This window comes from Astyanax mexicanus, chromosome 5, assembly GCF_023375975.1.
Source record: "Astyanax mexicanus isolate ESR-SI-001 chromosome 5, AstMex3_surface, whole genome shotgun sequence".
NCBI classification, from domain to species: domain Eukaryota; kingdom Metazoa; phylum Chordata; class Actinopteri; order Characiformes; family Acestrorhamphidae; genus Astyanax; species Astyanax mexicanus.
The window spans coordinates 41,853,804-42,119,056 of record NC_064412.1 but is presented as its reverse complement, the minus strand read 5'-3'; the positions used below and the strand labels follow the sequence as shown (position 1 = coordinate 42,119,056).

General features: G+C 39.0%; 4 protein-coding genes across 4 annotated transcripts; 1 reads left to right on the top strand and 3 right to left on the bottom strand.

The window, feature by feature from the left end:
* Positions 1–26,485: 26,485 nt before the first annotated feature.
* Positions 26,486–28,663, bottom strand: cdk5r2a (cyclin-dependent kinase 5, regulatory subunit 2a (p39)). The gene has a single exon (XM_007234552.4). It carries the CDS (start codon positions 28,276–28,278, stop codon positions 27,343–27,345), a length of 936 nt encoding a protein of 311 aa, XP_007234614.1. The 5' UTR covers positions 28,279–28,663; the 3' UTR covers positions 26,486–27,342.
* Positions 28,664–41,093: 12,430 nt separating this feature from the next.
* wnt6a (wingless-type MMTV integration site family, member 6a) lies at positions 41,094–54,897 on the bottom strand. Its single transcript, XM_007234551.4, has 4 exons — positions 54,490–54,897; positions 53,033–53,259; positions 48,944–49,269; positions 41,094–43,368 (listed from the first exon to the last, which is right to left on the bottom strand). The coding sequence occupies exons 1-4, from the start codon at positions 54,567–54,569 to the stop codon at positions 42,901–42,903; spliced, it is 1,101 nt and encodes a 366-aa protein (XP_007234613.4). The 5' UTR covers positions 54,570–54,897; the 3' UTR covers positions 41,094–42,900.
* A 17,322-nt stretch (positions 54,898–72,219) lies between these two features.
* Positions 72,220–90,005, top strand: chpfb (chondroitin polymerizing factor b). The gene is made up of 4 exons (XM_007234566.4): positions 72,220–72,733; positions 78,681–79,248; positions 86,974–87,165; positions 87,571–90,005. Exons 1-4 carry the CDS (start codon positions 72,258–72,260, stop codon positions 88,831–88,833), a joined length of 2,499 nt encoding a protein of 832 aa, XP_007234628.3. The 5' UTR covers positions 72,220–72,257; the 3' UTR covers positions 88,834–90,005.
* A 17,480-nt stretch (positions 90,006–107,485) lies between these two features.
* On the bottom strand, positions 107,486–227,551 carry asic4b (acid-sensing (proton-gated) ion channel family member 4b). Its single transcript, XM_022675491.2, has 10 exons — positions 225,155–227,551; positions 132,375–132,519; positions 126,559–126,686; positions 124,846–124,999; positions 120,241–120,294; positions 116,269–116,422; positions 113,364–113,455; positions 113,050–113,129; positions 110,860–111,051; positions 107,486–108,216 (listed from the first exon to the last, which is right to left on the bottom strand). Exons 1-10 carry the CDS (start codon positions 225,749–225,751, stop codon positions 108,109–108,111), a joined length of 1,704 nt encoding a protein of 567 aa, XP_022531212.2. The 5' UTR covers positions 225,752–227,551; the 3' UTR covers positions 107,486–108,108.
* Between the last annotated feature and the right edge of the window lie 37,702 nt (positions 227,552–265,253).

Here is a 265,253-nt window from a genome sequence, read left to right as displayed (position 1 = left end):
TTAGCAGTACTTGAACAGGTGCAGAAGCGCTGCGTTAGACAGTATCGGACAGTGCCTGTCCTTCAGTTGTGGCACTAAAGCGCCATCTGCTGGGTATCAGAGTCCACTGTATAAATCTGTTTTATCTTTAAACAGAGATGTGCTCATACTGACATGCTCAGAATAAAGCTTTGCACTATATTACATTAATATAATACCCAAGAGTCAGTGTGGTAAAATAACTATTTTAAACGTGAATTTATACACAGTAAAAAAAAGGAGCCACGTGACTTTGCAGTCACTAGTCCACCACAAGATGTCGCTATAGACCAGTTAGACTGTGTGAATGACGTTAACTGGGGTCTTTAGGGTCAACTCGACTCCATTTAGTGTTAAATGTCTCTGTAAAAACGAAGCATATTTTTTATGCTTCAAATTTAATTGTCATTTTAATGAGGACAAACAATAAACATAACATTACTTGTCATCAAATCCCTAGACTGTTTCATCTGTATAAAATAAAATAAATATCAATACTTCACACACATTTGAGATCACTATAACAAGAAAAACTCTTTTTTCTGCTTTTGGCCCCTTACCTAACAACACCATACCTGTATAAACACCAGAATCACTGATCATTTCAAAGAGCATAAAATCATAACAGAACATTCCCATACCATGGAGGTGAAATTATTGTTATGAGACATCTTCCTCTAATTTTAGAGCTAATTAAGTATGCAACAAAGAAGCGTTAAATACCTGATGCATACATTTTGATCATGTTTTAATAAAAAACAGTGCTGTCAAATGATTAAAAAAAAATCTAATTAATTAATAAATACTGGGATTTATTCATCTAAATTAATTACATTCATAATCTTTGCTATCAAATTCACATAATTCTGAAATATACTGAAATAAAGTCAAATAAGCCACAGTTTGCATTTTTACAACAAGTGGACAAATTTTCATCATCCCTTACACCTCTCATCTTAACCAGTTACTGAAACAATCCAGCTTGTCCGCATTCTCAGAGCTCAGGGGTGCCCTCTTCTTTTGGACTATGGCAACTGCAAGTGTAAAACTGTGCCATTCAATTTTCCACTGATCTTCTTAATTATCCATTATTTTTAAACAGTTTTAAAATCCTTGCACCACTCCAATGAGGTGTAATAGGCAGAATAGCATCCCTCTCCTGGCTGATCACAGCTCAACTGAGTTGAAAGCAGACCATGTAGCTTCTGTGTGCCACGCACGACCAATGCCCATGGGAACTGTGAACTGCTTTAAAACATTGTAGTTCTAACAGTACTACAAGAACTACAAAAATCAGCAGTTGCAGAAGCGAGTACAGAAATGCGGGTTCAGTTCTTTAATTACAGACACCGCAGTAAAGAGACAGAAGAGACATATGTCTGAGGAAACAAGGAAGAAGAGAAGAGAGGGTAACCTAGCTAGAGACCAGGTGGGAATAAATATTAGACGTTTTTTTTTTTATTTCATAGATCCACTCTGGAGAGCATTCTGACCAGCTGCATCATGGTTTGGTTGATCACAAGGCCCTGCAGAAAGTGCACATCACCACAGCTGCCCTCCCACCCATATACCATCTCTCCTACAATAGATCTCTGAGAAAGACTATCAACATCTTCTCTGACCCCACACAGCCCAGCCGCTTCCTGTTCCAACCCCTGCCATCTGGAAAAAGGCACAGGAACATCAGAGCCAGAAGCACCTGACCCCAGCTACACCATCCACAACCTGAAGAAATACAGAGACTGACCACTGACAGTTTACTTTACATCCAGTCTGAGCAATGCCTCAACACCAGGAGGGCGAAGATTAGCACATGCCTCCTCCGATACATATGAAGTCAGACAAGCCTTTTTTACAACTGCTGCTGATGTTGCATTGTTGATTAGCATCACAGCACACTCGGAGGAATGCGCAGCAACTCGGTTCCAATAAATCAGCTCACAGATGCATTTGTGCCTTTGGAGTGATGTGGGGAGAGAGCGCCATCTACCCACCAAAAGAGAGAGAGCAAGGCCAGTTGTGCTTTCTCGGGGCTCCTGCAGCTCCATAGTGGCAGCACCTTAGTCCACTGGACCATTCAGAGCCCCCTCCGTTTTGTTTTTAACGAAAAGGAAAACACTCAAAGCCCTATTTATAATAATTTTCTGAAAGATTAAATTGCACGGATCAAACTAACCCTAAAGTTAAAGGGTGTTAGCTTGGTTTTAGCAAAGCTAGCCATTTTCACAGGTAGATTCAGAGTTTCTAAACACCTTAGTTTTAATGCTGGGGTGGGCAAAGCATCCTGTGGGCAGTGTCCTGTCTAATAGAGTGAAAAGTGAGTGCACCCAGTGTTTAAACACTCCAGCAGCACTACTGTATCTGATCCACTCACACCAGCACCACACACGCGTACACCTCATACACCACCACCATGCTAATCGGCAGGATAATAAGGTATGCCGAGAAAGAGAAGGACTACAGACTGTAATTATAGTACTAAAACTATTCTATTTGATCCATGGGACTGAAAAGATGGACAGTAAGTGTAGAAACAAGGAAGTAGTGATAATTATTAATATTTTGACTGGTCTGTGACCTCACTGGTCATGATGCTGTGTATTATTGTGTAGTGTATGTTCAGTGGACTGGTTCTGCAGTTATGAATGAACACGTGGCTCCACAGTAAAGCCATTAATATATCCGCTCACGCTGCTGTAGAGATAAAGCTAATTACAGCAGCTCTTACACAACCCTGTTACACAGCAGCAGCAGATTAGTCCAGCATAAACACACACATAATACCCCCCCAACACCCCCCTCCCCCACCCCCCCCCCTCTGTTTATGATGATGTGTGTTTTTTATGTTCTTTAATTGTTCCTGTACTTTCCCTCTCAGGCTCCTGGAGTGGCATGGTGTTCTGTTCCGTTTTTGTCTCTGTAATGTTCTGATCCAGACGTCTCCCCCGTCCTCCTCTTCCTCCTCCCTTCCTGCTGCCTGCGTCTCACTCCCTCTCTCACTTTCCTGTTAGTGCCACCACTTGCTGCCATGGCAACCCTCTGCCAACAGCTCAGAGATAGAGATGGCCCGATACAATCATTCCTTACCATGATTGTGGCTGTCTTTTACTCAGCCAAACCAGCCAAAAACCTCCCCCATCGGAACACAAAGGGAAATTCACATAAACACAATAAGAAACTCTATATACCTATATACATCAAAGAATTGCAATATTTTCTTGAACAATACTGTATAGATTCATTATTAATTATGAGTTTACATGGAAAGATTGGTGTCACGTCCTGGTCCTGTTTCTTGTCTGTTCTCATGTCTCAGTGTAATTTCCCCACGTGACCCGTGCTCCTCTGTGTTTCTTCCCCAGTAATTTTCCATTACGTGTGTCCCACTTGTAGCACCTTACCCCAGGTGTTCGTGTTTAGTGTGTGTTTCCTGTTTGTATACATAGTCCTCCTGTGTCACTTTGTCCTCGTCGGTCTTTGCACTAACCCCTGTTGTTTTGTCTCTCCACGTTATTTCCGTGTTTCATAACCCCAGTCCTTTGTTCAGTATTTATCTTCTTGTTTATTTCTTGTTTTTCCTAGTTTATATCTTCTTGTTTAATACTTGTTCTGTTCTGTTTTGTTTATCCTAGTTTGTTTATCCTTATTTTCCCTTGTTTTGGTTTATTTTTTTGTTCCGTGCTTACTTGTTTCTTTTGTTTGTTTGTTATTTATTTAATAAATATTTCTTATTACCTGCGATTACGTCCGCCTCCTCGTCTGCCTGCCTGCAATTCCTGACAATTGGGGCCAAATTTCACACCATATGGATTTTGCCCCAAATGCTCAGCTCACAACTGTGTTTCTTTTAAAAACTGTAAACTGCTTAAAAGAATTGTAGTCCTAACATTAATAAAAGATACTACAAAGACTACAAAGATCGGCCATTGGAGAAACAAGTACAGAAAAGGCTGATTTAATTGCAATTAATAATTTAATTGCTTAAATTATGACAGCACCTGTGAAAAGAAACAAGCGACAGACGTCTGAGGAAGCAAGGAAGATGAGAAGAGGGAGTTGCAGAGCTAGAGACTGGTTGAGAATAAATATTGAAATATTGTCTTTTACTCAATGGCGTGAGCTTAGAGAAAATAAAGAGTAACTAGCTACCAAACATACAAGAGTTGGCTAGTTTCTTGTGGTGCTTGAAAGTTTGTGAACACCTTCTATAATTTTTTTTAGATTCTGCATAAATATAACCTAAAACATTGTCAGATTTTCATGTAGTCCTAAAAGTAGGAAAAGAGAACCCCGTTAAACAATAGAGACAAAATAATATAGAGTCATTTATTTATTGCGGAAAATAATCTGTGTTTTTGATGGGTTGCTCTGTTAATAGGCTAAAAGGGCTACTGTGTGAACACACAATGTTTTATTACAGATGTAAAGATTGAGGCTGAATACCACACCATAATGATTTTGCTCAGCTTAGGGCCGAGTGTTGGACGTACCAACACCCTGATCGCTGATGTGGTTTTTAGCTCACTTGTGCAAACACCCCTGTTACACAGTATAGTATGGGAATCAGCTGCTTTTTGGTTGCCAAGTATAAACCACATTCATCCTAATTGTGCATGGCCAACGCAGTGTTTCAACCAGTGCTGCCATGCATCATCCGAGCTCAGGTAGTGTAGTTAAACACAGTAAAATAACAATAAACACCATTTGTTGTGCATATTGAGAAGGTGACTGATGTCAGCCATAGAGATAGTGTACGTAGCAAGTACGCAGTTTTATAAAAGTTAAATTTAACAGTGCAGATTTGTAGAGCTAAAGCCCTGGAACATTGCACAGTAAATAAACCAGTAGTAAAGAATAGGGTAATATAGGAATAAAATAATAGAATAGTGCATCTCTGAAAGTGTGTCTGTAGAGATGAGGGTGTGTCCATTGGAGGGATCAGAGTAGCCAGATTGAAAAAGTGTCACAGAGTCTTTAGTTTGCTGTGCTGAGAGGAGTTGAACAGTCTTATGGCCTGAGGGACAAAAGACTTTCGGAGTCTGTCTGTGGAGCAGGACTGGGACAGCAGTCTGCCGCTGAATGAGCTCCTCTGCCTGGTGATGGTGCTGTGCAGAGGGTGGTGAACATTGTCCATGATGTTCAGCAGCTCGCTGAGGGCATCCCTTACTACCAGTGGTGTTACATTACATTACATTTGGTAGATGCTTTTGTCCCAAGCGACTTACAATAGTGAGGTACAGAAGTAATAGAATTTTTTGACAGGGCCTAAAGGAGGTCAAAGGGAAATAATGGGATAGAGGAGGGGGAGAAGGAAATGAGGTTAGAAGTAGTTAGTGTGTTAGAGGTGTTAAGAGAGTAAGTGCTCTTTGAAGAGCTCTGTCTTCAGGAGTTTCTTAAAGATAGTGAGAGATACTCCTGATCTGGTAGTAGAAGGTAGTTAGTTAGAGGTGTTAGGAGAGTAAGTGCTCTTTGAAGAGCTCTGTCTTCAGGAGTTTCTTAAAGATAGCGAGAGATTCTCCTGATCTGGTAGTGGAAGGTAGTTTGTTCCGCCATTGGGAAAGAACTCTGTATGAGAACAGTCTGGATTGCTTTGTGTGAATGTTTGTTTGGTAAAGCGAGGCGACGTTCATTGGAGGAGCGCAGCGGCCGGGAGGTAGCATAAGCCTTCAGGAGCGAGTGCAGGAAGGAAGGAGCTGTTCTGTCATCACCTTGTAGGCGATTGTGAGAGTTTTGAAATTGATACGAGCATCAACTGGTAGCCAGTAAAGGTCAACGAGCAGTGGGGTGATATGCACATTTTAGCTGGTTAAGGACCAAACATGCTGCTGCATTCTGGATCATCTGGAGTGGTTTTATGACACAGTTAGTATGGCATGACCACTGCTTGTACCAGGAGTTGGGTGGCCTGTTTGCGCCAGAAACGGTCAAATTTTTCTGATGTTGTAAAGCGCAAAGCTGCAGGATCAAGCAACTGAGGCCACATGGTGCGTGAAGAAGAGCTGGTCATCAACCATAACATCCAGGTTCCGAGCAACCTTTGTCGGGGAGAGAGAAAGAGAGAGGCTATGCTTATGGTGAAGTTGTGTTGAATGGATGGTTTCGCTGGTATGACCAGAAGTTCAGTCTTGGAAAGGTTTAGCTGGAGGTGATTCTCCTTTATCCATGAGGATATGTCTGAGAGACACTGTGATATCCGTACAGAGATCAAAGGGTCTTCGGGTGAAAATGACAGATATAGCTGGGTGTCATCAGCAAAGCAATGATAGAAAAGGCCATGTGAGTGGAAAACCTGACCTAGAGAGATGGTGTATATGGAGAAGTTAAGGACTCCAGCTCAATACACAGCTCTACCATATACTGTATCATTACATCTGGACCTTCAGACGCACTGTGTCTTTCTTATTTACTGCTATCTTCAAGTTTTACACCACAATGTGCTAGATACACCTACCACTAGTTCAAAACAACATTTTACTACAAACTATTAGTTTTTCAGAAAGAAAGTAGACATACACCACTATTACCTCAAGATACGACTTAAATTAAGAACGCCACACCTGTATAAGTTGCAAGGTGTTATTTTGTGAGAGAGTTTAAACACTGATTGGCCCGCTCGCATGTTCATGGCAAGACAAAATGAATTGTGGGTGCTGGAGTGTCACAGTGGGGGCAGATGTATAGTACATTTCTTTAGTATTTAACATTCCTCAATTCACAGTGTTAAGTGTGTACGGGGAATACATCAGAATGTGATCAGATTAGCACATCAGAGTGTGGCTAACAACTTTGTGTGTCAGATTTGTCTATAACAACCAGAAGGTAACATAGACATGAAGGCACCCTGAAACACTGCCATCCATCCTTTCCACCATCCACAAACCTGAGAGATCCTGTGTGAACAGTGAGACGACAGCACCAGGATCTTATTTTACCATGTTAGCTGTGTCTATTAACCCCTGGGTCTGCAGTTTTCATCTAAAGCAAAGAATAGATAACCACAAGTTTAAAATTCATGTTATCTTTCACTTGCACTGGAAATAATTGAGCTTCTGTAACAAAATAAAAAATTGGTGCCACATTTTCATAAATAGTTTTGTTCTTTTTGCTCAATCAAAGTCTTTATTGATGAAAAGAGTCATTCAAATGTTTGTTTTACATTATGCTTAGCAATTCACAGTAATAAAATTAGGATGTGTTTGACCAGGGGTACCTAAATGTTTGCACTCCACTGTATCACTGAACCACAGGATAGATTATTAATCAGAAATAAGGTGTACTGGAAAAATTGAAAAGTTCAAAAAATTTAAACTTTTAAGGCAATTACACTTAAAATTTATTAAGTTTTGATCCCAACTCAAAAAAAGGTTCTAGGATATTTTTCTACAGTGGTGCCAACTTAATATTTCTTGTTCAGATAATAAACATATATTATATTTAAACGTCAAATTCAACCTTGCTAGTAATACAACTAATGTTAATATTAAAAACACTGTAGATACAAAATAACAAGCTGCTAATGTATATTTTTCTTTGTAGAAATCTTTCAAAATCCAGAGCAAGCTGTCTGGTGTTTTAGAGATAGACTGGTGAATTCTGCCTAAAATGTAGGACAGTCCCAGTTCTGCTCTGATCACGTGACTGAATTCCTGCAGATGCTGAGAGGGATCTCAGACAGGGCTTATAAAACAAAACCTCCCTCCACCGGGCCGTTATTCATTACTGGGCCAGGTTAGCGGGCGGGGGTGGTTGATGGGCTCTAATCCCCACTGTGTTGCTGTGTGTAAACGTGTCGGGTATGCCATGTTCTGTGGATATGGGCAAACCTCATGAATATTCATGTGCAGGATGATGCAGGACGGTTGGCTAGAGGCTCCTGTTGAAAGTGGAGCAGAGTGTTCTCAGTGTGAGAGGGGAGGTTTTCCAAGAGAGATACTGTACATAAACTAGGTTTAGATACTGTGCACTAATTAATCAATGTATAATTACAAAAAATATATACGCAAACAGATAACCAAACTAGCTGCCTTACACTACACAACTTCTGTCCACATTTCATTCCTGATGCTCAGTCTGTCTGAGTCTGTGCTGGTTGGCTCTAGTCTGCAGATGTTTGATCAGTGGGAGTGAACAGTTGGAGAGAGTGTGAGGGGTGTAGTGTTTAAGGGGGCAGAGCCTTGGTTTTTGTTTACCGATAGTGGTTCAGACTAATATCAATCTGATTTTTTAACCCATTGACCGGAATCTGGTTGTGTATACTGGTTAGTGTCACTCTGAACTGGTTCCATCAACAGCCAATAAAACCTAAACACCAAAAGTAAATACAGGAAAAGTAATTCTGTCTATTTGATGTGTTAACTTTTTATGCTTTTCAACTTTTTCAGCTATCACTGTATGAAGCTGGCTTCTTATAGGTCTCCTTCCACTAATATCCACTTTTTCTTTTTTTTGTGAAATACTATAGGTCTCTCTGAGTTTTATATGATGCTGCACATGAAACTGTTTCTCAGCCTCCATTGTCTGCAGTAGCTAGTAAAAGAAATGCCTCAAAAATACGAGTTGATTAGAGAGATGTAAAATATCGATGTCAACCAGTGACTTCATGGCCTCACACACCTTGGCTCAGGACTGGCCACAGGAGGAGCTTACAGCTTTTGTTTACAGAGCTAGCAGTGATAGGAATAACTTTTTTTAGTAACGAGTAATATAACTAATAACTCTGACTGTCTCTATAATGCCGTTACCATTTCCAACACCCCGTTAGTGCACGTTACTTTAGCCGTTTAATGAACTTTTTTTTATTTTAACTTCGCGCATACAGACAAAGGTGCAAGTGTGTGTGTGTGTGTGTGTATGTTGTGTGTGTGAGTCACAAGGGAGGAGAGGATGAGATAACCGCTTAAGCAATGATTGTTGTCTTTGCGGTCGTGCACTCTATTCATCTGGCTTATGAAACACGTTCTGAAAAGGTGGAGGCTGGGGGGTGGGGGGGCTGCGGTTGTTACAGGGGCGAGTAACACAAAAGTAACGCAATAGTTACTTTTACTGGTAACTAGTTACTTTTATAGTGGAGTAACTCAGTAACTCAGTTACTTTTTTGGAGAAGTAACTAGTAACTATAACTAATTACTTTTTTAAAGTAACGTGCCCAACACAAAGAGCTATTTAGCGTTAGCTATCTTGTGTAAATAACTGTGGGTTTAACCAGATCTCTGGTTGATTCCACGTTTTACAGAGATCTTAAATATACACTATGGAAGCACGGTGTAACAAGGTAGCACACCTCGACAGAACACCGGTCAAAGCGGCTGCCGTTTGCATCAGATTTTATAATATTTAAGTTAAGTAGTGTTTATTTAGCTGAAAAAAACTTTATTAATGCTGTGGAGGGTGGGGGTGGATGTGAAGGGAGGTGTGGGGGGATTGGGGGGAGAACTGCGCAGCTGCAGAGTATGATCGGCCGGGGTGGGCAGTCTGGACTCGGCTCGGGATGTTCACAACGTTTCTTGGCCACAGGGCCGCTCGAGTCTGACGTTAAGTAAAATTTAAGGGTTAACTTCACTCAGTGCTGTATCTTTAACTAAGGCTGTATCTCTGAAAACATTTTGTCCTTTGAGTTTTAGAGCTGTAAAATTGACTGTGGGGGGAGGGAGGTATTCTCAGCTGCAGTGCTGTTAGCCAATCAAAGACGATATATTTGCATGTATGAATATTCATGAGAAAGAGCCAAAATCTCTCTTTCTTCAGAGAGCAGTAATTCAGTAATCTAAAGCAGGGCTAAATAGAAACACCTGATCACTTTTTTTCACAAAAAAACAGCTCACATGGCATTCATTCATACTAGAGACCACAACTAGACTGTTTAAAATTTATTTAAAAACAATGGAATGAGATCTTTAATATGCAGCTTCTGATTTCAATTTTACATTCCACCATAAATGTTGCAGCAGGTGTCACATATTGCTACAATATTTAAGGTGGAATGTAAATAATATGAAGCTTTTATCTGTATCATATGTAGCATAGCATCCACTATGCATAGAACTGCTGTTCTTCATGAGCGGTGCCAGGGAGGGGATTAGGGGTACTGGTGCTACCCCTAGGACATTTATAGCACCAAGAAAGTTCTGTAAATGATATATATATATATAATATTTTGTTAATACTGTATATTTATATATATATATATATATATATATATATATATATATATATATATATATATATATATATATATACAGTATTAACAAATATTATCTGTTAACATGGAAACATGTAGAAGGCAGTGAGATATGACTTCTCACAGTAGGGAGGGGAGAGTATAGGAGAGCCATGCATTCACGTTATATAAACTGCTGTTTTTTTATCCCAGTAATCGTGACAGTCTCAGATAACACCCAAGGCAACTATCAACAGAATTAGCAGTGTGTTGAGTCATTCTCACAGAAAACCGATCTCCAGAGATGCTGTTTAATCATCTCAAGGTTTCTGTCTCCAGATTTTCTCCTGCATAGCTGCTGGCTGTATTAGAATGATCAGAAGCTTGAGGATAACTCCCCCTCTCTGGAGTTACCTAACCCAGCGTGGGCAGACTGGATTTATCTGAACGCTTTAGTAGAGCTCGGTGAATGTAGACTGAATGAATCAGATTTATGAATGCAGAGAATCACATATCGATCCTGTGCTGCCTTCTGAGACTTCAGTATCAAATCTGTGAGTGTACACTCACACATGTGTTCACATGCACTTCATAGTCTGGTTATTACAGATATATAAATATAAATTAGAGGATACCACTTAAAAACAAGGCTCCTTTGTAAAGGCTCTATACATATACATATACAAAGGAATCTATTAATAGTAATAAATTAAGTTGTAAAGATTTTAAAAACAATAATAAGCTCTTACAACAAATAGAAAGAACAACAGTGACAATGACTTTTTTTAACAATAAACTAATAAAATAATACAGAAAGTCGGTTTAATCGTTTAATATGTTATGTTATGTTATTACGTTATAGTTTAATATGTTATTATAGTTAAATAAATAAAGTTATTAACAGAAATGTTGGTGCTGATTGATGGAAAAGATAAAGATAAGATAAGCATCTAGTAAGATCCGCGGTTCAAAAGATCTTAAATGAATGTGGAATCAGTATTTGGTAAATGACAGGCCACTGTTGCCTTACTATTTATGTGTAATAACTGCTTATTAATGGTTTATAACCTAATAAATAATGTTCATAGACTCCTTTATAAGCCTTGCCATTAGAGTTTATCTGTAATCTGATTGTGTTCACATACACCTCATATTCTGGTTATTGCAGAATATTAGAGTTTATCTGTAATTTGATTAATGTGTTCACATACACTTCATAATCTGGCTTCTGCAGAAGATCTGATCGGTGTGTTTACATGAAGTTGGGTAATCAGTTAACTGGAAAACTTTAGCCAGGAGACAATAATCAGTTTTATTTATACATTGTTTTTGCAACTGGCCAGAAAACTCACAGAATTAGACACAACATAAACATGTAAAACGCAAGCTTTGTGCTGTCGAGTTTTTAAAACATCTCACTGCAATATGTATGTACATCAGCTAGAAGATGATTACTACAACTTTTCAGTTTCAGCATCGCTCAGAAAGTGTTTGGATGCCGTCTCGTGGGTGTTGTGTTAAACGCTGCTCACTTATCTCCAGGACCATGGTGTGTTTTTGCACATGCACAGAGAATACTCTGGTTAAGATTGTATATTGTCGCTGTCCAATGAAAACACTTATCTCCAAAACAGCAACTTTACAGGAGAGAGAAAAAAAACTTGTAAACTTTCAATAGAAGTCAATGTAAAAAGAGTTTATTTCAGGTAATTTTAAAGAATTTCTGTGTTTCTCATAGGACAGCGACGATATGCAGTCACGGTTATAAGTGATGAGAATGGCAGATGTGTATGCAAGTAAATTAAATCAATAATAAACAAAAAAACTGAATTGATTCATTTGAATCACAGTGTTCCAATACACGGTTTCAAAATCTGTATCAAAGCAGAAAAAGCTATGTTTTTCATGCATTTTTTTCCAGCAGCTGATCTGAGGTTTTGTCCCCAAATGTTTCTAAATGAGAGTTGAAAAATCTGATCTCAGAACAGTTTGTTGTCAACATGACACATGCAACAGCGCCACATTTAAGAGATGTCAAATGGAATGACTTCAAAAACTACCTGGGTCTGCGGTTTGGAATCATTTTAAATTTGAAGACTAACAGGTAAAGTGCTCGATCGTCCAGCAGATGTCACCGTGGAGGGTGGTGATTTGAACGTCTCACAAGATCAAATCTTTTACTGAGTCAGTTGGTTCATTTGATTCTATCTCTCAAAAGCCCCCTATGTTTGCCATCACTACTCAAAACAAATCAGAAACTGAAAATAAACACAAACCAGCACAAAACAAAACAAGCGAAAACAAGAGAAGTTTAGAACAAACTGACATGAAACTTAAAACAACATCAATAAACTAAGAACAAACTGAAACTAAGGAGCAACTTATACAAGAGACAAACAAGGAACACCTGGGGTAGATAATGAGAGGGCTGGGCTACAAATGAGACACATAGTGTGGGGACACTAAGAAATGGGAAGGACAAGTGCGGAGACCAGGAAAAAGACAAGAGAGAAACAAAACAGGGCCCTGAGCTAAAGAGCACTTGGTACAGAAAACAAATTGAGCAATAACAAACATAGAGAAACGGTTGCTTACAGTTACTCCATTAATACAGTTTGAGTTTGCTGTTATTAAATTAGTTATTGCAGCTCTTTTGATGTGCTATTTTCAAAACTCATTTCAATACCATCAGATGACCTCATCATATAAGATCTGCGGAGGTGGACCTGCTGAATACTAAGGTTTATGTGTTTTTTTATAGAATATATTTATGCATGTTGATTGCGAATAATGCTGGCGCGTGTTGGGGTTCAGCTCATCTTTTTACAGCTCATCAGTACTCATCTTATCTCTCTTTTCAGCTCAGTGGATTTCAGTGGAGTCAAAACATGACCCAGGGCTTAAAACTCAAGCAGCATGCTCTGTACCATGGTGGGAGGGACTTGAGTAAGCTTATAGCAGTGAAATTGTGTATGATTTGCTGATGATTTTTTTTTCAAGATAATGAAAATTATTTTAAAAATAAGATCACATTATGTTGCAGTGCATGCTGGGTATTGTAGTCAATCAGATTGTGAAATGGAGCAGTATTAATGGAACACCCCAAAAAAAATGTGTGTGTATTTGTATCAACACTGTTGAATGGGCAGGTTACTTGAAGCCTCTTCCACTCATCCATGATGACATCATGGAGCTGGTGGATATTAAACCCCTTGCGCTCCTCCACCTTCTGCTTGAGGATGCCCCACAGATGGTCAGCTGGGTTTAGGTCTGAAGACATACTTTGCTAGTCCATCACCTTAATCTTTAGCTTCCAATAGGTGTGTTTGTGGTCATTAACATGTTGTAATACAGCCCCAGGCCATGACGTTGCCACCATCATGCTTGACTGTAGGCAAGGGACAGTTTTCTTGGGACTCTTCTTGAAGGTGCTGTTATACACGCTGGACACTACTCAAGTACTGAAAGTAAAAGTACAATACTGTGTTATGTAGTTATTACAGAAAGCAGTGATCGGCAATGATTTGTATCATTTTTATAATTATAATGAACAATGGTATAGCACCTAAAAAATATGTAATAAAGTAAAAGTGGAAATAGAAGGAAAAAATGATATTCCAGTAAATGCAGATAAAGCATTTTATTAGGTAACACTTTACTTGGATGGTCCATTTTATGGCCTTGTTGATGCTCAACTGACATTCAACTAACATTGAAATGAATGTCCATTAAATTTAACTTAACCTTATGTTGAATGTAAATAATTCAAAATAGAACCTAACCCAACACCTAACTCTAACCTTAACCATTAATCAACCATAAAATTGAACCCTACACCTAACCTTAACCTAATCTTAAAATCTAACCCTAAACCCAATCCTAAAATATTAAGATAAGCGATTGGATTAGAGTTGAATGTAGGGTTATATTCAATAGAGAATCATTTACTTTCACCTTTTAGTTCATTTGCTTTTTATAGACATGTAGGTGAGTGTTAGTTGAATGTCAGTTGAGCATCAAAAAGGCCATCAAATGGACCATCCAAGTAAAGTGTTACCTTTTATTACAGTAGTGGAGTTGTTCTATTTCATTACTATACATGTCTGAAGTTGACAGTGATGGCATAGTTACTTTGATAAAGTAATCTGTAACTGATTACTCTTTTAAAAAAGTAACTAAGTTACTTTATTAGTTACTTTCAGCAGCTACCAACAACAACCCCCCCCCCACATACACACACACCCTGCCACCTCAACATAACAGTTTTGCCAAAACTCAGTTTACTAGAAGCTTCACTCTATTGGGACTTTTTCTGTACAACCAACCTTGATATTGTCATCTTTATATGATACAAATTTAGAATAGTGGCTGTATTTTGTATTTGTACATCTCTTTCCTTCCTTCAAGGTTGTGTCACTGCGTGTTGTAACGTGTGTTGCATTGGATAGACGTCACTCCCTAGGACGCAAGAAGCAAATAAAAAATATACTGTAGCGAATAGGACAAGCATGTAATTGGGGGAGAGTATCGGGGGCTAGGCAAGAGAGCTCGATGTGTGTGTGTGTTTTTGAAAGAAAGGTGTAGAGAGAAGGGTGGGGTGCTCTTTTATACTGCAGGTAATCAGTATTCAGGACTTCCTGGAGGAAGCAGGTGATGTGTCACCTGATCGGGTGTGTATATGAAGAAACTCAAACTACACAGAAATCTCACACACCTAATATTATTTTTTATTGTGCTCGTACCGTGTAATCCTTCTTTAAGACTTCTTGCATGTTGGCTTCCAGAAGAATTTTTCATTGACTTATGACATGTGGCATCCCAAACAGCATCCCAAACAGTCTTAAAATATTTTTTTAGATGTGCTCAATGTGTGCTCACATTCTACTGTGTTGATGTTACTTAAATTTATATGCAATGTTTCTGCAAAACATTATGCAGAAACAATCATTTTAGTTTACGTGTAAATATTGATGCCAGGCAGTGGTTTATTTAGTGTTGTGTTTACTAGATATCAATCAAGATATCAATTTTGTTAGATATCAGTCTAGTCTGATTTTATAAATATGATGTGTTTTTGTTATACAATGACAGTTTTCCTGAAATTGGATTTAAACAATCATATTATCATACCTTGCTTAAAGTATCACAATCCATAGTGATAAATTGAATTGTAATTTCTATACCATGATACGTATTGTGTTGCCAAGTTCTTGGCAGAACAAATTCCTGATCACGACAATCCCAGTGCTTGTCTTTATCTCACCTGTTGGACCAGTATTGCAGCCCTTTAGAACCATTAGTCTCTGTACTGCAGTGTTTTTGCTTCTGTAGAGATGTTGGTAATGATAGGATGCATGAACACACCGCTACACTGTCCTGTAAATGCTCTGATACAGTTGCCATGGCGATGCCTACTGAAAGCCTTGTTTATGCGCCGATCACCCAAATAGAATATTCACTCACTGTAATTCAATGGCGATGACTTTATTCTCAAGGACATGACCTGAGAGAGCTCAGAGAGGCTTTAAAGCATGCCACACATCAAAAAACAGGCACACAGAGACACACTAAAGCCCAGCAAGGTGACAGTGACCTTGATGGTGACAGTGATGTTGATGATGTCACATATTGAAAGCATCAGCTTTAATATGTAAAATCACCTAAACCACTGGTATGTTGGTGGTGTGTTTGTGTGTGTTGTTCTGGTATGAGTGGATCAGACACAGCAGTGCTGCTGGAGTTTTAAACACCTCAGTTTCACTGTGAATAGTCCACCAACCAGATATATCCAGCCAACAGCATCTTGAGGGCAACATCTTGTGGGTAGAGTCCTGTGGGCAGCATACCATGCTGTTAAACTGTCCTGTAAACTCTCTGGTACAGTTGCCATGACGATACCTACTGAAAGACTTACTTATGCACCGGTGACCAAAATAGAATATTCTCTCACTGTAATTCAATGGCGATTAAAGTTTAACATCAAAGACATGGCCTCAGAGAGCTTTAAACCAGCTTTAAACAATGCCGCGCATCAAACGATGAGCCAACAACAGGTTAAAGATGAGCGACACTGTGTGAGAACTCAAGCCCAGCAAGGTGACAGTGACCTCTGATCAAGGCTGCTGATGTCATATATTGATAAGCTTCAGCTTTAATATGGAAAATAGTTTAATCTCATATGATTCATACTCTGTCTCTAACAGCAGGCTGGTAATGTCACCCACTGTACGATTTTCTAAATTATTGATGTTCCAGCCTTTTTCGCCGCTGTGTCTCAGACCCTCTTTCGGCTGGCGTCTCCAGGCAACCGCATTCCTACCCATAGCTGGCTGCCATCCTTCCTGCTGACTCCAGAATAAACTTATATAACTGACACACTTAGCGAGGGATCCGAGCGAACCAGGCAGAATCCACTCAAGGACACGGCGCTTTCATACCCGTATATGATGAGGCATGATCTTTTCGCTCAGTGGACCAAACAGAAATGCCCACGATTCTGTCTCTTTAGCATCCCCTATTTTACAGACCATTGATCAAAGACAGGCTTCAAAGGGCCCATATCATAGCAAATGCACACAGCACATTTCTGCACTAAGAGAAATATGAGTATTAGATTATATTCACAATAATTTATTTCTGATTTAACCTCTTTTTTAATAATTTTCTCTTCAATTTTGAGAGGCCATTTACCCACCCACACCTTAGAACTCCTCCTATAACTAGTAATACCCTCAACACTTGGAGGGTGAGGACGAGTGCAAGCCCCCTTTTGATGCATGTAAATGCCAGACTTACAACACCAGTATTTAGAGGAAAGTGCCAGATCCCCAGCTCTGATATGTCATCTAACAAATGCCTGTGCCAGCTAGCATCACAATGGGAGTGATGATGGCAGAGAGTAGCACCTACCATCCAGTGTTTTGAGTTTCAGCTTAAGTTCAGGGGTACTTTTTGGCAGTGCAGAGTTTATTTGCAAGTAGGATTGTGATTTTACTAGGGTAGAGTTCACCGCGTATTTTAGTAAGTATTACCACAGCTATATTGAACAGCTGAGGCACCATAAAAAATAAGATAATGTTTACCTAACATATGTTTTATAGAAGTTGCCAGCCTGTGTTTGTAGGTCAGAAGAGCAAGTTACCAATTACTTTACTGTGACGTGTGAATTCATTCTGTCTGCAGAATATTAACAAAATAGGTCAAATTTTAGGCATTTTTTGTTAACTCTGTGAAAGAGTTAAAGCTAGAATTAACTCAAATTGAGAGTTGTAATTTTCTCAACATGGTATTAGTGTTTTAACTTTTGAAAACAAAAAGATCAAATTTAATTCTTCTATAGAAGAGTTATATAGAAGGCACAACTTGGTGTGGATTTACCTAGTCCATATATGAAACTGACATTTATGCTAAAGGTTAAACAGCGCATTTTCAGTTCCACTGTACCTATGAGGTCACAAAAAACAATGTATTTACAAATAAACAATCACATTGTAAAATTAATTTACATACACTATAAGCAAAATGCCAGTTGGAAGCCCTGCCATGATAAGCAACACATTTTTGGCCGTAGAATATCCTACACATATTGGCGAGCTGTTAGTGTCCCTCGTATCACTACTAGAGGTGAACGACATATTACACCATTTAGCTGTGTAATGTTTCACTTTTATGACCCATATTCTCATAAACAATATTCGGTTGTTCCATCCCATGTTTTGCCTTGATATATTAATAAATGCATTAATAAATATGATATCCTGAACTTATATCCTGGCTGTCGTTTAAAGAGACAGTCTATACGTTTTGGGGATTTAGAGATCTCTCTGGTGAGAATGTGTAAGTGAGCTGAGCATGATGAAAAAAGTACTTTTAAAACATGCATTACGGTAGGGGTGTGCCATATCAAATTGTATGCGATAATATTGCCAACATTTTTGAATATCATGAACGATATTATACCCTGATATATCGTGCCATAACACCCACCCCTAATTATCACATCAGGCTACTACATTTTTGCTGTTTTTAGCAAACGAAAAATTAACACTGTTCTTATTTCCCATTGAATATATACTAGAGACAGATTAAATCTGTCCAGTATCATTTATTTTACTTTAATCCTGGATATATGGATATATTTGGAGTGCGTTATTAGTATCATGACATTCTGAATCATTGACTACTGTTACAAGTCTGTTAAAATTATTTTATTTTTTATTATATTAGTTAGGGGTATACCATATCATATATCATATGCAGTAATAAAATGTAATTTTCATTTTGTTGCAGTAGTGTATTTTTTTAATCATTTTTGTAATTCAGTGTTTTGTCATATCGCCAAGAGTATCGTTATCGTGAAAATACCATTAAATATCGTGATATTGTTTTAGGGCCATGTTGCACACCCCCACATTACAATGCTGTCTCCTTTCAGTGCAGATAAATATAATGATTTTAGTGAGGACTCGAATTGTACCCTCTTTTGCCTCACTGATGTTTCTTTGGTGTAATGTTATGTGTAGGGTTGCACAATATAGGAAAACATTTACATTGCAATGTTCTTTTTTCGACAATATATCTCAATATTTAACAATGCAGGTCCCATGATGTCACGAACCCCGTCCCCACCCATGTGCTGAACACTTAAAGCCTGAGGAAAACAGCAAAACAACAGTAATCAGCCCTTTAATTAGGCATTTTTCATCAAAACATTTTTCATCATGCGATTTAAAGCATGAATTCAGCTATATCTGCACAAAACTGTGCTGGACTGAGGTGCACAGCTTTCGACACGTGCGTTTACAAGCACATGCCCAACCATTTGGATGGAGGCCATGCGGTTACCTCGTGTTTACTCCTGCCTTTCAAATCAACAATACTACTGCTTTCAATTTAACAGAAACAATCTTATGCACTGAAAAAAGAGAATTGTTGGACCAACTTAAAAAAATTACTTCAATCGGTAACACATAAATAAATTAAGTTTTTACAAATTAAGTTAACAAGTTAGATCAACACAATTCCTTTAACGTAATTATTTGATTACTTTCAAGTTGACAGTTTTCATTATCTCAACTTAAATTTGAGGCAAATCAACTTAAATTATCCAGTTTATCCAACTTAATTACGTGCTTCATAATTTTAAAGTACAATGTAAAACATTTCAAGTTGTTTAAACTCAGCAATATAAGTTCTCCTGCTGCCTTAAAAGGCTGAGTTAACTCAATGTGGTATTCTCAACATATTTGGTATATTATTATTTAACTGCAAATACTGACAGTATAATACTTGAGTAAACTCAGCAAAGAGTGAACTCTGTAGCTCAAAGCCAGCATACTGTGATCACTAGAAACACAGAATAAAGTTAATGTGCTCTTACAGCCCACAAACACTGAGGCCTGACAATCAAATTATATTATGTTATTGCACGCCTAGGATAAGGTAGCTTTGGGCAACAGACAACACAAAGATGGTAAGTAAGGAAGAGGCCACACCCAATATGCAGATATATGGTGCCAGGAGCCTATAGGAAAGCTGCATGAACCAACACTCTAGAAAGAGCACTGACACAGGTAGTGACTAAAAGTTGGTTCAAATCACATTTTTTCATTGGTTCAACCTACATTTTTAAGTTTTCAGGTTGAAGTTCTCTGAACTCATTTTATTGAGTTATACTGGCCGATAAGTTCACTCCACTTAATAATATTAGTTTCCACTGACTAAAACACAGAATCACTTTTTAGAGTGTGGACTGCTGCTTTAAAGTCACAGCCTGTAGGTTTTGTGGATCTGGGGATTAGGAGACCTCTGTGGTGAGAATGTGTAATTGCACAGAGCATGTGGAAGAGTACTTTTAAAGGAGGTCACTATAAATCCATATGTGAAATTCTGAAATCCAACAAACCTACCAGACCACTTTGCAGGCATGGTTGTGCCAGGACAGATTAGGAATACTACTGATACTACTAAAAGCACACTCAGTCCAGCAGAGCTACACTGTGTTCTGGGTTTGGAGATGCAGGTCTATTGATCGTTTGGATCTAGATTTTTTTTTTAAACAGCTGGACTGCAGCAATGGACCATCATCCAACACTCTCACACACAAACCACCCCCCCACCACACACACACACACACAAACCACCCCCACACACTCTCTCTCTCTCTCTCTCTCTCTCTCTCTCTCTCTCACACACACACACACACACAAAACACTATCTCACAATCTCTTTCTCACACACACAAACGCACGCACACACACACGCGCGCGCCATGCTAAAGCATCCTCCCGCAGCGCTTCTCACGGCCCACGCGCTGGCTGACTGGCTCGTCTGGCCGTTGCCGTGGCGACGGAGCGGCTCCGGCGCGCGCAGGATTCCGGTGGTGGGGCGCGCGCAGGCACGCGGCCGGTTCCGCAGCTCTCCGTCACAGTGACACCTCCATCAGACTGCACCAAAATCCAGCCAATCCGGCGCGCGAGCCCGCGACCCACGTGCTTTATTCACAAATTCGGGGGGCTTCTCTCGATTCAGAGCGGAGCAGCTGCTCGGTGCGCGCGCGCGGTGACTCATACAGCCCCCCCCCCCTCCTCTCCGTTCAGTGCTCCGGGCTCCTTCCTCGCGCGGCCTGGTTGCATCTCCTGTAGATCTACCTGTACTGATGAGGTCAAATACAAAGCGCTCGAGGAGAGAAAATAATGACACTGATCATCTATTTTAACAGAAATATTTCATTTAATTTTAATTTATTTAAGATTTCGTTAATAGTGCATTTCATTCCCCCTTACAGTTTTTTTTTTAATTGCTTAAACAGGTTTTATCATAATATTTAACGTAATTCACAAACCACACACCCAAATTGCAAAATACCGCATATATCCTGCAAAATGAAGCACTGTAATCAGAACTACATTACAGCATTATCAAAATTGGCACATTTGGCACCTTCCTCTACCATGGTTGCATCACTCAGTCCTTTAGTTAAACAAAAATATTATATATAGGGCTTGGAGAATGCAGACCAAAGATTCTGCCCCATACAGTAGAGTAAACTATACAGGACACTTATACAGTTAGAGTATGACAACAGCCATTCATGAAGTAAACAGGTGTCACCCAACTATGACATGGAGTCCAGGTGACAGAGGCGACAGTAAAACAGCTGAAGCTGGGCTGCATCCTCTGTCCAGCCTCTTGTATTGTCAGCCCATGCTTGATGACATGATCAACTATAAGGTTGCTCTGATTTCAGTTGTCTTCTTTGGCCATGAACTTCTCAAGCATCTCTGGCCCTACATCTCACTCTTCCTCCCCTCTCATTCTCACCCTCCTCTACTTCTCTCTGCAACATCTTCTACTTTTGTTGTTAAAAAAAATGTGCTCATCAGTGTTTTTATGGTGCTTAATTCCTGATTGAAGTGATAACAATTAACCACTGAGGTGTTTAGACCAGGAGGCACAGATATTGGCCAAGTAGCTTATGTCCCGTCATTTTGAATTTCAGTGTTTTGATATGGAAACATGTGACTTTATATCAGATTGTTGTATGTTTAAAAAATGTTTAAAAAGTGCCATTTTGAATAGCCCAATGTGTGTAAACCAGTGTACCAAATGTGATTGGAATCTTGGAGACTTAAAAGGAGGTTATACCATCTCTGTGTAAATAATTGTGTTTCACATGGCATTTTGATGTGTTATTAATTGAACAAAAAGTGTAAAAGGGCAGCATTGGGTAGTTAAAAGTGTAAAAGTAATGTAATAGTTCAAATGGACTAACTAAAAAAATAATAGATTACATACACACTCAGTTTATTTGTGCATGCTGTAATTGCTTTTAAGCTTATATATTTTGAGTTAATATGATTAGTTTTTTTACTTAATTATATAAACAATATTCACTTTTTGCATATTTTGCTGTATTCCAAAATGGACTAAATACATTTTTACCTCGAACTTTTACACATAATATTGTATGGTGACAAAGTGAAAAAAAAAGTTTCTTTGAAATCTTTGCAATTTATTTAATATTTGTTTCATCAGACCAGAGAATTTTGTTTCTAAGGGTTTATCAGGTGACTTTTGGCAAACCCTTATGGGCTTTCATGTGCTTTTTATTGAGCACCATAACATACAGGCCTGATTGCTGAAGTACTTCTGAAAGAATTGTTTATCTGGAAGGAGAACAATTCTCTTGTCTCCACAGAGCAACACCGGAGCTGGGGTCAGGTTCTTGATCACCTTCCTGGCCCTTCTAACCCAATCACTTGGCCAGTTATAGAAAGAGTCCTGGTGGTTCCAGACTTCTTCGAACCAAGTTTTTGAAACCTCTGAAGATGACTAGTGGAAACAGTGGAGCTCAATTCTAAGTGTCGGAAGTACTTTTTTTTTGTAAATTTGCAAAGATTTCAAGCTAACTTTTTTTTTACTTTGTCATTATGAGCTGTTGTTTATAAATTTTGAGGGGAAGTATTCATTTTGGAATAAGACTGTAGCATAACAAAATATGGAAAAAGTGCTGTAAATTCTTTTTGTATGCATTGTATATTAACTGCAGTGACTTGGTGTAATTAATTAGTGCAATCTAGTTGAATAAAAGTAATCTATTTGCATAGCAGTTGTGTCCCCCCTTTACTTACCATCCGTGTGTAGTCGTTCCCCCGGGCAACTTTCTTCTAAGTGTTATCTTGTTTCTAATATATTGTGGTACAGCAGCTTGGCCTCAGTGTACAAGACTGCATGTTAACCCTGTCTCTGCCTTTTCTCTTTCTTTTTAGTTATTATTCTGAGTGTGTTATTTAAGATTAAATCATGTGAGTTATTAAAGTTTAAATGCTTTAAGGTAATTAGTTTTCTTAAACCATTTGAGATCACTTAACCCTTAGAGTGTCCTATTAAGTTCTGACGGAGCAGTATTTTACTTTTAAGTGAAGCATGTATTTAAGTTCACTTGCCGCAAATTTATGTTCAATTATTGGCTCACATTTATTAACATCTAATGTTGATTTTTAATTACCCAAACATTATAAGCATTCTGTCATGTTCGGCAGAACCCCCTTAATCAGAACACATTTTATTATACTCTGGAGATCCCAAGAGTGGCATATTGTTCAGGTATTTATTTGGGTTACCAAAGGTGCACATAGTGCAGTTGTACCCTTGAATGGTCCTAAATGTAAGAAAAACAGTGAGGAAATGTAATTAAAATTGCAAATACATACAAATATTTTATTTAACCAAAGTAACTGAAGATATACCATTGATGGTGACACTCAGTGACAGTTAAACTAATCATTAGTCCAGTGGCCTAAAGCACAGATTCTTTATTACTGTAAATGGATCACTGGTCTTTGACATATTTTGGTGCTATTCAGAATCAGGCCAGTAAAAACAAAAGCGATCAGTGCTCCTAGAAAAGCCTTCAATACAGACCCTATTGAAGTGGAATATTCTTTATAGTTTAAAACAATAGTAGAACCTGTATACTGCTATTTAGAATCAGGTTAACCACCATTCTTAAACCAACATGGGAATATTTGACTCATAGCATAAGTAGAACTTTGTTATGATCTAATATTTTAGAAACATAATATATATAATATTCTTAATTGCTGAACAATGGAGATTTGACTCCATGGGCAATATATTAGTTGGACAGTAGGAGGCTTAAACTGATCATTATTGACCTGATGTGTGGTTTCAATTATTACTGCAAAATAAGGTCTGTGCTTTGACCCTGTTTGCTTTTTTTCTTTTTTAACTTCAGAAATTGTTATTTGACTGATAGTTGACTTATTGCAAGAGGAGATATTTGCTTTTATTTTGAACAAATCAACCAACCATTTAAAAAAATTAAGTGGTACTTTAAGTTCTGATGGTTCTATATAGAACCACTGACCTTGAATCTAATAAAAAAATCTTAATTAGTGTCTGGGTTTTAAATTAAACAGACCCTCAGAGACTTCCTGGGGTGAACTTTGGTATCATTATTTCTGCCTTTTTGTTGCCCTTTCGAACCAGACAAGTTACCTCTGAAGCAACTAATGGTTATATACAGAACTCTTCCATACAAAACATTATTGAAGTACCATAGAAAATTCTTCATAGTTATAATGCTTTGGAAAATAATTTAGAGACCACTTCAGTTTCTGAATCTGTTTCTCTGATTTTGCTATTTATAGGTATATGTTTGAGTAAAATGAATATTTTTGTTTTATTTATTTATTTTGACCTAAAATAATGCAAAGAAAACAAGTTTATATTAATAAAGTTTTAAACGTCCAGAAATCAATATTTGGTGGAATAACCCTGTTTTTTAATCCCAGTTTTCATGCATTTTGGCATGTTCTCCTCCACCAGTCTTACACACTGCTTTTGGATAACTTTATGCCACTCCTGGTGCAAATATTCAAACAGTTCAGTTTGGTTTGATGGCTTGTGATCATCCATCTTCCTCTTGATTTTAATCGAGGTTTTCAATTTGGTAAAATCAAAGAAACTCATCATGTTTAAGTGCTCTCTTAATTTTTTCCAGAGCTGTTAAATGTTTTTTTACTTAAAGCAATATGTTATTAGAACTTTGTTACTGCTATTTAGAATCAGATAAACAATCATTAATTCATTCTATGCAGAATCAATATTTGTATGAAAGAAACCTGGAATCTTATTTTTTACTTCAAAAATATGCATTTGATTTAAAGCAAGAATGGAACCTTGCTGTTATTTTGAGTTTCCTAAAAAAAAACCTTAATGGTTTTTAATTACTGCGATGAACTTATCTTTAGTCCAGAGACCGGAAATGCGGTTTCTATCTGAAGGCGCTCTCTGTGAACACGAGTTTCAGCACCGCGGTCAGTGGCCTCCATAAACGGAGTAAATGAAGCAGCGAGGCTCGTTATAGCGCGGGTGTACTGTACAGCATTTGCTGAAACATAACCCCTAACACGTCCTACACACCTTTACACTTCTTTAATTACACGTGTTTTACACATCCTTTACAGCGAACACCGTTCTGATTAGTCTACAGCACAATTACTGAACAATTACCTAATTTCATATAATGTTAAGATGCTAAAATGCGGTGTGTTCAGAAGCAATGGTACGTTACGTTTTTTCAACATGTTAAATTCAGACAAAAATGTAAAGGAAAATGTTTATATTTAAAATGTAAACCGAATTTCATCGTGTGATTTTTCGTGTAAGTTTGATACAGTGTGAGTTAGCCCACAGCCTACGATTCTAACGCCAAAGCTAACCATTTAGCATTAAAAGTATAATTTGATTAGTCAAGGCACTGCATAAATTAACATTGTCTTGTAAAGAAGACCTTGTATTTAAGTGTGAATATTTAAAGGTTGTTGTTACAGGGTGTAAGTAAAAATGTTTGGTTTGCAGTTTGATCTTTATCCTCCTGATTATCTTGATCTTGCAAAGGTGGGCCTGCCAAGGAATGAGGTAACGATTCAAGCATACCCGTCTATCTCCATACTATTGCGTTTTGTCAATAAACTGAGAGGAGATCTGATCAGACTGCGTTTCTTAATTTTAAACAAATTAACCAATTAAATAATATTTGATGTAATTCGAAAAGGTTTCACAAAAAAACAGTGAAAGTGGTGCATTATAAAACAAAATACATTAAGACATTAAAGCTATACGGGAATACAGGAGGAATTATTCTGTAAACAAAAAGTGTAAAACAAACCAAACTATGTTTTATACTTTAGACTCTTCTAAGTGGCCAAATATGACTCTAAAAATGTGTGTCCAAACTTTAGACTACTGTCTATATATACAACAATTTTAAAATGTTCTCCACGATTAAGAAGAAAACCATTCAACCACAGAAAGTAGCATTTCAGCATTTGATTCTTATTGCTATATACAACTAGAACCAGATCTTTTTGTCAATAATGAAGTATCTTCTAAAGGTATTACATCCATACAGAGGATATATCTTTGCCATTCGAATCCCTAAATGATACTTTAGTTTTTTGTTGTTCTTTGTACAAACATTGTGTTTATTTAAAAAAAAAAAAGTGATTTATTATTACTATAAAAATAGGTTTTTGACTTTGACTAAACCAACCATTTTGGAGTTCAAATGGATCTGATGGTTCGTTGCAGAATAACTGACCTAAAACATTATAACATTTAAATACGACACATTAAAGCATCAAGTGTATCTGTTAATGGATTGTCGTGATTTTTAAATATAAAACCATTGCCTGTACTAACAAACCCTTAAAGAAAACCCCCGTGACAGAAGCAACTATAGATTAAGGGCAAGTTAAATTAATGAGCAGGACGGAGTCTGTGAACATTTCTATTCATATATTTTTGTTCAAATATACAATATAAAACATTACGTTTTATACTATAACAATTGGCACATTTCTGACGGTAGAGAATTCGCTTCGTTGGAAAATAGTACATTCAACGTTCAAATATAGAGCATCAGGCGCCACAGGAGACCAGTGGAGACCAGTAAGCAGTGTGTGTTGGAGGCCAGCACCTTAGACAGCTCCGCGTCCAGGCCGCGTACAGTCCGTCACGCCGGACGCGAGAAAAAAAAAGAAAAACAAAACCTCGTAAAATGAAAGACTGAAAGATCTGGAACACTGACGCACAAGCTAAACATATTATACATCTCTCACTTTAGCCCAGCACCAGGTAGCAGGTTAATCTTTTCTTTTTTCTATCATTTTTCTATTGTTTTTTTTTTTTTACTTTTTCGTTTTAAAGCCACAATGAAGATACAATGAGAATATCTTAAAGCATGCATTAAGTAAACTATGAACAGACCCCAGATATCTCCCCATCCCCATTATGTTCGTGACATTCACGGGGTCGATGCGGTGGTCTTATACACATATTTATAATAACATGAACCGCCCCCATCCCGCGAGAAGGGCGCGAACCTCTGTCCTTAACTCATTTAGCTTTAATTAAAGCGGCGTGACGCGCAACCGTTCCACGCCGCCGCCCGTCCGGCCTTAAACCCGCCTGTTGGTGAACGCGTGAGGAGAAGAGAGTTTTGGCTGGGAAGGAGGTGTAGGACATGGGGGTTGGTCTTTATAGTGGTCAGGGTTTGGAGATAACAGATAGAGAGCCTCTCAACCTCTCTCTCTCTCTCCACTCTCTTTAAAGAGAATTAAAAACGCGAGCCCCCGAGTTTAGCGGTCCAGGTTGTTGGTCCATTTTCCGTCCGCGTCCTTGGAGCCGCCCTCGTTTTTGAGGTCCTGGAAGACCTCGGTAAAGAAGTGAGGGTCGGCGTTGATGCGCAGCATCTTGGCGCTCATGCGCTCGATGATGCGGAGCGAGCGCTCCCAGAACACCTCCTTGTTGGTCTCCACCAAGAAAGGCTTGAGCGGGTACGAGATCTCGTTGCCCATGTAGGAGTAGGCCAGGTATAGGCAGGTGAGGAACGTGGCCTGCAGTTCGTACTCGCTGGACACGTCCTCGGTCACGGCCTCGCGGCACAGCAGGTAGACAAACACCAGGTTGGCGGGGGTGATGAAACCCTGGTCCTGCCAGCCCTGAATGAGCAGCGAGCGGTCCACGTTGCGGAACCACAGGATGATCTCGTTGGGGCTCAGCTCCTTAAGCTTGTAGCACCTGCGGCACATGAACTCGCTCAGGCAGCGCAGGAGCTCCCCGGTTGACGCCTGCACGACCACACGTCGGGGGGAGATGACGGCGCGGCCGCTGGGCTGCCGCTGCACGGAGAGGAGCTGCTTTCCGCTTTGGGAGGCATTGGGGGCTTGTCCGGCTCGGAGGTTCTTGTCTGGAACCGTGGGGACCGGCACGGCAAGGGGGCCGGGTTTCTTGCGCTCGGAGCCGGATTGTGATTTTTTGAGGTTCTCGGTGTTCAGCTGCTCCACGGGGTTCCCGAGCTGGGCCGCAGGCGGGTTGGGGTTCACCTTCTTGGCGCTTTTCTTTTTAGCAGACGCGGCGACAAGGCGCTTCCACGTCAGGGCCGAGATCAGCACCGAGTGGCGCTTGAGGGTCTTCTCCGCCTTGCCGCTCGCGCCGCGCCCGGCCTCCGCAGCCTTTTCATCAACGATCCCTCCTTTCCTGGAGGTCGGGGAGATGGAGAGCACCGTGCCCATGTTTCGCAGCTCGCGGGACCAAGACCCACCGGGCCCCTGATTCTTCGGCCAACGCTACGTCTCGCCTTGCGTCGCGCGCGCGCTGCCCCGGCGGGGTGGGGGGGACGGGGGTGCCACTTCACAGCCGGATCTCGTTCGCTTCCATCTACGGCTCACGGGACCATGGCACGAGCGCTGAATGGATGATGGAGAAAAATAAAAAGAAACACAAATAGCAAAAAACTGCAAAAATACAATCCAGCGGTGTACGGTAAAGCAGTCCGGGCTAGTGTGTGTATCTGTGTGGGTGTGTGTGTATGTGTGCGTGCGTCTGCTTGTGCGTGTGCGCGCACCGTTCACGCGCGCGCGCTACCGCCACTCCTTCTGCATCCCCGGTGCGCGCGCACAGCCCCCGCCAGAGTGAGAGAAAGGGGCAGGACCTGGGATTTGTAGCCGGGCAAAAAACACACACTGTACCGATCTGTCAAACGGGCTGATCCTCCATCAGCCGTCCTATCAAAGAAATCCTCAGGGTGGCTGACAGGCTGCTCCACCAATCAGAAGGCAGTATAGGAACAGTCAGGCTAGTTCTCGGCAGCTCGTGTTTATAGGTTAGACCGTCTGATACGGTTTTCTATTTTTGATCGAGCCGCGGAGGCGTTTTATTATTAATGGGGAAGCTTATAATGATATACAAGAATTAATTTACTGGATTTATGATTCCACTGTTTTACCAGCAGTCTATAAAAGGTTTAATAATCTAGTTAATAGACCAAAAATGGATAAGAGTTTTTCTTCACTGAGCTCCTGAGAGCGACCCCATTTTTCCCATAATGTTTGTAGAAGCATTCTGCATTGCTAGCTGCTTGGTTTTATACACCTGTGGTCATGGAAGCTACTGGAACACCTGAATTCGATGGTTTGGATGAGTGAGTTAATACTTTTGGCAATTTAATGTAGATAAGTATACAAATAAATAATGTAATCATATTTTACACTTTAAGAAAAAAAGAAAAAAAAAAACAATAACTTAAAATAAAGATTCATTTTAATCCAGAGCATTACATACATAGCAAAGCCACCCCCACATCAAAGAAAACTGTGTACAATTTAATAAAAGTTTATTAAAGTGAAGGTTAGCATTCCTCTATATGTGTTATAAAGCGTGTATTTAGAGAGAATGTTGAGGAAAGTACTATCTATGTATAGATAGTGTTTGTATGAAATTAAAACAACTATGCAGTGAAACAAAATACATGTTATATTAATAATATGCCAGAATTAAAGTTGATTAAACTAAGGTGTTTGTATAAATTAATGGTTGCGATATAAAGATAAACTCATTCAAAGGGGTTGGATGTAAATGATGTAAAATTTTCTTTGTTTAAATGAACAAACCCTATATCAAGCTTATTAAACACAAGGATTCCGTTTTTAGATTAGGCACAGCTTTAATTGAAGTCCACCTGCTGCTGCTATTCCAGACCAGGTGTGAAGTCATTAGTTTGATAGCATAAGCCCCACAAATTTACAAAGTGTTGGGCTTGCTCCATCTAGTGGTCAGTCTTTGTCAGTAGCCTGGCCGGGCCAGGAGGATGCCTTGCCTTTCTGTGGCTGAGTGGAGGAGAGGAGGAGGAGGAGGAGTGGAGGGAAGGAGCAGTAATTGGGGAAATGGGACAGCTGAATTCTTTCCAATATGATGTTGACTATTGATGAACTAAGCCAATCACATTGCTCGCTTTCAGCTCACCCTTAATACTGCCCAGCCAATCACAGCTGCTGTAAACAGCCAGTACATCCTTTTAACTGTGTTAATTGTGGATGTTTAAACTCCAGTTAATTTCTGAGAAAATACTACATTTCTAAAAATAATAAGATAATTGGCAATTAAATAAAATGGAAGCCTAGTGTTATGAATTTAAATTATTATTGTTTTTAAAATCATTTTATTTCTATTTTTCCCATTTCTCCCCAATTTTACTCAGCCAATTAACCAACCCACTCATTAGAACTCCCCCTATCACTTGTAATGCCCCAGCACACCAGGAGGGTAAAGAGAGCAGCACATGCTTCCTCTGATACATGTGAAGTCAGCCACTGCCTCTTTTCAAGCTGCTGCTGATGCAGCATTGCCGAGCAGCATCACAGCACGCTCGGAGGAAAGTGCAGCAACTCGGTTCCGATACATCAGCTCACAGACACCCTGTGTTGTGGACATCAACCTTTTAGTGATGTTAGAAAAGAGCACCATCTACCCACCCGGAGAGAGCAGGGGCAATTTTGCTTCCTCTGAGCGCCGGCAGCTGTGGGGGTTCAAACCTGTGACCTCCCGCTCATAGTGACAGCGCTTTAGACCGGTGGACAACTCATGCATTTAATTGAATTAAAATTATCTTGTATTATTTTTTTCATAAGAAATGGTGATGTACATCCTACAATAATGTAAGTTTTGGAATTTTATATGGTTGTGTTATTTCTACACAATGTATTACGCAATTTAATCAATAAATTAATTATTTAAAATGAATGAATAAAAATCACAGTAATGTCACTTCCAAAATCCTTCAAAGACTTTTCGGGTGTTTCCTCCGTTGGAAGATGCTAAGAACAGTAAGAAAAAAGTGTCATTTTTTGGGGTTTCTGAATGCATCCCAGTACACCTAAAACACTCAGACTAGGTACTGTGATGCAAACGCAGAGAATGTTTAATATCAAAATCACAAGGCAAAAATCAGAGTCAAAAACCAACCAAAGAAACAAAAGTCCAGGAATAAAAAACACAGATAAACCAACACTCAATAATGACACAAAATGGCAATATCCTGCAGGGAGGCAGAATTAGAGTCCTGGTATATATAGAACCATGAATTAGCAAATGAGAACCAGGTAAATGAGGGCAGAGTCTCCCTCAATAGTCCGGGGGGCTGATCTCAGAACAGTGGAACGGCGGCTAGGTGTGACAACTCCTTCCACAGATTTCTTACGGTCAGATGAAAAGATACTGTACAGATGTTTTTTTGCCAACCACCCTCCCTTGTGCCCCCATGGTTGAAAAAATGCCTTCTAGAGTGCCAACACAAGACAAAGTGCCCTATTGGCTACCCATAAAACGGCGCCCTTTTCCTGCAATAAATTATGATTCTAGAGTACTGCTTCTTAGATTTTTTTGTCATCATCCGTTTGGATAAAGAAATTCTTTTGAGGAAAGTTTATCTTTGATGAAATATCCTAAAAATCACAACCCTTTTAACATTTTTTTATTATAATTATTTTGTAATTTCAAAAATAGTGTAACACTCACACTGTAGCAAAATAGACATCTTTATTTGAATAAAAACATGACAAACATGACATTTCGCCCCATGCTTTAAGGCACTCGTCATCTATAGAGTGAGTGAAACATCATTTTTTACGAAGAGTAATTTTTTTATTTTGGTTGCACCTTATCCAAATGATACCTTTTTCTTGTTTTTTATTTCTGTAATTTCTGTAGCTTAAAGTGCTTTTTGTGATTTGTATGGGCAGAAAAGTATAACAAATACAGATTTTTGGTGATAAAATGCGCCACATGCTTCTCTCTCATACGCACCCATCTCCTGGTGCAGCGGTGCAGCTATAGCTGTAAAAACAGCAAAAGCAAACTGCCTGGCCTGTTTTTTCCTCCTTGTCCTGAGCATGTACTTCAGACGAGATGTTTGCTCTACACTCCAGCAAAAGATGCTCCACATATAAGCTGCTAACACATCTATTTCCCTTTATAAAGCTACGAGTCGTCTCTTAAATATGACGTTTTTATTGTTGTTGGTGCAGAAGTTGGCGTTTCTACATGTATTGTGCACATGTGAGACGCTAAAAAATAAATTAAAATAAATATATTTAATACATTAATAAATATAGACACAAATTTGCACATGCATGCCTACTAGAGCATTATCTAAGATGATTTGTATATGCAAAGTAGTACTTCATCTAGTTCTGCATTAAATGGCACAAATTGTTTTTCTATAAACTGCAGAATGTGTTTCAATTATAGGTGTTTTTGTAGTACTGTAGCACCCCCTATAGGCAAATCTGGGTACACATTGGCACACCTGATCAGAATAGTATTTTATTTAAGTGTATATAAGTGTGGCATTATCAGACCAAATGCTTTAAAGTCAAGTTTCGGAAGTGTCCACACACTGTAAATAAGGTAATATCTGTAATATCCAAGTAATGTTTCCAGGCTGTACGCAGCAGAATCAGCATTTTAGCTTGTCATATTCAGGTGATATTTAATAGTGCTGTTAACAAATAATAATTAATCTAAAGTAGAGTCTCTGGTATCCTCGAACAGCTGGTCTGGATGCGATCATTTTTTTTTCATTTTACTTCTGATTCTCTAGTTTTATTGCTCTCAAACAAGCTCGCTTCTACTACTCGCTTCTTCTGCAGGGCTATAACTATACCTGAAACATGGCGCTCTGGTGATTTTACACATAGTAAACACACGTGACTCTCAACGACCAATTAGTTCAATTAAACGAAAGAAAACTATAATTACTTAAATTGATTAAATAATGAAAAAGAAATCAATTTAATAAACTGTTTTAAACAGTAAATTACACACACTAATTCCCCTAAAGAGGGGTCTGTGTGTCTCTTCTATGTTTTTCCTTTGCCTGCTGGTTTGTGCTACAGCTACTTAGCACCATACCTGTCAAGTCTCCCGTTTGGCCCGGAAACCATATTTTACTCCTATTTCCCGCCGTCCTCCCGTATTAGTAATTTCCCGTAAATTTCCCGTGGTCTATTAACATTTAAAAAACTTTATTATTGAGGAGACAGCCGTGTGTCTCTTAACCAATCGTGGTGCCGGTTTAAGGAGAAAGTCCCGCCTTTCAGGAGAAACAGCCAATCAGGTTGCTGGTTTTGCGGAGCGCAGAGAAGGGTCAGTGTGGGGAAAGCCCCTTTTCTGGCTGTGAGTTCAGGCAGCTAGTCGGAGCAGCTGACCTTAAAACATATCTGGATATAAAGAGATTTTTCTAAAAGAAAGGTAAACTGTGATAAGCCTGATAGCTTCCTAAAAAGACTCATCTCCGAATCAAAACACAGATTAAACCCACGGTGTGCTTAATAAAATACAGCTGTGTTAGTCAGTTAGCTTAACTTTAGAATTCAGTCAGGGTTTGAGAAAAATCTCTCTCTCTCTCTCTCTCTCTCTCTCTCTCTCTCTCTCTCTCATTTAGCTAACAAGTCTAACTAATCTAGATGTTGTGAATAGCCAGAAATAGTACAATACTTTGTTTATGCAGAACAGTGTTAATATGCAGTAGAATATGTAAGAACAGGGTTGAGAAACACTGCTGTAACGAGACTTCTGTTCATGTGTAGTTCACAGTAAGACCACATGTCCTGAGTAAACAGAGGGATTCCCACAAATCCAAATATTTTTTCTGCATTTTTTAATTTACTGTAATTGTATGTTTTGAGCAACTATACAGCAATTTAGTCAATAGTGTGACAATGTTTAAGCAAGTTTGTGAAAAGCATAAAGAGAATTTTGCAGAATTAATTTATTTTAATAGTTCAGGGATAGTTTTTAGGGTTTGTTAGAATTTGTTCAAACCTCAAGCATTGTAGTGTAAGAATTTCAAATGTAGGAATGTCCACAACATTTTAGTGTAAACAAAGGTAGACCTATCAGATTCTGATCATCTAATTGTAGTTTGTAAGTGGTTCACAGGTGGTTATTTTAGAATTCTTGTAAACCTGTCTTAAAATGTAAGCGAGACTGAACCTCGGTTGGGGTATTGGGATGACTTTAAGTGGGCGGCAGAAAATTTCCCTTATTTTTAAATCCAAAACTTGACAGGTATGGTTAGCACTAACACTACCTAACTCAGACATTTAGCTAATAACTAGTTCTTAGGAATGGGGGGAAGAGAAAGTCCCAATGATTTTCTCTGCTGTCCTCACCACCCTCCTCATATACTTCCAGTCAGAGGCGCAACAGCCTCCACACCACACAGAGATTTATATATATATATAATGTATATATTTTTTGGCAAAGGGAAACTGTGACTTATTTGCTAACTCGTCACTTATTTTTACTCCCACATATTAACATATTCATGTGCTTTAAGTGAATGTTAAGTGAACAGCTATTCTGGATCTGTCTGCTATAGTTTTTCAGCTATTATAAGAAAATTCTGTATTGGATCAGGGCCAAAAATCGAAAAACAGATGTGACTGTAATGCACGTTTGCTGGAGAAAAAACAGATCTGGATCCTCTGCTCTCAGGGAGACTGCTGTATGTTTAATCACAGTAAATACTAGACTAGTTTGAAAGGCATTACTGTAGTCATTTCATGTTTACATTACGATTTGTATCATTAAAAAAATAATAATGTATCATACTGCTGTTCTAATTTTTTTTAAATAAAACAAAAAACAATTCAGCATGCAAAAAACATATAATAGGACATTATATATTATTATTATTATTATGTTGTGGTCACGTATATATTTGCTTTCTTCTTTTATGTACATAAACTGGAACAAGATATTTTTACAAAGCACGTTATTTTAGGTAGTAACAGAAGTGGGCCACCAGATGTCAGCATTGCAAACATAATGTTAGCAGCAAATAGTGCCTTAACTCCTGTGGTCCTATTTGTTCAGGAGTAGACAAATGAATATAAATGGGCTTTTGCCATGTCTGCAGTGTTACATTATTTCCGTAATTCAATTTTAAGTGTTTATTTCTTTTTTTGTTGTTGATTATGGGTTACAGCCAATGAAAACCCAAAAATCAGTGTCTTAGAAAATTAGAATATCATTGAAATATACTGTATTTCATTATTCATTTTAAAATGTGAAACTCAGATATTATATTACATTACATTTGGCAGACGCTTTTGTCCAAAGCGACTTACAATAATGAAGTACAAAAGAAATAGGAATTAAGATAAACCATTTTTAGATAGGGCTTAAAGGAGGTTGAAGGGAAATAAAGGGATAGAAAAGGGAAGGAGGGGAAGAAGGAAATGGGGTTAGAAGTAGTTAGTGTGTTAGAGTTGTTAGGAGAGTAAGTGCTCTTTGAAGAGCTCTGTTTTCAGGAGTTTATTAAAGATAGTGAGAGATACTCCTGATCTGGTAGTGGAAGGTAGTTAGTTAGAGGTGTTAGGAGAGTAAGTGTTCTTTGAAGAGCTCTGTCTTAAGGAGTTTATTAAAGATAGTGAGAGATTCTCCTGATCTGGTAGTGGAAGGTAGTTAGTTAGAGGTGTTAGGAGAGTAAGTGTTCTTTGAAGAGCTCTGTCTTCAGGAGTTTATTAAAGATAGTGAGAGATTCTCCTGATCTGGTAGTAGAAGGTAGTTAGTTAGAGGTGTTAGGAGAGTAAGTGCTCTTTGAAGAGCTCTGTCTTCAGGAGTTTCTTAAAGATAGCGAGAGATTCTCCTGATCTGGTAGTGGAAGGTAGTTTGTTCCACCATTGGGGAACTCTGTATGAGAACAGTCTGGATTGCTTTGTGTGAGTGTTTGGCAAAGCGAGGCGACGTTCATTGGAGGAGCGCAGCGGCCGGGAGGTAGCGTAAGCCTTCAGGAGTGAGTGCAGGTAGGAAGGAGCTGTTCAGTCATCACTTTGTAGGCGATTGTAACAGTTTTGAATTTGATGCGAGGATCAACTGGTAGCCAGTGGAGCTCTATGAGCAGCGGGGTGACATGTGCCCGTTTTGGTTGGTTGAAGACCAGACGTGCTGCTGCATTCTGCATCATTTGGAGTGGTTTTACTACGCAGGCCGGGAGGCCAGTTAGCAGGGCATTGCAGTAGTCGAGGCGTGAGATTACCACTGCTTGTACCAGGAGTTGGGTGGCCTGTTGCGTCAGAAATGGTCTAATTTTCCTGATGTTATAAAGCGCGAAGCGGCAGGATCGAGCAACTGAGGCCACATGGTGCAATAGATGTATTGCACACAGAGTGATCTATTTTATGTGTTTATTTCCTTCATTGTTGATGATTATGGCTTACAGCCAATAAAAACCCGAAAATCAGTGTCTCAGAAAATAAGAATATTATATAAGATCAGTTGGTATTTGTGGCAGTGTGGGCAGTGTGCCAAGTCCTGCTGGAAAATGAAACTCCATAAAAGTTGTCAGTAGAGGGAAGCATGAAGTGCTGTAAGATTTTGTGGGACACTGCACTGCACTGCACTGATTTTGAACTTTATATACCAGTGGATCAACACCAGCAGATGACATGTCTCTCCAAACCATCACTGATTATGGAAACTTCAAACTAGACCTCGAGCAGTTTGGACTGTGTGTCTCTGCACTCTTCTTTCAGACTCTGATCCCTTGATTTACAAATGAAATGTAAAATTTACTGATGATCAGTGATGGTTTGGAGAGCCATGTCATCTGCTATTGTTGATCCGCTGTTGGTCATGCTCTTACTTTCACTATTAAACATATCCCTGAATTCTGGAACATTTTTTCTATGATTGATTTACATCAACACCACATTCCTTCCTCAAAGATGATATTTCCCCCATTGTCTTTCCCCTGCTTACAGCATTCTCCTCAGATGTACTTTTTAGCTTGATTCATGCCAATAATCTGACCTTTCTGAAACAGATTAACATATTTGCAGCAAATACAGGATGTGTCTTTCCAAACGAGAAGCTACTCACTGCACCAGTTTGTGTTAAATAACTTGTTGCCAGATAAAACACAATCCCCAATGCAGTAATTATCAAATGGAAAGTTCTTACAGCCTCACCTGTTTCTTTATGTGTTTAAAGGACTATTAAGGATTATATTTTCTGTATTAACTCATCATAACCAGCCTCAATTGCAGATGAAGAAAAATAAGAGTATGTAAACAGTGCAGCCATGGAAATGGGCGAGTGTGTTAGCCTCCACTAGCGAAGCCCAGAATGCATCAAGCTAACAGAGTTATAAAAAAACAATTTTTTTTTTGTTTATAATGTGCAAACAATAAAAACTATGCAAACTTACAGAGTAAGACTCGACATTGACCTGCGTGAGCCTCTGATCTGTGGAAGTATGGATAGGGAACAGTGGCGTGCACAGACATTTTGGGGGGCAAGTGCTCAGGGGCGAAAAAGGGCACTTTTTAGCGCACGTGGTGCTGTATGAGACATTTTACTGCACAACAAAATGATTTCACGTTGGGCTTAGAGGGCAAACGGTAGGATTTTACTTGATGTGTATGTTACCTGGCTGGTGGGACACGGGGGAGAAGAAGCCTATCTGTTGCTGTGCGTGCTGTGCTGAAGACTCGCTGAACTGAACTGCTGATTTCAGGGCATTCTGTTTTCACTCGTTTTTAATCGCTCAGGTTTTCAAAAGATCATTTCAAACCAGCCTCAGTAAAATCTTAATAATAATAATAATAATATTAAAAAAAAAAAAAAAAAACAACAACAAAGTTTCAAAAGGGCACTTTGATTGATAAAGGGCAGAGTTGATGCCTATGTCTGCACGCCTCTGATAGGGAAGATAATGTGTTTGGAAATTGGTCTGCTGGATCCATTTTACACATTTGCTTTCAATTAATACAGCTCCTTTAACCTGTTTTATTTTATTAACATTCTTTGCACAGTATTGTTCTGTGCATACTGAACATTTTTATATTTATCATTCCCATTAGTTATGACCCTGGTTTGGACCTTTGCCTGTCTCTTGTTGACTCTGGTTGGATCCTATGTTAAATGTTTTGCTTTGGATTTTACTGACTTGGACTTGTTTCTGGACTCTCTGTTGAATTCAGCATTTTTTAATAAATCCCAGAGATTGTTTTGTTTTTATCTGTGAGCATCTGACGCACTCCCTGAATGTTACAGACTCACGCAATAAATTTAAAAGATTAAGTTGGGAAAATATGTTTCTGTGTAGTCTAAAGTCTTATTATGATGAAGAAAAGAATAAAATATCTTGAGTGAAGGCTAATATGTACAATATTCTGATAATGACTGATAATGTTCACAGTGGTTACCACCTTGATCATTCAAATCATTCAAAACCTCTTAATTAACCTTTTAACCAGTTAATCCATGAGAGCCATAGTGTAACACCCTAGCCTGTGTCTGTCCCTGTTTTCTGTCTCTCTGTATCATGTGCCCTGTGTTTGTTTACCTTCTGTCGGTTCTCTAGTTCCTGTCCCATGTGCTCTTGTTTGTGGTCATTTGTAGCCCGCCCCAGTGTTCGTCTGTGTAATTACATTACCTGTTGTCACCTGTGTCAGTAGTAGCTCCGCCCCCTCGTTACCTTGTCGTCAGGTGTTTCCTGTTTGTTCGTGTCTTTATATAGTCCTCTTGTTCCTGTAATGTTTATCCGGTGTTGTACGTTTTTCGTCAGTTCATGTGTGCCACTTTACTTAGTTTATACGTTATCTATGTTTCCTTGTATTGTTCAGTTTTTGTTTGGTAAATAAATATTTGTAATCGAGTCTGCCTCACGTCCTCCCTGCTCCTGCACACGTGACAGAACACCGGATCTACAGATATGGACGTAGCAAAGTGGCAGGCTACGAGGAGGGCGGACCTCGAGTATCTCCGGTTCCTCGCCGAGCAAATTCGGGGAGATGAACCGCTCCCGGCGCCTCTCCTCGGCTTGGAGCTCGTCAGCCCAGCTCCAGCTAAGCTAGCTAGCCTGCTAGCTCCACCGCGCTCTCAAGCCCTGACGGTTTCCAGCTCTACAGTCCGGCCGGCTTCCAGCTCTCTAGCCCGTCCAGCTCCCAGCTCTCAAGCCCGGCCGGCTCCCAGCTCTACAGCCCGGCCGGATTCCAGGTTTTCGACTCCTGCTCCAGAAGCAAGCTCCGGTCCGGTTTTCACAGCCTCGCCCACTGCTGAATCTGCGGCTCCAGTCCTGATCTTGGCGGCAGCCGCACTCTCAGCTCCCGCTGAAGCGGCTTCTTCGCCAGCGGTGCCAGCCGCTTCCAAGCCCGCGGTGGCAGCCGCCTCCACGTCAGCAGTGCCTGCCGCGCTCACGCCAGCAGGACCCACCGCCTCTGGATCAGCGCTGCCCGTGGCTCCGGCCGCCTCTGGATCAGCGCTGCCCGCGGCTCCGGCCGCCTCTGGATCAGCGCTGCCCGCGGCTCCGGCCGCCTCTGACCCTGTGCCCGCGGCTCCGGCCACCTCTGACCCTGTGCCCGCGGCTCCGGCCGCCTCTGACCCTGTGCCCGCGGCTCCGGCCGCCTCTGACCCTGTGCCCGTGGCTCCGGCCGCCTCTGACTCTGTGCCCGCTGCCACCCCAGTTCATGTGCCTGGGCCACCCGCCTCTGCTCCTGTGCCTACTCCCAGGTCACGAGCTCCTGCACCCGCCGCGCCTGCTCAAGCTGCACCCGCTGCCCCAGCTCAAGCACCAGCAGCACCCGCTGCCCCAGCTCAAGCACCAGCAGCACCCGCTGCCCCACCTCAAGCACCAGCAGCACCCGCTGCCCCAGCTCAAGCACCAGCAGCACCAGCTGCCCCAGCTCAAGCACCAGCAGCACCCGCTGCTCATGCTCAAGCACCAGCAGCACCAGCTGCCCCAGCTCAAGCACCAGCAGCACCCGCTGCTCCAAACTCAGCTCCAGCAGCTCCCGCTGCTCCAGCATCAGCAGTGCCTGCTCCTAGAACTTTGTATGCCCCAAGGCCTGCTCCCAGGTCACGGGCTCCTAGGCCTGCTCCTAGGCCCCCGGACTGTACCCCTAGCACTGTGCCCAGGCTGGCTCCCCAGACTTTGCCACAGACATTTCCTTGGACATTTGCCAGTCCTGGGCACCCTCCTGTGTATCTGGTCCCCGTGTCTCTCCCTGTTTTGGTCCCTGTCTCTGTTTGTGTCCCTGTACCCATCTCAGTCTCTGTTCCTGTCCCCGTCACCGTGTTTGTGTCCGTCCCCGTCAATGTTCTTTTCTCTGTTCCCATGTCCGGTCCTGTCCGGTCTCCGTCCCCTGTCCAGTCCCAGTCTCCGTTCCCTGTCCGGTCCCCTGTCCAGCCCTGTGTACTGTCCCCTGTCCAGCCCTGTGTCCTGTCCCCTGTCCAGTCCCAGTCTCCGTTCCCTGTCCAGTCTCCGTCTCCTGTTCGGTCCCCTGTCCAGTCCCAGTCTCCGTTTCCTGTCCAGTCTCCATTTCCTGTCCAGTCTCTGTCTCCTGTCCAGTCTCTGTCTCCTGTCCAGTCCCCTGTTCAGCCATGTGTCCTGTCCCCGTCCCAGTCTGCATTCCATTCTTTGTCCCATGTCAAGTTCCCTGCCCGGTCTCCGTCTCCTGTCCAGTTTCCATTCCCTGTCCAGTCCTCTGTACAGTCTCCGTTCGTGTCCCTTGTCCAGTCCCTGTTCCCTCTCTCTCGGCGCCTCTGGTAGTGGCGCCGCTGAGGGGGGGTGATGTAACACCCTAGCCTGTGTCTGTCCCTGTTTTCTGTCTCTCTGTATCATGTGCCCTGTGTTTGTTTACCTTCTGTCGGTTCTCTAGTTCCTGTCCCATGTGCTCTTGTTTGTGGTCATTTGTAGCCCGCCCCAGTGTTCGTCTGTGTAATTACGTTACCTGTTGTCACCTGTCAGTAGTAGCTCCGCCCCCTCGTTACCTTGTCGTCAGGTGTTTCCTGTTTGTCCGTGTCTTTATATAGTCCTCTTGTTCCTGTAATGTTTATCCGGTGTTGTACGTTTTTCGTCAGTTCATGTGTGCCACTTTACTTAGTTTATACGTTATCTATGTTTCCTTGTATTGTTCAGTTTTTGTTTGGTAAATAAATATTTGTAATCGAGTCTGCCTCACGTCCTCCCTGCTCCTGCACACGTGACACATAGTAAATGAACAAATGTGGACAAATCATTTATTGTAAAACAAAAAACAAATAAACAAATAAAATATATTTTATTTTACTTTAACAAAGCTAAGCACACACATTCTATGGCTAAACCCTAAACCACATGCATTCATACTTCATATACAACACTTTATATACAAACGTATAAACAATATTCTATCTACAACATAACAGAAAACAGTGATAACATATTTAGGGGTGCAGCAGTTTGTATGTACAACTTTAAATACATATTCAAACATGTATGTGGGAATCAGGTACAGTATGTGACAAAAGTGGGAACACCCCTCAATTTATGTAAATATTTTATGGGACAACATATATTTTCATGGGACAACACTGAATAGATGACATTTTAATACAATATAAAGTAGTGAGTATACAGTTTGTATAACAGTGTACATTTGCTGTGCCCTCGAAATAATTCAAGGATGCTGCAGTCGTGAGTCAAACAAGTTTATCTTGGTCTTATCAGACCACAAGACATGGTTCCAGTAATCCATTCTACTGGATTGTACGCTTTTAGCAAACTATTTGCAGGCTTTCTTGTGCATCAGCTTCAGAAGAGGCTTTACCTAGGACAGTACCATGCAGACATAGTTGATGCAGTGTGTGGCGTATTGTCCCACTTCCCACTTCCTTAAGTTCTGCTGCAATGCTGGCAGCACTCATATGTCTATTTCTTAAAGCCAACTTTTGGATATTATGAACACGTGGACCCAACATTATTGGTCAGCCCTTGAGAGGCCTGTTCTGAGTGGAACCTGTCCTGGAAAACTATGTTTTCAGGTATGACCTTGACCAGTCAGTTTTAGGTTGTTAGCAACTTCTTATAACGTATGCCATCTTTGTGGACAGCAACAATTCTGTTTCGCACATCCTCAGAGAGTTTTCTTACCAAAAAGTGCAATGTTAAATATCCAGTGGCCAGGATGAGAGAATTGTATCCAAAACACCAAAATGAACAGCCCTGCATATACTAGATGTACCCTGACTACTGTACATTATATTAAAGTGCCAAAGTGTTGTGTATGAAAAGATATAACACATATTTACAAAAATGAGAGGGGTGTACTTACTTTTAGTGTATTTAAATTTATGAATTGTTTATTATTTGTATCTCACAGTTGGTTCACCTTTCAAGGTTAAAGTAACTCTAATCAGGTTTTTTGCCTTGATGTAAAACAGGTCTATTTTTTAAGGGCTGTGTGGACACATAAAATCTGATTTTTTTTTTCACATCTCTTCTCAATTTTACATCTTTCTTAATTCAGATCTTTTGAGATGACTGTCCATACTTTTATTTCCAAGGTCAATACAGTTTTTTTGTCTGGACACCAAAAATATACAGTATCTGCGTGGATTGATGTAGTTTCTAGGTCGGCATCAGTAACTAACCTTTAGCATGCTTTATGCTCCCTAGATAGATGAACATTTCTCGTTTTTGTTGAATGATCCAATCTTCAATTTTTTTCAGTTGTGGCCATTAATGATTCTGAATCATAAATATTAAACATATACTTTATTTATTACATTGTATGATTCTGTTGACATTATGTGTAAAAGCTGTTTTAGAGAGAGAGCTGAGCTCAACTTCTGGAGTGCTTTTTCTCTAAATCTTAAATCTTAATTTAAAATGGTTCAAAATGTTTTGTTTGCCAGGACTACTTTGAATGACAATGTTATTAAAAACCTCTCACAATTTCATTACCTGTGTGGATATCAAATCAAATCATCCACACATTAGAGAACAGTCCCCATAAAAGCATGTGTACCTCTGGGAATAACATCTTAAAAAACAGTTTGACATCTGGTTTTAATCCATTCAGCAGAGTTTAAAGGCAGACGGTGACCTCCTTCTTTACAGAGCACGTCTGACACTGCACCTCGCAGCACCACTGGAACTGGCACATGCAGTTTTCCTGGTATTCCAGGGCCAGCACCGTGTGGCCCTTACTGCAGCACAGCCAGTCGCAGGCACCGGGTCCTGTCTCTGTGCTGTTGCTGTTACACGCTCTGTACTGTGTGCCCTCTGACCCCGTCCTGCGACTCGCCTGGCAGAAATCCGGCGACTCGTCTGAGTAGATGAGGCTGTCTGTGCCCGGCAGCGTGACGTCCTGCTCCACAGGAATCAGGGATTTGCCGTCGTTGCCGCCCATCACTCGGACGGCCGTGCGGAAGCTCTCCATGAGGTGATTGCCCACCTGCCGGAACAGAGGCAGCTTCCTCCAGCAGCTGCGGAGGGTACAGGAGCCCGACAGCCCGTGGCATTTACATTCAGCCCGCATGTGGGTCTTTACTGCCTGCAACACATATATACAGAGGGTGAGACAGAGAGAGAAGGACAGAGAGGACAGAGACAAATGTGAGACAAAACAATTTTGGAAATGAAAATGTCCACTCTTTTAAGGAAAAAAAGAATGTAAAAACTGTTAAAATTGCAAACTATATGATTAACCTATTAAACTATTCAGTTAATAAACTATTAACTCTAATCTACAGTGCTAAATAAAGTATATACAGGGGTTGGACAATTAAACTGTAACACCTGTCATTTTAGTGTGGGAGGTTTCATGGCTAAATTGGAGCAGCCTGGTGGCCAACCTTCATTAATTGCACATTGCACCAGTAAGAGCAGTGAAGGTTCAATTAGCAGGGTAAGAGCACAGTTTTGCTCAAAATATTGCAATGCACACAACATTATGGGTGACATACCAGAGTTCAAAAAAGGATAAATTGTTGGTGCAAGACAGCAAGTCTTTTTGATGTATCAAGAGCCACGGTATCCAGGGTAATGTCTGCATACCAGCAAGAAGGACCAACCACATCCAACAGGATTAACTGTGGACGCTGTAAGAGGAAGCTGTCTGAAAGGGATGTTTGGGTGCTAACCCGGATTGTATACAAAAAACATAAAACCACGGCTGAACCCAAATCACGTCAGAATTCAATGTGCACCTCAAATCTCCAGTTTCCACCAGAACTGTCCTTCGGGACAATAAATTATTGTGGTCTAAAACCAGGTGTTTCAGGTTCATTTTCCAACCCCTGTAAGTTTCACTTTTTTTTTTCTAAAACTACAAAGACAAGCAACAGGTAATATTTCTCCTCTTTCTGTTCTAAATTAAACAAACAAACTTATATAGAAAAGACATGATGGCTGATCAAGTGCAGATGGGTCAGTGATCATATTAATACGATCCTTTTAAGCAGAAATACTGTACATTGTGGTGTACATCTGGTTGTTATAAACTCCTGTCCATACCTTTACCCCGCAGGCACGTGACAGTATTAGACGTCATTCTGACGTAACATTTTTGTCATCAACATTTGTCATCATAACCAACATTCAACCTGAAATTAACGTCTACTGACGTTGGTAGCCAGCTGGGATGTTAAGGCAGTGATGATAAATGTGTGGTTCTCAGACTGACTGAGTGCCCGCCTCTGATTTTACTGTGTTTTATAATCTCTCTCTCTCTCTCTCGCAACCTAAGAGTAAAACACTTCTGACAGACTCAGAGTCAGACTCACCACAAATTTCTCACATCCATCTCATTATACGACTATTTTACTTTCTCTCTCTCTCTCTCTCTCTCTCTCTCTCTCTCTCTCTCTCACACACACACACACACGTACGCACAAATGCCTGTAACAGAGCAAATCTGTCCAAGATGCATGAAACACACTCACACGTGACAGAGCACACAAACTCTCTTTCTCTCTCTCTTTCTCGCACACATAAACACATCCTTAAATAGAGGTGTACTCAACAGAGGTCATCTACATGAAATAAGTGTCTGTGTGTGTGAGAGAAAGAGAGCAGCTAAAGTTTAAAATAATTAAAGAGACAAAGAGAGAAGTGAGCAGGCATATTTACACCTGGCATTTACTGCAGCTTTTTACACAGTGAATACTCATTATGATCAGATTATGATTGGATCACTAACACCATATATGAAGATGGTCAGAGACAAATATAATCCTGTTGACGAATCTGTTGAGAACCACGTTAATACAATTCATAATTACTGGGGATCTGTTTTACAGTTTATCATGGAGCAGCAGCAGAGATGGCATTAGATGATAGCTGTAATAGTTTTTTGGGTAATATACCAGATTAAACTACACCTGCAGAATCCAGCTCAGCTCAAACCTGCAGAATACACCTGATTGTCAGGACGGATCGAGATCGAATCATGTTCTGCAGCACAAACAGAAGCACTACAGAGTCATTGGGGACCTGACCGAGACCACCTGTAGTTGTTTTGATCCATGTCCGAGTTACACGGTCCAGGTGTGACTATTGTTTTCACACCTGAAACAAATCGCACCAAGAGTAAAAACAAACCAACTGTGTAAAAGTTAAAGAAGGGGGGAGGGAAGAGAGAGAGAGGGAGAGAGAGAGAGAGAGAGAGAGAGAGGACTAAATAGGTGAAGGAAAAGATAGTAAAAAAGAGAGTTAGAAAGAGGAAGAAAGGGAGAGATGAGTAAACAGAGATATTTAAAGAAAGTCGGGCAGAGAATGAAAGAGACAGAGAGAAACAGAGAGAGAGGGATAGAGGCACAACAACAGCCAGGTCCTGAATAAAGAATAAAATAAAGAGAACACAGCTGCGGACTGCGGTTGGACACAGGTCTGTGTTGATGGAGAAACAGTGGATAGCGCTGGATGCTAGAAGTTTCTGCAGAGGGCTGCAGATCTCTCAGAATTACAGCAGAACCCTAAACACTGCCATTATAGCGAAAACACCGCCTGTGTGTTGTCTGTTTACTGAGAAAACAAACCCCCTGAATTTTATCACAACAGCATCAGAAATGTCCACATCGCTTTATAACTCAATGGAAGCTTTTACGAGAAACCCCTTCCCTGGTGTACACTGGCCTGTATTCTCACATAGCAGGTAAAAGTGGCCCAAAGCCAGCGGACTGTGTGGCAGTGTGAACAGTCACACTAAATCTGATCTTTTAAATACTTTTTTAAAAGTTGGTAAACTTCAGTATGTGGTTTTGAATTCTGATACATATATGATTTGTGGCAACAGCCAGAGCAGCATAATAAGATATTAAGTTAGGGGTTCATAGTGTGCTCATAATTATTTGGACCATATGGTGCACTTAAAATCATTTAAATTTCCCAAAAATCGTCAGTGCACCTTATAGTCCGGTGCGTCTTTTGAATGAATTTTACCAGTCAGGTTGTAAGGAGCAGTAAAACTCACTCCACTGAAGTGCAGCGTTATACAGGAGTTTCAGATTAGTTCTCCAGCACTGAGACTGGAGTAGCATTAGCATTAGCTGCTAACCGCTATTTACATGTTCAGAGGTGAGTGTTATCAGCCTGTAGCCTGCTGCTAACCCTAGCTAGAACTGCTGGAGTGGTATTATCATTATCTGCTAGTCACGCTAGCTCTTTCACTGTTCAGAGGTGAGTATATGGGCCTGTAGCATGCTCCTAACCCTGGCTAGCACTGCTGGAGCTGTTAGCCGCTAATGCTAATGTTATTGCTCTAGCCTAGTGCCGGAGAAATTCAGGAATCTAAGCTTACTCTACATAAACAGAAGCGCTTTGCTCACCAAAATAAACAGTTTCAGGAGAGAAATCTGTGTAGATTTACATTTTTTCAGGGCTCGTTGGACTTTAAAAATAAATATTTTTGTATTACAGTTTTGTTTACTTAGCTTAGCTTTCCTTAACTTAGTTAGCTTCCCCCAATGGGGTTGTTTCTAGTGCTGACAGATGAACTTAACACATTTAACCAACCGGCCATACTCCTGCTCTTACAATTTTGCAGAGGATAAACCAACACCAGAACATCCTTCTCGGTTCTGAAGCTCTGGAAAAACTGGTGTAATGTGAGGTTTACCCGCTAAACACACACCAGGCATCTGCACTCGTAGTTTAGCCCTAAAGCTAAAGTCTTCTCTAACAGACTCTCAGCGCCCAATCCATCCCTTTTATCTGAGCTTCAGAACTGAGTTTCCCTCCACAGAAAGAAAAAAGCAGACGTATGGACGTTTGGGTGGATTTTAAATTTAGCTCCTTCAACAATACATGGATCATCTTTTCTGGAAGGCAGTGGATATCCAGCTGGAGAGCTACTCTAGCTCCACACAATACTGTTATCTTTTTGCAAGAAAGTGGGTTAGCTATGCTGTAACTAAGGTTAAATAGACTTTTGTAATACTGGGTTAGCATTGTTAGCTACTCTATGATCAGTATTCACAGCACTTGCTACTTTAGACTGCTTTTACTGTAAATGCTATAAGACCTTAAACCATCTAATATGAAATGATTGCATATTCTAACACAAACATAACAGAAACAAACTCTTCGAAGCGAGCGTGGCAAAATAAGATGGACAGATGCGGGCTGTTAGCTAGCAGTTAGCTAGCCATAATCCAAATATCAAATCAAACCACAGAACCTATTTATCTAATCAGCACAGCACCATCCATCTGTTATCAAACCCCAGAACTACTACTAATCTAACCAGCACAGCTCCACCCATCTGTTATCAAACCCCAAAACCTACTAATCTAACCAGCACAGCTCCACCCATCTGTTATCAAACCCCATAACCTACTAATCTAACCAGCACAGCTCCATCCATCTGTTATCAAACCACAGATCCTACTAATCTAACCAGCACAGCTCCATCCATCTGTTATCAAACCCCAGAACCTACTAATCTAACCAGCACAGAACCACCCATCTGTTATTAAAGACCAGGACCTACTAATCTAACCAGCACAGCTCCATCCATCCGTTATCAAACCCCAGAACCTACTAATCTAACCAGCACAGCTCCATCAATCTGTTATCAAACCCCAGAACCTACTAATCTAACCAGCACAGCTCCATCCATCCGTTATCAAACCCCAGAATCAATTAATCTAACCAGCACAGCACCATCCACCTGTTATCAAACCCCAGAACCCACTAATCTAACCAGCACAGCACCATCCATCTGTTATCAAACCCCAGAACCTACTAATCTAACCAAAACAGCACCATCCATCTGTTATCAAACCCCAGAACCTACTCATATAACCAACACAGCACCATCCATCTGGTATCAAACCCCAGAACCCACTATTCTAACCAACACAGCACAATCCATCTGTTATCAAACCCCAGAATCTACTAATCTAACCAACACAGCACCATCCATCTGTTATCAAACCACAGAACCTACTAATCTAACCAGCACAGCGCCACCCATCTGTTATCAAACCCCAGAACCTACTAATCTAACCAACACAGCACTACCCATCTGTTATCAAACCCCAGAACCTACTAATCTAACCAACACAGCACCATCCATCTGTTATCAAACCCCAGAACCTACTAATCTAACCAACACAGCACCATCCATCCATTATCAAACCCCAGAACCTACTAATCTAACCAACACAGCACCATCCATCTGTTATCAAACCCCAGAACCTACTAATCTAACCAACACAGCACCATCCATCCGTTATCAAACCCCAGAACCTGCTAATCTAACCAACACAGCATCATCAATCTGTTATAAAACCCCAGAACCTATTCATCTAACCAGTACAACACCATCCATCTGTTAGGCTAATGATGAATGTGATTTAATGCAAAAACTGAATTTGCCAAAAAATAAGACAGATTTTATATGGTCCTAATCATATTTGATGATACAGGGTGTTTGGAATACAGGTGAAAGAAATGGGCTAGGCCTTATGTGTAACACCAGTTATTATATACAGAATTGGATCATCTTTCCCTGCATTATATTACTTATTACTGCTATTATAAGATATTAGTCTCATGTCTTCAGTTTAAATCAATGATTGGTTGCAGGATATGGAAATATTAAGTGAAAAGTGCAGTTCCCGTACCAGCCTCCCTGCCTCGTTGTTGTGCAGGTCAACCAGAGTCCTGATGTCGCTCTTTCCTTTTCGCCTCCGGGTGTCCATGAACTGCCGAGATATCTCATACCCGAAGTCCACGTCGTCCCCGCAGCCGCCCCACTCCCAGCGTAGGTCCTGGAGTGCAGACATTGGGCTGGGCATGTGTTCGGAGGCCCGTTCTTTGGGGCTTCCAGGAGAATTCTTAAGGGTCACACAGCCACACTCTAACAGCTCCCCCTGACTGCAGGCCTGCGTCACTGCATGTAGCACTCCCGCAGCCATGATCCCGTTCACAAACGCAGTCTCCCGAATATCTGAAAAGATTATAAATGAGATTTATCAGGCTTTATTTAAAAAAAAAATGATGTCAAGCAAAATAATGCCCATATATTGAATAATAAGTCGATGCCATAATTATTGTCACTTTTATCCAAAAAGCAGGTGAGAAATGAACTGCAAATTGAATTGAGGTAATTTTATCATCATCCTCGTCTTACATGGCTATTGCAGTGTTAGCACACCAGCTACCACCTAGTCTAACATTGCTTTTGCAGTGTTAGCACACCAGCTAGCACCTCATCCAACATCGCTATTGCGGCATTAGCACGCTGACTATTACCTTGTCCAACATCGCTAGGCTTAACCCACAGCGGTGACTTTGGCATGCTGATGACCAGGCTTATTCAATTTCATCATTTTCTGTGGTATAAGGTTCAGCAGACTGTGTTTGTCTATTGTTGTGACACTCGAGGGGAGCGTCTTTTTCTCCTTCTCCCTCTCTTTCACACACATGATTGGGTAAAAAAAGTCTGTGTGCCTTTGTGCCACTCGTTCTAGATTCCCGGAGATTTGCCCGGAGACTTGCGGGCATCAGGGAGTGAATTTTGATATATGGTAGACTCCCGCAACTTTCTGGAGACTTGGGAAGTCTGACAGCCCTACTATTCAACAGGCAGATCCCTTAGTCTTAAAGCCCAAAGATACCATACTTTATAATTTATAACCTGCTTGCTTACTGTTATGCTGAATGTAAATTAATACCAGACTGAACATCCTCATATATAAAAAAAAACACATGGTGCAGTTTAAGAAACACCAACGTTACCACCAACGTTGAGTTCCCACAGCCTGTATAGACACGAAGAGCAATAATTGCAGATTACACATTTATATTCCACAAGCCCTGAACTCCTCTTTCATCACTGTGACATATCCTGAATATCTGAGGCATTAGATTATTAGCCATAACTCTTATGAACACACGCATTCCTGCTCATCTCTCCTGTCTAGACCTGCCTGACTACAGTTCCAGCTGCCAAAGGCTTTTTTCTCCTGATAATCAACGTTCCTTTAACAAACGCTCATTCTTGGTGTCAAATTTACACACACTCTATTCCTCCTGACAGGATTTCTGTCCACAAGTCACATTCCTGACAGCTTACCCGACACAGACCTGTAAAGATGACAAATTGCTTTTCCTTTTTTTAAAGTGAGAAAGTCTGACTTAAGTTACGCTTAAGGCCAGGAACACACACCGAGACAGAACTAGCTTTAAGCCACAGATGAGTAGAATCATTTAACTAGTAGTGTTAACCATGTATTCTGTAACTCATTTTAGTACATTAAAAGAGTACAGTTATAAAGAGCACAATTAGGAAAGTCACCCATGTTTGACAATATATTTTTCCAAAAATAACTGCAATATTACTGTTATTTTAAGACAGCCAGATAAAATAATGCAATTACACCCTTTTAAAGAGCAATGAACTTGTAAGTATAATGACTATTTAGAAATTATTATTGTAATACAAATTATATTTGTAAAAAAAAATCTAAATAAATACAAAAATCTAAATAAAATAAAAACACTGTTTTTAACAAAATCCACATACAATATTATTGATGTTAATAGGCTCTCATTGCAAATGAAAACAAAATGTGTTATATAGAGGTCAGAAAAAATAATTAAGGTAATGTGCATTTATTAGATGATAAATGATGAAAAAATGTAATTATCGTGACAGGCCTAAACAAAATACAAAATAAACAAAATAAAGTATATCTTTCAGAATACATACGTTTTTAACAATGGTTCTCAAAAACTACCATATTTTTCACACTATATGGCACACTTAAAATCCTTTACCAGGGCTGAAGTAGCATTAGCATTAACCGCTAACCACTATTTTCCTGTTCAGAGGTGAGTATTATTGGTCTGTAGCCTGCTCCTAACCCTGGCTAGCACTGCTGGAGTAGCATTAGCTTTACCTGCTAACCACGCTCGCTATGTCCCTGTTCAGAGGGGAGTATATCGCCCTGTAGCCTGTAATCCCGGCCAGCAATGCTGGAGTGGTTAGCTGCTAATTCTAATGCTCCAGCTTTAGTGCTGGAGAAATTCTGTAATCTAAGATGACTGTAAAAAAAAAAACGAAAGCTCTATATTCACCACAGTTTACGGTATATTATTGCCATACACTAAACTCTTGTTATTTAGCTATGCAAAGGAAAACACAATTTGATGTTTTAGGGCCTTTTTAAGCCTTTTGTTTCTAACCTTAAAATATCTAATAAAATAATAAAAAAAATTACATTTAACAAACATGATGAAAAATGCATTACATACGATAGACATGTATTTTTCAATGTCCCAAAAATCATTAGGGCTTCTATGAAGTTCTAGAAGGCCCTAATGTTTCTACTGTAGAGAAATTCCACTATTGCAGAGGCCTCCCTTGGTGTATTGCTCTATTAAACACGGTTTGATTTCACAAAACGGATTCCCCTCAGAGCCACAATAACACTAAAAACGCTGCCCTCTAATGGCCTGTAGCAGAACTACACTTTAAAAAAGAGAATTGTTTAAGATATTCTAGTAAAAGCTGTCAGAGGTCTTCCTTAGAGAGCATTTGGCCTCCGTCTGAGACCCAAACTGACTAAGCTGTGACTAAGCGAGGACTAAGAAGATTGCTGACCCTTCACAGCCCAGCATCGGTCAACATGACAGAGAGAAAGCCTGGGAAAACACTCAAAACGACTCCCTTTCTGGGAATTAAAGCAGATTATATTACCAGGAGGATTCACTTCTTCAGCTGCAGACAGCTCCATCTTCTGACCTCTGAGTCTTTTTCATTTTGTAGATGCACTCGAGAGTAGTGCCAAAACAATCACAATAAACGCAGAATATTTTTATTCTACAGTGTGACAGGAAGTCATTCCCCTGCCACTGATAAAGTCACTACATTTGGATTAATTATCGCAAAGGAACTAAAAACTGAGTGAAATCCAAAACTAATTATAGCCCCACTTTCCGTCTCTACCTCCTGCTCATTTTACAGTATCTGTCTACTCATGGAAAATATATACATTCGGGTCACAATATTATGACCACCCCTGTATAGTATAATGTGTTATTATTATTATTAATTTGATTGTGACACTGGTATGGTTGTGGTGTGTAAGTTTTTTGCTGGTACGAATGGATCAGACACAGCAGTGCTGCTTGTGTTAAACACTTGTGTCACTGATAAAATGAGAATAATCCTCTAAACAGAAATATCCAGAACAGGCAGCGACTTTACATTTAAGGTGGGGCAGTTAGGTAGGAGCGTCTAATAGAGTGGACAGTGAGTGGACACAGTGTTTAAAAACTCCAGCAGCACTGCTGTATCTGAGTCTCACTCAAACCAGCACAACACAATCGCAAACTCACCAACATCATACCAGTGTCACTGCAGTGCTGAGAATAACCAACCACCCAAATAACAGCTTCACTGTGGTGGTGTGAAAGGAGGATAGTAAAGTATGCAGAGAAACAGAGGGACTACAGTCTGTGATTACAGAACCACAAAGTGTTCTATGATTATTGGAGCTGATAAGATGGTCAAGTGTAGAAACAAAAAAGGTGATCATAATATTCTGACTGGACTGTATAAAAGCACTGTTTTGGAAATACAGTTGGAATATTTTATTGTGTGTTTGCTCTCTCAGTATTTTCCTGTTACTATTTGTAGTGGCTTGGTAGGTAAACCACATCCCGCAGCCCCTCCACCCCCCAAAATTAAAAGTGAATCTGCTCACCTTGCTGTAAGATTTTGCCCAGGCTCTTGCTGTGGCTGCTGCAGTTCCAGCGGTGCTGACGGAACTGGTGCTGGCACTCGCGCATGCCCAGTCGCGCACCTTTAGCCACTTCTTGAATGATCTCTGGCTTCGTTTGGCACAGCTCGGCGTGAGCACCACCTGGAGGCTTGCTCCTCCTGCAGATGCTGTTGGCATCCATCATCAGAGGGCTGCCCATCACACTGCAGCTGGTGGCAAATTAAAAATATTAAACAAGCAATGATTTAGGTGGGGTTCTGAGTTTAAATTTTCTGTATAACTTTGGAAAGTTTAACTTGGCATTTTGGAGTTAATTACTTGATTTCCGATACTATACATTGTGTTGTGAAGAGGTAAAGTTTGTATACAGGGAATAGCCATTTTTGAATAATGTTCTAATCCATATTATGGCAAGAACTGCTCAACTAAGGACATATAAAAAGGTAAGTTAATTTGAAAAGTTTCAAGAACTTGTATCCTCAAATGCAGTCACAAAGATTACAAAAACATTATGATGGAACTGGCTCTCATCAGGACCACTCTAGAAATGGAAGACCAAGAGTTACCTCTGTTACACAGTTGATCAGAGTCATCAGCCTCATAAATTGCAAGTTAACAGCACCCCAGATAAGAGTCATTTAAATGCTTCACACAGTATTTTGGTTTGTTAAACACTTTTAAGTTACTACATGATTCATTATGTGTTCCTTTATGTAGTCTGGATGACTTCAGTGTTCATTCACAATGTGTGTCCAAACATTTGACTGGTACTGATCTTAGTACATTATCAAAATGAAGTCTTTAGATAATGGTATACTTATTCATCTATGTTTGAGAAAATATAGCAAGAAATGTGAGAGGCTAGTTTGATGATGCTCAGTCTGATGTTTCTTAGATGTTGGAGGGGTTGGTGTATTGGTGACAAAGGTGCTAAATGTGCTTTTACATTCTTTTTTGAGATTTATTTTCCCCTGTTAACCTATCATTATCATGCCTTGCATAAACAGCACTGTAAAACCTGTTCCTGCTTTAAACCTTCCAGAAAAACCTGAAGGTAATAAATTCCTTCTGATTAATCTGCAACAGAATGCAACTGCATCCGTCTCAGAGACTCATCTACTACTACATAGTTCACAGCAAATAAACACAGACAGACTGACTGAAGAAAATACAAACAGATATATAAATCGACAGACAAACAGTAAGACAGACAGACATATTCAGTAGATTGATTGTAAGATTGTCAAACAGACAGAACAGGACAGACAAATAGATAGACAGACAGTCAGACAGACATACCGAAGGGCAGACCGAAGGACAGACAGGTCCATAGGCAGACAGTCAGTCAGACAGATAGTCAGCTTGTTAGACAGATAGACAGACACACAGAATAGCTTGTTGATTATCTTTATAAGTGGATTAGTGAGAATGAGACTCACCTGTTCAGGTGTAAAGTGCTGAACGGACCGGTGAGGATGAGGAGCTGGAGGAGCAGCGCGCGCCTGGGGAGGGTCATCATGCTGGAGGGAGCCTTAGCAGCGCGGGACGGCTGGAGAAGCGCGCGACGGCTCGAGCGCACCTGCAGCCCTTACTCCGCGCATGGTGTCCAGCCCTGACCCGCAAGTGGCCGCCGGACACACCTGCGCGCGGATCAGCGGCGGCCAGAGCGCGCGGAGGGCTCTTACCTCACTATAACTGCCCACAAACTCCAGCGCGTGGAACGCCCCGGACTGCGGCGGCACGTGCGCGCGCTCCTCCCTGGCTGACGTGTTTTCCACCGTGTCCACAGCGCGGTCACCCGGAACCTGGAGATGTCCGCGCGCAGACAGAGCGCACGAGCTGGAGAGCCACACTGAACCGCGGAGACGCGCTGTTCAAACTCCTGAACGAGTCGTTGAAACGATTCTTTTTAACGAATCAATTCAACCGATTCATCTAAAACGAAGCTTTTTTTGTAGTATCAGTATCTCACCATTTACATCATGGGTGTAGCTATATATTCTTAAACTTTTGAAGATGAAGAAATTTCAAGTTACTGTAACAATAATTACCTGCTCATCCTGTCAACTTTAACATCAGTGACATTAACAGCCTTCATACTGATTATACCATTATACTTTTATTTTTAAGACACTGCAGACACATTTTCAGTCATTAAAAATATGAATTTCACTAAATAATTGTCATATTGTCTCCATATTTATTTGTATAAATAGATTATCATGAACAGTTCAACCACATTTCCACCAAATGAAAATTTTCAGTAAAATTGTTAATGCATGGATGACAGAATATAAAAACTGAAAATAACAAGTGATTAAGCTGGAAAATATGATTCTGTGTAGTATGATATCTTATGGTGCCATCATGCTATTACTCGAATTATTCATGGTTAAAGAAACCTTGCATTGCAATATTTTTCTTTGATGTATACTGTGATATTGAAAAATACAGGAATTAGTGAGTATGTAACGTTGGAGCAGACGGGAGGCGGACGTAAGAGCGGGTAAGACCAACGAATTTATTAAGTAACAGATAAACAAACAAACAAATAAGAAGTAAACGAGGAAAATATAAATACATAAACAATCAGGGAAAATAACAAAAAGCAAAGCTAGACAGATAATAACTAAACAGGACTGGGGAAATAAACAAGAAAACAAACTAGAAATAAACAAGGAATAAACGGAGATACTAAATACTAAACGAAGAACTAAAGAACGTGGAAATAACAATAGCGACCGTGGCAAGCCAGACAACGGGAGAAGGTGCAAAGACCAATAGCAAACATAAACTAACAGGTACTATTTATACTAACATGAAACAATGAACACCTGGGGGAAAGGGCGGAGCTACAAATTAAAGACACGTGACGGAAAAATACTGGGGAAACACACTAGGAAACGCTGAAACATAGGGGAACAGAGCAAGGCCGCGACAGAGTACAACAATTGTGGTGAAGTTTAAAGCTCACAAGGTTTTTTTTTTAAAGACAGAATGGACATAGAGGTCATATATGGTGGATGGTTCAAACTGAAAATACTCTCTATTTGACATCATATTAGAAACAATTGACAGGCTGGGGTGTAAAATTCAGGAAATCTGTAATTAAGTGAAAAAATGGGTGTCAAAATCTGACTCATGAATCTACATTTATAAATATGCAAGTAAAACATAGATGTTTTAATATTATTAATGCTATTAACATGCAGCACTGGTTCTATCACAAAACAAATGGACAGTTTTTTTGTTTTTTTTTACTAAAATGAATTTCGGTTGCCTTGCGTGACGTTGCATGTCCCCCGATGTGACCACTGCGCATAGACCATGGCGATGTTGAATTGATATATGGTGCAGCCCTAGTTAAAGCCCTCCACAGTGGAGGTTTTAGTTGTGGAGCAGAAGACAAGGGTTGAGCAGTGGTGTCACTCAAAACAAGAAGAACCGCTCCGCCTGTGTTTTCTTTTTATTTCCTCCAGTTGATGAGCTCTTGTGTTTGGAGTTTGGTGTTATGACGTTCCGCCGTCACTCCGGGTATGTTTTTCATAAAATGTGCTCTGCCTCATGTTGACCTTGGCAGATCCCTCAGGCCTCCGGCTACATCCCTGTCTTGTTGCTCTCAAGCAGAGTTAATCTGAGAGAACCTGCAGAGCTGAGTTAAATCCTGCTGCCAAATCTCTAAAGACCTCCTGAACCTGTAGGGTGGAAGAGGAACAAGACCGCAGATCCTTCTGATTTATTGGACCTTGTCTTCCCTGGTGGTCGGTTTTCCAGGAGGATGCTCATACCTGCTCATCATTAAAGGAAAGGCACTGTAGTATGAAGTTTAAAAGCTGTTTTTGTAAATTTAAATCACATTTACATGACTTCTGTTTAGTTTGAAATATTTAATCTTTACATTTTAACAGTTAAATTGAAAACTCAACAATATGAATTCAGGCCAGAGGTTACTATGTCTAATTCTTCAGAGAAAAACACCTCTTAATCAACAACATAGAGTTGTTAGCATGATTTCTTTTTATTTAGATTTTTTCCACACATTCTGCAGGCAGGCCAGTCTAGTAGTGTACACTCTTTTTCCACAGTCAGGCATTTGTAATGTGTGCAGCATGTGGGGAAGGCAGCATAGGGTATCATAGAATCACATTAATGCTGTCTTAATTTAAGATAATATTATGCCACTGATGTAATAGTGATATAAGAGTATAATCATACAAATACTCTTTACTTTTAAGGAGCAATGTCTTTTATGTCTTAATGTTAATATTAGATCATGTAACTGCAATATAACATTGCTTTTATATCCTACAAAATTAAACTAGTTGGCATACTAGCTCATTCATGTTAATATGACCTTTTCTCACTAAGTAAACACAACAGGTAATATTTTGGTCCATACGTAATCAATATATATTGTTCTCACTGTCCTGAAAACTTCTAAAGCACTTTGAAGCAGAACGAGAGCCAGTTGTACATATTGCGTAAGATTTGCACAATAATGGCTGCAGTTTTCCAAGAAAATTGCAGCAATAGCCTACGCCTATATGTCAATAGCACTAAAAATATCAATTTCATTAGATATCAGTGAGTCTAATAAAGTTGATTAGATTATAACTGCAAACATGTTATAAATGGATGATGTGTTTTGGGTACATATGTCCAAACAGGCCGTATCTTGCCAAACGCAGATAGAGTTCCAAGTGAAAATCTGGCCTAATTGAATCAGAGTAAAATAACTCAATTGCTCTGAGGGAATTTCGGTCCTGAGGTCAGCTGTGCAGGACAGCCTGTTTGACCGTGCAGTTTCATTTAGTGTGTTTTACGTTCTGAAATTTGTAAGGGTGTGTGGGTGTATGTGTGCATGTTTTGAAAGTATATTTTAATACCACAAAACATCACAGGTATTGATTAATGCGTTGACCATATCTGCACTGTCAAACCAAAACCTCATAACTCTTCAGCTTCCATTTCCATGTCTTTTTTGAGACTGATCAAAACTAAATATAAATGATTTTGCAGCAGCATTTGTTAAGCTTAAGACTTGATGTAAATTTTATAATGTCTTTTAAAGGAGCAGTATGTAAGACATTTTATTTACTATCTGATAAAATGATGTGGAAGTGTGATCAGATTTTAGGGAAGATACTAAGTTTAAGCTCTGGCGTCTCTCAACAGCAGAGCTTCAGCCCGTATATTCTTCTTTGAACTGATCTCTACAGAGTGGAAATCTGTTTGTATTTTATCCTCTGATCTCACCCACTGGCCCACCCATTTCCCAGTCCTATTTTCACACTCTGGGTTGCCAGGTATAGAACACAATATCAGGTAAACACAGCATGCTGTAGCCTTAGCATAAAGATCTCCATGGGTAGAGATGTAGTGTAATGTTAGTAAATATTTCAAATGCATTAAAGAGATGCAGATGTATAGAGCCCAGAAGGACTACAAGACATATGCTGAGTTGCTGGTTAGCACTGAGTTATGATATCTGTTAAACTAATCAGTGTGTTATAGGGATCATATAAATCTCCAACTCCACAGTGTATTTTCAGAACAGTGGGCTTTTTCAGGATTTTCACAGCCAGCAGTGCTAGCTAGCTACCTGTGTGAAAACAATAACAACATTTGAGTCTAGGTAGCTTGCAACACAAACGTTCTTGAACAAATTTTGGGCTTTTGTTTCATGTCCAAACAGTTTAATCTACAAATGAAGCAGATTTTATGTAAATGCAATATATTTATTTGTAATAAATTAGCAAACATTTCTAAAATTCTGTTTTCAATATGTCATTACATTATTATTTTTTTAAGCCTGAAACAATTTGTAAAAAATTCATTATTTATATATATATATATACAGAACCAGAGAATTAAAAGACCACTTCTAAGAGACCCTAGTTTCTCTGCTTGTACTATTTATAAATATATATTAAAGTAAAATGAACATTGCTGTTTTACTCTATAAACCACTGACAACATTTTGCCCAATTTCCAAAGTAATTTAGAGCACTTATTTGCAAAAAATGAGAAATGGCTGAAATAACAAAAATTATGCAGAGCTTTCAGATCTCAAATAATGCAAAGAAAACAAGTTCATATTTATTTACAAACAACATTACTAATGTTTTTTCTGAACTAATGAGTTTGGAAATCAAAAATTAATTGAATGACCCTACATTTATAATTACAGCTCTCATGTGTTATGGCATGCTCTCCACCAGTCTTTCACACAGCTTTTGGCTGACCTTATGCCAACTCCTGGCTCAAAAATTCACTGGCAGGGCAGGGCTCACGTCATGTAAAGCTAGAAAAAGCCCTTCATCAATAAAAAACAAAGAAGAACCAGGCTGAAGTTTGCAAAAGAAAAATAAAGATTAGATGAAAGAAGACTGGACCGTGAATTAAGCTTATCCTGGAAGAAAACTTCCTTCCTTCTGCTCTGTTGTCACTTGTTCTCTGAGGACTGTTTTTTTCAAGCAGGACAATGCTCAATTCCACACAGCCAGATCAATTAAGGTGTGGATGAATACCCACCAGATCACGACAGTGTCATGGCCAGCACAATCTCCAGACCTAAGCCCTATTGAAAACCTATGGAATGTAATCAAGCTCCTGGTCCTGACGACATTCTTGGTCGGGTGCTGATGGATTGTGCCTGGGAACTCGCAGAGGTTTATACGGACATCTATAACACCTCTCTGAGTCAGGCTGTGGTTCCCACATGCTTCAAAGCCACCACCATCATCCCTGTCCCAAAGAAGGAATCGCCATCCTGTCTCAACGACTATCGTCCGGTTGCACTCACTCCCATCCTCATGAAGTGCTTAGATCGACTAGTCATGCACCACATCAAGTCTTCCATCCCACCCTCCCTGGACCCCCACCATTTTGCATATCTGTCAAATCGCTCAAACGATGATGCCATCTCCACTGTTCTCCACTCAGCCCTCACACACCTGGACAAGAAAGTCACCTACGTCAGAATGAGGTTCATTGACTTCAGTTAAGCATTCAACACAATCCTCCTTCAACAGCTCATTCACAAACTGGACAGTCTGGGGCTCCAGCCTCACACAGAAAGCCCTCCGCCTGGCAGGAGACCACACTCACCCACTACACAGCTTCTTCAGCCTGCTGCCACCAGGGAGGAGACTGCGGAGTCACGGGGCGAGGACCAGCAGACTGAGGAACAGCTCTATCCACCAGGCTGTGAGGATACTCAATTCTCTCCCTGCTTAACCGCCCACCTCCCACACCAACATAGAACTGAAACTCAGTACTGGAATTAACATAGCACGTGAACTTTTCAAAAAAGACAATCATACCCACTTTAATTCCCTTCTACAAATGTGATCTTTTATGAACTGTATGCAGTCATACACTTTACCAGCCTTAAGCTTTTTTTTGTCTACCTCTATATTTGCAGTAATGTTTATACAGCTTCTGTTCTGTTTACACTGGTACTGTCGTTCCCTCTTTAATCCTCCCATCCATATTGCACTATTGTCTTGTGTCTATTGTCTCACCTATGTCTATATCTGTGACCTTGTTGTATTGTACATTTAGTGTCTCTCATTCATTTTATATTATGTTTATATTTTTATCTTGCTGTACCTGCCATAACTTTGGAAAGGAGAGTATTGTAATTCAAATCCTCTGTATGTCCTGTACATATGCAGCATTGACAATAAAACTAAAACTTGACTTAAAGAGAAAGATGGATGATCACAAGCCATCAAACAAAGCTGAACCGCTTGAATTTTTACACCAGGAGTGGCATAAAGTTATCCAAATGCAGTGTGAAAGACTGGGCTATTCCACCAAATATTTATGTTAACTATTTACTCCTAACTCGTCATTATTTAATAAAGCACTGCATCTTTTTTGTCATTGTTCCCATTTTTTAATTTCTGCAAATAAATGCTCTAGATAACAATATTTTTATTTGGGAGAAATGTTGTCAGTAGGTTCTTTGTCCACATAACAATAAATAGTAAGATCAAACTGATTTAAATAGTCATATATATATTTATATATACACACACGCAATCAAGCTCTTCTGATAATCTTAAAATGAGTATTTTACTTCGCTGTGCAGGAATTTTGGCTCACTCTTCTTTACAGAATTATTATAATTCAGACACATTGGAGAGTTTTCAAGCAAAATTTGCCTTTTTAAGATCCTGCCACAGCATCTCAATCAGACTTTGACTAGGTCACTCCAAAACCTTTATTTTGTTTTTTTGTTGTTTTAAGTTATTCAGAGGTGGATATGTTTGTGTGCTTTGGATTATTGTCCTGCTGCAGAACCCAAGTACACCTGAGCTTGAGGTCACAAACAGATGGCCGGACATTCTGCTTCAGGATTTTCTGGTAAACCAAAAAAAAATAATCTGAATTAAAAAACAAATAGGCCTAGGAAATATAATGTAAATATCAATAAATTCAAAAACATTTGATATTATCATATAATATTGTGTCTGCTACGCAGGTTATCATTTAAATTTCGTATCGTATTAAATTGTGTATTGCCAATTCTCTGAATATACTGGGGCACAGAAACAGATACCAAAACAAAACCGATACACAAAAAAACTGCAAACTGTTGCTGAAGACAAGCAGTCCAAGAGCATGGATTTGATCAGATGGTGTCCTGGTGAAGAACACCAAGATAACTCTCTTTTTTCTACAGTCAAGCATGGTGGTGGTAGCATCACGGTCTGAAGCTACATGAGTGCTGCTAGCACTAGGGAGTTGAATTTCAACATTGTTAACAGTTATTTATAGGGCACAGCAAGTTTACACTGTTATACAAGCTGTATACTGACTACTTTACATTGTGTCAAAGTGTCAAATCTTCAGTGTTGTCCCATGAAAATATAAGGGGTGTATTCACTTATATGTGATATACTGTTTATTTTAGCTTAAATAATGATCATGCCTAAACATATTTATATCGCATCACACAACACTATGATGGAAGACGGCTTCCTGCATCCTTTAATCAGTTTCTGTGGGTTTTTTGTGAGCAGGCCGTGTGGAGAGTCCACCCTACCCGAGCCTCAGTGTGGAATCTCATAATAAAAGCCTTTATGTGGCTCAAGGCTTCAGATTCCTGCCAGTAACAGTGAGGCCCTTGAGGAGGAAGACGTTGCTGTGGGTCATGTGATCGCGGCGCTGAGGGGAGGTGGCAGTGTAGTGACATTATTTGGTAAACTGTGGTGTACATTCCATGCATTTATTCCAGAGACAGTAAACAACCCCCATATTCAGATGAAAACTGTTAGCAGTGAATGAACAATGCCTGGGCCCGGGCCCGCTGCTCTCCGTCACGCTTTCTCTCAATGCTGGATGCTGCAGGCCTGGACAATCACCTCTGTCCAGCCTCTGCTCCACCCCTTTTCCTGCTCCTTTGACCCCATTGTACCAGTTTATGAACAGAATGGCTTCCTGGCTGTTTCAGCTGCTAAACGTTGGGTCATTGGCCTACTACCTTTATTTACCTGCTTACTGTTAATTACTTGCTAATATAAGATGGGGACTATAATAGTATTTAGAGCAATTCCACAGAACACATTTTCAGGATGTATAAAACAGTAGATTAAGTGGCTTTAGACTCAATCCCATTTCCTTTATATAGTTGCAAGAAAAAGTATGTGACCCCTTTGGAATTACTTGGATTTCTGCATAAATTGGCCATTAAATGTGTTCTGATCTTCATCTAAATCACAACAATAGACAAACACAGTCGGCTTAAACTAATACCACTTCAAAATATATATTGTGGCGTGAGGAGGCGGGGGAGTTGGGGGTCCGTCCCACGCCGGAGCGCACAGCCCTATCTGTCCCAGCTGGTCCGCATGAGGACTGATTAAGCAGCCAGCTGGGACAGGTATATAAACTCAGCCTCAGCGCACTCAAGAAGGAGGACTCTTGACTGGGGAGCTGAGAGCTGAGGTTGCACGGACCTAAAACCAAACAAAAGTGAACTAGTGAACTCTAGAGCCCCACTGGGCCGTATTTATGTTCTTTGAAGTTCTTTTGGGTGTGGTGGAGGGCCTTAAAAAACAAATAAAGGTACGTTTGATTTCATTTAATCCCCATGTCTGTGTATCTCTCTGTGCTTCCTCCTTCTGGGTCACAGTGGTCACGCCCCTAACCCCAGGGGCCTATCACAATATGTTTGCATGGTATAATTGAACACAACACGTTAACGTTCACAGTGAGGGTGGAAAAAGTAGGTGAACCAACTACATCAACCAAACGTTTCCTGTAGTTGCAGATCAGACCTGCACACCAGTCAGGAAAAAAATTGCACCATTCCTCTTCACAAAACTGTTTCAGTTCAGCTATATTCTTGGGATATCTGTTGTGAATCGCTCTCTTGAGGTCATGATGCCACAGCATCTCAGTTGGGTTGAGGTCAGGACTCTCCAGAAGGCGTAATTTCTTCTGTTGAATACATTCGGTTGTTGATTTACTTCTATGTTTTGGGTCGCTGTCCTGCTGCATCATCCATCCTCTGTTGAGCTTCAGTTGGTGGACAGATGGTCTTAAGTTTTCCAGCAAAATGTCTTGGTAAACTTGGGAATTCATTTTTGCGTTGATGATGGCAATCCATCCAGACCCTGAGGCAGCAAAGCAGCCCCAAACCCTGATGCCCCCTCCACCATGTTTCACAGTTGCGATAAAGTTTTGATGATGGTGTGCTGTGCCTTTTTTTCTCCACACATAGAGTTGTGTGTTCCTTCCAAACAACTCGATTTTATCACACCCTTAGGATTACTATTTAGTAAATACATGTAAAGCTTTTATCAGTTAAGTTTGTTGAGTTGTTCTTTTGTCATACCAATTGGGGAAAAAGGCAGTAACCACCAGCGGTTCCAAAGAGTTTAAGAGGTTAATGGTTTCGATGTCTTAAGCAAAAGACAAGAATGAGGCCCTCCTTCAACCACATGCTTTTACTGTAAGCCTTTTACTGGATTATCTGACAGAGTCATGATGGTTCGGGTCACTGTGCTTCTGTTTCTGCGTCAATGTACAGAAAATCATAACAAATTATTGCATCTCCACAATTCAGGCTTATGCTTGATTGCTTCAGTCATGCCAGTCTACTTTTACACTGTTGTCGCATCATATAACATTGTGGAATCACACATGACACTAATGAATTGGAGCTTCTTTTACATTACTAACTACAGATTGTTTATTTTTTTCTAAATTCACTCATTGACACACTCAACCAAAATTGCTGCAAAACTCAGCATGCAGTTATGTCTCAGGCAGATGGTTACTGGTAAATGGTTACTGGTGTGGTCTAATTAGACACTGGGTCTTACCACAAGAGGGCGTAGAAGTGTTTCCACCACTGCCCCATAAAATGGCTTACAGAGGCTGCTTTGGGTTGCTCAGTAGACAGACTATGAGTGGATCATCATAAGACTAAGAGAAGCAGGATGGAAGCTGCCTGTGATGCAGCCTCCATCACTTTTGTTTGCAGTCGTGTCATGAATGAGAAATTTGAACTGCTGCAGACTGGAACTGTATTGCCTTTAGGGATGAATCCTGGTTCCTTTAGGGATCTAAAAAATGGAAAAGCCTCATGGTGAGTGCTAAAAACCTGTCTTTGCACAATGCCCCAACTATGGATGTGATGATCTGTCTAACCATCACATTCAACAGTTGATTACCCCTTGTAGTGAAATACAGCTCTGGAAAAATTTAAGACACCATTTAAAAATTATGAGTATCTTTGATTTTACCAAATTGAAAACCTCTGGAATATAATAAAGAGGAAGATGGATGATCACAGGCCATCAAACCAAGCTGAACTGCTTGACATTTTGCACCAGGAGTTATCCAAAAGCAGTGTGTAAGACTGGTGGAGGAAACCATGCCAAGATGCATGAAAACTGTGATTAAAAAAAACAGGGTTATTTCACAAAATATTGATTTCTGAACTGAAACTTTATAAGTATGAACTTGTTTTCTTTGTATTATTTGAGGTCTGAAAGCTCTGCATCTTTTTCTTATTTTCTGCAAATAAATGCTCTAAATGACATTATTTTAATTTGAAATTTGCGATAGATTTCATTAGTAGTTTATAGAATAAAACTACAATGTTAATTTTATGTTCCAATGTTAAGTTGTATGACCCACAGGATGTCATACAGAATCTGTATGCTTCTTTATGTATCTCTCCGCTTAATGTATCTCATCTTTTATTCTGGCTAAAGGCGGCCCACAAGGATACTACAGTGTCCTTTCATTTTTCTAATAAATATTTTTATTATTATTATTTGTATTCATCATAATGATTATTATGATGAAACTCACTCTCATCAGGATAACCCCTGGACAGAAAGAGCAAGAGTTACCTCTGCTGCACGTTATCAGCACCCCAGATAATAGCCAACTGAATGCCTTACATAATATTTTACATAACGTTTAACACTTTTAACACTCTTTTACTACATAATTTGTTATGTATTCATAGTTTGGATGACTGTTAATTCACAATGTAAGAAAAAATTAAATATTGAATGAGAAGGTGTGCACAAACACATGTTCCTGTAGAGCTTAATGTTGTCAATATTAAATGCACAATGTAAAAAATCAAAAAAAGAGACAAAAACAAGTTAAATGAGAAAAGGGATGTCCAAACCTTTAATTGGTACTGTATATCACTCAATAATATATTATAGCTGGTGTAATACAGTATGTCCACTGTCCTAAGAGCTAGAGAGCATAGCTGCCATAGCCAATCAACAAAGAACATTTTGCATACAGATTTTAAGCAGCTTTTAGGGATACCTCAGGTCCCCCGCAGCATGACCTGAGCAACACCCCACATAGCAACAGCTTTCCAGCTGTAATGAGCGACACTTCATTTTTGTTCACAGAACAGTTACTACTACTACTAATATAGGGTTTAGAAATTTACATATTTCAATTGACATATCTGTGTTTTGTATATTTTGCCAAATTTACCTGATTTTTGATCAGGAAATATTTACTGATTTAATGCAAACATATTATTTTAACAATTTTTTTGTATTGTACATTTGTAATGTGGTGAAACTTGTATATGTCTAAAAAGCATTTTAAAAAATCAGATTTATTAGTTATGCCATTAAATACTATTTTATTAAAAGCCAGGTATATGTAATTTAAATATTTAAAAAGCAGATTTAAATACTTATGTCAGTTTTTAAGCACTTAGGTAATGAAGCATTTGATTAAGCCTTGTGAGGTGTTAATATTTTTGTTACTCGTTTACTTTGTTACTTGTATTTAATTCAGCAAAATTAAGCAATTTTACATTAAAATGCTTTACACATGCTTACTTCACCTAAATTGCAAGCAATATAAACAGCTTACATGGTTAATATTTGCCCTTTACCTTTCTTATGTTACATTTGTTTCAAAAAGTGCTACTCTTTTTTATTAGTTTTTTAATAAAATGTACAAGAAAATGAATTAAACTCAAGATATGAGTAGAAAATTTGTTTAGTTTCAAATTTACATATGAAGCAATGTTTATTAACCCTTGGCCAAACATACTGTATGTAATATAAATGTGTGTGTGTGTGTGGGGGGGGGGGGGCGTACAATGTGTGTTTATCGAAAATGTGTTTTGATCTATGTTTTTCACAAAAAATGAGCCAATGCCAATGAGTCTGAGTAAGAAAAAATATGTTTTTTTATTATCATTTGATGAAAAATGAAAACGGGTCCCACAGACCCGAACACCACACAAGGGTTAAGCTGGATTTTGGGATGGCGCTGCCATCTAGTGTCATAACACAGTTGCTGCATTCTGATTAAAATGATTTAAAGCACGTCTCTGTATGTTTTTATAGCAGAAAGCTGAGGGGGAGCCTGCCTGCTGTTTTGGCAGCATAGCGACTCTTGGCTTAAAGCCACAGATTAATACCCAGGAGTAGAATGGGGTCAACTCAAAGTGGGTCAGAGCAGATAATCCCCTCAGATCCAACTAACTACTGAAGAGTCGCTCAGAGAGAGCCTCTCTGATGGAGTCGTTCCACACATGCACACAGATTTCATCACACTGACTGAGCTTTTCTGAATGCTGCTCTGTCTGTAACAGACTAAATACTCTATATAACCAGGTTAACACTCTGTCTACCCTGGTGAAAAAATATATACTTAATTGTTCTTAAAACATATTAAGAAATGTCTAAGTATTCTGTAAATATATGAACAAATTTATGTACTTTCTTAAAATGTATTAAAAGTACATTAGTATTATGCGTTCATCAAATGTTTGAAAGTAAATTTTGATCATATTTTTTAATAGTACAGTACAGTATAGTGTATTTAAAAAGAATAGACTACTATGAATTACACTTTCAGTTTAATGTAATTCTATATATTTCTAAAATACGTATTTCCAAATATTCTTTTGTGCATTTTTAGCAAAGCGTGTTAAAACAACTGTTACAATACTTAATTTAATGTATCATGTAACTTTTTAGAAAGTAAATTAAATTACCACATTAAAAAAAATAAAGTCAATTTGTAACACAATGAAAATTGTAGTACAGTATATTAAATATATATTTTTACCCAACAAAGTATACTAGAAGTGTACTTACAAAAGACAGGAACACGAAGCATAGCTGTACTCTAATATAAATATATTTAACATCAATACTTAGTACATTTCTGATATACCTGCTGTATAATAGTGATACTGTTGTAATACTCATTAAATATATTATAATTTTACTGTAAGCATATTTAAAATATGGGGTTACATATATGAAGTAATACTTTTGTACTATTTTCATACAATTAAAAATATAATAAGTACAAAAAAGTTATTCCATTTTAGCACTGTTTAAATATACTGATTATTAATGTGGCTACAAGAACACTTTAGTGCACTATTGCATAATAATGCTTAGTATACTGTAATCAACCTTTTTTTATTACTAGGGTATTCAGGTATTTTGTACTTCTTGGTGAATTCCAGCCTGGTCTTCCTATTTACCTCGTTAATAGTGTTTTTCATCTTCTGGTGAAACCTCTGTACTTTTGTTCATAAAGTCTTCTGTAAACAGTAGATTGTGATTTCTTCACTCCTGGCCCCTGGAAGTTGTTGCCAATGTCATTAACAGGTCTTTTAGGGTCTTTCTTTACAGCACTCACAAGATTCCTGTCATCAACTGCTGTTGTTTTCCTTGGTCTACCTGTTTGACATCTGTTATTTAGTACACCAGTGATGACTTTCTTCTTCAGGACATTCCAAACTGTTTTTCTGGCTCTGGCTCTTTTCTCAGCTTTACAGTTGCTTTTTTTTCGCTCACAGACAGCTCTCTGGTTTTCATATTGGTTAGTCCTCTAACTATAAATGCTCAGTTTGCACAGATAAAACCAAAATCTGAAACTGAGTGAATTGATTGTTTATTGCACACACCTGGGTAACAAAACACACCTGGAAGTCACATGTTCCAATACTTTTGCTCACAAAAAAATGGGTGGGTTCAGACAAAGGTGCTATCTCTGAACTGTATATCAGATCCAGATGTAAACACCTATGAATAAAAACTAAGATGTTGATCTTTTGTCTCATAATAATATTTCAATGTCAAATTCAAATGTTTTCAAACTACAGCAGAAATAAAGGGATTGACCTCACTGTTCCAATACTTTTGGAGGAAACTTCATAGTATTAACTAAGCATGCAGTAAAGACTGTACTCACAAACATAAGAACAAACACACAAAACCAGTACAAACAAGTTTTCTCCCTCCCAAAAAACCCACCGCACACATCTTGTGTATCTCTAAAGTAAATTATACATTTAAATATGGGAAGGTACAGAGAAATTTGCCTCTGGCAGTAAGACAACACACACACACACACACATTATTCAAAGTGCTCTCCTCAAACTTTTCAAACACTGCAGGAGAGAAAAGAGGGACCAGATGTGGCTCCGAACAGAAAGAAAAGCATCAGAAGGAAGGAAGGATCTAAAAAAATATTAACATAAAAATATATGACCAGTCATGTCTTCATTGAGAACAACCATAAAAAACTTCATAGTGCTAGTAGATAAATGGTGTGAACCTTTGTTTTGATGATCTCAAAAAAGCTAATGGAGGTAACATTATGATTTGGAACTGCTTTGCTGTAGCAGGGCCTGGTGAGCCTACAATCATTAAGGGGAAGATAAAAAAAAAACACAGGATATTTATATATATATCAGCTGAAACTCTGTAGAAGTTGGGTGATGCAGCAGGACAATGACCCAAAACCTGTCAATATTTTTTTATGTATAATAATCTGTTAAATCAGAATAAATCTTCAAAAATATTTTTATACAGTGTTTGTATGATTGTACACAAAAGACATGTTATATATTGGTATTGATCCATTTACTACAGCAAAAATGACTTTCTAGACGCATTCTAGAAACAAATCAGGTCAGTGTACAGTATGCGTGCGTGTGTGTGTGGATGTGTGATTGGTGTATAGGGAGAAAGCTGCTCATTGGATGAGCAGGAGATTGGTAGTTCTACTTCTGGCCATGTGTCCAAAGGAGTACTTTATAATTGGATAATGAGAAGCAGCCCTGAGTGGTTGCATGTGTGTACGTACATGTAAGGGAAAAAATATGCGTATGTGTAAAATCAGTAAGTAATTTTGTGAATACAGTTAGTAATTTCGTGGTAGCAAGTAATTGGTTCACATTGCCTGACTACTGCAATCCATTGCTTACTGCACTTCCCTTATGCAAATGTAATATAAACACATATATAACATCTGATTGTCATATGTGGAAATATATGGCCATAAAAAGTATAAGTATACATGAAGAACAGTGGAATATTGACATATTGGCCCATAAAAATAACTATGGTTAATTTTTTTTGAAAATGTATTGAAAGTTAAAAAAGGTGGTACATACATAAAGTGTTTTCTGTACTGTATTATTAACTTGACACTAACAAGCTCACTCCAGCTCCATCATCATTATAAATAATTTTTAGTGTGATGTTCAGCTGTGTGTTTTGGAGTGTTTTTGAAACGTGTGCTTACTTCATCGCTTCAGGCAGAATTCCTCCAAACCACACAGGGGTGCGTTACTTCTCGCAGTGACAGATGGCCCAGTGCTGCCCTAAGGCAAACCATAAGCTCTCCAGCTGCTTGTCTGCATCCTCTCCTCAGGCCAACAACCATCTTCCCTTTTTCGAAAATTACAGCACTAAAAACAGCTCCTCACATCTCCGTTTAACAGCCTTCCCTCTGCTTACCAAATATGTTGTCTTCATTAACAGAAACTGGTATTCATTGGCATTCATTGGTAATAATGTATTGGCCTCATATAGCAGCATGGCTAGCCAGATAAAAGGAACATATCTGTAATTTACCTAGTGTACAAGCAAATTCAAAGTAATACAGGCAGTGCATTTATATACCTTACACTGAACACTGCACTGTTGTCAAAGTAAGAGGTTGAGTTTAAATCCCACCCACAGAAAAGTCTGATAGGTCTACTGAGCACAAGCACAGACTAATCACAATGCCCTTTATATCACACTCAATATGTCTGCCACACACTCGCTCTGTGACTCACGGGAGAAGTGGGATGTCTGATGAAGCTACATAACTTTATCTATAACAAAACTCACACAGTGGATCACAGCCTTTTTTCAAATTTTATTCAATTTTTTCATTCAATCATATAATGTTAGCACTATTGCAGAAGCTGGAGTCCCCTACTGCTGTAGTATTTTGTAGCTGCCAAGTGTTTTGCTTGCCTACAGCTCTTTATGTAATGTGCAGAGACCATGCTGACCACGTCTTCCAACCCGCCAGTTTATGCACAAATAGAAGCACAAACAATGACTGCAGAAAGATTGTACCACCTGAATCTCTGGAGTAACTCGAGTCACGTGCATGATGATGCATGTGGTCAGGAATCTGGTCATGTAGGGCATCATGCCCAGTCATGTAGTGTGTGCTCTGTTTAGTTTACTAGTTAGCTACTGGATAAGTGTTTAGGGATGGTTAAATTAGGTTTCAGTTCAAATGCAGTGTCTTGTCTGCTGATGCTTCTTTCAAATAGTTAAATTAAGATGCCACACTTATACAGTGCTGTATTTAAAAAGTGAAAATTAATGACAAAATTTTTTGTGAGTTTACTACCCCTGCAAGGATGATGAAGTTTAACTTATATAGTGCCTTTCTAGAAACCCAAGGACGCTTTACAATTTACGCGTTTTACACACAAGCACATTGCACATCAACACTCATCCACACACCGGTGAGAAGCGGCAGCCTATAGCGCACACTCTCAACCGAACCATCCACCTGGAGGACTGCATCGGGCACTACAGCATTTACTCAGGACAGAGTGCCAATCTATATTTGGGCACAGTCATACACACATTTACACACACACACACAAACTTACAAACATACCACACACTTTACACATACACACCAGCCAATTTACCAAATCAATTTAGTGTATTCAATTTTCTGGGCAATTTAGAGTATTCAATTTACCTGATTTCCATGTTTTTGAACTGTGAGAGGAAACCAGAGTGCCCGGAGGAAACCCACGCAGACACAGGGAGAACATGGAAACTCCACCCAGATAGAGACTTGAACCCAAGACCCCAGTGCTGGGAGGCGAACGTGCTAACCACTAAGCCAATGTGCTACAATAGACAGAATGACAACGATATGAAGTAAGCTATTTACATAAAAACATACAAAAATAATGCTTATGATAGTGGGTACACAGGGTACACACAGTGTTGCTTCTGGAGTGATGAAGCATCTGGTAATGAGGTGGTGGTGTTTGGGGGTCCTGCTCTTTATGTTTCTCCTCGGCCATGCTAAATTGTAGAAATGTTAAAAACCTGCATTCTAGTGGTGTCGTTTTTATCTGTAAAACATGTTTCCCAGTTGGAAGAGATACATGAAACTGACCAAGTTCTGATGTAAACGCTTTCCAGTCAAAATTTTTATTTTAACATTTTGTATATGTTTTATTTATTTAAAAGTGCAGCAACTATGAACTTGTATATCATAAATTAAAGTAGTCAGTCCTGTCACGTGTCCAACACTTCAAGCAGTGAAAGAAAGTGTAACTGTTACCCTACAGCCCTGTAAAGTGTGCAGTGCTTGATTTGGGACGGGGCCGTGCTCCCGTCAGACGCCCGCGCACATGGCGTGGCGTCACGGCGGAGGCGGAGTCCCGAGTGGTGACACGTCAGAGCGCCGCGGGGCCGAGCTCGAGCTGCTGTTGCTGCTGCTGGTGTGTCGCGCGCGCAGGGGAACGAGCTCCGTGTCTGGCGCGTCTCACGAAAGCATGAGGCTGTCGATGCTGGTGGCGCTGGTGCGGCCCGTGGGGCCGGTGATCGTGGGCATCTCGCTGGGCTTCACGCTCAGTCTGCTCAGCGTCACGTGGGTGGACGAGCCGTGCGACGGCGGCGGAGGAGGCGGCGGGTTCGGGGCGACCGAGGGGATGCTGCTGCTGCTGGGCCAGGCGGGGAGCAGCCTGAAGGGGGCCCGCAAGCCCAGCTCCATATCCACAGGGACGCAGGAGCACGGAGACGCCGAGGAGGAGGACTTCCAGCCCCGCATAGTCCCGTACAACAAGCCGGCCCAGCAGCAGCAGAGTTCCGCCAAGAAAGTTTTCAGGTGAGTTAACTACTTTAACCTCATCCGCTCCGGAGTTCTGGAGCTTTATTCGGATCTTTATACCCGCCCCTCTCTGTCTCTCTTTCTGTCTCTCTGTCTCTCACTGTCTGTCCCCCTCTCTCTCTTTTTCTGTCTCTCTCTCCTTATCTTTCTCTCTCTCTCTCTCTCTCTCTGTCTCTCTCTAACTGTCTCTCTCTCTCCTTATCTCTCTCTCTCTAACTGTCTCTCTCTCCTTATCTTTCTCTCTCTCTCTCTCTCTCTCTCTAACTGTCTCTCTCTCCTTATCTCTCTCTCTCTAACTGTCTCTCTCTCAACAACAAACTCCACATTTCCGTTGTTGTGGTTTAAAGGGACACTTCACCGAATTTACTTTGTTATTAAACAACAGCCTTTATTTAAACTGCCAAATCAAGTCAATGCAATTTACATCACATAAGTACAGGTGAGTGAAAACCTAGGCGCAAACTACCTTTAGTATACATCGAGAACACTGAGGAATTTACACACTGTGGAACAGCTCACATGAGTAATATCATTCTCATACTGTCATCATGATAGGCTCCATCTTTTTGAAACATGTTGGAATAAACAAACAGTGAGCCTGTTTGTGGCGCTTTATTAAGAACAAAAACAGCAGCATTACTTTAACAGCTTCAAGTATTTTTTTCCTTAATTAAGTACTGGATGCATTTCAGTTTTTAAGAGTTCTTTTCAAGAAATGTACGCTTTAGATCGACAAAATTAAATTATATTTATTGTAGTTGAGTTAATCACTTAATAAAATATGATTATTTTATAAATGCTTGTATTTCCCTGTATTACTGTGAGGGGACAGTAATAATAGTTTAGTGTGGTTTAGGTCATGCAGAGTAGATCATTTTTCACTGTATTATAATATCTCAGAAAAGAGAGGAAGAGTGAGCAAGTGGGCGAAAGACACAGCGAATAAGAGAGATCGACAGAGAGACAGTACAACCGCTTAAAAGATTTCAGCACAGTGGCTTTGTGAACAATTTGAATGATCTGCGCTTCTTTGTGTGTGCTCTCCGCTTTTGTGTGCCAAAGCACAGTCGCGTTTGGTGCAGTCGTACACTTATCTTTTACAGTATCAGAAATAGGCACAGAATATTCCTGAGACATTTCAGCCTGTCCCTTGTTAGGACCAAATTTCAATACCCAGCTCTAATAACATTTATAAACATACAAAATTTTAAAAGTACATAGTATAAAAATATACTGCCTGGTTCCCCACCTGGATTTAACAAATGTGCAAATGTGTAAGAGCTTCCCATTGGATAATTACTGCATGGGTTATGTTTCAGCTGGCAACTAGTTATTTAACCGTAACCGATGCAGTGAGTAGCTTCTCATTTGTTAAACAATTATGTGAAAGACAAATCCTGTGGTCGTGGAAAAGATGTTAATCAATTTCAGAAGGTCCAAATTATTGGCATGAATCAAACAGAACAAATCTAAGGAGAAAACAAAAACTACTAAAATCAGGTTAAGAACTGTCCAAATATTTTATTAAAAAGTGGAAGGACAAAAGGGAACATCAGGAAAGAATGTGGTTGGAAAAGAAATTGCAACGTCTTAAATGTTTGGTGAATTTAAATAATTGAAAAACAACAATATAACTCAGGAATATGATTAATAGTGATAGTAAGAGTATTTCCATACCCACAAAACAACTAAAATGATTTCAGTTTGCTGGAAAACAATGGGGAGCAAAGGTCCTATGGTCTGAGGAATCAAGCTTTATCCTGTTCAAGAGTGTTTGGACATCAGGGTAAGAAGAGAGGCGGCGGAATGCCTAGTGCCTACTGTACAAGCCTGTCTAGGTTTAGCAATGTTATGTGAAAGAATTATTGTGAGATCATCATTTTCACACATGGATTGTTCACCAGAGTCCAGATCTGAACCCCATTAAGAATTTTTGGGATGTGCTGGAGTAGACATTGGGCAGAGGTTCAAATCTACCATCATCAATACAAGATACAAAAGTCAGTTTTACAGACCTAGTTTAAGCCCTAGTCCTAGACTATATTTTCTAATGGTATTTTTTTTGGTCAAAAATAGTTTAAATATATTTATATTTGATATATTGCCCAGCTCTAGTAGTGAATGCAATCTAACTAAAGCTTTTAACATTTTTTTAAACTAAACCTGATCTCAAGTTACATAAGATTGTTACAAATCCATTTTTCATGTTATTAAATACATTCACTCTGATGAATATAATGATATGTTGTAGTTGTAGTATTAATTCAAAAGCTACACAATAAGACCATGGATTAGGAACACTCACGCCAGTATACGATGTGAGGTGTTGTCTTGTGTGTGAAGTTAATGACTGACCAGTGTGCTCATGGCAAGGCCAGGTGAATTATAGAAGTTGGAAATCTGCTATTGGGAGTAAATGGATGGGACATTCCATTTTAGAGGTTGTGTGGGTGTTAACATTCCTCGACTCACACTGGTCTTCTGGTCTTGTGGACCAGAAATACACATCATAGAATGTATTACCACCCACAGCGGATAGTGCGAGGAATGTTAATGATCATGGCCAGTGACATCTGGCACAATTTAATCTGTGTGAGAAGACGGGCGACTCTGGCAGAAATTCACATTCAGTGTTTGATACCCCACACGCACACATCCCACCAGGCCAGTACAGTGTGCTTCATAACACAGATTTTTGCTATATGCAGTGTGACTACAATTCTAACATGGATATAAGCAGTATAAAGTCACCACCTGTGGTGTACATCACACACTGATGTAACCTAGAGTGTTCTGCTGTTTCTGCTCGGCTAGAATGCAGTGAACTGACGACAGCATCCTGTAATGAACATCAGTCAGTGACAGCTTCTGTAAATACTGAATCTCTTACAACCTTAGACCAATTATAGATTAATTCCCACATGCCAAAAGTTGTTTTTTTTCCCCAGAATATTCCAGGCTACTCAAATATGTCTTAAAGAGTAACTATATTCCCAAGACATGTTTTAACATTAATAGCTAAAATATGTTCTCTGTGCTCTGTAATAATGAAATATACCAGCCCTGCTTAAAATGCTTAAAAACAATTTTTGAGGTTTAGATTTTGAATATTTTAAACAAAAGTATCAAACAAAAAAGAAAAAAAAAAGTAATTTTACTTTATATATAAGTTATTATATATAAAGTTATTTTCATGAACATGATCTGCAATAGCAGATTAGACATAATGGATAACTGTTTTATAAGATGGATTAATTACTGATGTATGGTGGTGTAAACTATGTCGTAGATACAATGTTAATTAAGTAGCAACACAACTTTGTCACCATCTCAAACAATATAATCTAGTGTAGTTTACTGAGGCATTGTACAGTATCATTATTTCTCTTAAGCATAGTCATCTTTTAGTGATCTCATCCAGCCCTACCGTCACTGTTAAAGTATATTACTGTAGAGTAAGATGTTATTGTATAATGAACTTTATTTATATAGCCCCTTTCATACATAAAAATGCAGCTGCAAGTAATTTACAATGAAATTAAATAAAACGGAAAAATGATAAAAATGATAAGTAATTTAAAGCAAATAAAAAGTAAAGGTTTAATGAAAACATTGAATAAAACATTAAAAAAAGAAAAATATATAGTAAAATAAACATAAGAATAAAAATAAGAACAGTCAATAGAAAGCTAAACTAAAAATAATGTTTTTAGAAAGCTAAACTAATAGAAAGCTAAACTAAAAATAATGTTTTTAGCTGTTTATTTTTTTTAAGTTAATAAAACTTGATGCCTGATGAATATTAATTGGTGAAGAATTCCAGATCCAGAGCATAAAAACAGAAAGCTGCTTTTTTGTGCCTTATCCTGGGAATATTCAGTAAAGCAGCTCCTGATGATCTTAATGCACGATTTGGAACATATTCTGTCAGACAGTCTGAGATGTATGTAGGTGCTAACCTATTAAAAGGTTTATAAACCAGTAAAAGATTTTTTAAATCAATTCTGAACGACACAGGCAGCCAGTGAAGTAAAGCTAAAACAGGTGTTATATTTATCCTTTTTTGTGTGTGTTAGGATATATAATATATTTAGTATATTTAACACAGAAGCATAAACTTCTTTATACTTCAATGTCCACAGTGTTTTAGTTTTCTGTGTGCAGGGATATAGTCAGCACTGGTCGGTCAGGGGAGCCAGTCCCAGTAGCAGACCGCCTCATGATCCTTATCCTCGTTTCTCTCACGCACCGGCATTCTAATGGTGTCATTGGGTCACATTAAGCCTGCTGTCAGTCACAGCTCAGGGGTTTAGCAGCTGAAACCTCCGACCTGTGGTCTAAATATTGGGCTCTGGAACAAGTCGGTTAGATTAAACAATCATTTTGAGCTAGATCGGACGCGGTGGAAGAGATGGGGAGGTGCATCTTTAAGAAACTATGTGAGCAATCTTTGAGCTTTGAGGTGGAGTTGGTTTGCTAGATGTTGTGACTCATATAAGGAAGGCTGAGAAACAAAGACATAGATTGAGAAGACTGTTGGTGGAAGGTGTCGATACATGATAAACTTCTTCTTAATGTGCGAGTCAGTGTTCTTAAAGATGATGAATTTCTTTGTAATAACAGGTATTTGAAAATACTAACTTCCTTTTACACTGAGAGAGAATTCTGATTCATCCTGGTTGCTATAGGCTTTTCAATTGTATTAAATTTTAGGCCACTTTACACTGAATTGTTTTCTATTTAGTCATATTTTTTATATGGCCAACTTTAACTTCATCTTCATTCCTTCGTTTTTTTTGTTTGTTTGTTTTTTTTACTTTTACACTTTAATGCACTGATTATTCCAAAAGTCATAGAACAGGAACTAGTATTGCGTCCCAAGACTTTTGCTATATTCCATGGAAGCTGAAAAACCATAAGTGACCTGTAGAATATGTGTGTGGGGTCTCTTGCAATGAATCAAAGATGGACGCCGCATCGCCGTTCCCATTCATTCAATGAAAATGAAGCCAAAATCTTCCGGCGATCTTTTGGCGATGCTGATACCCGAGTCTGCACAGTAGAGACCAGAGGAGGGTGAAAGACTGTAGAGAGCAGCCTACTCATTTAAATAACCTCGCCCCTGAGGGCTGCCTCGAGGTCACAGGCTGCAGAGCGGAGCGGAGCTGACGGTCTGTTATTGGTCCCGCCCATAACCAGCCCTTTTACAATAACCACACCTTTTTTAATAGAGCCGAATAATGTTTTAAAACATGAATTCTGTGGGGATATAAAAATTGTACAGTATAAGCAGAGGTTACACTAGCTCTTGCATGTAAATAATGAAGGTAGAATTACAGTATATTGGAACAAAAACGTGATTGAAAGTTGTCTGTTTTGCCATTGAAACCTATGGGGATGGGTGGGGTTACACAGCTTTCTGCAACCGAACAGCAGGGGGCGCCCAACCTGTGGTGGCTTCACTTTTGAGAGACAATGCTCTGTCCAGCTATACACAGTCTATGCAATGAATGTAGATGTGATTTCTGCCAGATCACAAATTCCAGCCAGACTCCACTGGTCACTATTATTACCACTCACAGCTCTGTCCACTGTGGGTGATAATGCCTTGTATGACATATTTTCGCTGCACAGGTAACACTGCAGATCAAGGAATGTTTAATTCCTACATAACTTAAAAAAAAAGGAATGCCCCATTCATGTGGCACTCATACAGTTTCCATATATGAACTGTGTTGTGAAGAAAGATATGGAAGATTTATAAATATAGTGCTTTCAAAGTACGTCAAACTTTTTAAAAATTTCTCAATGATGAAAACCCTGTTTTTGTCATCTGTTTTTTTTTCTGTCCTCTTCTCTAAAGTTACTGCTTCAGATGATTTCTGACACAAATCAAGCAGTGTTTTTCATCATATACCGTCTAATTTTCTTTGTCTCACTTCAGGGCCAAGTATGCCAGCACGGAGCTGGGCATCCGAGAGCGTCTCTTTGTGGCAGTCATGACCTCCAAGAACAGCTTGAACACACTGGCGGTGGCCGCCAACCGCACTCTGAACCACCACCTGGATGGTCGAATCATCTTCTTCACCGGCACGCGCAACCGCAAGGTCCCGCACGGAATGTTCGTTGTCGCCCACGGCGAAGAGCGTCCGGTGCCGAGCATGTTTCAGACGCTGCGCTACCTTTTGGAGCATCACGTTACTGAGTACGACTGGTTCTACTTTCTCCAGGATGACACCTACACCCAACCTGATAGATTGAAGACGCTGGTGGGCCACATGAGCATTGACCACCGGCTGTATTTGGGCCGCCCGGGGGAGTTCATCGGAGGTGAAGCCCAGGGACGGTACTGCCAGGGCAGGTTTGGGTTTCTCCTGTCCAGGGCCTTGCTGCTGAAGCTCCAGCCTTTCCTGGAGCAGTGCCGGACCGATATTGTGAGTGTCAGGACTGACGAGTGGCTTGGACGCTGCATCATTGATTACGCTGGCACCAGCTGTGTGGAGGAACATGAGGTAAGATGGGGCTTGATTAGTGGTAGTAATGCATCTAATCATATTGCAGTGTTTAAACCAAACTGGATTACAGATACAATATTTACATTTACAATAATTACATTAGCTGAGCTAACATATCTTTAGCATTTGTTTGTTTATCAACTGACTGCCTATCTCTGTGTAAATTCCAAGTTAGCTAGCTACATGAAACTGGTAAGTAAACTTGGGTATATTTATGACTACAATTGCACAACTAAATAAATGATTGTTAGAGTTTACCAGATAGTTAAATAAATGTGTCTCTAGAATAGCACTACTAAATAGGGCAGGGTATCTTTAAAATATATATTTTTTAATTGATACTGACAGCAATACCAAAACTATACTTTTTACAGTAAATCACAAAAGAGTACAAATCCTTTAATTCACATAAAATTCTATAATTTTGATGACAGTGAATAAACTATATTTTGCATTATTAGCTTGTGCTTCCTTACACTGTCATAAATCCTATTGGTTGCTCAATATATTAATAGAAACTATAGATTTAAGACATTTATATTTATTTGAAACAAATAAACAAAAACAAATCAGCAGTGTAAATGTCAAACAGTGCACATATTTCCTAAGCGATTTCCAATGGATATTTAAATGTAAATAAAATAATCTGCAATATATTTGTTGTATTTAAAATGATGATGGATTTAATATAATTAAATCACTTAAATTATTTAAAATGATCAATTAAAATAAAAAAAATGATACATTTTTTAAATGCTGAAAGTTCCCTGTATGTACGGGAGGGTGGCAGTAATAATAATGGATAGTGGTTTAGGCCTGACAGACTAGTCAGCACAGTGACAGAGGAAAAAACAAAGAAAAAGAAAAAACAGATAATAGAACCATTTTTCCCCCAAACCTTTTAGTTTTACCTCAGTTTTTTAAAGACATTTTGGTTGGTACCTTTTTGGTTTTGTATTTCAATACCCAGTCCTACTGCTGAAATAAATTCAGGATTAAAATAGCACTCCTATGACAAATTAAACCAAACTAAATAGTGTTAAATAAGGACTTAGTAAAGACTTACACAACTTAAAAATAAACATGCACAAAATCTGTGCATGTCCTGTTTGTTTAGTTCCTTCTCTGGTCAAACCAATTACTGATGTCCTTACAGTTCATTCTGATCATGAGACTCAAATTAGCCATGAATAAGATAGCATCACAAAGACGTGAGTTGGACGAGTAGGGGTTAGAGTGTGTAACTGCTGATCTGACATAGATCATCCAGTTCCAGCAGCAGCAGCTCAGTGTAGATACAGCAGACTGTTCACCCGCATGGTTTCATCGAGAGGGCCGTGTTTATGTTGGTCACAAGTGACTTCATTTTTCAGCCCAAGCTCCCGGGTGTCAGCAGGAAACCACATTACCCAGGAGTCTGTGCCTTCTATGAGAGGGTGCCCTGTTCCGTGTGGAGATGCAGGGGGGTGAAGAGTGATACGTGATCTGGATCATCTACGTGCACCATGTTCAGGGCTTCAGTCCCAGTTTCTGATAACGATGCACTCACTAGCACGTAGTCATAGGGTTATCAGAATGTCTTTTGGCCCTTAGAAAAATAACATAAGGATTTTAATTCTTTAATTTTAATAAGACTTCAGGCTACACAAATCATACTGTCCTGCTTAATCACTTTTTTTTTTTGCTGTAATGCATTTGTCTGAGCTGTTATCAAATGACAAGCTGCATGACAGGGTGGACAATGACAAGGTGGACAGTTTAAGACATGATTGATCTAGAGTTGCAGACGTTTTGAATTGTTTATAGTAGGGGTGTGATGAGATCTCGTGGCACGAGATATCGCGAGATATCGTGACGATATTTCTTGTCAGGCTTAAACCTGTCTCGCGGGGGGGAAAAAAAATCAGTTAAGTGTGGACTTTTTAAGTGGGATCTGGCAACCCAGTAGCTATAGCTATAGAACGTGCTGGCTGAGCAGTGAGAGCAGCTTAAAGCAGAAGAGGAAAATTCAGGCATTTGCATAGAAGCTGCTTCTGCTACTTTTTAAGTTGTATGTCTGGATGCATTTTGGCTCCAGAGGAAACAATAAACGGTAACAGAGTGACCAACAAGACATAAACCATATATAAATACTGTAAATAGATCCTACACGTGACTGTTTCATAGGCAGTTGTACTAATCCCTTAGCTCTGTACTGTATTTAATGTTCTGTCTCTGTTTGCACTTCAAGCATAGGCTTAATATGACTGGTTGTGGTTTGCACTTATTGTTTGCACTATATAAGACCTAGAAAAGTTTTATTTTTATTTTTTATTCTTATTTCTTTTTCTTTTAGAATCAATGTGTGATAGAAACCAGTCTGTTAAGTGTGCGTTATATGATTCCGTCAAATAAAACTAGTTAAAAAATATAAAAATAGTTTAAGCCATTTTTCATTTTTGATGTTTTCTTTAAAAGTTTATTTTTAAATCTCGTCTCGTCTTGTTCTCGTGACCCCAATATCGTGTCTCGTCTCGTCTCGTGATATTAGTGTCTCGTCACACCCCTAGTTTATAGTGATTGTTTTAAAGATACCTTTAGGTTTAGTAAAATTATTTTTCATTACTGTAATTATTTACTACAACTGTGATAGTAGTAGCCTAAGCTTTATTTCAGATAAATATGTAGACAATATAAGACATTTTAAGTGGAATTAACATAATTATATAATTGCTGAATTGGGCTGGTTATTGACACTGATTTCCTGAACCGATATAGTTTGGTATCAATTCATTTAGGGACATTTTAGCTTCAATTACAGGTTTTGTTCGGATATGAAAAGAGATTTTCAGATAACTAAGGTTGTAATTGTACCAGGAACAAACAACCTACCATTATTAAAATTATTGGTCAGTCCAAGGGCATTTTCTCAGTCTTCTTAAATTCGCCTTCAAAGACACTAGATCAATTATAAAGAGAAACTTTAAAAACGAATTCTACATATCTCTATTAAAAAGAAATTCTACATAAAATTATATTTAAATGTGTAAGAAAATAAATGAATCAATAAATGAAAATGTATAAAATCATTAATCAAGAAGTGTATTACAGTTTAGTGAAAGTTTGACTAGTTCATCACAAATCAGTTGTGCAGACACAGCATTTATCCAGTGTCTCATTTAGTCTAGTGCTGGGTGGTATACCGGTTTATACTCTATACTGGAGGGAAATTTAGACCCGGTATGCATTTTTCACATACTGCCATACCACTAGAGGCGCTGCAGCGTGCTGTGTAGAACAGCACCTCCAAAGAAGCACAGTAGAGCTCGCTAGGTAACCAGCACTCTATCCTGCCTGGAGAAACATGAGAACAGAACTTCTGGAGCTTCTGCTGCTGCTTCTTGCAATATGTGCAACTATAGCCTTGTTTATCTATATTAAAACTGTAACTTAAAGGATAATATTAATGCACATTGAACCGAATGTATTTTTTAACTGGAGAACCAAGGGAACTGTGATAAAGTGATAAACAGCAGCCTAAATACTGTAATGCCTCTAATGGCTTCAAAAAATATTTTGTAAAATGTTGTGCAATATAACAATTGAGAAACATCTCTTTTGAATACTTAAACATTGAGTATTTTAGGTCCATTTATAGTGTTTATGGAACTATTTAAAATATTTTGTTTTGTAATGGAAGCCGTGTTAAAGTTATTGGCGTATTTTTCTAAGGTCTATTGTTTATATTCTTCAGCTGTTTTTCTGATAATGAGGTCTGATTTCTTCATATTTTGTGTACATTTTTGGAACAAAGTAAAACCAATACTAATTTAAAGCCTTAGTGTTTTATATTATATGTCATAAACCTATATTTAAGCCCAGTCGTGCAAAAAATAAAAATAATAAATAAAAATACAGTGATATACTGTGAAACCGTCAGAATCTTGCAAAATACTGTGATATACATTTTTGTTTTTTTATTAACCCGGCTCTGAAACTGAAGCCAGTGTGTAGAACCAGGCAGAGAGAGTGAGCTTGTATATTGGTCGAGTGGAAGGTCAATCTTTAATTTATATCATTTGAAATCAGATCTGTTAAGTGAAAATCATTTCAAATTAAAGAATCATTTTTTTTAACCCACGCCTATTGCTTAACTTGCAGCAAGTGTCTTCAGACCCTTGAAAATAGAACAGTGTGAAGTTTATGACGTCACTGATGTCAACGGTTAGTTTGTTTTTTAAAGGGGTGTGGTTATCCTCCACAATAGACACATTATACTGATATTGACCCAGTCGTGGGATTGCAAAACGCCCCATATTAAGTCACAAAGTTGTGTGGACAGAATGTGTCACATGGTTTGTTGTGCTGAATGTGTGTTATGTAGGGTTTACTGTGAGGTGAATTAAATGGGATTGGCAGGGTTGTGTGTGCTGGGTCTTCTAAGTGTTTCAGCAGCTCTACTCTTTAGGCATGGGGCTAGAACAACTGTGTTCTAAACAGCACAATCTGCATCTAAAATTTCACTTGAATAAGGTAAATTAAAGGTTTCAAAGGGAACTGTTTACCCATTTAAACATCTATTTTTTTATACTCCATATTTGAAGAACATTACTAATTCATCCTTTTTCTTTTTCTCTAAGGAGGGGTAGAATGTTTGTTGAGTTTATGTGGTCCCTACCTCCAGGCTGTTGCTTTGTAATTACTAGGAGGAAACCAGTTTTGCTAAATTTCCATGTTATACCAGGGTGTTGCTTTAAGGTTCTTAGGTACTTGTTTAGTAGTTACAAATGTGTTTCTGGTGTTAGGTGTAGCTAGGAAGCTTCTATGGCATCCTCAGTGGTTTATAGAGGGTTGCTATGGTGTTGCTAGGTGCTTGCTGTTCAGTTGTAGAAATATCTCGGGTGGTTGCAATGGCATCTAGATGGTTGATTTGGTGTTACTAACCTGGAGTTAAAACAATGTGGATATCTTAAAAAAAAAACAAAAAAAAAAAACACGATGGGCTTTTTTTTTTTTAGTGTAGCAATTGTCCCAGAATTGTCCTCAGAGCAGATGGGAGAACAGAACATTGTGCCTGGTTAAAAGTCCTGTTCATTTATATGCAAATAAAAACAACAGCATTGAGTTTGGCAAAGTTCAGTCATGTTCAGTTATGGTACGATAAGTAGACAACTTAATTATTGGTACAGGTCTAATTTTGTGCTTAAACACACTGAGAAATGGCACATTTCTTCACAGAAAGTTTAATAATGCTGTTTAACTGGATGAAGTACAGCATTTTTTTAATAAAAATCACTGCATTTAAGTAATCATAGTTTTTAAATGACGTTTTTAAGAATCTGCCCCTACTAATGCATTTTGTCTGTGTGCAAAAATACGAAACATCTTGTGTATTGTAATTTAATCCAATGTGAACATGCTGGTTTTGGTTGGCAGAGACGTAAGCTGTCAGTCTCATTAGAGTCGAAACATATCATACCCCAAACAGATCGTAATGGGTTTCGCTGTCAGAGCAGTCGCAGTGAACCGAACACATTCCCCGCCATGTTTTTGGTTTCTGATCCCTTGCAGAGGTTTTGGATCTGAAACTGAGCTTGTGAGCCGGATTAGCGTACCTGAGCGCCCGGCTCCCGGTGAGAGTCTGCCCAGAGCTACGGACTTCCTGCTCTCCGGCCTGCCGAGAGTCATTAAGTTAATTAGGGTGATTAGGATGAGACGTTTAAATGGCGGTTTACTGGCCTAGAGCGACCATAAACCAACAGTGAAACGGGGTCTGTTGGGTCTTAAAGACCTGTAATTTAACAGATTGGTGTAGTCGTAAAAAAAAAAATATATATATATATATATGTCTTTTTGTTATGGTTTAACACCATTCCAGCTGCCTTTTTGTTGGCTGAACATTTTATAATAAATGGACCAAAATATTATATGCAAGAAAAAAGGCTGTCACAATAACAGAACAGTTTTTTTTGTCCTAAAATTAGTTAATGTTTTTTCTTTTTACAGCATTTCATGCATACAAAAAAATTCAAAATAAATAAAATGTATTAATATTACATTATAAATTGAATTATATTAACTATTATATTATGAATGATATAAAGCATAATAATTAGTGCTGTCAACTTTAAAGCAGTATCTGTATTCACAGAATATTATTAAAATAATCCTGGACGTAATTTGCTGTTTTATTTACAAAGCCTGTTCAGATCATTTCTAAAGAAAATATAAAGAATATTTAAGAATATTTAAGAATATAAAGAATATTTAAGAATATTTATGAATATCTTCTTTGAATGAGTAGAAAAGTTCAAAAAGAGTCCAAAATAAATGGAATCAGATGTCTCATTTCCCTCAACACAGCACAATATAAAATGTACCTTGTACATGATGAACTCCAGCACCAGCTCACCAACTAGTCCGCTCACAGTAGCAGTACTGCTAGCATCTCTGTTGTCCAAAAATCGTTTACCTTAGAAAAATGCAAAAGTTTTCTATGCTTGTTTAGCAGAACACTTCTGCCTAAATCTACTGTCTAAAATTAAAGGAATATTACAGAAAACTAGTTAATTACTATTTTTACTTTGAGTTTTTAACAGTTTAGCTCAATTCACCCCCATTCATTGAGGACTTACTTGTGGGCTCCCTGCCCTTAGAACTTATGGAGGAGTCTAGATTTTCATTTTAGGTGCATGTCCACTATGAGAGACATAATCAAAAAAAGAAAAATGGAAATCACAATGTATGATTTTTAAAAAATGTATTTATGTGTTACTGTTGCAAATCAGTATTTGAACCAACACATGGGACAGCACAACTGCACTGTATTAAAGAGAGGATGACCGGGGCCACATATTGCGAGATTTTGGGGAATAATCTCCTTCCCTCAGTTAAAGCATTAAAGATGGGTCGTGGCTGGGTCTTCCAACATGACAAAGACCCAAAGCATAACCTGCATAACCAAGGAGTGGCTCCATATGAAGTATATGAAGGTTCTGGATTGGCCTAGCCAATCTCCAGACCTAAACCCTATAGAAAATCTTTTAAAGGAGCTCAAAAACCTGGCTGATCTGGAGAAGATCTGTGTGGAGGAATGGGCCAAAATCCCTGCTGCAGTGTGAGCAAACCTGGTGAAAAACCATAGGAAACGTTTGACCTCTTTTATTGCAAACAAAGTCAATTGTAAACACTAATAATAATGCCATTAATATTGGCCATTTGTTATTGGAATGTAAAAAAACATTTACATAATTTTCTTTTGGTTTGTTTTGCAAATTAGCTTTCACCTCATTCATGTTCATTATTAGTAGGCAGCATCACGGTCAGCAAATATAACTGAGGAAATATATTGTACGATAAGTCAATAATGAAATGATTGTGATGGGTCTAGAGGCTATAGGAAAGTATAGTAAGTAGTGATTGAGTTTTTTAGGGCGATTTGTATTTTATTTTAGGAGTTAAGGGATTAAGCATTGGACCAAGTTACAGTGGCATGCAAAAGTTTGGGTACTCCTGCTTAAAATTTCTTGCTACTATTACCAAACCTCCCAAAGGAATAAAGTTAAAAATGACTTAATTTTGTCTGTTTTACAGTTTAAATGTAACAAAGAAGGAAAAGGACAAAAAAGTTTGAGCAACCTGAATGGTTACTTAGTACCTTCAAAGAAAAGCTTTTTAAAGCTGATTATCACCATTTTGTTCTATAATTTGTCTGCCTATATGTGTTTCTTTTTTTTTTTGCAGGGGCTTCATTATAATTACTTTGAGATTGAGAAGGACATGGAGTGGAAAACAATGAGTGTGGAGGAGAACCATCACTTCCAGGATGCTCTTTCTGTCCATCCAGTGAGCAGCCCAGAGCAGATGTATCATTTACACCGATACTTCACCAAGAGAGAACTACAGAAAACATATGAGGAGATCAAGAAGCTTCAGGTGAGAAATTTTGGCCTTTGCACAAACAGAAAGTAAAGGATAAGTGTCTTTTAATTTTGGTTCTGGAGGTGGTTCTGGATCTGATGTCCGTCACAAAATGTTCATGCTCTAGCACATCTGTTAAACTTGCCAAGTTATTGTTGAGCTAATTGTGACCAATAAAGTTTCCAAACTGGACCTCAACAACCAAAATTAAATACCCTTTGTTTAGTAGGTGGCTATTTCCAGCTGTCTGTTCTCAGTTCTTGGCTGTTTGACCCTTAATCAAAACCCCATTTGAATGTTTGTTTGTTCAGTTCAATTAAATTATTTCCAAGTTCTAACAGTTAAAAATTGAAAGATCACTAATGTCTTAATTTCAACATGGTTACTCTGATAATTATTAGAGGTTTGTGTTTGTCCCAGGCGGAGATAAAGAATATAAGCCACGTGGCAGTGGACGGGAACAGGAGTGCTGCCTGGCCCATTGGCATTCCACCTCCATTTCAGCCCAAGAGTCGATTTGAGGTTCTTCGCTGGGACTACTTCACAGAGGAGCAGATGTTCTCCTGTGCCGATGGGGCCCCAAAGTGCCAAATAAATGGAGCAGACCACGAGGATGTAAATAGCGTCATCCAGATGGCTCTAGCAGAGCTTAACAAGAAGTACTCGCCCGTGCTACAACTCAGTGCTCCACGGCTAATCAACGGCTATCGGCGCTTTGATCCAACAAGAGGCATGGAGTACACTCTGGACTTGCAGCTTCAGGCCACGACTGAGTCAGGCCACGGGCAAGCCATCGAGCATCGCGTCCACCTAGTGCGGCCCCTTAGCCAGGTGGAGATCATCCCCATGCCCTACGTGACAGAGGCCACCCGAGTACATGTGGTCCTTCCTTTGACTAGCCCTAATCGTCCCATAGCGCTGCGTTTTCTGGACCTGTGTGCCTCCAACCTGTTTGAGCTGGGCGAGAATGTCGTCCTTACATTCCTCTTCTTATACGAGCCTGCAGAGGCACAGAAAGTGGGCTCCAGTGATGTGTTTGCAGAGGTAAAGGCTAAGGTAGCTGCTGTTGAACACCACTACCCCAATGTGAAGATACCGTGGATCAGCGTGAAGACCGAGAACCCAGGCTTCTTGCGTGTTATGGACATCGTCTCCAGAAAACACCCCGTGGATACTCTTTTCCTCGTTGCTACTGCTGACACTGTCATCAACTCTGAGTTCCTAAACCGATGCCGGATGAATGCAATCAGTGGCTGGCAGGTCTTTTTCCCAATCCATTTCCAGGACTTTGACCCTCGCATAGCCTACCCAGATGGATCTGCCCCAGCTACCCCAGACCTGTTGCGTGAAGCAGGACATTTTGATCGCTACGCTTTTGAAGAAGCGTGCTTCTACAATGCTGACTACATGGCAGCTCGCACTCGGATGACTGCTGATGCGCAGGACAATGATGAACTACTGGAGAGCCTGGACATGTTTGATGTTTTCGTGCAGTACTCGAGCCTGCATGTCTTCCGCGCGGTGGAACCGGCCCTGCGCCAGGCATACCGCAACAGGACCTGCGATCCACAGCTTAGCGAAGACATGTTCCACCGCTGCCTCCAGAGCACCCATGAGGGCATAGGCTCTCGGTCCCAGCTAGCCATGCTGATGTTTGAACAAGAGCAAAGCAACAACACTTGAACTTAAGTGCAAGACTTCACAAAACAGGGAATTGGGGACTGGCTCTTGGCTAGCGAAGATCTCTAAATTTCCTGATTTTGTTTGGGACTGCTGGAGTTTGAAGTTGTGTGGAAAGGAACATTTCTGGGGAGTTCTAGTGGAACTGCAGGAACTTCATGGTTTGCCTGGTCACCCTGTGACAGTGGTGGCAAGAGGAATCGTGGAGGAAATAAAAATGTTTACAGCACAACTAGAGACCTCATAAAGGGTTGAAGTACTGGGTTCCAGGAATTTCCATAATTCCAGTGTTTCTCCAGTCAATCCACCCACATTCTAAATGTATTCCTGTCTTACGCCCACACTTCCTGTTCATGCTAGCTGTGCTTGATGTTGGGAAGCATCCAGTGGAGTATAGCCTGTGTGCCTTTCAGACATTACATTTTCCTCCTTTACTGCTTAATGGTGCAATGTATTTAATGATGTGTAAAGAATCTAAGAATCTGCAACAACTGTTTTTGAGAGTACTCTAAATTTCTCATTTTTTTGTCAATTTGTGTGTGTGTGCGTACGTGTGTGCAAACCTCACTTACTTGGCTTTAACAAAAAGGCAGCGAACACATCAAAGTGCTTTACAAGAACTGAATGTATACCTATGTACTTCGAGTGCCTCGAGTTGGACACATCTGTAGTACAGACATACTGATGCTGAATGAGATTAATCCTATTATGTAGTGCAGTATCTACACAGTCCAGTGCACCTCATTTTTTTGGTTTTGTTTTGTTTTACATTTTCTGTTCACTTCATCAGATTCACTGATCATTTATGACACTTTTGTAGTTCTATAATTGTAGACTATAGTCCTTCTGTCCCTCTGTGAACTTTATTCTACTTTCACACTGTTTTTCACTGGTCAGGACCAGGTTTGTGCCACCATACATATTGCAGACAATAATGGCATCACGTTTTTAATATTGTTACCGCAAAAATACCCTGGAATTTTTTAGCAAAAAAGAAAAATGACACTGTTTTAATTTCCCAGTTAATATCCATGAAAGACAGATTATATCTGTCTGGTATCATTTATTTTTCTTCCTGGATTCATGAAGTGTATTATTAGTACTTCTAAAATGTTAAAATGTTACAATCTGGCATGTAATCGTATGACCAAATAAATTGTAATATTCATCTTGAATTTTTTTTTTTCCAATGTTTTTTCATATCGCCAAGAATATACATCATAACGCAAACCTATTGTGAAATATTGATATCATTTCCAGGCCATACCACCCACCTCTTCATGATTTCAGGATTATTTGAGTAGTGGGTCATTCTCTGCACTGCAGTAAATGTGGTATGGTGGTGGTGTGTTAGTGTGTGTTGTGCTGGTGAACTGTGGATCAGACACAGCAGAGCTGCTGGAGTTTTTAAACATCAGCGTTACTGCTGGACTGAGAATAGTCCACCAACCTGAACTATCCAGCCAACAATGTCCTGTGGACAGTGTCCTGAGGTGAAGCAGTTAGGTAAGAGTGTCTATAGTGGACAGTGAGTTAACACTTTTCAAAACTCCAGCAGCACTGCTGTATCTGATCTACTCGTACCAGCACAACACACACACTAACACCACCATCATACCAGTGCAGTCACTATTAGAGTTGCACGGTGTACCGAAGGTTCGATTCTTTTTCGATACTACGTCATCACAAACGATTCGGTTCTTTAGCATTCGATGCTTTCGATACTGTATATAGCCCAGTCACTAGCTTCAAATGAGTCAAATTAGTCAAGTCAAGTCAAGTAGTTTTATTGTCAGTACTGCATATGTACAGGACATACAGAGAATTGAAATTACGTAACTCTCCTTCCCAATTTTACAGCAAGTACAGATAATAGATATAATAAAGGAGAATGGGAGACACTATGTGTACAATACAGCAGGGACACAAATAGACATACATGAGACAAAAACAAGGTGCAGTGGTGTGGGGGAGGAATAGATATATAAATATAATTAAATAAGTAAAAATAGATATATAATTATAATATAAAAGAGTGGGAGACACTATATGTTCAATACAGCAAGACACAATAAACATACGTAAGACAATAGTGCAATATTGATGGTGATTGAGATGGAATGACAGTAAAAATAGTAAATAACAGTAGTGCAAATACGGTATATGGTATATAGCTTAAGGCTGGTAAAGTGAATGGGTGCGTAAGTCCTTAAAGTTCACAGTTTAATTAAGTGGAATTAAAGTGCGTATTGACAGTGCAAGTATATCAGTAGTGCAGGTGTTGTGTAGTGCAAGTCCGTTTGGAAGGGACCATTACTTTGTGCATTGTAGTGCAGAATTTCAGTACTTTATTAGTGGGGGGGTCAGGATGCTGAGTGAGTGTGTGCTGGGGGCAGGATTGGGATGGGGGGTAGAGCAGGAAGAGAGTTCAGCATCCTCACAGCCTGATGGATGGGGCTGTCTCGCAGTCTGCTGGTCCTCGCCCCGAGACTCCGCAGTCTCCTCCCTGATGGCAGCAGGATGAAGAAGCTGTGTAGTGGGTGGGAGGGATCTCCTGCCAGACGGAGGGCTTTCCGTGTGAGGCAGGAGCTGTACAAGTCCTGAAGGGAGGGGAGAGAGGTGCCAACAATCTTCTCAGCTGCTCTCACGATGCGCTGGAGGGTCCTGCGGCAGGATGCTGTGCAGGCCCCGTACCACACGGTGAAACAGCTGGTCAGTATGCTCTCGATGGCCCCTCTGTAGAAGGTGGTCATGATGGGGGTGGGGGCTCCAGCTCTTCTCAGCTTGCGGAGAAAGTAGAGACGCTGATTTGCCTTCCTGGCCAGTGACGCTGAGTTGGTGCTCCAGGAGAGGTCCTCTGTGACGTGCACACCCAGGAACTTGGTGCTGCTCACCCTCTCCACAGCAGTTCCGTTGATGAACAGAGGGGTGTGCAGTGTGTGAGTTCTCCTGAAGTCCACAACAATCTCCTTGGTCTTCTCTGTGTTCAGAGAGAGATTGTTGTGTTTGCACCAGGAGGCCAGGCGGCTCACCTCGCTCCTGTAGTGTGACTCATCGTTGTTGCTGATGAGACCCACCACCGTCGTGTCATCCGCAAACTTGACGAAGAGGTTGGAGGTGTGTGCTGGTGTGCAATCGTGGGTCAGCAGAGTGAACAGAAGGGGGCTCAGCACACATCCTTGGGGAGCCCCTGTGTTCAGTGTGGTGATGCTGGATGTGCTGCTGCCAACCCGCACTGCCTGTGGTCTTCCAGTCAGGAAGTCTAACAGCCAGTTGCACAGTGAAGTGCTCAGCCCCAGACTGTCCAGTTTGTGTATGAGCTGTTGGGGGACGATTGTGTTGAATGCTGAGCTGAAGTCAACAAACAGCATTCTGACGTAGGTGTTCTTCTTGTCTAGGTGTGTGAGGGCTGAGTGGAGAACAGTGGAGATGGCATCATCGGTCGAGCGATTTGACCGATAAGCAAACTGGTAGGGGTCCAGGGAGGGGGGGAGCAAAGACTTGATATGATGCATGACTAGTCGTTCGAAGCACTTCATGAGGATGGGGGTGAGTGCAACTGGACGATAGTCATTGAAACAGGATGGCGATGCCTTCTTTGGGACAGGGATGATGGTGGTGGCTTTGAAGCATGTGGGAACCACCTCCTGACTCAGAGAGGTGTTATAAATGTCAGTATAAACCTCTGCAAGTTCCCAGGCACAGTCTCTCAGCACACGGCCAGGAATGTTGTCAGGCCCAGGAGCTTTCCGAGCATTGATCCTGCTGAATGCTCTCCTCACACTGTCTGGGGACAGCATCAGCACCTGGTCACCAGGAGGAAGGATGGATTTCTGGGCGGGTGTGTTGTTGAGTGGCTCGAACCTTGCGAAGAACCCATTCAGGTCGTTCAGCAGAGATGTGTCACTGTCGCAGGTCTGTGGATGTGGTTTATAGCCTGTGATAGACTGGATACCCTGCCACAGGTTCTGTGTGTCTCTGCTGTCACTGAAGTGTTGGGAAAACTTCTTTGAGTACAGCCTCTTAGCTTTCCTGATCCCACGGGACAGGTTGGCCCTGGCTGACCTCAGGCCTGCCTGGTCACCTGTTCTGAAGGCTGCATTTCTAGCCTTCAGGAGCTTGTGGACCTCTCCTGTCAGCCATGGTTTCTGATTCGCTCGAACAGTGACTGTCTTGAGGTCGGTTACATCATCAGTGCACTTGGTGATGTAGGCAGAGACAGTTTCTGTGTACTCCTGAATGTCTGTGGAGTTGTTGTGGGTGGCAGCCTCTCTGAACATATTCCAGTCTGTTGTGCTGAAACAGTCCTGAAGTGCCTCTGAGGAACCCTCTGGCCACACTCGTACCTGCTTAAGAACTGGTTTGGTGACTTTAACCAGTGGTCTGTAAGCTGGCATTAGCAAAATGGTGAGGTGATCAGAGGCTCCCAGGTGGGGGAGGGGGGAGGCTCGGTAGGCTCCTCTGTGTGTAGTAAAGACCTGGTCCAATATGTTGTTTCCCTTGGTTGGAAAGTCTATGTGTTTAAAAAGTCCAGAAAACACACTCTTTGGGTCTGCATGGTTGAAATCTCCAGCCAGAATAAGAATAGCATCTGGGTGCGCTGTCTGCTGTTCACTGATGTACTGGAACAGTTCATTCAGTGCTTCACTCCTCACGCTGTTGTTGGAGGTCGGAGGGATGTAAACAGCAGCGATCAGCACGGCGGAGAAATCTCTCGGTAGATAGAACGGACGGCATTTGATGATCATCAGTTCCACTACCGGTGAGCAGTGTTTACAGACCACAACAACGTTCCGACATCAAGCATCGCTGATGTAAACACAGAGCCCGCCGCCGCGGCTCTTACCTCTGTTAGCTAGCGCGCGGTCCGCCCGATAGCATATTAGCCGCTCCAGCTGAACGGCGTGTTCCGGGACGCTGTTGTTGAGCCAGGTTTCGGTGAAAACATAAACACAACAGTCTCTCACGGTCTTCTGAGTTGACTGAAGTAAGCGGATGTAATCCAGTTTATTGTCCAGAGAGCGTACATTGGCCAAAAGTACGGTGGGGATAGCTGGCTTGTGTGGGCTAGCCGCTAGCCTCGCTCGGATACCCCCGCGCTTACCCCGTTTCTGCCTTCTCGTCTGCCGCCTGTGGCGCTTCCATTGTGGGCGAGCTGCAGCGGTGGGGGTCGGTGGGGGTGCGGGTGTCCGGAGCACGCCGCAGACTCGCAGTTCTTCTCGGAGTAGGCGCGATTTGATTCAGTTCATAAGAAAACTGATTCACACCGCAGCAGTCGGTGTGGCAGGATTCAGATTAACCTAGTGTTCTGAACAAATGAATCGATTCACGTGTGAATTTGACTCGGTTTAGAGCGACACACGCACGCGCAAGCCAGCAGAGCAGCAGCGAGTGTAGAATGGCGACGACTAAAATAACAGATGTCTCTCGTCCGCGACTTGTGGACAAAACGGGTGCGAGGAGTGAAGTGTGGGCAAATTTTGCTTACATCGCTGATGAAGAAGGGAATCCGACCAACACCACAAACCCAGTTTGTAGACGGTGTTATAAGTCTATCCAGTGCAGAGGAGTAGAGCTTAGATTCTCTGCCCGAAACCGACCTGTTCGGGCCGAGATTTCCCTCCACATTCCTCGGGCCGGGTCGGGCTCCAGAAAATAGTCTGAGATGTAGGCATCTGTTTTTAATTATATTTTCATTTTTAAATAAAATAACGAAAACTGAAAGTGAAACTAAACTACTTTATTTATAAGCGCTGTTTTCACTACCGCAGTTGTACAGCGGGGGGGGGGGGGGGGTTGTGCCGATTCTGTCCGCGAAGCGGGAGTTGGATTCAGCAGCGGATTCGGCACAAGCGCGGCGGCACCTCGCGGTCTGCGGTGTTAGTTGTAAGCGCTCGCGCTAGCCGCAAAATACGACAGAAAACACTGAGGGAGCTGCAGAATTATGTATGGGATTAGAATATGAGCACGAGGAGATAAAAGAGAACTTTTACCTGTGAGTAGCTCATCAGAACACGCAAATCTCTCTCACTCTTGCTGTGTCTCTCTCTGTGTGTCTCTCTCTCTGTCTCTCTCTCTCTCTCGCACATGAACGCCTCCGCGTTTGACCTGCAGCACTGTGTTTAGCTGTTCTTAAAAATCATTTTAATTAAATAATAGATCTATGCTTCTATGTTACAGTGTTATTTAACATAATTCTGATCATATTTCGCTTATTCAAACAGCCCGAAAACAGCCAGTTTATGGTTCGGGTCGGGTGGGGCTTGGGCAGAACGTGCACGGGCTCGGGCTGGGTCGGGTCGGATTTTTTGGGCCCGATCTAACCTCTACAGAGGAGGGAACACCAGCAACCTGGCTAAGCATTTAGCAGACAAGCACCCTGATCTCTACAAAGAGCTGAGAAGTCGACAGGTTAGTGGAGTTAGTCAAGATACACTCTGTCTGTAGCTTTACTAAGATTTACTAGCGACTGCCAATAAATCACGTTAACACGGAGAGGAGTGTGCAGGAGTTTTGTTTTGGACCCGTGGTTTTCTCTATTTCTCCATTATCCCATTGGCTGTGAAACATGAACTCAAGATGTTCACGTTTTCGCGTTTCCATCGCAAATCTGTGGTCAGGCACGTAGCCTGCTTGATCGTTACATGGGCTTATTAAAAACGGTAAACGGTTGATTAATAAAACAGAGCAGTGAGTGTTAAAATGAACATAACATTGTAATGTTCTTCGGTCTCTTTATTTTCCTTATTCAGAACTTAACTTCTGCCCGCCCGTCAGGTTCACATAGTCAGGCTACCATTACCTCTGGTTTTAGTTTTAGTTTTTAGGAAGTGTTTAGATAATTATGTTATAGTTAAGGTTATAATAACGAAACTTGTTTTTTGTTCAAATGTTTCATTTTAGAATAAAAACATTTGCACCGATTGTTCAGTGTTCAATCCAGTTCAGTCAAAAATAAACATTTTATGTTCAGATATTTTTATTGTTTTTTTTTTTTCTTCCAAGTATCGTTTTGGTATCGAGAATCGTGATACTACAGTTGGTATCGGTATCGAAGTAAAAATTTTGGTATTGTGACAACCCTAGTCACTATAGTGCTTGAAATGACCCAACACCTAAATAATAGCTGCTCTGTGGTGGTCTCTCCTGTGGGGTAAGGACCAGTGGATAATAGAAAGTGGATAATAAAGTGTGTAGAACTACTAAGTGTCTTATATTATTAGTGAATGGTTTAACACAAGCACATACACACACACACACACACAACCAAATATTCAGAATGTGCATGTGTGTACATATGTTTAATGCAGTATGTAGTTACTGCTGCAGTTGAGGTGGAGGAGGACCTGTATTTTTCTTCGTCTGACGATGCTGGAGTTGACAGCTGAAAGGGTCTGTACATCCAGAAGTTTAAGGGTTAATGAGGGTGTTCTCTCTTTATGTACAGTATCAATACAGTATGTGCAATATGGAGACCAAATTCTCACTACATTACCAGTAGTCTAGGCTATGTGCAATACAAAGATTATTTAAAAAATTAAAGACTTAATGATTTTTTTTCCACACAGAAGGTTTATAAAATGTTATATGGTATAACAGTAATACCATATACTGAGGTTTTAAAACATTTCTTTTAATATAATTTTTTCTCCCCAATTTACACGGGCAATTATCCAACCCACTCATTAGGACTCCCCTTATCACTAGTAATGCCCCAACACACCAGGAGGGTGAAGACTAACACATGCTTCCTCTGATACATGTGAAGTCAGCCACCGCTTCTTTTCGAGCTGCTGCTGATGCAGCATTACTGAGCATCATCACAGTGCGCTCGGAGGAAAGCCAAGCGGCTCGGCTCCGGTACATCAGCTCACAGACGCCCTGTGCTGCAGACATCACCCTAGGAGTGATGTGGGGAGAGAGCGCCATCTACCCACCCGGAGGGAGCAGGGCCAATTTTGCTCCCTCTGACGCCGGCAGCTTGATGGCAAAGCTGCATGAGCCGGGGTTCGAAACCTGCGACCTCCCGCTCATAGCAGCAGCGCTTTAGACCGCTGGACCACTCAGCGCCCAGTTTTAAAACATTTTAACAATTTATCTCCAAATGAGGATGGTGTGTCTGATTTGCCATATTTCTGTCTCATAAATACAGGCCAATATAGCTTATTCATTAATGTCCATTTAAGGTGACCACAGAATGGGGGTGCTCTCTAAAAACCATGGCCTTTATACTGACAGCAGGTGGAGGAAAAAAAACACTGGGCCATCGTAGTTGTAAGTAGTGATAAACCGATAATGTTTTTTAATAGCCAATGCTGATATTTAGAGAGCACATGTGGCTGATGGATGATATATAAATCAGATATTTAGTATTTTTTGCAAATCGAGTTTTTAATTTTATTTCCCCCATTTCTTCATAATGATCTGAAATTACACTATTCAAATAGTACTCTAAACTAATTCCAATGGCTCAACTTTGAATATTTGGGACACCTTTACACCTGAAAAGTGTGCAGTGTTTGAAAAGGAAGAGGCAACAGAATCTTTTTTACAGTTTATTTAAAACAAATTGCCACATTAAAGTACAACAGTATTATCTTACCTCAGACAATTAATGACGTTACAGAATAATACAAGAGAACTTGGCCTGTGGGAAAGTAGTACCTTTCAGTGTCTATGAAAAGTATATCCAGATAGCTGTCATCAGTGATAATAAATAATACAATACAATTGTAAGAAATCATTTCATGTTTAAATTATTACAATGTAAAGTACCTAAATACAGAATTTGCCATTTTCTCATTACAGCAACCACACCTGACACGTGCATTACAATACCCCACACTAACCAAATCAGTTGTCATCTACACACTATTCACACATTTTAGCACCGCAACACATAATAATATTGTTATCATTTACAACTGATTTAGTACCACACCACCACTGGGACCCAGAAAAAGCGGAATCCTGTGAAGGTAAACAGTGGATAAATTAATTAATGGATATTTTGAACTTTTATTTAGAATTTTATTAAATACTCACAAAATCAATAGAAGAGTTTTACACTAGCTAGTATCTGATATTATGAATTTTACGTAGTCCCCACTAATAATTCCTTTAAAACATGCCAGTAGCGTCGTATTTACAAGATCAACACAAAAGGTTACATAAATGCAAACACTGTGTTTATTAGTGGTTGTGCTACAGCAAACTATGTTCTAAAGTTTTAAAATTATAAACAGGAATGTTTTTGAAGGGCAGCTGCTCTCCTTTAGCTGAATTATTGTTAGCCGAGCTGAGCTAAAGTAACTAGTTAGCGTTAGCCAAACTGAGGTAAGGTGGCCAGTTAGAGTTAATGAGCTGAGGTAAAGTCATTGGTTAGCGTTAGCCGAGCTGAGCTAAAGTGGCCGGTTGGGGTTAGTGAGTTGAAATAGGGTGGTTGGTTAGCATTAGCCGAGCAGAGCTAAAGTGGCTGGTTCGCGTTGGGAGATAAGAGTCTGCAAGGTGTGCCTCAAAACACTCCTAAGATAATTCACTCGACTGTGTGCGCAGGTTTGAAACTTTAGCTTTTAAACTTGTGTGATTGAAGCCTTATTAGTGTAACATCACTGTGCTGTGGTGTTAACCTTTTAGCTAATGTTACGAAGACTCCACTCTCTAAGACAAGTTCTTATCATCAGTATTCAGGGCCCAGTTACCCAAAACAATCTTAGCATTAAGAACATCTTAACATGGAGAGAGAGAGAGAGAGAGAGAGAGAGAGAGAGAGAGAGAGCGCTCAGTGTGAAGCTATTTCAACCATTTAAAAATCATGTTAGTGCTAAAATCCCACCTCAGATTAGTTATTTAAAAACTGCTGTACCAAGCTGTATGATACTCTGTGTACCTGTACTAGAGGCTAGCTTAGCAAGTGAGCTACAGAACCCACCAAAAAACTAAATAAACTAATTCATGCATTTTGTCTGTTGCTCTATTATACTCATCTAAACAGTTAACTCTTAGTGTTTCAGTCAGATTGAGTGTGTCCTGTGGTGAACAGAACGAGAGCAATGCTAGGTGGAAGTGAAGTCCTCTGATTAGCTGTGCTAAACATTTTTATTGTCAGACTGATGGTTGAACATTTACTCAGAGGTGGAAAAAGTACAGAAAAATTTTAATTAAGTGAAAGTACCTTTACTTTGCTTAAATTCTACTCAAATAAAAGTAAAAGTACCCATCTAAAAATCTACTGGAGTAAAAGTAAATAAGAACTCAATTTAAAATGTACTTTGAGTAAACGTTACATAGTTACTTTTATTTATTTGATGTAAAAAAGTACAACAAATCGTAAATCAATTTGTTTTAAATTGACCTATTATTCCACATAATAATTTGGATCTTTCAGGCAGTATTTGTTCAGACCCCCATAAAACATTTTCAAGAACAAGTGGCAACAAGGTTTCTATCATCCATTTTTTTTCTTTACTGTTAAAAAGTTATGGTTATATATGTGACTATAAACCGTGTTTTTATAGTTTTACAGTTCATTGTTATATTTTAACTTCCCATTGCTATGCTTTAACTGCTATTTACATGTTTTTTTTAACATTTAAGCAGATTGTTTAATGATAAAAATACTTACCACCACATGCTTTCGCAGGTTTGATGTGGAAGTTTTGAAAGCTGACAGCTCTGTCGGGCGGGGCACATTTTGTACTGCATGAGGACGTTAGTGCCTTGTTATTCCACGTGTTAGCATCTGTGCCCCGGCACATCCGTGCCAATTATTATTATTGTAATTCAGACAGTTGTTTTTTTATTCCCAGCATTTTATTTTTTACTCAGTAATGGGGAGTTTTCCAATGTAGCAAAGTAAATTACTTGTGTCAAAATGTACTTGAGTAAAAGTAAAATTACCTATTTTAAAAACTACTTTAAAAATGACAAATTACGCATAAAATCTACTCAATTACAGCAACTTGAGTAAATGTAATTCGTTACTTTCCACCTCTGCATTTACAGTAGGACTGACTGAAATGTTTGTAGTGTTCACTACACACCAAAATAAACTTTGTACATGTTTATTGTGGCAGTTTAAAATTAACCCAGAAATGAATGGTTTTGTAGCCACGTAAACACAGGTCTTGCACTGTTTACGCGAATCACTTCTCCCAGTAACATTGTACACTGCCGTAATGTTTTGACACGGTAGTGTGATAGTGTGATAAAAGTGAATATCGCCCAATGCGGCGGTAGCAACATTTTCAGTCTGGGACTACTGTGGATACCACAAAAATATGTGGGGTAGCTAGTTATTTTCTGTCTGGTAATCTTCAATTTTAGGATTACTAGCAATGAACTGCATCTGCTCCAAGCACATCAGAGCAGTCAGCATCCCAACTGTGCACAAAACCTTGTTAAGTAAACATACACCTAATTATCTGTCTTTTCTGAGGATTATTGCATGATTATTGCATTATCTACTTCTTGCAATAAACAGCACAATTATTTTGCTTAACTTCAGCTCTGTGTGTTTACACTTGTGTAAACACACTTGTGTACAAGCAGTATAAGTTCTCCTGTACTATTATTAAGCAAAACATTTGCTCTTTTAGGAGGTATAATTGGATAATTATGCTGCTATTTTATCAATCTATCACAAGCTTGCAGTATAGACCTGTCTTATGTGCCACAAATGATGTGTATCCACATTATTCCTTTTTTCTGACTTCAGTAGAAGCTGCACGATATGTTAACATTAAAGGGTTTTTATGTTAGAAATAATATTCAAGAATAATTATTTAATCATGGACAATACATTCATATTTTAGACAATGAGTTTGAGAATGGAGATTAATTTTATTCGTTATTTAAAATATATAATTTCCCACTTTTGTGTTTTTGTAGTTCTGATAACAGTCACTAGGTGGTAGTAAAAGCAAATACAAATTTCCAAAACGTCTTTGGTACATTTTCTCACAGGTTTTACAATGTAGAGCATGTATGTACTTCTGCTGATCTAACACTAACTTTAATTTTATTTTAAATCAACATTTATTCATGTTATATCAATACAATCCCATTTCATACAATGTCATATGTTGTAAGTGATGGCATAAGCTGTTCATAAATATAAAAATACTTTATAAATGCATTATTCAATGCAAATTTAAAAAAATCACTATTTATTATTATTATTTTTAGATTTCTCTTTGTTTGTATTGGCATTTGAATTCAATCTGAAGGAATTCACCAATTGCAGGAAATGGGTCAAAATATAGCAATATTATGCTTGACAAATATGTAATCACTAGTCGATTGGCCAGTGTCTTCTTAAAATGCTAGAATAATAACATTATTGGTAAAAAAATAATTAAATTTTAAACAATATAGTTTTTTATACTATAAATTAATAAAAATGAATTAATAAAAAATGGATTAAAAAACTATTCTAGGCATCAGTCATGTTTCATATTGTAGTTATTAAGTGGCATGTGGGACATAAGAAGCCTTTCTATCAACAGAATTCTTTTTAAAGCTGATGTTCGTAAGTTTTGGTATTTATGGCCCTCTCTGGGGAGAATGGGTTATTGCACTGAGCATGCAGAAGAATCATTTTAAACTGTCCGTGTGTAATGCGGCTATCCGATTCCAGGTTATGCTCAGTCAAAGAGAGAGAGCGCGCTCAGTCAGAAACTTCACTTTAACTACACACTTGCTTTTTACTATGAGTGAATGTGCTACTGAGCTCTGGGCTTCCTCTTCTGAAGTCTCCATTGCTCCACCAGGTGCTCGCGTTCAGTAAAACTGGGCTATATCCTCTTTTAGAGGCTGTAAAGACATGTGACGTGGCCAGAAGAACTCCTGCAAAAAAGTGATCCTACACCCCAGTTTTTAAAATGAATATATTAGGCTTAGAAAGGATAATCATTCCAGCACACTGGTACCAATAAACACAATATTTTATCCCTTCTCCACTCAGAAATGCTTCTGCTTTCAGTTTAGAAACAAAATAATATGTACTGACACTTTAAATTCCATAAATGTCTTAATTTATTTACCCAATTTGTTCCACGATTTACCTAGGCTAGTTTAACCACTGTGGCTCCCAATATCCTAAGCTCCCGACACTAGGAGGGTCAGGAGGACAGATGCACAATTCCTCCTTTACATGCGAAGTCCCTGCCTCTTTTCCAGCTGCCTCAAATGCAGCATCACATTGTGCTCAGAGAAAATTCCCAGCTACCCAGCACTGACGCATCATATCACAATAGGAGTGATACGTGGAGGAAATGCTATCAAACCATCCCAGAGAGAACACGGCCAATTGTGCTCTCTCAGACTCAGACTGCTGATGCAAAATCAGCATGATCCAGGATTTAAACTCCTAAAACAACCTTTAACCTGTAATCCTTAGGGTTAATTTGAATGTAAAGCTCCAGGAAATTATCATAATTAAACATGTTATCAGTGTTTATGCGTCATATGTTTCTATGTTGAAGAATCAGTGGTCAGTTCTATAATTTCTGGCATTACCACAGGTATGGTGCTGTTACATTAGGGCATTAAGCAGAGTGATCTTATTTATTCTTATTATTAATTTTTATTATTAATTTTATTTTTTTTGAAGAAGAAGAAAATTGCATGTTAGTAACAATATAGCGAGTGAGTTTAATAGTCCAATACAAATGTGTGTAAAATATTAATATTTCTTATGTTTTATACATATAAAACAGCCTGGGGTCAAACTGACCCATAAAACAACACCAGTGTGAACAAAATATCTACATGATATTAAAATATATATTATTCATGTTCATCATAATGTTAATTTTAAGTTCACTTGGTGATCCTCTTTAAATTAAGAAAGGTCATTAAATATGAAGCACAAAAATAATACTCATTCAACACACATTTTTTTCATTTATATATTTTTATTCATCAATATATTTAATGCGTGTTCTCTATAAAATGGAGTCAGTGACTTTAACATGTCCTTGGTTATAGAAAAACTTGAATACTTTTCCATTTAAATGGAGATGATTGCAGTGATGTTCATTTTGACCATACAGTGATTTTCCCAGCAGCTGTGATCCACATTTGGCTCTCAGAGACAGGCCCTGTAGGCTATTGTTCCATTCCAAGAAGACTGAGACAATGGAAAAGTAACATAATATGATTTAACCGAACACTCCGCCAACACAGAAGCACTGCTGCCGCGTCGGTCGGTTCTGGAACAGAATACTGGGGTTTTTCTGAGCTCTGTGAGAGAAAGATGAACTGGGAGGATGTTAGAAAGTGTGAGGTGTGGGGAGCACAGCAGCCACCGAGAACATGGCCATTTCTAACAAGTGCAGCAAGAAATCGTGAGCTTAACTAAAACTGCTTATAACAGGACTTCTTAACATTTTTTTTCACTGTCTGACACTGTCTTTTTAGAGTTTAAAAGAGAAATAAAGTAGTTATTTACTCACTAAAAGGGATGGTGAGCCTTCAATTAGGCACAAATATGTGTCAAACAGGACTTAGTAGGGCTTAGTAAGAATCCAGATATTTTATGAAAAAAAAGTTTTTTGTTTGTGTTACCACTCAAAAAAGCTAAAATGAACATGGCAGGTCAGTAGAATGCGATCGTACCTCCTACAAAACACATGTTGAAGAAGAGAACTAACAATTGTAGTAGGGTCGCGACAACAAATTGATTAAAATCGACTATTAAAATAGTTGGCAACTAATTTAATAATCGATAAGTTAGGTGTACGGTGAGTCACGAGCGCTGTGCACCCCATCACCCACCATCCACGACCCAAGCAACCTGTCAACAAATGAAATGCATTACATTAATATTATAAATAATAGTATAAATATTAAAAATAATTAGTTTTGTTTGTTCCAAAAAAAACTGAATGCAGCACATTTTGGCACCTCCGCTGTGTTCAGTAGTATGAGAGAAAAATGTAATTAATCTGTTAACATGTTATTAATCCATTTCAGGATCACACTCACTAAACAAAACTGCACATTGGAAGGTGTTTTTCAAAAGGCTCAGTTTTTATTGACCTAAAATTCCGTTTTCGTGTGGACGGCAGGCCAAAAAGAGTTTATCATTATATTTTGCATTGTGTCCTCCAGCTCTACCTTCTATCTAACTTTAACTTAACTGTTTGATTAAAGTCATTATAAACCCAAGAAATTTTTTTTTCATGTTTTGTTTGATTAACTTACCTCACCTACTCATAAAGACTCCCCCTGTCGCTAGGAATTTCCCCCAACACCCGAAGAGTGAAGACTAGCACATGCCTCCTCTGATACATGTTTAGTCAGACTCCACCTCTTTTCCAGTTGCTGCTGATGTAGCATTAGGTCCCAGAAGACAATACAGCAACTGACTCAACTGATCCATCAGCTAACAGATGCCTGTACTCATGTTGGGAGTGATGTGGTGAGAGAGCGCCATCTACCCACCCAGAGAGATAATGGCTAATTGTGCTCTCTCTGACTCCGGCTGCTGATGGAGTAGCAGCATGATTTTTAATGCATAAGTCTGATCACGATACAATCACCAGTGTGCATCACCTATTTTAAAGCACATCATTGTTTATGGTTTTGAACTGAACAAACAAACTAAGGTCAAAGGAAATCTAAGAAACACTGCCTTTTCTTTGTCATTTAGATTTTTGTCATGCTATCCTAACTTTTTGTAAATTGGGGTTGTAATATTTGTGTGGTTTTAACATTTATTCTTTACTTAGGTGACCATTTTCCAGCCTTTCTGTGTGCATTAGAATGCTCTTACACTCTAAGAAATATAAGTACAGATTTGTACTTAAAAGAGTACAAAGCTTGTCGCTGGGGCTGTACCTTATATTGAGGCACAAAAAAGTACCTTTCAGTGAAAGTCCTTTTTTGTACCCATGGTTTTTGTGGCAGTAAAGATCATAAAGATTATAAACATTATCATCAACTGAATATGGCTCAAAAACTTGATGATACAAAATTGTCTGGCTTTCAAATAAAAAAATGTGCAATTTAAATATATATTGTTTATTAGTACAGTGATACAGAATACTGAATGTACCTTTTGTCTGGTTAAATGGTACAAATTTGTACTTATTGCTGTTAGAAATGACTTTGTACTTCAGAGGGAACAAATCTGACCCTGTAAAGACCAATATTGTACCTTTGAGGGTACAATTATAAAGAGTGTACCTTCGAGTACAAAAAAGTACTCATATCGTACCTCTGTTTTTTAGAGTGTACTGTTTCTTTAAGACTGATATATGTAAATAATTCTGTTTGTATAGGCTGTACTGTGCCTCATTCAAAAGCATTCTATTGGCATAAGTGTGAATGGGCAGACCTAAAGTTATAATAATAAAAAAAAAGAAAATTCTATGTTACTTTGGTGTGAATGGGTGGACTTTGGTGTGAATGGGTTTCTCCCATTGATACAGAAATTGTAATTAACATTTCTTCAATGTGGAAGAGAGGGACTGAACTGCAACATTAGTCTAGGCTACAGCTGAGACTGGGGGTGGATTCCTGGTAGGACTGTCTTTGAATGACTCATATTCTCTGTAGCTTTTTGGTCATATACATGGAAAAATGTAATGAGGCTTTGTGGTGACATCTTGTGCGAATGTCTGGTTTTACTGTGACAATAACTTGGTTTTACATTTTCTCACAGAAATCATTTGTAATTCTAAAAGCTTTTTGTAAAATTACCTCTGCTCATTTTTGCCCAATGTTTATGGTGCCACAGACCTTTTTCAGAGGTGTTTCTTCCTCAGGTACGGCTCTAAATAGAGGCATTATTAAACTTCTGCCTGCACTGTTTAACAGAGCATGCAGCACAGCTAGCAGCAGCAAAGTTAATTATTCAGATGTCAGAATCTGGCTAATAATTCAGCAATTTACACAGCAGTGGTTTTCTGTATGATCCAAACCCCATCACATCTCTGAACAGACATAATAAAGAAGCCAGAGCTTACTGAGCTTTATTCTGGAGGAGAAAAACCCAGCCCAGTCCATGTAAACATTAGCAACATTAGCACGCAGCATGAACTCTGCAGCTAGCACAGAGACACAGTGTCGTATTTCTACATGAAACTACTCACCGAGACATGCTGCTGACAGTCCTCACTGACAATGAATTAACGTTTATGTAAAGTTTCTTTTTAATCTAATTTTAGACTGAACCAGAGGAAACACAGGGCTTAATAGGGAGTTCAGTTTAACTCTCGCTTTATTGTTTGCCTCACGATTAGCATAGCAGAGGTTTAGCATAGCAGAGGTTTTCAGCTGAATTTGTACATTTTGACTGCAGAAACTCTGGTAAGTGTGTTTCACTGAAATATTGCTGTATTCAGAAAATGTCAGTAGCTTTTTCCTTTGATTAAAACACGAGTGAAAATGTAGCTTAACGCTGCTGTTCTTTCTTCTGCAATAGTCAATGTAGAACTGTGATCATTTTCTATTATTCCCTTTTTTCTCAGCAAAGTACACACGTAGAAAATTCATCAATAACATTTTCAATATGGTTCCAAATGGAATTTTCTTGTTTAGAACAGTTTAGAACAGATTTCTATGACATAGCAGCCTAGAGTTTGGAAAGCAGTTTATGTTAGCTTCTATTAACTTCGGGGATAAATGAATAAATAAATAAAAAAAATTAACTTCAAGTTATACTAAATATGTTTTAGTTTAGCTCCACCCATTCAAACCGAAACCCTTCTTAGAACTTCAAACTTAACTTTAATTTATAAAGACTAAAATGTTTTAGCTTAGCTCCACCCATTCAAACCAAACCCCTTCTTAGAATTTTAAACTTATCTTCAAGTTATAAAGACTAAAAATGTTTTATTTTAGCTCCACCCGTTCAAACCAAAACCTTTCTTAGAACTTCAAACTTAACCTCAGGTTATAAAGACTAAAAATGTTTTAGTTTGGCCCCACCTACTCAAACTGAAACCCTTCTTAGAATATTTAACTTATCTTCAAGTTATAAAGACTAAAAATGTTTTAGTTTGGCTCCACCCATTTAAACCGAAGCCCTTCTTAGAATTTTAAACTTAACTTTAAGTTATAAAGACTAAAAATGTTTCAGTTTAGCTCCACCCATTTAAACCGAAACCCTTCTTAGAATTTTTAACTTAACTTTAAGTTATAAACACTATAAATGTTTCAGTTTAGCCCCACCCATTTAAACCGAAACCCTTCTTAGAATTTTTAACTTAACCTTAATTTATAAAGACTAAAAATGTTTTAGTTTAGCTCCACCCGTTCAAACCAAAACCCTTCTTAGAATTTTTAACTTAACCTTAATTTATAAAGACTAAAAATGTTTTAGTTTAGCTCCACCCGTTCAAACCAAAACCCTTATTAGAATTTTTAACTTAACTTTAAGTTATAAAGACTATAAATGTTTCAGTTTAGCTACATCCATTCAAACCGAAACCCTTCTTAGAACTTCAAACTTAACTTTAATTTATAAAGACTAAAATGTTTTAGCTTGGCTCCACCCACTCAAGCTGTGCATACATTTAACTGCATTTAGTTAGTTATAATGAATGAAAGGTGCGTGAAAATGAAATTCACACAAACATTCAAAACAAAATTCAAAATTTCACAGATTAGTTTCTGTTAATGGACTAAAGGGCTATGGTCTAAAGAGTGAATGGTACAGTTTAATATTAACAGTGTTTACATACATATTACATCATATTCTTATATTCCTACAAAGTGAGGAAAAATGGTCTTTTTATAAAGTTCATGTGACACCACTGTAGCAGTCTTTGTTCGTCATCTGCCAGCAGGTGAGAAAAGTAATATGTGATGGTGAGGCTTGTGTGAGGTATTGCAGGTGAACACAGTCATGTGCTGAAGTTTTTTTTTTTTATTGATTCTTGGTCCCCAAGAAAAGTCTCACTAAAAATCTTGTGTCAGGAAAGGACGATGCGGTGTCTACCCGCTGGTGTGTGATGTACCAGCGTATGTGGGGCTCAGTGTGAGCATGTTCCACTGGTGCGAATGCAGGATGATGCTAATAACCACTGTTTTTGTGATGTAAAGCCAGTTTGAGCCAGTCGCACCGAGACTTGGACACATGCCACCCACCCTATGAAAGGAGGCATTCAGCGGAATACGGTCTTCATAAGGTTGACTTTGGCTGTAGCTTTTATAGGTGACAGACATAGACATACGTAGCCTACAGTTCAAGTGCGTGGTCCCATCCAGGAGTCTAAAATCCAGTGATAAATTATTGTAGATAGTGAGATGACCACGACCAAACAGCTTCTAGCAAGCAAAGTCCTGCTGTACAACTGGCTGTGTGAGGTGGTGGTTTGGTAAAATTGAAGATGAATATACGCCATGAGCTTGAACCATCGTCACGTCCTTACTGTCCTGTTGAAAAACAGATCACACCAGAGGACGCAGTCATAAAATGATAACTGTGACCAGCATTGTTCCAGCAAGTCTTTAGACCCTTTCACCTTTCCACATGTTATGTTGCTGCCTTTTGATTAAAAAAAAATAAATCCCTATCATTCTACAATGAATATACCATAATGACTCAGCAAACAATAAAATATAAATACAGTTGCAAGAAAAAGTATGTGAACCCTTTGGGATTGCTGCATAAATTGGTTATTAAATATGTTCTGATTTTCATCTAAATCACAACAATAGACAAACACAGTCTTCTAAAACTAATACCACACAAAAAAATATATGTTTGCATGGTTTTATTGAACATTCACAGTGCAGGGTGGAAAAAGTTTGTGAACCCCAAGGCGAATAACTTTTTAAAGAGCTAAATGGAGCCAATCAAGTATCTCTAAAAACCTTGATGTTCATTTGTCCATGGTAAGACAGACGGTCGACAAATGGAGAAAGTTCAGCACTGTTGTTACTCTTTCTAGGAGTGATCGTCCTGTAAAGATGACTGCAAGAGCACAGCGCAGAATGATCAATGAGGTGAGGAAGAATCCTAGAGTGTCAGCTAAAGACTTACAGAAATCTCTGGCACATGCTAACATTTTTGGAGTGATCCAAAATTCCTGTTGTGCAGGTCTGATCTGCAACTACAGGAAACAATTGGTTGAAGTTATTACTTAAATCCAAAGGTTCACATACTTTTCCCACCCTGTACTGTGAATTTTAACATGATGTGTTCAATAAAACTATGCAAACATATAATTTTTGTGTTTTTGTCTATTGTTGTGACTTAGATGAAGATCAGAACACATTTAATGACCAATTTATGCAGAAATCCAAGTAATCCCAAAGGGTTCACAAACTTTTTCTTGCAAATGTAAATCATAAACTATATATTCAGAAACGTGCAATGACTCTTGAAATTCACCTTTCTCTTAGTTACAGTATCTCACAAAGGTGAGTTTTCACTAGGAGCATTTCAATGAAATTTATCTTTTACAAATATTAGTAAGTTAAATGTAAGATATCTCAGAAATTGAGTACATCCCTTACATTTTTGTAAATATTTTATTATATCAACAACATAAAAGATATGACACTATGACACAATGTAAAATAGTCAGTGTACAGCTTGTATAACAGTGTAAATTTGCTGTGCCCTCCAAATAATTTGACAAAAAGCCATTAATGTCTAAACCACTGGCATCAAAAGTAAGTAATCCCCTAAGTGAAAATTACCAAATTGTGTGAAAAGTGTCATTATTTGGTGTGGCCACCATTAGTACAGGATTCAAGTTGCCACAGGCATCCTCTTTCAGTCCTCCATGACAACATCACAGGGCTGGTGGATGTTAGAGACCTAGCATTCCTCCATCTTCTGTTTGAGTCCATCACCTTTACTTTTAGTTTCCTCTGCAAGGCGGTGGTCCTCTTGGAGGTGTGTTTGAAGTCGTTGTTATGTTAAAAAGCTGCTTTGCTCCCCAGTTCCTGAAGGTAGGAAATCATGATCTGCTTCAGTATGTCACAATACATGTTGGAATTCAGCTCCTCAGTGTCGGCAGCATTCACGTAACCCCAGACCATGATGCTACCACCACCATGCTTGACTGTAAGCAAGGGATATTTGCTTTGGTAGTCCTCACCAGGACACTGACACACATGCTGAACTCAATCTGATCCAAACAAATTTATCTTGGTCTTGTCAGACCACAGAACATGGTTCCAGTAATCCATGCTCTTGGACTCTTCAGCAAACTGTTGCATTCTTTCTTGTGCATGAGCTTTAGAAGAGGCTTTCTTCTAGGAAAGTGCCATGCAGACAGAGTTAATGCAGTGTGTGCTGTGTGGTTGGAGCACTGCAGGCTGAGCTCCCACTTCTTCAAGCTCTGCAGTAATGCTGGCAGCACTCGTGTGTCAACTTTTTAAAGTCAACCTCTGGATATTATGCTGAACACTTGGACTCAACTTCTTTAGTCAACCTTGAAGAGGCCCGTTCTGAGTGGAAACCTGGAATCCTGGAAAACTGCTGTATGGTCATGGCCATCATGCTGTATCTCAGTTTTAGGGTGTCATACAATTTCTTATAGCTTAGGTCATCTTTGTGGAGAGAAACAATTCTAAAACACCAAATTTAACGGGTCTATTCCCCTTTTACCTGAAACCTTGTAACACTAACAAGTCACATGACACCGGGAAGGGAAAATGGCTGTGCGTTGAGTTATTTTGAGGGCACGTCAAATCTGTTATGCCACTGTTATACCAGCTGTACATTTACTGCTTTACATTATATCAAAGTGTCATATCTTCAGTGTTGTCCTATTAAAAGATAATCAAATATTTACAAAAATGTAAGGTGTATACTCACTTTTGGGAGATGCTCTTTATGTTGTAAACCTACATATATCCAGATGATACATTTATGTGATAATATATCACCATACAGGTAACATATATGGAAACACCACTCTTGATTTAGAGACATATTTTTTATTTTGCATTTCCGTGTTGGACCTAAAAATATTTGATCAATTTGGCTCGTTTACTTGATATATTTTGTTATTCCCTACATGAATAAAATCAGCTAATCACTGCACTGTATCTTGGACTCACCTTGGCTTTGACCTCCTCTAGTTTGACCGTGGCGATGGTGCTCGGTGCTAGCTGAGACCTAAGGTTCTGTTCTCTGTGGTTCTTTGTTCTCTGAATCTGGTTCTGGATTTGGTTCTGGATCTGGTTTCTCTGGTTCTGTTGGTTCTGGTTCTTTTGTGGTCTCAGGAGTCTCTTGATTCTGTGCTTGATCACCTAAAAGAGATAAAAATAATGAAAAATCTCTATTTTTGCAATAGAGAAGAGGTACAGGTATACTAGCATACACCAGGCATTTACATTATTTTTCACAGTATAAGGTGCACTTAAAGTCCTTTAATTTCCCCCCCAAAAATGAATGTGCCTTTTAATCCGGTGCGCCTTATGTATGTATGAATTTTACCAGTCAGGTTGTAAAGAAGCAGTAAAGCCACTCTGCTGAAGTGCAGCGTTTTAAAATGAGTACCAGTTTAGTTCTCCAGCAGTTTTAGCATTAGCTGCTAACAGCGTGAAGCACTAGCTCTTTTGCCATCCTGAGGTGAGTATTATCAGCCTGTAGTTTGCTGTTAACCCCAGATAGCACTGCTGGAGCAGTATTAGCATGCTTACCACAGCGCTAACTCTTTTGCTGTTCAGAGAGGAGTATATTGGACTTTAGCCTGTGTGTGTTAAAACAAGCTTCGTGGAACGAACTGCTAGCTAAAATCGCCCCGGGGTACCGGAACATTCAGGGTTTCTCAGTGTAGCTCTGTCAGGTGGCATCACCCCCCCCCCAAAATAAACAGTTTTCATGAGAAAAATCTGTTTAGATTTTCATCCACCCCAATACTTCTCTGACTCGTCTGAAAAGGTTTTTTTTAAGAATTACAGTTTTGTTTACTTAGCTTAGCTTAGCTTTACAGGTCTCACCACCCAGTGGCCAGACATGTCAACACCCCTGTTTCTACTACTAGTTACTAGTTACTAGTGTCGCACCAAATGTGCCTTATAATACGGTGCACCTTATGTATGAAAATAGACCAGAAAATAGATGTTTATTAATAGTGAGCTTTATAGTGCGAAAAATACAATACTGTAACACTATAATCTTTATTTAGGAAAGGTGCTATAGCTAATAGAGAACAATGATAAATACTTATTGGCAGCCAGTAGAAAGGACTATAACTAGAAAATAAATGTAACAGAATCCTCCAACAACACAAAAAATTATATTGATACTGTGTACAAAATGTGGCGTACATGGACCATAACCTTCCCTAAGAGCACCCTTACATACAGAGCTGCATCCACTGATCATATAGGAATAATTTATAGTTCTAAAATTACAGACTGTAGTCCTGTATCTGTGTCTCTGCAAACTTTATTATCCTCCTTTCTCCCTGTTTTTTTTAATGGTCAGGACCCCACCACTACAGAGCAGGTATTATTCGGGTGGTGGGTTATTCTCAGCACTGCAGTTACACTGGTATGGTGGTGGTGTGTTAATACAGTGTGCTGTTCTAGTACAAGTAGATCAGATACAGCAGTGCTGCTGGAGTTTTTAAACACTTCACGTCACGTCACTGCTGGTCTGAAAATAGTCTACCAACCAGAAATATTCAAACAGCAGCATCCTGTGTGCACCGATGGAAGAATAGCAAATAAACAACACAAGCTGTGCAGCAACAGATCTTTACATCTACAAGGTGGAGCAGTTAGGTAGGAGTATTTAATAGAGGGGACAGTGAGTGACACACTGTTGCTGTATTTCATCCACTCGTCTCAGCACAACAAATGGTCCTATATAATCAGTAGAAATGAAAAAATAATGGGGATAATGGGTGTAGAAACAAGGAGGCAGTCATAAACGAAACGCTATGTAATAATATGTAATCCAGTTTTCCTCTTAAATTTCCTTGTAAACAAGATGGCATTATATTGAATCTGCCAGACAGCATTTGTTCCTGCATACATTGTGTTCATATTTGTGCCTACATGCTTTATCCCTCTGTATTTATTTTGTCTTTTCTTTCTTTTTTTCCTCAGAGAGGAGGAATCTAGCTACAATATATATATATATATATATATATATATATATATATATATATATATATATATATATATTTGCTGAAGGTCATAAGCAAGACAGAAGCAACAGAAAGCCGATCCAGGTGGAGAACCATCATACCTCAATAAATTGACCACATAGAGCGATGCAGAAATGACACAGTGTACCTCATAGATGTAATCAAGTATCTCCAGTATTGTCAGAATGCTGGCTCCAATAAAGAGTCCCATCTGGCCTCCGATGTCTCCTGTACAGCACATGTAGACAAATAAATGAATAAATAAATAAATAAATAAATAAATAAATAAAGCAGAATGCTGTATGATACTGGGGGGAAAAAAGCACATATGTTTAGAGTCTTTCCATTTCAGCTCTTCACATGCACTTAGGAACGCCTCATTTCCTGGAAACAGGCTTCTTTGAAGGCTTTGTGAAGAGCAGCATGAGAACATCTTGAGCGTATGCAACCAAATGAACGTACCTAGTAGCCCGGCTATGTCATACGCTTTCTTCTGCTCTATAGTTTCGTAGTTTAGAGCTTCAAAGTAGATGTCCAGTATCAGGAAGTTGTCTCTGAAAGATCAATGAGAGTAAATGTTAAGCTCAACACTACTCTTACAGAATTTCTTCCCTAGATACTGTATTGATGATGGGAGATTTGGAGCACTCCGCAAACTCTCCTCCAGCACACCCCAAAGATTCTGAATATGGTTCAGGTCTAGACTCTGTGGTGGCCAATTCTTGTGTGAAAATAATAGTTCTGGCCCAATCTGAAGGCAGCTGCATAGGTAGTCATTGACTTCTAAGGCAGCTCTCTTATTTAGCAGGATTTTAACGGATAAGGAACCTCATGAGCAGTGTTGGGCACGTTACTTTAAAAAAGTAATTAGTTATAGTTACTAGTTACTTCTCCAAAAAAGTAACTGAGTTAATAACTGAGTTACTCCACTACAAAAGTAACTAGTTACCAGTAAAAGTAGCTATTGCAATACTTTTGCATACCTGTCAAGTTTTGAATTTAAAAATAAGGGAAATTTTCTGCTGCCTGCTTTGAGTCATCAAACCAGCCCAAATGAGGTTCAGTATCCCTTACATTTTAAGACAGGTTGATAAGAAATCTAAAATAACCACCTGTGAACCACCATCCTCTACATCCAGCTTCTAGCAAACTAGTTAGAGAAAGGAATTTTCGTTTAATATATCTTACAGTTAGTCCTGCAAACCTAAATTAGTAAATACAAGTACTAGTTACTGGCTGATCAGGTACATCAGGTACATATATCATTTTATATAATGATATATCTGTCTGTTTTGATTGGGAGACAAGTCTTTTTAATCTGCAGAAACAGCTCCAGAAACAGTGTAATCACAGTTTACACGGTTAGCTCTGTTACCTTTCTTTTAGAAAAATCGCTGTATATCCAGATCTGTTTTAACGTCAGCTGCTCCGACTAGCTGCCTGAACTCACAGCGAGGGGTGGGCTTCCCTACACTGACCCTCATCCTCACTCCACAAAACCAGCAAGCTGATTGGCTGTTTCTTCTGAAAGACGGGACTTTCTCTTTGAATTGGCACCATGATTCCATGATTGGTGTTAAGAGATTTAATAATCTCTCATTAATACGTTTTTTTTTTATAATACAGGAAATTTACGGGAAAATACTAATACGGGAGGACGTCGGGAAAAAAGGGGTAAAATACGGTAGTTTCCGGGCCAAATCGGGACTCTTGACAGGTATGCTTTTGTAAAAAAAAAAAAAGGTTAATTGAGCGGTAAAGTAACGTGCAGTAACGGGGTGTGGGAAATGGTAACGGCGTTATAGTGACAGTCATAGTAATTAGTTAGATTACTCGTTACTGAAAAGAGTTATTTTAACACCGTTATTCCCATCACTGCTCATGAAATAGCACGTTCAGGACACACTGTGGAGTCAGCATATATCATCATGTCTAGCGCGCTGTGCTCATGAGCTCTGTTTACTAATTCAAGCTATTAACCACATACCTCAGGATAAATCTCAAATCAGCGGCAGCTAATGTGCAGCAATATAGTTATCCAAATAACACATAAACTTTAAATATATTAAATATTCATGATTTTCTTTTATTTTTTGCACTTTCAGTCACTTTATACTAGGGGTGGGCGATATGGCTCTAAAATAATATCACGATATACTTGGCGATATAGGAAAACTAAAATAATTAATTCATTTCAGGAATATAGTATAATAGTATTACAGAATAATCATAATATGGCAAAATAAATAATATAGCATAAAATAATATAAAGCAGCAAAAATATTGCAGAATATTTAGTGCATGCATATAAACTGCAAACTAAAACAATTATACAATAAATACACTTAAAGCTTCACAGTAAACAATAGACTACTTTTAAGACAGAACAGCCCTATTATCACGATATGGATTTTTAATATCTTGATATTTCTGTGTCACGATATATTGTATACGGTATTATATTGCCCACCCCTACTTCATACTCAGATTATGGTCCGTTGTATTTTTAAATTTAATTTATTTATGATTAGAAGCTTTGTAGAAATGCACGAGTAACATAACCATAATATAATAAATAGTCTGTCTAATCCATTAAAGCCTAATTATCAAACTAAACTAAATTTCACACAATAGTACATTCATACACAATCAGCTTATCTACTTAGAAATTTTAGTTGCATAAAACAAAAAGATTTGAATGTATAGATCTAAAATTTTATACATTAAAAATGATTTTATCTGTACATTGTTTTTAACAGCAAAATCACCACCTCACAACAGCAAAGAGGCATTGCTACAATTATAATTTATGAATTATGCCATTATATATTTTAAGTTTATTTTTTGTTGCAATTTCAAAACTGTAAAACATAAAATAAAAACATCTTAAATAATTATTTAAGAAGTGTTCCATCAGCAACTTTTCTGCCCATTGGAAATTCAGATAATCTTTTGCTCACTTAATTATTTGAAGGGTAACACCCTATTTTGAGTGGTCCTTTGAAAATGTTTAATGAATGTTGATGCATTGCTTACTTTCAGCAGATGTACTGATTTTATGTTACATAAAATAGAATTACTATATAATTTCCACTAACCCAAAACATAACCCTAACCTTAACCTTCAGTCAAAACTCAACCCTAAGCATCACTCTGGCCATTGGTGGTCTGCCAATAATTAAAATGTTGTAATAAAGCATTCCGTTACGTTAGCTATTTTAGCCTCATAGCCCAGCACAAAAATAAAAATAAAAAGGTAATTTTAATGCAATCAAATGTACAATATTTTCACTACAATTTTAAACCTGTAATATAAATTAAATGAATTGAAGGATATGATATAAAACCGTTACAATTCATAATTTACCTGATATAGTCCTCAGTTGTGTGGTACTTGCGGGAAAGATAGCGTGCGGACCCTTTGCTGGGGATTTTAACCATAGACAGCTCTTTCCCATAACGAGTGACGTTACAGGGGGTTTCACACGGGCACGAGTCTCCTGTGCTTTTCTGCAGCAGACCTTCATAAACATAAAGAGATTATAAACACAATAGCAATTCACATGTTCATTCCTTAGAAGTCTCATCAAAATTACCACAGCATGTATAATACACTCACTCACAACAAAATAACACATCCCTGGTTGCTGGAAAGCTCAGCATGCAGTTACAGTGGCGTAAAAAAGTATTTGCTCTATTTGCATTATTGTCATATTTTTCAAACTTTAATATCAAACAAACACAACCTAAGTAAATATAAAAATTTTAAATGATTATTTCATTTATTAAGGGAAGAAACTATTCAAACCATTCTAGCCAAAGTGTTTGCCCCCATAAATGAACTGTGATTAATCACACAAGTTCAGTTTCATTAGCCACAACCAGGCCTGATTACTGCCAGACCTTTAGAATCAATAAATCACTTAAATAGAAACTGTCTGACAACATAAAGCACATAAAAGATCCTAAAAACACATGATGCCCTGATCTGAAGAAACAGATGAGGAAAACAAAGTCATTGATCATCTATCAGTGTGGAAAAGTAATTTCTAAGGCTTTGGAAATCCAGTGGACCACAGTAAGAGATATCATTCACAAATGGAGAAAAAATAACACTGGTGAACCTTCCCAAGAGTGACCAGTCAACTGAAATTATTCCATAAGGGCATGGACAACTCATCCAGGAGGTCACAAAAGAACCCAGAACAACATTTAAAGAACTGCAGGTCTTACTCGCCTCAGTTAAGGTCAGTGTTATTGATTCATTAATAAGATGGTCTCCATGGGAGAGTTCCAAGGCAAAAAACAGAACACAACAGCCCATCTCACATTTACAAAAAAAACATCTTGATGATCCGCAGGACTGACATGACAAAAGTAGAACGTTTTGGAAGATGTGTGACCCATTACATGTGGCAGAAAAAGAACATCATATTAAACATAAAACATGGTGGTGGTAGTGTGATGGTCTGGGGCTGCTTTGCTGTTTTAGGACCAGGACAACTTGATGTAATAGATGGAACCATGAATTCTGCTGTTTACCAGACAATCCTAGAGAAGGAGAATATCCGGCCATCTGTTCGTGACCTCAAGCTCAGGTGTACTTGGGTTCTGCAGCAGGACAATGACCCAAAGCACACAAACAAGTCCACCTCTGAATGACTTCAGAACTAAATGAAGGTTTTGGAGTGGCCTAGTATGTCTCAGGCAGATGTGTAAATGGCTACAGGTGTGTTCTGATTAGTCTTCCCACAAAATGCCATAAAAGTGCTTCACCTGCTGCTCTATAAAATGGCTCTCAGAGGCTATTTTTGGATAATGAACCTCTTGATGAGAGATTGCTGACTGTGAGACATGCCTTTGCAATGCACTCAAAGACATTTTGCCCAGTTAACAGACTCTGAGAAGGGGGGGCATCACTGGAATGGCAAAAGCAAAAGCTGGACTGCTACAGAATAGTATTGAACCATATCATCTTTAGTAAAAAAATCCAGGTTCTGTTTAGGGTCTGATGATCAGTCAGGTTTGAATATAAAGGCCTTGTGGAGGGCGCTTCAATTCTAGCTTAGCTGTAGAGCAACATACTGCCCCAACTGCTGGTGTGATGATCTGAGGGGCCATCACAAACAACAGTTGGTTGCCCCTAGCAGTGATACGAGGGACACTAACAGCAACTAACAGTGATATAAAAGGCATCATGGGGGCACATGTGTTTCCTCTCATGTCAGGGCTTCCAACTGGCATTATTCTGCTAGATAATGCTCATCCACACACAGCAAGGGTTTACTAGGAATGTCATTGCCAGATTGCAACACTTACTGCTAAAACATACGAGTGTAGAGCAGGATCTACAGGCCCAGATGCAACATATGTGGATAAATGGGCTGCAGGTTGCCAGGTGGAACCTATATGCCTCTATGCCCAACCGTATCTCATCTTGTATCCAGGCTAGTGGTGCTCAACCGGAAACTAGAGCCTCCATTTCATTGTACAGTTTTCTTTAAAAACCTTCTGATTGGAGCATTTTCTTCTTTAAGCACTTCAAGGGTAGTGCACTACATAATAAATGTTTTTTTTTTTTCTGGGTCAAAAAAAACCCAACTAATAGTCTTTAGGCAATTATGTCCAAATCTTGCATGGTTTGAGTAGAAAAAGACATATTGTCGCAATTGGACAAAAACGTTGTATGTCCAAAATGACAAAATATGAAAAAAAAAACCAAAACTTTCAATTGGAAGTCACTGTAAAGATATTTTATTCCAAGTAAATCTTCTTCTTTTCGTGTCTTGAAGCCTGTTGGTTATATGACTGTTTCCCGTTTCTTTACAGTCTTTTGTGTTTTTTATTGAATATGGCAAGATCTTTTAAGCTGCACTGATTGTGTTGTAGGGGGCAAACAAGGCAGTGCTGCATTGTGTGGTCCTCTCCACATTCACAGGTGGTTCGGCCAACTTTGTAGCCCCAGCTAGCCATGGCAGCTTTTAATCGCCCTGTTCCTGTTCTCAGGCGATTGAGAGTCTTCCACTGGACCCACGGTGCTTCTGAGCCCGGAGGGCTTCAGATGGGTGAATACACATATTAAAGGGAGAGGGGTCATCCTCAAGTCTTTTTGTCCATAGTTGGAGTATGGTTTCTTCCCGTGATGATAATAGGGGCTGGACATGGCTAAGAAAAGTTCGTCCGTGAAGAGGGTGGCGTTCATCACTGGTTGCCTTGGTCATCTCTACTCGGCTGGCTACTTCCCGTCTCACATAAGCAGGAGCAATGCCAGAGAGGATGTGCAGATTGTTTGTGTTGGTGGGCTTCAGGCAACCAGTGATCAAATGGCAGGTGTTGTTCAATACTGGGTCTAGATTCTTGGCATGGAATGATCTCTCCCAAACAGGACATGCATATTCCGCAGAGGAATAGCACAGAGCCAGAGCAGTAGATCTTAACGTGTGTGCTCTGGCTCCCCATTTAGAGTTGGTCAGCTTCCGAAGGATGTTATTCCTGGAATTAACTTTCAGTTTGGTTGTTTTGATATGTTCTTTATAGGAGAGCGCGCGATCCAGTGTTACCAAGTAATGTATTTCTACTGGTCAATTCTTCAAGAAATTTGGACACAATGTAAAGAACCATTGGTAGATTTGCATTATATCAAAAAGTGAAAGCAGCTAAAATGGAGATACGTTGACCGTTTCTCAATCTGCGTTCTTATCTGTACTCAAGTTCTGTTCCTTATAGAACTTGGTAGTTAGCCAAGTTCACACAGGTGACTTGTGTGGACTTCTTACAGTCTGATATCCCACAATGCACCTCGCAGTAGGTGCGACGGAGGAGAAAGTACCTAACTGTAAGCTATACATTATGAAATAGTACTGCTGTATGATTAAAAAAAGTTCTTTTTAGGCGAGAATGTAGTGCTTTAGACTTCAGATATGTGATTTATTTGTTAAAAAAGCGACTATGTGAAAATCTACATCTATGTTTTCGGAACAGCGCTTTCCGTGCCCTGAGAGAGTGATGTTATAATGTACGCAAGCTGTTCCTCGGGATTATGCACTCACAATTCAAACTCACCAAGTCTGTTCTTGCCAAGTTCAGGAGTCCGAACTTGTGAGATGACTTATAGGCGGTACTTGAAGGTGTTTTTTACTTTGATCATATGTGGAACATGGTCTAAAAGGTTTAAGAAGCACTTCTGTAAATAATAAAAATTAGTTTTAAGTTGACTGAAGGACATGAGTGGATGTGAGATCTCTAATTAGGTGGTTAGTGCTCATGGGTAATTAGCATTGCAAATGAGATGGAAACTTATCTTATGTAAAAAAGAAAATGTCATTTTTTCCTGCCTTACCGAGCGCCCTGTCAACACATTTCACTTTCGCAGGTGTGCAGATATCCGCGCTTCCTGCAGAGAGAGAGAGAGAGAGATTTGAGGATGAAAAGATGAGAAAATATAAGAGCTCTGTTCTGAAAAGTAAAAAAAAAAAAAGTCAAGTAAAGAAGACCCAATTCACAGAATCAGAGTTCTCATCATTGAGTGTGAGTGTTGTGTGAGTCATGTAAACAGCATACTCTGATTTAATAGAAGTAGAGAGTGGGGTCTAAAAAAATCTGATTAAGAAATCCAGGTGGGATGTTATAATATGGTCATTTTTTATATCTTGTATAAAATAAAAATATCTCGTATCATTAACTCTCTTGTTGCTGAATCCAATCAACTTCTCACAGCAATGCTTTATTTTTAAATATATTACAAACCTTCCCTGTTTAGACAGTAGAGACCATAGACTGTGTATAGCTGGACAGAGCATCGTCTTTCAAAAGTGTAGCCACCACAGGTCGGGCCCCCCTGCTGTTCGGTTTCAGAAAGCTGTGTAACCCCACCCATCCCCATAGGTTTCAATGGCAAAACAGACAACTTTCAATCCCTTTTTTTCTAATATACTGTAATTCTACCTCCTTTATTTAAATGCAACAGCTAGTGTTACCTCTGCTTATATTGTTACATTTTTATATCCCCACAGAATTCGTTTTTTAAAACGTTATTTAGCTCTATTCAAAAAAGGTGTGGTTATTGTAAAAGGGCTGGTTATGGGCGGGACCAATAACAGACATCAGCTCTGCTCTGCTCTGCAGCCTGTGACCTCGAGGCAGCCCTCAGGGGCGGGGTTATTTAAATGAGTAGGCGGTCTCTCCACAGTCTTTCTCCCTCCTCTGGTCTCTACTGCGCAGACTAGGGTATCAGGATCGCCAACATGGAGGAAGATTTTGGCTTCAATTTTTTTAATGAATGAATGGGAACGGCGACACGGCGTCTATCTTTTTTTACAGCTCTGGTAGAGACAGATACTCCAACTAAAGCAGGATACACTATGTACTGTAATAACCTTGATTTCAGAAGGAACACTGAATAAGCATTTCTTCCAATACTTTTCTCCACATATTGTTTCTAGTACACCTGTATATCTGAGTGTAAGTGGTGGGTGGCATCACCCAGGATAAAACAATGTTCCGCAGTCTGTGAATGAAGGATAAAGGAATGAATTGTTTGAATATGTCATTTGTAGTTGAAGCAGAAAGCCAAGTCGTGACCCTTCTTCCAGAAACCATAAAAGTCAGTGTAAGAATGACGGTGACAGAAGCGGTAAGGGAGCGTTAAAAGCCTGAACAGCAGCGAGTTGTGGCGTGATTATATAGGCTTTAGATGTGACTGGCGCGGAGCTGGAGGCTCATCTCTGCGGAAAGCTCATTTCACAAATGGGCCTGAAAATCCATTTCCAATGAACGGCCTGACTGACGTGTGTGAGGATGATTGATGGAAGTGTTGATAGTGCGCGCCAGTCAATAAGACGGAATTACAGATGAGACATGCCCTCTAAGAGCAGAGAAACAAGTGTGTGTACACATGCACACAACACACACATATGCATCATTTTTATATAATGTAAAAATTCAGACAGAAATCATATTTTCTAGCTTGACAGGATGGACGACTTTAGTGAAAATTGCAATTTGATGGAAACATGGTTGACCACAGTTGCAGACTGTGAATTGAATTGTTGATGATGACTTTGTTCTGTTTTAAATTGTAACTATTTTAATGATTATTTATTTGAATTATATTTTACCCTGACAGGGTGAGCAGGTTAAGCGTTATCGTAAGAATGGAGTGTCAGGGTGGTGCCAGGCAGGGAGACGGGAGGCGGACGCAAATGCAGGTAAGGGCGTGATTTAATAAATAAATAAATAAATAAATAAACAGAGAAACAAAACAAACAATATATAATAACAATACACAAATAGGGGTAACGGAACATAAACAGGGAGGCTGAACAAACAAGGAGCTAAAACAAGACAGGATAAACTAAACAGGGCAAGAGAATAAACTAGATACTAACAAAGGAAAAATAAACTAGGATAAACAAGGAGATAAAGACAGAGAAAATGACTAGGGCTAAGAATACTAAGAAACGCAGATAGACAAAACAACAGGTGAAGGTGCAAAGACAGACAGCAAACACTGACACAGGAGGACTATTTAAAACACACGGAAAGTGGAAACACCTGGGGCTAGGGGGCGGAGCTACAAATTAGACACAGGTGGAAAAGTACAGAGACAGAACACAGGAGCACAGGTCACGTGGGACACCAGGGCCGCCGCTCTGCATACGCAGACAACGCAGCCAGCGTTAGGCCTCAACCATTTTGCAGTTGCAGGGAGCCAAATTGACTGAGAATGAAATGTGTTGAAATTATGACATTAGTACATTTAAAACCCAATGTGAATTATTTATGATACGCTCATCTTTTTTGTCTTTAAACATTGCATGGGGCACCTACTCTACTACTTAAAAGCGGCACGTTATTATTTTTGTGCATAATATAATGCCCCCACCCCTATTGCCTGAAATGGCACGGCTCGGTTTGCTCTGTTGGTTGTTGCCAGATGTGACATTTTCCAGTCAAATAAATAATCAAAAAATGCATGGAGGCGCTAAATCTTGCGCATGTTTAACCATTTTTAAAGTGTATGTGGCCATTCTATACAAAAACTTGTCCAGTGCAATATTTGTGTAAGTTAAAAACTTAAAATAAAATAAACAAATAGGATGAAAAATCGTAACTTATCTGGCAACCTTAGTCCTAACTAAAGTAGCAACGCTACTTGAGTTTGGCAGGAGACAAGTTCACCGCGCGAAGTTGCTACTAAATGGTAATTCAACTATGAAGCGACGGTTTGAGTCTGGAGCTGAGAAGAAGAAAAAGAAGCAGAAAGATGAGGCCCATGCATCCCTTTCTGGTGAGTAACTTCGATGATAAAGGTTTAAATAGTTTTGATTACTTCATGTTCAGTGGTGTTGCCTGAGCTAGTTACGTTGGCTTTGCTGATTTGGTAGCTTTAAACGCTTAACTAGAAACTAATCTGGGTATTGCAAGGCACGTGGCACGTTTGCAAATAGTAGTAGTGTAGTTTGAAGATTTTTAGTGACTTTAATAAAAAATTAATAAACAGAGTAGCCTACCTATTGACTAATGCCGTCAGTGCACTATCCAAATGGTCTGTATGACAGCAGGATCAGACAGCTCTATAGATTTTGACAGGCTGATATAAATACACCACGAATATAAACGATAATTTCATAACCTTTAAGGCTGGCTTGTGTAAATGACGTGTCCACTGCTTAAAATAGACATGCATCGTTTCATTTATTATTTATACATTATAAATAGTACTCTTGTGCTGTTCTTCACTGTTATTGGCCTTACTTATAACGTTGTAAATATTCACAGTTACATGTGTAATTTTAATAAATAGTAAAATTTTGCGTAAACCTTTTGTGTTTGTGTGTGTGTGTGTGTTTTTTTTTTTTTTTTTTTTGGGGGGGGGGGGGGGGGGTTCCCTGACCAGTTATGCTTAGGGCCTCCAAAACCTTAGCAGCGGCCCTGTGGGACACACACAGAGACATGAGTACAGACAGGAAACAGGGCCAGGACATGACATGGAGACAATATATAAGAAATATATTTATTAATATTATTAATTACTGAACATGTAGCAATTGTTTTTTAGTCCCTTAATAAATAAATTAAGTATTAAATCAATATGTATATCAGTAAAACAGTATGTAAGGTTGTGATGTCGATGAAGTCAATTTTTTCTTTAGTAAAGGGGCTTATTATCCCAATATGCCAGGATGAACTGAAATTCAAATATACAGCTCTGGAAGAGCTCTAAGAGACCTGTTCAGTTTCTGAATTAGTTTCTCTGATTTTGCTATTTATAGGTATATGTTTGAGTAAAATAAACATTGTTGTTTTATTCTATAAACTACAGACAATATTTCTCCCAAATTCCAAATAAAGATACTGTCATTTAGAGCATTTATTTGCAGAAAATGAGAAATGGCTAAAATAATAAATAAATAAAAAATCAGAGCTTTCAAATAATTTCTCAAATAATGCAAAGAAAACAAATTAATATCAATAGTTCAGAAATCAATATTTAGTGGAATGAGCCTGTTTTTTAAAATACAGTTTAATGCATCTTGGCATTGTGTCCTCCACCAGTTTACACACAAATTTATGCCACTCCTGGTGCAAAAAGCAATAATTTTGAAATTGGTAAAAATCAAAGGAACTCAAAAATTTTAAGTGGTCTCTTATTGTCAGAGCTGTATATTGATATATAACCTATTTTTTTTATGTAAATATCAAAGTAGCTATGTAAATGAGTAAATTGATTTCTTATCTTTTACATTTTGAGAATATCATTTTTAAAAACAAAACTGTTATTTAACCCCCTCCCCCCAAAAAACCCTGTATAAATTGTTCATACAACACAATCTTGAATAAATGTTAAAAAGGAATTGCTACACTGTGTTTGTATGCTGCAACACAAAAGACACGAAACACTGATTTTGATCCTACACACACACACACGCGGATAGAAACACACCTGGCATGTGTATCATCCTGCAGTTGCACTCTCTCTGGACCTGGATGCTCTCACAGTGCAGTCTGCAGGCGCTCACGCTGTAGGTGTCGTATCCCGGGATAACAGGCTCTGTCGATGCTCTGCAGTTCCCCCACGGCTGGGGCAGGTACGACAGCTAGCATAGCATTTACACACAGAAACACACAGAACGTGTTAGCAGCAAAAAAAAGATTTTTCTTTTAGCAATACACAGTCCAGTCAGAATATTATGACCACCTCCTTGTTTCTACATGCTCTGTCCAGCTTATCAGCATCAATGATCATATAAGAAACTTAGTAGTTCTATGATTACAGACTGTAGTCCTGTATCTGTTCCTATGCATGCTTTATTATTATCCTCCTTTCACGCTGTTCTTCAATGCTCTGGACCAATAGTTAGGTGGAGGGATTGCCTAAACACTGCAGCGACACTGGCATGGAGGTGGTGTGTTAGAGGTAATGCTTTATAATACAGTCCGCGCGGTTTAGTGAGTAAGTACCGTGTACTTATAGAGTAAAAACAGTTAAAATCATGTGAGGTGTGAGTTTATTAACCATTGTGTTATTGTATATAAATATTATTGTATTTTAGTCTTGACATTACAAACTATACGTTTCCTTCCTACTCCACCCTGACTGTTTTTAGCTGCTCCACCCTTTACAGTTTTAAAAGCATTAATCAAGTTCTTGAAGGAATGAAGGAATGAAGCCTTCATAACTCCCAAGAACAAAGGGCGAAATGATTATATATTATTTTATATGAAAATTGCACCAAAAGCTTAGTTTACTTTTTTTTTTTTACGGTGCGAATAACACAAAGTAATGCAATAGATATTTTTACTGGTAACTAGTTACTTTTATAGTGGAGTAACTCCGTTAGTAACTCAGTTACTTTTTTGGAGAAGTAACTAGCAACTATAACTAATTACTTTTTTAAAGTAACGTGCCCAACACTGCTGGTAAGGTATTTTGAATGCACTGGTTCATCTAGAGAAGTTACACCTTAAGTAAAGGGAACTTACCCTCTAAAATGTGAGCTGTAATATAAAGCGTCACAGTGTAAGAATATGTTGTGCTGGTATGAGTGGATCAGATACAGCAGTGCTGCTGGAGTTTTTAAACACTGTGTTCACTCATTGGACACTCCTCAATTGTCCTTCATTAGTGGCCACAGGACACTGGCCACAAGATGCTACCAACAGGAAGTTGTTATCCACAGGATGTTACCCAGAAAACGCTGTCCACAGGATGCTGCCCACAGCATTCAGTCCACAGGAGACTGCCCAACCGGTGATGTTGAATGAATAATTCTGGTTGGTGGACTATTCTAAGTCAATCAGTGTTTAAAAACTTCAGCAGCACTGCTGTGTCTGATTCATTCCATTCCTTTGCTATGTCGTAATTACCTATATTGGCTGCATTATTTGACACTGGTTCGCAAAATGTACTGCAAGATGCCTTCCCAGGTGTTGTGCTATACTTGGCCTCCCTGTCAGAATTGACTGTGTTTTGTTTAACGGGTGCATTAACTTCCTGTAACTGGCCCGTTTGGTCCTTTGGTACAGATTGTGGTTTGCGGCATCTTTCACGCCTGCTATTTTGATTCGGACCAAACAAGGCAGGTGTAAAAACAACCTTTAAGCCTTAACAGATTCTAATATCTTTGATGTATTTATTCACACTCCTGGTTCCTACCCTCTGTTCCTGGCAAGATACGAAGGTCTGGAACCCTGGAGAAACTCCGAAACCCAGTTGGTGAATGTATGGAGGCTCATCCTGGCTGTGGATCTGGACACGGATCCCTGCCTCCAGGGTCGTCTCATCTGAGCATTAAAAGGAAGAAAAGTGAACTACATTACTAGCTGATGCATTCCATTAAAACGTCTGATTTATTTCGACCTGACTCATAGTGAAAACATAATCTGTTCGTCTATACTGGTCAGTGACTCAGTATGAACCAGTCCCATAAACAGCCAAAGGTACCAAGATATTAAAGTACCATATTTTTCGCACTAAGGCGTACTATCAATAAACGTCTATTTTCTGGTCTTTCTTTATACATAAGGTGCACTGAAGCTTAGCTTTACTTAACAACCTGCTGAATTAGGGGGAAAACGTGGCGACACCCCTTTCCTTACTAGTGTTGCCATGTCTTCCTTCTAATTCAGCGGGTCTCACCGCTGGATGTTTTTTACAACTTGACTGGTAAAATTCCTACACAAGGATTATAAGACGCACTGACAATTTTGGGGAAAATTAAAAATGTTAAGATTTTAAGTGCGCCTTTTAGTGCAGAAAATTTGGTACAGTTTTAGCACAGTTTACTGTTACCTTCAATAATGCTGCAGCTACACACTGCTGCTAGAACCTTTCCCATATTGCAGCTATGTTTAAGATGTGTCCACGCTGTATTCACGCCTATATTTGCCATATAAATTTGTATAACTCAGTGAGGGAAGTGTGAGATACCCAGTGTGATTATAATTTAATACACATTAAATTTCCTGAAGTACACACAAGGCTTTATGGATTAACAGCAGCAACTGTACACTAGGGTTCTTCAGTTCTCAGTCTGGATCCAGCATATTTTAATAAATTTCTCTCTCAAACCAACCTAATTCGATTTATCTGACAGATGCCAAGTTTAGTGGGAGTGGAAAATCAACAAACTCTGCTGGACTTTCCCTCCAGAACTGGAACTAGAGAACCCTGCTGTAGACCATCTGTTCACATGCACAGTTTATCAGCCTCTCTACTTACAACCGCTTGTCATTGGTTAGTTTGTGAATATAGGACCAGTGTTGAGGGATAATATACAGATATGGCTATGATTTGAGTTTATCAGGCACATCAATGCTACTGTAATTTCAGTGTCAGTGTAACCTACCTAAAGTGAGACATTTTGTCCCAAAGAAAACTTACAATTTTTCATTTATCAGTACAATAATTTACTACTGCTACAGTAATATTATATATCATATAAGTCAGGGGTGTCCAAACTACGGCCCGCGGGCCATTTGCAGCCCGTTTCCTTTTTTGGAGCGGCCCGCGAGGTATTTCAGAAATAGAATGAAAGTTGGCCCGCTGTTAAGCAGGTTTTTATAATGTGAGAAAGTTTCAAAGTTTTAACGCTAGGTGTCAGAAAAGGGCCTAAAAGCGGAGAGGGTGTGCATTTTTAGAGCAGAAAAACGGGCCAAAGAGTCTAAAAGCGGAGAGGGTGCGCAGTTTTAGAACAGAAAAACAGACCAAAGAGTCTAAAAGCGGAGAGAGTGCACAGTTTTAGAGCAGAAAAACAGACCAAAGAGTCTAAAAGCGGAGAGAGTGCGCAGTTTTAGAGCAGAAAAACAGGCCAAAGAGTCTAAAAGCGGAGAGAGTGCGCAGTTTTAGAGCAGAAAAACAGGCCAAAGAGTCTAAAAGCGGAGAGAGTGTGCAGTTTTAGCGCAGAAAAACGGGCCAAAGAACCTAAAAGTTGCCGTAATTAAGGAGTTTAATATTAAGAGACATCATTACATGAAACATCAATTTGAAAAATCTTAGTTTACACAACACTGTCAAAGATAGATAAAGGTGGTAAGTCAAGTAAAATGGTGTATAAATGAAAGTAATCAGGAAAATGTATTATTTAAAGTGGTATATTTCATTATTTGTTTTATTACAGAGTGTGGCCCGTGACTTTAAATATATTTCTCCTTCTGGCCCCCAACAAAAAAAGTTTGGACACCCCTGATATAAGTCAAAAGATACTGGTTTCATGTTTGGATAGTAGGCTAAATAAAGATGCTATATTTATGTTGTAGACGGACCAATCAGGAAGTAAATGCCACCCACAGAGCACACTGGTTTCTGTGAGATATGATATGATTTATGAGCATCAGAGAGTCAGTACCAGTATGCTGGAGAAACCCCGGGAGATGCTGGAGCAGTGGGATGCATGACGGCAGTAAACGAATGGGAACTGAAACAATTCTTTGTTTGCGTGCCACAGAACATTTTGCTTGGAATATATTTGTCTTACAGCAAAACATTTACAAGCTATAATAAAAACCATTACAGTAATACCATCTCTAAATGACAAAAAAAGCAAACAATAAACAAGGCTATTAATCATAAGGTTGTTTGTTCAATGCCCTTGTCTAATAGGCTGACACTGCTGGGCCCTTGAGCGAGGCTCCAGGTGCACTTCTCCAGAGGTGATGTCTGAGAAAGTCTGACCTGTGCTCTGACACACACACGCACACACACACACACACACACACACACACACACACACACACACACACACACACACACACACACACAAACACACACAAGATTTGTCTACTTGCCTACTGCCTAACTGTGTAACATGATTCAAATCTAAATTGCTTTAGATGAGCAATTGCTTTAGCAGCTTCAGTCGCATACTGGATATACACAATAAAAATATTAATATGCAATATTAAAATTGAACAACTTTTACATTTGGAAATGAAATGAAAACAATGCCAAAAAAGTCCAAACAGATATTTTAGTATTATCATTTGAACTTGGCAACAAAGTAGAGCTGCACAGTACTGAACAAAAAATACATCGCGATATTTTGTTATTTTGCAATACATAATATTTAAGCAATAAAACACGAGAGGGAATAACATCACGGCTATGATTCGGTTGTGGGCACGAGCTGAAGGCGAGTGATAACACACAACCTTGAGTGTTCTATTGCTTTTATGCAACAGTTTCTTTTTTTACAAAATGAATAAAGAAAATAAATCAAAGAACTTTAAGAAATTAAGAATGAATATGCTTTAATATGGACTGTGCCTTCCGCCAAAAAGTAGTTCCACAAAAACTGTAACCGAACTGAACTTAACTCCAAAATGGTGTATGGTTCAGGCAGACTAACACCACGGAAGTTAGCTTGAAATCAGAATTGGGAATAGTGAAGATGGTAACATTAGGACCGTGAAATAACGCTAATACTCTCCTCTCCTGCTTTGTGGAGTCGTCTTCAGGTGAAAGCTGCGCATTTTTGAGCATTTCTGCTTGTTTTGCTCTGTGGTGTTGGTTTTAGCTAGCCGGCTGGACTGTGGTTAGGTTAGCGTAGCTTGCTTTACCTCAGGATTAACTTAGTTTAGCCTAGCCTGGCTGGTTAGCGTTCTGGCTGTCAGAATGCATTAGCCGAGCGATTTTCGTTCCCTTTTTTCCACGAGCGTGCCGTGCTTGAGCGCTAGCCTGTGCTAAGCTAACGCTGCTGCTGATGCCGTTGATGATTCTAAGCTGTCCTGTGTGTATACGCCGTTGCTCAACAACGCGTCGGCGGAGTGATACAAGTTTAGTGTGAGAAGGCCGCGATGTTATCAGAAATATCAGCACGGCTAGAGCACTTCTCAACCAATCAGATTGTGAGGTCGGAACTAACTGTTGTATAAAATATGGTAAGTGTCACGCCTGGTGCCGAAAGTGCACCTGTCTCTCCCACACTCAGCTCTACCTGCGATAGTAATGAAAATAAAGAAAAAGCATTGAATGAGGAGGTGTGTCCAAACTTTTGGTCTGTACTGTACATAAATACTCACGGCACGCACACCTTGCTAAGTATTGCTGGTTTCCCATGTATGACACGTTTATCCCATTGCCTTTGTTCACCCTCTCATGTACGACCTTGTTTTGTTTTCCGACCTTGATTTTGCCTACCCTGTAATTGTGATATTGCCTGCTCGTGTATGACCTTTGAACTAATTTCTGTTTATGGTATGTTTGCTCGCTGTTGCTGTTGATTACTCCCTTTACTGCCATTTTTGTCAATAAACCATTTTTCTAGTATCCTGTGTCTGAGCCCTGTCTCACCATGACAGTAAGTCAAAGAGTTGACACATCTCATGGTATTAAAATTAACCCTTTGTTTATGAAACATTTGAGTAAAATAAATGATATTGGTCAAATATAATACGATAACAACATGTATATTTTTATTTGCCTTATGTGGCATTTCTCTAGAATCAAACATCAAACAATTATGATGTTTACATGTCAACAATTGCACATAGTGCTGGGCGATAAAACGATAACGATAGTTATCGAGGAAAGTATATATCGCGATAACTATAATAAGCCGGACGATATGATTTGATAAACTTTATTTTCTATTTCCCGTTTAAGTAGCGCTGTGAACAGGCGCAGCACGCGATCAGGCAGTGCGCTGAACTGCCTCACAGCTCAGCAAAATAGAAAAACAGTAAAACATATGTAATACATACTTTTCTTATGACAAAATTGATTAGACTAAAACTAGACTAAAATGTGACTACAACTAATAATATCTGATAGACTAAAATGTAACTAAAACTATTATACATTTTAGTTAAAAGACTAAGACTAAACTGTATCAAAATCACCTGTCAAAATGAACACTGTGATATACTATTGTATTTTGCTTTATGTAGTTGTCTGCATTCAGGGAGGGAAATAATCATTTGATTAAATATAATTGTATTAATTGCTATTGCAATTTAAATTAAACAGACAAATAATGTTGTCTGTCCACAAGGCTCTGAGCTGCTAGTGATTTTGACCATAACTCCCTTATTCTGTCACTCATGAGTAAAAAGAAACCTTTAAGTGTAGCAGAAAGTGATTTGATTTATATCGTGATATATATCAATATCGGCTGATATGGAAAACTATATCGTGATAAAACAATTTTCCATATCGCCCAGCCCTAATTGCACATCATTTTAGCAAACTGTATGTAGCAAAATATTCTGCGATATTGACCTTTATTATTATCGCCCCTGTGACTCTATAGGGACTTTGTCAGACCCCCCTTTGGAGGTCGTGACCCCAGGTTAAGAACCCTTGCTCTAAAGTTCTGAGGCCGTCTATACACAAGTTGACCCATGCGTTGTTTGAACTCGATTTAAGTCTGATTTAAGTCTGTTTTAAATAAAATCGGGTATTTCTAAACAATACTCAACTATTTTGAGGGCACATTTGTGGGCACATATACATTCAAACTGAGATCTTTGAGTTGAACCAACTTATAATAACTTATAAGTTGTTTATAAATTTAATCTGTTGCTATTAACAGCTTCTTTTCCATTGGCTTCTGTCACAATCTGTTTGCATACTGGGTGTGTCCAACAGTTTCTGACACTCACCATCAGTGTGTAGTGATTCCCCCTGGGCTACCTTAGAAATAAATCAACTTCCCCTTTAGTTGTAATAACTTGATGTTTTAATTTATGCTAACTCAAGTTTTCATTCCCCATTACTTAAAAAAATTGAGAAAACCGGCTGCCTTAAAAAAGTTAAGTAAACTCAATTTATCCGGTCTTACAGTATACCAGATTAAAAAGTTAAATCAACTTCCCCTTTCGTTGTAATAAATTGATGTAAGTTTTCATTACCCATTACTTAACTTTTTTAAGGCAACCGGTTTCCTCCAATTTTTAAAGCAAATTCAACTTATCAGGGCTTACAGTGTAGTTTGAGATAACTTAACTTTGAGATGCACTTAACGCATTACTCACTGGTCTCTCTCCAGATGGGGAGGTACTCGTCCTGTTGTATGTCCAGCATCAGCTCCAGGCCGTTCCCCATGCCTCCCTGCCGCGTCCGCTTCGCTGAAGTCCTGTTCCCATTGAACGTGTAACACTTTCCATAGCGCGTGTACACCTACAGTCCAAAAGCACACATAGCATATCAATATATTATGCAAAAACATAAACATGCACAAACACAAACACGGCCACTTTGCTTGCTTTTCATCTTTTGTAGGACCAGCCTGAGAGCTGTTTGAAAATGAAGTGTTTTGTTGCAACATAAAAGGCTCTGTGGACATTAGTAAATGTGGACACACATTTACTAATGAAACACTATCCATTCCAGCAGACGACCAAAGAAAAGCATCGTCAGCAGTCCCTGGCATCATGTTTATATAAGCTGGGTTATAAACCTGCACGATGATCTGGTGTCTGCACTCGCACTTCAGTCCAATTTCTGTTCAGAATCAGTTTAACTCAAGAGCACTTTCACTTCTCTGGATCTGAATTTAGAGCTCTTACACTATTAAAGTCAGAAAGACAATGCTCTAGACGCATTTAAAACAGATACAAATCTGATCACTTAAACCATTTCTGGAGTTGGTCTGAGATGCATTTAAAACAGATACAGCAGCCAGTAGCAGTTACACAACACAGAAGAAACAAACAATAGGGATAGTATAATAAGAGAGAAAAGTAAGAAATATAAGACTCTAGACTATGAAATTCTAAACTGAGATTTAAAAATATATACATAAATAAATATACAAATACAAAAACTATACAACATGTGTAAGTAATCAGTCGTAAATATGAGGTAGTGCAGTAACAGAATACATTAAGTATAGGAGATAACAGGTATCAGCAGATATGACAAAAACTAAACATAAATCTGTGCATGTATTGCATTTAAGTTAGGTGCATAGTGTAGTGTCCAGGAGTGCAAATGTACAGGATGTACAGTAAAGTGACAAGTGTCCAGGGGTGCAAATGAACAGTATATACAGTAAAAGTCCCAGGGTGTAGATATGTAGGGTGTTTTCCAGTACAGATAAAAAAAAAAAGGCTGTGATTAAGAGAGCACATATGAGACTCGTTCCTCATCTGTCCTCTCTCTTCCGGCTCCACTGGGAGGAGTTGAAGAGTCTGATGGCTCTCGGAACAAACAATCTTCTCAGTCTGTCTGTAGAGCAGCTCTGTGACAAGAACCAGCCACTGAAACTGCTCCTATGATCCATGATGATGGAATGCAATGGGTGACCATCATCATCCATGATGGAGAGCAGTTTGTGCAGTGTCCTCCTCTCTGCCACTGTTACCACAGAGTTCAGCTCCACACCAACTACGGGGTCCGTCCAGACGCAGCTCGTTCCTGATCATTTAAACCATTTCAGGAGGTGATCTACTGAAAGATGCATTTAAAACAGATACAAATCTGGCCCAGTCTCCCCATGGTTGAAAGAACATTGTTAAAGTGCTCTCTAGGGTGGGAGAAAAGAGATAAAGTCCCCTAATGGGTGCCCTTGCTGTGGGGAAAATGTAACTGAGTACCTGCTAGGGCAATAAATAATGATGATGTTCCTCTAGATCATGAAAAATATAATAATGTTTCTTCATGAATAGCCAGGGGTGTGGGAACCACTAGTGGCACTTGTACTAGACAGCGTTTCAAAGTTCACAATGTTCAGCAAATTAGATAAGAAAATAGGTGAATAGGTGAAGTTTACATGTTTACATGTCTCTTTAATGGAGAAGTGCCCATTGGTGGATTAAATGTGATGTGGTGCACTACAGGAATATGCATTCACAATGGGATAAACTATATGTGGCAGTAAAGGACAAAGAAAACTGTTGTCAATCTCATTCTTAAACTTGTATCTATTTAATTCATCTATGTTTTAGTTTTAGCCACGCCCACTGTAGAGTGTAGTAGTCTTTATTTTTACCCCTGCCCTTCAAACAGCCCGAGTCCAGCACAGTTTAAAACACATACAAGACAGGAGCCAAACAAGCAGCAACAGCAGTCCCTGGCGTCATGTTTATATAAGCTGGGTTATAAACCTACGCTACAGTCTGGTCTCTGCACTCGCACTTCAGTCCAATTTCAGTCCAATTCAAGAGCACTCCTGCTTCTCTGGCACTGAATACAGACTCTTACGCCATCACAGTCAGAAAGACAATGCTCTACTCTGCTGCCAACGTAGTTCTGGCCTGGCAGGGCCATAAGCACTTATGTAACGTTCTTCTCTGTCACTTTTATTATATCAAACTGACCACACACACACACACACACACACACACTGACCACACAGAGTATTGCCTTCATCTTTTGTGATGGAGGCCTTGTGAGTACAAATCTAATCACACTAGAAAATGGTTTCTAAAACAGATATAGTACTGAAGAGGAGCAGCAAATTCATGAGGTATGATGTTTCCATTTCTAGCACACACACACACACAATACACACAATAAACTTAAGCAGTGTGTAGTCCATCTTAAACACATATATTACTCAGCACTCAGTAAAGCTTGGTTGTAAATACGATGAATGGTCTGTGTATAAAGAAGCCATTGCAGTGACCATGCATCTATTGCAACATACCGTTTCCTTCTAGGGGCTCAAGGACAGTTACAGAGCTAAAAGTAGCGACCAATTTAGAGGAAATAACTACAGTTTAAAAGCTGTGCCAATGTCACATATGACTATTGATTTATTATAAAACAAAAAGAATTGTTGTCACAAACTGGTTTAAAAAAACTTATTCTAAAACTATACCACTTCAGGAGGTGGTCTGAGATGCATTTTTAAACAAATACAAATCCCTAAAAGATCACTAACACACTCAAAGGGGGCATAGAGGGCAACTGCCCCACCCCAGTGCTCCCACTGTTGAAAGAACATAGAGCAGGGGTGTCCAAACTTTTTTTGTTGGGGGCCAGATAGAGAAATATATTTGAAGTCACGGGCCACAGACTCTTTAATAAAACAAATAATGAAATATACCACTTTAAATAATACTTTTTTCCTGATTATTTAATTTACACACCATTTTACTTTACTTACTATCTTTATCTTTGACAGTGTTGTGTAAACTGATTTTTCAAATTGATGTTTAATTTCATGATTTCTCTTAATATAAAACTCCTTGATTACGGCAACTTTTAGACTCTATTTTTTTGTGCTAGAAATGCGCACTCTCTCCACTTTTAGACTTACTTACCCCGTTTTTCTGCGCTAGAAATGCGCACCCTCTCCGCTTTTAGACTCTTTTACCCTGTTTTTCTGCGCTAGAAATGCGCACCCTCTCCGCTTTTAGACTCTTTTACCCTGTTTTTCTGAGCTAGAAATGCGCACTCTCTCCGCTTTTAGACTCTTTAACCCCTGTTTTTCTGCACTAGAAATGCGCACTCTCTCCGCTTTTAGACTCTTTGGCCCGTTTTTCTGCGCTAGAAATACGCACTCTCTCCGCTTTTAGACTCTTTTACCCCTGTTTTTCTGCACTAGAAATGCGCACTCTCTCCGCTTTTAGACTCTTTAACCCCTGTTTTTCTGCACTAGAAATGCGCACTCTCTCCGCTTTTAGACTCTTTGGCCCGTTTTTCTGCGCTAGAAATACGCACTCTCTCCGCTTTTAGACTCTTTTACCCCTGTTTTTCTGCACTAGAAATGTGCACCCTCTCCGCTTTTAGACTCTTTAACCCCTGTTTTTCTGCACTAGAAATACGCACTCTCTCCGCTTTTAGACTCTTTGGCCCGTTTTTCTGCGCTAGAAATACGCACTCTCTCCGCTTTTAGACTCTTTTACCCCTGTTTTTCTGCACTAGAAATGCGCACTCTCTCCGCTTTTAGACTCTTTTACCCCGTTTTTCTGCGCTAGAAATGCGTACAGTGTAAAAGCTGTTTGAATGTCACATATGACTATTGATTTATTTAATAGTCCCTTAAAATGCACTTGATATATGTCTTAAAAATATCTCAAAAAAGTGAAACTCCTAACAACCATGAAAGACACTAACAAAAGTGCCAATTGTTGTTGGGATAGAGGGGTAAACACTATAAATTGCCCAGCCAATAAAAGCTAATCCAAATCCAGGGGTACAGATGAGAAAGGAGATTGGCCCTTTGACTTAAATAAAATACACTTATAGTTTTAATATCTGAGTAAACAAAGGGTTTATAGAGTTTTTATTTTTTATCCAGTTGGAACATTGGATTAGAAAACAGAGTACAACACTGCTATTTAGTGGGCGGGGTTTAACCCTTTGAACTCTAGGCTGTTTTGGTGTGTTTTTTCTTCATTTTTGTCAGTTCCTCTTTCAGGTCTTATAACACAGTAACGATATCATTATAACAGCTACATGCCATGAGCTCTTTTACTCCAGAAGCCATACGGCTGCTCAAAAATATAATCATTTAAAATGTAAAAGGAAGCAGAATTGTTATATTTTCCTGGAACTGATCATGTTTTGGGCAAAATTTTACCAAGCGCCTGTTTTTTTACTTATTTTTAAATGTATAGACTTTAAATATATTCACATCTAAGATGTCTTTTTAAAAATGGTTAGACTAGAGTGTTTATGTGTTGAAAGAATATTACAAGAATACTGATGATAGTTCATTACATGGTTTATTACATGAAGAGCATCAGGCGGATTTATTTTTCTTGATAATCAATAATCACACCTCTAGGATACATGTAGATTATTAAAACCTGACACTCAGAGCAGCCTATGCCTTTCAGTATTTTCATCAGGACACACAAAGAAAACTATATACAAAAATGTAAACTTTTTAGTCTAAATAAATAAAAATGTTTAGTGCAAAATATCTACTTAGTAAAAATGTGCAAGTAAAATAAAAACTATATAAAGTAGTGCTGTCATGTCTTAGCCCTGTCTCATGTCTCTGTGTGTGTCCCACGTGACCTGTGCCCCTGTGTCTCAGTACTTTTCCATGTGTTTCTCATTTGTAGCTCCGCCCCTGCCCCAGGTGTTTCTAATTATAGTGTTTCCTGTTTCCTTATATAGCCCTCGTCTACCACTTTGTCTCCGTCGGTCTTTGCACTAACCCCTGTTGTTTGTCTCTCCGTGTCTCTTTGTTATTTCAAGCCTTAGCCCTAGTTCCTTGTTTACATCTTCTTGTTTCTTGTTCCCTTTAAGTTCCCTGCTTAGTTTATTTATTCTTGTCTAGTTTAGTTTTTCCCTGTCTAGTTTAGCCTCTTGTTAGTTCCTTGTATATTACCCTGCTTGTGTTTATTAGTTTATTCCCTTGTTTACATATCCCTGCCTTGTTTAGTTTTGTTCATTTCTTGTTTGGTTTTTCTAGTCTCTTGTTTAGCTCCGTGTTCCCTAGTTCCTTGTACATACCCCTGCTTTGTGTTTATTCCTAGTTTAGCTCCCTATATATATTCCCTGTTTGTTTTTCATTATTATCATCACTCGTTTGTTATTGGTTATTTGTGTTTCTTTGTTACATGTTTACTTGTTCCTCGTTTCCTTGTTTCTTTGTTATTTATTTAATAAATTATTTATTCATATCGCCCTTACCTGCACCTGTGTCCGCCTCCTCGTCTCCCTGCCTGGGTCATCCGTGACAGAAAGACCGACCACAACATGGACACAGCAGGTTCTGCGTGGACTGGCACCAGAATGGCGATTCGCCGTGCTCCTTGCGGGACCCCGGCGCAGGACACCTCGAGGCCTCAAGGACGCCGCAGGCCTCGGGGTAGGCGTTCTAAGGGGTCCCGCCAGCCTGAAGAAGACCCCTTTTCCGGGGAGGATTTTCTTGGGGGGGCGCTAAGGGCTGGTGCGGTTAGCCTCGGTGCCTCCGTGTACCCGAGGCTAAAGGAGCGGGATCCGTGGGACTTTCTCGGGTGCGCTCCCAGTAGCTCCGAGGACGAAGAGGAGCTCTACCCTGCACCAGTCCGTGCTCCGTTACCGTTTCCCCCAGGGGCGGTGCTCTACCCGGCTCTCGGCCGTACAGCTCCAGAGGCCGTTCCGACTCCCGTCCGATCCCCTGCAGCCAAGGTGCGCTCCTCACCGGCGGTTCCAGAGCTAGCTTCCCCGGTGGCTAAGGCGTTAGCTTCCCCAGCGCCTCCAAAGCTAGCTCCTCCCGCGGCCAAGACACTCTCCTCTTCAGCGGCTAAGCCACGCTCCGTGACTGCTGTGAAACCGCGCCCCGAGATCCCCGCGGTAGCTGCCGAACCGTGCCCCGTGATTTCCGCGGTAGCAGTCGAGCCGCGCTACAGGAACTCCTGCCCAGCGAGCCAGCCGCGAGCAGAGACTTTCCCCGCGCTTGACTCAGCTGGAGAGAGTACTAATCCAGTCCGGGATTTTACGGCTACCGCACTCTCAAGCCCCACAGCTGCAGCGCCAGCACCTCAGGCTGAGGAGCTGGTTTTCATGGCGGCTGCAGAGCTGGATTCCGCCGCTGCGAACCAGCCTCTCTCTGGGACTATCTCCGCGGCAAATCAGCCGCGCTCTGGAACTCTCTCCGCGCCGGACTTTACCGGCGGCCCCGCGCTTTCTGCTTCTACAGTCTCTGCCGGCGAAGCTGCAGCTCCGGTCCGGGTTTTTATTTCAACCGCAGTCTCAAGCCCTGCTGCTGCTCCGCTGGATCTGCACACACCCAGCTCCGAAATTCTCTCGGCGGCCACGCCCATCTCCGAGGTGTCTTCGGCTGCTGAGCCACGCCCCCGGACTCCTGCCGTGTCTGCAGAAGCTGCTCCAGCCTCCGTCTCTGCAGAAGCTGCTCCAGCCTCAGTCTCTGCTCCAGTCTCCGTGTCTGCTGAAGCTGCTGAAGCCTCCGTGTCTGCAGAAGCTGCTCCAGCCTCCGTCTCTGCAGAAGCTGCTCCAGCCTCAGTCTCTGCTCCAGTCTCCGTGTCTGCTGAAGCTGCTGAAGCCTCCGTGTCTGCAGAAGCTGCTCCAGCCTCCGTCTCTGCTGAAGCTGTTGAAGCCTCCAAGTCTGCTCCAGCTGTTCAAGCCTTCAAGTCTGCTCCAGCTGTTCAAGCCTTCAAGTCTGCTCCAGCTGTTCAAGCCTTCAAGTCTGCTCCAGCTGTTCAAGCCTTCAAGTCTGCCCCAGCTGTTCAAGCCTTCAAGTCTGCTCCAGCTGTTCAAGCCTTCAAGTCTGCTCCAGCTGTTCAAGCCTTCAAGTCTGCTCCAGCTGTTCCAGTCTCAGTGTCTGCTCCAGCAGTTCCAGTCTCCGTGCCAGAGCCAGCTGCCCAAGTCTCCGTGCCAGAGCCAACTGCCCAAGTCTCTGTGCCAGAGCCAGCTGCCCAAATCTCCGTGCCAGAGCCAGCTGCCCAAATCTCCGTGCCAGAGCCAGCTGCCCAAGTCTCCATGCCAGCACCAGCTCCCGCTGCCAGAGTCGCCGCGCCGCCAGCACCAGCTCCCGCTGCCAGAGTCGCCGCGCCGCCAGCACCAGCTCCCGCTGCCAGAGTCGCCGCGCCGCCAGCACCAGCTCCCGCTGCCAGAGTCGCCGCGCCGCCAGCACCAGCTCCCGCTGCCAGAGTCGCCGCGCCGCCAGCACCAGCTCCCGCTGCCAGAGTCGCCGCGCCGCCAGCACCAGCTCCCGCTGCCAGAGTCGCCGCGCCGCCAGCACCAGCTCCCGCTGCCAGAGTCGCCGCGCCGCCAGCACCAGCTCCCGCTGCCAGAGTCGCCGCGCCGCCAGCACCAGCTCCCGCTGCCAGAGTCGCCGCGCCGCCAGCACCAGCTCCCGCTGCCAGAGTCGCCGCGCCGCCAGCACCAGCTCCCGCTGCCAGAGTCGCCGCGCCGCCAGCACCAGCTCCCACTGCCAGAGTCACTACCCCACCGGTTCCTGCTCCCAGAACTTTGTTTGGCCCCAGGTCCCACGTACCCAGGCAGGCACCGAGGTCCCCTGACTTTGTCCCCAGTACTGTGCCCAGGCTGGTTCCTTGGACTTCCCTTCAGACATTTGCCAGTCCTGGGCACCCACCCGTGTTTCTGGTCCCCATGTCTCTCCCTGTTTTGGTCCCTGTCTCTGTTTACGTCCCTGTACCCGTGTCTGTCTCTGTCTCTGTTCCCGTCCCAGTTACAGTGTTCGTTTCTGTCCCTGTTGATGTTCTCGTCCCTGTTCCTATGTCCGGTCCCGTCCAGTCTCCGTCCCCTGTCCAGTCTAGTGTCCAGTCTTCGGTCCCGTCACCTGTCCAACCCTTCGTCCAGTTCCCTGTCCAGTCTCCGTCCCCTGTCCAGTGTCCTGTTCTGTCTCTGTCTTCTGTCCAGTCTCCGTCCACCGTCCAGTTCCCTGTCCAGCCTCCGTCCCCTGTTCTGTCTCCGTCCACCGTCCAGTTCCCTGTCCAGTCTCCGTTCCCCGTCCAGTCTCCGTCTCCTGTCCAGTTCCCCGTCCAGTCTCCGTCTCCTGTTCAGTTCCCCGTTCAGTCTCCCGTCCAGTCTCTGTCCTCTGTCCTGTCTCCGTTTCAGTCCCCGGTTTCGTCTCTTGTTTTCCCCGGCCTCTCCCCGCCGCCAGCCCCCGGGGTTCGTTTTTACGCGCCTCGGGAGCTGCGCGTTTAGGGGGAGGCTTCTGTCATGTCTTAGCCCTGTCTCATGTCTCTGTGTGTGTCCCACGTGACCTGTGCCCCTGTGTCTCAGTACTTTTCCATGTGTTTCTCATTTGTAGCTCCGCCCCTGCCCCAGGTGTTTCTAATTATAGTGTTTCCTGTTTCCTTATATAGCCCTCGTCTACCACTTTGTCTCCGTCGGTCTTTGCACTAACCCCTGTTGTTTGTCTCTCCGTGTCTCTTTGTTATTTCAAGCCTTAGCCCTAGTTCCTTGTTTACATCTTCTTGTTTCTTGTTCCCTTTAAGTTCCCTGCTTAGTTTATTTATTCTTGTCTAGTTTAGTTTTTCCCTGTCTAGTTTAGCCTCTTGTTAGTTCCTTGTATATTACCCTGCTTGTGTTTATTAGTTTATTCCCTTGTTTACATATCCCTGCCTTGTTTAGTTTTGTTCATTTCTTGTTTGGTTTTTCTAGTCTCTTGTTTAGCTCCGTGTTCCCTAGTTCCTTGTACATACCCCTGCTTTGTGTTTATTCCTAGTTTAGCTCCCTATATATATTCCCTGTTTGTTTTTCATTATTATCATCACTCGTTTGTTATTGGTTATTTGTGTTTCTTTGTTACATGTTTACTTGTTCCTCGTTTCCTTGTTTCTTTGTTATTTATTTAATAAATTATTTATTCATATCGCCCTTACCTGCACCTGTGTCCGCCTCCTCGTCTCCCTGCCTGGGTCATCCGTGACAAGTGCGCACACCATACCTAGCTTTAGTTTGAGTAAAGCAGGTAGTTTCACACTTTTTCTGTGAGACACTTTTGAGTCTTTATTTACTGATATTATTTGGTTTGAAACATCATATAAACATGTTTGAAGTACTAAAGGTAAATAATATTGGTTGAGGTAGGAGATCTCACATTTTTAGATGTTTTTCTCAATGGATTTCTTGTAGATTTAGCTTTACCACACTGAGATGTCATCACTATTTTTAGAAAATGATAGTCCATAGGGTTCTAAGAGTTAAACACAGCACAAAATGAAGCACTGTCTGACATCTTTGCATTAACTAATAATTAAAAACTGCTACTGTGTTTTCGAAAATCCATTGCGAAACAAAATATCATGATACTTTTATATATCAATATTTTCTTACACCTCTACCTCTGACCTGAGGTTCATCTGGGCCCAAACCTGGAACCCCATAAAAAAGCTGCTGCCACTTTCTTCACCTTGGATTTATGCTGACTGCACAACCCAAGCCAAATCTGATGTGCTCTCCTCCACAGGAGGCGGGGTTTGTACCTCAGCAGATGTTAAATCCCATCAGCGCTAAGCCAGAGTGAAGCAGATGGGATTAGACCCCGGGCCCTGCAGGGGCGAGAGAATATCTCCACAGCTAGCTTTAAGAATACTGAACACACACACACACACACACACACTCCTCCTCTCCTCCTCCGTCTCTCTCTCTGCCTGTCACTCCATTTCACTTTCTACAGCCTGGTGAGGTGCAGAGGTGGGGGGATGAGGTGGGTTGTGTCCTCCTCTAAAACTTAAAGCAGAGTATGAGGCAGATCACGACTCTCCCGGCGGAATGCTGGGCGGCACGTTAAGTTGTTTGCAAGCTTTCCGATGTCGAGAGACTTCCCCCAAGGGCCATATAGAGTCTAAGTTGACTGTAATGCTCTGTGTTTGATGCATTTTTTATTCCGACGTGCTATTTGACTAACTCATACCACCTCATAACTATGGCTGCATATCGGCACATTAAAGAGTAAGGGTATGTGAAATGGTCCCAAAAATATTATCACAAATTTTAAGAATATACCACTGCACAAAATAAATGTTTATTTTTTTTATAATTTTATTTCAAATTTTTCCCATTTTCTCCCCAATGTACATGGCCAATTACCTAACCCATTCATTAGGACTCCCTCTATCACTAGTGATGCCCCAACACACCAGGAGGGTGAAGACTAGCACATTCTTCCTGCGATACATGTGAAGTCAGCCACCGCTTCTTTTCGAGCTGCTGCTGATGCAGCTTTGCCGAGTAGCATCACAGTGCGCTCGGAGGAAAGCGCAGCGACTCGGCTCCTGTACATCAGCTCACAGACGCCCTGTGCTGCAGACATCACCCTAGGAGTGATGTGGGGAGAGAGCGCCATCTACCCACCCGGAGGGAGCAGAGTCAATTTTGCTCCCTCTGAGCGCCGGCAGCTGATGGCAAAGCTGCATGAGCGGGGGATAAATGTGTATGTTTTATTTTTGGAAATATTAACACTGGAAAAATGCAAACTAACTGTTTGAATAAGATAATAAGGTTAGAGATTCAAAGTGCAATTATGAGGTGAAAAATTATTTTAAAATAGGCTATTTTGTCAATAAATTGTCATTGTTAATTGTTTATATATCTCATATTATAGAACATCATTTTGTAAAACACTGCTTTGTAAAAAGAAGAGTCATAGTCCAATTTAGGTTACAGATATGTCTGTGCTGGGTCACCACAATGTGAGCACTAAGTGACAATGTATTGACATTTCCTTTTTACAATAATAGGACTTATGGTTGACCGGGGCAGCTCTAACATGACTTTCCTCTTTTCATTTCTACCATATTTTTGGATTATAAGGTGCACCAGATTATGAAGCACACTTTTAATGAACATCTATTGTATGATATATTTTCATACATAAGGTACACAGAATTATATGGCACATTAAGCGACACTAGTAAGGATGCATACATGGAAGTGAGCAAGGCTGTCACCATGCTAAACAAAACTGTAATTCTTAAAAAACACTTTCTTTTAAAGTGAGACGAGCACTGGATGTTAATCTACACAGATTTCACTCCTAAAAAGTGTTTATTTAGGTGACTTAAGTGCTTCTGTTTATTTACAGTAAGCTTAGATTTAAAAAAAATTGTCCAAGGGTGAGTTTTCAGCAAAGTTTCTCCAGCATAAAGGCTGGGTGCAGCATTAGCATTGTCCGCTAACTGCAGCGCTAGTGAGACATGAAACTGAATTAGACAATGAAACTGAAACACCTGGTTTTAGACCACAATAATTTATTGTGGTGATGGACAGTTCTGGTGGGAACAGGAGAGATGAGGTGCACATTGAATTCTGCCGTGATTTGGGCAGCCGTGGTTTTATGTTTTTTGGATACAATCCGGGTTAGTACCCGAACATCCCCTTTCAGACAGCTTCCTCTTGCCTCCACAGTTAATCCTGTTGGATGTGGTTTGTCCTTATTGGTGGTATGCTGACATTACCCTGGATGCCAGTTTCATTGTCCAACCCCTGTAAATGCTTCCTCACTAGACTGAGGAACCCTGGGTGTTCCGGTAAACCAGGGCGATATCAACTAATGAATCTTTCCACATAGCTTGACTTAACACGGCAAAAGCTCAGACTACAGTCCAATATACTCGCCTCTGAGCGGCGAAAGAGCTAGCTCTGTGGTAAGCGGCTAATGCTAATGCTAATGCTGCTACACCCATCCTTAGTGCTGGGGAAACTTTACTGGAAACTCACCCTTATAACGCTGTACTTTAGCGAAGTGGCTTTATCTCTCCATAATACCTGACTGTGGTTGCTGCGAATGAGAAGCCAAAAAAATTTAAATTAAACCTTAATTCAGCCTTGTGTGGAAGAATTCATACATAAGGCACACTGACAGTTTTTAGGAAAATTAAATTATTTTAAGTGCACCTTATAATCAGAAAAATATATGGTGGATTGTCATTGTCCAAATACTTATAAACCTAACAGTACACATTAATATCAGAGTTTTATGACTGTCCACCTAATATTGAGCACAGCTGAAGCAAGTGAACTACCATGGCATGTATATTATTATTATTATTATTATTATTATTATTATTATTATTACTACACTACGTATATTAGGTGATAGAAGATATCCAGATGTACTTCTGCCCATTCCAACTACTACATCCAAACTACAATTATTTTAAATAATCTGGATTGTGTAGAGAAAAGTGAAAGAAAAGTGCAGGTGCAGACGCCTAAGTGACTTTAACAATGCCCAGCTTGTTGTCTAGGTGACTGGGTCAGCATCTCCAGGTGAGTACTGACTGAGTACCTGATCTGAGGAAGGTCAAATCATAAACTGGTGACAGAAAACTGGGCACTGAATTGAATCGATATGAGAGCCAATGAAGAATAGTCCACCTGGGCTGAACTGACAGAAGAGCTATTGTGGCACAAGTCATAGAAATTCCTTCTGTATAGGAAGAATATAATAACACACACACACACACACTGTCACACACAGCTGTGCACCAGGCTGTAGCTGCAGACTGCTCGTAGTTCCTATGATACCAAGTTCACCATCAAAATCACCAATGACAAACCTTTTTCACTGTCTCCTTAATGTGTCTTCACGTCCATCTCTAAATTTCTGCCTGCACTGCTCATAAGAGCTCTTTCTGGTTTTGCAGCTCCCCCAGTCATCTCTAATGGGCTTCAGCACAACGATCAGGAGCACAGTTAACATGTCTGGAGTCCCTCCAGCATAGATAAAAAAAAAAGCTAGATTGTATTGGCCATAGCACGACATGCAAAAGTTTAGACCTGCATGCATGCCTGCATAGTGCTTTTAACTGCTGCATGGAGCTCAGTGCCATTTCTACATTCATTTTAATATATAAAGAATTTAGTGCTTCTAACTGATAATGAGATATGTCATGTTTTGTCTGCTCAATTTTATTTAGTGGAGTTCTTAACTTAATTTTGGGAGTTTGATCCTCGCCCTGTACTCCTCCCACTCTGCACTGTTAATATGCATCCCTTCCTGCAGACATGCAAAAGTTGATTTCAGGGAGGTTACACCCCCCCCCCCCCCCCCCCCCAAAAAAAAAAACAAAACAAAACAAAAAAAACTTGCACACACACCAAAGGATAACGAAACTTTACTTTTATATTTTACTTTTTTTTTTAACTAAATTCAGAGTATTCAGAGGTGAAATGAGTTTTATCTTTTTTCTTTTTGGAAGGCCCTGTCTCTGCTTTCCTTTTTTTTTTTTTTTTTTTTTTTTTACAAAAATTGACAGTTACAAAATCATAAAAAATTGCAAAACATTAAAAACATTTAATATCATATTACAATAATTATTAATATTGCCTCCGCCATGATCTGCTTTCTCTCACTCACTGAACAAATCCCGTTCGGGAGGGGGGAAAAACACTGCCCGCCCACACTAAAAACTGATTGGCTGTCTCACAGACTCTTTGCAGAGAACAGGCCAATGAGAACCCTCTCTGTTTTCACTCGTTCTGAATTCCGGGAGATTATATGTGACTCGCGGGCATCAGGGAGCCGCTACCGAAATGCGGGAGACTCCCGCAGCTTCAGGGAGACTTGGTTTGTCTGCTTCCTGCATTTCAGGCTTGCAACACAAAAAAAGTTAGAACAATGCTGGAAAATTGAGTGGTACTAAAGTGGTGCTAAAAATCTCAAATGACTGGATATGAAAAACATTAGAGAGGCACAGTCTCTCAGAAGCAATAAAGGACAGAGCTTTAAACTGTATCTAAAAACTTGGAACAATTTCAGAAAAATGTTCCCCATTATAAAAATGGGAAGACATTGGATATCTGGGTAACACTTTACATTAAGTGTTGACTAACAAACATGAATTAATGCATTAGTTACCATGAATAAGACATGAGGTAATACATTAACAATGCTTAGGTAATGTTAGTTAAACACGGAACTACAGCATTAATTAATGTTACTTTGACATTAACTAACATTAGAAGTGAAGCACTTGTTAAGACGAACAATAAATCATACACTTCCTTAATAATGTTATCTAATGTTGGGTTAACAAGGAACAACTGCTTTTCTTGTCATTTGCTTATATGCTGCAGCTATGCATACAGTCATTGTTGAATATTTATTAATTAAATATTAGTTATAAATATATATTGGCTGTGATAACACTTATGCAGTGTTAGTAGCCAGTTACTTATTTATTTACTGATGTCAGTTAACTAATATAATATTACATATTTTACAGTTTAACTTTACATCATGTATATTCATTTTACTGAACAGAGCTGTATAAATGCTTAGTAATGTTTAACAGATGTTTATAATGCTTAACAAAGGCATTACTGGTTAATCAGGGTTTATATTTACAATTTCTACATGTAAGTTGAATTCCAACAAACACTCAGACATATATAAGATGAAATGAAGCATAAGCACCGTCCAGACTAATATTTACTTAATATATATTTAACAATTACTGTATGCATAACTGCAGTACAAAAGAATATGACAATAAGATGAACTAATGCAGTTGTAACTTGTTTATATCATATATAAAGTATATGATTTATTGTTCATCTTAACAAACGATTCACTTGTAATGTGAAAGTAACATTAATTAATGCTGAAGTCCTGTGTGTTTAATTAACATTACCTAAGCATTGTTAATGTATTAACTAATTTCTTATTCATGGTAACTAATTAATTCATTCATGATAGTTATTCAACACTTAATGTAAAGTGTTGCCCATATCCCACCAACTGCAGCCCATAATATCATCAAAAGACTCAGAGAATCTGGAGAAATCCCTGTGCTGGTACATCACCTACTCACACTTATAACTCATAACCTGTTTCTACATTTTTATTCTATAATTTGTTTGTACTCTCTGCGTCGACCAGAGGAGGATGGGTTCTTCTTACTAGAGGTTAGATCCGGCCCAAAAAATCCGACCCGACCCAGCCCGAGCCCGTGCACGTTCTGCCCGAGCCCGACCCAACACGAACCATAAACTGTCATTATGAGCCCGAGCTCGATCCGACCCGTCCCATAAACTGGCTGTTTTCGGGCTGTTTGAATGAGTGAAATATAATCAGAATTATGTAAATAACACTGTAACATAGAAGAATAGAACTATTATTGAATTAAAATGATTTTTAAGAACAGCTAAACACAGTGCTGCAGGTCAAACGCGGAGGAGTTCGTGCGAGAGAGAGAGAGACACACAGAGAGAGAGAGAGAGAGAGAGAGAGAGAGAGAGAGAGAGCGAGAGAGAGATTTGCATGTTCTGGTGTATGAGCTACTCACAGGTAAAGGTTCTCACACACTGTATCTCCTGTTTCTCTTTTATCTCCTCGTGCTCATGTTCTAATCCCATACATAACTCTGCAGCTCCCTCAATGTTTTCTGTCGTATTTTGCGGCTAGCCCGAGCGCTTACAACTAACACCGTGGACCGCGAGGTGCTGCCGCGCTGCCGCTGTTGTGCCGAATCCGACTCCCTGCTGAATCCGATTCCCGCTTCGCGGACAGAATTGGCACAAATAAACTGCGATTATAAATAAATTAGTTTTTACACTTTCAGTTCGTTATTTGGTTCGTTTTCGTTAACAATCATAATTGGTTACTTAGCAACATTGTGATTATCACACCAGTGTCACGTCCTGGTCTTGTCTCATGTCTCTGTGTGTTATTCCCACGTGACCTGTGCCCCTCTGTGTCTCCTGTCAGTAGTTTTCCACCACGTGTTTCTCATTTGTAGCTCCGCCCCTTCCCCAGGTGTTTCCTATTCTAGTGTGTGTCCTGTTTGGTTAAATAGCCCTCCTCTGTCACTTGTCCTCCGTCGGTCTTTGCACTAACCTCTGTTGTTTTGTCGTTCTCGTGTTCTCTAGCCTAGCCCTCGTTTCATAGCCTTAGCCCTTGTCCTTTGTTTATCTTCTTGTTTATTTCTAGTTCCCTGTTTATTTACATTGTTTTCTCCCTTGCCCTGCTCAGTTTAGTTTTCCTAGTCTTGTTTAGCTTCTTGTTTATTTCCTTGTATATATTTATCCCTGCCCAGTTTAGTTTTGTATTTATTCAGTTCCTCGTTTGTTTCTTTGTTTATTTACTCCCTGTTTGTTTATCATTAGTACTTCTTGTTTTGTTTAGTTTATGTTCTCTAGTTTTACTGGTTTGTTTTGGTTATTGGTTATTTGTTTATCTAGTTTCATTTATTTGGTTCACTCCCTTGTTCCTTGTATATATCTCCCTGTTTAATGTTTACGTGTTTACTTGTTCCTTGTTTACTTGTTATTTATTTATTAAATAATTATTCATTTATTTTCACCCTACCTGCACTTGCGTCCGTCTCCTCGCCTCCCTGCCTGGGTCAATCCTGACAACCAGAGCTTTATTTAAAAATAAAAATATAAATAAAAAACAGATGCCTACATCTCAGACTATTTTCTGGAGCCCGACCCGAACCGGCCCGAGGAATGTGGTGGTAAATCTCGGCCCGGGTTCGGGCAGACAATCTAAGCTCTACTTCTTACTGAGTCTTGGTTCCTCCTAAGGTTTCTTTCTCTTAGTAAGTGAAAGACTGTAAACACTGTGGTGTTTACTCATAAGAACCTTGGACCCGCATTTTTCTAAAGCTGCGTTGGTTGTGACATTGTTTGTTGTAAAAAGCGCTATATAAATAAATTTAAATTTAACTTAGTTTAATTAAATATTATACATCCATATAGTGCCAACCTCAAACCTGCCAGGATAATTTCTCTATGATGTTTTCAATAACGATTATTTTTAAAAGTCATTATTTTTGATAATGACTTTTTAATTCTAAACTAAGGAAAGATGTCATTTGTTCCGAACTGAGAGAGACATTTTTATCATTTGAACACTTCACACAATAACTGGCGGCAGAATTTCGCTCCAGTTCAGCAGTGCAGTGTGAATAGGCTAATCGCCGTGCCGAGTTTTCTGCACATAAATAAAAGAAGAGTTTCGTCTAAGTGACACGCAAAAGAATCTGCGATGCATTTTTCATGAGTTAGCCTAACCTGCACACTAATCCGGCATGAAGATGAGCAGGGGGTTGGGTTGGGGGGTTTTGGCAAGTGTGCATGTGTATTTAACATTAATTCCCTGTGATGGTAAACTTATGCGAGGTTTGTATTTATGCCCATGGCAACTCCCTCGCCGAGTCATTTTGTTTACGGTGTGTAAACACTGCTGGGGTCTGTCACCAATGTTAAACATGTAAAGGTAAAGGCACCCTGTGCACCTCTGAGCTCAACACACCAGGCCTTTAGTGATTGGCCAGTCATCAGCCCAAACAAAGGCTGTGTACTGGCAAAAAATGGACGACACTGTATGTTTCACAATCAAGGTGATAGAATTGTGTATATTGCAATATATTGGAATACTTTAAGCAAGTCGATATATTGAACTTGTTTAAGTAAAATTTTAGGAAAACACAATAGTAGAAGAATCGAGACATTCTATAACTCTATCCCAACAAGAATCAAGATATTTACCCTTTTATACCAATAAATATCAAGACTTTCTACCCTTTTATTACAACAAGAACCAAGATATCCTACTCCTCTATCCCAACAAGTACCAAGATATTCTACTCTTCTATCCCAAAAAGAACCAAGACATTCTACCCTTCTATATTAATAAGTATCAAGATATTCTACCCTTTTATTACAACAAGAACCAAGACATTCTACTCTTCTATTCTAACAAGAACCAAGACATTCTACTCTTCTATCCCAACAAGAACCAAGACATTCTACTCTTCTATTCCAACAAGAACCAAGATATTCTACTCTTCTATCCCAACATAAACCAAGATATTCTACTCTTCTATCCCAACATAAACCAAGACATTCTACTCTTCTATCCCAACAAGAACCAAGACATTCTACTCTTCTATCCCAACAAGGACCAAGATATTCTACACTTCTATCCCAACAAGAACCAAGATATTCTACACTTCTATCCCAACAAGAACCAAGACATTCTACACTTCTATCCCAACAAGAACCAAGATATTCTACTCTTCTATTCCAACAAGAACCAAGATATTCTACTCTTCTATCCCAACATAAACCAAGACATTCGACTCTTCTATCCCAACAAGAACCAAGACATTCTACTCTTCTATCCCAACATAAACCAAGATATTCTACTCTTTTATTCCAACATAAACCAAGATATTCTACTCTTCTATCCCAACATAAACCAAGATATTCTACTCTTCTATCCCAACATAAACCAAGATATTCTACTCTTCTATTCCAAGAAGAACCAAGACATTCTACTCTTCTATCCCAACATAAACCAAGACATTCTACTCTTCTATCCCAACATAAACCAAGATATTCTACACTTCTATCCAAACAAGAACTAAGACATTCTACTCTTCTATCCCAACAAGAACCAAGATATTCTACTCTTCTTTTCCAACAAAAAGCAAGATATTCTACACTACTATCCCAACATAAACCAATACATTCTACTCTTCTATCCCAACATAAACAAATACATTCTACTCTTCTATTCCAAAAAGAACCAAGACATTCTACTCTTCTATCCCAACAAGAACCAAGATATTCTACACTTCTATCCAAACAAGAACCAAGACATTCTACTCTTCTATCCCAACAAGAACCAAGATATTCTACTCTTCTTTTCCAACAAAAAGCAAGATATTCTACTCTTCTATCCCAACATAAACCAAGACATTCTACTCTTCTATCCCAACATAAACCAAGACATTCTACTCTTCTATCCCAACATAAACCAAGATATTCTACTCTTCTATCCCAACATAAACCAAGATATTCTACTCTTCTATCCCAACATAAACCAAGATATTCTACTCTTCTATTCCAAGAAGAACCAAGACATTCTACTCTTCTATCCCAACAAGAACCAAGACATTCTACTCTTCTATCCCAACATAAGCCAATACATTCTACTCTTCTATCCCAACATAAACAAAGATATTCTACTCTTCTATCCCAACATAAACCAAGATATTCTACTCTTCTATCCCAACATAAACCAAGATATTCTACTCTTCTATTCCAAGAAGAACCAAGACATTCTACTCTTCTATCCCAACAAGAACCAAGACATTCTATTCTTCTATCCCAACATAAACCAATACATTCTACTCTTCTATCCCAACATAAACAAAGATATTCTACTCTTCTATCCCAACATAAACAAAGATATTCTACTCTTCTATTCCAACAAGAACCAAGACATTCTACTCTTCTATCCCAACAAGAACCAAGATATTCTACACTACTATCCCAACATAAACCAATACATTCTACTCTTCTATCCCAACATAAACAAATACATTCTATTCTTCTATTCCAAAAAGAACCAAGACATTCTACTCTTCTATCCCAACAAGAACCAAGATATTCTACACTTCTATCCAAACAAGAACCAAGACATTCTACTCTTCTATCCCAACAAGAACCAAGATATTCTACTCTTCTTTTCCAACAAAAAGCAAGATATTCTACTCTTCTATCCCAACATAAACCAAGACATTCTACTCTTCTATCCCAACATAAACCAAGATATTCTACACTTCTATCCAAACAAGAACTAAGACATTCTACTCTTCTATCCCAACAAGAACCAAGATATTCTACTCTTCTTTTCCAACAAAAAGCAAGATATTCCACTCTTCTATCCCAACATAAACCAAGACATTCTACTCTTCTATCCCGACATAAACCAAGACATTCTACTCTTCTATCCCAACATAAACCAAGATATTCTACTCTTCTATCCCAACATAAACCAAGATATTCTACTCTTCTATTCCAACATAAGCCAATACATTCTACTCTTCTATCCCAACATAAACAAAGATATTCTACTCTTCTATCCCAACATAAACCAAGATATTCTACTCTTCTATCCCAACATAAACCAAGATATTCTACTCTTCTATTCCAAGAAGAACCAAGACATTCTACTCTTCTATCCCAACAAGAACCAAGACATTCTATTCTTCTATCCCAACATAAACCAATACATTCTACTCTTCTATCCCAACATAAACAAAGATATTCTACTCTTCTATCCCAACATAAACCAAGATATTCTACTCTTCTATTCCAACAAGAACCAAGACATTCTCCTCTTCTATCCCAACATAAACCAAGACGTTCTACTCTTCTATCCCAACAAGAACCAATACATTCTACTCTTCTATCCCAACATAAACAAAGATATTCTACTCTTCTATCCCAACATAAACCAAGATATTCTACTCTTCTATCCCAACATAAACCAAGATATTCTACTCTTCTATTCCAAGAAGAACCAAGACATTCTACTCTTCTATCCCAACAAGAACCAAGACATTCTACTCTTCTATCCCAACATAAACAAAGATATTCTACTCTTCTATCCCAACATAAACCAAGATATTCTACTCTTCTATCCCAACATAAACCAAGATATTCTACTCTTCTATTCCAAGAAGAACCAAGACATTCTACTCTTCTATCCCAACAAGAACCAAGACATTCTACTCTTCTATCCCAACATAAACAAAGATATTCTACTCTTCTATCCCAACATAAACCAAGATATTCTACTCTTCTATCCCAACATAAACCAAGATATTCTACTCTTCTATTCCAAGAAGAACCAAGATATTCTACTCTTCTATTCCAAGAAGAACCAAGACATTCTACTCTTCTATCCCAACATAAACCAATACATTCTACTCTTCTATCCCAACATAAACAAAGATATTCTACTCTTCTATCCCAACATAAACCAAGATATTCTACTCTTCTATTCCAACAAGAACCAAGACATTCTCCTCTTCTATCCCAACATAAACCAAGACGTTCTACTCTTCTATCCCAACAAGAACCAATACATTCTACTCTTCTATCCCAACAAGAACCAAGACGTTCTGCTCTTCTATCCCAACAAGAACCAAGACATTCTACTCTTCTATCCCAACAAGAAACAAGACGTTCTACTCTTCTATCCCAACATAAACCAAGATATTCTACTCTTCTATCCCAACATAAACCAAGATATTCTACTCTGCTATCCCAACAAGAACCAAGATATTCTACTCTTCTATTCCAACAAGAACCAAGATATTCTACTCTTCTATCCCAACAAGAACCAAGACATTCTACTCTGCTATCCCAACAAGAACCAAGATATTCTACTCTTCTATATCAATAAGTATCAAGACATCCTACTCCTCTATCCCAACAAGAATCAAGACTTTCTACTCTTCTATCCCAACATAAACCAAGATATTCTACTCTTCTATCCCAACATAAACCAAGATATTCTACTCCTCTATCCCAACAAGAACCAAGATATTCTACTCTTCTATATCAATAAGTATCAAGACATCCTACTCCTCTATCCCAACAAGAATCAAGACATTCTACTCTTCTATCCCAACATAAACCAAGATATTCTACTCTTCTATCCCAACATAAACCAAGATATTCTACTCTTCTATCCCAACATAAACCAAGACATTCTACTCTTCTATCCCAACAAGAACCAAGATATTCTACTCTTCTATCCCAACAAAAACCAAGATATTCTACTCTTCTATCCCAACAAGAACCAAGACATTCTACTCTTCTATCCCAACAAGAACCAAGACATTCTACTCTTCTATCCCAACATAAACCAAGATATTCTACTCTTCTATATCAATAAATATTAAGACATCTTACTCCTCTATCCCAACAAGAATCAAGACATTCTACATTTCTATCCCCTATGTGTGAAAGAACAATACACGGGAGGAGGGAGGGGAGGTCTCTAAGTGGTAGAGGTAAGGGGTGATATGAGAATGGACCACTGTGTCCTCTCACGTCTTTCAGGTGGACGGTGCATCAGTCCTCACTGGGAACTGACCCGTCACATCTCTGAAGGTCCTGTAGTTGAAATCTCTAACACTATACATACAAAAACAACTTCTGGGTGCCAGGGGGCACTGCTCCATCAGATGTGTTGCAGGTGGAAATATCAATGTCTGACTCATCAGGAAACCATTCTTCCAGAAGAATTATTTTCAATAAAGCAGTCAACCAGATTCACTACACTGTCCAATGTTTACATGTATATTTCAAGCAGACAGCTAATCTTTCAAAATATAAAAATAAATAAAATGCCACACCGGAACACGACTCTTTGATTGCTTTAGATTCAGTGGGGAACCCCTGGTATTTTCTATGGATTTCTAGGGTTTTAAAGAAGGCCAGATGATGTCTGAGAACTAGAGAAGCACTGAAATAAAAACTCAGACAAAACTTAATACCAAACTTTTTTGTTGTGTCGTAAATTAGCCACCTTTTCACCACTGAATAAATAAAATAATCAAAGTGCCATATTTTTCAAAGAAAATATGTGCTAAACTCTTAATATTCTTTACTTCCAAGCAGACAAATTAAAAAAGTACAATATATTTAGCTACCTCAGCAGTGCTATTCTCATCATATATGTCTGTCAGCATCTGTGACTTGATAGTGCCATTCTAATCATACATTTACCTTAGTAGTGCCATTCTAATAATAAATTTACCTTAGTAGTCCCATTCTAATAATACATTTACCGTAATAGTGCCTTTCTAATCATGAATTTACCTTAGTAGTGCCATTCTAATCATACATTTACCTTAATAGTGCCTTTCTAATCATAAATGTACCTTAATAGTGCCATTCTAATCATAAATTTACCTTAGTAGTGCCATTCTATCCCAATAAGAATAAAGACATTCTACTCTTGTATCCCAACTAGAATCGAGACATCATACCCCTCTATCCCAGCAAGAATCAAGACCTTCAACCCCACTATCCCAACTGGAATCAAGACACTCTACTCTTTTATCCCAACTAGAATCAAGACATCATACCCCTCTCTCCCAGCAAGAATCAAGAACTTCCACCCCACTATCCCAACTGGAATCAAGTCATTTTACTCGTCTATCCCAACAGGAACCAAGATATTTTACCCTTCTATACCAGTAAGTATCAAGACATTATCCTACTTTTACTTCAGTCTTGCTATTTTGGTTCCACATTTACCTCAGCAGTGCTACTTAACACACATATAACATTCTAAATATCACATGTAGCTAGCTCGTTAGCTATCTTGGAATTTAGCCCTGTACAGATCGTCAGCTGTTTGTAAGTAGGTAGTAAACTGACAGCGAGCGTGATAACGGATACTAAAGGCTTTAGTTCATTTCATTTTTGTGAGCAGAGAGTAAAAATGAACTTAAACCTGCTGTTTATTGGCTCTCCCTGCCAACTCTTTCTCTCTGCATACAGCAGTGTTCTGATATAAAGCAATATGAGTCATTGTTCAGTCTATATTATTTTTATTTTTTTTATTTTTATAACACAGAATGTTGGAAGACAAGTGTCTCATGACATGTGGATTCTATATAAAGCACAATATACCAATTGTCAAACATACTGGTGGTAATATGATGTCATTCCACACAGTGGAATACACACATACTTAACCCTTAGAACCCCATTGATGCAAATCAAAAATTGCGCATACAGCTTAATTACTCAGGAATGTGTCAATGCACCATCATGATTCATACATTGTGACAAACTGGGATTGTTTCTTAAAATACTGACTTGTTTTTGCTAAAAATAGGCTTACCTTCATACTTCCAGGCTTTATTATTTCATTATAACACTCTTTATTGTCTCAAAACACCATAAGCCGTGTGTTTACTTCTACTGTGGGGTCTTCCATAAATCTCATGCCGTCATTGCTAAAAATAAATAAATAACAAAATGCTTAAAAATTGCTTTTTCAGTCAATAAGCCTGCTACGACTGTCAAGGTCTTAGAAATCTACATCCTAGAGGTGGGAATATCAAGAAAAATAAATCGGCCTGGTGCTGCTCATGTATTCTGTCACAGTAATTAAACATAAAATAAACTATCATCAAAACCTTTTACTTTAAACTAATATACACTTTGATTTAACTATTACTGAAAAGAAAACTCTTGTGTTAATTGATTTAAAGTCTGTACATTCAAAAATAATCATTCAAAACATGATCAATTCCATGAAGATTTACAAATTCTGGAAAGCATTTATATTTCAATTTACATTTTTGGGCAGCTCAATTTCTTTTCTTTTTTTTAAGAGAAATATTAGCATGTCTGTCACTTAACATTACTGTTATCACAAGTGAAGGGGAACTGACAAAAATGGAAAAAAAAAACACCAAAATAGGCTAAGGTTCAAGGGGTTAATCTATATTGTAATGGAATTCAGGAGAATTTCAAAATTACAGCTACTTTATAAAAGCAGTCAGACATGCATCTTGTCTGTATTTATGTTACACTGATTTGTTTTTCATCAGGGAGTGAATAACATAGGAGTTTTTGGGAGTCTGATCTCCCTTAATAAGACTCATTTATATTATAATAAATTTAGCTGCAGTATCCATGTCTGGGAGAATCCTGGAATAAGCCTATGGTTTCAAACACCCCTAAAGTGGACCGTACCATTCTTTATTACCTCTTGTCTGCCTGCCTTGCTAATATTATTGGTAACACGGCTTGTGTCTCCATTAAGGTAGCACCTGCACAGGTCTAGTATATGTACAGTAAGTAGCTGCTATCTAGCTTTCTTAAATACACTTGATTATCTTCAGTAAATCACTCACATGAAGATGTTTAATTGTTCACATTTACAGTTCCACCTTAAATGTTGCTAATTTACCATTTTAGCTTAAATGCTTAGGCTAACATTTTTAGCTTTTAAGGTGGAACAGACAATTTAAATAAGAATCCAGGTTTAGTTTATGTGGACTGTCACATATTTGCCTTTTTGAGCTGGAAGGGAAAGTTTGAACAGTAAACTAAAGTCTTTGTAAATTGGTGGCTGTAAAAATGAGGAATTAGTTGCTCAAATGAATAGTTAAACAGTGAACTTAAATAGTCATGCAGTGAATCAATACTCTGATGTATAACTTTATCAATGTTTTTCAAATGTAGTTATTTTTTTGTAAAAAAAAATTGAATAAAACTTTTAGGGCAAGAACACTGCTGACAGATTTAGATTTTTGGGTGGCCTATGCCTTTATTGTAACATATACAGTCTTCAGTTGTGTATGGTAGCAACCATAGCATTGTGTGTGTTTTTGCTGGTTTGGGTGTCATTTTTAATGTAGAAAACAAGACTAATGACGAAAACTTTTTTTTAAACCCACAAAAAGATCATAATAAGTGAGAATGAGGATTTGCGTGTTAAAGACGTGCTGGATGCTTACTGAATACTCCCTCAGAAGGCAATTAGATCTACAGCTTCATCTGTTTAATGCTTCGGTTCATTTTGTGCATATGGAGTCTGACTCCATTAGAGAGTACACATCAAATTCACTCAGTGAAACAAATCTCACTGAATTTAGAGGAGACATACACAGAGTTTACTTGATGTGAATCAGGTCACTCAGATGTGTGAAATAATTCAAATGGACGGATCACAATACTCAGAATTTGACTAAATCAATCTTTACTTTAGTATGTAAGGGTGTTTTCACACATAAAAGTCCAGACTAGAGTCTGAACCCAGGTTCATGTGTTTGTTAAATTGTTAAATAGCATAGTTAGCTTTGGTTTCAGACTGCAGTTCAATGACTGAGTGAGCTAAGGAATTTACCTACAGCAACTTGACAAAACTTTACCTGAAGAACTATTTATTCTACCCCATTATGGTTGTCGGTTTTGTGAGTTGTCTTTAATAATGAGGGTAATGAGTGTAATAGATTCCCCTCAGATTCCAAATTAACCAGACCATAGGCCCTATCACACAGCCTGCAAAAGGCACGTAGCGATGCTTGTTGCTATCTTACACCCCGTCTTTTTCCACGCCTTGTGCACGCATCCTTAATGCCCGGATCAGATTACACGACACATTGCGTGCGTCGGATGAATTTCAGTGTTGCGAGCGACAAAGGTCCGTGTAGTGTGACACAGTCAAAGAGCAGTAATTTGACGTGACGCTGTCGGAGCGTCCGACGGAAAGACTAGCATGTTAGAATTTTTTGTATTTTATTGCCTGGTTTGACACGCTGCTCCGCGAAGTGCTCCCTAACGCAGACCAATAGAAAGACAGAGCGTTCTGTGGCGCACAGATGTAAACACAGGAAAAGAAAGCGGCAGTGCTCCCGCAGTTCACTGGACCAGAGAAACAGAAGAATAATCTAATAATCATCTAATAATCCACTTCATCCATGAGATATTCTGTTTACACATACTGAAACCTAAGTAGCTACATCTTTACCATACCTCAAGTTCTCTCTGGAGTACAAAAAACATGTAATGTCCACTTGGGTCACCCTGGAATGAGCCCACAGTCGCCTTTTCCTTTTTTTAGTTTCTTTAGCATAAAAGCGCTTCCATCACGCAAAGCGCTTCTGTAGCCATGATTCTCAGATTCTATGCTTCTCACCCGCGATGACCTACGAACTCACGCGAGGACGCGGACAATGATTGGTCGGTGACTTACGTGTAGTGTTGCCAGTCCCCCGAGAACAACGCAAAACGAAGATAACTGCTTAATCTGACACAAAAAATTTGTGTAGTCTGAGCTTGGCATAAAAAAGTGTTGGAGTATAGGAATACATTAACGCCGATGGGCGTGGTGGTCTGGAAATCACGTGTGTTCAGGTTAATATCCGTCATGTTTCTATCTTGGCAGTGAGAAACACCAGTACGCCACTGACTGATTAAAACCCTGACAACAGTCAACAGTCAGCCGTGCAACCCGACAATACCACATACCGACACTTCTTTACGACAGCAAAAAAACACCTCACCCAGAGACTTTAGCAACCAACTATAAAATAAAATATACTTAAAAATGTGCACAGTAACTATAAATTATTATTAGTTATATATTAATTTCTGACATTTATATGGATTTATATTTATGTTCAGTACAAAGACTTAATAATTGTAGCCTAATATAGCTGATATAGACATTCTGCTGTTCAAGAATTTGACAGATGCTCATTCTCACTCATTCTTTCAGAAATAAAAAATGAAAATGACTAAACATAAATGTATTTTATTTCACTTTACTATTATTTAACTGAAATTTGCTTTTATTTTTTTATATTTGAAAAACATCAAAGCACATTGCCACCGCACTCTCCATCAGTTCTTAAAAAAAAAAAAGTGAAATACACAGATCTATAAAGCTATATGTTAGCGTTCGTTTCTTATCACCAGGTCACATGTATTAAAATATAAAAATATTAATTCATTAATTAAAGTCTCATCCAGTGCACAGTGGAGTGCACACCATACTGTTTCCATGATTTGAAAGTGAAACTAATGTCAGTTAGTCAGTGTTGCAAACCCAGCTTTTACATAAACAATAAAGAGAATAAAGAATAAAATAACAACAATGAACTTTTCCCTTAAATGAGCTGCTGGTGTAGCTTTACAGTGTGAGTGCAGGTCAATATCCTCTGCTAAGATACACAAAGCAAAGGGAATGACTAATGGCACACTGTTTGGTTTATTTCACATTATGCTCAAAACACACCCATGATTAATTAAGAGAATAAGTACACGCCTTTTGCATGTTTCCAGCTGTGCAAGGGTCTTTTTTTGAGCTCTCATGATACCAAAGACACATGACACGCCTCTAAATCAATCTGCACAAAGAGGAAATGGCCAGTGCGCTATAGATCGCTAAAAAAGGGCCCCATGATTTAGCTAATCCAGACCAAGACCACCTTTTTTGGTTGGATCTAACAAGCAGGTGTAAAAGCACCCTACACTGAAAACAATGACGCGTAAAATTTAAGTTTCGCAACTTTCTACACTTGCTTTTTTTAAAGTAAATTTAATTTCATGTAAATTTAAGTAACTTCAACTCGGTTTCAAGACTTAAATGTTACGCAGAGTAAATAAGTGAACTGAACTTCAGTCAGTCCTTTCTTTTAGTAAACTTTACTTCATTTATTTTTGCTGAATCAATCCTTTCTTTTATTAAACTTCACTTAATTTATTTTTACTGAATCAATCCTTTCTTTTATTAAACTTTACTTAATTTATTTTTACTGAATCAATCCTTTCTTTAAGTAGCTTTTATTTAATTTATTTTTGCTGAATCAATCCTTTCTTTTAGTAAACTTTACTTCATTTCTGCATACAATATTACCTAATTACAATTACTTAATTTATACAATACTACTCAAATCCTTTATGATACATAATATATTATAATACATTAAAAATATATAAATATAAATATTTTTAGTTAAAACGCACATATTAGACTGTCTCAACATATGGAAGGCATGTAATACATTCTTTTTAGTATACTAAATCCATGTGTTGAGAAGTAATCCAAGTAATTGTAATTAGGTAATATTGTATGCAGAAATGAAGTGAAGTTTACTAAAAGAAAGGATTGATTCAGCAAAAATAAATTAAGTAAAGTTTAATAAAAGAAAGGATTGATTCAGTAAAAATAAATTAAGTAAAGTTTAATAAAAGAAAGGATTGATTTAGCAAAAATAAATGAAGTAAAGTTTACTAAAAGAAAGGATTGACTGAAGTTCAGTTCACTTATGTATTCTATGTAACATTTAAGTCTTAAAACCGAGTTACCAAGTTACTTAAATTTATCTGAAATTAAATTTACCTAAAAAAAGCAAATGCAGAAAGTTGCGAAACTTTTTTAAGTAAATTTTACGCATCATTTTTTTCAGTGTAAAACTTTGTTTTTGTTCACTGCAAACAGACTTTTTATTGTAAAATGTTATCCTTTTCATTTACTTTGGTACCAAATTACATGTGTGTCCCTTTTATTAGCCGTCAACTTTTACAGAGCTGAATCAGTCCTCTCATCGCTGAAAGGAAGGAGGGTCCTTAGAGAGGGGCAGGGCTTTGGGAAGGAGAAGAACAAGAAGCTGTGGTGGCTAATACAGAGTGGCAGTAGTGTACCCAAGAGATTACGCATGTTTCTGTGCATGTTTTCACATCACACAGGAGGCATCGCCGCTGCCGACAGGGCTGCCGTGGGCAATGCGCTGTTTTTGAATGAGCTCCTTGTTTTTAATTAATGCTCCACTTTAGTTAACACAATAGCCCATTCCTCCGGCTTTCAGTCTCTCACTCACCCTGCAGACTCTTCACTTCACTCTTATCCCTTTCATATGAGTTCATGTGACAGTCCTTTACAGAGCACTTGGTTTAAACCTGGTTAACATGGCTTTGCTTGGTCAACATTTTTATTATCCAAATTGCTCAAAAATTAAGAATGATGAAGTTTGAAAAATGACAGTTTTAAAAACCTAAATTTCAGATAAAAACTGAAAAAAATGTTAAAAGCTTAATAATGCTTGAAACATGATAGTTTGGCTCGTTTTAGCTACTGCACTTAAACAGGTCTCCTAGTGCCAGAACACCATCTAGCTACTTCTAAGGTTAGAGTGTATTCAGCAAGCTGATTGGCTCTTTCTGTTGAAGGGCTGAACTTAAATCATTTTTTAACCAGTATCTGATCTCCTAATTTATAGCATCTCTAAGAAAGGTCTTCTTCATCTAAAGATCTGCGCATAGTGCTTTCAACTGTAGGCTATCAAGGGCCATAAAGCATTGAAATGTCATAAGAAGGTGATGTTCATCGTTTAAGGAATGCAGATCTTTCTGGAAGCTGAATGTACTTTTTAAAAGTGCACACAATATTGATTAAAAAAGAGAGAAAGTAAAAAAAAATAGAGGTGCTAGTATACAGTGTATCGCAAAAGTGAGTACACCCCTCATATTTCTGCAGATATTTAAGTATATCTTTTCATGGGGAAACACTGCCAAAATGACACTTATACACAATGAAAAGTAGTCTGTGTGCATTTTTTATAACAGTGTAAATTTATTCTTTCCTCAAAATAACTCAATATACAGCCATTAATGTCTAAACCACCGGCAACAAAAGTAAAAAAAAAGTTAAAAAGTAAAAAAAAAAACCCTTAGGGAAAGTTCCTGAAGCGTCAATATTCTGTGTGGCCACCATTATTTCCAGAACTGCCTGAATTCTCCTGGGCATGAAGTTTACCAGAGCTTCACAGGTTGCCACTGGAATGCTTTTCCACTCCTCCATGATGACATCACGGAGCTGGCGGCATTCAAGACTTTGTGCTCCTCCACCTTCAGCTTGAGGATGCCCCAAAAATGTTCAATTGGCTTTAAGGTCTAGAGACATGCTTGGTCAGTCCATCACCTTTACCCTCAGCCTCTTCAACAAAGCAGTGCTCGTCTTAGAGGTGTGTTTGGGGTCGTTATCGTGCTGGAACACATTATCATGCCCTTCGACCCAGTTTTCAGAGGGAGGGGATCATGATCTGCTTCAGTATTTCACAGCACATATTAGAGTTCATGTGTCCCTCAATAAAATGTACAGTAACTCCCCAACACCTGCTGCACTCATGCAGCCCCAGACCATGGCATTCCCACCACCATGCTTTACTGTAGGCATGACACATATATATGTGCAAACCATAACTGACTGCTGCCAACCATGCTTGAGACCATCTGAACCAAACAAATTAATCTTGGTCTCATCAGACCATAGGACATGGTTCCAGTAATCCATGTTCGTGGTTGACATGTCTTCAGCAAACTGTTTGTGGGCTTTCTTGTGTACGTACCTCTGAAGAGGCTACTTTCTGGGGTGACAGCCATGCAGAGCAATTTGATGTAGTGTGCGGCGTATGGTCTGCGCACTGACAGGCTGACTCCCCCCACCTCTTCGATCTCTGCAGCAATCTTTCAAAGACAGCATTTGGACATAATGCTGAGCACGTGCACTCAGCTTCTTTGAACGACCAACATGAGGTCTGTTCTGAGTGGAAACTGCTCTGAGTGGAAAATGCCTTGGCCATCTTCATGTAGAGCGACAATTCATCTTTTAAGATCCTCAGAGAGTTCTTTGCCATGAGGTGCCATGTTGCAACTTTCAGTGACCAGTATGAGAGAGTGTGTGAGCTGTACTATAAAAGTGAACACACCTGCTCCCTATGCACACCTGAGACCTAGTAACACTAACGAGTCACATGACATTTTGGAGGGAAAATGACAAGCAGTGCTTAATTTGGACCTTTAGGGATGTGGTCTCTTAGGGGTGTACTCAATTTTGTTGCCAGTGGTTTAGACATTAATGGCAGTATATATTGAGTTATTTTGAGGGAAGAATAAATTAATACTGTTATATAGTCTGAACACAGACTACTTTTCATGGTGTCAACGTGTCATTTTGTCAGTGTTTTCCCATGAAAAGATATACTTAAATATCTGCAGAAATGTGAGGGGTGTACTCACTTTTGTGATACACTGTAACTTTTCTTCCACTAGACACAGTGCACCTGGCTCTAAAAGGGAATGGCAAGTGACTCGCTGATTGGCTTATTTATGTTATGCCCAAAATTATACACCCCCCTGATTAATCAGAAGAATTAATACATGCCTTTTGCACATTTCAAGTTGCACAAGGGGTACTTTTCCCGTCGTTACGATAGCAAAGACACACTGACATCATGCCCTAAATCAATCGATGTGCTACGTGGTTAATGACTCTTCTATAGATCTCTAAAATATTTCCCTATACTGTGTGTACAGTAGGTATATTAAACACCTAAAGACCTAGCTGTGCACAACACTCTTATATTTCATTGAAAGAAGATTTTGTTGTATAAAGATTGTCCAAGCGTCCAGCACTTGCTATAAAGAACACATTTCTGTGCACAGCATGGACAAGTCAATTACAGTGTATAACCTATAGCCTACATCTTCTGAAAAAAAATTTCCATTCCAGAAGCTTCTCTCGGGGGAACGGCTGTATGTTATACAAGTACAATTTTCTGAGCCGTGAGGAGCGCCGGGCTTCTCCTGTGATAAGATTCCCGTTTCCCGACTCCACAGAGGGAACGGTGAAGGAGTGCAGAACGGGGCTGGGACTGCGTTAGCGACTCGGCTGTGCTTTCACGCTGTGTAAATTGAATATTACCTCAGTAAACGCGTCTCCTTTGCGGTTTAAAAAAACAGACTCTGTGCTGCATGCACAGCTACTCTCCGTTTCTCAGAAAAAAGCAATTTCTAAAAGTAGTTTGTACTTATATGAGGGTTTGGTTAAAGGACACGCACATGCGCGCACACACACACACACACACACACACGCACACACATAACCGTATCCCATGCCTTCTGCTCCTTCTGCTCAAATGCCCACAGGAAATTTAATATGTAATGCAGTTGTAGACCCATACCATGTTCACTGGAGCTCCAAGGCAGTTGTGTTCTGTTCACCAATCGCATGAGTGCCTCCCAGTCAATAGAAAGAGATGTATCTCTCTCTTTCTCTCTTGTTCTCTTTTCCTCTCTCTCTGTATGTCTAGCTGTAGCCGTGGATCAAATTCCTCATTGCAAAATCCATTGCAGATACTGTCGGCTGCCTTTTAAGAAAAATATATACAATTTTTATAAACCGCAATCCTACAGTGCTGGGCAAAAGTCAGAAAGTGCCCTAATTTATATAGTTTCCAATCAAAACAGAGCTATTCATTTTTCAGAAGATGGAAGATATTTCTTAGAAGATAAAATATTGGAAATAAGGGAAAGAAAAGGTCAAATGAAAAGTCATTTGAACTGGACGTTTAAAATGTGTGATCTGATATTGAATGTAGATGGATGAGACATTTCATTTCTGAAGTTGTGTGGCTATTTAACATTTCTCGATCCACAGTCGGTTCACGCGTGTACCGCAAATACATCATAGGCATTACCACCCACAGTTGATACTGCATTTTTAGGAAAGGTTGTCTGTAAAATGTATGCTAATTTTTTATTTGGACTTCTTAAATGATTAAAAAAGACACAGAGAAAACTAATCAACCATGCAAGACACAGCACTGAGTGCTTTTACCTTGATTAGAAATAGGAAATAAAGCTCAATACACCAGAAAATCTACACATACACCAGGTCAAGAGCAAAACTTAAAAGGGTTAAAGCCTGGAGAAGTCATTTGTGTGCATGTTGACTTCAGGAAGACAACTCTAATGTCATAGAAAAGTCAATAATTCTAGCTGGTTCTAGGCTAAAAGTAAACAGTAGAACCAGAGCCATATTAAAAATGTCTAGATTTATGTACTTGCTTAAAATATATTAAAAGTACATTAATATTATGCTTTCATCAAATGTTTAAAAGTAAACTTTGATCATACTTTTTTAAAAAGTACAATATAGTGTATTTTAAATAAATATATTACTATGAAGAACACTTTTAGTTGAATGTAATTCAATATACGTCTAAAATCCTTTTTTCCAAATATACTTTTTTGTACATTTTTAGCATGTGTTAAAACAGCGGTTACAGTAGTTCCCTTAAAGCACATGTATCATGTATACTTTTTAGAAAGTAAATTATATTTCTACAATTATAGATTTTAAAGTAAATTTGTAACATGCAAAAAATTATAGTACATTGTAGCATATTTGTACACTAATATAAATATATTTAACATCAGTTCTTAGTACATTTTTAATATACTTGGTGTATAATAGTGATACAGTTGTAATACTCATTAAATATACTATAATTTTACTGTAAGCATATTTAAAATATGGGGTTACATACATGAAGTAGTATGTTTAAATGTTACTTATGTATATTTAAAATAGTTCATAGATAGATAGATAGATAGATACTTTATTGATCCCCGAGGGGAAATTTTGGAAGTACAGTTAAGTACACTCAGCGCAATTTAGATAAGACTTTTGTTCTATTTTTATATAATTAAAGTATAATAAGTACAAAAAAGTTGTAGCACTCTTAAAATATACTGAATAATAAGGTGGCCACAAAAACACTTTAGTGCACTATATCATAATAATGCTTAGTATACTTTTTCTGCTACTTTTTTCACTAGGGGATTTTTCACTCATCAGCTCTCTGTAGAAGGACAGTCATTGTGTATTATTCTAGGCTAAATAATATGGTTGCAAATGGGCTTGTAAAACTGCATCTAGCATGATCAACCTGAATGAGGTTGGGATCAGTACTATCATAGGGAACAGAAATCAACAGAGCAGTGCATGATTTAGCATACTGTATGTAAGGCCACGCTGTTTCAACAAGACTGTGTTGTCGAGAAGGAAAAATTATTAGGGGGCGCAGTATTAGAAGTAAGTTGGGGATCACTTTGGGTCACTGAGGGTGTTATTTGACTTCTATAAGATATGTAAAGTTCATCACAGATCACTTACTGCCAAGGTGCAAAAAGAAGAATGTTGTCTTTCGAAATAAAATGTATTTTCCTGCAGAAAAATGCACCATCCCATATTGCAAGAAACACCATGGATGGAGAAAAATCACAGTATGGCCACCATCTTCTCCCGGCCTGAACCTGTAGGGCATCCTTAAAAGGAAGATTTGTGAGGGTGGGCATAAGTATACTTCAAACCGGCAGCTCTGGGAGGCAATACTGACATCATCAAATGAAATACAAGCAGAAAGTATACATGGACTCATAAGTTCAATGGATTATAGAGTTGATAATGTTATCTCAAAGAAGAGCTCATACAGCAATATGTAACCTGATCTCTAGATATGATATTTGATTTGTGCTTACGTTCTACTTAGTACTTAGTACAACTTCCTTCGGCAGTAATAATAACGTCCATCAGATGAGAAACATAGCTAGACACAAGTTTCTTGCAGTGATCAACAGGTATCTAAGCCCATTCCTCATGGGCAAAAAGGTCTTTAGTTCTTTGACATTCTTGGGTTTGCGTGTTGCAACTGCCTTCAAGTCTCACCAGAGATTTTCTATGGGATTTAGGTCAGACGATTATGATGGCCACTCCAGAATCTTCCAGCGCTTCTTCTGCAACCAAACCATGGTAAAATTGGAGGTTTGCTTGGGATGGTTGTCCTGTCGGAAGGTCCAACATCTCCTAAGCTTCAGCTTTGTTACCGACTGCATGGCATTTCCACCCAAGATCTCCTGGTAGTTAAATAAATTTTTGGTACCTTCCAAATGGTGGAGATTCCCTGTACCTGAGGAAGCAAACATCCCTAGAGCATGACTCACCCACCACCATGCTTCACAGTAGGCAAGATTTTCTTTTCGGTGTAAGCCTCGTTCTTGTTCCTCCTCCAGAAGTATCAGTGAGCCATAGGTCCAGAGTTCCAATTTTGTTGTGTTGCTCCAGAGAACAGTATCCCAAAATCTTTGTGGTTTGTCCACATGGATTTTGGCATACTGGAGTCCACTCTTCTTATGCTTTAGAGTCAGCAGGGAGGTGCACCTAGTAGTTTCTGGCTCTGAGGCCTTCATCTCGCAGAGTGTGCCTTATTGTTTGGGCCGGAACTTGAGTACCGCCTCTGACAAGCTTCTAATTGTGCCTCTTGAAATGTATGTTTAATGTCTTTGCTATCTTTTTATATTCATATCCTTGCTAATGAAGAGCAATTGCCTCCTCTCCAGACTTTCAACATGTAACAAAGTCAACACTAACAAACATAACAAACACTATTAACTGTCTAGAACAGGGCTGTCCAAACTGGCAGGGCTGGTTTGCGGGAAAGCTGTTTACTTTTTTGGAGTGGCCCACAAGGTATTTTAGAACTAAAATTACCCAAAAAACCCCAATCTAAAACGCTCCTCATCACCTTTCTTCTATCTTCTTTATGCCTACATTAATGTTCCTGAGCTTTTGGGAGAACATGGCAACTTCAAAGAAACGGAAAATGGACATAAAATGCAAAACATTTCAGGCAGGTTGGGAAAATGACTATTTATTTGTCAGGAATCAGTTGCCGTAGTAAAGGATTATAATTTTAACCCTTGTGAGGTGTTCATATTTTTGTTACTCGTTTACTTTGTTACTTTGTTACTTAAAATTAAGCAATTTTACATTAAAATGCTTTACACATGCTTGCTTCACCTAAATTGCAAGCAATATAAACAGCTTACATGGTTAATATTTGCCCTTTACCTTTCTTATGTTACATTTCTTTCAAAAGTGCTACTCTTTTTTTATTAGTTTTTTAATAAAATGTAAAAGAAAATGAATTAAACTCAAGATATGAGTAGAAAATTTGTTTAGTTTCAAATTTACAAATGAAGCAATGTTTATTAGCCCTTGGCCAAACATACTGTATGTAATATAAATGTTTGTGTGTTTGTTTTTCACAAAAATGAGCCAATGCCAATGAGTTTGAGTTAGAAAAAATATTTTTTTTGTATCATTTGAACACCACACAAGGGTTAAAAGACATTGTGAAACATCAATTAGAAAAATCTTAGTTTACACAACACTGTCACAGATAGATAAAAATAGTAACTCAGGTAAAATGATGTGTAAATGATCAATATCAAGAACATGCATTATTATAAGTAGTATATTTCATCATTTGTTTGAGTCTGTGGCCCATGACTGCACATATATTTCTTCATCCGGCCCCCAACAAGAAAGGTTTTGTACACCCCTGGTCTAGACGGATCTGTCCATGCTGCAAATGACTTCTGTTTCTGAGTGAAATTACACAGTGTAGTTAAATTGTTGAGGAAGAAATAATTCTCAATCAAACGGACTGTTTAAGTAATATAAACTAAAATGGCATGTGCATAACAATCTGAAGCATGGTGTAGTTAAAAGCCCCCCGTTCTTTAGATTCACCTCTGATCAAGACAATTAAGTGATCTAATAATTTAATTGCGGTATTTTAAGTCAGTCACTAAACACTGCAGTAGTTAAAGGTCGTTCATGTCAATTATGACTAAATCATATTGTACTGCAGGTGGTCAGCTGCCAATCAGACCTGCCAGTCAATCAGACAGAGCCGGTACAGACATGCGTATGTATGTGTGAATAGATTTATAGATGTAGGACTGTGAGTGCGGTTTTGTTTAAGTTCCATTAAGCTCATTTTCTCCTGTTTGGTTTTGTGCTGGATTGTGTATGAAGCTGATGACGGTGTAGTATCTACTCAGCCCCCACCATACCCCCCTCCCATACCAGACTCCTGCTGGGGACAATCAATGCACCACATCATACTTTAATAATCAGCCTGATTGATCTCCCGTCGAGTTCCTGACCTCCACGTCTCGCCGGCATCCTGACTCACGTGGACCACCCTGCTTCCATCCGACCCCCCAACCCCCCCCCCCCCCCCCGCTGTCCTATCTCTCTCTCTCTGCTGTATTCATGCAGTCTGTTTATTATTATTCATTTCCACTCAGGATCTGAAAGTCACAGCTGCTATATTACAGCTCCATCCTCAGACTGTGTCACAGCAGTGAATTGTGTTGATTTAAATGCATCGGTATCACACGTTTTCTCTTGCAAGATCTTCTAAACACTGGACACCCTGGGGGATTCAAATGGTTCTTTGAGGCTACAATTCAATATATCACCATATATTTCAATACTGTAGGCAAGGCAATATACAGTGGTAAGAAAAAGTATGTGAACACTTTGGAATTTCATGGTTTTCTGCAAATATTTGTTATAAAATGTGATCTGATCTTCTTTCAAGTTAAGGGTATCGACAAAATATAATGTGCCTAAAATAATAACCCAAAAATATATTTTGATCTTGCACTTCTTTATTGGACACACTCATTCAACACTCAAAGAGAAAGTGGAAAAAGTGGGTGAACCCTTGGCATTAATAGCTGGTTGGACAACCTTTGGCAGCAATAACCTAAACCAGACACTTCCTGTAGCTGTGGATCAGACCTGCACATCAATCAATTTTAGCCCATTCTTTCTGGCAGGACTGCTTTAGCTCTGTCTTATTCCTTAGACGCTTAAAAGTGTATGTCTCTTAAAAGTTGACGCTTAAAAGTGTAAGTCAATCCATAGCATCTTTACAGGGTTGAGATCTGGGCTCTGACTTGGCCACTTCAAAAGTCAGGTTTTATTTTTCTTCACCCATGCTGTTGTGGACTTGCGCCAGTGTTTTGGGTCATTGTCCTGTTGCATGACCCAGCTTCTACAGAGTTTTAGCTGATGTACAGACACTCTCACATTATCCTGTAGATTTTTTGCTACACTTGGTAATTCATCTTCTCCTTAATGATTGTAAAATTGCCAGGCCCTGATGCAGCAAAGAAAGCCCTAATCTATTTTCTGGTTAGGATGATGTCATTTGTCTAGAAAATATTTTGCTAGGACCTTAATGGAGTGTCAATGGGTGCTTTTCCACCGGTATGGTGCCAGTGACAGTGCTTTTCAACTGCAAAATCACAGGTTCTCGGTCAGTGTCGTTCCAGCTCCTCAATCTTGCTGGTCTGGAACCAGCAAACCTGTGATGAGAGTCATCAAATGGCGGGGTGTTTCAGCATCACTGTTGCAAAGTTGTTTACAGATCATTCCCCCACTTCTGTTTTCGGTTTGTGGGACAAGCAAACATTCACATACGTAGTGAGTGACTCCTTAACCCTCCTGTTATGTTCCGGGTCAATTTGAGCAGTTATAAAGTTTGAAGATCTATATTGTATTTTTTCAGTATGAAACGTCTTCTGCTTGCCTTAATTAGTGTAATCATCTCACATATTTGCAACCAACCACTCCAAAAACAAAAACGGTTATATTATGTTATGTTTCAATGTTATGTAAAACTATTGTTTTATATGTTGGTCTTTCAAAAGTAATAAAGTAGTAAAACATTAATTTCTAAAAAATGAGCGAATTATCTTAATTGAAGCATTACCTGTTAGAGCTAAAGAACACTGCACTAAATATTGATAGAATAATTAGTAATGGAGTTAGTAATACAAATATGTACACTGCTTGAAAGGATTTTTTTGGGTTTCAGGCATCTTTTGGATAATTAAAGATGCACCGTATCAAAATGACCCTTAAACACCATTGCTGTTCCTGACAAATGAACATAATAGCAGGGTTAAAGCAGTGAAAACATGAGCCAGTTTCTAAAAGGTTCGCAGTTTTGCATGAACCGGCTCTGGCGTTGGCACCAGCAATTTCTTGGTAGAAATGAGGTACATGTGCTATTTCACAAACTTCAGGAGTGCAGCAATGTTCTCCTGCTTGAACAAAGTTTTACGGATTGTACTGACAAACACAAAAGTTAGCGCGTACTTTTTGGCAGATTAACCACAATCCCAAATTGTCTTTTTTTGTAAATTGTTTTCTTTGCTGTAGACTGATACATTTCTAAAATCTTTGAAATCACTTTGTAACCCTTTCCATGTTCATGTAAATCAACATGAAAGCTTTTTTAACTAGGCATGGCTTACATACATGTACTCTTCTTGTGAGGAGCAAATTCAAAGGGTTTAAGAGCTGTCATCATGAACACAAGGTTTCACATACATTTTTTCACTAGCACAATGACATTTTTTTTGTGGTTGTTCTCAATGAAGACATATATGATCATATATTTTTGGTGTTATTATACTTATCAATACTTTTGACTTGGATGAAAAACAGATCACATTTTTACACATGTCTGCAGAAAACCATACAATTCTGAATGGTTCACACACTTTTTCTTTGTATGCCAAATGTTGACATTCTAGAAAAAAAACTTAGTATTTTCTTACTTTCCTAAGAAGAACCACTATTGGTTTCATAAATTATCATATTTTTCATTTCATTTCATTTCATTTCAGAGTTTATTTGTCACACACATAGTTATACACAGTACACCATGCAGTGAAATGCTTTGAACAACTGTTCTGTACACTAATCAACCATACTACAAAAGTGCAACAAATTGAGCAACAAGGTGCTGTGCAAAAGAGCAAATAAAATAAAGTAGAGTGCTGAGAGGTGAGAGGTGAAGTGAGTGGTGTGAAAGTCCAGTGAGTTATGTTTTTTTATGGTTTAGCCTTGTTTAGTGTCCGAATAGCCTGAGGAAAGAAACTCAGTCTCATTCTTTCCGTCTTTGATCTTAGAGAGCGAAACCGCTTTCCAGATGGCAACAGAGCAAAAAGTTCGTTGTTAGGATGACTAAGGTCTTTCACGATCTTCTTGGCTTTGGACCAACACCGCTTGTTGTAGATAGTCTGCAAGTCAGGGAGCGTCGTCCACTCTCTGCAGAGTTCGTCTTTCCTGCTTAGTGCTGTTCCCAAACCAGGCTACCAGGTTTCCTGTAAGGAAGCCCTCAGTGGTGCAGAAGTAAAAGTTTCGTAGCACCTTGGTTGGCAATCTGAAGTCCCTAAGGGACTTTTTTAATAGAGGACTGCTGGAGTTTAGGCCACAGCTATATATTCCTGGTCACTGATGCATATGGAGCAGGTCTCCAGTATCTGCTCTCCGTTCAATTCTATTCATTTTAGAGTGTCTTTGATCAAACATAAAGGTGCCTCTGAGCCATTTCAGATTACCACATTTCCATACTGCAGAGAGACGGGGCTTTAATCTGAATCACTTTATTGTAGGGGTGTAACTGTGCACATATTTATACTGAACTGTCACAATATGGACCTTACGGTTTAGAGCTTTCAGTTGTATTGAGATAACATTGCACATTTCTCTCTATATCCGTAATACTTGTACAGTAGCTTGCAAACATATTCATACCCCTTAAACGTTTTCACATTTTGTCATCTTACAACCACAAAATTAATTTTATTAAGATTTTAAGTGCTTTCTATATCAATATATGCACCTAAAAGCATCTATCACTGCAATGACAGCTGCAAGTCTTGTAGAGTATGTCTTTATCAGCTTTGCACATGTAAAGACGGAGATTTTTCACATTTTTCTTTACAAAACAGCTTATGCTCAGCAAAGTTAAATGGAAAGCATCTGTAACAGCAACTTTCATGTCTCTTTCAAGCTCAATAGGGTTTATGGCAGGACTTTGACTGAGTCATTCTAACACATTAATACTCTTTTTCTAAACCATTCTGTTACACCTGACGCTGTCAGTTTGCCAGCTCTAGTCTCAGTTTGCATGCTCCACCTATGAACTACAGTGACTCTGCTGAGCATGTGACTCCTCCCCGTCCTCTAATTGGACAGTTCTGTTATTACTCCCTGTGTGTTCCTGTATTTAAACCCTTTTGTTTCCTGTCTCGAGTATTACTTGGTTCTCCAGCTCTTATACTATTGCTTTCCTGTTTTTCAGTTCCTGACCTGTTTTTCTGTTCCTAGACAACTCTTTAGCCTAGCCCTCTTACTACTGTCTTTTGTTATCAACCTCCGGCTCTATTTCCTGACCATTCTCTTAGCCTAGTCCTTCTTTGTTCTGATTGTCTCTTCGTTGCTAAACCCCTGGCTGGCCTAATACGACTTTTGGTATGTCCTGTTTTACTGCTGCCCTGTTATCTCTGTATTTTATTTACTTTGTAAATAAACCCCTTTTCTACATTCAGCATGTGCCTTCGCATTTCCTGGTTACAGTGTTCATTAAACATTCCTCTGTAGCTCTGGCTGTATGTTTAGGATCATTGTCTTGCTGGAAGGTGAATCTCCCAGTCTTTTTACCAGTCTTTTGCAGCCTCCAACATTTTTAAAAAAAATCCTTTTATTTAGCGCCAACCATCTTGGAGAAGTTGTATGTTAGCCTGATACAGAGTGTACTGGTGTTAAATATATATCTTTGAGGTACGAACATGTAGCATCACAAGTAAAAGCTAACTGTCTAGAATCATAAACGTGGCAGAAAAAAAGAATTGGCCGACAATAAAAATCAGTAGATATTCTTAATAATAGAATATTATCTAAGAAAGCCACAACAATAACTTTTGAGTTTATCCTCTTTACAATGCCATCAAACACATTAACAAATCCCACTAAGTGTAACTAGTCTGTATATGTTTGTTATTTATCGTATTGTTTTTTATTGATATTTTGGCTGTGTTTTTCTGTGGATGTGTTTGTTATTTCTATTCTATTCTATTCTATTCATTTTCCCATCAACTCTGACCAGCTTCCCTGTCCCTGCTGAAGAAAAAGCATCCCCACAGCATGATGCTGCCACCACCATGCTTCACAGTGGTGACAGTGTTTTCAAGGTGATGAGCAGTGTTACATTTCCACCACACATAGCACTTTGCATTAACAGTCAAATTTTGACCACAGCAATTTCTTCCACATGTTTTGTGTGTGCCATTTCTTGACACTCTTCCATAAGGGCCAGATTTGTGGAATGCATCATCTACAGTTGTGGTCAAAAGTTTACATACACTTGTAAAAAAACATAATGTTATGGCTGTCTTGAGTTTTCAATAAGTTCTACAACTCTTATTTTTCTGTGATAGAGTGATCGGAACACATACATGTTTGTCACAAAAAACAGTCATAAAATTTGGTTCTTTCATAAATTTATTATGGGTCTGCTGAAAATGTCACCAAATCTGCTGGGTCAAAAATATACATACAGCAACAAAATTTGTCAATTTTGGTGATGTAGCGAGTTGTGTCAATCAAATTAGCTTCATGTCATGGCCTCTTCACTTCTTGTAAGTGATTCTGATTGACTACAGCTGTTGACTTCTCATGAGCCCATTTAAATAGGGCTCATTTGACCCAGTGATTAGACTCAGCTACAAAAGCTACAATGGGAAAGTCAAAGGAACTCAGTGTGGATCTGAAAAAGCGAATTACTGACTTGAACAAGTCAGGGAAGTCACTTGGAGCCATTTCAAAGCAGCTACAGGTCCCAAGAGCAACTGTGCAGACAATTATACGCAAGTATAAAGTGCATGGAACAGTTGTGTCACTGCCACGATCAGGAAGAAAACGCAAGCTATCACATGCTGCCGAGAGGAGATTGGTCAGGATGGTCAAGAGTCAACCAAGAATCACCAAGAAGCAGGTCTGCAAGGATTTGGAAGCTGATGGAACACAGGTGTCAGTCTCCACAGTCAAGCGTGTTTTACATCGCCATGGACTGAGAGGCTGCCGTGCAAGAAAGAAGCCCTTGCTCCAGAAAAGGCACCTTAAGACTCGGCTGAAGTTTGCTGCTGATCACATGGACAAAGATAAAACCTTCTGGAGGAAAGTTCTCTGGTCAGACGAAACAAAAATGGAGCTGTTTGGCCACAACACCCAGCAATATGTTTGGAGGAGAAAAGGTGAGGCCTTTAATCCCAGGAACACCATGCCTACTGTCAAGCATGGTGGTGGTAGTATTATGCTCTGGGGATGTTTTGCTGCCAGTGGAACTGGTTCTTTGCAGAAAGTAAATGGGATAATGAAGAAGGAGGATTACCTCCAAATTCTGCAGGAAAACTTAAAACCATCAGCCCGAAGGTTGGGTCTTGGGCGCAGTTGGGTGTTCCAACAAGACAATGACCCAAAACACACATCAAAAGTGGTAAAGGAATGGCTAAACCAGGCTAGAATTAAGGTTTTAGAATGGCCTTCCCAAAGTCCTGACTTAAACCCCATTGAGAACATGTGGACAGTGCTAAAGAAACGGGTTCATGCAAGAAAACCATCACATTTAGCTGAACTGCACCAATTCTGTCAAGAAGAGTGGTCAAACATTCGACCTGAAGCTTGCCAGGAGCTTGTGGATGGCTACCAAAAGCGCCTAGTTGCCGTGAAAATGGCCAAGGGACATGTAACCAAATACTAATGTTGCTGTATGTATATTTTTGACCCAGCAGATTTGGTGACATTTTCAGCAGACCCATAATAAATTTATGAAAGAACCAAATTTTATGACTGTTTTTTGTGACAAACATGTATGTGTTCCGATCACTCTATCACAGAAAAATAAGAGTTGTAGAACTTATTGAAAACTCAAGACAGCCATAACATTATGTTTTTTTTACAAGTGTATGTAAACTTTTGACCACAACTGTATAGCTGTCTTCTGGACAGTTTCTGCAGTTCCTCCAGAGTGACCATGTGCCTCTTTGTTCCTTCTATGACCAGTGCTCTTCTTTCTCAGTATGTCAGTTTGGGTGGATGGCCATGTTTTGGTAGGTTTGCAGTTGTAGAATACTTTTTCCTTTTCTTTTTGGATGATGGATTGAACATTGGTCTTTGGGATGCTCAAATATTGGAATATGTTTGTATAACTCAACCCTGCTTTAAACTTCTCTATTTATTTATTCATCTCTGACCTTTTTGGTGAGTTCCTTGGTCTTTATGATGCTATTTGTTCACTAGTTTTCTCTAACAAACCACTGAAGGCTGCACAGAACAGCTGTATTTATACTGAGATTAAATTACACACAGCTGAACTCTATTAACTTAAATTAATTGGCTTCTGAAGGACAGTTGATTGCACTGGATTTTATTTAGGGGTGACAAAATGTGAAAAATATTTTTGCAAGTCACCGTAGCTCAATTCCATTAGTTCAGACCAAGCTGAAAAATATATATTTGAGTCCTGGTTTGCTTTGTGTTCAATCAAACCAAAATAAATGGAATAAAGGTGGTGTAAAGGTTCTGTAATTACAGGTCCCTGCGTGATACATGCAATAACCTTTGTGACCACGACAGTTCTTTCAGCAGCCGTTCACCACAAAATGGACATAAAGCGCTAAAGCCTTTAGTTCACTGAGCCCAACGCTGGGGTGAACTTCCAGTCAACACACATTGATGTTTCACTTATAAGCCAATTATGATGCTGTGAAGCTTTGTGTATAACCTTACTTTCAGCCAAGCCTCAGCGCCGGCTCTCTTTCAGTAAATCAATGCATCTGTCTGAAAAACAACGATAATCCAAATACCAGTCACTCCACATCTGTCATCCAACAATGAGAACAGGCTATTACTGACTTTATCATTTCAGCTCCTTTATGTACAGTTATATACTAGCATGCTCATGCTCATGTGCAGTCATCTGAATCTTCAACATGACTCAAATTCAGCATTCGGCTATACTGTATCATTCCGTGCTTCTGCTGATCCTTTATACTGGTTATAGTTTCTTTTTCCATTTGCTGCATTGCTAAATCAGGAGCAGGTAGTGAACAGAATCTCATCTTGTCAGTGACTGTCGTTGGGTGTGTCTTACAGTCTTATTCCTAAATGCTACCATTTAGATGACTAGGCTTACCCCTCATTGCTAATGTAGCATTAGCATATCAGCTACCGGACTCATCCAACATCTCTACTGTAGCATTAGTTCACTAGCAATCAGTCCAGTCCAGAGTCTTTATAGGCAAGTCAGTTTACTTGGTGGCAGTTACTGTATATCCAAATATAAAATACCATCTTTCCATCTGTTTGAATAGGGAGAGACTAAAATACTCTAGACTAAAGGGCTAGGTTATAATTTCAGCAATATTTTTTTTACATCACTGTTAAAATCTGGCGATTAGTTTGTAGCGTTTGCCTTTAAAATGCAGTGTTTATGGCTACTGCACTTGTGCAGACCTCAATACAAGGGGGGGCTTCCCCACTGATCATATCCAGTAATAATAATAGTAATGATAATAACAACATAGTTAAAATAAATATATGTAAAGCATGTTAATAAAAATAAGCAATACAAAAATAACACTTTTGCTAAAGAAAAATTTGTATCTACTGTACGAAAGCATGCTTGTCTAAAACATGTTTTACGCAGAGGTGGAAAAAGTAATGAAAAATTGTAATTAAGTAAAAGTACCTTTACTTTTACTTTACTAGCTAAAATTCTACTCAAGTAAAAGTACCCATCTAAAAATCTACTCGAGTAAAAGTAAAAAAGTACTCAATTTAAAATGTACTTAGAGTAAAAGTTATATAGTTACTTTTAATTATTTGATGTAAAAAATGTACAACAAATCATAAATTAAATTGTTTTTAATGAACTATAATTCCACATAATAATTTGGACCTTTCAGGCAGTATTTGTTCAGACCCCCATAAAACATTTTCAAGAACAAGTGACATAGGTTTCTATCATCCACTTTTTCTTTACTGTTAAAAAGTTATGGTAATATAGGTGACTATAAACTGTATTTTTATAGTTTTACAGACAATTGTTTTTCCCCCAGCATTTTATTTTGTACTCAGTAATGGGGAGTTTTCCAATGTAGCAAAGTAAATTATTTGTGTTAAAAATGTACTTGAGTAAAAGTAAACTTACCTATTTTAAAAACTACTTAAAAAATTACAAATTACTCATAAAATCTACTCAATTACAGTAACTTGAGTAAATCATTTTATTTTTTACTCAGTAATGGAGAGTTTTCCAATGTAGTGAAGCAAATTACTTGTGTCAAAATGTATTTGAGTAAAAGTAAAATGACCTATTTTAAAAACTACTTTAAAAATGACAAATTACAGTAACTTGAGTAAATGTAGTTCATTACTTTCCACCTCTGGTATTAAATATGGTACACCATGAGCTATTATGAACTTTTTATTGTGATATTATATTGTATATATTTTTATATAACCTAATTTTATATATGATTCATACAAAGTCTGCGCTGATAGCTGAAGGGGGGGAGTTTCTACACTGTGCTTGCCCTTTCACTAACATGAAATATTGTTCTCTTTTGCAACTCTAGAGCAATAAACCAAAGAGGTGACAGTTCTGACTCCTGTGAAATTATTGACACAATGCAGAGAGGTAGCTGGATCGGCAGTCCAGGGGTGGAGCAGAACCGTTCCAGTTACACTAGCACCAGCCCTGATACTGACCCTCCTTGGCTCTTTTTGTTGATTGGTGGAACTTTATATTTGGACAGATCCTGGGGTGAACATTATGAGAAATCCCAGTCCTAACCTTTCAGCCTTGGACTGAATGAGAGTAAAGACAGAACTCAGGCAGATGCTGTAGAAGAGCTGCAGGACTGCTCATCTGCTCATATTTCCCTTTTAAAAAGAACAGAAGCTTTACTACCAATTAGTATCTGACAGATCACAGGCCAAGACCTGAACACTACATCTGACTCCCTCTGTCTGTTTATTCTAATGACACGAGCTGCATATTGTTTCAAATGCTCTTTATACTCGAGGTTGGAGAGCAAGCATTACAGAATAAGAGCAAAAATTCCTTTTAGAATAAAGGAAAACTGTGCTGCAACTCAAATAACTCAGTATCATGTGATTATTTGCTGCATTCAAATCTCCACATGTTACTTTCCATATTTATAAAAAGACCATTAAGAGCATCAAATGTGTTGTGAGGAGGTAGAGTTGGTATACAGTGAATAACCCTATTTGAGGAATGTTCTAATCTATATTATGGCAAGAACTACTCAACTAAGTAAAGAACAAAAGTCCTGGAAATTAAGGTTAGTGAATTTGAAAAAAATTAAAAATAAATCAAGAACGTTGAAAGTATCCTCAAGTTCAATCAAAAACACCATCAATATTTTTATGAAGCTCTTATGGCCCTCATCAGGACCACCCCAGGGAAGGAAGACGTAGAGATACCTCATTTGCACAGGATAAGTTTATCAGAGTTACCAGCCTCCAAAAACACAAGTAAACAGCTCCCCATAAAAGAGGCACCTAAATGCTTCAAAGAGTATTATGGTAAGTTACTACATGAAGGTAGGTGAGATAGCTCTTGCGCTGGAGCTCCGTTCAAGATCTCACCTTGTGGGGTAAGGATGATTCTGAGAAAGGTGGGGATTTAGCCCATAATTACATGGAAAGATTTTGATAATGATCTCAAGGGAGCTGGAGCTCAGTCGCCAAGAAAACCATTAGTAATGTATTGTCACGTCCTTGTCCTGTACCTTGTCAGCCTCCATGTTGTTTTCATTTCTTTGTTTGTATTCAAAGCCATGTGCTCAGGGCACATGGCTCTCCCCTTGTCTCCGCCCATGTCTTTAGTGCTCCCACCTGATTCAATTTGTAGCTCCGCCCCCTCATCAGTTATCCCAGGTGTTTTTAAGCCCCTGTGTTTGAGCATGTGGTTTTCTGGTCTTGTGTGTGTTTCACGCCATCAGGTTGCTGTTTCTTTGTTTTGTGTTTTGTAGTTTATTCTATGTCAATTCCAGTAGTCCTGTCTCTAAATGTATCTTGTTTTAAGTTTAGTTTTGTTTGTTTATTGTCTATGTAAATAAATATTACCTGCACTTACGTCCACCTCACGTCCTCCCTGCTGCTGCAAACCTGACAGAAGACCAGACCCACCTATGGACGTAGCAGGTAATCTTCGGACCAGCAGCCCAACAGTGAAGGCGGCTCCTGTTTCCACTCCTGCTCCAGTAAAGGCGGTCCCAGCCGCTCCTGCTCCAGTAAAGGCGGTCCCAGCCGCTCCTGCTCCAGTGAAGGCGGCCCCAGCCGCTCCTGCTCCAGTGAAGGCGGCCCCAGCCGCTCCTGCTCCAGTGAAGGCCGTCCCAGCCGCTCCTGCTTCCTTGTTCTCTCTGTCTTTGTCCTGTGTTTAGTTTCTCTCCTGTCCAGTCTCCTACACCAAATTCTCTCTTGTTCAGTCTTAGGTCCAGTCCCCAGTCTTGTCCTATTTCCAGTCGTCCAGTTTCCTGTCCAGTTTCTCTCCGGTTTTGTGTCCTTTTTGGCCCCTCTCCTCGTCTGGCTCTTGGGGTCCTGTTTAATGCACCCTAGGAGTTGCGCTTTTGGGGGGACCTACTGTCACATCCTTGTCCTGTCCCTTGTCAGCGTCTTTCCACTTATGTCACCGTTATGGATTGAGGATCCTGCAGTGCCCGCAAAGTCTCATGTACATGCTGTGTGAAGCTTGCCAGTGAACATCTGAATGATTTAGATGTTTGAGAGCTCTTTGGCATCAACTCAACTCACCATGTTTGGAGGAAGAGAAATGCTGCATATAATCCCAAGAACACCATCCCCACTTTTAAACATGGAGGTGGAAGCAATCTTCTTTGAGGTTTGTTTCTCTGTTACCGGTACAGGAAGACTTTACCATATTGAGGATCTGATGAATGAGGCCATGTACTTGTAGAATCTTGAATAAGAACCTCCTGGCTTCAGCCAGATCACTGAAGATGGGTTTATGGGTGGGTCTTCCAGCATGACAATGACCCAAAACATACAGCCAAGGCAACGAATAAGCATATTAAGGTCAGAGAGTTGCATAAATGAGTTGCATGAGTGGAAAGCAATCTACCTTGTGAAGCAACACTGTGTTTATTTTATGTATTGCTAATATGTCATTAGACCTTGTAAAAAGAGTAAATTAAATTGCCCTAAAAACTTGTTAAACATGTTAAACAGTGACAGCGCTAGTTTATACATGCAGAGTTAAAAAAAAAATAGCTTCATTCAGTTAAGCTGAACTGAAGGTAGGCTATTGCTTCCACTTGATGTTGAACACAACGCACACACCACCACACCACACACACACACCATTTGTCAGACACAATTTGCACCCTGGTTGACACATATATTGACATTAGAGCAAAAAAACAGACAGCATGAAGTTGTAGCCCCGAGCGAACATCAGTGCTACATAGGTGACTGCAGTGGAGCGAGAGAAAAATAAAACAGAAACGCTCTAAATTCTCCACATATACAGAGACAAACTGATTCAGTGGTGAAGGTTGTAGCTGTAAGGCAGGGTGTAATTTTAAATAAATATGAATAATTAATAACAGGTGTTAAGGGTTAAGAAGTCCTTGATACAAAGATATAATTTTCTCTTTTTTTTCCACCTTATTACAATGCAATACAACAATAGTGTACAACAATAGTGCTTATTGAGATATCCATATAATGATAATAGTGGTACTAACTCTGTGTTGAATGTTCTCTACTTTAAATTTGTTTTTCTGTTTACTGTGAAGCTTTAAGAGCATTATGTATTATTATTGATGTTTGTAGTTTATATACTCTAAATAATCTGCACTTTAAGATTGTAATAGATTTTTTGTTAAATAGCATTATTTATTTCATTATATTATTATTATTTTATACAAAACCTAGTCTTGGTCATTTATAAAGTAGACAGATTGTTTTGTTTCTGCTCAATGTTTAAAACTGTTATATTTATGTAAATAAATATACACTACATAACACTGCATCATACTGCATTACACTGCAATACACTACATAACACTGCAGTACACTGCAATACACTGCATTGCACTACATTATACTGCATCACACTGTATTTACACTGCATAACACTGCATCACACCACATTTACACTGCATCACATTGCATTTACACTGCATAACACTGCAGTACACTGCATCACACCACATTTGCAGTGCATTACACCACATTACACTGCATCCATCACACTGTATTACACTGAATCACACTACATTCCACTACATTAGACTGCATTCCACTGTATCACACTACATTCCACTCCATCACACTGCACACCACTGCAACACACAGCATAACACTGCATTCCACTGCAACACACTACATCGCACTGCATTACACTACATAATACTGCATTCCACTGTATCACACTACATTCCACTACATCACACTGCATCCCACTGTATCACTCTACATTCCACTACATCCCACTGTATCACACTACATTCCACTACATCACACTGCATCCCACTGTATCACACTACACTCCATTCCATCACACTGCACACCACTGCAACACACCGCATAACACTGCATCCCACTGCAACACACTACATCGCACTGCATTACACTACATAACACTGCATTACATTACTTCATACTGCATCACACTGTATTAAACTGCATAACACTGCATCACACTGCAATATACTACAATACATTACATTACACTGCATAACCTACATCACACTGCAATATACTACATAACACTGCATTACACAGCATACCACTGCATCACACCACAATATACTACATAATACTGCATTGCACTGCAATACACTGCATTACACTGCAATACAATGCATTACACTGCAATAGACTGTTTCACACTGCATTACACTGCAATACACTACATAAAACTGCATAACACTGCAATATACTACTTTACACTGCATCCCATTGTAAGATACTACATACTGTATTACACAGCATTGCATAACACTGCATCACACAATATTACACTGCATAACACTGCTTTACACTCAATAGCTTACTTTACCTTTGTTTCAGACAAGAAACTGCAAAATATTGCAGTTTGGCATAAACCAAATGTGTGCGTGCACACACACACACACAGTACAGTATAACAGCCAATCACGAGACTGCTCTGACACATCTGACATCACCGAGGTCAGAGGTCATGAGAGATGTCAGCAGTTCTGTCCTAGTTGTTTGGGGGGGGGGTATGGGGGGGAGAAAGCAAAAAAAATATTTGGTCACTACAGCAACAAAACCTCTTATCTCTTATAGTAACTTACAGAGGAACAGTCACATTTCAAGCGGCGCTACATCATCGTGCGGTCTTAAAAAATGCAAACACAAACAAGACTTGTCTGCCATCAACCCAAACCTACAAAAACAAAGGGCATCTTTTATGTATTTAAACATTCAAAGCTTAAAAACAACATATTATACCTCGTTTTACACGTTAGTATAGGTCTATGTTCTAAACCAAACATGTTCATGAAGTTCTTTGCACAAAATCACTCTCACATAAAGAGATCTCACCAGCTCTATTCTTGCCATTTTCAATCGCTTTCAGAATGAGCCGTTTAAGTGCTCAGTCATTTTTATGCAAATAAGATGTTGCTGGTCATTCTATGTTTTTATTGAGCATTTACAATAACTCATTATTGTGGTAGCTTGTGCTAAATGGTAAAACATGATAGTTAGTTGATTGAAAACTGCAATATAAGCAGACAATTCATTATTTGAAAGAACTTACAACTCCCTTATCTGCTGACTTGTAACAGACCGAAGTCTGATGGCTAATTTTGCTGTGTACTGTATACAGTTTTCAACCAGCAGACCGAAATTGCAAATTTTCAACTTATCTAGTGGGTGGGTGGGCTCTGGTGAGGGTTGACGGTTGAGGGGTGGAGCCAGGGTGGTTCTATGCACATATCTTATATGATGTCACAATAAAGCAGCCACCAAAACAGCTTATGGAAGCATATGATTCCTGACACCAAACCCCTCAGATGACTCACAGAAAACTGATGGATTGATTTTTAAAAAATGTTTAGAGTGTTTATAGGGGCAGTCAGGACCCAAGTGGAAATACAAAAGCAAGTTTTGCATAATATGTTCCCTTTAACCCTTAGAACCCTACAGATGGATTTTAGTTTTTATTTTACTTGCACACTATTACTAAGTACTTATCTTGCACTAAACATTTTTATTTATTTAGACTAAAAAGTTTTTGCATATAGTTTTCATTGTGTTCTAAATAAAAGTGTTTTTCTCATCATTTTGTGGATTAACTCTTTATTATAATATTTGTTGTTATTATAAGCAGCTGAAAATTAATCTAGTATAGTAAATAAGTGATTAGTTGGAATATTGGCCATATTGGCCCTGATTAAAATACTGAAAGGTATAGGCTGCTCTGAGTGTCAGATTTTTAGTAATCTACATGTTTCCTAGAGGTGTGATTATCAAGAACAATAAATCCACCACATGCTGTCTATGTCTAAGTATTTTTTCACAGTAATAAGCCATGTAATAATAAACACTCTAGTCTAACCATTTTTGAAAAGATATCTTAGGTGTGAATATATTTAAAGTCTATACATTCAAAAATAAGTAATAAAAAAAAAACAGATGTTTGGTAAAATCTTGATCAAAACTTGATCAGTTCCAGAAAAATATAATAATTCTGCTTCCTTTTACATTTTAAATGATTATATTTGTGAGCAGTCGTATGGCTTCTGGAGTGAAAGAGCTCATAGCATGTAACTGTCTGATATAATTACTGTGTTATAAGACCTGAAAGAGGAACTGACAAAAATGAAGAAAAAACACACCCTCCCAAAGAAAGACTGAAAACAGATTAAAGAAGCAGGAAGATCTTCTCACTCTTGTGTGGTTCAGGTCTTAATGTGAAGCTTCCACTTATGTCATTACTTCCCTTTCCAGCAGTAAATGCTAATAAAGCGCATTCTGATAGGACTGGAGTGAGGGTACTGTAATAAAGCACACTGTGATAGGACTGAAGAGAACATACTATAATAAGCTCAGCTTTGTGGAGTGACTGCAGGTAGTCAAGTCAAGTCAAGTCAAGTAGTTTTATTGTCAATACTGCATATGTACAGGACATACAGAGAATTGAAATTACGTTACTCTCCCTCCCAATTTTACAGCAGGTACAGATAATAGATATAATAAAAGAAAGGATGGGAGACACTATGTGTACAATACAGCAGGGACACAAATAGACATACATGAGACACAAACAAGGTGCAGTGGTGTGGGGGGAGAAATAGATATATAAATATAAGTAAAAAGAAATAAGATATATAATCTAAAAGAGTGGGAGACACTGAATGTACAAAACAACAAGACACAATAGACATAAGTAAGACGAAAGACAATAGTGCAATATTGATGGTGATTGAGATGGGATGACAGTATAAATAGTATATAACAGTAGTGCAAATACGGTATATAGCTTAAGGCTGGTAAAGTGAATGAGTGCGTAAAGTACTTAAAGTTCACAGTTTTGGGGGAATTAAAGTGCGTATTGACAGTGCAAGTATAGCAGTAGTGCAGGTGTTGTGTAGTGCAAGTCCGTTTGGAAGGGACCAGTACTTTGTGTATTGTAGTGCAGAGTTTCAGTACTGTATTGGTGGTGGTGGGGGGGGGGGGGGGGGGGGGTCTGGATGCTGAGTGAGTGTGTGCTGGGGGCAGGATTGGGATGGGGGGTAGAGCAGGAAGAGAGGGAAGAGAGTTCAGCATCCTCACAGCCTGATTGTACTGAAAGCATGGTGATTGACGCTCCTCTCGCTTGTGCCTGCATGGAGGAAATCTTCTCATATCAGAACAGCTGCTGGTTTGGAGGAGCTCCTGCACAGTCAAATGTTCAGCATCCTAAAAGCTCAGTTCCTCACCGATCCAGTGTTTATATCTAAGTAAAATAATAAAAATCAGCAAACAGGCAAATCTTTAGTGATCCTATATTCAGAAACCTACAGTGGGAATTGAACAAGTGATCCACAGTTTGTATTGTGTTCATGTGTCTGAAAGTAAACCAGTGATAATGAGCCCCTCTAAACCAAACAGGCCCAGAATCATTGCTGGCTGTGGACTTGTGTTTGTGTTTGGGACAAGTGTACTTCATTTTCAGAGACAGGGGCAGATCTAGCCATTTTGGGGCCCTAGGCAGAATCTAAACAAGGGGCCCTCATTCTTGAAACACACACATAAACCAAATAACTAGAGATGGAACGATCGATCGGCAGTGTATCGGTATCGGCCAATTTTCAGCCAAAATACGGTATCGGCGATCGACAGATATTCTTCTGATTTTAGCTGATCTGATTCAGGAGTTTAGGGTTTAGCGATTAATCAGAGCTGTGTGTGGATGGCCGGTGAAACTGCTCGCTTACAGGAAGCTGCAGTTCCTCATCCAACCACTAGTCGGAGCTGCAGCAGCAGCAGCACAAGCCCCGCTGTCTTTACTCAGTCAGAGCTACAGCCTAGCCACGGGCTACAGGCTCAGCTCAGCCAGTCATTCTGGAGCGTTTTTTACAGTTGTCTTAAGTTAATTTGTGTAGGAAATAAAGGTTTTAACCCGACTAAACAGATAATACAGCTCTTTACAGTTCATCTTTCAGCCCAAGCAGCTAACAGCAGCAGTTTAGAGCAGCCGTCCCGGAGTCACTGCTCGGACTACATTATAAACAGGTCAGTTAGCGCGCTGCTAACCTCAGGATGTTTATAACTACGGAGTTTAGTGAACACACCACGGCTGCAAGGTTAGACTGTTCAAGGCTACTGAAGACTATTAAAGGCTATTGGAGGTTATTGAAAGGGTTATTGGGAGCAGAAATCAGTAAAGGCTGGTTAGATAAGTGATTCACGTCCTCGTCCTTTGCTGTGGTGAAACTGTGACTAGCGCTGTCACAGTAATGTTTATTAACGTCATTAAAACAGATTTTGTCAGGTATTGTCTTATAAATATTTACACATAACTTATATCTCTTCTAAAAAGCATTTATTTTGGTCAGTAACACTCGTGTTTATTTTCTATCAGTGTAAATTACCAGTGTTTGCTTTGGCATGGATGTAATTAGAGGAAACACGTCTTGTCGCACATTGTTACGTCATCATATTATGGACTAGTTCAATGCAAGCAACGGAGGGGGGTATGTGTGTTTGGACAATTAGTATTTAGACATTAATTCGGTATTCTACTGATATTTCTGTTGTTTTTTTAATAGAAATATGTTTTTCTTTACTTTACATAAGTAACAAATTAACATTGTTTTTGGTGTATTTATTGTAGCTGGGATGGTCAGATTTGGGGGCCCCTATGGAGGACAGATTTGTTCGAGGCCCTAGGCAAATGCCTAGGTGTGCCTAATTAAAGAACCGCCTCTGTTTAGAGAGTAAATTAATTTCTGCGAACAGTAATGGTATTTTTATATTTCAGACAGAAGCAACAAGCTGGAATGTCTTGTAATGTATGTGGAACCCTTTCATTAGGATTATAATGATGACACTTCTGAGTCTTTCAAGTGGGCGTAAATTGAACTCCAGATGATGCCAACATGTATCATACACAGCTTTTCACTGCTAGACTGTCTAATGAGTGATTTTATTCAGTGTTCACTGAGGAAATTGATTATTCAGAGTGAGGGAAGCTAGAATCTTAAAAGTAACAATGTCTATAATAAAACAAAAGAAGGTTCAAGATTTTTATTGTCACGTCACAGAGTACAGGTTTACATGTGAATGAAAAACTTTGGTGCAGATTCCCATCAATGTGCAGAAAACGATATTTACAAGAGGAATAATAAAATATAATATAAAATAGGATATACAGAACTGCACACACACCTGTTTTGTCACATGAATTTCTTTCACTCTGAAGTCACAAAAATAGACTATTAATAGAAATAAAAATTAATACTTGTGTAAATAAAATCCAACTTACCTCACCCAACTCTTTTTTTTCTCATATAAATAAAAAATACATACATAAAATAGCTGCTGTAAAAATATCCACAGATGTTTTGATTAGAATTAAAATTGGCTTGAATTATTGAATTATTTAACACTTTCGGGTGCTTTTTAGACATGCAAAAAACATTATGAAATCAAAGTAAAAAGTCCGGTGCATTTTTGACACATTTGTTTCGTATGTAGTCACTGTTTATACAGTCATGGAGTCAACGGCCAAATACTGAACTTGCAGGTTTTCTTAAATTTTACCACCTTTTCATCATTGAATAACCTTTTTTTTACTGTATATTCCAGCAGTCAAACCAAAAAAGCACAATACATTCATCTCAAGCGTGCTATTTCGGCCATAAATGTACCTCAGGAGTGCTAGTCAAGTCATAGGCAAGTGAAATTTACACAGAAAAATGCAGACAGTCTTTCAGTAACCAAGCAGATGCAGAAGGCTAAGCTAAACTTACTATTCTAGTCCTGTACAGCTTGTATTTTTAAGCTGTAAGACAGAGAGTGGGTGAAAAGCTGGAAAACTGATAGTAAGTTTGATAAGTGATGCTGAATGCTTTATTTAAATGTTTAATGTATGTTAGTACTGCTTCTACTTCTGCTACCAAATATTTGGTGCATCCCTATTTTTTACACTAAGGCATACCGGATCATAAGGTGCACTATCAATAAACGCCTATTTTCAGGAGCGCCGAGTGGTCCAGTGGTCTAAAGCGCTGCCACTATGAGCGGGAGGTCGCAGGTTCGAACCCCTGCTCATGCAGCTTTGCCATCAACCTGCCGGCGCTCAGAACCAAGTCGCTGCGCTTTCCTCCATAAAGAAGCGGTGTGTGGCTTCACATGTATCGGAGGAGGCATGTGTTAGTCTTCACCCTCCTGGTGTGTTGGGGCATTACTAGTGGGAGTCCTAATGAGTGGATTGGGTAATTGGCCGTGCGAATTTGGGGAGAAAATGGAAAAAATAGAAATAAAATTATTTAAAAAACACCTGTTTTCATACTAGTTTTGCGCCACTAGTAAGGAACAGGAGTGACGTAATGTTTTTCTTCTAATTTAGCAGCTCCCGCCACTCACCCTGTAAAGCTAAGCTAAGTAAACAAAACTGCAATTCTAAAAAAAAAAACATTTTCTTTTACAGTAAAATGAGAGCTGGATGTTAATCTGCACAGATTTCTTGCCTAAAAAACTGTTTATTTGGTGAGTAAAGCGCTTTGCAAGTGTAGCAACGGTTACCGAAAATGCAGCCCGACAGCACTACACTGACGAACCCTGAGTGTTCCAGTAAGCCAGGGCAATATTAGCTAGCATGTAGCTTGTTTTAACACGGTAAATATGCAGGCTTGAGACAGATAATACTCACTTCTGAATGGCGAAAGAGCTAGCACTGCAGTAAGCGGCTAATGCTAATGCTGCTCCAGCAGTGCTGGCCAGTGTTAGCAGTAGGCTGCAGGCCATTAATACTCACTTCTGTACAGCGAAAGAGCTAGCGCTTAGTGCGATTAGCGGGTAATACTAATACTGCTTCAGCAGTGCTAGCCGGGGTTAGCAACAGGCTGCAGGCCAAAAATACTCACCTCTGAATGGCGAAAGAGCTAGCAGGTAGCGCGGTTAGCGGATAATGCTAATGCTACTCCAGATCTGGTGCTGTACTTCAGTGGAGTGGCTTTACTGATCCTCACAACCTGACTTAAAAAAATTCATGCACTTTTAAAAAATCTCTCTATTTTCATACTATTTTTGCGACACTAGTAAAGAACAGGGGTGTCGCCATGTTTTCCTTCTAGTTCAGCCAGTCTCTCCACTTGCCCTGTAAAGCTTAGCTAAGTAAACAAAAATGGGTGAGTGAAGCGATTGCCAAGGCTAGCAACGGTCAGCGGTAATGCAGCCTGACAGCAGTACACTGAGAAACCCTGAGTGTTCCAGTAAGCGTGATTAGCGGGTAATGCTAATGCTACTCCAGATCTGGTGCTGCACTTCAGTGCAGTGGCTTTACTGCTCCTTACAATCTGACTGGTAAAATTCATACATAAGGTGCACCAGATTACAAAATGCACTGACGATTTTTGGGAAATCAATTTAAATGCCTCTTATAGTGCGAAAAATATGGTTAATAACATCATAAATCATAGCAACCAGCAGTTTGCAAAAAAAAGTCTCAGTATAGCCAACAGTATTGGAGCCAAGTATTGGAGGCGGAGTAGTGACACATTTTGAGAACAGGATACGGGTCCTTAAGTATTTTCCTCTCTGTTGGTGTGAATATTAAACAAATGCAACCCAGCAGTCACATGACTGTAGACATGAACATGCAAAACAGCTAAATGTATAATTTCTGCTGTTGACAAACCCTGTTAACTCCCAGATCATCATATCCGCCTCATATCTCTAATGTGCTTGAACTGTTGATTAATGAGTCGTTTCATTTATCAGTGCAAATGTTTGAACGAGCTTCAGCAAACAAGTCATCAGGAGTCAAACTGGAAAACGTGCTTTTACTCAGAAGCCAAGTGTCTCCTAATATCCACAGTGTTTACACAGAACATCAGCATCTCTTCATTTCATACACATAATCATCCACAGCTTCCATCAAACACACTTCAGATCACTGTTCCTGTCATGCATACCTCCACCCTGTTATAGCCTCCCACCCACACACACATTTATATTACATACAGTATGTTTAGCCAAGGGTTAATAAACATTGCTTCATTTGTAAATTTGAACTAAACAAATTCTCTACTCATATCTTGAGTTTAATTCATTTTCTTTTACATTTTATTAAAAAACTAATAAAAAAAAGAGTAGCACTTTTTAAAAGAAATGTAACATAAGAAAGGTAAAGGGCAAATATTAACCATGTAAGCTGTTTATATTGCTTGCAATTTAGGTGAAGAAAGCATGTGTAAGCAGTTTAGTGTAAAATTGCTTAATTTTAATTTTAAAAGGTAACAAAGTAAACGAGTAACGAAAATATATTCACCACACAAGGGTTAAATAAAAAATCTAAATAAATCATTAAAATGCTTAAATTATTACATAAACATATTCAGGATTTTAAAATAATACAATAAAACAAAATTAAAAGAATGATACATATTAACCAGGCAGCACTGTGGTAAAAACCCACCCCTACATTAAAGAAAACTGTATAAAATGTAGAAAAAGTTCTTTAAATTGAAGCTTACTATTTCTATGTATGTGTACTAATGTGTTGATTCAGTGTTTGTATTAAATTTAAATTTAACTATGCTGTGACACAAAATATATGTTTGCTTGCTAATTAGCTCAAAGTATAGCTAAATAGTTTTCAGTTTTATGCATTCAATGTTACTGTATTAAAGTTAGTTATCACAAGCTGATTGTTTCAATTCCTTCTCATCCGGTATATTAACATTTATTTGCAGCTGAATCAATGTCATAATAACACTGATTATGCTTCGATTTTGAACGATGAATAAACATTGATTCCGCGAAGTCACTTAAATTAAATCAAACACGCCATGTTGCAATGTTTCGATTCTTAACACAAAAAGTAGATACACAGCGTTGTCTCTGTGTCTGTGCGAGTAATGCCTGAGTGTGCTGCTGCCTGAGAAGGGGGAGGGGGATCGTGAGGGGGAGGGTGGCCGTTGAACTCAAGGAAACCGCATGGCCTCCATCCACATGGTTAAGCACATGCTTGTAAACGCACATGTTGAAAGCTGTGCACCTCAGTCACCTCGGTTTTGTACAGATATTTCAAGTTACAGCTGAATTCATGCTTTAAATCGCAGAAAAATGCTCTTATTTACCTTTAAATGCCTGATTAAAAGGCCGATTACTGTTGTTTTGCAGTTTTTCTTGGGTTTTGAGTGCTCTACAGTATATAAAACCATCAACACTCAAACATCCATCTGCAGCCAAAAAGCTTCTTCAGACTGAAGCAGAAAAAACACGACTGAAAGGTTCAATCCCATTTCTCTTTTCACTCCTACCGCTTGTTTTCAGAGCTACAAGGGGCAGCAGTGAAATCATCCCCTTAAAAATTGGGACAACCCATCAAGCCAAAGTCTGTCCACTAACTTTACTTTCTAGATTGATGTTTTTTTTTTTATATATTTATAATTTCAACACATACGATTAGATATGTTAAGTGGTCTTATGAATAAATTCTATATATTAAATGTGAATAAAATCATCATCATATTTATCAGACAAAAACATTATGTTGATTCAGAGTTACATTTTGAACAGTGTTGTGCAAATATTTTGTATTTCTTACCAGTGGCAAAAAAGGTCTGTTCAAGGACAGGGGCAAACAAATCAAAACTTTCGGAACGGCACCCTTTTATGTGTGTGCTCGATCACTTTTTTCCACACGGAAAAAGAAGACAAATAAGCATTTTGTCGCTTTAGCAATGCTTTTTCAACAAAGGGGCACCAAGGGGAGCAGCTGCCCCCCCCTGCCCCCCTGCCCCTGCTTTGAGTCCACCAGTGTTTTACACAAACCTTTAACATTAAAAGTTTGTTCAGCTAAAACTGAAACATTATCAGTCACATGGTCAGTCACGTGCCTGCTGGGAACAAGCTTTAAAACTGCAAGGTGAAGAATCATCACCACACACACACACACACACACACACACACTTTGTAAATGCAGTAATTAGATGACTGTTTGAAATGCTGAGTGAGAGCAGCTTGGTGAGATGTGCTTTGATGTGGGCCGGTGATGTGCTCCATCGGTTCATGCTGAGGCAGGGTGAGGGTCCAGCCCCTGATCTCTCCATCCTCCACCACCCGCATGCCCCTGCTATTTACATGTTGCTGAGTAAGGCGGGAATATTGAATTCGTGCCAAGGCAACTTCAAAAAATAAAAAATATTGCACCAGTCTGGAAACATAATCTCTAAATCCTGTTACTATACCCAGCTTTGGCTTTGAAGTCGCAGCGAACGCAATCTAGCAGCCGTCAACATTACGCCTGCTTTAACCACGGCAGGCAGGGAGGAGGGAGAAAAGGATGGGGAGGATTGGAGAATCACCTTGCTCACGTTTGACACAGCTGCAAATCCTCTGAGATCTGCTTCATTAAAGCAGAAATGACTGAAAAAGACTCACTAAGGAGATTTCTTTGTCTATTTGTACCAGTAATTCCACATAATCCTGATGTCTACATGATGTTCATGAGGTTCCTGTTGGGATCACAGGCAGAATAAAGTGAAACTAAAGGTAAAAATGTAATTAAAAAAATTTCAGTGCACAAATATAGCTGAAATTGTAATTTAGTACAATAATTTAGACCCTATTTGAACCTGGAGGTCCAGCACAAAGTACAGGCAACTCCCACAGTAACTGCATCACACCCAATGCTGGAACACTTACAATAAACCCAATATTGATGTATGCATGAGAACATAATATTCCACAGCATCCACCGTCCACCAGCCACGTGGTTTAGCTGAGCACACTTCAAAACCAAGCTAATGGATAAAATTGATACACTGTAAAACCTAACTGCATTTCTTACCAAACTAAATAAAGTTGGGGCGCCGAGTGGTCCAGCGGTCTAAAGCGCTGCCACTATGAGCGGGAGGTCGCAGGCTCGAACCCCGGCTCATGCAGCTTTGCCATCAAGCTGCCGGCGTTCAGAGGGAGCAAAATTGGCCCTGCTCCCTCCGGGTGGGTAGATGGCGCTCTCTCCCCACATCACTCCGACGGTGATGTCCGCAGCACAGGGCGTCTGTGAGCCGATGTACCGGAGCCGAGCCGCTGCGCTTTCCTCCGAGTGCGCTGAGATGCTGTTCGGCAATGCTGCATCAGCAGCAGCTCGAAAAGAAGCGGTGGCTGACTTCACATGTATCGGAGGAGGCATGTGCTAGTCTTTACCCTCCTGGTGTTTTGGGGCATCACTAGTTATAGGGGAGTCCTAATGAGTGGGTTGGGTAATTGGCCGTGTAAATTGGGGGAGAAAATGGGAAAAATTATAAATAAAATTATAAAAAAAAACTAAATAAAGTTAACATAACTTAAATATAACAGAAACTTAGCATCACCTATGCTCATAAAGGCAAACAAACTTAAAAAATAATTTGTTGCCTTCTTGCATTTATAGCTGCTCTTTAAAAAAGTGTTTGTTTTAAGTGTTTGATTTGAGTTAGTGTAACTTAAGTAATTTAAGGCAACCGGTTTCTTCAAATGAAATAAGTTGATGCTGTTTGATAGGAAGTTCTTATAACTACAGCCTATTTATTTAACTTTAATAGTTGTAAATGAGTTAGCTCAACTTGATTTGCTGGAGTTAAAACAGTGAATTTGAGTTGCATTAATGCATTCATTTGAATGAGTTTGCACCACTATTATATACATCCCAATGGAGATCTTTGAGTTAAACCAACTTATAGTAACTGAATTCAGTCTGTTGCCACAGGATTTGTTGCCAGATTTACCTAAAAGATGATTTGGGTAGACTTAACGTATTAGGCGTTACAGTGCACATGAGTCCAAAATACTTATAAAATAAACTAACAAATACAATTACAATTACAATTACACTGTGAACATGGTTAGTACAAGTCACTTGATTTACTCAAGTCTATATAACAATGATTATGTGTATTATTCATCTAATTTAAAAAATATATATTTATGCTCTAATTGTATCAGTTATTAAACTTAAATGGTTTAAGGCAATTGGTTTTCTCAAATAGTTTTAGTTTACTTAACCTGTCAAGTTTAACAGTGGTTGGAGCATAAGCAAGACTAGCTGCCTCATCTGGATTTGTAACCTGCCGAAATGATGTGATAAATCTGATCACTAGCTCTTACAGGAGACACAGTTAAAACTCATTCACCAGGTGTTATTGGTTAAGCGCTTTGGCAACACTCACACAAGAGGAGTTTATGCAAGTGTAGTATTAGTATACTTCTTTTAAACCTAAATTATTCTGACAAGTATAGAGAAAAGTCTAAGTATATTTGGCATATTCTAACCCATGTACTTTATATGTATGTATATGTATGCTTGGCTTGTAGTTTGAGGTGAAATACCTTAGAGTAAACAGTACACAAGTGGCACTGAACCGGATTATTTATCTGTGTTATTTATAATACAGAACAAATAACAAAAATGGCACATTTTATTGAAAATATTCTTTTAAGATGTGAGAGTTTTGTAACAGACTTCATTCATATTATAATCTATTACCACATACATATCCTGAGTATTTCTTGCTTATTTTTGTATGTGTAGTCTAACAGTGAATCTATATAAAATCGAATTAAAAATTCCTACATTTGCACCTAGTAGTATACTCCACAGTGCAAAAATAATGTATAAGTAAATTGAAAGTATTATGTCAAGCTCATTTAAAAGACTTATAAGTATGCTTTGAGTACAAAACCACTTAAAATATGCTTCAGGTATACAAGTAGTAAACTTAGAGTACATTATTAGTTTTATTTTTGCCCATATTAGTAAACTAGTTATGTTCTTGTAGTGTACTACTTGTGCACACAAAGCTTACTGAAAAGTATACTGTGTATTACTGTAAGTATAATGTGTTATGCTTGATCTCTGTATAATGTGATAGACATCACGCTGGCCAAGATGTGTTTTTAATAACCTTGTTTTCATTAGATTTTTGGAAAAATGAACCAATATGTGTAAAGCCTTTTACTTTATGAAATAGTACACTCACAAGTCTACTACAAGTACATTGATTCTTTTGTACTTACTATGTAATTTATACTTGGGCTATACTTCAACTACACTTAAGTTTACTTATTAAAATAAACTGTAAGTAGTTCCCTTTTTTCCATAAGGGACTCATTTATGATCAGATCACCCGGCACACATGTTAATAATACCAGATGTGCATGTGGCCTTTGTAACATCGAGAGTGTAACAGTTTAAAATCGCTACATTACTGAGCTGGACTCTGAGCACGCTTTTGTGTGTGCTGCTCAGTGGAGGATCTGTGGGGTTCTGACCACTGAAGAACATATAATAGAAATATAATTAGTGTGTAGAGATGTTCTGCTTGATCTCTGTATAATGTGATTAGACATAACACTGGCAAAGATGTGTTTTCAATAACCATGTTTTTTTTTTTTTTTTTTTTGGATTTTTGGAAAAATCAACCATTATTTGTAAAGCCTTTTACTTCAGCTTCTCTGGAAGTTTTGCTGGATGCTGAACTTCTCTGATGGATGTGTGATGGATGGAGCTTGTCTTCCTTTAGAGCATTCTTCCGCATCTTTCCCCCTCACTCCCAATCAGATTTCATCTGAATCGCACTCTCACAGATGTCTCGGAGATATTACCGTAGCCTCGCCGCATGAATAGCTGGTGGGAGAGAGCCAGTGGGTGTTTGGCCATGTGTACAAAACCATTTCCATCTCCCCGAGAGACTCTTCTCTTTCCATAATCTGCTCCTCTCTCCACTTCTCAGCCTCAATTACACATATTCTTTCCAAACCAGAGGAAATTACACTCACGCTTCCCCATCAACTCGCTTGGGCTGGAAGTTTCAGCTGCTATTTGTTGGACGTCCTACGATTTCCGGTTTATATTTTCCGATCTTGATCACACAGAAATGGGGCTTTTGGTTTCATACCCTCGGGTGGGTGTTGTGACGTCTCCCACTCCCACAACTCAACACAAATCACACAAACTGGGTTTGATTTTAGGAGACCTGTTCATAATCATGGTCTATGGGCTGAAGCAGTGGTGCTGAAATTGTTGCATATGTTCCATTGGTGGTAAGCATCCCATCCTCTCTGAAAAACCTCACAAAATAGCTCAATGCTCTAAAATATTTAAGAAATTATACTGAAAAGTTACTTTATCTCAGTAATTCAGTTCAGAATGTGAAACATGTTGATTTTGGCTTACAGCCAATAAAAACCCAAAAATCAGTGTCTCAGAAAATTAGAATACTGTATAAGACCAATTGGTGCTTTAGACAGTGTGCCAAGTCCTGCTGGAAAATGAAATCTGCATCTCCATAAAAGCTGTCAGTAGTTTGCTGGCAACTTCAGTCAGCCCACACTTCAGCTCTTCACTCAAATAATCGCAGTATTCTAATTGTTAACATCAGTTTAACAGGCCCTACTGTAGAACCCTGTGGAGCTCCACAAGATATGCTGAACCAAACATTTACCAAATAAATTACAATAGTTTCTGCATAATAACTAAATAATTAACTTATGGTTCAAAGGGATGTAATGTAGATACCATAGTTTAACTATATTTCCCTTGTATTTTCTTTTGTTTCTTATTATTTATTTTAACACATAACCCATAATTGTTTGATCTGATTGTGTGATCTGGACTTTTTTAATCAGATACATGTTTTTTTTGTAAAAACTTTGCTGCCATCTTTTTATTCCTATTAAGAAGGAATGGGTTGCAGAAGTGCAAGCCCATCTACTGTACTTCTTCTCAAATGATACAAACCATTTCGGAGACACTATTTCAGGTCGGGCCCCTGACAGCAAAATTCACTGTTGTTTTGACCTGCACTCATTTATTTGTTGTTTTATTTTCATCCCTCCTCACCTGCATTTACTCACATTCGTTTTTAGCACTATCCAAGTCTCCCTTCATGCAGCAGCAACCAAGCTATCTGTTGTTCTCAATAAGTCTAAATTCTTTTAGTGACCCATATCCATCTATTTGTTATTCCAAAGCCAGTTTCTGTTTCATGTCAACCACTGAAAAGCATGTACTCCATTAAGGCAGGTGACTAAGATCTAACCCGTATTCCTCACACTTTTGCTCGGCAATCAATCTGTGTTGCCTTCAATATATGCTCTTTTCAAAATCAAATAATGAGATCCAGCACTCATTTCATTTAAATAGAAAATAACACATGAAAAGCTAATTTTCTGAGCATTTGCCTGATTACCTATTAGAGTTGTGTCACAATACACATACTGTATGTTCAGCCACCCACAGAAACATACTGCCTGTGCTTCCACTGGATGCTTTACTGGTGAGGTCCAAAAAACAAAACAAGTCAGTAACAAAGGAAACATGGAGTAGAAGAGCGGGGTATGTAGGGTAGTACTCAGCAAAGGGGAACAGAAACAAAGGGTTATTTATACAAAGGGACACAGGAATTGGCAACTGGAACAGTCAGGTGAGCCAGAACACTAAAGCATCATGTGATCCGGCAAGTCCGGAAGGTTAGACACAGGTGCATTCTGGGAAATACAGTCTTTAAAGCGAGAACTGGAGTCCGTGGCAGGCAGACAGTCAGTGACAGGACTAACATATTCTAATACTGAATTGTGCATCGGTGCACATAACCCAGCTGCATGTCCGTTAGCCAATAAATGGCATGCCTCATTCCTCAGTATAAAACATAATCACAACAATCACAAACGTTAACCCTAGTGCATAAACGTAGATTAAAATATACTAGCCATTATTAGGCTATAGTGCACTAAAGTGTTCTTGTAGCCACATTAATAATCAGTATATTTAAAGAGTACTAAAATGGAACAACTTATTATACTTTAATAGTACACATGTCTTACTTAAATTGTGCTGAGTGTATTTAACTGTACTAAAATGAAACTATTTTAAATATAAGTAACATTTAAACATACTACTTCATGTATGTAACCTCATATTTTAAATATGCTTACAGTAAAATTATAATATATTAAATGAGTATTACAACTGTATCACTACTATACACCAGGTATATTAGGAAAGACATTAGGAGTACAAATATGCTTCTTGTTCCTGTCTTTTGCAAGTAGCACACTTCTAGTATTCTTTGTTGGGTACAAAAATATATTTAATATACTGTACTACAATGTTTAGCATGATACACATTTACTTTTGAATTTTTACATTAGTAGTTGAATGTAAATTAATTTAATTTACTTTCTGAAAAGTAACATGATACATTGTACAAGTGAACTGCTGTAATAGTTGTTTTAACACACTTTGCTAAAAATGTACAAAAGTATATTTGCAAATAAGTATTTTAAAAGTCTACTGAATTACATTTAACTAAAATTGTACTTTATAGTAGTCTATTTTTTATAAATACACAATACTGTACTTTAAATAAAAAAGTATGATCAAAGTTTATTTTTAAACATGTGATGAAAGCACAATATTAATGTACTTTTGATATATTTTAAGTAGTACATAAATCTTACTTAGACATTTTTCAATATGTTTAAAGTACAATTAAGCATATATTTTTTTATTTTTCACCGAGAACATTAACACAAACACAAAGTGTTTCTTCTATGGCATCGCTCAAGAATCCTTTTTAAGCACCTTAATTGTTAAAAGTTATTGTTACTGCATATTTTTATATCCAGCAGTTGACTGATCAATGAATTATTGAACCAGCTGAAACGAAAGAAGATGTTAAAAGAAGACAATTACTCATTAATTTGCACACAGTTCATCAATGGTAATACTCAGGCTAAAAGTGGAATTATTTCACAACAAAATTTGGGGGAAGGAAAATGCCCTGTATTTTATGTTCCTCACATCCTCGTCCACTAAGACCTCCCTTTCTTCCATCAATCACAAGACCAACAAGGCAGGAGTGGGGGTCCACACAAGGGGTCAGGGCTGGCTTTACACAATGACTGAAAAAGCTCTCGAAAATCTAACGTAGACTTCACTGTGTACTCACTGGACAGAGACATCTGAGAACAATTTAAACAAAGCCAGGCCATAGTCCCATTTAGCAACTTTACTGCAGATCCATTTTTTTGCTCATTTTCATGCGATTTGCACTACTATGCTATCACACTGGATATCTTAAGTTTTACATATAGCACAATGACCAGTCAGGGCTTAAACTGAAGTAGACACTTGGGACAAAACAGTAATTCACTTTCAAGAGGTAATTTTCATTATTTAGGATCTATTTGAGAACATTAAATGCAGAGGAAAATGTAAAAAAAACAAAAAGCGCCTATTATATTTTGAGTTTATAGTGTGTGTATGGATGTTGGTGATGATTAGCTAATCATTCTCTACATTTCCTGGTTTATTAGGGTCTTGTCAAACAAATTACAAAATTTGAAAACATTATTTTGACAGCCTGGGAATTTACACTGCATTATATATAAGGTGTCCACCAGGCGTCAACAAAGGCTTAAAAACCTCTCCAGAGCGCCCCAGTCTAATACAGAGATGAATCTGTCTCTATAAAACAACATTTTAATATTTTTTTGTTTCTTTGTGATAAAATAAATTAATGTGAGTCCATCTCAGGATAATATTAATATTTGTTTGATGAAATTACACATAAAATCACATGTTTGCGCGCTGTGTGCGCTATGGAGTTTTAGCGTTTGGAGAGGGGTGTTTTTTGTGACGTGGTGACGGTTTGGCATGCCCCTCCCCCAGCCATTCGGAGACCAATCAGGGCAAATTACGTATCAGTGTTTTCGTCTAAGGGTGGACTATTGGTTGAAATAGGTGTCAATCACTTTTGTGACGCTGGAGAAAGGCTATGATCTGATTTGATTGGACAGCCCTGAACACCAGCGCGATCCAGCGCTCACGCCATTGGTTCAAAAGACGATCACTCAAGAAAAGTAGTGGATTGTAGACCAATAAAAACCACAGAATCTAGAAGAGGACACCCTTAGCTTTGTATTCACGCACAACTTTACGGAAAACATTTTTTTTTTTTTTTCAAAAAGTGAGGAAATGTCCTGGTTTTTAAATTACCTTCATTGGATCATTAAATTTACAGGCACTAGGGCACTGCGCACGGCGCTGCGTGTGACATAATCCCTGAGTCACGTCAGTGAGAGCAGCGCAATTTTCAGCCCCTTTAGCGACTACGGACAAATCTAGAGTTTTTGCGGTGTTATTGGAGACTTTTGGCGACTCTGAGATGAACACCCTCTCTTCAGCCACGCTGCAGCTGCTGCTGCCGTGAGCCCCGCCCACAACACTCACACACCGCTCCACCAACACTGTGCCCACAGCCGCCGCTGACTGACCCCGCCCCGTATTTACAGATCAGGATGTAAATATAACTGTCTTCAGTGTGACACGAAAAAAATATTGAATTTAACTCACACAGTCTCAGTCAGTCACTCACCTCCTTCACCACGTAGCCTGTCACTCACCTCCTCCACAGTGTCTACCTCTTTATAAAAAGCTAAATATCTATTGAACCATTGAACGCTTTGTTTATCATAGCTTTAAAAATACAGAAAACGTAAAAAAATAATAAAATTAGACAAACAAAAACCCTAAAAAAAAACGTAAATTAACACTTCTGGCTAACTGCTGCTCTTATAATAACATTTAAGAACACGGCAAAAAAAAAACTCATTTATGTAATTCTTGTAAAAATGAAGTCACTGTAAAAAGGTGACGGCCTATTTAAAAAGCAACAGATGTTGTTTATTTGTAACATTTCTAACATATTTAGGATGTTTTTCATCAATCCTACCAAGTGTCCTGGTTTACCAAAATGCAAATATAGTCACCCTAAGCTAAAAGAATGCGTTCTGTGGCATATTTAAAGTTTTATACAGTGAAAAAAATGTTAAATCTTGGAAATGTAGGAATTTTCATCATTGAATCATTTAATCATACTTCACTACCAGAAAATAGGTTTTAAAACAGAAATTATCCTACACAGGTTATCTTTTCTTTCTCTTAAGAAACTCTCTGCTGCACAACTCTGCAGAACTCATCAGACAGCAGACGATGTGTGTGGAAGGGTGAAAGTCCCAGTCAGAGAAATGCTCTGCGACAGAAATGTAAAAACGATTGAGGGCAGACGAAATTTTTACATAATACATTTTTTTTCCACAACGGTCGGCTGTTCAGAGGAAACAGAGAGTGGAATGGGGAGCACAAGAAAGGAAACGTGTCACATTAGACAGAGGCTCCAGCGATGCATTTCTAATTTGTGTAAAGATGGGAACACAGCAGTCAAAGGATTTTTAAATGTGGCATTTACACTTCAGGCCTTCGATCCAAAAGCAAACAAAACTCCTATTAGCATTCTGAAAATGACAGGCACATCACACACAAACAGGTGCATAAAAGAACACACACAAACACACACACACACACATACTCTCAAAAGCAACCACTGAAATTAGAAAGCAATATGTAACTCAAATCTGAAGTCCCACAAATGTAAATGTGAAACTGAGTTTAGTAACACATCTCAACAATAGCGTGTACTTAATTTTTCATGTTTAACATCAACATTTTATAAAGCATCTACGGGGGTTGGACAATGAAACTGAAACACCTGTCATTTTAGTGTGGGAGGTTTCACGGCTAAATTGGAGCAGCCTGGTGGCCAATCTTCATTAATTGCACATTGCACCAGTAAGAGCAGAGTGTGAAGGTTCAATTAGCAGGGTAAGAGCTCAGTTCTGCTTAAAATATTGCAATGCACACAACATTATGGGTGACATACCAGAGTTCAAAAGAGGACAAATTATTGGTGCACGTCTTGCTGGAGTATCTGTGACCAAGACAGCAAGTCTTTGAGATGTATCAAGAGCCACGGTATCCAGGGTAATGTCAGCATACCACCAAGAAGGACCAACCACATCCAACAGGATTAACTGTGGATGCAAGAGGAAGCTGTCTGAAAGGGATGTTCGGGTGCTAAACCAGATTGTATCCAAAAAACATAAAACCACGGCTGCCCAAATCACGACAGAATTCAATGTTAATACTGCGATAGGGATGTTAACACCATATAGAATTATTAATACTAATAATAATAGTAGCAGTGCTGTGTGAGGCCAGCAGCAGCCAATTGGAAATTAATACATAACTCAGCAAATCTGAAGGCATGGTAGCCAGCTAGTTCTGTGTGGAAGTGGGGGAGCAATGGTGGTCTAAGTAAAAATGTCCGTCCACTGTGCATAAAATAACAGCAGCTATGTATGTTTATTGCATATGCATACAACAATGACAAGGACACAATTTCAATACATTAAGGGAATATTTCAGTTACAGTAAAAGGTTTTGCGATTCACACCTGTCACATGGTATTTTTAATGTATCTACAGTGGGTGTTTGTGATCAGATTTGTCACATCCTTTCCTCTAGAGGAGGTGGGGCTTGTTATTGTATCGTACTCAGCTAACCCTTTCAGATTGGATCCACCTTTCACAGTGGATGGTGTGGTATTCAGTCATCTTTACTCAAGTATGTATTGCTGCAGACTGGAGCACCTCCAAAGAGGAGGGGCTTACCTCCAAATGGGAGGTCCAAAGCTCCAAAGGGGAGGGGCTTACCTCCAAGTGGGAAGTCCACCAAAAGTATACGGCTCGAGACTGGGAGCGAGTTTGTGCGCGAGACCTCTCTCACCACGGCTCCGGCGAATGTCATAATAAAAGTCTTCCGTGATTCTTATTATTACTATTATTCTATTACATCAAATTTAATGTTATATAGAATGTACTATCACATTATATTATATTATATTATATTATATTATTTAAAAGTCTACATCGTAAGGCAGGGAGACATCACTCAACACAGCTCCATTTCTCTGCCGAATGCTACAAAAAAGTCCTCCGTGATTAAGAGGCTCATGAATGTCAATAAATATATTAGTCAACAATTATTGATTATTTATATTTCTTAAATGTCAATATAATAAAATATGTGTAGTGTGTATGTATTTATAATATTATTGGCTATGAATAAACAGCTGCCTTTATTATTTAGATCATTACTATTTTATAATTTGAAAAATTCACAGCATGGCAAATGCTTAAACGTTTTTAAAATAAATAAAATGTGGTTGCAATGTGCACAACATGCTTTTAGAAAATGCATCTTAAAAGAAATAAACGTTTAATAAACAAAATAGATTAATTAATTAACCTTTGGGGTTATTTACAAGCACAAAACGTCGAGAGAAACACCATACCGCGTTACACCAAGCACCATCCTACTTGGAGGTATGTTCCTCCCCTTTGGAGGTGCTCCAGGCTGCAGCTATACCCTTCTCTCTTTACTGGGCTTCAGCACAGCCAACAAGAGCAGAATTGACATGTCTGGACGGTCCCCCAGCACAGGCTAGTGTGTATTCTGAATACGGCATCACACTAAAGTTTAATACTTAAGACCCGTGTGTGAATGTGCACGCCTCCCGCCATGCTACTGCACAGAGAGATTTAGGGTCATCTCATCTCTGAACAGACAGAATGAAAGAATAAAACATACTGTGCTTCATTTTGAAAGAGAGAATAGGTGTCAGGTCAGTCACTCAGTCACACATTGTGGCCTTTCTGCATTAAACTACTTACCATCACTGTTGACAGGTCTCAGCTGAACAGTTTTATCCTGATGGAGTTAAAACCCTGTAGGGTGTGTTTAACTGAATTGTATATTATTAAGAATCGGGCAGTAGCTTTAGCCATTGATTACAACACGACTGGAAGCCACTTAACCCTGCTATTAATGCCTCCGCATTAATGAACACAGAAGTGTGAAAAAGGTCTATTGTGTTTGTTCCAGCAGGCGTAGTAACATGGTAAATGTGGGCGGGGCTTTGCTGTCAATAAGGCATTAAGATGCCATTTATGCAACAATAGTTATGTGGTCAGGTGCGTCTCTGATCAAGCAGAACATTAACACACAGATTTACACAATCGATCCACGATTCGGAAAGAGTTCTTGTGTGTGGAAATAAACCAGTGATAATAAGCCCCTCCCTCAAACAAAGGTCAAACAAATTAGTCCTGTGTGTGAAATAATTTATTCGGGAATGATGTAAAAATGCAGTGAAACTGATTGGTTATCCGCCAGTTTTTCTCCCTCTCACATGAGATAAGACCCGGAGGGGGTGGGGTTGTTGGGGGTGGGTGGATATCATTTTGGGGGGGGGTATCATTCCCTCCCTGCCCAAAAATGATACCGCAGAGAAAGCAGAAATTGTTTTAAAATAAACTTTTATTTTGAAAGTGTGCCGAAATCTGCACCCCCGCAATGAAAAGCACCTCCTCTCGGAAATGTGTTTCTAATTAAAGTTAGCTAAAGAAATTATCTCCACTTTTATTAAGAAGACATGGGTGCGCGCTCCCAAGAGGGGATGCTTTTCCTGGCGGGGATGCAGATTTCGGCACAACACCGGCTTTACAAGCGAGGTCAGTGATGAGAGCAATGACTCGTAACAATAACAATAAACTGCAATAAAAATGACTTTTGGGTAACGTCTTGTTCTGCCAAGAGACTGGGTTAGGCCAACGCATTCCCTGCTTTCCAACCCCTCAATATGTTCAGTATACTCAGTCAGGTTTAGGATACTAAAGCAAACCTAAACAACAGTTCTCGTTATTTTTTAACCCTTAGAACCCTACAGACGGATTTTCTGTCCAAAATCGCACCTTGTGTTCTCAGCTTAATCACTCAGGTATCCTTTCACACATAAACATAATCCATATATGATTAGAAAGGGCTGAACTTACTCTTTCTAAAAATAGTGATGACATCCCAGTGCGGTAAAGCTAAATCTACAAGAAACCCATTGAGAAAACACCTAAAAAAGTGAGATCTCCTTCCCCAACCAATATTATTTACCTTTAGTGCTTCAAACATATTTATATGATGTTTCAAACCAAATAATATCAGTAAATACCAGACTCAAAAGTGTTCACAGAAAAAGTGTGAAACTACCTGCTTTACTCAAACTAAAGCTAGGTATGGTGTGCACACTACTTTATATAGTTTTAATTTTACTTTTTTTTTTTTTTTTGTTAAATTTTTACTAAGTAGTTATTTTGCACTAAACATTTTTATTTATTTAGACTAAAAAGTTCACATTTTTGTATATATTTTTTTTTTTGTGTTTCCTGATGAAAATACTGAAAGGCATAGGCTGCTCTGAGTGTCAGGTTTTTAATAATCTACTTAATGTATCCTAGAGGTGTGATTATTGATTATCAAGAAAAATAAATCCACCTGATGCTGTTCATGTATTTTGTCAAAGTAATAATAAACCATGTAATGAACTATCATCAATATTCTAATGCTTTCAACTCATAAACACTCTAGTCTAACCATTTTTGAAAAGATATCTTAGGTGTGAATATATTTAAAGTCTATACATTCAAAAATAAGTAAAAAAAAAAAAAAAACAGGCGCTTGGTAAAATTTTGACCGAAACATGATCAGTTCCAGGCAAATATAACAATTCTGCTTCCTTTTACGTTTTAAATGATTATATTTTTGAGCAGCCGTATGGCTTCTGGAGTAAAAGAGATCAGGGCATGTGTCTGTCTGATATAATTACTGTGTTAAAAGACCCGAAAGAGGAACTGACCAAAACGAAGAAAAAACACACCAAAACAGCCTAGAGTTCAAAGGGTTAGTTAATAAATATATTTTTTCGGTCATTACAATGTATAATAAATAAATATATTTAATATAAATTATTGTTCTCTGATGCACCACCACCCTATCAGTCTGCAGTCCTGTGCGTGTCCAGCAGTCGTGATCACCGGTGCTGAGGTGCGTTTTGTGGCTCGGAAAGGAATCAGTGCGTGAAACTCGTCCCGAGGCTTCTGACTTTGCTTAACTCGACTGCCATTACACTTGAATGGCTTATTGAGCGGCTCCAGGCATTAAAGACGCAGAGCGGTGTTTGATAGTACTCACAGCAACTGCTGCCTCGCCTTCAGCATACATAACACGCACACACACACACACATACAGTTTTTATGAGGTGGTTCCAAATGGTAAGGCAGAAGATAAGCAACTACATTGGATATAAAGCAGTGTGTCCTGCATTAGAAACAGCACTAGATCATATACTGCGAACCAAACAGCTGAATCTGCTCATGTGAACCGAACATTTCATTAACACTATATACAGTGGTGTGAAGAAGTGTGAAGACGTCTTCATGACTTCTTATATTTTTGCATGTTTGTCACTCTTAACTGTTTTAGATCATCAAACATAAAATGCATTTTTAATGAAGGTTTTTTTTATCAAAGGAAAATAATATCCAAATCTAAATCACCTTGTACAAAAAAGTGTTTCATACTGTTAAAAACTCACTTAATAACTCATAACTTAACTGTTGTTTATCACACCTGAGTTTAATTTCTCCAGCCACACCCAGGCCTGATTTTTGCCACACCTAAATAAGACCTGCCTGACAAAGCAAAGTACACCAAAAGATGCTCAAAAGCTAGATATCACACCCATATCCAAGGAAATTTAGGAACAAACGAGAGAAAGTAATTGAGATCTATCAGTCTGGAAAAGGTTATAAAGCCATTTCCAAAGCTTTGGGACTCCAGCAAACCAAAAAAAATAGCCATTATCCACAAATGGCGAAGACATGGAACTGTGGTGAACCCTCCCAGGAGTGGCCGGCCGCCCAAATCACCCCAAAAGCACAGCGACGCCTCATCTAAGAGGTCACAGAAGACCCCACAACAACATCCAAAGAACTGCAGGCCTCACTTGCCTCAGGTAAGGTCAATGTTCATGCCTCCACCATCAGAAAGAGCAAAAATGGCCTACATGACAGAGTGCCAAGACAAAAAACACTGCTGAGCAAAAACAACATTAAAGCTCGTCTCAATTTTTCCAAAACACATCTTGATGATCCCCAAGACAAGACAAAAGTTGAACTTTTTGGAAAGTTTGTGTCCCATTACATCTGGCATAAAAGTAACACAGCATTTCAGAAAAAGAACTTCACACCCACAGTAAAACATGGTGGTGGTAGTGAGCGTAAAAAGGTGGTTCATGCTGGAAAAACCCTCCGATATGGCGGAAATGCAACAATTCTGAAAAGATATATACTAACAAAAATTATTTTTTTTAAATTTGGACTATTTGATTTTATTTTTTTTTTGATCAGCATCTACAGGAACTGCTCTTACTACATTCAAGCGGAGCAAAAAATGCAGAACACTTTAGACTACTGTACTCTGTCAGTGTGTGATGATGTACACTGCAGGTGGTGGCATTTATACTGTTATTTAGAAAAAAATTGAATTATATTGTATTGACCTAAATTTAGAAATATATTGTGGCCACAAAAATTGTGGCCATATTATCCATCGCTAACATTCTACACAGTGCAAATACACTCTACATTCCAAAGCTGTGTGTGTGTGGTTGTTTTAGACCACGTAGTGTTATCCAAAAGAGAAAAGATGCTGCCTTCAGCCTCCAGCTGTCATTATTAGATGCAATCTGCTCTCATTTGTTAGCAGTTCTGTTCTGGGCATGTAGCGTTTTTAGATTGCTGGAGACGCAGTTTTCATACTGGACACATGTAGATAGATAGATAGACAGACAGACAGACAGACAGACACTGATGGGCCATTTATGCTGGCACAAAGCTGAAAGCTAGAGAATAAACTTCCCATGTCACCATCCCCAAATGTTCTCAATGTTCTGCACATCCTAAAGCTCCATGGTTTCACTGGAGGAAAAAGAAGCCTAAATCTTTATGGTGTCAACATTTAGTGAGAGGCACTGATTATGCAGCTCAACAATCCTACCACGTTCAAAGTCAGTAGATTTTTTTCTCGTTTTGGCATTAACAGGTCTTGAGAGTGTGAATATTTGTCCGAAAATTACATGGAATCCAATTTTATGCAGATTTTGGCTTAACATTAATGTACCTTAATAATAGAACGACAGCACTGTGGAGCGCTGATTGTTATTAATACTGTCTAATGTGTGTGGTAATGTCAGGGCCAGACAGGGATGAGACTTGTGCGGATACAAATCAACAGCTTTATTAAAAGAGCAAAATCTTACAGGGATAGTCGAGACAAACAGGTTCAGTACCAGTGTGACGTAGCAGAGAGAAACCATACCATAAACGGGGAACAGTCCAGAGTTCATACACAGGCAGGCAGTATCACAGAGTAGGCAAAAATCCAAAAACGATAAATAGTCCAGGTCATACACAGGCGTAGGCAAAAATTAAAGTCGGAAAAACACAAAAACAAGATCATACACGGGATATCAAACCAGGGCTAGAGAAACGCTTTGTACTGCAGGATAAACCAAACAGATACTCGGCAAGGTGTGAGCGTTAGCATGGTCCTTTTATACTGAGGGAAATCAGTACTCGGGACTTCCTGGAGGTGTCATGCGGTGTGTCATGTGATCGGGAGTGAGCGTGATGTCATTGTGTGGTGCGTTCTGGGTATTGTAGTTGGGAAGCTTGGAAATAGAGCTGGGTGTGGGAGACATAGGAGCGCTTTCAGCACCAGACATGACAGGTTAGTTTATTACAACCGACTTAATATAGACTTAATATAGTTTTATGTAATCAGTAAACACAGAGCTGTGGAGTTTATAAACAAATACACTTTGTGATTGAGAGTGTGAATATTTGTCAGAAAATTATATGGAATCAAATTTTTTATGCAGAGTTTGGCGATAAATTATGTTTGAGTGATAATGTATTTCTCAGTAAATTGGCTGCTTATATGTTTTTGTCTCTTGCTCTCATTTCTTCTTTTAACATTGTGAAGCTTTACTTTGAACCTTCTTAAGATCCAAATAGTACAAAGCAAATTATCGCCATTTTTATCTGCTCTGCATTTTGATCGAGAGTCTATTAATTGAACAGGCACTTTATAATACTAATAATATTTTATATTCAGTTCAGTTATTTGTTTTAGTGCACAAAAGTACAAGAAACTATAATTTGAATACTACAAAATTGTAATAAATGTAATTGTTACATTAAATGCATTGTTGACATACTGTTTTTTTGCAAGTGTTTTTGCAGGATCAGGATAGAATCACTGGGGAAACATCTCTGGTCCATGTCCTTAGTTAAAGAAAGTGATGAAAGTTTTATAATGTTTTTTAGAGTTTTCACTTCAATTTCGTTTGTTAATATCAGCGTTTTCCCCTCTTGTTTACAAGTTGTTTTTAATTATTTTTATTAGGACAGCCACAATTAACAATTCTGAATTCCTGCACAGTTTGTGAATTTGTAAATCGATTTAATAAAAGAAGTAAAAACTACAAAGGATATTATACAGGATACTTTTATAAAATCCGATAATGAATTGTACATACCCAGCTAACGCCCCTGTTTCTGTTAAAGCTGGACTCTGGCTGATTTGCACAGTAGGCATATCTGCTGGATCTGTCTACCAACATATGGCTAATATGCTTCTTAGCTATTATGCTTTTTTCTACTTTTTTCTATATTTCTGTTAATTTTCCTAGAAATACTACTGTAAAATCTGCTTTAAAAGAGGTGGATGTGCCATTTTTATTTTCCCCAGATAAAGAACGCAAATGCAGCAATTATTCTGAGAATCGAACACACTTGTTGTGAATAGCACTTCATCTTCTGTGACTCACGAGGATTTTCAGAGTTTGGCAACTCACTTAGAGAACGTTCTTATCAATAGCATTGCAGAGGATGTGAATCTGCACAAACAACAACAAAAAAATCTGGTTATGAAAGAGAAAGAGAGCGCGCGTCATCGACGTACACAGCAAAATCTGCAGGAATATTCCCCACAAATCAGAATGTAAGCATCCAATTATGCTGGGACAGTGAAGAGCATCTGATTCTGCGAGAGAAAGGAGAAATAAATATAAAAACCCGGCCTTTGTCAGGGCTAAGCTAATTTAGTTGAGAATGTTCAGAGAGGGCTGAGTGGTTTGCCAACATCATGTAGCGCTGGAGCATTAGTCATCAGCTGTCTGAGACTAACGCGTCCAGTGGAAGGAGATTTCAGCGCTGAAGTCAAAAGCCTGGAGGCTTTACTCGTCCAATTGTTTTAACCAACAAGCTGTGAGCGAAAGCCTTCCGGCCGCAGAGGGCCTTATACAATTTGAGTGAAAAGACAAAACTGAGTTAATAACAGCGCTGTGTGCTGGCGCGACAATGCCGCAGCACTGCTCTGCTGTGTTTAAGAGCTGGGGTTTGTATTGTGTGCTTTAATTGATTTGTTGGTTTGGATTCGCAGCTGGTTCTGTTGTAGAGTGAAGCACACAGCAAACTTAAGGCAGCAGCACTATAGCCAAAGGTCATGGCTGCTCACTGATTTGAACAGAACTGAGGCAGAAACAGTGTGGGAGTCACACAGAGTGCTGCAAGTGCTGAAAAATTCAACTTCACAATATTTTACTATATGTATACACCTTCATATAAACATCTAGCTTTTCGACAACTTTAACCTATATTTGTCTTTTATACAGCTCTGGAAAAATGACGAGTATCTTTGATTTTACCAAATTAAAAACCTCTGGAATATAATCAAGAGGAAGATGGATGATCACAAGCCATCAAACCAAGCTGAGCTGCTTGAATTTTTGCACCAGGAGTAAAATAAATAAAATTATCCAAAAGCAGTGTGTAAGACTGGTGAAGGACAACATGCCAAGATGCATGAAAACTGTGATTAAAAACCAGGGTTATTCCACCAAATACTGATTTCTGAACTCCTAAAACTTTATGAATATGAACTTGTATTATTTAAAGCAGCACTAGGTAGGATTACAGCTTGAATTACAGCTTGAAACTCACTGCAGCGCTGCATTTAGGTGTAATAAGAGGAATAGCTGTGCTCTCGTGTCTGTGCTGGAGCTCCTCTGAGCTCAAACCAGACTCTGTAAGTTTTCTGAGGCGGCCACGACCAACGCTCGCGAGAACTGCGACCTGCTTTCCGACCTTTAGTTCTAACAGTTCTACAAGGACTACTGGTTCATCCTTTACAAACTAACATACAGACACTCTGGCAGAAGCTGGAAAGAGACTGAATATGTCTGTGAAAGCCAGAAAACGAGAAAGAGAAACTAATCCACCTGAAACATTTATTACATTCTACAACTGTAGGGGGAGCCCACAAGCACAAAATCTTAACCCTGCCTAATGTCTTATGTAGATATACATTGTGAGGTGTTATCTTGTTGGTGAGGCTGAACATTGAACATTCATCCATCCAAAATGAAATCTGTGAACAGGTAATGTGTCAAAAAAGCATTACCACCCACAGTGGACAGCGCAGTGAGTGGTAATGATAGATATCTGGCTAGAAGTCATGGGACATAATAATAGTTCCATGTCACTGTACATATTTGGTTAAACAAAAATTTTAACAGGATTCTGGTTGGTGGACATTTGACCACTTGTCATGGTAGAATGGAAGAACTCCAGGCAGGGACATGACCTTTGAGCATGACTGCATGTTATTGATAGGGATAAGGTCTTGAGGCCATTCTTACCCACTTTATACATTACATATCCACATTTGTTATTTGTTAGGGGTCACTGTCCTTTTGGAGCACCTAATCATAGTATATCAAGTTTCAATTGACTCTAACTTTAGCGATAGCTCTTCTTGTGTAGTGCGTAGATCAGGCCATAAATATGCAGCGTTCTGTCCATTACCCCAACATTGTTTTAGTAAGTAGAGTGTTAAAACTAAGCTTTTTAAGTACAATTCTGAGCTGTTTGATTGACAGAAATGTGTTCCGAACTATGTTAATAAACAGTGCAGCACAGAAGAAGCAGAGGCCTATTATTTAGGAAAACTGTTTATTAAGAATGAAACTCCAAACTGTAATGAGGATGAGTGGAGAAATGTCCATACAATATAATACATGTCCATGTATTATATTGTCCTCTCTATTTTTGTCAAGTTTTAGTTTGCATCTAAATTTAAACAGCAGTTTTCTTTTACAGTGGGTACACATTTTATAATTACTGAAACAATGTAAGTGCTCTAAATCTTACTTTCCTTTTTAGATATTCTCTACTTAGAACTATCAGTAATCAGTCATTAGAGCAAATCCAGATGAGGATATTGCTGAATGTAATTCAAGATGGAAAAATCCTTTTTTATCATGATCACTTTCTAGTAATAGACTTTATATATTGTGTAAATGTTGGGTGGGGAGGGATGATTTGCGGGTAAGGTGAACTGGAAGTATTGGGTTGGATGTGGGCGGGGTGGGATGGGTGTGGATGGGATTTAAAAGAGATACGAAAAAATTGTGTGTGTTTTATAATATGTTATCTACAACATTTTCAATAAGAAACTTGATTATAAAAAATAAGTGCTCCAAATAACTTGAAATACAATCTTTTTACACTGACTTCCTTAAAGGGTTTAAATGGTATTTTTCCCTTTACTGCAAATGTACTAGTTTGAATGTGCATTTTTCTATAGACAGTGATCATGTAAACTTCTATCTTTCTCACCTGGCAGTGTCCTAAGTGATCTGACACTGAGAAGTATCCAGTGCAAATTACAGGTGTGAACAGGTTAATAGTCACAGTTTGCCATTGATATAAATGTAATAGTGAATGTGATGCGTGAGAGAGAGAGTTTGTAGAAAACAGCTCTGATTTAAAAGTGTTAATCAGATGTACAGATCAGACCTACAGCTCGAGTCGTCATGTTCCTGTCTGAGTGTGTGAGAGGTGATGATTTCAGTTCAGGTGATGGGAATGGCAGGACAGAGTCATCCATTACTGCCGGGCCCGGGAGAGCTTTGATTAATGTTTTACATGACTTTCTCTAATTTATGCAGCTCCACTGTGGAAAATCAAACATGCAAAAATCATTATGGCGCCAAAGGACAGCGGCGGGAGCGGGGGGTCGATCCCGGTTTCGAGCTTCTGACGACCTCCAGGGGGGTTAGCTTGTTGCTTTGTTTGCCTCCAAGGTTGTTGTGCGTTGTCATTATTTACACAACAGATTACTGCAAGCACACAAAGAGCACACACACACACTCATACACAAACACACACCTGGCTTACATCTGTGAATAAGGGAACAAATGCTTGGGGCTGTTCCACACATCTCAATTGATTTTTAAAACTCCCTTAATACAATATCTACTGCAGTATCATATCGCTTGACTCGTCGGTATCGGCAGAACCTCAACTGGATTCCAGGTTCCTCAACTGGATTCCCTTGAAATCAAATATTCCACTGGAGCGCGCCCAACAGCAAACGAATTTGGCCTTTCCGACATTTAGCCGTTATTAAACGATGTTTAGTTGTGCAAATGAGTCGCTGTGCTATTTACTTACTGCAATTTGGCCACCGACACCCCAGAGGCAGACAGGTCTAATGAGAGATATACACAGTCACCAACTACAGGGGCAAACTGGGTCATTTACCTCCGCATAACTAAAGAATAGAGAGGACAATGCCTCTGCAGTCTTAAAGCCCTTTTCACACCAAGTACAATTCTTTTAAAGAAAAAAAAACTGTCCACTGTCCACTGCTCTCTTTAATTTTCCTCCTCTACACAAGTGCTCATTAGCGAGGTAGGCTATAGCTTGCTTCTTTGTGGGACACGTTAAATAAAAAAAAATTAAAAAAACTCCCCATAAAGTCTTGTAAAGAACTTGCTGTCATTTCCCAGCCATTCAGCTCCAAACCTCTAGTGCTTCTGCAGTTTTAAACACTGTTTTCACTCACTGTCTAAGCTTCCTCTAGTCCCTCATCAGTGCCCACAAGATGCTACCCAAAAGACTGCTGGACTCCTCTCAGACCAGCAGTGACACTGGAGTGTTTAAAAACTCCACCAGCACTGCCGTGTCTGATCCACTCATACCAGCGCAGCTTTATGTGTAATTGCTGTAAAATTATTGCATTAACCAACTACGGAAATACGTGTTTTAGACAATAATAATACTACTACTGTTTATTATTATAACATGTTCCAAAATCTCCAAGACTCCAAAGACCTAAAGATTTTGTAGTGTAAGTTTTTTTTATATGACTGAGCTTCTAAAGCAGTTACATGTTCTACATCAATTCCAGATTTCCAGAAATTCCAGAAATAAAATGGAAGAAGACCACCTTGTTTACTTATTATGATCAATTAAACAAGATAACCTTTTTTTTTAAAGTTGTCTATGTTTTGAATATTTGAAAGCTAGAAATAGATTTTAAACAAATAAAACCAATTTTTTTGGTCTTTCTTTGTTCTGATTGACCAATTTTAAGACCAGTCTTGTTGCTTTAAACAGGGTGGTTGGTAAGTGCTTGAGGTGTGCCATATCATATCATACACAATAATATTATAAAACAACAAAAAAAATCCAAATTGTGATGCCATCCTCCAGTGTCACCTGTCTGGACTCACTGTCACGTTCGTCATCTTTGGAATTCAAAGTTGTGTTCAAATGCTCAAATGACTACGTTTTTTTGCCTAGCCCTTCTGCTCTGTTTGTATTTGTGATTTTCTGGTTTGTTAAATGCTGCTTTTGGCTTATGGTTTTGACACATTCTCTCACTGTTTTTTTTATTTTTTTTTATCAAACAAATGTTTTATCCTATTATTTCTCCCTATTTTATAAGACCAAATACCCAACCCACTCATTAGGATTCCCCCTATCACTAGTGATGCCCCAACACCAGAAGGATGGAGACTAGCACATGCCTCCTCCGATACATGTGAAGTTAGACTCCACCTCTTTTCAAACTGCTTTTGATGCAGCGTTACCGGGTAGCATCGCAGTGTGCTTGGAGGAAAGCGCAGCGACTTGGTTCTGATACATGAGCTCACAGACGCCTTGTGCTGATCGACATCACCCTTTGGAGTGATGTGGAGAGAGAGAGCGCCATCTACCCACACAGAGAGCGCAATGCCAATTGTGCTAGCTGATGGGGAGCTCCATGAACAGGATTCGAACTCTCACTGGTTTTGACTCATGCTTGTTATACGACTATGCTCTTTTTTCATGTAATAAAGCATCATATTGTTTTTTTACTGCAAGAGTCTGAATCACATCTGTAGCGTTACATATGGGAAGTTACTGTTGCTTGAAACTGTTTATTTTATTGCAGTAGAAGATTCTTGAAAGTAAAAACATATTTTTCAGTGTTTTTCTGTATCACCAAGAATATCATTATAGACAAAATACCCTGATATATTGTGATGTTATTTTAGGGCCATATTGGCCACCTCTAGAAAAAGTGTCCATGGGCAAACTAAGTTTTGGGTCTGAACCAGTCCCAATGTGTTCCTCTCATCATTCATTAGATCAGCATGACTCAGCAGGGCCAGGACTCCACCGGAAACCAGTAGGTATTTGGCTCTGGGAGTGACTGATGTCCCCGCTGTGTCCCTCTGTCTCTGCCCACTGCTGGTGTGCCCTTGAGGACGCCACTTGAGCTGGCGTTGTTTTTAAGAGTGCTCCAACATGAACTGCTGCATCTGATAGCCCGTGGGCCACGCTACTCATCCTCAGGCAAAGCACGAGAGGCCGGGAAATGTATCTGGGAAAAACAGAGGCGCACCGATTCATATTTTAAGACTCTAAAAGAGTGCGGCGCTGGAGAGAACAGCTGTCCGCAACCGATCCTCCCCAAGCCTTTCCATTCCAATCATGTTCAACCAAATCTAATCCTGACAGGTGTCTTGCAGGGGATTTAGGAATAATAAGACAATACAGCGAGAATGTGTCACAGACAAGATTTCATGGAGTGCTTTTGAATTGAACATTACATCCAAACAGATCTAAACAATGAATGACAAAATCTCATACCGCTCTAATCCTGAGAGCAGATGAAGAGTGTGAAAAATAACAGATGCTGGACAAGGATATAAGACCTTAAGACAAAAGTGCACACACAAAACAATATATATACACACAAATATTCACACAGAGATAATCACAGTGTTCTTTTTTTACTCAAGCGTCAGATTTGTCACGTTTGAGCTATAAATAGAACTGGCCAGTATAATAATAATTCTGTATTCTGTATGTCTGAAAATTCGATAAACATATATATGTGCAGTTTGATTTGACAGACTTTGTGTCAGGCAGACAGAATGTATTCTGTGTTGATCAAAATATAAGCCAGCTATCCTGCTAACTAAGCTAATACTATCCTGATTCAGAGCAGTCATTATCAATGTACACTTGATCTCACAAAAGTGAGTTTTGTAAATATTTTATTATATACACTCTAAGAAATATAAGTACAGATTTGTACTTAAAAGAGTACAAAGCTTGTCGCTGGGGCTGTACCTTATATTAAGGTTCAAAAAAGTACCTTTCAGTGAAAGTCCTTTTTTGTACCCATGGTTTTTGTGCCAGTATAGATTATAAAGATTATAAACATTATCATCAACTAAAAATGGCTCAAAAACTTGATGATACAAAATTGTCTGGCTTTCAAATAAAAAATGTGCAATTTAAATATATACTGTTCATTAGTACAGTGATGCAGAATACTGAATGTACCTTTGGCTGGTTAAATGGTACAAATTTGTACTTATTGCTGTTAGAAACTACTTTGTACTTCAGAGGGAACAAATCTGACCCTGTAAAGACCAGTATTGTACCTTTGAGGGTACAATTATAAAGAGTGTACCTTCGAGTACAAAAAAGTACTCATATCGTACCTCTGTTTTTTAGAGTGTATAGGACAACACGGAAGATATGACAATGTAAAATAGTCAGTGTACAGCTTGTGTAATAGTGTAAATTTGCTGTGCCCTCAAAATAACTCAACACACAGCCATTAATGTCTAAACCACTGGCAACAAAAGTGAATACACCCCTAAGTGTATCCATTATTTTCCAGCAGTGCCTTAATTAGGGCTGAGCGATATATCGAGATTTTAAAAATATTGATATATTTTCATATGCGTTATAAGACGAGACAATAACGTTTATATCGATATAGACTATGCTGCATTACAGTGAGCCCCGTCAGTTCTCCCGCTGTCTCTCTGTACAGCTTCACCTAGCCCCGCCTCCCTAACTCACTAAACACATTTATCAAAAAAACCCGACTTTTCAGCAAAACAGCAGCATGTCTGATGTTCTGAGATCATAGCGCTGATAAAACACAGCAGCGTGAAGCATCACCACTGAACTAAACACTGATCTTTAGAGCAGACACACCCACTCTAACCTGAACTGACCAATCAGCTCATTCACATGTGTGTAAGAATAGACCTAATACTGTTTCAGCCCAGATTTACAGAAAACTCAAACTGCACTTTTTTTTACTTTTTCTTAGGCACTTTAAATGCTTTTTTTTTTCCAAAAACACAATGATATTTTATATATATCCCTTGTTTTTAGGCGACTTTAAGTGGGAAAAAAAAGATTTCATTTGAGGAATTGTTGAGTATATATGATTATAATTGGTATAATTTGAAAAAACTTTCAGTTGTTGGTTATATAAAATGCTGCTAGAACTGCTAGGCTACTCTAATATAAAGGATACGGCACTGAATTATAAAAGTACCAATATAAAATTTGGAAAATGTAGCTTTTTCTCAAAAGTATCATTTTGATATAACCTTATGGGATGAAACAAATACTGAGATATATACTGTATATCACAATTCAGAAAAAAAGATTGAGATGTTTTTGATCCATATCACCCAGCCCTAGCCTTAATTTTTTGGGGCATGAAGTTCACTAGAGCTTCACAGGTTGCTTCTAGAATCCTCTTTCACAGAGCTGGTGGATGTTAGAGATCTTACACTCTTCCACCTTCTGTGAGAGGATGGCCCAATGATGCTCAATAGGGTTTAGGTCTAGATTTAGTAACCTTTTATTTCTTAAGCAAGGCAGTTGTCATCTTGGAGGTGTGTTTGAGGTCGTTATTATGTTGGAAATCTGCCAAGCAGCCCAGTTCCTAGAGGTAGAGGATCATACTCTGCGAGTGCCGGAAGCATGTACTGTATACCGCACCAGACTATGATGCTACCACCACCATGCTTAAATGTGTGCATAGGAGCAGTTACCCTTGTACTCCTCACCAGGATGCTGCCACACATGCTGGACACCACCTGAGCCAAACAAGTTTAAGTTGATCTTGATCTGCTTGTGTTTAGCAAACTGTTTGCCGGCTTTCTTGTGCATCACCTTTAGAAGAGGCTTCATTCTAGGACAATGCCATTCAGACGGAGTTGATGCCTCACACTTCTTCATGCTCTGCAGCAATGCTGGCAGTACCTATGTGTGTATTTTTTTAAAGCCAACCTCTGGATATTATGCTGAACATTTTAAATCAACTACTTTGTTCGACCCTGTGGAGGACTGCTCTGAGTGGAACCCGTTTCTGGAGCAACACTTCTGTTTCTCACATCGCCAAGACGTTTTCATGCCTTTAAGTATCTTTTTGAATATCCAAATTTACCAGGCCTGTTCTCCATTCACACCTACATGAGACCAGGGAGGAAAATAGCTAATTGGACACAACTTGTCCGTTTTCACTTAGGGGTGTACTCACTTTTGTTCCCTGCAATTTAGACATTAATGGCTGTGTGTTGAGTTATTTTGAGGGCACCGCTAATTTACACTGTTATACAAGCTGTACACTGACTACTTTGTATCAAAGTGTCAAATCTTCAGTGTTGTCCCTTGAAAAGATCAAATAAATGCAATTAATTCTTTGAATTTTATTTCCATACTTTGCTGAGGTAAAGCTTAAGCTGTTGTAGTAAAAAAAAAAAATATATATATATATATATATATATATATATATATATATATATATATATATATATATATATATATATATTATATATATTAAATAAGTATTAAATAAATTTAAGTGTATCTTTGAGACAAAAATATGGTCATCATGAACAATTTTCAACATGTCTCAACAGCTCTAGATTAACCACATTTCCATCAAATGCCAATTTTCTGTAAAATTGCAGACCCTTTTTGTGCAGCTCGCCATTACAGGAATGATGCATTCCTGATAAAAAGTGATTAATTTCGGAAAATATGATTTTTCTTTAGTCTTTTTAAAATTATGAATAGTCAGTATTTCAGTCATTTATTTCAAAGTTATGAGGCGCACAGCATTTTAAAAACAGACATGTAAGAATCATTTACAGCAAACAGAATCACACACTTGAGTTTCTGAGGCTGTGCACAGAACTTAACAAAGTCAGCTTGTGGTGCGTTTCTCGTCCTAACTGTTTTGGTTAATGCAGGAATCGTGTCCTCTGTCCATCTCCTGCATATTTCATCGATCCTGTGGCCAAAATAACATTCTCCGTCACGAGAGACAGACTGTGATATAACCGAACGAGAAGGAGATGAGAGGTTTCGGGCCACAGAAGTGAGACAGCAGAAATGTGCAGGTGCCTAATGGCTTCTGTATTCTCGTAGCTCGCGCTTCTACATTTAGCCAGCGGGTTCATACTGGTGTCATAATTCCTGCCTGCATTCTGATATAGAGGAGCAAACTGGGATTGGAAAACTTGCAGAGACTTTAGAAAAAAACTAAAGAACATCCCAAAGGACTGTTAAAGGACAAGTATGTTTTCAAGTGATATTTTCTGTACCGACTACTGATATGATGTAAATGTGTGATATTAGATATTAAGAAAACATACGAAGTTCATAAACTTTTAAATTTCTGAGATGCATTAACCCTTAGAACCCTACGGTCACGTTTTCCGTCCAAAATCACACCATTCACACCAAATCACACCACTCCATATATGGTTAGAAAGGGCGGGACTTACTCTTTCTAAAAATAGCGATGACATCCCAGTGCAGTGAAGCATCTACAAGAAACCCATTGAGAAAAACCTTCCCCAACCAATATTATTTACCTTTAGTGCTTCAAACATATTTATATGATGTTTCAAACCAAATACTATCAGTAAATAAAGACTCAAAAGTGTCCACAAAAAAAGTGTGAAACTACCTGCTTTACTCAAACTAAAGCTAGGTATGGTGTGCGCACTACTTTATATAGTTTTTATTTTACTTGCACATTTTTACTTAGTAGTTATTTTGCACTAAACATTTTTATTTATTTAGACTAAAAGGTTTACATTTTTGTATATAGTTTTCTTTGTGTGTCCTAAATGAAAATACTGAAAGGCATAGGCTGCTCTGAGTGTCAGGTTTTTAATAATCAACATGTATCCTAGAGGTGTGATTATCAAGAAAAATAAATCTGCCTGATGCTCTCCATGTATTTTATCAAACTATCATCAATATTCTTATGCTTTCAACTCATAAACACTCTAGTTTAACCATTTTTTAAAAGATATCTTAGGTGTGAATATATTTAAAGTCTATACATTCAAAAATGAGTAAAATTTTGACCAAAACATGATCAGTTCCAGGAACATATAACAATTCTGCTTCCTTTTACATTTTAAATGATTATATTTTTGAGCAGCCGTATGGCTTCTGGAGTAAAAGAGATCAGGGCATGTGTCTGTCTGATATAATTACTGTGTTATAAGACCTGAAAGAGGAACTGACAAAAACAGAGAAAAACACACCAAAACAGCCTAGAGTTCAAATGGTTAATATTTGCACTAGGAAAAGTCATTAAAAAAAAGTGTTGTACTAGCTGACATGTACCTGTATTTACTATAGGACAGCATTTGTATTGGCAATTTTTTAAATATATCACAATACAGGGATATTAATATAAAACACTGCAATTTGTAAGCTGTCCAATCAAAAACAAGTAACTCCATTTTGGTGGATTTTAGTTTACTACATAATTTGAACTGATAAACTGTCTCTTACACTGTGTCGAACTTTCTTGGTGAATGGACCAATAGAAACTCTCTAAAACAACCTGAATAATCTCTTTTTAAACTGATTTCCTTTAAAAGTTTAGAAAGTTTTTTTTTTCCTCTCTCCTGTGAAGTTACTGTTTTGGAGATACCTGTTTTTAATGGGCCAGCGACAATATGTTGTAATTAATAAATTTTATTAAATTTTTTTTTTTAATATCCTAATATGCATCAAATCTAGGTAAAATAATATTTTTAACCACTTTTTATCTGAACAACGGTTGTTTTTACTATAACACCAAAATAACCCAAGATCTGCCATAAATTTAACTAAAAATTAATAACGTGTTTTAAGAAAAAACACAATATTACAAAACTTAATATCACAACATTTCAACATACTGATTTGTTTAGACATATTGCTAATGCTAATATTCGATTTACTAAAGTCTCTAAAGCAACATTAATGACTATACAGTCTTATTTTAACATGGTTCCGTTATTTTACCCCCAAAAGTGTTATGACAACTGACATTTGCTGGAATACACTTTAATAAATGTTTATAAAGGCCTATATGCGTTGGTATAGACTTTAATAAATGTTAATAAAGGCTTATATAAGTTGGAAAAGACTTTACTAAATGTTTATAAAGGCTTATATGTGTTGGAATAGACTTTAATAAATGTTTATAAAGGCTTATATGTGTTGGAATAGACTTTAATAAATGTTTATAAAGGCTTATATGTGTTGGAATAGACTTTAATAAATGTTTATAAAGGCTTATATGCATTAGAATAGACTTTAATAAATGTTTATAAAGGCTTATATGCATTAGAATACACTTTAATAAATGTTTATAAAGGCCTATATGCGTTGGTATAGACTTTAATAAATGTTTATAAAGGCATATATGCGTTGGTATAGACTTTAATAAATGTTTATAAAGGCTTATATGAGTTGGAATAGACTTTAATAAATGTTTATAAAGGCTTATATGCATTAGAATAGACTTTAATAAATGTTTATAAAGGCTTATATGAGTTGGAATAGACTTTAATAAATGTTTATAAAGGCTTATATGCGTTGGAATAGACTTTAATAAATGTTTATAAAGGCTCATTTGTTTTGACTTTAATAAATGTTTATAAAGGCTTACATGTGTTGGAATAGACTTTAATAAATGTTTACCAAGGCTTACATGCGTTGACGTTAATAAATGTTTATAAAGGCTTATATGTGTTGGAATTGACTTTAATAAATGTTTATAATGGCTTATATGCATTGACTTTAATAAATGTTTATAAAGGCTTATATGCTTGTCTTTGTAAGTCCATGAAAACAGTTACAGTTAGTAAAAAGGTAGGAAACTCCATTTCCTATTATTTTTGTATTTAGCATTTAATGGTTAATTAAAATATTTTGTGCTTCATATTTAATCATTTTTGCTCATTTTATGAGGACAACCAAGTAGACATAAAATGTGCATAAATTGATCATATTAAACATATATTCAATATCCTGTACAATTTTGTACACATTGGTGTTGTTTGATGGGTTAGTTTATCTCCAGACTGTTTTATGTGTAAAAATCCTTTATGAGTAATACCAATATTTTACACACATTTGTGTTGGACTGTATTGAGGTCACTATTACATGCAATTAAGACACTGTATATGATATATATAGTGATTAGGTGTGCTTATATACAGTACATGTATCAATGTACATACTGTATGTATGTGTTGATAGGTGCATACCCATTTTTATGTGTGGATAAATAAACATCAATATAGTGCGACTGGAGCACATTAGCAGCACTCTGTCTCCAATGGGAGGAGTTAAATGGTTAAAATACTACTTTTTTTTATTTCCAACACAAAAAAAGACTCCTAACCTAACCTTATAAATCATTCTTGCATTAATGCCAAAACCTCTGATATTTCAACACAGAAACAACAAATACCTGCACAATAAGCTTTTAAGCCCAATTAAAACATGGTTAAATGGTTATGGTGTTGAATTGGTGGAAAATGGGATGAAAAAACAACAAACAGATGAGTGCTGGTCATTATGGCTATGAATTAGATCTTAGGGATTTGCCATAAGGGAGCACATGCCGTTTGATGGCTGTCAGGCAAAATAAAACTCTAGGACATTTCTACAGAAGAAATTAGAGAATTTATAAGAGTGAAAAGAAAGAACTTGAGAAGAAACAAGAAGTAGATGAGCTCCATTTCCTGCTCTGAAACAGTATGAAAAGTTTGGTGGCTGTAGGGACACAGAAACTCTATGGCTTGAATGTGTGCGAAAATGAATGGGAGTGAACAGAAAGCACAAGGGATGAAAATAAAACTACAAATAAACAAGTGCAGTGTTTTGAGGGCGTTTTCAGAGATCTGCTCTAAAATAGTGACCTAATGGTGTAAGTAGCCGGTTGAGCAGAAATGCATTCATTCTTTTAGTAAAAAATTTCTGATTTTGGTGGAGTTTATAAGAAAACCGAATGTCCAATCAAAAAGCTGCATACAGCCTGCATCACACAATCAGATATCAGACAATCTGGAATTGGAACAATGACAATATATTAAAAAATATAGGCATAAATCTGTTATGAACAAAATATAAGTATGAATGTAAAGTGGATAACAATATAGATAATTATAATAGCTAATCATAAATATAGCAATCTGGAGGTTTAATTTACTGGCATTAAATTTACCCCAAGGATTTGTACATTTCAGAATAACATTAGGGTTAAGAGGTCACATCATTAACCAGTAGACAAAGCTGACTGTTGTCAGCAAACTGTATGTATCCTGGTAAACAAACCATAGCAAACAAGTTAAATACAGAGTTTCCAACACAACTCTCAAGTTGACAAAGATATGGATTACCATATGAAGAAGTTTGAAGTACCACCATCTTAAAGTATATTAACCAGCAGCAGATCAATAGGTCTTAATAGGTCAAATAGGTCAAAAACACCTGTCCACCAGCAACAAGAAGAAGAGGACAAGAACCTTCCAGCCGTTCAATAAACAACAACATGTAACACTCACCACACTGAAGTCATGCACAGAGCAGTTCTGCCCACTGAAGTTGCAGCTCTTCAGCATGTCCTCCAGCTGGTGGCCTGTGCGCTGGAAGATGTCCAGCATGTCCGGGGGCGGGTACTGGAGCTCGCCTGGCCGGTGCCCGCCGCGGCTCTTGGGTGGCAGCCCCGTGAGGTTGGCCAGATGATAGATGTCGGCGTCCGTGAGCGCCGAGAAGCGGAAACGGTTGACGTTGCAGAGGGTAACTGCAGGAAAGGTGAGTTCACGCCGGCTTTCTTCACCCAGGGCTGCCAGATGTGGATGCTCCAGGTAGGCGGCAGTGCTCTGGGATGCCTGGTACAGGAAGACCGTCAGGGATGCCAGCAGGGCTAGAGCCCACAGAGTCTGCCTCATTCCTACCCTCCCAGACCGGGACGACCCCAGAGCCTGGGCCAGGCCATGCAGGGATGAGGAGCTGGCGAAGGCGGCCAGGTCCGCCACACCGCCCGCTCTGGCCCGGCTGAGGTGTTCGTCCAGCATTCCGGCGCTGCTGCTCTTGGACGGCGCTGCCTTGGCTTCATCACCTTCGGCGAATTTAATCTTGCAGACGAACTCAATAGGCATGTGGTTCGCCAGGTCTGTGTTTGCAGAGCCTTCGAGCGAAGGTTATGGACTTTCTTTACCAGTCTGTCCTTTTTTCCTCTTGCAATTTCAGCACAATTTCTCGCTTTGTGGAAAGGATTTCTTTTTCTTTGGCACACTTTTAATATTTTTTATATACTTTCACTCTGTTGCCCAAGGCAGCCTCGCTCTTTCTCAAGAGAGAGAGCTGCTAAACCAAGTCTTGTCGCAGGTGTCTCACCCAGCACTTTCCCTCCGTTGGCACACGCTTGACTCTTCCCCTTGCTGCCTCTCAGTCGCCCAACTTTGAGTCAGTCTCTCGACACCCTCACCTCAGGTGCTCTTCCTCTCGTCCTCCTTCTTCATACTTATCTTCCTCTTCTTCTTTTTCCTTCTCAGCTCTTGTTCTCAAACTCCAGCGAAGAGCTGAAAGTACTCAGTTGGCAGAACGGAAAGAAGTGAAAAAAGGAAACGGCTCGTAAAAAGTGAAGAAGCTCCTGGTCCAGTGCGTCATCTGAGAGGATGCTGTAGGCTCCGGAGTTCGAGAGCAAGTACGAGCTGGAGACATGCAGCGACAGAGAGAGAGAGAGAGAGAGAGAGAGAGATAGGAGGAGAGAGAGAGCAAGAGTCCGAGAAGTGACTGAGCAGCTGCTTTGCTTGTCAACTCAGCTCCACATCTCTGTTCTGCTGCTCTCAGCCTCTGACGTCGCCACTGCCCAAAGTCCTCTCGCTGAGAGAGAGAGAGAGAGATTACACTCAGACTTAAGAAGGAGAAACCAACAGAGAAAGAGGGAGAGAAGGAGAGGGAGATAGAAGGAGGTGGAGAGAGTAAGATTGGGAGGGATTGAAAGAGAAAGAGAAAAAGAGAGGGGTTGAGACAGAGAGGGACAGATAAAGAGAGAGAGTAAAAGAGAATGAGAGTGAGAGAACTTAAGAGTGAGCAAGGAAGAGATTACACTCAGAGTTAAGAAGGAAAGCGTGAAAAAAAGAGAGAGAGAGGGAAAAGGAGAGAGAACAGAAGAGTAAGAGCAAGAAAAAGGAACAAACTCAGACTTAAGAAGGAGAAAGCATGAGAGAAAAGGGAGGGAATGAAAGAGAGAGGATAGAAAAAGAGAGATAAGGATTTAAAGGGAGAGAAAAAGAGAGTATGTGAGAGAGTGGAGAGAGAGAAAGAGAGAGAGAGTTGTTACACTCAGATTTAAGAAGGAAATAGCAAGTGAGAAGGAGGGAGAGAAAGAGAGCAAAAAGGAAAGGAAAAGAGAGAAGGGAGACAGGGATTGAAAGAGAGGGAGAGAAAGAAAAGGAGAATGAGAGAGGGAAGGAATGAACGAGAGAGAAAGAGATAGAGAGTGAGCAAGAAAGAGATTACATGCAGAGTTAAGAAGGGAGAAGTAAAAAAAAAGAGAGATCACGAGAATAAGAGCAAGTCGGAGTTAAGATGTGTGAGAGAAAGAAAGACAGATAGAAAGAGAGTGAGAGAGAGAAAAAGAACAAGAGAGAGAGAAGGAGAAAGGGAGAGAGAGAGTGAGAGGCTAGCTGTGCTCTCTAAGCACTTGCAGAGCGGTATGAGCTGGAGAACTCCTCTGAAGGATCGGATAGTAAAGAGAGGAGGGAGGACGGAGGAGAGCGGAGTGGAGCGACTGGAAGGGAAGGGAAGCGAGGGAAGGCAGGAAAGGAGGAGAGTGATTTAATATTACATGAGGGGAGCAAGCCAGGATTATTTCCCCTTCAGTGGAGAAGACCTCACCCACCTCCAATGAGGCTTTTATTTGGCGAGTAGTGGCAGGTTATTACATCCTCTTAAAGCTCTCTAAGCTCACACGGGCAGACTTTCTTTTTCTGCATACCTCTCTCTCTCTGGCAACCCACACCACCGGCATGCCTGGAGTGAAGGAGGCAGGTGCATGTGCGTACATATAAATAGAAAAACATCTCCACTGGGCTCTGAGTGGTCCAGAGGACTAAGGTGCTGTAATTGTGATATGAGGATTGTTGGCTAGAATCCTGGATGATGCGGTTTGCCATCAGCAGCTGGAGTCTGAGAGAGCACAGTTGGCTGAGAGGCGTCTGTTGGCTGATGTATCAGAGCTGGGGATCCAGTGCTTTCCTCAGAGTGTGTTGTGATGCTGCATTGGTGGCATTTGGAAAGGAGACGGAGTCTGATGTGTGCTGATCTTCACCCTCCTAGTGATGACTGGAGTTCATATGAAAGTAGATTGGGTAATTGGCCTTGCAAACTAGTATAAAATGTAAAATTAGGAAATGTGTAAAATTTTAAAGAGCACATACTGTATTTTTCGCACTATAAGGAACACTGGATTATAAGGTGCTTTAAGCAACAAAAGTAAGAATGTCTACATTGAAGTGAGCAAAAGTGTCGCCATGTTTGTCTTCTAATGGGGAAGCTGGGGAAGCTGGTGTCTAAGTAAACAAAACTGTAATTCTTAAAAAAAAACGTATTTCAAAGTAAAACAAGCGCTGGATGTTAATCTACAGAGATTTCTCTCCTGAAAACTGTTTATTTGGGTGAGTAAAGTGCTTCTGTTTAATTACAATAGCCTAGAATTCCAGTCTTTTGTCTTGTCCAAGGGAAAGCGCTAGCTGTGGTTAGCAACATAGCCAACTGGGATTAGCAGTGCAAGCCAGCCCTGGTTAGCAGCACTAGCCAGCTGCGGTTAGAAGCGCTAGCTAGCCGTGTTTAGCAGCATAGCCAGCCGAGGTTAACAGCGCTTCCCAGCCCTGGTCAGCAGCGCTACCCAGCCTCGGTTAGCCATGCTAACTCCTTTATACTTTGTAATTCATTAGAGCAGCTTTACTGCACCTTACAACCTGACCGGTAGACTTCTTACTTAAGGTGCACTGGATTATAAGGCACACTTACGATCTTTGGGAAAATTAAAGATTTTAGGTGCGCCTTATAGTCCAAAAAACATGGTATTTTAATTCCCTAACATATTCTACTTTCCTACAACTTACAATTCCTAAAACATAAATATTATTCATATATATTTTTTCTTTCTTTTATTTTGTAAATGGAATAAAAGAAATATCAAAATATGAAATCAAAGTTTTTAGGCTTTCTCGGTCAGGACATCGCGTTCAGTAGCTCCTCCATTTCCACTTGCTTGTTGTGTTTACATGGATCTCCATGGAAACGCACGCCCAAAGTGTAATTACGGTGCGTGGCAGTGGACAAATAGCTATTTTATTAAACTTGAGGTGACAAGACTCATAGATGTAATTATGACTGAAAAGACCATTTGTCTTTTTATTCATTGTTTCTTACAATATTAAGGGTATATAAAAAAACACACTGGTATTGTATCTTGGACCAATGGAGACGAAAGGAGATCATGTTGAATACCACTGCTTTACACCCCAACCTACAATCCAACATATTTTCAACTGACACAACTGAATACTGAAGCAGAGTGACTTCAGAGTGACATCAGTGTACTGAAGCTACAGTACGATTAAGTTCTACAGCAAGACAATAACAAAATATATATGTGCTGTTTTTTTATTCATTATATCTCTAATGTTCAATGTGTGTATGTTAGTAAACATGTGTGTTAGTTAGTTAGTTATTAGGTAATTAACAAAAATAAGACATTTTCAGTTATAGGAAGCATTTGGTTTGCTTCCTATAGTTGTTACTGCTAAAGGTGTCACAATTATTATTCAGCTTAATGTAGCATGTCTTTTTCTAAATGGGTGATATATACAGTAGAACTTACTGTACTGTACTTTTTTTTTACAGCACTGTAATTTTTACTGATTATTGACACGTCTACATTCGATAAATTGAAAACGCATTAGGTCATTCCTGAGGTGACGTGGTTAAAAAGTGGCCTGGATTGTTTTTTTGCCAAAATGAGTAATGTTGGTCAGACCATGTGATTCACCACCTTGATTCATGTGAACAGCTGTGATTGGTCGGGATGCTCAAAGAGGAACACACCATGCAACACAATCGTTCAGTGACCGCTTAGTGACTCATTTACGTATTGCACCTTTCTGCAATATCAGTACGGCACAGGCTGATGTGATGCTAATGACTGAAGGATGCTGTGCTGTCATGCTGCATATATACCTGAATATGTATATGTACCTTGAGCGTGTGTGTGTGTGTGTGTGTGTGTGAGACAGACAGAGCGTGGCACAGAGAGACTAATGGTGTAGGTAATGAAGACTGAGAGAAGTGTAACGAGCACTGGGTGACTCCTGATGATCAATCTCCCTCTCAGGCAGAGACTGACAGTGTATTGATCAGACCGCGGCGTCAACCCAGTGATTGAGGACCTTGACCCGCTGCGTCGTCTGTAAAACACACACACTCACACACACACACACACACACACTCTGGCTCTGATCAGTCGAACAGTCAGCGGCGGGATGTGTTTATTCTCCGTTCTGTGTCACATCACGAGCACATTTACTCCTCCCATTCATCACAAATGATAGATGGCTGTAAAGGCCCACCGTACAAAGGACTCTGCGTGGCTGAACGCTTCTGATCATGAAGGGTAAACTTTACTTTACTAGATGCTTACAATTGCTTAGACATGATTTTAAAAACGGGGCTATTTTTAAAAAATAAATTATCCTTATTATTATTATAATTATTATTGCTATTGCATCTATTTACCTTCAATTATTCTAAAAATCTTATTCTTTGCAAAAATGTGAATGTCACTGTTGCTCATTTTGTACTGTGTTGTTCTGGCCATTAGAAGGTGGGGTGGGATGGGGTGGGGTGCCATGGGGAGGGGTTTTGGAGGGTGGAGTTATGGCGTGGAACTGTAGGGACAGGGGTTGCAAGGTGTAATATATGATTGTTTTCCCCTTCTCTCCCTTACTTCAAAAATGTGTTTATTATATATTTTATGTTATGTCTCTGCAATGTACCCTTATAGCCCATCCTACTTAAAATGACAATAAACATTTGATCACAAAAAAAAACAGGGTTAATTTTGTCAAAACATTCTACACAATTCAGACAGGTACATCATACACAGCCTAGGGGGAGCCATAGGTAAAAAAAATAATTAAATTGATTGAAAGATGTGGCAGTTTGTGTTTATGTTTTCTTTAAATCGCATGAATGATTTTGCAGGTTGTGTTCACGCTTTCTTTGATTATAGTGAACGATTTCACAGTTTATGCTCACTTTTCATAATTTGAGAGGATGCTTTTGCATGTACATGACAGAGCTGAGGATTTTTATGAGTTTGTATGCAATAACCAATAAAGATGCTCTCATTTTTTTTGTCACCCCTTAGGAATGCTTTATAAGGACATTATAGCTTCGCTTTTACAGCAGTTAAAGCATTTTCTCAGGGTCAGTGATCTAACAGTGATATGTTAATACAGAACTCATTGATAATGTTGTTGTTGTTATTATTATTATTATTATTCATACTAGCTATAGTAGTAGAATTGTTAGTATAATTTAAATGCAGTGTCTGGAATCTTTGTAAATGGTTAAAGTCTGGTATTTCAAAACAATGAATAATAACAGCACACCATAGGCTGGAAGTGTTTTAATTGTATATTATATATTTTTATATTTTATATTGGTATTTCTTTTTTTTTCTGTATATGTTGCAAATGCTTAAATCTTTGTGGAAAAATATCTGATGTTCCTAAATGTTTCAGAGGATATTTTGGTTGAACCATTCTAACCCCTTTTTAACCATTCTAACCCCTTTTTAACCATTCTAACCCCTTTTTCTTCCCTCCCCTCTCTGTTCTCTCTCTCTATCTCTCTCACATGTGCTGAGACGCCTGGCCGGCCGGTCTGCCTGGTAGTGTCCGTCTGTGGTTCCAGCTTTCAGGAATCAGCCCTGTCCTTCTACTCATCAGAATTATTACACAACCCTTCTAACTTCTGCTTTTTGTTTCTCTCTCTTTCCTTTCTGTTTTCTCTATCTATCTCTTCTACATGTATGGAGATGCCCTGTTCCTGATGTTCCCAGCCTGGCTCTCCACTGCCCGCTGTGTCGTTCTCCAGCTCTGCAACCCTGCACTGATTAACATTAACACACTCAGTATCTGTTTCTGTATTAGCCATAGCTCTATAATTTGTGCACATCACATTTTTATATTCATAAATTAGTACCTGTTATATTATCCATAGTACAAATTAATTCTTTGTACTGTTTTGTTCTGTTATTTGTTTGTTGTTTGTTTGTACTGAGCGGGTCAACCCGAGTAGGATGGGTTCCTCTGACTGAGTCTTGGTTCCTTCCAAGGTTTCTTCCTCTTAAAGGGAGTCTTTTCTTGCCACTGTGTCACCATAAAACTGGCATCTCTGTGGTGCTGCTCATAAGAGGCGTGGACCTGTTTTTCCTGTAAAGCGGCTTTGTGACAACCTTTGTTGTAAAAAGCGCTATATAAATAAAATTGAATTGAATTGAATGTAACACCTTAAATTAAACCTGAAAGTCTATAGTTTAATTACACCTCGGTTCTTTATTTCAAATCGAGTGTTGTGGCATGCAGAGCTCAAATCATGAAGATGGTGTCACTGTCCAAATATTTATAGACCTAACTGTACGTCCTTATTAATTTTAGTATATATGCAATTGTAAAAAAAAAAAATGTATTAGGGCTAGTTAACTGTTCAGTAAGAGGGATCTGCAATGTCAGCTGAAGACCTGCAATGATGCCAGACGAAGCCTGTAGCTGCCATAACAACACTGCGTTAGAGATGTTGGATAAACTTTCTCATTGACTTTCTATAGCTGCAGTAGAAATGTTGTGTGAGCTCGGTCGCAGGCATGCTAATGCAGCAGTGTCTTTTGACCGCAATGGCAGCAATGTTGGATGTGGCAAATAGTAATGTGGGACAAGACTCGTAGCCTAGGGCCGCTGCGGCTACATTCAGACTGCAGGCTGAATCAGATTTGCTTCTGAAATCCGATCTGTAGAGATGACTCACTGTCTGCACTGTACTGTAGTTTACAGGTGAACAGATTGTATTTCCATGACCGAACATCACAAATGTATCTTTTTCTCCAAAGAAATGTTTAAAAAGAAAGAATGATGTGTTCTTTCCAGTAGAGCTTAGACTCTCTAAGCTGAACGCGATCTGACCCGAGACCCAACCCGAACTCTGGAACTCGAGATTTCCCAGAAAATCTCCAGAAAATAGTCTGTGATGTGTAGGCATCTGTTTTTTTTATGTTATTTTTGTTTTATATAAAGCTCTGGCATTATAATTACAATATAGCTAAGCTAGCTAAGTAACCAAGGTTATTATCGTTAAAGAAAACGAACGAAAACTGAAAGTGAAAAAACAGTTTTGTTAACTGAACTAATAGAAACAATAATTAAAAGAAAAAAATGGTAACTAACTAGAACTGTACTGTGTGTTTATAAAACTAACTAAAATAATCTGAAAATACTCATAGAAAACCATGTTTGTTCATTTATTTATAAGCACTGTTTCCACTCCAGCAGTTTTACAGCAGGCGGTGTTGTGTTGAAATTCTGCTCGCTAAGGGGAGTCGGATTCTTTAAAGAGTCAAATTTCAGCTCAACAGTGGCAGCGCGCGGCACCTCACAGCCTGTGGCGTTAGTTCTTGTTTACAGTGCTCATGCTAGCCGCAAAAGAACGACAGAAATCACTGAGAAAGCTGCAGAATTATGTATAGGATTAGAATATGAGCGCGAGGGAGATAAAAGCACCTGTTTTGTAGTGAAACAGGAGATACAGTATGAGGAATAAATTCCACACAGCTAAAAGTCCATCTGAGAAGCAACTGTGATAAACCTTTACCTGTGAAAAAAAAAAGAAAAAGAGAAAACAAAATAAAATTAAACTATAATAAACATTTATAACCTATAATAAGTAACAAATCAAACTGTTTAAAAAAGTTGCACCAGTTAGAATGTTATAATCACGCAGCTCTGGGGCTCACGCACACGTGAGATCCTCCACTTGTCCGCGTTTGATTTGATAGGTCTATGTTTCTTCAGTGTTGCAATGTTAATTAACATCATTCTGAACATATTTCGCTCATTTAAACAGCCTGAAACCAACCAGTTTTTTGGGGTGGGTCGGGCTCGGGCTCACAATGACAGTTTATGGGTTGGGTCAGGTTGGGTTCGGGCAGAATGTGCACAGGCTCAGGCCGGTCGGGTTGAATTTTTTGGGCCCGATCTAAGCTCTACTTTCCAGTGAGCTGGAACACATTCTCAGTGATAAGTTCAGCTGCAGACACTGAAACAGCTGGGAAGCTCCTTAATGTAAAACACTGCTTTTTAGCAAATTAGCATCAGTTTAAGAGTGTGAACTGTTTAGACCAATGTCTGATATAGATCACTTTTAAAATATAGTGTTAGCAGCCTAAAATGATCAGATTTGGTAAGAAAATCAGATTTGTGTAACTTTCGCCTGATCCATTAAGTTTCTTTCTTGGATAAATGTGTGGCTGTCGTTTGTGTCACCTGCTGTGTGCATTTTTTAGAAGCCAAATGATTACTCGGATTGGCTTAGTGTCAGGAGGTAAGAGGCAGAGACTTGAAGCCATGTTATTTCTTCATGTTGAGAACATAACTCTCTGAGTCAGTCACAGCTCCTAAGTGCTTTTTGAACAACTTAGAATTAGTGCTGAAGAAAAAAAACTCCCAGGGGGGGCAAAAGACAAGAGCTTGACACATGACTGGCATTTTTCTCTGCTAGCTTTGCAGAACACTAAACGCTTCTAACATGGAAACTCTACAGTTCTCATGGGAACAAATGTCATCTGAGTACATAGTCTTTACATTTAGCTGTGTGAGAAATAGGGGTGTCACAATTCTCTAAATCCTCGATTCGATTTTATTTCTGATTTTAGGGTCATGATTCGATTCAATTCTCGATTTTCTTTTTTCTTTTTTTTACAGCAGAGAGGCCTATGCCAGTTTTAGATTAATCTATGGTCATTCATTGGTTTGATTTATCAAATTTACAATATCTTATTTCAAAATGTGGGCTGGATATAAGTGATACAAAGTGATACAAGTGATCAGTAATACATCACATCAGGCACTAATGGTCAAATTTAAATAATTTAATTAAGATATATATGTAATGCCATCTTGTTGCTTTTTTTTGGTAGCAGCAGTGTGCACATGACAAAATAAATAATAAAAAAATACAGGAACAGACATGTAAAAAATAATAGAACAATTATAGCCTTAACAAACTGAACTCTATCCTACTATAACAGTTAAACATGAAAAATAAGACTTTAAGACTTTTTCAGTCTCTGAGAATGACAATTTTTTTTCTTTAATAAAGATATATCAATAACTTTATCTGAGAGAAATTTGCTCCTTAAGGTACCAAAACCATTAACATATTTGAGGCTAGACAAAACAACTGTTATTTTTATATTTTCAAGTTTTTCTTTAAGAAGATGAGAATGTCCACATTCTCTGGAGAAAGGGCTGCTCTTTGAGCTACAGTGTGCTGCGCCATTTGCGTAGTGTGCTGCGCCATTTGCGGGAGGGATCGTCGATACCCTTTTTGACTTCGATGCTCGAGACCATGACATAATTTCGATCAATTTCGATGAAATATCGAAATCGTGACACCCCTAGTGAGAAACATAGTTACTTCACTATACATACACTATACAGTTGCAAGAAAAAGTATGTGAACCCTTTGGGATTACTTGAATTTCTGCATAAATTGCTCATTAAATGTGTTCTGACCTTCATCTAAGTCACAACAATAGACAAACACAGTCTGCTTAAACTAATACCACTAATAAAAAATATATGTTTGCATGATTTTATTGAACACAATATGTTAACATTCACAGTGCAGGGGGGGGGGGGGGGAGTATGTGAACCTTTGGATTTAATAACTGGTTGACCATCCTTTGGCAGCAAAAACCTCAACTAAATGTTTCCTGTAGTTGCAGAGCAGACCTTCATAACAGTCAGGATGAGTTTTGGATCATTCCTCTTCACAAAACTTTCAGCAGTTTCAGTTTCAGCAATTTCAGTTCAGCAATATTCTTAGATTTGTCAACAAAAATGTTAGCATGTTCCAGAGATTTCTGTCTTCAGCTGACACTCTAGGATTCTTCCTCACCTCATTGATCATTCTGTGCTGTGCTCTTGCAGTCATCTTTACAGGATGGCCAAGCCTAGGGAGAGTAGCAATACAACAGTGCTGACCTTTCTCCATTTGTAGATCGTCTGTCTTACCGTGGACACATGAACATCAAGGCTTTTAGAGATAATTTTCTTGAACGAGAGCTCTTTTGTGCGAGGCAAGATTTACATCAAGCAATGCTTCTTAAGAACAGCAAACTCAAAACTGGTGTGTGTTTTTATGAGGCAGGGCAGCTTTAACCAACACATCGAATCTCGTCACATCCTGGCTCCAATTAGCTCAAAGTCATTAGCCTAGGGGTTCACATACTTTCCCCCCTCTCACTGTGAATGTTAACATGTTGTGTTCAATAAAAACATGCAAACATATGATTTTTGTGTGGTATTAGTTTAAGCAGACTGTGTTTGTCTATTGTTGTGACTTTTCTTGCATTTGTATATAGAGTATCTAATAAAATCCTTAAGTCATCTCAACTTAACTTAAATACATAAAAAAAATGTGTTGTTAAACTAATAAAGGGATGTACAGGGTTTGGACAATGAAACTGAAACACCTGTCATTTTAGTGTGGGAGGTTTCATGGCTAAATTGGAGCAGCCTGGTGGCCAATCTTCATTAATTGCACATTGCACCAGTAAGAGCAGAGTGTGAAGGTTCAATTAGCAGGGTAAGAGCACAGTTCTGCTCAAAATATTGCAATGCACACAACATTATGGGTGACAACATTATGTCTTGCTGGCGCATCTGTGACCCAGACAGCAAGTCTTTGTGATGTATCAAGAGCCACAGTATGCAGGGTAATGTCAGCATACCACCAAGAAGGATGAACCACATCCAACAGGATTAACTGTGGACGCTGTAAGAGGAAGCTGTCTGAAAGGGATGTTCGGGTGCTAACCCAGATTGTATCCAAAAAACATAAAACCACGGCTGCTCAAATCACGGCAGAATTCAATGTGCACCTCAACTCTCCTGTTTCCAACTGTCCGTCACAATAAATTATTAAAACCAGGTGTTTCAGTTTCATTGTCCAACCCCTGTTTAAGTACTAAAAAACACTTTTATACTTGACGATGCATTCTATTTATCATGGATATTGGAGCTTGGACTGATGTCATACTTTGTTGTTAGCATTGACCCATGTTAGCATTGTTAGCTGCAGATGATAACAATGGAGTATGCTTTATTGTATGTATCCAAACACCTTGGAATCATCTGCACAGGTAGAAGCAGAAGCGACAGAAGCGGAGTGGGAGTGCTATGAAGTGCTCTGCTATATCCACCACCAGAGTGACACTGTTGGAGAGAGTTGAGCGAGTTTAAGCATGTTGGCAGAAATCCACCAAGCCTATATAGTGTTCAAGCGTCACATTATCAGTGGATTATCATCACAACATGTCCTGTACCTTCTCCTGCCAGAGGACTTGCTCATTGCCTGGCCTCATTACTACACCCAGTAGCATTACAATATTTCAGAGAACAAGTAATTACATAAAATCAGGTTGTCTGTATTGTGTGTTTGTGTATGATTTTATTATGAAGTTCAGAATCGCAGGTCAGGCTGAATCACAGTCGCAGCTGCAAGAATATAATAGGAAAATGGTGGGAATCTGGCAACCTGACCTGACCTGCAGACCATATCCAACAAGAGGTGCTGGACCAAGGCCAGGAACACTGGAAGAGACCTCAGCCCACTCTGGGGAACTGCAAGCTATTCGGGCTCTGAACCAGAGCAATGATTGGGACTAACCCTCCCCACACACACATACACACACACACACAAACACACACACACTTTAAAGCTGATGTTTTTGGGATTTGGGAGATTGAGGGCCCTCTCTGGTGAGAATGTGTAATTGCACCAAGCATGAGGAAGAATCTTTTTAAACTGGGCGGGTGTGATGCGGTCTCCTTTCAGAGTGGAAGAATTCGATTCCAGGTTATGTTCAGTCAGAGAGAGAGAGAGAGAGATCCGTCAGAAACTTCGCTCCTTTATTGCTTTGGTTTTACTATGAGTGAATGAGCTACTGAGCTCTGAGTTTCCCCTTCTGAAGTCTCCGTTGCTCCACCAGCTGCTCGCGTTCAGTAAAACTGAGCCAGTTCCTCTTTTAGAGGCTGTACATGTGACATAAGTACGTAAAGACGCGTGATGTGAAAAAACACCCCAGTTTTTAGAATAAATATATTAGGCCTAGCAGGGATGTTCGTTTCAGAACACTGGTACCATTAAACACTATATTTTATCCCTTCTCCACTCAGAAATGTTTATGCTTTCAGAAGACTGTCGCTTTAAGGATACATTTTATATTTACATTTTACATATTACAACTTTTTACATCTTTACATTTTGACTACATTTCTACATTTGTCTGTTTTTTCTACATTTTGTCTGTTTTGTCTACATTTCTACATTTTGTCTACCTTTTTCTACATTTCTATATGTTGTCTATATTTCGACATTCTGTCTACACTTTGTCTACATTTGTCTACACTTTGTCTACGTTTTTTTCTACATTTTTACATTTTGTCTACATTCTTCTACATCTCTACATTTTGTCTACATTTTGTGTGCATCTCTATGTTTTGTCTACATTTTGTCTACATTCTTCAACATTCTTCTACATTTTTTTAGATCTCTGTATTCTGTCTCCATTTTGTCTACATTTCTACATCTCTGCATTTTGTCTACATTTTTACATTTTGTTTACGTTTTTTTCTACATTTTTACATTTTGTCTACATTCTTCCACATCTCTACATTTTGTCTGCAATTTGTCTACATTTCTAAATTTTGTCTACATTTCTACATTTTGATTAGATTGTTTTTACATCTGTACATCGCTACATTTTGCCTACAATTTGTCCAGTTTTTTTTTTTTATTTCTATATCGCTAGAAAATTGTAATCAACCAATTAGAACTAGGGAGAGGAAGAGCATGACTGAGTCACATGTTCAGCATAGTCATTGTAGTCCATTGTGAGAGCATACTGGGAGTTAGAGACAGCGTCAGGGATGACAGGTCTACGTTTTGTCTCAATTTCCACATTTTGTCTCCATTTTGTCTCCATTTTGTCTCCATTTCCACATTTTGTCTCCATTTTGTCTCCATTTCCAAACTTTGTCAAATCAAAGAAAATGTCTTTTGATGGTGTGCAGTGGGTTTAAAACAAGAGTAAGCTGCTTCATTATGAAGTAAAAAAATAGTTAATTCCGGTTAATATTTTTTTATCATATTTGCAAATAAAGCTGATTTTGGCAGCATTACTTAGTTGTCCAAGACACTTTGGCATCAAGATGGCTACAGAAGAATGTCTAAAGGCTGTCGCACACCAGACATACCAAACAAATGCGCTGATGTGAAACTGGGGGATCCAGATGGGCACTGGAGTGAGTCTGTATATGGCCTTATCATTACAGTCCACTTTAGTATCACATGGGTCCCATCTAGGCCCCAAATGCAGTGTATAAAACATATGCAGCCCATGTTTAAGCCCAGTCACTCCTATCACTGATGAGCATGATAAGCATCTATATGTGGGACCAAAATGGAACCTGTAGACAAAAACATTCTCGTTTCATAGTTGGGGTATTCATTCACTTTCCTATATGGCTTTGCTCTCTGGATGCAATTTTTTGCACTCAAGCATCGAAATATGAGTTAAGTGGGGTTACACTTCACATCTTCACAAGTTTTGAACTCAAATGATTTAAGTCTGTTTTACAAAAAATGGATATTTCTCAACAATACTCAGCTATTTTGAGTTAGTTGACCACTTGTGGGCACATTTACATTCAAACTGAGATCTTTGAGTTGAACCAACTTATAATAACTGAGTTTAGTCTGTTGTCATTGGCAGCTTCTTTTCCATTGGCTTCTGTCACAATCTATTTGCATACTGGGTGTGTCCAACAGTTTCTGACCAACACTCACCATCAGTGTGTAGTGATTCCCCCTGGGCTACCTTAGAAATAAACCAAGTTCCCCTTTAGCTGTAATCAATCAATCAATCAATCAACCTTTATTTTCACTCGGGAAGAAACATTGAGGGTGACCCTCATTTACAATGTTGAAGAGCCTTTCTAACATCAAAGGGATTGAAGACATTTAATGATAATTTAGAAATAATAAAAATAAAATAGTAAAAAAAAATAATAATAATAAAATAAGTACGCATTTTAAATCAACATTTAATAAAAATATATATGCAAAACAGAACATTCTAAAATACCAAATACCAAAAAAAAACAACTTTGACATAAAAAGTAAAAAATGTATAAAATATAAAATAAGTAAATAGATAATAGTAAAAGTAAAGTAAAATATTGAAAATGATAAGTGATTAAAAGAATAATAGAACAAGAATGAAAATACAACATTAAAATGAAATAAAAAAAAATAAAAGTAATAATAAATAAACAAAAAAATGAATAAAATAAATAAATAAAATAAAAAATACAAAAATAAAAAATATATAAATAATATAAGAAAAAAGATAATCTAATAAAAAAGTCATTTAAAACAGTCAAAGGCTTTCTGATGGTGATTAGAAACTAAAAGTTTAAAATAGTTCAGTGATCCCAGTGAGCTGAGCTTCAATGTTTCCTGTAGTGACTTCCAGCTCGCTGGTGCTGCTCTGTAGCTAAAAGCAGATTTTCCCAATTCACTAAAGACTCTTGGTACCTGACAGGTGATCCAGCCACTGGAGTGAGTCTGATATGCATTATTATTAAGTGAGATCAGTGAAGAGATATAAGATAGCAAATGCCCAGGGAGTGATTTATATCAACTTAATAACTTGATGATTTAATTTATGCTAACTCAAGTTTTCATTCCTCAATACTTTAAAAAAATTGAGGAAACCGGCTGCCTTAAAAAAGTTAAGTAAACTCAACTTATCCAGTCTTGTAATTTAATACAAACTTAAGTTTTCATTACTCATAACTTAACTTTTTTAAGTAAATTCAACTTATCCGGGCTTAGAGTGCACTGACTTTCCCCAACTGATTTTTAATTGCCAATAAAAAAAAATATCCATCACGCACTAAACAACCAGAGATCATACACTACACAACTCCTAAGTATTGGTAAGCTGTTCTGAATGAAACATAACCTAAAACACCTGCCTTACTTAACGTAGGTAAACTTCTCAGAGTACAACAGCTAGCTGCTCTCTTTGTGGCTATATGCCACAATTATCTTTATGTGACTCTGGCAACAGAATTTCCTTTGGGATAAATTCAGTTGTATCTTATACAGCGTAACCGCGGCTTTATGTGTCTAGACACCTCCCGCATTCTCCACCAATGTTAGAGTAAATGTGCACAATACACCAAAAGAACAAGACACTGCACTAAGGTGGCACTTTCTCTCTGCACTCAAGCATCTGAACATCAGTTAGGCGAGATTAGAAAGTTCACATCTAACAAAAAAAAAAAAAAAAAATTACCAGAGCTTTCTTTAAGAATAGTTGAGTAGTCTAGACTTCCCCTGGAACTGCCTTTTGGGCAGCATGGGTCACTCAAAAGATTGAAGATCCTCTCAGTCACTGAAGACACTTTTAATATTTATAAAGACATCCAAGAAGCCGGAGGAGCAGTCTGTCATGTGTCTTTACAGCTTGGTGTACCACAGCGAAGAGCAGCACGTTAGCATGCAACAAAAGCCCCCGACAACGCCAGGGGAATCTTCAAATCTCACCGAATCACTCATGAATTATTAAACCCCCCTCAGGTAACGACACTGCCAGCCACCGCCACTCACCCAGAGAGCTGGAGAGATAGAAGAAGAGGGACAGAGAGAGAAAGACAGAAAGAGAGAGAGAGAGAGAGGGAGAGAGAGGGAGGGAGAGAAAGTTGAAAAAGATTGGAGATGAAAGTAAGTGCTGGGTGACTCTCTGGTGCTGGTTCACTCATGCTGCTTCCACGCCTCCATTCCACCGCGTGGCTCTGAGTGACAGGCTAATTGGGCTGCACTTTACTGAGGAGCTATAAAACCCTCACACACACACACACACTCCAACATACACACACACACACACACACACCAGCCTAGCCGCAACCACTTATCCGCAACACCTGCTCTGGAACACATCTGCCGTAATTAGCAAAAACACACACCACTGAAACTTTAAGAGTATCAAGAACTCAACACTTTCAATAGAGATTAGATGATAAGCCTCCAAAAATCTCTGCACTTTAATAACACTGTATTCGCCGTGTGATGCTTTTTGCAAAGATGGGGTGGGGTCCAGTCCATGATTAACCCCTCCCTGGTCTCATCACTTACATCTTTATATGGAATCATGGAACATGGAACCCAACAAACTTCCCAGTTGTTCAAGGATTCAGGGAGACCTTATTGTCATTCGCCTCATATGTGGTACATGAGGTGGAACGAAGTCGTAATCTCATGGTCCAGTTCCACCCAAAAGAGCAATTATCACAGTGGCGTGCAAAAGTATTCATACCCCTTGAACTTTTCAACCTTTTGCCACATTTCAGGCTTCAAACATAAAGAATCAACAACAAATCGTTACGGGAGAGGGTGGTGTTGGATCCAAGTGCAGAGTCAAATGGTTGTTTGTTTTTGGATTTATTTATTTATTCATTTATATCTTCAATTATATATATGTTTACTTAGGTATATTTATAATCATTTGATTATTCAATTATTTCACCTATTTATAAATATGTTTTAATAGTGTTTGTGACAAAAAGGTGTGCTTGTGGAACTTGGTTTGGTTTTCCACAGAGGAGACTAGAAAATAGGTGGAAAACAAAACCCTGAAGAGGTGCACGAAAAAAGGCAGGAAACAGAACAAAGGAAATGCCAACACAGCTTTTTAGCTTCAAATAACTCAAACCAAAACACAATCAAACTCAAAATGGACTGTGCACAGCTCAGTCCTCTACTTTTACTTTTTTACTTTCTTTGAGATCTTTTATATCTTTTTTGTGCAGCTTTCTTTTCTTTTCTTTCTTTTCCTTTCCTTCTTTCTTTCTTTCTCTCTTTCTTTTTTTTCTTTCCTTTTCTTTCCTTTCCTTTCACCCTCTGTTACCGGTCACCCCTCTTTAAAGGTGCAACGAGAATGAGTGGTTTGACTGGGCTTTATATAGAGTGCTGCACAGGTGTGGCTGGTTGCCACTGATCACAGCTGGGGATTCTGGGACTTGGAGTTTCGGGACCCAACTCCACTTCTTTTTTCCCTCTGTTGCCCAGCTCCCCTGCTAGTAGCCAGTAGTGCAGCACTGGCCATCACACAAATGGGACACAATCCAGAAGTGGAACGAAATTTATTGGATATTTTAAACTTTTTTTAGAAATGAAAAACTGAAAAGTGGGGCATGCAGTATTATTCGCCCCTATGCGTTAATACTTTGTAGCGTCACCTTTTGCTGCGATTACAGCTGCAAGTCGCTTGGGGTTTGTCTCTATCAGTTTTACACATCCAGAAACTGAAATTTTTGCCCATTCTTTCTTGCAAAACAGCTCAAACTCAGTGAGGTTAGATGGAGAGCGTTGGTTAACAGCAGTTTTCAGTTCTTTCCACAGATTCTCAATTGGATTCAGGTCTGGACTTTGACTTGGCCATTCTAACACCCGGATACGTTTATTTGTGAACCGTTCCATCGTAGATTTTGCTTTATGTTTTGGATCATTGTCTTGTTGGAAGATAAATCTCCGTCCCAGTCTCAGGTCTTTTGCAGACTCCAACAGGTTTTCTTCCAGAATGGTCCTGTATTTGGTTCCATCCATTTTCCCATCAATTTTAACCATCTTCCCTGTCCCTGCTTCACGATTGTGTCCAACTTGTTGTTTATTCTTCCCCCCAAAAAAAATTCATATCTTTATGTTTAAAGCCTGAAATGTGGCAAATGGTTGAAAAGAATACCTTTGCAAGGAAAGACCAACACAAAGTGGTGTACAATTGTGAAGTGGAAAGAAAATTATGGACGATTCAAAACATTTTTACAAATAAAAAAATGAAAAGTATGGTGTGCAAAAGTTTTTATTTTCTCTGAGTGCAAATAATTGCATTCAGAAGTTGCCTAATGACTTCTAATGACTAAAATGAGTCAACCTGTGTGTAATCTGATCTCAATACAAATAAAGCTGCTCTGTGACGCCATCTGAACACCATCATGAAGTTCAAAGGACACACCAGACAGGTCAGGAATCAGGTTGTAGATAAGTTTAAAGTAGTCTTAGGCTATAAAAAAGATTTCCCAAGCACTAAACTCTAAACTTACCAAGACAAGGTCGTCTACCTATATTTAAAGACTGAACCAGGAGAGCACTGATCAGAGATGCAGCCAAGAGGCCCACGGTGACTCTGGACGAAATGCAGAGATCCACAGCTCAGGTGGGGGAATCTAACCACAGGACAACTATTAGTTGTGCACTGCACAAATGTGGTCTTTATGGAATAGTGGCAAAAAGAAAGCCATAAAAGGTGCCAAAAAGTGAACATAATGTTTGGACAAAATGCAAAACGATATGTGTGGCAGAGAATTAACCCTGCACATCACTCTGAACACACCATACCCACTGTCAAACATGGTGGTGGCAGCATCATGCTCTGGGGCTGCCTTTCTTCTGCAGGGACAGGGAATCTGGTTGTTGGGTAGATGGATGGAGCTAAATACAGGGCAATCCTGGAAGAAAACCTGTTGGAATTTGCAAAAGACTTGAGACTGGGGCAGAGATTTACCTTCCAGCAGGACAGTGACCCAAAACATAAAGCCAGGGTTACAGTGGAATGGTTTAAAACATACATAACATATTCATGTGTTAGAATGGCCCAGTCAAAGTCCAGACCTAAACTCAATCAAGAACGTGTGGCAAGACCTGAAAACTGAATACTGCTGTTCACAAACACTCTCCATCTAATCTAAAGCTTGAGCTGTTTTGCAAAGAAGAATGGGCAAAATGTTCAGTCACTAGATGTGCCAAGCTGGTGGAGACATATCCTAAAAGATTTGCAGCTGTAATTGCAGCAAAAGTTGGTTTCACAAAGTATCGACTCAGGGGAATACACTTTTTTTAGTTTTTTATTTGTAAAAAAAATGTATAGAATCATGCATCATTTTTTTTTTCACTTCACAGTTGTATAAAATTTTGTGTTGGCCTTTCACATTAAATTCCAATTAAATATATTTATGTTTTTTGGTTGTAATGTGACAAAGTGATGAATACTTTATACCCCTTAATAAAAAAAAGAATAAACATACAAAATAAATAGATAACAAAGATAAATAGACATATATAAATAGGAGAGTTGGGAGGTTGCAGTAACATGAAATCCAGAGTGCATGTGCATAAGGCACTTTTTCTGTAGCAGCATGGATGAGTGGAATAAATAGCAGTAAAAGGATAAAGTTATAAAGTGTCTCAATGCAGTTAAAGTGACAGTATTGTTTTGAATATGCAAGTGTCCTTGTAAAGTGACAGTGCAGTGTGTATTGTCTAGGTGGAGTTCAAGAGTCTTACAGCTTCTGGAATGAAGCTGTTTCTCAGTCTTGTTGTTTTGTTGTTTTGCACTTGATGCTCCGCAGCCTCCTGCCTGAGGGGAGCGGGAGTAAAAGTGGGTGTGCTGGGTGGGTGGGATCCTTCCTGATGCAGGTGGTCCTTTTCCTGCATCTGAAGGTGTAGATGTCCGTGGTGCTGGGGAAGCTGACTTCAACAATCCTTCACCACCCTCTGCAGAGCTTTCCTGTCTGCAGCAGAGCAGCTTCCATGCCACACGTTAATGCTGGAGCACACAACCCTCTCCACCACACATCTGTAGAAGGAGGTGAGGACTGCGATCCCGAGTCCTGAGGAAGTAGAGCTGCTGATGTGCCTTCCAGAGTGTTTTTCCTCCAGGTGAGGTTGCTGCTCAGGTGCACACCCAAGTACAGAGGTTGGACAATGAAACTGAAACACCTGGTTTTAGACCACAATAATTTATTGTCTCAACAGACAGTTCTGGTGGAAACAGTAGAGTTAAGGTGCTCATTAAATTCTGCCGTGATTTGAGCAGCCGTGGTTTTATGTTTTTTGGATACACTCCGGTTTAGCACCCGAACATCCCTTTCAGGCAGCTTCCTCTTGCATCCACAGTTAATCCTGTTGGATGTGTTTTGTCCTTCTTGGTGGTATGCTGACATTACCCTGGATACCGTGGCTCTTGATGCATCACAAAGACTTGCTGTCTTGGTCACAGATGCGCCAGCAAGACGTTCACCAGCAATTTGTCCTCTTTTGAATTCTGGTATGTCACCCATAATGTTGTGTAATAAACCCTGCTAATTGAACCTTCACACTCTGCTCTTACTGGTGCAATGTGCAATTAATGAAGATTGGCCACCAGGCTGCTCCAATTTAGCCATGAAACCTCCCACACTAAAATGGCAGTTTTAGTTTCATTGTCCAACCCCTGTACCTGTAGCTGTCGACCACTTCCACCGCAGATCCTCCAATGTGCAGGGGGAGGTGGGCATGCTGGCCCCTTCTGAAGTCAACAATCATCTCCTTCGTCATCTTTACATTGATGCAGAGGTTGTTCTCTCTGTACCAACCCTCCAGGTGTTCCACCTTCTGCCTGTAGCTGGACTCATCTCCGTTCGTGACGCATCCAACCACTGCCGTGTCGTCCGCAAACTTAATAATATGACAGCCTGGATGGATAGATGAGCAATCATACTGTATGTGAGCAGCGTGAACAAGAGGGGGCTCAACACACAGCCCTGAGGGGAGCCAGTGCTGAGGATTATGGTGGGGGATTATGGTTCCCAGTTGGCAACCCATACAGCCTCCACATGAGAAAGTTATCTGGGATGATATAATTTAAGTACACATTTTAAAGTCACATTTGTGATTATGTTTGGCCAAGATTGTAATACAGCCACCATATGATTATATTTCTTTTACTGACGGCAACATATTAGGTAAGCAGATCAAATCAATGGATAAATAAATACATATAAATATATCTTTGCGGTGGAGGCTATTTTTTATTTATTTTTTGCCAGGGGGCTGGCGAGGGTTTTGTAAACTGGAGATGGGGCTTAGATGGGATCCACTCAGAGCCAATGATGCCCACCTAAAATCCAAGTGGCCTACATTCCACCCATGTGAACCCACTTAAGCATGGTGTCCTGAGTTTTCACTCACCTGTACATCTGTGTTAACTGTACAGTTGTTGTTTTTTTTTTTTAAACAGCAATCATTCAGAATCTAGTAGAAAGCCTTCCCTGGACAGTAGACAGGGAAGGTAGACAGTAGTAGAAGTATTTTTTTTATTTATTTATATTTTTTAAATCTAATTTTCTCCACAATTTTTAAGGCCAATTGCCCAAGCCATTGATCAGGACTCCCCCTTTCACCAGGAGGGTAAAGACTAGCACATGCCTCCTCCGATACATGCAAAGTCAGCCACTGTCTCTTTTGTAACTGCTGCTGATGCAGCATTGCCGAGTAGCATCACAACGAACTTGGAGGAAAAGCGCAGCGACTTGGTTCTTATACATCAGCTCACAGATGCCTTCTGCTGATAGACATCACCCTTTGGAGTGCTTAGGGAAAAAAGCACCATCTACCCACCCAAAGAGAGAGCAAGGCTAATTGTGCTCTCTCAGGGCTCTTGCAGCCGATGGCAAGCTACATGAATGGGATTCGAACCAGCGATCTCCAAATCCTAGTGGGAGCACCGTAGTCCGCTGGACCACTCGGATGCACTCAGAAAAAAAAGGAAAAAAAAACAATTTTATTTGATTGATTTAGATATTATTATTTCGGATTACATTAGATTTTCTTATGTTGTGTTTTTTCCGTAAGCAAATTTCACATGGAATTTGGCCTTATTCATCTTAAAGTCTAATAGTCTTACGTTTATTTACCCAGTTTGGCTATTACAGGCAGACATAACACAGTTATATTCCCTGAGTTAAAACTCTCTGCCATAGAGCTGCAGAACTACACTGAACTGATACCCTAGCCTAGAAAGAGTGTAAATCCCACCCAAGCTGTAACGCGGGACCAGACGGGAGGCGGACGTAAAAGCGGGTAAGACAGACTTTTAATGAATAATAAGAAAATAACCAAACAAACAGGGGAATAACGAATAAATATATATACATAAACAAACAGGGAAAACAAACAAAGAGCTAAGCTAAACAGATAAGTGGCTAAACTAAACAGATAATAACAAAACAGGGCTTGGGATATATATACAGGGATAAATAAGTGAATAATATACAAAACAAAGAAATAACGTGACTAAGAAATTGACCTGACAAATAACAGACTAGAAATAAACAATAGCGTGTAAATACAAGAACATAGAAAGAGCAATAACGTGACGTAGTAAACAATAGCAAACGTGGCGAGACAAACGACAGAGGAAGGTGCAAAGACCGACCGAGACAAAGTGGCAGAGGAGGGCTATTTATAGTAACATAAAACACACTAGAATTGGAAACACCTGGGGAAGGGGCGGAGCTACAAATGAGACACACATGGAAAAGTACTGAGACAGAAAACAGGGGCACAGGTCACGTGGGACACACACAGAGACATGAGACAGGGCTAAGATGTGACACAAGCACCCCTAAAACTTGTCCCAGCACCCCTAAAAATAAAAGCAAATATGTGTGTATTGTTGTTTTTAAGACAGAAGTGTAAGGTAAAAAAAGCTAAAAAAATATTAAAATCTTAGAAAGTACAGTACAGGCCAAAGGTTTTGACCTTCTCATTCAATGCGTTTTCTTTATTTTCATGATTATTTACATTGTAGATTCTCCCTGAAGACATCAAAACTATGAATGAACACATGTGGAGTTTTATGTACTTAACAAAAAATGACCTGGCCTCCACAGTCACCGGACCTGAACCCAATCCAGATGGTTTGAGGTAAGCTGGACCGAAGAGTGAAGGCAAAGGGGCCAACAAGTGCTAATAAGCACCTCTGGAAACTCCTTCAAGACTGTTGGAAAACCATTTCAGGTGACCACCTCTTGAAGCTCATTGAGAGAATGATGCCAAGAGTGTGCAAAGCAGTAATCAGAGCAAAGGGGGGCTATTTTGAAGAAACTAGAATATAAAACATGTTTTTAGTTATTTCACCTTTTTTTGTTAAGTACATAAAACTCCACATGTGTTCATTCATAGTTTTGATGCTTCAGTGAGAATCTACAGTGTAAATAGTCATGAAAATAAAGAAAACACATTGAAAAAGAAAAGGTGTGTCCAAACTTTTGGCCTGTACTGTATATATTTTTTCATAGAATTTGAAGAATACAAATACTGCAGTTTCCCCTCTGCTGCGTGACAATCCCTCCACTGTAAAACATGCCCACTAGCACACAAAATAAAGAAGCTCTGTTTATTTTGTTGTCATTTTATGTAATGTCCCATTTCTGATATTGTCGCTCTACTATGAAAAACACTTATTTCCATTTTTGTTGATTTTTAGTTCACTACATAATTTGAACAGACAAACTGTCCCTTTCACTGTGCCGAACGGACCAATAGAAACTCCTCAAAATGACCTAAAATAAACTCTTTTTACGTTGACTTACATTTACAAAAGTTTACAAAGTTTTTTCTCTCTCCTGTAAAGTTGCTGTTTTGGAGATAAGTGTTTTTCATTGGACAGCGACGATATGTTGTGTGTGTGTGTGGCCATTCAGTCAGTCATGTACATTGCATGTTTTTCCAAAGTAAAGAGCAAGTTAGCAGACATCCCAAGTCTCCCAGAAGTTGCAGGAGTCTACCGCATATATAGAACTACTTCCTGATGCCGGAGATCAGATAAAATCTCCCTGAATCTAGTACATGCACGCAGGCGGCACAAACCTTTTTCCCCAATCGCGTGTGTGAGAAAGATAGGGATAGGGAGAGAAAGCCGCTCCTCTCGTGTACATATTCATAAAACGCAGAAAAATTTTCTCTCATAGACAGCATGCGTTCAGGAGCATCATGGCTCCCGTCAAAACTCATTTCACCTCTGACTACTGAAATTAATTTTGAAACTTAGGATCAGTTAGAAAAAAGTTTCTATTCCTCCTATTATTTTTGGGGTCAATTTGACCCTGTTTAATTTTGATCGTCTTTTAAACAAATATTGACATAATTATAGGGCTTCCTATTTAATAATTTTTCCTAATTTAATAAGGACAAAAAAATCATAAAACATACAATTTAATGAATAATGTAATATAATATCAGTCTCCAGGTCCCTTGAGCTCCACGATTGCCCATCCTACTGATGGTCTTCAGCTGTATTTTAATGTCCAGTACACATTTCGGTGGTGTTTTTTGTGGTCAGTTTCACCTTGTAGATATACAGGTCCTTCTAAAAAAATTAGCATATTGTGGTAAAGTTCATTATCCTTCTGCTCCAGGCCTTAATCTAACAAAACCTTACTTAGTTATGCAAGAACCACTGAAAATTTAACAAAAATAAAACAGAAAATGCCTCATGTATAAACTTTAACCTGTTCCACCTTAAAGATGTTGCTGCACAGTTTGTGTTGGTCATCCTCTAGTTTTTTCTGATTAGGCACCTGAACAATGGAGAACTGGGTGAAAGGAGAATAGTAAAGTATACAGAGAAACAGAGAAGACTACAGTCTGTAATTATAGAACTACAGAGTGTTCTATATGATCAGTAGAGCTGATAAGATGGACAATGAGCACTAAAACAAGAAGAAGGTGGTCATAATATTCTGACAGCACTTTCTATATAGTTCATGCTACATTTTTTCAAACTGTGAGGTTAGTCTGAAAATATATGTAAAATTGAGACGTAAAGGCTTAAATTAAGCAAAAGAAAAATCTGCTAATGGGATGAGCAAGTTTTTTTGAGCAAGATTTCTTGAAATAAGCCGTAACCAAGTCTAAACATAAGTACAATCCCTTATTGTGTGGTTTAAATTTGTACACAATGATCAGAATAACTTGATTAGTGACTTTTTGTGCATATTTTGAGTTCAAATTACTTAAATTACGGTGAACATTTTAAATAACACTGAATACGGCAATTTATTCCTAAAATAAGTCAAACTTTTTTGTGTTAATCTTACATTTACATGCTTATTGAGACAAATTTGAATGAATGAATTTTGCCTTGAAATGAGACAATTTCCATTTTTTGGGGTTTTTTTCAGAGTGTGAGTCTCCCCTGCTGACGTGACATTCATGCTGTGTTTGGATCACTTCTCTGGTTCAGTTGTAACCGGACTGTGGGACTGAATGGGGCTCCGGTGACTCTTCAGTTCTGAAGGAGCTTTCATCATTCAGCTCAGAGAGGAGAGGCTGAGAGCAGGAGACATGAGGCGTGAGAGCCGGTGTGGGAAACTGAGAGCAGACTGGATCTCCTGCTGGGAGAAAACAGATCACATGTGTGGTGCCACCTGGTGAAATGTCAAACACACACACACACACAGAAAACAAACACACACACAAACATGTTTTTGTAAACTTGTGTTTGCAGTTATGCCACCCTGGTAGCACCATGCAATGTTTCCAGCAGCTTTACAGTTCTAGAGACTGAAATGTTGGTCTATTCTTCTTTGCAAAATTGCTAAAGCTCAGTCAGATTAGATGAAAAGTGTCAGTGATGTATGTCTGGTCGTTCTAACACAGCCTCAAATAGGTTTTCCTGCAGGATGTCGCTGAATTTAGCTTCCCTCTCCCTGCTGAATAAAAGCATCCCCACAGCATGATGCTGCCACCACCATGTTTCTCAGTAGGGATGGTTTGTTCAGAGTAATATGCAGTGTTAGTTTTCCACCACACATAGTATTGTGCATTTATGCCAAAAAGTTTATATTTGAGCATCTTCTTACGCACTAAATCTCTTTCTTCCTGCCACTCTTCCATAAAGGCCAAATTTGTGGAGTACCTACTCTAACCCTACTGATTTTATTCAGGTTTATCAGGTTACAGGGGGGATAGTTATAAAACTACCCAACACTTTTTACTTCACAATTTCTTGCCATTGTCTTTTGATCATAGGTTTGTAGGTGTAACCTGGACAGATGTAGAACAAATTCATATAGGCTTATATACTTTTTTTTTTCTCCCCAATTTACACAGCCAATTACCCAACCCAGTCATTAGGACTCCCCCTATCACTAGTGATGCCCCAACACACCAGGAGGGTGAAGACTAGCACATGCATCCTCCGATACATGTGAAGCCAGCAACCGCTTCTTTTCGAGCTGCTGCTGATGCAGCATTACCGAGCAGCATCACAGCGCACTTGGAGGAAAGCGCAGCGGCTCGGTTCTGATAAATCAGCTCACAGATGCCCTGTGCTGCGGACATCACCCTAGAAGTGATGTGGGGAGAGAGCGCCATCTACCCACCCGGAGGGAGCAGGGCCAATTGTGCTCCCTCTGAGCGCCGGCAGCTTGGTGGCAAAGCTGCATAAGTTGGGGTTCGAACCGGCGACCTCCCGCTCATAGTGTGGCACTGCAGACTTATCTTTAAACAAATTAATAAAAGTTCATTTAATATTGGTACTTATATTATATTATTTATTGTTCAACTTTTGTCATGTTTTGTTTTTTATTGTAGCTTTAGTTCACAGTTTGGCTTCACTGAAAGACATGAATAGTGCAGAGCTACTTACTATATGTCAAGTGTTCTGCATTTTAACAGATTAACACTACAGTCATCTAAACTATGAAGAAAATATATATGGAATTATTTAGTAAACAAAAAAGTGTTAAATAAACCAGAATTTGTTTTACATTTTAGTTTCAAAGTAGCACCTCTTGCTTAGATGACAGCTAGCACATCTTGGCTGGATTTTCTCAGTCCCCTGGAGGCACGTTTTCCTGACATAATTTTTTTTTTGCCATCTGACATCATGACCATGATGGTGGCCAGCTGGGTCAGTTATATGAGGTAGATTCACCTGGAATGGCTTTAGTTAATAGCTGTGTTAAACTTGTCAAGAGTTAGCTACTTAAATTTCTTGTCTCTTAATATGTTTGAAAGCATCAGTTGTAAAGTTGTGAAGGGGTAGAGTTACAGGTATACAGTGAATAGCTCTATTTGAGTAATGCTGTAATCCAGATTATGAGAAGTACTTAACTAAGTAAAAAATATATTTTAAGGGAATTAATGAAGGTCTATCAACCCAAAATGCTTTAAAGTATTCTCAAGTGTTGTCGCAAAGACCATCAGAAACATTATGATGACGCTCAGTACTACCTACGTCATCAGGACCACCCAGGAAATGTCATCAGGAAGACCAAGAGTTACCTCTGTTGCACAGGTCTGTATGATTCCGGTATAAAGTTACAATTTAGGAAAAAAAAAAACATCAAAAGAGACGGTGTGTCCCAATTTTTTGACTGGTACTGTATATCTAAGTGATGCTCTATGAAAGAGGGAGTTTGGCATTCAGACAATACAAGTCTCCCTGAAGCTGCGGGAGTCTCCCGCATTTCCGTAGTGGCTCCCTGATGCCCGTGAGTCACAGCCGACAGACTTTTTTTCCCTAATCGCGTGTGGGAAGGAGAGAGAGAAAACAGAGAGGGTTCTGATTGGCCTGTTCTCTGCAAAGAGTCTGTAAGACAGCCAATCAGCTTTTAGTGTGGGCGGGCAGGGTTTTTCCCCCCTCCCGGACGGGATTAGTTCAGTGAGTGAGAGAAAGCAGATCATGGCAGAGGCAATATTAATAATTATTGTAATATGATATGAAATGTTGTGCAATTTTTTGTGATATTGTAACTGTCAATTTTTGTCAAATAAAGGCTTTTTTTCCAAAAAAAAAAAAAAAAAAAAAAAAGGAAAGCAGAGGCAGGGCCTTCCAAAAAGAAAAAAGTTCAAACTCATTTCACCTCTGAATACTCTAAATTTAATTTTAAAAAATAAATGTAATTAATATAAAAGTAAAGTTTTGTTATCCTTTGGTGTGTGTGTTTTTTTTTTGTGGTGGGGGGGCTGGGGGTAACCTCCCTGAAATCAACTTGGGATGTCTGGGCATTAGAGAGACACAGTAAGTGTTAGATTTACAGAAGTTGCAGGAAAAGTGAGAGGTCTGTAAACAGGGCATAAAACCACCGCTTATTAGTTTTATGAGCAAGTTAAAGTTAGACTTATTTGTTCGTACACAGTTTAAAAAGACATTCTATTTAATTGAATGGTGGGAGGAAACATCTAAGAAAGGTTATCAGAGGAAAGCAACAAGTGTTATTTTTTTTACCTTCCCCCTTCAGCTCATCAGTCTGGCTGGTGGAAGCAGTGGATCTGTCTGCGGCGGGATCAAACACAGCGAAGCGGCTTTTCTTCCTGGGCCGGGTGGATGGGGTTTGTTAGCCCGGTGCCTCTCCGAAATAGAGGTGTTTCATATTTATGCAAATGGTCTGTGTTTATCGGCCCGCCTCAGGCACCCGGGTCTTTAATGAGATGGTGAATGCCATTGTTGACGCTCGCAATGAGGGGAAAAATAATAAAAAGGGAGGGGTGGGGGTGGGGAACATATGAATATATTAACTCGGAAATCAACATTCACCACGCGGTCCAATTTAGCCGCGGGCACGCCGTTCGTCTTTTCATGTGAGGATGTGTGTACGCTCTGCCCCTCAAAGACTGAAAACTCGGTCTGAAATATGATGGCGCCGTTTGATGCTTTAAATTGAGACATTTTTATGCCGCCGCTCCCTTCTCGGCTGAAATCAAGCAAATTTTCGGGGCTTGGCAGCGATAGCAACAGCAATTTATAATATCAGTGAGTTGCAATTAAACAAGCTTTTGTCCTTTCTTCACTCAATAATGAGGAAATAGTGGAAAACATTGTAATCGGAGCGTATCCGCTTTCAACCCGGCCAGGCAGCGCCCTAAACAATACATCAAAACATCTAACAAACAGAACATCAAATCATACAGAACCTGAATTCACAAGAAACCAAAAAAACACACCTTTGTAATTTTTAGTGGACCCGTCCGTATTCAGCTTTTAACAGGATTGGCTCAGTTCCTTTTTTAAAAGAGCCTATGGGAAGAATGTTCTAAAGAGACAAATAAATCAACCATAGAACATTTGAGACTAAATAAAAAGCTTTAAAAAAACTGCTTTAAAACCAACTAAAAACATTGCAAACTCGCAATCCAGCAGAAACTTATCCTAACTGTTAAGCATGGGGGCGGCAGTATGGAGCTGCTTTGCTGCCTCAGATCCAGGACTGTCCATGTACGTCACTTCTTACTACAGACTTCTATATACAGCTCTGGAAAAAAACTGAGACCACTTCAAAATTGATCAGTTTATCTAATTTTGCTGGGTTTTTTTCTATAAACTACTAACAACATTTCTACCAAATTCCAAACAAAAATATTGTCATTTAGAGCATTTATTTGCAAAAAAATGAGAAATGGTCAAACTATTGAAGCAGGTACAGTGCTTTCAAACCTTAAGTAATCAAAAAAGAAAACAAAAGTTCATATATATTTAGAAACAACAATGCTAATGTTTTAAGAGTTCAGAAATTAATATTTGGTGGAATTACCTTGAATTTTAAGCACAGCTTTCATGCATCTTGGCATGCTCTCCACAAGTCTTTCACACTGCTTTTGGATGACTTTATTGGGTGACCACTCCTGGCACAGTTCAGCTTTGGTTGATGGCTGGTGACCAACTTGAATTCTCTGAATGTAATACATGATTACATTCAGAGGTTTTTCAATGGGGTTCAGGTCTGGAGATTGACCGTCAACTTATTTCAATGTCAGTCAGCAACCGCAGGATGACATCACGTGACCTATAAAAAGAATGGCAAATTCAAAGCTGGGGTGAAGTGCATGAAAAGAACAGTTCAAAACAATCTCTTAGTGGCAGGACTCAAGCTAAAAAAGGGCCTTCTTTAATGAGAAGCAAAGAAGAGCCAGGCTGAAGTTTGCAAAAGATCATCAATACTGATGAGTCCAATTTTCAGGTTTGCTCAACATCTGGCCATTAATGTTTAAATGGAGACCTGCAGAGGAGTACTTGCACCCACTGTGAAATGTGATGGAGGATCGGTGGTGATCTGGAGATGCTTCAGCAAGGCTGGAATTGGGTAGTTGGTCTTTGCGAATGCCGCATGAATCAAGCCTCATACAAGATTATCCTGCAAGGAAACTTGCTTCTTTCTGCTCTGGCAATGTTCTCCAACTCCGAGGTTTTTCTTTTCCAGCAGAACAATGCTCAATTCCACAGTGAGATCAATCAATGTGTGGATGAAGAACCACCAGATCAAGACAGTGTCATGGCCAGCACAATCTCCAGACCTAAACCCTGTTAAAAACCTATGAAACATAATCCAGAGGAAGATGGATGATCAAAAGCCATCAAACAAAGCTGAGCTGCTTGAGTTTTTGCACCAATAGTGGCATAAAGTTATCCAAAATCAGTGTGAAAGACTGGCGGAGAGCATGCCGAGACACATGAAGGCTGTGATTAAAAATCAGGGTAATTCCACCAAATATTAATTTCCGAAATTGTAGCATATTAGCATTGTTGTTTCTAAATTAATATGAACTTGTTTTTTATTTGACTATTTCTCTTTTTTTTGGAATTTGGGAATTTGTCGTCAGTAGTTTCTAGAATAAAAACACAATGTTAATTTTACTTAAATAGATACCTATAGATTGTTAAATCAGAGAAACTGATTATTTTGAAGTGGTCTCTTAATGTTTTTCAGAGCTGTATGTATACCTACTTCCAACCACTCTTCATCAACTAGGCTCTACTTTTACAAGTAGCTTGTTTGGTCTCGACTGATTTTTTAAATTTGGTCCAAACCAAAGTAGCAAGTCTAAAATTTGCCAAAACTATGGTTCGCACCACAATTTGGTCTGACCTAAAGAGGTGGTCTCAGTCCAGATCAGCTGAACCATGGTCCAGTTCACTTACAGTGTGAAAAACACTTTTCTAGATGGTGTGAAAAACACTTTTCCAGATACCAATTACAGGAGGATAAGGAAGGCTGTCATCCTCCCATTAACCGAAGAAGAAAAAGAAGTATTGATATGCCAAATTTCATCTTCCCTTATCATGCATGTGTCACACAGCAGTATGGGTACAAAATATTATGCTGGTGATTCCTGTATCTACTGTAACTGTAGATTAATTATTATAAAAGGAATCTGAGGGGAACCAGTTACACTAATTCTACATAAAACACCAGTATACAACATATCCAAAACACCAACCTTGGTGTCAACTCAGTTATCATATATAATCATCATATATGCAGCTCATTGGGGCGTGAACTATATGTTATTCCACTTTTAAAAACTACATCAAACTTTTCTATTTGCAAAAATGTCATGAAAATGAGGTTTTCCAAGAAACAGGTCCCTTAAAATCAGTCAAACCTGCTGTATTTCCCAGTTCGCTCCCTGTCCTTTCTACAATGATTTGCTGTGATAGCACCGCTCTCACAGGACAGGCACATCCGTATGGCTCACGTATTTTATATTGATAACTTACACTCATCCAGATGGGTGGAATGTTTCATTCTGGCAACCCCCTGAGTGAGAACGTTTCCACCTTTCCACCCCCGACATCCCCCAACATCCCAGAGCACATCATCTGTTCCTCAGGCAAGGTTACAGCGAAGAGACTGGAACCAGCGCTGGTTTGATTTGTACGAGCGTGTCCAGAGAAGCACTGGAAATGTTCCCTGGTGTTCACTGTTAGATGAGGCACTTTCGCGTCATGCTGGGTAGGTGGGAACGTTCTGGCACATTCCGTCTATCAAACGGAGGCTGTGTGAGGCAGTAGAGTCAGAGAGTTGATGCTGTACTGTAGACAGAGTGGAGGATGAAATTGCCCTGCCATTATAGCTGTCCACCCCGCAGAGCAATGCTGGCCTTTGCTGTACTTCAGCCAGAGAGCTGTAGAGTGGTGCGTCTGTAAAAACGTGGCAACTGTTCAGATCTTTTGAAGTGACAGATTGTAAAAACTAGTGCTGTCAATGTTGGTTGTACGCATTTTATCTGAAAACTTTAATGCATTCACTTTCTTAAGCACAAAACACAAAGTTTGGCCTCAGATTCCTCCCATAATCCACTTCTTGCAGAGCCTGGTGACGTATTAGTCGTTTTATTTAGCGATGTAAACTCAGCATCACTAATGTTGAGTCCCTCCTCTCCCTCTCCCTCTTCCTCTCTCTTTTTAGAGGTATACATTTGCCATGTGAGGTAGAGGGAGACAGTTAGGTAGAGTGAGACAGAATTATCTAGAGGTAGAGTGGAACAGAGTGATGTAGAGTGAGGTAGAATGAGACAGTGAGGTAGAGTAAGACAAAGTGATGTAGAGTGAGACAGAGTAAGGAAGAGTGAGGTAGAGTGAGACAGGGATTTAGAGGTAGAGTAAGACATAGGTAGTGTGGAAGAGTTATGTAGAGGTAGAATAAGACAGAGTAAAGTAGAGTGATGTAGAGTAGGACAAAGTGATGTAGAATGAGACAGAGTAAGGAAGAGTGAGGTAGAGTGAGACAGGGATGTAGAGGTAGAGTAAGACATAGGTAGTGTGGAAGAGTTATGTAGAGGTAGAATAAGACAGAGTAAAGTAGAGTGAGGTAGAGTAGGACAAAGTGATGTAGAATGAGACAGAGTAAGGAAGAGTGAGGTAGAGTGAGACAGGGATGTAGAGTGAGACAGAGTGATGCAGAAAGAGGTAGAATGAGGCAGAGTAAGGAAGAGTGAAGTAGAGTGAGAGAGTGGGACAGAATTATGAAGAGGTCGAGTGAGACGGTGAGGTACAGTAAGACAGAGTAAGGCAGTAAGGTAGAATGAGACAGAGTGAGGTAGAGTGAGACATAAGTAGAGTGAGACATATGTATGTAGAGTGAGAGAGTGATGTAAAGGAAGAGTGAGACAGGGATGTAGAGTGAGGTAGAATAAGAGACTGATGTAGAGTGAGGTACAGTGAGACATAGGTATGTAGAGTGAGAGAGTGATGTTAAGGAAGAGTGAGACAGGGATGTAGGGTGAGACAGAGTGATCCACAAAGAGGTAGAATGAGACAGAGTAAGGAAGAGGGAGGTAGAGGGAGACATGTATGTAGAGTGAGAGAGTGATGTAGAGTGAGGTAGAATAAGAGACTGATGTAGAGTGAGGTAGAGTGAGACATAGGTAGAGTGGGACAGAATTACGAAGAGGTCGAGTGAGACAGTGAGGTACAGTAAGACAGAGTAAGACAGTGAGGTAGAATGAGACAGAGTGAGGTAGAGTGAGACATAGGTAGAGTGGGACAGAATTATGTAGAGGTAGAGTGAGACAGTGAGGTACAGTAAGACAGAGTAAGGCAGTGAGGTAGAATGAGACAGAGTAAGGAAGAGTGAGGTAGAGTGAGACATGTATGTAGAGTGAGAGAGTGATGTAAAGGAAGAGTGAGACAGGGATGTAGAGTGAGGTAGAATAAGAGACTGATGTAGAGTGAGGTAGAGTGAGAGAGTGATGTAGAGTGGGACAGAATTACGAAGAGGTCGAGTGAGACAGTGAGGTACAGTAAGACAGAGTAAGGCAGTGAGGTAGAATGAGACAGAGTGAGGTAGAGTGAGACATAGGTAGAGTGGGACAGAATTATGTAGAGGTAGAGTGAGACAGTGAGGTACAGTAAGACAGAGTAAGACAGTGAGGTAGAATGAGACAGAGTAAGGAAGAGTGAGACATGTATGTAGAGTGAGAGAGTGATGTAAAGGAAGAGTGAGACAGGGATGTAGAGTGAGGTAGAATAAGAGACTGATGTAGAGTGAGGTACAGTGAGGTACAGTAAGACAGAGTAAGGCAGTGAGGTAGAGTGAGACATAGGTAGAGTGGGACAGAATTAAGAAGAGGTAGAGTGAGACAGTGAGGTACAGTAAGACAGAGTAAGGCAGTGAGGTAGAGTGAGACATAGGTAGAGTGGGACAGTGAGGTACAGTAAGACAGAGTAAGACAGTGAGGTAGAATGAGACAGAGTAAGGAAGAGTGAGGTAGAGTGATGTAAAGGAAGAGTGAGACAGGGATGTAGAGTGAGGTAGAATAAGAGACTGATGTAGAGTGAGGTAGAGTGAGACATAGGTAGAGTGGGACAGAATTAAGAAGAGGTAGAGTGAGACAGTGAGGTACAGTAAGACAGAGTAAGGCAGTGAGGTAGAGTGAGACATAGGTAGAGTGGGACAGAATTATGTAGAGGTAGAGTGAGACAATGTGAGGTTATAGTGAGATAAAGATCCACTATAAGAAAACACACACACTACTTCTTAACCTGGGAGAAATAAGTGCAACCAAGCAAGAGCCAAAGAGTCTATAAAGATTTTATTTTATTGTGTTTCACATTGAGATCAGGATATTCTACAGCATCCATATTCTATTCTGTGTTTATTTACTCCTTCTCTCAGCTTCAAATAAGTGTAAATAAGCCCATCTCCAATTTACAATTAAATAATGATGATGTTGAAGTCTATTGCAGAATCGGTGTGTATGTATTTTGGCTAGCAATATATGACTTTTTTAACTGACTGTTCAAAAAGCGCAGTTTATTTGTGCTTTGAAACATGAGTGAGATACAGTATGTGTGGTAGACAGTGATGGTAGTAACGGCGTTGAAATAAACGCTGTTACTTTTTTTAGTAATGAGTAATTTAACTTATTACTCTGATTGTAACTATAACGCCGTTACCATTTCCCACACCCAGTTACTGCACGTTACTTTAGCAGCTGAATGAACTTTTTTTTTAACTTCGCGCATACAGACAAAGGCGCAAGTGTGCGTGTGATTCACAAGGGAGGAAAAGATGGATTGATGGTGAGATGGTCGCTCTAACCCTATAAAAAGGGGTAGTTGGAGGGTTTAGGAAGTCGTTTGCCCTGGTTAACCCCTCCTCTTTCCGGTGAACTTGAGCTTCTGGTCGCTGTGCCTGTAGGTTTAAGTGGTTTGGCGTGGTGAAGTGAGGCACAATTGTGACGATTTGCGTGCTCTAATCAATTCAGTGATTGCCTGTGAAACTGTTATATTAATACCATTTTAACGGTCATTAAATCGTTGTTTTTGTCCATTCTTTTGTTTTGATTATATATACATTTTTCCTTTGAGTGTGGTTTGGTTTGTTTAATTTCATCCCCAGACGCGCTTTTCCGTTTTTTTTTTTTTGTTTTTTTTTTTCTCTCGTTTTTTTCAGTATTGCAAGTCTTAGTAATTTTGTTTGGTTGTGTGCGTTTTTGGGTTTATTTTCGTTTGTTATTTTTCTAATAATAATAGTAATTACATATGTAGCCAGGTGGTGAATTGAGAATACACCTTTAAAATGTGTGTCTGTAACTTTAAGAAACACAATCAGAAGTGTTGTCACCCTGAGAGAGGAAAGGGAGGAGCTAAGAGCATGGTAGAGAAGGAGGCTCAAGCTGCAGTGAATGGTGGTGCTCCATTTTAGGATCCATCCAGAGCCATCCTAATGAAATAAGAGGTAAAAATCAGGAAATACTGAACAATATAAGGTAGTTTAGTTGCCCTATAACAGTAGTAGATGCCTATATTGCCTTTCTAAACATGTATTTTGGATGAATCACAACCAGACGCGGGCAGATGGCATTGTTTCTGTGGGGTAGTGTGCTCCTCGTGTTCAAGCCTTGTATTTTTCTGGGTTGCAGAAGCTGTTTGTCCAAGTTCTCTTGATGAAATGCTCAAGTCTTGTTGAGTAAAGCTGAGTAAATCGAGGTGAGCTTAAAAACAAATATTATGAGAGCTCTGTTAATGGTATTAAGGTGGTATTAATGTTATTTATCTATTTTTTGTAATTAGTGCCACTACCAAATACTGTGCTGTGTTCTAAGCTAGGGTTTTACAGTGTATTCACTTTATTTTTGTTATTTTGAGTACAATTGAGTACAAGCTCTCATAAAAAATCAGAATAAAATACCCGAAAATAAAAATATTTTGTCATTTGGTGTGCGTCCTTTCCCCGGTGACACATAATTGATTTTTTTTACAGGGCGAATAACACAAAGTAACGCGATATTTACTTTTACTGGTAACTAGTTACTTTTATAGTGAAGTAACTCCGTTAGTAACTCGGTTACTTTTTTGGAGAAGTAACGAGTAACTATAACTAATTACTTTTTCAAAGTAGTGTGCCCAACACTGGTGGTAGAGTAGTAATCTTGCTGCATCATTCGTTGAATAAGGTCTAGTGTCGGCTAGCAGCTACATTTTTAAAACGTTTCATCTTCAGACGCTCAGATTTGTTTTTCAGTTGTTCTCTGTCTGTCTTGTGATGCTGATCTGCACGGGCATCTGTGAGCTGATGTATATTAAAGCTGGGGATCCGGCAATTTCTTGCGAGTGCACTGATTGCCTAGTAATGCTGCGTTGGTGGCAGTCGGATAAAAGCTCTTCCAAACTGAGATGAAAATAAGAGTGAAATCAGAAATAAAATATATAAAATTAATAAAAGTATGTTTTTGAGTTAAAATCTTAAATAATGTATTCTTCCCTGTAACCTTTATCTTCCTTCTGAACAGCAATACAGTTCCACACTTCCCTCTGGCTGCACCTGTTTTATTTCTATGATGATGATGAGAGTATAAATGGTGTATATGTGGTGAATAAAGGTTACTAGACTCCTGGGAGAAGAAGCGAGTGTCTGTGAGGGAAATGTGAACATAATCCTCGGCAGTCTCGGCAGCTGATTGTGCTCAGTTCATCCATGCAGAAGTATGAAGAACAATCTATACAATTGATCTCATATTCGCCAGCTATTACCCTGCGTGCTAACGCTCATGTTATTAGGGTTCAAGGATTCCAGCAAATAACCTAGAAAAATGAAGAAAAAAATGCTTAATGATAAGTCTTTAGAAAAAGAACGTATTCTGCTTCAATTCCACTTCTACACCATTTCAAAAGCAATGTGACAATGCTCCCCCTGCACTCGCCCCCACCACTATCATCACTTTTAGAGCTCTTATAAGTATAGCATAAAATGAAGAGTGTCTGGTGTTATCAACAACACATCTTATATGATTCTTTCATGGTTTGTACCTCACTAAACCAGGTCAGCGTCTTTATTTCAGAGCGAATAGAGGACCAAGCATCACAAAGTCTAAATAAAATGAGTCTGACATTGTTAAACTTTGAATTAAACCGAATGGTACAGATGTACAGAAACTTGCACCAGTTTTCTGAAGCACAATAATGTCAGGATTGCGATTAGAACCATACAAGAGTATTGGTAAGTTGCTGTGCTTGTCATACATCTATAGGTATAAGTTTGAGTAGAATGAACATTGTGTTTTTATTCTATAAACTACTGATGATATTTCTCCCAAATTCCTAATACAAATATTGTAATTTAGAGCATTTATTTGCAGAAAATGAAAAATGGTCAAATTAATGAGAAAGATGCAGAGCTTTCAGACCACACATAATGCAAAGAAAACAAGTTAATTTTCATATAGAAACAACAACAACAATACTAAAGTTTTATCTAAGAAAGAGTTCAGAATCAGTAATTTGTAGAATAACACATATTTTGAATCACAGCTTTTATGTGTCTCGGCATGCTCTCCACCAGTCTTTCCCACTGATTTTGGGTGGACTAATGCCACTCCTGGTGCAAAAATTCAAGCAGTTCAGCTTTGTGACCATCTATATTCCTCTTGATTATATTCCAGAAGTTTTCACTGGGGTTGAGGGCTGGACTTGATCTGGTTGTCCTTCATCCACAGCGAAATTGATCTAGGTGTGTGGAATTGAGCATTGTCCTGCTGGAAAAAAACAGACCTCAAAGTTAAGGAACATTGCTATTGGTTGCTATATTATACAGACCTGTACCTGTTATATTGAAGGCATAGCCCACCCAAAATCTAAATCTCTAAGCATTTTTTTTGGTCTGAATTTTAAATTCATATTCTATTAAAAATATATACTTTTAAAGGTCAGTGTATTGATTCGCTGCATGATTATTTGAGTTTACTGAAGAACTACTCAATTTCTCACTATTACAATCAACAGAGTACAAAGTTTGTAGTTTATTCTTTCCACTTTCCCCTAAAAAGATGCATGTTACATTCAGCCTGTAGTATATGTATATAAGTGCTTTAAGAGTTTTATTCCCTGCTTATGTTGTGCAGAAATTAGAGTCCACATAAAACTTGAACTGGATTCTTATTTGAATATCCTGTTTCACCTAAAAAGCCAGAAACAGTTAAAACAGTTAAAAATGCATCTTCGGCCTGATGTTTTTTTCTATACAGTTGCATGAAAAAAAAGGATTTTTTTTCTTTGTTTTTGCTTTTTTGTCATACTGATTTTTTTCTGATTATCAAACAAACTTTAATATCAGACAAAGATAACCTGAGTAAATATAAAAGCACTTTGTAAATGATGTTTGCCCCCTACACCTAATAACTTGATTGTTTCACCCTTGACAGCAACAACTGTAATCTAGCAATGAGTCTTTCACATCTCTGTGGAGGAATTTTGGTCCACTCTTCTTTACAGAAGTGTTTTAATTCAGCCACACTGGAGGATTTTCAAGCATTAACATCCTGTTTAAGACCCTGTCACAGCATCTCAATCAGACTTCGACTAGACCACTCCAAAACCTTCATTTTCCTTTATTTAACCCCTTAACGCCTGTTGTTGCAAATATGCGACTAACCGTTTGATTCAATCAACCTGCCAAGATAGCGCCTGCATTCCCCCAATGCCTGTTAGTGCATATTCGCCACGGACCTAGGAACCTTTGACAATTTACAATTCAAATGAATCTAGAATTCAGATTAATGAAATGTTTCCTGTAATATTTGTGTATATTGTGTTGGTGACAGTAATTGGTGTTATTTATTATTGAATGCCTGCTGTTGGGTGCATAAATAAAACATTGATTTTTCACTGTTATATTACTCTGTTATTGTTATCTTAGTATGGACCATTATGTCTGCTGTAGCAAATTTGCAACATACCAAATTTACCCCAAATAGACCATATTGCCTGTTGTTGCAAATTTGCAACATACCAAAATTTCTATTTATTTTTGTGCAAAAGTGAAATTAATAATCTCAACAATATTTACTATCTACTTAAAGGTAAAACACACATGAAACATTTTTTCATATACAGCTACATTAATTCAGGCGTTAAGGGGTTAAAGCCATTCAGAGGTGGACTTGTTTGTGTGCTTTGGATCATTGTCCTGCTAAAGAACCCAGGTATGCCTGAGCTTGAGGTCACGAACAGATGGCGGGACATTCTCCTTCAGGATTTTTTGGTAAAAAGTAGAATTCCTGCTTCCATCTATTACAGCAAGATGTTCAGGCCCTGAAGCAGCAAAGCAGCCCCAGACCATCACACTACCACCACCACCATGTTTTACATTCAGTATAATGCTATTTTTCTGAAATTATGATTTTTTTTCTTTCTTATTA

Coding starts and splice junctions, on each gene's coding strand:
- cdk5r2a (XM_007234552.4), bottom strand. CDS start 28,278: ATGGGCACGGTGCTCTCCATCTCCCCGACCTCCAGGAAAGGAGGGATC.
- chpfb (XM_007234566.4), top strand. CDS start 72,258: ATGGCGTGGCGTCACGGCGGAGGCGGAGTCCCGAGTGGTGACACGTCA. Junction 79,249..86,973: donor GCTGTGTGGAGGAACATGAG/GTAAGATGGGGC, acceptor TTTTTTTTGCAG/GGGCTTCATTATAATTACTT. Junction 87,166..87,570: donor AGGAGATCAAGAAGCTTCAG/GTGAGAAATTTT, acceptor TGTTTGTCCCAG/GCGGAGATAAAGAATATAAG.
- asic4b (XM_022675491.2), bottom strand. CDS start 225,751: ATGCCTATTGAGTTCGTCTGCAAGATTAAATTCGCCGAAGGTGATGAA. Junction 120,295..124,845: donor CAGGATGATACACATGCCAG/GTGTGTTTCTAT, acceptor CTCTCTCTGCAG/GAAGCGCGGATATCTGCACA. Junction 113,130..113,363: donor TGACATAGCCGGGCTACTAG/GTACGTTCATTT, acceptor TGTGCTGTACAG/GAGACATCGGAGGCCAGATG.
- wnt6a (XM_007234551.4), bottom strand. CDS start 54,569: ATGATGACCCTCCCCAGGCGCGCGCTGCTCCTCCAGCTCCTCATCCTC. Junction 53,260..54,489: donor AGCACTTTACACCTGAACAG/GTGAGTCTCATT, acceptor ATTTGCCACCAG/CTGCAGTGTGATGGGCAGCC. Junction 49,270..53,032: donor GGGCAAAATCTTACAGCAAG/GTGAGCAGATTC, acceptor TAATCTTTTCAG/ATATTCGGGAGACTGCGTTT.